At 42.8% G+C, this 208,132-nt stretch overlaps 3 protein-coding genes across 4 annotated transcripts; 2 read left to right on the top strand and 1 right to left on the bottom strand.

Moving 5' to 3' along the window:
• The first annotated feature begins 59,066 nt into the window (after positions 1 to 59,066).
• On the top strand, positions 59,067 to 197,922 carry col7a1 (collagen, type VII, alpha 1). The gene is made up of 115 exons (XM_083772305.1): positions 59,067 to 59,429; positions 74,364 to 74,439; positions 74,571 to 74,748; positions 74,846 to 75,002; positions 75,130 to 75,223; positions 75,525 to 75,683; positions 75,818 to 75,975; positions 77,491 to 77,620; positions 78,516 to 78,635; positions 80,917 to 81,072; positions 84,110 to 84,229; positions 84,534 to 84,683; positions 90,339 to 90,455; positions 90,554 to 90,700; positions 91,284 to 91,409; positions 93,171 to 93,317; positions 93,788 to 93,910; positions 94,050 to 94,205; positions 94,577 to 94,702; positions 95,050 to 95,193; positions 97,087 to 97,218; positions 98,840 to 98,986; positions 99,213 to 99,344; positions 102,589 to 102,738; positions 102,851 to 102,987; positions 103,774 to 103,900; positions 104,022 to 104,165; positions 104,640 to 104,815; positions 105,525 to 105,566; positions 107,531 to 107,557; positions 107,740 to 107,784; positions 107,958 to 108,071; positions 108,171 to 108,242; positions 109,067 to 109,102; positions 109,683 to 109,736; positions 110,912 to 110,986; positions 115,552 to 115,665; positions 119,118 to 119,144; positions 119,265 to 119,318; positions 119,545 to 119,616; positions 120,435 to 120,494; positions 120,615 to 120,650; positions 120,891 to 120,935; positions 121,056 to 121,091; positions 121,206 to 121,250; positions 122,764 to 122,799; positions 122,934 to 122,969; positions 123,106 to 123,138; positions 123,272 to 123,343; positions 128,791 to 128,850; positions 129,116 to 129,151; positions 129,313 to 129,393; positions 133,356 to 133,391; positions 133,957 to 134,001; positions 134,201 to 134,272; positions 134,401 to 134,445; positions 134,848 to 134,883; positions 135,139 to 135,180; positions 135,419 to 135,499; positions 135,944 to 135,979; positions 137,304 to 137,339; positions 138,980 to 139,060; positions 139,476 to 139,511; positions 147,088 to 147,159; positions 147,252 to 147,296; positions 149,050 to 149,085; positions 149,838 to 149,873; positions 150,417 to 150,521; positions 154,848 to 154,913; positions 155,976 to 156,011; positions 156,104 to 156,139; positions 156,248 to 156,295; positions 157,006 to 157,041; positions 159,013 to 159,132; positions 160,010 to 160,219; positions 161,025 to 161,060; positions 161,186 to 161,230; positions 161,349 to 161,453; positions 161,558 to 161,629; positions 161,802 to 161,846; positions 163,571 to 163,606; positions 165,266 to 165,301; positions 165,916 to 165,960; positions 166,088 to 166,120; positions 168,093 to 168,155; positions 168,453 to 168,488; positions 172,231 to 172,311; positions 173,164 to 173,232; positions 175,670 to 175,705; positions 175,852 to 175,911; positions 176,640 to 176,684; positions 176,797 to 176,832; positions 176,929 to 176,964; positions 178,224 to 178,283; positions 180,074 to 180,199; positions 180,293 to 180,364; positions 181,240 to 181,275; positions 181,369 to 181,428; positions 181,582 to 181,626; positions 183,334 to 183,369; positions 183,498 to 183,533; positions 184,438 to 184,494; positions 184,607 to 184,678; positions 184,804 to 184,875; positions 185,145 to 185,180; positions 185,321 to 185,401; positions 190,066 to 190,119; positions 191,168 to 191,221; positions 191,996 to 192,058; positions 192,651 to 192,713; positions 192,854 to 192,970; positions 194,320 to 194,397; positions 196,293 to 196,346; positions 196,926 to 196,974; positions 197,770 to 197,922. The coding sequence occupies exons 2-115, from the start codon at positions 74,373 to 74,375 to the stop codon at positions 197,784 to 197,786; spliced, it is 8,673 nt and encodes a 2,890-aa protein (XP_083628431.1). The 5' UTR covers positions 59,067 to 59,429; positions 74,364 to 74,372; the 3' UTR covers positions 197,787 to 197,922.
• On the bottom strand, positions 85,278 to 87,059 carry LOC310863691 (ATP-binding cassette sub-family F member 2-like; the record flags this gene model as incomplete). Its single annotated transcript, XM_083772188.1, has 1 exon — positions 85,278 to 87,059. The coding sequence occupies one exon, from the start codon at positions 87,057 to 87,059 to the stop codon at positions 85,278 to 85,280; it is 1,782 nt and encodes a 593-aa protein (XP_083628314.1).
• A 1,251-nt stretch (positions 197,923 to 199,173) lies between the features above and the next one.
• On the top strand, positions 199,174 to 203,790 carry LOC310863361 (uncharacterized protein). 2 transcript variants are annotated; one of them, XM_083771641.1, is made up of 4 exons: positions 199,174 to 199,817; positions 201,148 to 201,303; positions 202,029 to 202,217; positions 203,246 to 203,790. In XM_083771641.1, the coding sequence occupies exons 1-4, from the start codon at positions 199,652 to 199,654 to the stop codon at positions 203,260 to 203,262; spliced, it is 528 nt and encodes a 175-aa protein (XP_083627767.1). In that variant the 5' UTR covers positions 199,174 to 199,651; the 3' UTR covers positions 203,263 to 203,790. The 2 variants fall into 2 exon arrangements, with proteins under 2 accessions (XP_083627767.1, XP_083627768.1); XM_083771642.1 differs by having other exon boundaries at positions 199,189 to 199,817; positions 202,035 to 202,217; positions 203,246 to 203,789.
• Positions 203,791 to 208,132: the final 4,342 nt, after the last annotated feature.

Genomic DNA, 208,132 nt, shown 5'->3' with positions numbered 1-208,132 from the left:
AAAAATACTTTTTTTTAAATGAACCAAAAAAAAAAAATGGACCAACACCAAAATAATTTCAAAGGAAAGGTAAAACGTTGAATGCATTATGGGCTGAATTGTCTACATTATGCTATTCACCGCAAAGTGCCAAGTACTAACATGAACTAAAATGACACAAATCTTAACATAATTGAGTAGTGATTCAATTAAGGTATGAAGACCCTTGCACTATAATCTAATCATTAGAGTCTAATCAAGCATGGGATTAGAGCTATTCCCTATGATATAGTTATCACTGAGTACATAAAGTCATTAGAATAGTACAGCACAGTGGGTGGGTGTAGTTAAGTGTCTAAAGGTTGTATTTCAAAGTGTGAAGGACATGGCAAAGACCGGTCCTTATGACCAGTGGTGGAAAGTATACTGTCATTGAATGTACTCAAGTATATTGTATGTAAGTACAATTTTGAGGTACTTTTACTTTACTGGAGTTTTCCCCAATTTTCAATACTTTTACTCTTACCCCAGTACATCTCAGAGGCATATATTGTACTTCTTACTCCACATTAGTTATATTGTAGATTTTGATTATTCAACTTCATGCAGCCCTATTTAAACTTTTACATTTCCAAAAAAGCTTTCATACTATATGATAACTTGTGAAATGGGTAGTTTTGAGTAGTTTTGGAACATTTAAGTATATTGTGATGCAAATACTTTTGTACTTTTACTCAAGTAACTTTTGATTGTAAAAGGGTGTTTCTACATTGCAGTATTGAGTACTTTCTCCACGACCGCTTATGACAAATGTGTTGAAGTATCAACGCGACAGTTGCAGCAGTATAGAAACATGTACTGAATCTTGTGAGTAAATAATTGAAAACTGTAGACAGACGACAACCAAATCTCTAAATTAAGAGGGGTGATGATGAATTAAAGAAGGGTTTTCACCACCTCTCACTCGTAGCTGTAGGGCCCTACTGTGAGCATAAACTAATTTACTTCATGCCCACTAATCTGTCAACCCCATCACCCACATTGTAATTATCTCTTTGGCAAACAAAAGGAAATTGGCCATGTGTTAAAGCTTGGCATGCCCTTCTAAACTGTGTCGAAAGAAACAAGGAAACAAGCTACAATTAGGCCAGCTATACAGCCGACTGGCAAAATACACAGGTTAAAAATAACAGATAGACAATAGACACTTATAGACACAAATAGAGAGCAACCTACTGTATGTAAGTTAATAATAATAATAATAATAATAATAAACTTTATAGCACTTTTCATACATAAATGCAGCTCAAAGTGCTTCACAGGGCAGGACATAAAAATAAAATACAATAAAACACAAGTAGTTAAAATGATAGAACAATAGCAGAGAACAAAACCGAATATAAGAACATAAAAGAAATAAAAACACATAAAAAAATAAAAATAAAAAATAAAACTCAACTAAAAGCAAGGGTGAAGAGGTGAGTCTTGAGTTGAGTCTAAGCTCGAATGGAAGTTTATTCCAGGCTGTTGGGCCATAGAAGCAAAAAGCTGCCTCACCATACTTTTTTGTGAACATTCTTTTAGGCACTTCAAGTAGGCCAGCATTGGAGGACCTGAGGGGACATATCTAGGTAGGCAGTCACGGAGGTACGGAGGTGCGAGACCATTGAGAGCTTTATAGACAAGTAACAGAATTTTAAAGTAAATCCTAAAAACAACAGGAAGCCAGTGCAGTGATGCCAAAACTGGAGTAATATGTTCTCTCATCTTAGTTCTAGTTAAGACTCTAGCTGCTGCATTTTGGACAAGTTGTAATCTGTCAGTCGTTTTCTTAGGGAGTCCTGAAAAGAGTGCATTGCAGTAGTCAAGCCGAGAAAGAACAAAGGCGTGGATTAGCGTTTTTGCATCGTCCAAGGACAAATAGGCTCTGATTCGTGCAATATTTCTAAGATGAAAAAAGGCAATCTTGGTAACATGATTAATGTGTGAATTAAAATTCAATTCAGAATCAATAATAACCCCCAGGTTCTTTACTGTACTGTTACTTTCTACAGTCAGGTGTTTTGCAGTGGTTTTCAACCTTTTCAGGCCGCAAGCCTTAAAATAATTTGAACTGGGGAGTGGGGACCCACCCTGACAAGCACTTAGTTAGTGGGGTTGCCCTAACAGGGCAACCAGACTATTGTTATTGTAAATGAGCGATACTTTGCCGCACTACTCCTCCCACAGTTTTTGCCGCACACACTCGAGCCATACAATTGACCGGCTTCATCGGGAATCGTGTGTTTGTGTTTTGCTAAGAGATCCGTTGACCGTTGTATAGTTTAATTGATATGAATTAATTAGTTCTCCATAGACTTATAATGGGGAAATCAAAGACTAAATGTAAGTATTTTTTTTCCCATTGGAGACCGTAAGCGCCATATTTACAAGACTTGGGAGGGAGGTTCATAATAATTATGAAAATTAATTGAAAAGGAATTACATCAGTCGGCCTCATGGTGGCGCTATAACAGCCCACTTTACGTTTTTCCCTATAACTCTTGAACAGTAAGTCGTAAAATCAAATTTTCTTTTTCCATGGATTCCTTGGGTCATGATGCATTTCCACATTGCCACGCCCATTTTCGTCAGGGAAAAAAATCCTGCAAATTTGAATTTTGTCCAAAACACACTTTTTGCTTTTCCTCCTACATATTTTGTCCAAATCTCACAAAAATCTGTACACGTGATCTCTGGACCTTTCCGATGAAAACTCGAATGGCGGAATTTTGATAGTGCATATCGTTCGGCCGTAATCGTCGTCCGAAGTTAGTAGGAGGGGCCTATATCACAAAGAATGCCATAAATCACGAACGGAATGTCCAATCCATCCCAAATTCGAATCACATGTCCGGGGTGGTTCAATCAACCAAGTTCTAAAAGCATCCATAGGGGGCGCCGCAAATGCGAGAAATGTAACCGTTTGTCGCAAAAACATGAATTTTGGGGGTTAAATCCCCTCCGAATTACTTACACATGATCTAAGGTGTGACTTGAAATTGTAAATGGCTGGCAATATCAGTGGGAGGGGCATATGTAAGCCACTGCTGCAACCACACTCTGCAATTTTTTTAAATTGCGAATTTTCTAGTTTGACTCAGTTCCACTGATACATTTTGTGAAATAGTAGATCTACAAGCTCACAACAAAGTCACAATGTGAGACATTGTGTGAAATAGTAGATCTACAAGCTCACAACAAAGTCACAATGTGAGGCATTGTGAGCTTGTAGATTGGCTATTTTCAAATGTTTTGCCTCTTTCTTATATTATTTGACAATTTGTCCAATGTTTCACCAGTTTTTATAGTACAGTTTGAAATTACTTTTGATGCCTTTTTTGAGGTCTCAAAAACGTCTTAAAAGTCCTTAAATTGTCACTTCACTTCACTGTCATCTGGGACCCTTCAAAATCATGTGGCCACAGGTTGAGAACCACTGAGTTAATGAACTGTGCTGAGAAGTGGAAGGTAGGCAGAAGTAGAGGAAGTGTGTGACCGTTATCTTTCCAGGAGCGTTTGGCTGTTCTACCTCCCCTGCCCTCTCCTGGAATTGGGGAATTCATGTGATTAAGGAACTCGTATAATGCATCTTTTAGAGCTTCCATAGGAAGTGTTTGAACACAAGATCTTGTGATTTTCATTCCTCTTCCCTAACAAGAGGGGTAAACACAGTGATTCCATACACAACAAATGTGCTTTTGTGTCTCTTGTTCGGGGGCGTACATTGATTGGAAGCTGCTGACTGATTACGTAGAGCCCTGATTGATTGTAGCTGGCTACACACATTACGGAAGACTGTCACCTGGAAGTGGGGTTAAACTACATCACATGGTCATGGTCGTCACAAGACAGAATTGCAGCCGAGTTGCAGTTCCGAGTTCTTCAAGGGAATGGATTTAGCATTTAGTAAGGACAAAATGAACATGCTTACATGTTTGTAAGTCTGCCTCCATCAGCTGAAGTCGGACAAATAAATCAATAAATAATGCATGTATTTGATGCCCCTCACCCACCCCCGTCCTGAAGGCAATCAAAAGGTACTGTACTCTTTACTGTTCCATAAAGGGAGTAAAATCTACATTAGTTCAGTAAAACCTTCATTCTGAACTGAAGTCCTTAACCACATGAACCCTAGCGTATTCTGGGAGTGAACATTCTGCAAAAATACACACAAGCTCACAACGTGTCACATTGCCACGTGTTGTGAGCTTGTAGAGATGGGAGGAGGGAACCTAGTATGAGAGTCCATAAGAGAGACAGAATATAGGGATTGAGTGGTTATAAACAATGAGTTGACCTTAGATTAGACAGTTTTGATTGCGACAAGTAGACTATGACTGTGTGTCTGTGGACTGTTGAAATAGTAGTTGTGCTATGTGTTGGACCACTGCCCAGCGGAGGGTTTCCACCATCAGTCACAGTCCCAGACACACTGAGCAGATTAAAAACCACAGATAGAGTATATCAGCCTTCCACGTGAGCTTTACTCCCTACCCCTCGCATGCGCACGCGCACACACACACACACACACACACACACACACACACACACACACACACACACACACACACACACACACACACACACACACACACACACACACACACACACACACACACACGTACACGTACATGTACATTTTGCTGTGCACTTGCAGCCAGACAATTTACATCGTGCCGGGACAGGATGTGTGGTGACCGGTGGGAGCGTGTTGATGTGAAGAAGGCTAATGATGTCTAACAAAAGCTGAACTTATACAGTAACTCATGTATATGTTTATGCGACGGCTGGCTGGGTGAATAAAATCAAGCACATTGATCTTGGTCAGACCATCTGTGTCCGACCTAACTCAACGCTCACAGCCCTCCAATTGTGTTGAGAGATTGTAGATCAGCTATGTTTGCGTTGCACCCCCGTCATTCAAAGTAAGCATTTAGTACTGGACTCTTAATTTAACATGTATTGACTGGAATTCAGTTAAGGCAGTACCGCGTTAGAAACAGAACAGATACAGAAAGCAGGTAGGAAGTAAGTACAGACGGATTAGGAATAGCTCTTCTTCTGTATATCTATATATTACGGTATTACATATTAGATGTTAGTTACATTGACATTATAAATATGGCTAACAGCTTGTTGCCAGGTGGGTGTTTGGACCATACAGCTGCTTGATTCTCATAGTCATATGGTTTACCATGAACCCGGAGCCTCGAGGTTCATGGGAAACATGACAGAGGGGGTGACATGGGCGAAATATCCCAGGAGGCCTTGCTTTGGTTCTCATGGCCAAACATGGCCTCTTAGGTCAGACCTCACTTCCTCTGCTTATCTAAACAGGCTGCTTCACGAGAATATTCTAAATCTCACAAGTATAAACCAATTCACCACAGGGGGATAATAATACGAGCAGCCATGTTTATGTAGGAGACTATAAATGTAAATATAAATCTTGTTTGTTATTTTTATTGTTTGGTGCTGTATCAGCATTTTGGGTGGTGTGTGGGGCATTATGGCCACTCTAGGTTATATATCTCCCATCAGAATACTCCATTAAAGTCTCTGCAGTACTAGCACACAGCGTTAATTAAACTCTGAGACTACACAAATGGACCCTTTTGGGCTCAGGACTTTGCTGTGTATGTTACAGTATGTTTCCTATAAAGCTAGTCAGAAGAATTATGCAGAAAAACACAATTCGTGTCTAAAGAGACATGAAAAACAGGCCATTCCTTGCACCTGTTGACCAGTGAAACAGGGGGAACTAGAAAAAGTGCCCTTCTGGGCACAGGTCTCCACCAGGAGGATAGGAATATTTTGGAGTAATATAAACATGTTTTTTGTTTGTTTGTTCCAATCTTTGCCAATCAGGATGGAATATGGGAAATGGTGCAGATCCGTGTTGATGGCACGCATGCACAATCCACCTGTTGGTGGCGCTATAACAGGGCAATGTGAAATGGGTGGGCTATATTCCTCAGCCTAGTAGGAAAGTGCGTGAAAGATTTCACGTGAAATTGCACGCTGCGTTCATGATTTGAGGTTTTTTGTTCAAAACAGGCCAATCCTGCAAAATTTGAAAGCCAATGTTAAGCCAATTAGGATGGAATATGAAATATCAGACACATCCGTCTTGAGCACATGACTATGGAGATACTGTGTAACGATTTGCGGGATTTTTGGACAAAATCTGTAGGTGTACTGTGCAAAAACTTGTTTTGCACAAAGCGGCCTCCTGGTGGCGCTATAACAGGCCGTTCTGGAGATTTTGGGGCAGAGGTTCATCGTTGGCATCCAGGGAGTGTGTGTGCAAAATGTGGCATCGACCGGGTTAACGGTGGCCGAGATTAGCTTGTCACGGACGGACGGACGGACACACGGACACACGGACACACGGACGGACGGACGGACGGAGTGCAAAACATACTCTCTCCCCATGCCTTCGGCCTGGTGGAGACAAATATGAAGCTCTTCTCTTCCCCAACTGAATGTATGAAGCAGTTGTGGACCAATCAGTACTACATGCACTAAAAATGGGTTACGCCACCAGACATTTGAACAGCAAATTTGTCTTATCAAATGTATTGGTCATGATGTTTATTCTGTTTAATATAAGAAGGCCTACATGATATGCATGAATACATTCTTATTGGGTTAAAGTACGGTATAACCAATTTAACATTCTTTATTTCAGGTAATTATCTTTTTTAATAGCCTACTTGTTTAATAATGTAATGTGTTGCTAGGCAGGCTCTGTAGCGTAACATTGCAAGTCTTCTCCCCGGTCGATTTCAGCTTTAACCGCTTTTCTCGGGTACGCAAGGACTAACGCAGGCCAGGAATGTGAGAGCTATTCAAAACAATGCTATTCTTAGTGGGAGTACATGTGCTGTGTGTGCGTGCCGTGTGAATGAGTGTAAATTGTGTAGACAGGACGTGCCTGAGCCTGTGTGGTTGGCCCACTTCTACAGATTCTGGCTCAGTGACATGTACATATACTGTAGTCTTGGGCCTCGGCAGCTTGGTCCTGCAGCAGCAGAAAGTCACATTCAGAAAACAAAGCACGCCTGCAGCCTGCAGCCTATACCACCACCGTGACGTCTGTGCACTGGAAAAAAAAGCACAGTAAAGGAGAACGGAAAAAACATTAGCTTCTCTGGAGACAATTAATGGTGTTTTCTACTTCCCCTGTGGCCTCTTGTCTCTGCGATGACAATTTCTCCCTTTATTTGTCAAAAAAGACGCAGCCAAGCATGAGGACCATTGTGGAAAAGCCCTTTCGTGTATATAGGAGCAAAGGAGACGTGTTTCCCAGTATTACTGTTGCATGTTTCTGTTTAGATATGTCAGGCCACTGATAGGCCAGTTAAATAAAAAACTAAACTAAACCGTGGTGGCCGCATATAACTTTCACTGCAATGCAAACATATTGCTAAGTTTGGAAATTGAAGTAAACAGACCATGCACTGCAAAATCCTGAGTCATGATTTAACTCGAATGTGTAAAAATGCGACCTGCGAGTTAAATCAACACAACACTCAGCATTTGCAGTGTGTAGAAACTGTTGTAGACACACACACACACACAAAGCCACCACATGCTTTCATGCCTGCACTGCTGGCCGACTCCAGTGTAAAAGTGTCACTGGGTGTTCATTTTCTACCAAAGCCATGCACAACCACAAAGCTCTTGGTGTGTGCACATAATCATCAACTCCAGTAGCAAACATAAATATTCACACACTCCCTCTCGCTGCACAGGCGTGAAAGTTGAAACTGCTTTTGCTTATAGTGGTTACAGTGGTTCTCAAACTTTTTCCTTTCACAGATCTACAGATCACAGAGTACATTTGGAACCCCTTCGAGGAACCCTGAGGGGTCCCTGGACCCCACTCCCAGAACTAACAAACACTATAATAAAGATGCAATCCAGAACCTTTATTTTAGTAAATAAGATGCTATTTTGCTATCATGTCAGTATGATTGATTTGTTTGGCATTGCAATTGAACACTATGGACACTATCTATTTCTCAATAATGACCTGGTCCCCATTGATATTATCCCTTGCAAAACCTCTGAGTCTCTGCTAAAGCCTTGCGTGAACCTAGTCAGATTAGACTTGTCTCCTCCAGTCACCACATCATGAGAAACATTCCTCATCAGAGGTTAGAGGTTCACTCAAACCCTTTCCTGACCCACAACATCAGTGCACAAGCCATGCATGTGTCTCATGACCACATGCGCTCGAGTCGGATGTAAGCACGCAAGCGCGCGCACACACACACATGGTGGGTGGCTACCCCAAGCGAGCATAATGGACCCTTTCAATTGTTACCGACCAGATCGTCATCTGACTTGCAAGATTGCCTCTGGCAAGTAGATGACTACAAGCTGCCCTAGCTTACCTACAGCCTCATCTACACTCTATCATACTGTACATCTCATATACAGTAGACGGAGCTCATGCGAGCGACATATACGGCATATTATGCACAGTATATGCACTATTTTGTCTAAATATCAGCGGCACAGGAAATGTCATGGACTAGGAAAGTGTGTGTCTGTCTGGCTCGTGGTCAGAAGAACCCAACGTCTGGAGAGATAAGAGGATAAGCATATAGACACGAAGCCAACACTATGGAGAGGAAGGGAGTGATGGAGTAGGGGGGGAGAGACAGACAGACGAGAGAGAGAGAGACGAGAGAGAGAGAGAAGAAAAGCAGAGAAGAGAGAGGGCTGTTGTAATGGTGGATTGGAGAGTAGCTGGGTGGGCGAGCAGCAGCCAGAATGTATGTCTGAGAGCTGCCCGCCGCTCTCTCACACACAATGGGTCATTCTGGTGGGCAGGAAACCGAGGTCAGAGACATGACCTTGATAAGTTGTCTTCCTGTGGTGCTCCACAGCACGGCCGTGCCACTGACTGTCCCTCCGCAGCGCCACAGAGAAGACCCTCGCCAAGTGCTCACAATGGAGTCCTTCTCCGGCCCGAGACAAGTCAGAGACGGACAGAGAGCAGACATTATGTGCATGGTCTCAAAGTTCTCCCAGTCTCCCGGTTCGTCTCCTAGTTCCGTGTGCTTTTGTTCCCCCGTCTATGTCATTTGAACTTCCTGCTGACATCGCCACTGTCCTGTTTCCCTATTCAACTCACTGTAACAGTAAACTAACTCTATTTGCATTTTGTACTCTACGTCTTCAGACACTGGGCCAAGATGATGCAACGATGTGTGCAGTTTGTTTCACAGACTTTTCTTTGCTTCGCCGTTGAACTAAAAGGCCTTGCATGATAGGCTGCTATTAGGGATGCACTAGTCATTCACCGAACATCTTTATTGGCTGATACTCGCCTTGTTGACTGCAATCAGTCAGTGTATATGCAAATAAGATGACATTCAGTTCACAGCTTGTCCACTAATCTATTAAACGTTGCTGCCACAAGAAATCCATTTCTAAATACTAGTAGTCGTTCAAACTATTATTTAGTACCATAATTGCAAAACACGCTTTTAGTCTGCGAAAATACTTTGTTTTGAAATGAAAACCCACAGCCGTGCATGGGCACGCTAATTAAAACCCACAGCTGTCACAGCAGCTCTGTTTTCAACTGGTGCCATGCCATTATCTGACAGCACATTGTTCCAAAGAACCATTGGTCTGACTTGCATTATAACTAAACCTAATCCTAACTCTAACCTCACACTAACCTAACATATCCAACTATTGGGACGTCAGAATAATGGGCCACCACCCGTAGCTTATTTCCATACCATTTTATGAATTGCAATGTGGTGGCTATACCTCACGGGTACTTTCCCAAACGTAAACACAACCAGACCATGCATGGTGGACATGATGGAGTCAGAATGTCATAGCTGGACGCTGGAGTACATGTCCATTCAGAAAAGTTAACCATGGTTTTCCCCATTTGGATCGTGAGAAATTATTTCCTAATGGTTGTCTGATTTAACAATTTTGCTGAATCAACAATTGATTTAGATTTGTAAGAGTGGATTATTGCGATCGAAGGTCACAGTTACGGTAACTATGGAATCGTGCATATGATATGTGCCGAGCACCATATATGGTGCCCAGGTCTCGTGACATCATGTGACATCATCAGACATCATCAGGGATGAAGATGTGGAGAACCTGATGTCCTAGTAAATGCGACCTGCTGTCGCGGTTATATGGAGATCCCTGATGTCATCGATATTGATCAGCAACTGATCACCTCAAACCCTTAAATCTCCATATATGGATAGAAGTTACCTGTTCTGACATTCCATATATTGATCCTTCCCCATCCATCCTTCCTCTTCGATGTCTAGAGTTCTCAACAGGCCCACCTGTCCATTCAAACTCTAAACCGTAAATTAAGGCCCGGCCCTACCTGGGCCCTCATCAAACCCTGTAGTGTACACTCAAGAGAATGTCCCCGCTACCACCCTTAGATCTCCATATACTGTATGGAGCTCACCTGTTCTGACATTCCATATGTTGACCTGACCTCATCAAACCCTGTACACTCTGTGTCACTGTTGTGCAGCCTAACACACACACACACACACACACACACACACACACACACACATATTAACTGTGATGATTTCGGGTGTGACAGTACAGTACAGTACAGTACAGTACAGTACAGTACAGTACAGTACAGTACAGTACAGTACAGTACAGTACAGTACAGTACAGTACAGTACAGTGACCCCCTGGAACCCCCCCCCCCCCCCCCCCCCACACCCCCAAATGACAGGTAACCCTGTCATTTCTCGCCCGTTTCAGACGTGGGGTGGCTCGCTGGAACCGGGCCGGCACCCTGGACGCGTGCGTTCCTGTCGGTCTGGAAGTTCCGGGGACGCCCACACAGAGTTGCACCACTTACTTCACACAGGTGTGATTTTATTTGGTTATTTGAGTATTATATAAGTGGTATAATTATGTAATATCTCATATAATTGCTCCTCACTAATGCTCATTATAGGATGGCACATTTCTGTGCTCTTTATCTCAGAGGTAGGCGACAGTTCAGAAATGAGTCACTGTGTGTACACCTCGCTGATAGATTTTTATTTGTATCCCTGACACAAATATCGGCATCGGTATTGATATCAACCCAAAATGTTCAAATCCGTGCATCCTTAGCTCTCATACTGTCTCTGACTATATGGGTTATGAGTGCTGAACATGTCTATTGACCTCTTGCCCTGACACATGCCAGAACAGAATGGGTGATGGTGAGAATGCAGAGAGAATGGTGATGGAGGGGAGATCTCTTTCTCACAAAAACACACAAAAATGATCTTGTTGAGTTATTGTCGATTAATTATCTAAGAACAATTATCTAGCTTTCGGTCTGTACAAAGCAGTATCAGTTTCGTAACCTGCGGTTCAACTCTCAGCTTCTGATTTTGAGCGACGTTGACAGTTAGCTGGAAGGTGATGTGTCAACAGTCCACGAGAAACAGAGACTGGTTTGGTGACACACGTATTGAAAATATTTTAATATCTTATGCAGATATTAGTCATGATCTAGTCCAACTAGTCTAACTTATTGTTGCCAATTAAACATACGTTAGAAAACATCTTGGTCATTTACCATTTCTAATGAAGCCAATAAAACTGTTTGTGCAAAAACGGCAGTAGTAATCAGGATTATGGGGAGATATTGTTGTCCAGACAGGATCCAATGAAGAGCTCAGATAAGGATCATCTGACAATATTATTTTCAAAAATTACCAGCAATCTCTCGCACACACACACACACACACACACACACACACACACACACACACACACACACACACACACACACACACACACACACACACACACACACACACACACACACACACACACACACACACACACAGTAGTAGGAATACTGTTTGTTTTTGGATGAGGAGGTATCCAGCATTACACTGAAACCTGAAATACTGTAGTTTACTGTAGTCTACTTAATAGCTATGGTATACAAGTAAAAGTTTTCTTTGTACTGTAATGATCTTACATTCAATAAATAGTACAGGAGGTTTACAGGGCATTTCTAATTTATTACATTACAACAATGAAAAGCCAAATAGATGGTAATTAGAGAAGGGAAGGCAGTGGCGTGCACAGATAGACACTAGGTGGGGCTAGAGCACCTGCCCTTTGCAATCTAGACAGCAACGTGCCCTTTAGATTTATTTTGTACAGTATGTGGACCATGGTGACATTGATCAATTCTTGATACCGGCCGGTTCCACGCGCTGCACAAGGTGCCCTTTTTTCACTTGAGCACCTGCCCCTCTAAATGTCTGTGCACGCCACTGAGGGAAGGCCTGCCACCCATCTCATTAACTTGATTTATCACACAATATCATGAGAACAAAGAACCAACCTATTTTTTCTTCAGAAACCTGCAGCAGTTAGGATAGTAACTGGAATGCTGTATCAGCAGTAATGGCTACATGGCTACATCTAGCCACCCTTTTCACCAACTCTTGCTTCTTCCGCTGTCAGTTTGTTGAACTCAGGAGTACTAAAGTCAGCCATATGCTCCATCAAATGATGTCCACTGTTTTATCACCAATGCACCATATTTTATTTTATTTATGCAGAAGAAAATGTCTGTGGTTAACACAAGACAAATAGTTTGTCACCTTTTGTTCTATTCAATTAACACCCTTTAATTAATCTCAACAGTGAATTTTGAAGCTGTGTTTAAAAAGTTATGTCAATTTGTGGAGATTACGAAGATTATCTTGTTGAACAAAACTTCAAGCCATTGTTTGTTTTCTAACTGAAAAATTCCATTAGAAATCTGACATATAGGGATGGACCCATAGTGGAAGTACTTCCGTGTTGGCCTACAAAACAACGTCATCACTTGAGTCGTCTATTTGGTTAGCCTGTAGCTCTCTTTGGGATAACAGGCCATTTTTAAGCCCTCTTTATTTTCTCTCTCCAATCTGTTTGGAGAGAGAAACCCCTTACAAGTCTTCATGTGACTATATGAAGGGCAGAATAACAGAAGATTAGATTAGTGCGTTAGTGAGTCAGGAAACAGGATGGGCCACTACTTCATGCAGCACGCATGAAGTATACAGCGTCCATGTGGGAAAACCATCAGCCCAGCAGAGACTGGCTGAACCAGCTCAGATCTTTTGAATAATGCAGTGTAATGACAAACACGATTCAGCGTGGGAAGATGTTATACTACTGCTGTCGTACCAATCACGTCACCTCAAAAGACCTTTGTTTGAGGATTTTCTAAATTATATATCATATTACATATCGTTGCCATCGGGCAGAAACCTCTTATCTCCATATTGTAACTTTTTGTGTGTTTTCTTTGTTCTGACCTGAGATCAGATTCATACGAGGTTTCCGCCGGACACACACTGGTCTGATGAACCCATTCTGACCTGAGATCAGATTCTAAAAATGTCAGTCGCTCTTCGATTTAAAAAAAAATAGCAGACCTACAAGCTCGTATCGCGCCACTCGGTGGCGCGATATGAGCTTGTAGATCTGCTATTTTTAAATAGCTAAAGCATAACATGATGCTGACACCAAAATGGGTGCCCGGTCAGAATGGGTTAATACCCTACTACTTGATCACAATACAGCGTCACACAAAAGCATCAAAAGTAGCAGAACTGCAAGCTCAAAACGCAGCACGAAGAGACGCGTTTGAGCTTGTAGATCTGCTATGTTTCAATTTGAATCCTGAAAAGTAGCAGTTTTGGACATGCAAGGTTTCTGCTCGACAGAGACGATATACAAAGCTTCTTCAGTACTGTCTGTTATCATGATTTGTTTTTTAGCTTCAAGCTATTTTCAGATTTTGTCCATATGGTACCATATAGTTAATTTATGAACAGATAAATACATTGTCTTGCAATTCTTAGTAGAAAAATTCACACCCGTGTGAACTCTCTCTCTCCCCCCCTCCCTCCCCTCTCTCTCTCTCTCTCTCTCATTAGCAGGCAACAGTGCAGCACTATCTCTCTCTCTCTGTTTCTGGCACAACAGCGCCCCTACTGGTACTCATAGTCATACTGGTGCTCATTAACACACACATAAACGTCACATAGGTGAACACGGACATTGCTGTTCCTTGGAGTGGTTGCACCACTCAAAAAACACTGTTTGTGCACTATTTGTCATATATATCTCTTCAATGTAGTGCAAATACACGTACACACGCACGCGCACATGCATGCGCTCGCGCACACACACACACACACACACACACACACACACACACACACACACACACACACACACAAAAGCTTGTGACATCTAGAGAGAGTCGTATAGTGTTTTATGACCGCAGCAGACGTGTGGAACGGTGACACTGCATTGTCCGTGTGGCTGCAGGGCAGGACTGTACAACAGCCTTCACATCTGGTTACACAGACTGACCACTGTCTGGCTAATTACTCCGGCCACAGGACTGTCACCTCTGTGGCCCCTCGCCTTGTGACACTTTCACCTCCCATCCCCCCCTACAAAACGCTGAGAGTCTTTACTTGTCAACTAAAGTAATGGAAGAAAACATGCAAATGTGTTTTACTGAAGTAAAAGGATCGATACTGCAGTGTACGATATACTCTCTGTTACAAGTAGAAGTAGTAGTCCCTTATTAAAAATGTACGAGTAAAAGTACAAAAGTATCGGCACTAAAGTACCAACAGTAAAAGTACTAATTGTGCAGAATGTCCAATTTCACAAGTTCAAAATGTATATGAAAAAGTACAAAGTAACTAAAGTTTTCATGTAATTGTAGCAGAGTATAATCCTCTGAGATGTAGTGTTTTCTGAGAAAAGTATTGAAAGTTGGAAAACAATCCAGTAAAGTACAAACACATCAAAATGGTACTTAATAAGTACAGTACTTGAGTTAATGTACTTACTTTACACACTGCTTTTTATTCAACTAAACTGAAAATCTGGCTCTGGCCTGAAACAGTACAGCAAACATCCCAAGCCTCTTCTTCGGTAACACACTGTAAAAAAAATCACTGCCAGGCACACAACAGCCCTTGATAGACATTTACTGTAGTGAGTGACACTAAACCTCCCCTTAGGGTCCTATCAGTACATACATCAGCACAAGGCCTCGTTCAGACCTACATCGCCTTATCACACAGCTATCAATCACATATGTAAACGTGTGTTCTAATCAGAAGTCGATTGCGGTTTCCCTTATGTTATCTGTGCAGTCTGTGCTTTTATATGTTCCTACAAACACATGCATCACCCTAACGAGACCAAAATAAACCCCAGATAGTGCTGTTGTTTACACAGTGAAGTCAGACCTCTCTCTCTCTCTTGGCAGGTTTTCAGACGTTCACAAGTGTGCCGCTATGTGCAAAGCTGAGTAATGCATGTTGCTTCATGGTAGCTACAGATCAAATATACAGGCTCAATCACAATTAACATCCCCATTCCTAGCCCAAAAACACACCGGCGTTTGATGTTCATAATTGCAAGCAAAGTTGAACCAACCCAGGATCTGGTTCTCGTGGGACCATTTTGCTTTTCAACCTTTTGCAAATGACACTTGAAATAACACGTCAAGTTTTCTTCAGCGGAATGTGGTGTTATTGCAGCAATTTAGCTTAGCCTTCACTGTGCTTTGTCAAAGTCAGTGCATGCATGGGTGCTTTAGGTTCTGTTTAATAAATGCACCTCAAAATGCATATTGAGCCATGCAGAGTGAACTTTATTATGTGCTTGGTGTTGCTAAAAACACATTTAAGCCGTACCTGCTGCCAAGATGCTTGACTTATGGCATATGGTCCCCAGTAGGCTGTCTGTGCAAGCTTAGTCTGCAACATAAATTGTAAAGCGTAATGTTGTTAATTGTTGTACATCCTATTATCTGCTCACACTACACTTCCAATTGGGAAACAAAACAGAGAAGAAATGCTGTTGTGTATTTCTGTATGTTTCTTCTTCCCACGTGAACGATAGAGAGAGAGAGAGGCCGGCTCTGCCAAACTAACTTCCCAGTACAGCTGTAAAGCTGCCTTTCATGTCGCAGACTCTGGGACTGTCTTTTGCGTGCTTGCAGCTGTACCTCACGCGTAGCATTACGCAGGGTGAAACCGCAGTCTTTAGTGTCAGTGAATATGCATCATCTGCGGTGGGACCTGCCCTGCGCTGCTGTCTCCAATTAGCCTCCCTAAGTTCATTATCACACCGGCATGCGGAACACGCCTTTGGCGGAATATGAGGGTGAACACTGAGCCCCTTTGTGTGTGCCCACCATACCTCCTCGGCTGCTCCAGACACATACTCCCTAATGGAGTTGATGTGATCACATGGGGCTCTGGTTCTGCTGATGCTTGCTACCTCTGCTGGAGATTCTACAAAGCGTCCACTTTTAGAGTGGCCATAGCCGAGTGGGTATAGACCAGGGGGGCAGTCAGCCAGATATTTCGTGAAGCCTCATTTGAAATCGGTAGTTCATATAATGGCCTGTTGTGGCGCTGGACTGGACCCAAAAAGCCCCATAGCTCCATAGAGGCCCATGTATTTTGGCCCAACTTCACCTAGACTGTATTACCTTAATAAACATGGTCATGAATACTTTCTTCTTCCAGTCACTAGTTTAAAGTCTCATTTCTAATGTCATAATATTCTTTTTGGAAAATTATGGTCCCATTAATTAAAAAAATGACCATAAAGAAAAAAAAACATCGCGTATGTTCTGAGGGGCGTGGCTACCGTTACAGTCTATGATCGGGATTCCCCTCCCACTCGAGTCAAAATAAAAACCAACGGAGAAGAAGGGGGGAAGTCCCGCCTCGTTGTCTGGGCAGCCAATGGCCAGCTGGTCCAAAACGGAGCCAGCCAATGGCCAGCTGGTACCAAACGGATCTAGAAAGATGGCGACTTACATCAGGAATTACCATATTATTACAGGCTTCATTTTACGTTCATGTTAGACCCGGCGAACGCTTTGTCCATATTTTTTACAGTCTATGGTATAGACTGCCCGTCTGGAAATCGGACGTTGGCTGGTTCAACACTCAGCTCGGCCCTGGGGTATGTGCAGATGTTTCCCTGAGCAAGACACTTCCTGTAAACCCTAACTGCTCCCGGCGCCGTATCAATGGCATGCATTGCTCCAAATAGTTAGGGTGGGTAAATGCAGAGGACAAATTCCAGATATGTGCAAATGCACTTGTTAAAAAACCCAACAACAACTAAAGGGGATGCAATAAAATAGAGCACCGAAGTCTGATGTCATTTTCACATCCTACCTGGGTTGTGTTTTTTCCAGGTTCTGAATTCCCACTATCGTATACGATACAGAGCCACCTCCCCGACAATATCAGTGAGACAGTTTATTTTTGGACCACAATTCTTACGTGACGATTTTAAGATTACCCAATGTCTCCATAGAGAAATTACTTCCGCCACCCAGGGGATGAACGAGTGACATCAGGTCTTTGGCTTTTGGTTATTACTATCATTATTATGCTGGCACGTCATCATCAGAGCAGACCCAATATTCCACGAGGCCTCGAACAGTCCACCATTAGGACCTCATCAGCCCACATGGCTCCCTATAGCTCCCTCTCAACTTCTCCTGCCCTGTGTTGTCTCTCCACCCTCTGCCCTTTGGGGACAGTCTCTGGTCCACCACAGATGTGGAACTGCCCCACAGAATGGTATTTCACCACCGAAATAACTCCCCAAAAATGAGCTGTGGATACTGCATTCTGACAGTTAAATGATGTGTTGAATTCATGTGGTCAAATTACTCAAGAGATGCTATCTTTACCCCGCTTGGATTGTGTGTGTGTGTGTGTGTGTGTGTGTGTGTGTGTGTGTGTGTGTGTGTGTTTGTGTGTGTGTGTGTGTGTGTGTGTGTGTGTGTGTGTGCGTGTGCGTGCATGCATGCATGCGTGCGTGCGTGCGTGCGTGCGTGCATGCGAATGGGGGTTTCCCTTCACAGCTCTGGTTGAACAGCAATGCTTAAACTGGTAGAAGAACACGTAGGAAGAAATCCCAGCCAAACACTTATGCCACTTCAACCTGCAAGGTCAGTGTGTAATGCAGAATGCTGCTCAAATTAAAGGTTTATTACTGGTGCTTGGCAGATATAGGGGCATTGCTACTGTACTCCAAATCAGGATATAAGTGCAGTATATATAGTCGACAATATTCATCCAGGGAGGGGAGTAGGGGGTAGTTAACCACTTGAAGCCCAGGCCAGTATATGTCTATTATTCTGGCGGGAACATTTGTCAAAAATAACTGATCCACAAGCTCAAAATTCATCGCAACATGACAGTTTTGAGCTTGTAGATCGGCTGGAGATTTGGTGTAGCCTCTCCGAGTATACAGTACAGTTGTAACTCAAGTGCGTTTTGCTGCAGGGTTTAAGTGGTTAATGCACCAAATCATTTGAGGAAATGCACCTCATAAAGAAAGAACAGAAACAAGCACAGCATTTCCCTTGGAGGACTTTATGTCGGCTATTATTTTGAGTATTCCCATCGTCTTGTCACAGGTTCTACCTGTTCCAACAGCCGACCGACTGCACTGAAGAGGCTGTTAGTTGAAACATCTGGTTTGAGGTGATGCTCTTTGGTGCTTTAACGGCCTCGGCAAGGGGCCACATCAATGGCAGCGACGATAAATCTGAACAATGAGAGGGCCAGTAAAAGGAGTCAGCAGGGGTGCCACGGCGCAGGCCACAGGAAGTGTGCCTCCTCTTGACCCCTGACCCCTGAGGTGAGGTGTGCCCTTCAGCATGTTCTCCACAGTGTGGGACCCCTTTAACACCCACCTCTGGCTATATACACTACATGGACAGTTTGGACACTGCCATCAAAGTGTCCAGTCCCACGGGACGTGTCTGCTCAGTTGGACAATGGACTGTACTCAATTGTGAGGTTGGCAGATTTTTACTCACAACCAATTAACATTTTCTTTTTCTTTTTGCCTTTATTAATTATCATAGTACAGTGAAGAGAGACCGGAAACACGAGGGTCAGGGATGATCTTGTCATGACAGATATCTTTCGACTGCAGACATTTGAGGCAATCTCCAGCAGTGAAGTGAACCCAGGCAGGATTCAGTGGCCTCTGCTTCATATGCTCGCCATCCTCCATGCCATCAGAGAAAGAGATTCCAACTCCCACAGACATACTCTGTAAGTGAGCTGCAGAAGTCAACACTCTCTTAACTAACTCACATAAGGCTGTAACCAAGAACAAAAGAACCAAACGCAAGCAATGACCTGGGCAGCTACGTACATGTACAATAAAATACGCACATAGAAAATAAGAACAAAAGAAGAATAAAAGCACTCTCATCAGGCGGTCACTAAAACACACTGGAGAGAATTAGTTTCTTACAAAAGTCAGATGACTGGGCCGGCCGAAGGCTCTTTCAAATTCAGGAGAAAAAAAAAGCAAACCTCTTCCAATTAGTTCTGAACAGATGCCACAGTTGTCGAGAGAAGATCAATAGGGTCGGTGGTGACAGCCTGGCATTTTACAACACAGGGACAGGGACTGTTTAGCCACCAGGACTTTCAGAATGCATGCCGATATCAAAGAGAATGAGAACACAGGGTCTTCTTAATCACTTTCACAAAATCAAAGAATCTGCATGTGTAGAACTGAAAGGGCCTGCAGCAGCCCCTTTGACCTCTGGACTGAGAGTAGCCCTCTGAACCGGCTGGTCAGTCTAATGCTGTGAAGAAGGGAGAGAGATGCTGAGGAGGATAAAGCACACTGATGATCCAGGTCTAGGTCTATATAAGGAGAGGACCGCGCAGCCATCGCAGTCTGCTAGGGTTGAAAGTATAAACAGCATAGTACCTTCTGCTACTTCTCTCCATGTGCAGACGTTTACAATGGCTTGTCCAAACAATAGCATGCAAGGAGGCTTTCCTTTCCACGTCCAATACCATATTTGGATAAATGTGACAGCTGTGGCTTATCATACTGTTTATGATGGAATGTGTCAAGCCGCGGGAGTGGGAATCATAAAATCAAACTGACAAAAAGGAAAGAGCATAAAGATATTCATCTTTATGCTCTTTAAATTTAAAACCACAATTTAAATTTAGAACCATCGTATGGTTTCTCCACAGTGTGTTGGGAGTGAATCTGTATTTTATGGGCAAACTCGGCCATAACATAAAACAAAGTGATCGCTATAGACTTCCTTGTACAGTCTGGGTCACCATATGTCTGGACTCTGGAGAGGTTGATATCACAAGTGCTTTTGCCAAGGAATCCTATCCTGACTGCTGACTGTGTAAAAAATGTCTATCTCAGCTGGGGAAGCACCAAATGGCTTCCAATTCCCATCAGTTCCTCCATGTGGCCTGCACACCTGATGGTGTCTTCTCTTCAACACAGCGAAGTAATCACCCCTACACCACAGGCTGTCTGAGAGACGCCCGCAGCCCTCTCCAATCAGGATAATTGGCACCAGACCTCAAACTATAAAAGCGGGGACCAGCCAGCTCCCTCTATTCTGATTCTTCTACACATACATACATCATGTCGTAGAGCGAATAGGGGAAGGGGATCAACGTCACATGATTCCTTGTTTGACCAGCCGGCGAAAACCCGGATGTGTCCCGTTATTCTTTTTTCACAAGAATAGTGCTGGAGTTTGGGAGTGTTTGTTGAATATCACTCAACGGCCCATGCGTACCACCTGTTTTGAATGTGCACATAATGCAGGAGGCAGCAGGAGGTTGCTTTACTGATAACGAGCGCTTCCAAACTCTGATACTTAGAAAATAATCATCTGCAAGGAAGTTCTTGACAGGAAGTAGCTCATAACATGTCTACAGTGGATTTTTATTAAACAAAAACTTTACAGATTGAAAGAGGATAATTCAAGCTTTCCCTACAGCTGCAATGTTGGTGATTTTGACGTTGTTTAATATAATTAGAGAGGACTTTTCTGTTTGGATGAATAGGTCTGTCTATGGTTAGTGTCACCTAGGTATCACCTTGCTGGCATTAAAGATGGCTGCGGTCTGAATATGGAGAATAGTCCCACTTCTTGTTTATAAAAAAAATTAAATGCTAATTTCCAAAGGTGACCTGTGGTGTAATTAAGGTACATTATCGGGTTGTTTCTCGAGCTCTGTGTGTGGCCCTATAGCTCTTCATGTTTACAGAGAGTGGCAGGGGTCTGGAGCCTGATGTTAAATGACAGCTATGGCCAAACACTGGAGGGGCCTTGGCTCTGCTGGGCTACAAACATGGTTAGAAGGCTACTGTTGGAAGTGGAACTTCAGTGCTGCTGAGCATTAAAATAACTAATTCATCAAAACAACGAACGTTGATACTGAGATGTAACAATCAAATTGAATGCATGAAGCTTTTTTTCAAGGCTCCTTAACAGTGACATTGCACAATTCTTCTGCTTTGATATACTGCTGATAGGAAAGAAACCAACCAACCCTTTGAACAACCATACTGTAAATGTAGTCGGTGAAATCTTCTGTGTTCATGAACCCAAAGAAAGCAACAATGTTTTTCACGCTCTTTCTTTACACATTTCTTACACTGAGGACCGTACTGTCACTGTGTTCTAGTTTTTTCAGCCAGTAAATAGTTAATTATAACTCAATAGGGCCCAGGCCCCTCACCTGACACACAGGTGTGAAGAATGGTTCAGTGCGGCCTCTCCCTGGACACTAGCCCACATAACCATGCATTGACGCAAGCTGGGACAAGATTCTGTGAGATGGGAAGACAAGATAGAAAGTGCAGAGTAAAGAACGTAATATTAATTTAACTCTGACTTGTATTAATGTAACCAAATGACCTGTAACGATAATGATGTGAGCATCCACACGGACAAATTATAATGTGACACTGCCACATAAATGTGTGCAGAAATGTATTTCCAGTCCTGGTATGAGTATTGAAAGAAAATTAAACATAACATACTGGGTGATAACAAGGGAATATATTGGTTAAAATATATATTGTTGAATATTTAACCCTGAAATGTTAGTGTACGGAAAATAAGTTTGATCATAGGGGGAGCTGTGGGGAAAAAGCATGTTAGCAATAGTTCCAGGAAGTGAGGTATCAGGAACATCTATAAAAGTGCAGGAAGCAAAGCTTCAAAAGAGACTCTTTTAAGGCCAATACTAAACCATATCACAAATTGATAAACCACGGGGCCAGAAAACTTTGAGATCTGAAGAAGAAAAGTTTGGTCAATGAACATTTCTAAGGGTCAATTCAGAGCTTTTGGACCAAGAGGACAAAGAGGTTGGGTGAGGAATATACATTTTCCCCCTTTTTTCTCTTTTTTTGGTCTGCAAAACAGTTTAGTTACAGTATAAAGAACTACTGATGCAGGTACAGGAGCATTTCTTTTTTTTGTTCTTTAATGTAACACATACAATGTTATGGTTCTGCTGACTGCTGAATGTGACGTAGAGCATCAGGCCCTGTACTTTGATTGAACTGACAGTGTTTCTATTGTTCATCAACTCGCTTTGAAAGTGATGCCAACGATATCTTTGCTCACTGTCGTTGTTATTTTAGTTGTGGTGTAAGTTTTCTCTCTCACGCTTCAACGACATATTCATACTTACGCTTATAGTTATCATTATTTGTGTGGCCAGCCCATAAGGGTTCATTTTGTTACATTTGTATGCTCTTACAAATGGATAAATTGACACTGAGGATTTTACTGTGTGAGTGATGAGAAAAGGAGAAGAGAGTATAAATCTGAATCAACTGAATCAACTTGTGGACCTCTGTTTTTCTTGCTATGTTTGCTTAAAAGTGCTTGAAATGTTATGCTTACATTTGCATTGCTATTCAAAACAATTCATTCATTGCATCAATGTGCATCACATGACGCGAGATAAGGACAATCAAACATCGTTGTGTTTTCATTGCAGCGCTAATAGTCTCAAAACCTGTATTTGCGTAAACAATAACCACTGAAATAATATCAGAGCTTGCACTGACGGCTACAGAGCTCTTTGCATACACTTCACTGGGTCTCAGCTTCTTTGTTTATTTTGCTCCTAAGATTCAGTTCTGGAAAAAGTACTCAAATGTTTTTACTTAAGTAAAAGTATCAATACTGCAACAGATAAATAGTCTAAAAGGCCAGAATTCAAAATGTACTTGAGTAAATGTACAAAAGTATTGGTATCAAAATGTACTTAAAGTAGCAAAAGTAGAAAATACTCTATTATGTAGATTGTAGAATGTCCCATTTCACAAGTTTTCAAATTTAAAATGTATCGCAAGTTTAAATAGCTCAAAATTGTATTTAAGTACAGTACTTAAGTAGGCCTAAATGTATTTAGTTACTTTACACCACTGCTAAGATTAGTCGTCGTCGTCCCCCCCCCTCCGCCCTCATCTCCCACTGACCACAGAGAGCAGTTGTTCCAGATGGAGGTCAGTTCCCAAGGCCCGGAGCTGTGGTGAGAGGGAGCCAAACTGGCCAGCATGCTTCTTCACCCCTCTGCGTGTGTTTAATCACCGGGCCACGCCAAGGAAAACCTCCTCTTGCAACCCTCAACAAAGCATGCTGGTCTACCATAGTGGAGATCCTCATGTTCAAATATAGTCATGGAGGAATATTGGCGAGAGATGACGTGGGACCAAAAGGCACAGTGCACAACATACTTTTCCCAGCAGCCAGTTGCAGCACACACCCCTCTGCAGCGCGGCAGCCAAGGAACAACGTGCCGTTTTGGTGGCGTGGCACATACTGCAGTGAATAACATCATGCTCTCTGTCCAGGGCAGACATCTTGTATAGGCCTATCTCCGTATTTCAACTTTTTATGATTTTGGTAAATTAAAGCCTAATTGACTACGTCATACAAGTATCAGTGTGTCACGCAAAAGTAGAAACAATAACCTAGATAATAATAAATCTAGATCAGCCTCACGATGTTAATGCTTGTAGAATTAACATTTCTGCTATTTTTGGAAGATTTTGACAGTTAAAGTGAGAGTGGTTAAACTTATTTTTAACTTTCATTTAACCAATGAAAGCATTAACAAGAGATTGTGACTAAATAATAACTTTCCTGAAATTTCCTGAAAATTAACGGTTTCTACCTGTCACAGCGTAATTGGAGTGAGACCTCTCTCCCAGTGACCTCCGTTTTCAGACCTCCTTATATTTGGAGGCATGTGCACACCCTCGTCCTTTCCCACACTCACCAAGCAGATGCACTGCTTTCTCCTGTGGTCTCTTTCATGCCACACATGTACAGCATGACGTGACGTGTGTGTGTGTGTGTGTGTGTGTGTGTGTGTGTGTGTGTGTGTGTGTGTGTGTGTGTGTGACGTGTGTGTTCCCCCTCCCCCCATACACACACACCCCCAAGAGACTAGATGATTTATTTGTAGTCATTATTATGCTGTTATTGAACTACACATGGGGGTTGGGAGGGTTTTTGCCCTCTTGAAAATCTCAAGTGTTCATGACCACCCATCTGACACAGTGACACCAGCCATTCGGCTGCTGTGTTAAACGGTCAGATTGTTGGGCCGTGTGCATGTATATATGTATTACCAATTATCATTTTAAGGATCAATCAATCGATTTGTGTTCTGGCTTGGATCAATGGAACATGTGGCCGGGTCTGAACACAGAAGAGTTTGGCGTGTCTGTACAAAGTAGCATTATCCCTATCCGATCACATGATCAAAAAAGATTAAATGATCGGAATCGGATGGGGGGCAAAATAAAACCTTATCGGGACATCCATAGTATCAATATTATATCCATATAATCATATTAGACAGGATATTATACTATTATGATATGATATAAGTCTTCTATAAAAATATAAATATCAGAATGGAAAAAAATCGGTATATCGGCAGATACTCAAATTAAATCAAATGATTGGAATCTGCTCGGGAGCAAAAAAACTAACTAACCCTATAGTCCAAAGTTTATTTGGTACGGAGAGAGATTTTTAAAAATTGTTTATTGGAAGTACGTAGCGGCCTTTAGAGTAACTTAACAGCTACCATATTGATTACTATAACATGTGACTATGTTTGTGTTGGTGCTTTTAGCACACTGGTGGAAAAATAAATGAATGATCCAGGGTATCAAAAGCACCACTTCCATCCCTGTTGGGGATGTACTCTGCTTCAGTGGCTCGAGACCGACAGGGCGAGCCGCAGTGTTGCCGGGCAGATTCGTTGAGCAGAATACCGAGTGGACGGGGTCTGGCGTTCAGAACCAGTGTTGGGGTTTTACCCCCCCCCCCCCCCCGCCCCCTAATATTATTTTATATTAATGTTATATTATCATTCAAATCTTAATGTTTGGGGGCCCACTTGCAATATCCTCATGGCCCAGCAGTGGGCCCTGGCCCACAGGTTAGGAATCACCTAACCTGTCATCATAATGTGGATTATTTTTCAGCTTTTGTGTGAGTCCTTAATGGTTGTGGCAGATTACAGTACACCCACATCTGCCTCTGTTTCCCAAGACTGATCTCACCTGTCTGGTTTCTGGGACACCCATGGCTCATTAAGAACACCTGGACGGTAAGGTGAGGCCTATAGCCCACCAACAGGGCAGGACAAAGACAACCAACTGAACAGTAAAGGAAGGACACTAACTGAGCTGTGGATTAAGCATAGTGAAATACAACACTAAGGGGGACAAGCTGAGAATCACCTGAGTCTGGCACAACACAAACACAATGAACACTAATTAACGTGTGGGGGAGGAAAAAACAATTCCAGCATTCCTTGTGATTTATAGGTTTCACTTAAGACAAATTAGTTCTTGTCCTTCATTCAAGACTACTTGGAAGTCGCAAATGTCCAGAAAACCTATTTGAGCAGTGAGCACTTAGCATCTCAGATTTCCAACTTTCCTTATATCATCATTATTAAAATTGGCTAATAGGAGGGCAGCTAAGCCCCAACGATGGCATGTGTTTTCTAACCTCAACTTGTCGTCATGGCATCAGCCACAAACAAATCAGTCATATGGGCACAAAAGGGGGCCCATATTGGCATATAGTGATGACATCAGATATGGACATAAAAGGGACGAGAACTGACGTATAGAGATGTCCGGATGTTCAGAGCCACAAATCTGACCACTATGCCCATATGTGGTCATGCACATATGCTTGCCCCATGGGCCACGGTTGTATATTGCTTTAACTTTGAGAAACTGCAAGGCGCTTGACCTTTACACATTACTCATCAGATGTTTTACGACCCCTTCCCCTGCATCTCACAAGAGTTGTGACATACCCATGTGCAGTCAGATGCCCATGACCAGGGATCTGCCCCCCTGAGACATGACATGAAGTAAACAACAGCCTCCAGGGAAGTAACAGTGTGGCCCCTCTTGGACCCCACATCATTGTGGGGGGTCCCGGGCTGGCCCCGGGCCGGCACACTTCCCCTGACCCGGGGTTATCACCATGGTAATCCTGGCTACAGCCCCCGTGAGAAATGATGTTGGCTACTGGGTAATACCTGGTCAGTCTTCAACACTCAACACAAGCACTTCTGGTTGGATCTAATCTGTGATCTGTGTGAAGGGCTGAAGGCAACATGATCTCAGCAAATGTAAAATGGATACTATTGTAGTAGTAAACTATACTAGTTGGTATATGTACTGGTATTAAACGATATAAACAATGTTTAACATTTGTTATTGATTGTACAAGACAATATTCTAACAATAGAAATCACCCTGTCATTCACCTTATGAGAGGGAACTTACCGACGCGACGTCACATATGAATCAACAGACACCACAAGCTATGCATTCAAACAATGTAAAACATGAAATGTTCTCATTTATTCATTTCATAATTACAACCCAAAATTAAATCGCAAGGTTGCATTCTTGTTTTTGAGGGGCTTTGAATGCCATTGGCAATGCATGGCCAGCTATGAGTGTTTGTGTAAACAGAAACATGTGCATAAAAACATTGAAGACAAAAGTGAGGACGGAAATTGTGATTGGCCAGATTGAGATGATGTATTATGATGTATGAAGATAGGAGATTTTTGCGATTTCTATTTGTATATCAAAATAAAAATGGATTATATTTTGTGATTACATGTTGAGTGGAAATTAAAATAAATAACGAATGAGAACAATTTATGATTTACATTGTTAACTACCGGTATGCAACTATGTTACTTTTGGCGAGACTTATTACTTATATGTACTTCCATCATATCCATCATACAGTACATTTCCTGACCAGAAAGGGCCTGTGAAAGACACAATGACCAGTCAGTCAGTCAGTCAGTCAGTCAGTCAGTCAGTCAGTCAGTCAGTCAGTCAGTCAGTCAGTCAGTCAGTCAGTCAGTCAGTCAGTCAGTCAGTCAGTCAGTCAGTCAGTCAGTCAGTCAGTCAGTCAGTCTACTCACTGACACAAAGCCTGCTAGACCTTGATAAAAGTCTATTCTCGAAGCTGGGAAGCGTCTCAGGACCCCAGCTTCTCTCTAAAATGCACTTTGTGCCATTTTAATACAGCAATGTACCGGACAGAGTCATTTCTTCTACTACGGCATTTCCGGGTTCTGGTTGGATTCATTTTATTGAATGACTAAAATAGTGATTAAATAAGATCGACACCAGCAATAAGCAGGCTCACAGGATCAACTCACAACGCGTTTTGCATAGTTTCAACTGCCCGTGTGAACGCACCAGCAGGAACGCACTGAAAGCCTGGTGACGCGAGGTTAGGAATGCACAGAGGCAAGCAATGTTTTTTAATACAGTACGTGCCAGACGAGTAGGTGATCTCCTCATGTAAACAAAGCCATACATTAGCATTTCTATGGCCGAGGGTCGTTAGACTGGTGGGGATGGGCAACAACGGACCGCATGGCAGCCCACTGAGCCCTGCAGTATCTATTGCTGTCTGGGGAGTGGGGAGGGTTGGAGTTACTTGTTTTCAACGAAAATAAAAGCCTGGGTACCGAGGCTACTTCTGTTCAAATCAAACGGCACACCTGGCCATTTCAAACGGCACACTAAAGTGCCGCGGCACACAGGTTGGGAAACTGTACTGTACTGTACTGTACTGTACTGTACTGTACTGTACTGTACTGTACTGTACTGTACTGTACTGTACTGTACTGTACTGTACTGTACTGTACTGTAATATGTGTGTGTGTGTGTGTGTATATTAGGCTGCACAACAGTGACACTTGGTGATGAAAACCAACCAACGCTATTTTCGTGCTCGGACACAGCCAGAGACACACAAAGCTCTGTATAGGAGTGGTTGCACCATTCAAAAAGTGAGGACGCCAAAAGTGATTGGCCGGAATGTGATGATGTACTGTATGTAGCAGATTCAAATGCCATCAATGCATTGAAAGGGACAAAATCGGCGGGCCACGCTCATATTTTCTGGTCTTGTCCTAAAATTCAGAAATACTGGCAGGACATCCATTCCACCTTGGAGACCATTCTGTGTTTTGAGATACCTCTGTCTGTTTCTTTTCTACTGTTGGGAAATATCCCTGAAGAGTTTCTAACACATGATAAATATTTAATCAAGATCCTCTTAGCAGCAAGTAAAAAAGCAATCACACGACGCTGGTGCCAGCAGGACCCACCAACGAAAGATCAATGGATGGACATTATTGAGGAACTGTATTCTATGGAAAAACTAACATTCATACTTAGACTACTATAGGATAAATTCTATAAAAAGTGGGAAAAGTGGAATCTCTTCTCTCAGCCTAGCGATATTGCAATAGGATTTCATTGAATGTTTTTTGTAATATGAGAAATGCAGCCTTTTTTTCGTTTACTTTTTGTCTTTTTCTTTCCGTATAGTCTTGTCAGTTGTGTTTTTCATGTCTGTTTCTTCCTTCAATAAAAAAAAAGTAAAAAAAAAAAAAAAGGGACAAAATCAAGTTCAATCAGCGCGTTGAATGCTGCAGTAGACAACCATCTCCAGTGCGAAACGTTATGGAGAAAATAGGGCCACCAGGGTGACGTGGTTAACAAACACAAACGGGGTACAAACTGAACAGAGAAAAAACAAACCATAAAATGTCACCCCACCGTGAGCATATGGATATGGCAGAGGGGAAAGAGCAACCTTTGACATGTGTTCGGTTCCCAGTTATTATGTTTATATGGCTGTGAATGTGACCACAGACTACACGCCTGTGTAGTTTGTGCATGCATGGTTGACACTGAGCAACCCCTAACTGAGCAGGTTGGTGCCTCGCATGGTTTCCTCTGCCGTCTGTGTGTCAACATGTGTGTGTGTGTGTGTGTGTGTGTGATGTGTACATGGATGAATGTAATCGCACAATGTAAAGCACTTTGGATAAAGTTGCTATATGAATGCACCATTGACCATGTCAAATGCTAAGTGTTGCATTCATATAGCGCCCTGTGGGCACTCTACAATGTACAATGCACGTGCAAAGATATGTGTGTGTCTCCTCACGTGCATTCAGCGCAACATTCAAAAGAAAAGCTATGTTTGGGTTGAGTCCAGGGTCAGTGAGGCTTCTCCTGACAGTTTTATATACCCAATAGATGACTGGCTGTTTGTACTCCGAGGCTCAGATATTAACTTCCTCGGTCTGAGGGTTTAAAAGCGTGCCGTGCCGGCGTGTCCTGTTCTGTATTTATGTTGGGGGCCGTCGCTGCCCCATCTGCCCAGGGGCTCTGCATGGGACCCCCCCCCCACTGTACTGCTGAAGGATCGGATCGACTCCCCCGCCCAGTCAGGATCCCGTGTGTTGACATTTGAAAAGCCAAATAGCGCTCCGCAGTGAAACATGAGCAGCCAGTCAGGCGAAAGAAGGAAACACTGCAGATTGGTGGGGGGGAGGGAGAGAGAGAGAGAGAGAGAGAGAGAGAGAGAGAAATAATGAAGGAAATGCCCCACCACCCCATTAGAAGAGGGGAGATGAGTTTCAAAGCTGCCCCCACCCACCTGCACCCTCCAGCACTTCCCTCCCTCCACCCCCTCCCTATCACAGAGAAGCTGAGTGGTTTCAGCTGGGTCTGGGATCACAGTCAACTGTCAGGGAAAATCTGTTTCCAATACGAGCGCTTCCTGTGAAGGCAGGAAACGTCTCTCTGTACAAAGCGGGCCTGTGAGGCAGAGAGGAAGAGCAGCCTTGTCTCTGCCGCACGCCTCTCTCTGCCCAGGAGGAGCCTTGGCTCTGCCGCACGCCTCTCTCTGCCCAGGAGGAGCCTTGGCTCTGCCGCACGCCTCTCTCTGCCCAGGAGGAGCCTTGGCTCTGCCGCACGCCTCTCTCTGCCCAGGAGGAGCCTTGGCTCTGCCGCACGCCTCTCTCTGCCCAGGAGGAGCCTGCCGTGCTTCACCACACACTGCACAGTCCAAGAGAACAGGAAGCCTTAAAACTTCTCATACCGACCACCCATCGGATGACAGATTTACTTACAGTTTATAGTAAGAAGAATGTGCATCGAGGGTGATAAAACTGGGACTGAGTAAGATGCTATCCCAGCCAGTACCCATGCTCTCTCTAGTATCAGCATCATAATCAGCATCATATTGTAGCGAGCCCTCTTTATTCTGCCATCCCCTGTGAATTTCCCCATTGAAATATTAGACTATTAGTTTAACATTAGAAATAAGATCTAAAAATATAATCTTAACTACTTTCAACCTGGCGTCCCATATAGTTTGGGAATGTCATTATAGGTGAAAACTTTGCTATTCATTGCACAACTAAGTATATAGGGCTTCAGTGATTAATTGTGCAGTTTAATCAGCAAGCCCCATTAGACAAATTAGTGTCACGCCTAGTCACAGACATGCGCAGAGCAAGTTCTGTCAGGGAACTCAGTGCAGTTGTTGGCAGACGTCTATTGGGCCGCCTAGGCTACATCCACATCAACTCATCCAATCACACAAGCTGCTGCTCATGCTAAAGGCCTATTCATAGTCTGGATTTTCGGTGGTGAGGTGACCAAATAACGTTGAGTGGTGGTGAGTAAAAACAGAGAGAAGGGCTGGAGCGCAGCTTGTGACGTCATGTTGTAGTTCGGTGGTCACCTAACCACCGAAAATCCAGACTATGTATGAGCCTTTATGCTGCCGCTCTCACCACTGCTCACCCTCCACCACCCCAGCTACCACCTGTTGGTTTGGATCTGCTGTTTATGTACGGGGGGGGGGGTCCCTATATGGTTGGGAGTACCTAAAAGCAGATCCAATTAATTGACACACAATAATTATTATATTGCTCATTTTATATACAATACAAATATATTCTATCCATTCATGAGTTGTCCTGACTGCAGTGCTGCAGTAGTGTATGTGGGGGAGTAAGCTCTATTGGAGCCTGATGGTAGAGAGATCATCACCACCACAGATATCCCCTGTGAATAGGGTCAGCTGGTATATGGTGTTTTGCTGATGCACGTCTTGATGTGGGTTGGAGTTATGTTCTTTTCCTAAAATTACCCACACTCACATTCTGTGTTTGAAAGCAGAGGACGATGTTTCAAATATCCTGTCAGGAAACTACACCTACGTGTCCACTATAAATCGAATCCCTTACTCCCCGATCCCAGTATATGTACCACAGTATCTTGAGTGCTATTTCTGATGTAAAAAGCAGTGGTGTAACACAATAAGCCCAGAGGACTCTCTGGTCATCTTGCACATCACAAAGCCAAACAGCTTAGAGACCAGGATTACTGCCTGTTTTTTGTGAGGGTACCTACCCTAGGGGACACGGGGAGAACATGCAAACTCCACACAGAAAGGCCCTTTCGCCAACCCCGCCACGGGTATGGGCACTGATGACGCGGAGGAGAGGACACGCCGCCAGAGCCCACAGCGTCCTGAGCGGGAATCAAACCCAGGACCTTCTAGCTGTGAGGCGACAGCATTACTGACTGTGCCACCGTGCCCCGTAATAAGTAATTAAGTTATGTTTCAGTGTCGGGTTGATTAACGGTAATGCCTCTATGCATACATGTATGTAATCTGAAACCTACATTTATTACATCACCATCGAAAGCCAGTTATATCCCGTCATTGATGCATATTTTCATTACGTCACACTCAAAATAAGTATACCACGGCATACGTATAAAACAACCCAAGTGACCACAATATACTACTTTTCAACTTACAACTTATATAGCCTACATACATACGTTAACTGTTATCTAACCAATTTAGTTATAACTTTAGTATTTAATTCCAATGTTTTACAGAGAGGCGTACAGAAAACCTATGATAGAGTCATGGAGAGGTTTTACTGGCAGATCTCGATGGCAAGTAATTACGTCACCATTGACAGCCATGCAGTTGACAGTCGACAGTACTTTGCGCACTAGTAGGCCATTTATGGCCTACTTGTGTGCAACGCGCAAGTAGGCACTCGACAAAGTGCAGTTCTAGTTTATTCAGCATTTGAGCCACGGACCACCAATTGATGAGATTTAGCCTCTCAGACACAAAACTAAAGATTCTTTTGTTACCATTTTGTCCACAATTCCATCCATGCTGTATTATTATTTTTTACATTCTCTAATAGTGTAGACGTCTTGTAAATTAAGTAATGCAGATGTTTAACAATGATTTAACTCTTGAGAGTGTATTTACGGGTCCATTTGGTTTCATTTTACACTCTCAAGAGTTGGTTACCAACTCTCAATAATTTTGCTGGGGACCACCTGGAACCCCCTCAAGGACCACTGGTGGTCACCCTGACCACTGGTTGAAAACCACTGCTTTAGCCCATGGAGAAGGCCTTTTCACCATCTGCCATGCATGGGTGTAGCTACACTGGACTTCAGATAGTTTTATAATTAAATAGAATCATTCCACCATGAGCTGCAGAATTCCTACTCTATGAAGACTGACCTTCACTACACAATTACACCATTTACACACACAGAGAAGGCAACGCAAACACAAAGCATGCTTTATGTTCACAGTGCTTAATTGCATAGTAAGCATAGTTTGTGTAAACTTATATCCACATCGTATACATGTATACTTACTAATTTCTGCATTAAAATTCAACACACAGAAGTAGTCATTTGGGGCATGTTGGTAGATGACCAGATAATGTGTGTGACCCATGGTTCAAATCCAGCTGCAGACCTGTGCTGCATGCAGTGGTGGAAAGTACATTTATTACATTTAAGTAGCCTACTGTACTTACTGTAAAATGTTGAGGTATCTTTACAGTAGTATTTACAGTATTTCCACAATCAATGAAGTATATATGACTTCAAGTGGTTAAATGAAACCACGTAAAACATATCTTAATTTTGTATTTTAATGTAAAGTATGTTATTAGTTTGTCTTACATGATGCACCTATAAGCGCAACTTTATTGCGCGACGGTGTCACTTGACGAAGATAACGCATCCTGTGCAATGAAGTATAAGGATTTACATGAAACAGACAAACAATCGGTGGCTGAATGCAGAGTTCTTCTACATGACAGATGGATTCAAGGGGCCTCATCCTGTTCATATGTAAGACAATGCACCAAGGGAAGGAAGCCTTCTGATGGTCTTCAACAACATTGGTTGATGGACAGTGGGACACCCGTCATCACCGCCTCTGTCCTTCATTAGTAACAAGCCTGCGCCATTAGTGGTCCTTTTGTCTCACCTTGAGGTTTATGGCTTACAGCACTTTGCCGAGTAGTTAACCCTGAGGTCAAGTCCCCGTGGACCAACAAAAGCCCCGGCTCCATCCGGACCCTCGTCCATTTAACCCCAGTGTGTGCCGTGTCACCACTGTCCACACAGAAAGAGATTGTGTTGTTTGTCACTCCTCTCTGTCTGCCATCGGAGTTGACCAACACAGTAAAACACACCTCCTCCTGCACTTAAGACAGCTCTGAACATGAGAGCTCACATGGCTAACGAGCTGAGGGGCCGTGCTCAGCATTATGTGAGTTGACCAGCTGACACTCTCAGCCTGGGCACAAGAGCAGACACAGACAGTGAACGTGATACACACATTCAACCACTTTCAACCTAGGCATGACATTTTTGGCAAACATTTTCAAAATTAACACATGCATGCAATTTATGCAAAGTTTTGCATGCATGTTCCTACTAAGCCGATGACTAAATCAAATTTTCACATTGGCCTGTTATAGCGCCGCCAGCAGGTGGATTTTTGCAAAACATGTTTGGAACAAAATTCCCTCAAATCATAATCATCACAATAGCATACCTGACCTGGCGGGGGACCTGTGCTCTGAGGAGCTTTTTCAAGTTTTATAATAAATTCACCTGTAACCAGACGGCTGACTACCAGGTAAGCAGTGATTCTCAAACCTTATTGTCAAGGAACCCATTTGACTCCCATCTGAAAAGGTTATGTGCCATGGATCCCCCAGAAGTGAAGATTTATGCTTAATTTCTTGTCATTTTCGATATTTTTCTAATATTTACAGAAATAGCATAATGTACATCTGCTACTTTTGGATAGGCAAGATATTTGGAGAAAGTGGTTAAAATGATTGTGATGAACTACTTTTTCATTAGAACCGATGATTTAAAGCAGTGGTTCTCAACCAGTGGTCCGGGGACCACCAGTGGTCCTCGAGGAGGTTCCAGGTCGGTGGTCCCCGGCTAAATGATGGAGAGTAGGACCAACTGGACCCTTATAGACCCTTATAGAACTCTTGAGAGTGTAAAATGTTCATCAAATGGTGGTCCGTGGCTCAAATGCAGAAGAAATAATGGGAATAGCATTAGAATAAAATATCCACTTCCTCAGTCGTTTTCTTTGTTTGGTTAGCCTAAACAAAATGTGGGAACATTGGCAGAAATGTGCAGACCTAAAAGCTCATGGTGACATGATTCAATTTGTTTGTGTGCCTCAACGCCCTTTTGTTCATTCATTCTGAACAGGCACAGTCTTTAAATAGTCAGAGTATAATACAAGTATAAAATATGTCATTGTTCAAAATATTCTACATCTTTAAAGTAACTATAGTAACGAAAGCTGTCAAATAATTGAAAGTACACAGAGGTAACTCTTGAGATGTAGTAGCATGCATTTATAAATGGAAACACTCAAGTAAAGTAAAAGTGTACTTAGTGTACTTAGTTACTTTCCACCGCTGGTTTTACAGTAAGACTTGGGTGAGTACCGTAGTTAGTGGCTGGCCATGGTGTCTGGGTGTAAACTGAGAGCCCTATTAGCGTGTTCTGGTCCTGTGCACTATGGACTGCTGCTTTTCTCCTGCTTCATTAAACACTTGGACAGCAGTCAGAGCCATTAAGTAAACATACTATTCTGCTACACACAGAGAGAGAGAGAGAGAGAGAGAGAGAGAGAGAGAGAGAGTGAGAAGGGGTGGACAAAGTCAAAATATAGACACTCAAAATCAATTCCTCCACTATTACTCAACCACAAGTGAAAAAGTTGCTATGATTTATAGTCAGTTCATAAAATAATAAAACATTTTACATCAACAACTTAAGCCCATCACACACCGCCTGCGACCGCCGCGCGTCAAAACAGCCGCCTCCATTATTTTCAATGAACCTATCACACACCGGCGGCGTCCGACGCGCGCTGACGCCTCGCCTGGCGCGCCGATAGAACCAGTTCTATTTTCCAGGCGGCGCCGCGTGGCAACACGTCTCGCCGTGTCGGACGGCGCCGGTGTGTGTTGGGCTTCACACAGCAGCTTATAAACTGCTGCAGTAATATTCCAGCTTTATGGAGGCCCTTCTTTTATCGTGAACTTTTCTGAGAGACTCTATATGGCTGGCGTTACACTCATAATAAAATGCTTAGCTCAAAGTACTTGTGTCAGGTCTGTACTGTACAAAAGAATATACCAGTATTTTCTTTTTAATATCAATGACTCGTTACTGTCCACCACTGAGGGAGAGAGAGAGAGAGAGAGAGAGAGAGAAAGAGAGAGAGAGAGAGAGCACTCGTTCTATGTGGAGTGCAGTGTGGAATATCTTTACATAAAGTAGCAGTGTGCGTCCAGGCATGCTGTCAGCCAATAGGATCAAATTTACTTTGGACAAATATCAAAAGGCTACCTAATTCTTATATAACTCACGGCTCATGGAAAGATGTAATAATAATAAAAATCCCCTTCACGCTCCAAACGAGAACAAAATGGGGCGGAAAGTGGGCTCCCCTGAAACATGTGTCTCTCAGTCTTTGCATGCATGCATGGGTCTGTGCATGTGCATACGCATGTGTGTGTCTTTGCATGTGTGTCATTGTGTGTGTGTGCATTCTGTGCAAGCACGCATGCACGCACGCACGCACGCACGCACGCACGCACGCACACATGCGTGTGTTGGACATTCATGTTCATTCACATGCGTACACATCTCACACTCCATCTGGTTCCTGCCCTCTGAGCACATGTCAGGTGAGTGCACACAGGATGCATGATGGGTAACTGAATACAGGCACAGACGAGGGCTAACCCGACATGTATCTGATCCTCTACACCGGGTCAAGAGACCAGGCCGGCAGGGGTCACACACACGCACACACGCACGCACACACACACACACACACACACACACACACACACACACACACACACACACACACACACACACACACACACACACACACACACACACACAAACAAACACACTGGCTTCCTTCAGGAGGACCACCAAACACAACCTTGCAAGCTCTGTTGTTGGGTTACACGCCTGATTTATACTCAGTGGTACATGCGCGTGCATCGTTCTACAAGCTTACACACCGCTGCGGTAATACTCCGGCTTTACGAAGCCCCTTGGCATATTCATGACCTTTTCTGATAAGACAGGCTGCTACCTGGCGTTACACCTCCTAATCAAATTCTGAGCTCAAAGTACTTGAGGTATAGTAAGAGTGTCTGTGTCGGGGGGTGGGTTGTGATTGATACGTAATGAGAGCCAGGTGAGTATTAGTCAGGAACCGCACAAGCCTTGGTGCAAGGTCACTAGAGAGGTCACGGAGAGGGGTCAAGCCGGCCTCAGGGGGACGACGGGGCACGGCGGGCTGCAACACCAGGGGTCGGGTTTCAATTAAATCACAGCTCAAAGTGTCACCGCGATATATGAACAGCGCGCCGGCGAGCCGCGAGATGAAACTCCCAATCCATCTCTCAGATTAAAGCTCAAAGGAATCAAAGAAGGCTCATATCTCTATCAAACACAGACATGACCTCCACTCTCTCTCTCTCTCTCTCTCCTTCTCTTTCTCTCTCTCTCTCATGTTCAATCTATCACAGTCCGTCACGCCAAGGACACATGTTCCCTCTTTCTTTTTTCACTCCGTCTCTTTCATCACACCCAGAGCACGGCCTGGATGGCCCCCAAACCTTCTCCCCAACGTCTCCTAAATTACATCTTTTCGCTTCTCTTTGGATGCCTCTTTGAAATCCCCCCCACGCGCGCGCACACACACACACACACACACACACACACATATCCCACATCCTCCTTAAATATAGGGACTTGTGTCAACTGATCGGTCTGCGTTATTATCTTTTTGTTTATTTTTACACAATGTACATTTTCTGTACAATATCTGTGGTCAGGGTTCTCAAACCACCCCCCCCCCCCCCCCACCCCTTTTGTTTACTGAATGGCTGGAAAATGGAAATTGAGAGTTTACATAGTACCCATAGTGCATGCATAAACTTTCCTTAAATGATTATACCTGGTTTCAGTATTCATTTATTTTCTCTATTATTAATTAAGGTTATGCAGTCAGTTTGTATTGGGGAGGGGGAGGGGGTGCGGGGCGAGGGTCGCGAGACATGGCCAAAGCATTTCCGGGGGTCCCCAGCCAAAAACGTTGAGAACCCCTGAGCAGATCTACACGTTTTAGATCAGTTCGTAGCACCAGCGTGCGCAACAAAGTACAAATCAGGATTGTTGCCACTGTGTGGATTCTGCTGTGACAGTGTAAATGGTCTGAGATTAAGACAACAAAGGAATGGAAGGGTGAGAGAAAGAGACAAACAGAGACAGCGAGAGAAACAAGAGAAGACATAAACAGACACACAGAGGCCGTATTGAGAAGGTGCTGAAATGTGGAGGAGAGCTTTCCTGATGGATGAGCTCCATTCTGCACGCACACATGTGGCCCAGATGGTGGGCAGGGTCATGGGGAAGACTCTGCTGGAAGACGCTGGTGATGCTGACACAAGGACCGTGGTGGGAAAAGTATTCACTCATGTTACCCAGACAAGACTGAGCTTCTCTTCTTCCCAGCTAAGTCCTGCCCTATGCGGGAGCTAACTATCTCCGTAACTATCAGCCCTGGTAACGTCTGTCCCAACAGCCAGGAACCTCGGTGTTGTCCTGGACAGTCAGCTCTCGTTCAAAGCTCACATCACAGCTGTCACTCGATCCTGTAGGTTCACACTCTATAACATACGACGAATTAGACCGTTCCTCACCCAGGAATCAGCCCAGCTCCTAATCCAGACAACAGTCTTGTCAAAACTCGACTATTGTAACTCCCCCCTGCTCCGCTCCCTCCACTGGCTCCCGGTCGCTGCCCGCACAGAATACAAAACTCTGATGCTGGCATTCAAAGCAACCAAAGGTATGGCTCCCCCATATCTTGCAAGTATGATTGAACCCTACAAACCCTCCCGCGCACTCAGATCAGCCAACGCAGGGAAGCTGGAAGTACCCTCACTAAAAATGCCGGGACAACGCTCCACACGTCCCAAACTCTTCTCCCTTCTGGCTCCAAAACTGTGGAATGCACTTCCCATTGCAGTCAGAACTGCAGCAACACTCCCAATCTTCCGCCGTAGTCTGAAAACCCACCTTTTCAGACTCCATCATGGATCATATATAGTCTCATAATATAGATATTCCACTGTTACTTTCTTAGCTTACGCATGTTTTATGATAAATGCTTTTTTGTGATGTATTCACATGCTTTTTGTTCTTGCTTAATGTAAGTCGCTCTGGATTAAGAGCGTCTGCTAAATGCCTAAATTGTAAATTGTAAATTGTTATCAATACTGCATGTAGAAGTAGGCCCGGCTGCTAAGGATTGGAAATACTAAATAGCTAAACATTGTACTTAAGTAGGCTACAGTACTCAAGTAAATATACTTAGTTACTTTCCACTACTAGAAGGCGATGATGTTGGCATGCTGATATATGACCAAAGTCTGAGGGTGCTGGTTAAATTATTTATCAAGTCCAGTTCTGATTACATTCAGTTGTCCACCATGTATAATATAATAAGTATGCATTCATACAATATATATAGACAAATAGCATCTGTATCTACTGCATATTCACAATTCACTTTTAGTTTTTCAATACGTCTGTGGTTTGATGGAGAGTTTGTGCACTGAGCTCAACTCAACACAACTATAATCAAGAAGAGGGTGGATTCGAGCTAACAAACGTTAAATCCACATGGGGTTGTTTTCACTGTGGGAGCTCTCATAATCATAGACAATAGATGTGAGTGCATAAGGTGCTCAAGTACTAGGAGGCTAGCACTGTAAAAGAAAGCTAGCCTATTCACAAAGGCTTGCTTGAGAGTCATTTGAACAGCTTGAACCCTCGCGTTGATGCATTGTGAGCTTGAAGATCCTCTGTATTCGTATAAAGATTTGGTGTAGAGGGGAAACATGTAGGAGGAGGAGGGAGACCCGCACACTGCCACTTGCTGGTTCAAGAGCTTTTTATTTAATGTCAAAGTGCAACGTTTCGGTTTTTCGACCTTCCTCACGCATGATTCGTCGCATACGCACCTCTTAAGTAAGTCGAGTGTGCGGAAGTCTTCTCTTCAATGGTGTAGAGGGGGAAAAGGGCGGACAAAGTGTAGAGCCAACTCAGATCAAATGTACTAAGGGAGTGTTTAAGTGGTTAAAGGATAAAAAGCGTTTTGGGTTAGAGAGACATTTTAACCGTGGTAGAGAGATCGATACATCCTTGTTGAATACAGATCTGTTGTAAAAGCCCTTGTTAATGACTGTAATAAATCAGCAGTAAACAGGTAGCATCTGATGACTTAATGATGACTTTATGTTGAGGCGGAGTAGGAGGGGAGAGAGGCATCACCACAGCGTTTCTCATCGTTAATCACCAGTTGACTATTTATAGTCAACTGGTGATTAAGTGTCATGTATAAATGTATCTCAGGATCTTGATAGTGATGCAGTTCAGAAACATACTTTGGTTTTGATGTTGTGGCTAAATTTGGTAAGACATTTCAGCTGAATTGAAGGGTTACACCTGAATTAAATAGTATATCTGAATGCAGCACTGAAGCTTCATCACATCAGCATCTTTATGTGATTCAGTGGTTCTGAAACTGGGGTAAGGAGACCCCAGTTTGAGAACCATCTTTGTGCTCGTTCAGCACAAAACAGATGCAGAGCGAGAGGAAGAGGAAGAGCCTATTTCACCCATAACAGATGCAGATGCAGAGCAAGAGGAAGAGCCTATTCCACCCACACAATAACCCGGACCATTGTGAGTGAACCTGAACGCGCTGATCGATTGCTGCGATGACAAAATATCACAACCATTAAATACTTTCCAGAAAAAGTGGGGTGAGGACCGCACTGACCCTTCCCTGCCTTCCCATAGTCGGCTTTGGCTCCAGGGCTCTTAATGGGTCTGGGTCTGGGTGGGGTTAGGGGTGCCTGTGTGGAAGTCACTACATACAGCGGAGAAGTTAGACAGGCTGTCAGCTGAGTGTGCAGCAGGGCTCTGGCAGTCAGTCAGTTCGTCCTCTGGGGTCTGGAGGAGAGGAGTGGAGAATGGGGGAGTGGGTGAGATGTGCAACGGTTTCCTGTGTGTATTTCCTGTGTGTTTAATGTGGAGCTCAGGGCCAGGGCCTGTTTCCTGTGTGTGATGGGTGCCAGGCACAGGATTCAGACACGCAGACAACACAAAAAAAACCCAAGGCCCACCAATCTCAGTAACGGGTCCAATGGCCTAGCAGCTGGTGCTCTTATGTATATGGATGGACAGCCTCAAACGCTTTCACACACATGGTCACAGGGGTTCAAAGTTTACAGGACGAACAGAAGAAGTCTCAGAGTCCTCTCTCTTTTTCACTCTGATTCTTTATCTTTATCTTAATGTTTAAGCAACACTCCTTTACTGGGCAGCATTCCATTGAATCTGCCTGGGGTCATATACCAGGTGTGTAGCCTTGATATGAATACCACGACGAACCAGTACAATGACTATGTGAATACATAGCCTAAAATGTTACACTGAGTGACTGAGTATGATGTGGCTCATTTATGACGTTTTTGAGTGTGAGGGAGTTTGACACTAGCGTGCATGTCTCATTCAGGACGTCTCAGGGAACTGCACGTTTCTGTGTGTTTTGGGGCATGTGCTGACGTGGGTCAACCCAGGAGCTCTGGTGACAAAAATCCCCACTTGAGCAAACAGACGATGTTTACTCAGTGTCAGGGAGCAGTGCACTCTGACACACAAGACACAAAAGACCACGACGGACAGAGGAGAGAAGTAGGATAAAGAGCGAGAGAATAGAGAGCAGAGGAAGACCGTGAGGGGAGAGAAACAGAGGCAGGCAGGTGGTGGTTCACCAAGACAAGCACAGACAAACACACTGAAACTGTGACGCACTGAACGGCTGCACTGAATTCTCTCAAGAGTGCACACGGCGCATGCACATTAAACAGCCACAGGTATCATTGTTGTGACGATATAATTTGTGGTCAATTTATCCACTCCAAAAGCAACAACAGGTGAGCCCCCGGTGGCTTAAGAGTATAAGTGCATAGCTCATAAATAAGTATTTCTTCCCGCAGCTCGCCCCGGGTCTGAATTCCGACCCGAGGCTCGTTGCTGCATGTCATCGTCTCTCTCATGCCATTCCCATCTCTCTTCCACTGTCACAAGGTAATGTATATACAGTACCTTGCTTCAGGGCGAATGAGCAAAGCTAAGCGCACACGTGAGTGAAGGCATACGATACGTGCATGTGTACCACACACACACACACACACACACACACACACACAAAGAGAGAGAGAGAGAGAGAGTGAGAGAGAGAGAGATATAGAGTCTGGCATTAGGGGTGTATGTGGAGGTCAGCCAAGAGCCAGGGTTAAATCAGTCTATCAGACACAGACAGACTGGCCAGACTCAGGCCAGAAGGGAGGCTCCCACAAAAGAGAGGGGGTGCCAGTCTTCTGTCATCACCTGTCGGAGTAATAGTATATGCTGCACACGGCAGAAATAAACTCCTCCGTATGATAAAACAGAGAAGGAGCACCTTCGGGTTAGTGGCCAGAAGGTACAACCATGCCGGTTTTAGTCAAGTTATACTTGGTCCTCAGCTCTATATATGCCCCATCCAAACTACAGGAGCAGTGGGCAGCGAGCCACTGAGCAGCTGCCAGGACCAGCTGCAGCTCTGCATTGCTCAAGGGCAGGACTATGTCCCTGACATGCATGTCTCTTTATGGGATGAAGCCCAATCGAACACGACACGGGGAGTGTGCAACCAGTTTCTGGTTCTCTCTCTTAAACAGAGTTAACCACTGAGTCAGTCTTGGATGTCTTACATAATGTAATGCTACTGTAACGGCTGACCACAAGTAATATTATAATGGAATACAAAGTGTAGGCACTGCAGGGCCTTCAACACACAAGCCCATGGACAGTGAGATAAAGACAGATCGTTGACTTCATCCACAAGGATCTCATTTGTTTTGCCAAGGGATTAAACCAATTAGAACAGTAACAAAAAATGAATGTGTGCTGTGGACCTCTATCACTCAGCTACCTGGACAGCTAGCACACATAAGCACAGCCAAGGTACAGAGTACAGACCTCACCATAACCCCTATTATAGGAACCAAAATTACTGTAATATGTACCTGCTGCCACCACCACCAATAGGGGTGAATTCAAGACTAAAGATGCTATTCACATAGAATTTAATAGAGAGCCAAAGCTTTTACAGGCAAAACTAAATGCATGATATTTTCTTGGACCAGGGACATTGCTTACAATAACTTACACATTACTACCTCAAATGGATCCAATAACGGAGCTAGTTTCCCATTCCCAATGACATGTAGGAAAAGTGTTATTGAAGCAGTCTTTCCTTCTGTGTTGGACTATGGAGATCTCATTAAAGAACCTACAGCTTAAAGTAAACATCTGTTCTCCCATAACATTGGTCAATTTAAGTCTTTGATTGCAGACCTATACCCACAAATGTCTGCAACTGCTTTTAAAATTGTGTTGTATCACACGTTAGCGGAAAGCTTCTGTTTTGTGAAAATGAAATTGTACTTTGACAACACTGATGTAACACTGCAAATGAGTGCAACTTCAACATCTTTTTGAGAATAAATGTAGCACTGCCCCTTTAAGGGTAGTGCATAGAATGGGTGACCAGGTAAATTGAGGCCTCATGTTTGGCCAGAAGGCTGATTTGAGTGTTAATGTAAATTGTTGGGTACCCTGGAGGCATGAGGCGTACACAGCCTAGTACTTGGTAAGAAACTGAAACAAACTGATTGCTTTGATAATTCATTTTGATTATATGGGGATATATTGTAATTGGTGGCATTTTATATTCAATTTACGGAGTTCGGCAGGTGTGATGTCTTATGAGGGGGAGCTGGACGCTGCCGGAGTCTGTAAAGGGTAAAGGAATGGGTTTTAAGAGGGTTTTTGACGTGGGGACAATGTTAGCCTCAGTATTAGGTCCTTTCCTGGGTTAACCATTCAGTGGGAGTATATAATTGACTCGGAATGTTTTGGTATTTTGTTGTATTTTAGTCATTTTGCTATATTTTGTATAATGTAATGGATTTGTATTGAGGGGTAACCAGATGTAATATGTGACCTATAGTAGGAGAACAACTAACCAACAACCTTTTCATTTTTCTGTTGAATAAACTTGACACTTTTGTTACATCAAATTGGGGAACCGTACCTTGTAAAGTTGCATTGTCCAGCATATACAGTAGCCTATATGGTTAATGCTATGGTTAAAGTGTTTGTAGGATCCCTCACTCCTACCTGTGAGGGTGGCGTAGTCCTTTCATAATAATAACCCTGCCACAGTAGGCTACATAAAGGTTTGACTGAATGAATGAAGATCTGAGTGGCACGTGCGTGAGTGCGTGAGTGTGTGCGTGCGTGAGTGAGTGCGTGAGTGCGTGCGTGCGTGCGTGTACAGGTTACATAGGGAAGTATGCATTATACTGCTTATTACAGACCATTGAATTCTATTCAAAGGCCTCTTGAGGTCACAAAGGTCCTCTAAACCATTGACCGGAATCACAAAGCCTTATTACATTTCTAAGAAGGTATCTTTATATCCCCATTCAGAGCAGAATTCATTTATGAAAGGAAGGAAAGAAACACGTCTTGATGGGTGTGTATGTATTAGTCTTCAAAATGAAAAATGGATAACATCTATTGATCTGCTCTCACACAACACAGTGCAGTTGTAACAAAAGAACAGCGGAGGCTTAGCTGAGTGAGCTCTACAAGCCTGTGAATGCTATTATGAATGAGCACCACAACTCACTTGAACCCTAGCAAACATTCAGCAAAAATAGCAGATCTACAAGCTCGTAGCTTGTTGATCTGACTTTTTTTGGCAGACATTTAGTACTAGCAGACCTTTAGAGCCCAATATAGGGTTTAAGTGGGTTAACAGACTGAAGTTCTCAATAACATTAGGAGCCGTAGCGAACGGGAATTCCCTAATCCATGCCTTGCCTGGTCTATTGCCGCACTTCCTGCGCGGTGACAAGAGGACAGGCCTGAACATGGAGTTGACAACTCAGTGACAACAACCACAGAAGGGCGGAATACAGATGACACTGGAAAGCTTCATCGCTGGTATACCTTCAGTGGAAAACTACAGTAAGACACAAAGGATGGTTGGTTACGTTTCATATTTAGTGCATTAGTTAAATGCAGTGCAGATCATTTTGAGACAGAGCTCATGTGACCAAACTTTGTCAGCTGACATTGGAACAACAAACACACTGACATGTGAGGCTCAGACTGAACAGAGGATAGTTTCAGAGGGTTTAAAATAAAAGGTCAAAGGGCTATTATTGCTTGACCACTGTCTTACACGAGAACAAAAGCTTGTCATTCCACTGAAAGCACTTAAATCCTATGCTGGGGTTAGAGAGTTGAACTTTGACATTTACAGCTCTGGTCAGCTAGGTACACTCACTACACTGCAAAATTCAGAGTAACAATTTAATCCAGAGTGTGAAAATATACCTATTAAGTGTCAATTTGATTCTATTGTACACTCTTATACTGTACATTACCTCATTTTCTTTCTTTATAGTGATTAGTGAATACTAACGGACCAATGGTCTAGTGTTAATTGGTCAAAATGTGTCCATAGATTCAACACAGGGTGAGACAGATTAAATTGTTCAAGCATTTGCTGCCATCTAGTGGTACTATGTAGTGAATGTGAATATGAATCTATTCTGAGAGATGCAAAAGACTGTACTGTACCTCTAATGTCACAGCTAGCTATAATGTCCATGAACATACTGGAATCAGGTGTTAAATATGTCCTCCTGGCTAACACTACATTAAGGGTATATATATATATAGTAATTTATGCATCTATTATTGTAGTTCATGCATTTACAACCCCAGGAATGAACATGAGTTCAACTTCACAGTTCATTCAAATCAAATTCACAGTACGTTCATACAGGTATCTTAATGCATGAATACATTAATTCAAGCTTTAACTAAGGTAGATCACCATGATTGATCATGACTTCCTCTTAGCAGTTAACTAAATGGACTACTGAACAAAAGTCAACACACCACAGCACAAATGTATTAAGAGCTGTTGCCGTCACTGACTAAGCCGTAAGTAATTGTGGGCCTTTAAAAGGTGGTGGTGTGGATTGTTCTTTACAAATAATTACCATAATTACCGCATTAAAACCCACCGGGTTTGTGACCGGTTTTGTTTACATTTCTGGCAGCTCTAAACGTTTTGTTGTTGGGTTTAGCCTAAATCGTTATAGGAACCTTCCACTGGGTCAGTGTCATCATGTGACTAGTGTAAAAGGTCACATGATGACCAAGTCAGTTTACTTCCTAATTCCTTGCAACCCCCGGAAGAAAATGTCCTTCTCAGACTTTGTGAGCAATGTCTCTTTGCACGCTTTGCTACACAGTGTTGTGTGCGCAGGTTTCCCATATGCTTCACTCCCTGTGAGGAGTGAGCGTGCCAGAGGTTACCGCCGGAACCTTGTAATGCTCTCATTTCCTGCTAGATGTGTTTTTAAGCCTGTTAAAATAACATGAGAAATATCCCCTATAGGCTACAGTACCAAGTTGGCCATACCACCCATAATCCATTTTAAAACAAATGTGAGACACCAGAGGGGTTTAATAACAAAATAATAGGCAATATTAGGCTTATGGTCGAATATGACATCAAGGCATTAAATAGCAACTTAAGAAATAAGTTGCTAACCCCGTTCCGTCCTATCCCGTACCCCCGTCCAGCCGTCCCACTTGTCCCACTCAAGCGATACTTCTGTCATTCAAGTGAACAGATTGGATCTGATCACTGATTGTGAGCTTGTAGATCTCCTATTTTCGGCACAAAGCTTTAATAAATCCGGCACTATTAGTCGACTAAATCAACTGTAGGTGGCTGTAAGAGGTCCGCTCATAATTCCGAACGTTAGGTTAGTGTGAGGTTAGGGATAGGGTTAGTTAATGATGTTGAGGCTTGTTTGAGGCGGTTTTGGATCTCTTCGTCCATTGTGGGTGAGATTAGGTCAATGCACTGCAGAGGATCATTTTTAGACCGATTTCATGTGACTAAAATGTGTCAGCTGCCATTGTAACAACAAACATACTGACTGACATGTGATGCTCAGACTGAACAGAGAACAGTTTCAGAAGGTATGAAATGAAAGGTCAAAGAGCTATTGCTTGACCAGTCACCATTGACATTTGACATTTACAGCTGTGGTCAGCTAGGTACACTGCAAAGAGTGACTTATTGAATCCAGAGAGTGTGAAAATGTATACCATTAAGTGTCCATTTGATTCTATTGTATACTACACTCTCTGAGTTAAGTTAACACTCATCGTATACTCTATTGTGAACAGTCTATATTACAAACTGTTAATTTTCTAACACAACAGCGCCACTTTTGCCGCTATTAGTACCCTAAACAGGGACATAGGGATGGATGGACATAGGGACATTGTTGTTCCTTGGAGTGGCTGCACCACTCAAAGATGTATCCACGGATTCTACACAGGAATGAATGAGACAGATTCAATTGTTCAAGCAGTGTGTCTGCTGCCATCTAGTGGTATGTAATGAATCTAATCGGAATGCAAGGCACTGCAAAGTCTGTTTCTTCAACCACGTCATGGCTGAGTGACGTTATGTATGTTCAAAATACAATTCGAGGATCGTTTATGGACAGGCTGGAAGGGTGGTACAGATTTCTTGTCTTTCTTTCTTGACTCTTGTGGAGATGATGAGAAAATAGAAAATCTATGTTTTTTTAGTAGTACCTCAATTTGAACATAAATGCAGTACTTATATAAATATACTTAATTACTATCCACCACTGCATCTAAATAGAATCACATTCACAATACAGAAGTGTAAATAGGTTTTCAATGTAATGGGTCCCGGGACCCAGGGGTGGTCTTTTAGATGGGTCCCAGACTCCCAGTTACATTTTTCGAGTCCTACTTCAACAACGTTAGAGTATACGGAGTACAGTACTGAGTACATCCCAGGACCCCTGGATGGTGACATGATTGCGTCCTTTCTCAATTTAGTGAGTCTAAGGATGCAGGATGCAGGCTATTTGCTTCATTGTCAGTACAGTCGTTTCTTAAGAGAGAATATTGAAGAATCATCACTGTAATCCACCAATATCCAAAAGATGAAAGCAGATTATTAATTTGCCAACTTTCCAGGCTTCCTGTGACAAATTTCAGGCTGGTAGTTTTGGTCGCAAACCCACTTTGATACACTAGAGGACCTCAGAGAGACGCTTTGTTGACTCTTAACTCGCCACTTACCTTAAATTAAATCAATCATATGATGGACATTTTGTTACAACAGCCCAAACATCTGTCTGTGACGCAGTAATTGGAGAATTTACTCAATGCTTGACTAAAGATTAAAGAAAGGATTATACTGTCACTCAGTGTTGCCCCCAGGCTACAGTACAAACATTTCATCATTCTGTCTCTCTGGCACTTTTTAACTCACCTGCAAATACAATGAAAGTATAAGTCTGTATTGTAATTGTAGCTATGAGTTTGAGGAAATGGTCATAGTCTACACTCCGAGTATATGTACTGATTTCTAGACAGATAAATAGCTGCATATTTAATTTAGCCAGTAACATGAATAATTATGAATCCCAAATGTCACTGTGTTTTTGCTCTATTCCTAAAATGATAATGCAATGTGTGAACAACAAGTATAAAGCTGTTGATGATGAGGTCACAAGATGTTGTGGTGAAGATGATGATGATGATGGTGGTGGTAAAAAATGAGTTTAGATCAGCTAAATGGCCTGATATCAGCAAATGTATTGATGCCTGTTTATTTCACTTGGATACCGTATATCAGTTAAAGTCTACAGTATACTGAAACAACCTTGAATGAAAAGTAGCAGCATACAATCACACACACACACACACACACACACACACACACACACACACACACACACACACACACACACACACACACACACACACACACACACACACACACACACACACACAAGGTTACAAAACACACAGACTTATAGACACATTAGCAAGCTCTAAAAATGTCTCTGTGTCAATCAAACCACACTGACTGCCAATCAGCATCAGCTCCCAGCCTCCTACTTTAAAGTTCCCAGACCCTGTTATTATAGAGTTAGCAAAAAGACTAGAAAGGTAATAGGGTATAATTTAAAAAGTCCTTGTAAAAACAAGGGCCACACCCAATATTTGTATGTGCAATATTCCTCATAAATGGGACCAGAAAAAATAAAGTGAGATCAAATGATTATCATAGGTGCATACTACTGCATATCTGCAATGTATCTGATGTAATGCAATGACACTGTTTTTGTTTTTTCACACAAGTCTGTAATTGTTACTTTTTGTAAGTAATGCGAGAATGGTGTTTCTACAGTGAAGATCAAGACATAGTTACACTGATACAAAGACAGGGCGGCTTTATAGGACATTTTATAGTCCGCGCAAACTAAGGCCACACTTGTTTTTGGAAAGCTTTGAATCCATACCATTTATAAATAAAAGTGTCAGAACATCAGTCCAAGAACAACGCAGCCCATATTATTGAGGAAAAGAGAACCGGAGTCAAGCTGGTGAGTCATCAAAGAGAGTTTACCGTTGTCTACAGCAGATCGTTCTGGCATGTTTAACCCAGTGTTATTAGAAACGCTCTACTTCAAATGTCAGCCGCAGCATGCCGTCTGTCTCCCGTGAAGTTTCCACTGTTATCACATGTCAGAGTGGGGACAACGCTGGGCAAAGAGTACTAAGAAATACAAAATGTGGCAACAAATGTGTAGGCAACATCCCAAAGGAGCTGTATGAGATTTGTAGCTATTGTTTGCAGAAGCCCCAGCGCATCATCAGAGATGAGCCTCTCTCCCTCCAGGACCCAGAAGGGCTTCGTAGCCAAAGCTGAGCTCATCGCCCCAGCTACAATCTGTTCGCGCTGCCGCTGTCAGAAAAAGCCATAAGGGCTGGTATTAATCCAGCCTGACAGCGTGTCGTGGGTTCGACTCCGGATCCCGACGATCTTCGTGTCACCCCCCATTGCTCTCCCCATTTCTTGGCAGCTTAATTTCAATCTATCAATAAAGGCAGAAAAAGCCCCCCCCTAGCCAAGAACTGATGCAATGTAGAATCCAGTCATGTACAGGGCAATGACTTTCTGGAACTCTCTAACAGTATGCATCACAGAAATTAAGCTTAAAGGGCATGTTAAGAAAAGACTAAAGCATTTTCTTACAAATATAGAGAATATTTTTTTGTCAGGTGAAAACCTTGTCAGGTGAAAACCTGACATCTGTGAAATGTAGACGACAGTTCGCCACCTAGTCGACTCCAGGGTTGCCAAGTCCACTTATTTCCAGCAAAACTTGGATTGTTTTTTCCCACAGTTGCTTGCCTGGTTTTCGGAGGTTGGTTAGCTTATTTCTGGCAACACTGGCAACAACCTCGTGATTGGCTGCTTCTAGCCATTGGGACGGCAAAGCGGCCTCTGGGCAATGGGAACCATACTATAGAGTAATAAAAGGATAGAGACCGAACCGGAGCGTTAGCAGATCAGCAGCGTCAGTCAGAGCATGGTCATGAAGTGCTTTGAGAGGCTAGTAACGGCACTACTACTCTCTCCCCAGGACCTTGGACCCACTGCAGATTGCCTACCGTCAAACAGAACCACTAACGACACCATCTCCTAGGTTCTGCATACCATCCTCTCACACCTTGACAACAAAGAGGGGAGGGGGTATGTTAGACTGCTACAGTAACTGACTTTGACACCACAATAACACAACTTCATAGTTCATACTTGATAGCTGTTAGTACAGTACAATTTGTTACAGTATTGATATTGTGGTCCTGAAATCTGTTTCTTTCTTTATTCTTATCAACAGGTGTAAACAATGTTTCAAGTAGTTTATGCACTCCTAATCTTAGTTTTCAGAAGCTCTCGAGTCTCTGTCTTAATAACTTGCTCCTGTAATGGAGGTGTGAGGTGCAGCATTGCCGCGCCATTTGTCACCCAGACAGGTGGTATTTGGAGAGAAAGCTGGAGGCGGTTGTCAGGAGGAGCCCTCCTGCTCGTCCTCTCCCTGTTCGTACTGCTGCAAGCAAGAGAGAACAAGGAGGGAGTCCAGGAATTCCAGCCTTCTGACATGCTAAACTCTCACCGTGTTCCTCGTGTCCCTGCGGCATGAACATGGCCTCTACAGGGTCAAGACCAAAGTGGACACAAGGATAAATCTAAGCTACTCTTCTCTCAGCTGTGGCTCCGTCTCAGGCATGGGGGGGATTTGATTTCTGTCACCAGTGTGCACTCAGATGTGTAAACATTGTTGCAGAAAGCACATGAGAACTATAGGTACAATGGTGTGTTTATAAAGGTGAAAGGGAAAGTGGTTCTGTTCAGGACGAAGCACTATACCTGTGGTGATGATCTCTGCCATCTGCGGCACCTTGTTCTCACTCCCACCTCCCCGATATCCAGTTGGATCAGCCAGGTGTGTGGAATGGATCAACCAATGTTGCAGAGGATAGACAGGCTGCAACTAATGACAACAGGCTGGAAGAGGAAGGGAGGAAAGAAGGAACTTGATGAAAGACATGTCTGGGTGTTGTTCAGCTTTCTTTTCTAAATCTGGTGAAGCTCTGAATGAGATATAGACATACATACGTATCAGCTACTCAAAGGTCAAAGTAGCATCTTTGTGTACAATAATGCATAATCAACAAGGTAATATTTATTTTGTGTAAAACTTTGAGCAAGCTAGTTTGCATCTCTTCCTAACCAGAACTAACATCTTGCTGGGCTTAGACCGATATTTGATATTATAGCAGTCAAAAGAGAGACATCAAAGAGGAAGGACGGGTACCCATTCCCCATGTGGGGAAGGAACAACTCTAATTAAGTGTTTGGGTCAGATGTAGAGTTGCTGTCCGGCTCCATATATGCAGATCTAGGTGAAGATCCAGTCTTCTCCATGTATGGCTATCCAAGGTTTGATGAGGTCAGTGTCATGATCTTCATATATGAAGACGGCCATATATGAAGTGTGTCACGAGGCGTGATGGACTGACAGCCATATATGGTGGCGTGGCGTGTCACAAGGCATGAGGGACTGACGGCCATATAGACATCAGGAACACAATGTGACACATACAGTACATGTGTGCAGAAATGTATTTCCTGTCCTGGTATGAGTATTGAAAGAAAATGAAACATAACAAGGGAATATTAGTTAAAATATGGTTGAATATTTAACCCTGAAAAGTTAGTGTACGGAAAGTACACTAACATACTGGTAGTTAAACCATGGTCATTCATTTTCTGTTGACAAGGTTTGGGAGCTAAAGGCATGTTAGCAATAGGTCCAGGAACAGGAAGTGAGGTATCAGGAACATCTATAAAAGTACAGGAAGTGAGGTGGCCAGGAGTTCCATTTTAGTTATCAAAAAGAGTCTTAGGTGGTGTTTTTTTGGTTTGTCAAAGACACTCTTTTAAATACTAAACCATAATCAGAAACTGGTAAACCACAGAGTAGTTGGGCTGGAAAACCTTGACATCTGAAGAAGAAAAGTTTGGTCAAGGAACATTTCTGAGGGTTTAGCTGATCTTTTGGACAAAGGGGAACGTTCTGTGGCCTCCTGACTTGAAGGTTGGGTGAGGAATATGCTTTTTTTCCCCTTTTTGAGCAATGCGTTGCCTTTTTATGTGATGACTATGGATTACTTGATTTTACAATTTTTGGTTTGATTATTTTGGTTTTCTTTGGGATAATTAATTTGATATTTGTCTTGACTCATTGGAGACATTGAAAGGATCTTTACGTTGCAGGAACATTTTCATTTCATTCATTGAAACCTATTGAACTGAATTATTATTTTGGTTGATCAAGTTAAAGTAAGATAAAGAATATTGCAATTTAACTTCAAAGGCAACAGTTTTGTGTTTTGCCTTTTGGTGTGCAATGCAGTTTGTATAGTAGTATAATTATGACTATATTATATTACTGATGCAGGCAGGTACAGGACCAGGCATTTACACTAAGGGTTGCCCACCTGCAGGTAAATAAAACTTCCGTCAGGTGAAGTCAGCTTTCAGGTTGCCAGGCCGGGCAAGTGCTCATTTGGGGCAGGACACATTAACACAACACAAGATATCTGTCTAAACACCTGAGTGTGCATGGCCAGAGTCTTCTGGTCTGTGGAATGCAAAATAACAGCACCATTTACCTATAATGTGCTGTTTTCACTGTTGCTACCTTCGATGTCACGTGCACGCATCCGCCTGGGTGACAGCAGACTGCTGGGCGGATGGGGAAGGATCAACATATGGAATGTCAGAACAGGTCCGCATACAATGTTATTATTCAGATTGTAATACAGTAACAACACAAACAACAGCAATACATGTCATCAAGTCATGTCATGAAAGAGCAGAGACACATTTTACATTGACAATTCAATTTCCCCCTTTCACCATAAAATACCTCCTTGGAGCGGTGGATCTCCATTAAATTTTGTTCCTGGAGTGTGGGCAAATGATAACAACATGGCTCCAGATTTAGTTCTGTGCTTCGCTAAGGTAAATTTATGATGGGACATAAGAACATCTGCATGCATCATTTTTCTCAAATTATTCATGGCTTTTATCCCCTGTCATAGGGGAGGCAGAATTAGGAATCAAGATGCCTGACTACTCTGCGTTTTCTGAGCAAAATGCCAATACTGTAGCAGGGTACTACCTAGCATTGCGTAGGTACATGTTGAAACAGTTTGGCCTCGCTGTGACATAATTTTGTCTGCCAAGTAGGCCTGATGTCATATTCATGTTCAAATACAGTATGGAGTTCACAGAGGAGATTGTGTGCACATCTTGTACCTGTATTTAGGCCAGGTGCTGGACATCAAAGCAAGAATCAACAAGAAGGTAAAACATCCGCTCACTGGTTTAAAGCTCCCAAGACTTTGCCAGAGTTTCACATGGTTTCATTTTTGGCTCTCGGTTAGTATTAAATTAAATTTAAGTTTTAAATGTTAATATTAAACTGTAAAACGTTGCCCATGCCATTTCCCATATCATAAGACACTGCTATACAAAGTTTCAGACCCCTTAACCCTCATCATCTTTTCTATAGACTACATAAAATCAACCTTACGTGACATCATAGCCATATTCAGAATTGTTGAATTGTATTAGGTTCTCTGCCATTTTTGCTTATCTGGATATATGCTGCAGCTGAGCCAGTCTGCATTTCTGTCACTGGGTGACTCCACAGGATGAAGCTGCATTCTCCACAGCACCCCTGTGGTCCTTGAAATGTTTGAGAACAACCAGTATTGTAATTGTATAGCAGACGTGAAATCCTTCAAATCCACATGCCAGCTCTGACAACTGGCCAGATCGGATGTGATGGCCAGTTCCTCAATGTTGGATCCGATTCCTCCAGTTCTGAATCCCAACCCTAACTATAGTAGTATGGAAAGATGGACAGATCATCACCAAAACCTCTGGTCGTCAAGCTAATCTTCTAACCTTTAGCCTACTGTCAACGTGATGGACTGTGTATGTTAGCACACTCTAACTGGCGTCGAGAGACATGTTACTTTGTCACAGTGAAGAGATACAGTATATATGGAAGGGGCGGTGTTGTGGAATTGCAAACTGAGGGGTTAAACCAAGACTCATCTTGCCTCCATTGTCACTAATGACCCACAGGTTTCAGCAGCAGTGTCAGTAGACGGAGGCGGTGATGGAATGTGATTTTATTAGTGCAGCATGGTTATGTTTTTAGTTTAGTTTGTTGACTGCTTCAAAAGAGCATGTGTTCCACTCACTGCACACATCTGTCCAACACAGTTTCCGTCTCAATGTGTCTGTCTTTCCCCCCCGCCCTCTCTCTCGCTCTCTCTCGTCCTATTTTTAAACTCAAATGGTTCAGGTTCAGGTTTATTTGTCATTTGTATAGATACAGAGTATACATACAATGAAATGTATTTAGCTCAGAGCACTCTCAGTCTTACATACGCAGGACATAACAAACATCTATAGTGCAAGAAAAGACAAAAAACAAGAAAAGAAAAGTGCAAGTGAAGTGCAATACAGTTCAAGGTCAGCTGTTCAGCAGCCTGACTGCCTGGGGGTAAAAAATGTTACTGAGACGGGTGGTACGAGATTTGATGCTCTGGTAGCGTTTTTTGGAGGGGAGTAGTTTGAACAGGGTATTTGCGGGGTGGCTGGTGTCTTCCATGATGTTATGGGCTTTTTTCATACAGCGAGTGGTGTAGATGTTATGGAGACTGGGTAATTCTGTAGTGCCGATGATTTTAGCTGCTGTTTTAATGGTCCTCTGCAACCTCTTGCAATCCTGAGCGGTCGTGTTACCGTACCACACTGTGATACAGCCAGTTAAGACACTTTCAATTATACAGCGATAAAAGTTCACTAGTCCTTTTGTACTTAAGCCAAATTTTTTAAGGCGCCTCAGAAAGTACAGTCGCTGCTGCGCCTTCTTGAGGATGTACTCGTTGTTGAGTGACCATGTGAATGTGTCTGTGATATGTATGCCCAGGAATTTAAAGTTATCAACTATGTCGACAGATGACCCTTTGATGGAAATGGGGGTGTGGATGCCTTTGGACTTCCTAAAGTCTACAATGATTTCTTTGGTCTTATTGGTGTTAAGTGAGAGGTTGTTGTTATCGCACCATAGAGTTAGATCCATGTGCATGTGCACTCTGTACGCACACACATGCATAAACACACAGACACGCATGCATACGCACACGCGCACGCACGCACGCATGCACGCACACCCACACACTTTTTGGGGGTCCCCAAATGACAGTGTAGTGACAATTGAAAAAGAGTAAAATGAATAAAAGACCATTACATCAGACTATAGGTCTAAAAACTGGTGAAACATCGGCCAAATAGTCAAATAATACTGTATAAGAAAGACCTCACAGTCACAACGCCTCGCACATGCGGTGTTGTGAGCTTGTACTGTATAGATCTGCTATTTTCACTTTATCTGTCGAACTGAGGTAAACAAAATTGAATGCCTCAACTACATTCCAAGTGCTTCTCAGGGTGGTGATGGTGGTGGGGGGGAGTCCCCACTCCACAGCTCAAATATGATTATTGGGAGGGGGGGGGGCTTCACGGCTTGAAAAGTTTTAGAACCACTGCTTTAGGAGACCATGCATGTCCTGACAGTGATGGCATATTTTATCCCAAAACTAAGCTTGCACGCATGTCTGTCAATGCAAAACTTATGACACTTACTTAAATCCATGTCAACTCCACCCCTAACATACTTATCAATGGTAAGATGTCAGCCCCCACTGGAATTTAAGAGCTTCCCTAACTCTGAAGATGACATTATAGAAGAAGAAGAAGAAGAAGAAGAAGAAGAAGAAGAAGAAGAAGAAGAAGAGAAAACTATAAATAAAACTAAAACTAAAAAAATAAATATATATAATAATAATTATTATTATTATAATAATAATACACGTAATAAAAATAAAAATAAATAATAAATAAAATCAACTGCAGCAAAAACAGAGATGATGATGTGTCTGGGATTGTAGCACTGACTGAATGAAAGACTTTGTGGTGGACTCAAATGTTAATTTAAACCCAATTGTTTACACCAATAAGAACAACAGTTCAGCCTATACAATTATCAGGGTATGCAATCTACTTGTGTTTTCCCTGTCTCGAAACAGCCCTCCTGTGCAAAATAGTGTGACCCTCTTCTATTGCACAGATATTTCACTTTCAAACATGTTTGGGTTCATTTTTACATCCATTTTATCAGACATGCCCCCTTCCTATACAAATCCATTGCAACTTAATCAAACTGCACCTGTCCTTGGTTCTGGTGACTGATATGATATTGTTCTTCTAATGGGTGAGGGCCGTGTTTCATTTATTTTTTTATACAAAACTAATCGAATCCCAAAATATTAAAACAATATTGACAAAACGAATTGAAAAGACACTCACGTATTAGGACTATCAGTAACACTATCCAGAACAAATGTTTTAAATGAGCCTAACATTTGAGTTTGAAGTTACAATCGAATCAATAGCCCTGGTCCAGTGCGTCAGTGTCAGTGAGAGACTCGCTGATGCACTGGAGGACCCAGATGAGATTAGACCAAGGCTAAAATTACAATGCAGGGACGTGTCTGATACAATGGAAACATCGTTAAACCAGAGGATATGTTCTTGTTCCTGTCTGTTTCTGTGATTTTTGTCCTGTAATGTCTATTATTCTGTAATGTATTGTGTCCATGACGTTTTGCGTCATGGACGCAAAACAAATATCAGTGTTGTATCGTATCGTATGTCGGTATCGTATCATATGAATAGGCCTATCAAATATCTAAATCGAATACTGAATGAAAACAGCACGAGCACCAAAGCCCGCCCCGCTTAATCCTGATTGGAGGAAGGCCCCCTCTATCCTGATTGGATGAAGGCTTTCTCACCCACCACCAAAACCGAAACTAGGGTTTTTTGACCCCTGCAAGGACCCAGTGAGGCTCTCCAACGTTGAAGCACTGGGCCCTAGTGGTAAGAGGAGGTACTGCATGCGGACCCGTGGAGGTATGAAGAGGAAACCCCGTGCAGCTGGGCTTTAACGTGGAGCGCGTTTTCACTTCCGCATTTTGGGCACCAAGTTTTGGCGCCGGTTCAGTCTCTATCCTTCTTTATACTCTATGTGCGGTTCACTGGGGATAGGGAGGAACTAATTATAATTATGGTCAGCACCATAGACATTATATAAAGGCTCAAGGCGGAGTCTCTGACGTAGTTCACCCGGTGGCCATCTTGCTGAGGGGCTAGTACAGTACAGTATGTTCTATGGCAGCTCATAACTCGCTCAAATCTTGACTGATTTACAAACGGGTTGGTTTATTACAAACATGATCAACGTGGCTATGATTCAGGATCTGCTTAATGTTATTTTTTATATGAACGTCATATAAAATCATATAAGTATGTGGACATCTCTGACGTTTATAACAAACCAAACCGTTTGAAAATTGGTTGAAAATGTAGCAAGTTTATGGTTATTTAAAAAGTACCTGCCCCATAGACACAATGTTATGCTGCCCCTCGGTGAGATGGCCACGCTCTCCATTGGCCAGCAGCACAGGTGAGCTATCTAGCCGTTCTTATGGTCAGACTCAGAACACTATTCTCCATATGCAGAATACGGCCATCTTACCATATAAGGTGATACCTAGGTGCAACTTCCAATGGCAGCCCATTCATCCAAACAGAAAAGTCCTATCTGATTGTATTAAACAACGTCAAACTCACCAACATTGCAGATGTATGGAAAGCTTGAATTATTCTCATTCTATCCTCAAAGTGTATTCTTTCATAAGATTCCACTGTATACATGTTATGAGCTACTTTGTATCCTTGCAGGTGATTATTTTTCTAAGTGCTGGAGTTTGGAAGTGCTCGTTAGATATCACTCAACTGCTGTGTGTACCGTGTGTACCACCTGTTTTGAATTAGCACATAATGCAAGAGGCAGCAGGACATTGCTTTAGCCTACTGAAAACGAGTGCTTCCAAACTGATGGAAACATGGCTGCGGTCTGCAAATGGTCAATAGTAGGGAGGATTATCGAAAATAAATAAATTAATGAATTAATTAAGTGAAATCACTGAATGTACCTTAACTGTCTGGGTTGCTCACAAAAACCTGAGTAGACTTTCAAATGAATGTCTGACAGTGAAACTGAAAGGAAAGTGAACATGGACTATAAGCAAAATCCTTTAGCTCTTATATTGGTGTGTAATAGACTTTAATCCAAAGGCCAGCATAACAATTCAGTTATTCTAGTTAGTAATAAACTATATTTGTGAGGGAAATTCTCAGCAGGACTACTAATGCAACAAAGATGCTCCGAGTTTATAGAGAGAACAATACAAACGAGCAGGAAAATGCCTAATTTGACATTTATTTCAGATTACCAGTGACGCCACACAAACCATATGATCCAACTTGACTATGATTGAAGAGGGCTGTGGATCATAAATAAGTTAAAATGAATGAATGAAATTAAATCGTGTGTAACTTGGCCTACCTGAAAAGGTAACTGGAGATTCATGAGATGTTTTCGCGCCACAGGGCTGTGCTTGCAGGGGCAGGGAAGAAGATGGGAGGACCGAGGGAGAGAAGAGAACTCCGATGGAAAAAAGAGAAGAAAATAAAAAGGAAGAGCTTAGGAGTTAGGACTCCCCTTCAGGCATCCGAACATGTCTGGACTGTTCTGCAGCTTGTGTGCACTGCAGCCAACGCCAGCAGGGTTAACCTAACCAACTTGTGAATCGGAAAATAGCTTCTATAGGCTATTACAGTATCATCAGACACACTGCATGGTCTCCGGCTGCAGGTAATCAAGGATGTGCTACTAAACGGACCACCAGCACCACTTGTGACTATACGGAGAAGGACGTCGGGACTGAGAGTGAGAGGGCATTTCTTTCACCCCGACAGAGGACACCCTTCATCACATTTTTTGGATATGCTACAGGTGGAAAGGTCGAAACAAACACAAGCTGTGGTCCAGTGGAGATAGTGCACCAGTAGTCTACAGGAACTGCAGGTAGGCTGCTATACCCACTGAGGTGGAGGGTGAGGGCAACTGGCAAGCCTTTGGGCTCCCACGAGCACTTAATTCTTGTAAGTGTCACTTACTCCTGATCGCATTCTGTGTGGATTTATTGGTCTAGTTAAAGAGAGTTGCTGGAATGCTAGCATTGATTGAATTATACACGACGTCGTTAAGTGTTTCAAACTAGGTTGGCTGCGGTGAACCGTAGGCTATTCTCTCTCTCTACTGAATGGTAGGTATGTGAGTTTGTAGAGAGGGGGGTATTAGTTGTCTGTGTTTTAAATGGGCATGCTGGCACAAACCAAAACATTAAAGTCCGAATCACTGCTACACTAACTGACAGCAATGGGTTTTCATTCATTGTCAACTGTAATACAATAATCATCTACTATTGGACAGTCAGCTGTGAAAACATTACTGTTTAATCTGAATGTATTAACCATGAATAGACTAGACTTAAAATCACCAACTGAATGAACTGAAGCAAAACAATATTAATGTATTTTTAAGAAACACCCCAGGTATTTCAATATATTGTGACAGCTTTGCAGTCTCCCATGTCAAGCATGCTTTGCTGACCTCAGCTGACTTCACACCTATACTGCATACATTACTCTTGCTACAGTCCAGCATTAAGGTGACATTCTGCCATGATAGAAATGCACTGTCACAGAAGAGTTTGTATTGCTAACGCTAAGTAGTATCGTGTGTGAAGAATCAAGATTCATTTCACTCCCTTTCCTCCCCTTGTCCGTTTATGTCTTCATGGTTTCAATCATTTGTTCCACTTCTGAAGGAACTCTTCTCTTTACTGTGGCTCCCACCCCCCCACCTCATACTAACTGTTGTGGTTAGTGGTAGAAAGAAAACTTTGTAACTATTCTAGTCCTCTCCTGTTTTCAATAACCCCAACAGAGTTCAACTCTGTTCTCCCTTCCTCTCAGCATCTTCACCTCTGGGTGCAGCCCTACTGTAGCTTGTGGGTAGTTATGAGAAGGTATGTCAGCTGTCAAGTGTCCCTGAGAGACACTTAACCCCCAACTGCCCCCCTCACCCCGAGCACATCAGCTTGGTGAAGCTGAAACTGAATATCTCCATGGAATTAATAAAAACCATCACCACCTCACTTCTCATGCTATTACAATCATGTGTTGTTATATCTGCCAGGCTGGAATTGCAGGGACGGGAGAGTTTGTGTGTGTGTGTGTGTGTGTGTGTGTGTGTGTGTGTGTGTGTGTGTGCGCGCGCGTGCGCGCGTGCACAACTACTACAGTGGTCAGTGTCATATTTATTGTGCATGCTGTTGACAACAAGCCACGAAATCTGTCAGCAACAATTATGCTAGTTTTGTGAATTACTAATAGCACTAGCAGCACTACCATCCCGCCAGGCTATGGGATATGTGTCTGTGAGGCTATGGAGTGGAACTAGTCAATTGGGCGCATGCTGTTTGTGTGACTTACACAGTCAAATTAGTCATTGGTGTGTTTTGGCAAAGAAAACAGGCACTTACTCAATGCAATATTGATAATCTGGCCCAGATCATTAATTCAATGCGAGTCCCTGAGAAAGGTCATCTACCATGTTGAACATTATGTTGAATTTGAATGGATTTTAATTGAATCTGGTGTACCAGGTGCCATGCTGCTGGTCAAAAATCATGTAATCTTGTAGCCTAATAGGCTAATACAGTATGTCCTCCCATTCCAAAACACATCTATGAATCTCTGTCCGATCAACCGACTTCAAACAGGCCATGTGTGTCGCCAACGACCAGAGGAAGTGCTGTGTCTACCATCGAGTCATTTGGAATATGAAAAACATTAATACATTGTTACATGCAACAACACAATTTCTGCCAGTGCTGCTCCAAATGTGCCACTCTGTAACTCTTTACACTCCATTACTCAAACAATCATATCACAAAGTTCATAGTTTTATTATAGCTTTACGCTCCACTATTACAATTACAGTATGCCTATAACCGTAGTACAGATTCTAATATTCTAACATACCAAGGCATTTTCTACACCCAATGTTTACTGTATGCCGGTCCTTTAACAACAACATGCATACTTTTTGGGCTGATGTAATCATTGGCGCATCATCCCTGCCAATTTTATCATCTTCTGCCGTTTTCCCACTTGCATGTAAATCCAGTACAGATATTTTTCCTCACCACACACATTTCTGTGTTGTCACTGCTATTGTATCCTACTGACTCACATGCCAGTGAGGAGCCCCCACCGGGAGGACTACTCTTCCTGCCCAACACTCCCTGATGTAGGAGTACGTGCAATGACCAATGTCACCCTCCCCGCCTGGCTTCCCTCCCCCGAACACGAGCCAATTGTTTGCATAGACACCTGAAGAAGCCTGATGCACCATGGTGGATTCGAACACGCAACCTCTGTGGTGGTGGGCAGGGACTTTACCACTGCAGTGACTGCAGCTACCAAAGCTCATTATTTCATTTAGGTGTCCTGTGGGAATAAGTGCCGATTCTGAACGGCCGTACAGTATAGTTAATTTCATACAGCCAATTTCACAGCTCCGTACCATGCCAGATCACCTCTGTTCTTCCACAGTTGCAGTGGGAATGAAAAGTATCTGTTTACTGGTAGCATCATGCATGACATTTGCCTGGCTCCAGCCCTGAATCGCTAGCCACGGCCATTAAGAAAGATATGTTCTGGCGATTCAGGTCTGGTGACTCTGCCTACGGCGGCGTTAGTGTCGTTCGAAAATCCGATCACAGTAGCTGATTGGCCATCAGCCCTGTCACTCGACAGCGTCAGACAACAAACATGGCTGCCCATACTGCGGTGACTCACGACCGTATCAATCTGGCTATTAAATCGGCGTATGATAAATAGTTTCTTTACAGAAACGACAGGTTTTATAAACATCATCATCCGACATATTTTACTACTTTTGTTTACATGCTAGTAGCGCTCGTTGGCTGTGGTTTGTTTGGTTAGCAAACGGGTTAGCCATAGCCTCATGATTGACAACAACGTCATCTGCTTTCCTACTATTCTGATTGGTTGGTATGAACCAATCACAGAAGACTGCCGCTTTGACAACGCCCATCCCATATAAACTGCTGACGTGGGGAGGGCTTTCATTCTGAATAATGTTCAGCCTGAGTGTCAGTCTAGCATGACATTACTTCTGTGAATAAACTGCTGTTCTGTTGTTGTATGAACAAATTGCTTCATAAAAGCAATGTTGGTCTAAGATATTTGCCGGAAAAACGCTCTTGTATAAACACTGGTGTAAAGAGTGTGTGTGTGTGTGTGTGTGTGTGTGTGTGTGTGTGTGTGCGTGCGCACGCGTGTGCGTGTGCGTGCGCGGCAGTAAAGTGTGCATAGTAGGTTGAAGATACACTGAGAGTGAGCGTGTGTGACAATGAGGCTATCGAAACATAAACTGTTAGTGAACAAAAATGCTTCATAAGCAATGTTACTAACTAAGAGATTAGCTGAAAATGATATATTTTCTTGTGTGCATAAGGAGTGGATGTGGGAGAATTACGACCACAGCAGAGAGTTAGATTAGCCGGTCTACAAGCCTGCAGATGCCTATTGCCTAGTCTCGCGTGCTCTTGATGAACTTTGCTCTCGCGGCGGCCACATTCATCCAACTGAGGGAAATGTGGGAGTGGCTCTCCATTGCCTGTACATTATTTTATCCAGCAATGTAATGTTGTTCCAGTGGAAAAGGCATTTTACACAGGTCTACGGTCTAGGTGGACCACCCGGCCTGGTGGAGATACTGCTCAAAGGGCCCCGCTCAACGGTCCCCTTTCTCATTCCAGCCATGCTTTGCCATTATCCTGTGGGGGGGACCCTGGACTGCCTCCAGGCTCCAACTGTTTAATCCATGTAATGGTCTGCTGCTGGTTACTGTGTGTTTGATGTGAGATCGGCTCTGTTTTTTGTTGGGAGACAGCTTTGAAGTGATCCTCATCGTAGCTGTTATGTAATTTAATTTAATTTTCATGTTTAAATACTTATACAGTTATTGTTGGCGTGCCGTGTTTGATAGTGGTGCGCCTCAAATGACAGCTTTTGTATTAAAAGGGTTTTAGGCCATGAGCTTTAGAGTCAGGTGACTCTAACTAAAGGCCTTTTATTTCTTCTCTTTTCATGTCTTTGAATGAACAGAGGGTGATTCAACTGGTTTCCTATGAGTCAGGGAAATTCAGAAGAAGGAAAAAAAGGAGAAATGATTTAAATGGTTTATTGTTGTTATTATTTATTATTACTATTATAATTTTGTAAGATCTTGTGCAATGTCTTTAATTTAACAAGACATCCCTTCTCTTCTGATACTCTGATGTTTCATTTGGCACATGTCCCAATCTGTAGGGGCTTTTCAAAATACTAATGCTAAAAATGTAGTCCCTTTGTTTGGTTTGGATGAGGACATTAAGTGATGCTGTGGTCCATCCGTCCATGCTGAGGTGAGAGGCGAGTTTACTCACCCTGTGGGCCAGAGGTCAGACGCTACTTGGTGATATTGTGTTATTGTTTCTGACACCACCAGAGTACTGTTTTATTTTGTCCCTCTTATAATGTACCTTAAGCACAGAGTGCTAGTACTGCTGAATCTAAGACCTGTGTAGGTAATTCACTGTGACACCACCCCACTCTCTTTCATCCCCTCCAATCCCCTGTCCCCCTGTTCCTGTCTGTCCCTGGGCTGATGGCATGCTGCTGGGGGAGTCTGGCCCTTATACAATCTTCCACTCTGTGACAGCGCGGTTAACACTGGCCCACCGCCCCCCTGGGAGAATGGCATCTCCACCAAGCCCACGGTTCTGGTATTCTGCCTGGGCTGTGCTCTCAGTAAAGTACAGTTCAGCTTGAGTGCAAGTCCCCCACAAAGGGTCTGTGCAGGGCTGCTCCGGTGCTCCCTACATGGGTTTCTCTCACTTTCACTTTCCTCGAGGCGCCAATTATGGCAATTTGAGGAAATAGCTGTTCTTAAGTACAATGTTCTTTAACATCTTGCTGACCCAGGTGGGCCGTTGTGGGTGTGGCCATACCTATAAGATAATTCCGTCATGCTTTTAAAGTTCCAGGTGTGAAGAGGCCACTCTTGGAATGTGCCAAGTAAGATCTATGGGGGAGGTCCAAAATTAGCACTTTCCTTCAATAACATGGAAATGTATTTTAAGAGGTACATTACTTCTACATTAGAGTCTTCAAAGTCTGTTCTTTATATTGCACTGTATATGTATATTTTAGAAGATTGACATTCGACCTTCAGCCTTACCAACATACGCAAATTAATGTCGTCATCCTGCTCTCCGCAATTCCTGTCTCTCTCCACTGTTCTGCCAGTAAAGGCTAAATAATGGCCAACACATGTGACAATTACTTTTTGGGGACATTTTGCCTTTATTTAGAGCACAACGGAGAGAGACAGGAAATGCGTAGAGTAGGGAGATGACATACTGTACAGCAGCATCAGAGAATTGCGACCATGTGGTAGTGGTATGCACTAGACTGGATCCAGACCATAGACCCCGCCCACTCTCTGAGTGAACTGCGAAGCTTCAGTCTGATAATCAGGCTAGGTATTAGGTAACTATGCACCCTAACCATTGGGTTGCCACAGCATTGAATATTTAATTTAGAACAGACTCTCTGGACAGGGGCTGAGGACAATTCCTCAGCCCCTGTCCAGAGAATCTGTGGTGCTTTCAGTTTTTCTTTTTTTCTTTGTTGTTGCTTTTTTTTTCTCCATAATTCAATTTCACCTGCTAATTAATTGGCAGGTGTGGAGCCCCCACCTGGATGAGATTGTAGAGCGGACTCAGCGGAGCCCCCGTCCTACTCCTCCTGCCCAACACTCCCTAACGACAGGTGTTGCCCCAGCCTGTAGGATTACGTGCACCCTCTCCACCCGGCTTCCCTCCCCCCAAACGGGGGCCAATTGAGTTCGTATAGACGCTTAACAAAGTCGGATGCATGGATTTGAACCCACAACCTCCGTGGTGGTTAGCACTGCAGGCACTTTACCACTGCGGCACCCAAGCGTCCCTTCAATTGGTGCTTTCATGTGTTTGTATGCGAGAGAGAGGGAGACCTTGTGTTCATGCATCTGTTGGGAAGTATAAGGAAGGGAGGAGAAAGCCAATTTTATATCCATTCCAAATAGACGCTTTCAGCATTTACTGTAGTGCTACTACTTTTAGCTTTCAGCTGGCTGGGTTTTTAATGGCAATTAAGACATTAATGCCTTTCAATTACATCTTTAAATTAGACTTTTCGTAACATCCTTAGACAAATCTAAATATGCTGTGGTAGGTTGAGGTCTCAACACCTGGCCTGAATAACCAGAAAGGAAGCTTGGCATCAAAGATGCCGCATGCACCGGAAGCAGAACAAAACAACTTGAAAGTGAAGTGGGTTCACTTGCCTGGTACTCAATTGTACATAATTTCATTTTATAGGTGTGGATGTTTTTAAATGTGGACATTCACTCTGCCTCCAGCTGTGGAGAGGGGAAAAGGTCACTACAGTACATTTGGCATGCATTAAGTTTGGTGACGTGCGATGCATGTTTGGGACAATAATGGCTTTGTGGCTTCTGAATTATACCTCAGGGACAAACATTTCAATTCTAATTAGGAGTTTCTGTCATTTGGAAATGTCTGAAGTGGATGCCAGTTGTTTTCCTCTGACGAATTTAAATTAGACCAGACCAACTTCCTCATGTCTCAGCTTTTACTAATGCACTATTGCATGTATTACACTACACAGGGATATGAGTCAAGAAATATTATAGACTCTATGATCAGGTGCACGGCCAAAACAGTTTGGGAACCGCTGTTAGAGGAACTTGAGGTCTCTACTGTCCTGTCGGTAGCCAGTAGAGGAGGTGGTCTCACTAACCAACCTCTTATGCATCACAGCTGTTTATGTGCGTGTGTGCCACACAAGAGTATTACAACAGAACGAAGTCTGCACAGTGCTGCCTTTTTTTGTTGTTGCAAACATTATCAAGACGATCAGTCTTTGAGCGTCAAGCTCAACTCTCTCTCATGCCAGGGAGATCTGACTGAGGCAGCATTATGGCGGTCAATCTGCTTTGGGCCACGGTTGTTATTCCAGTGGTGCCATGCAGGGCAAAACATCCAGGACCTCCAGATGATGTTGATTTCCGATACAGACATACATCGTGCCAGTAAATAATTTCTGTCTGCTGTCATCATGCCACATCATGCGTACGCATGTATAGTACGTAATGTATAGTAGATGTTTGATATGGTAAAGTTAAATAGTTCCTTGTGTTAGGGTTGCCATTGCTATACCTTTTCCATGTATAGGATTGCAGCAGATCAAGGGTTGCTGCTTTTGGTTAAGCATCTGTAAGCTATTTGATGTAGATCCTCTGCTCGTCTGCTGCACATCAATTTTTTCAGTTCAGCTGATGAAGTAGACAATGTTTTCATTTGCATTTACTGCACTGTAGGCTACTGTAGCGTGTAGATTCAGCCTGTGGAGATTCAGCATTTCCTCTGTCTTATGTTGTAAGAAAAGATGTTCATAGTGGTGTGTGCTGATTTCACCATCTTTTTTGTCTCTGCTGTCAGTGATTATATCAAATCAAACTTTATTTGTATAGCTGGAACACATTTCCAACGACCAGGGTCGAATCAAAGGGCTTCACAGAGCATATAACATGCAGAAATGAGAAATAAAATGAAGACAGAGGAAAACAAAAAGAAGAAAAACATGAAAATAAAACAACATATCAGTATATGCAGCACATCAAAGGTTGTATGCCATGAGGGCCAGGGTAAACTAATTACACATACACATGCACACATGCAATTACACATGCACGCAAGAAAAATGTGGCTTTAGTAAGGACTTGAAAACCCCCAATGACCAAGCAGAGTGAATATGGAGCGGCAGGGCGTTCCAGAGACTGGGTCCGATGGCGAAAGCTCGTCACCTTTGGTCCTGTACTGCGTATCAGGCACAACCAGGATTGACTGGTCGGCCGATCTCAGGGCTCTGGTTGGGATATATGCATTATGCATAGAGTCAAGCTACAGCCAGACTCGAGCCAAGGTCCAAACCTGTGACGGTGACACCAACGAATTTGAGATGGCACTAGGTATCTTGGACGGATTGCATCAGAAATGTGGATCTCTATGGGGACCTACCATGGGTCAAGGACAAAGTCAGAGAGAGAAGGATGAGGCTGGCAGGGCACTGCTTCAGGCACCCAGAACGTGAGGCAAGTAAATTGACCCTATGGGAGCCAACCCAGGGCAAAGCCAGGAGGGGAAAGAAGCGTACCACCTATGTGAAGATGTGCTGTGGCACGACAGCTTGGCTGTTGGATAGGAAATTGGCAGCGATCCAGGAATCCCGAGTTGGTGTTGGCTAGACCTCACTCTCGCAGCAACTAACTAACTAACTATATGCATTAATGAGATCATACAAATATGGAAGGGTCGGCCCATTTTGGGCTTTAAAAACAAACAATAAAATCTTGAAATCAATTCTAAAACTGGAGGGAGCCGAGGACTGGGGTGATTATGGTCCTACTTTTTCGTGCCAGGCGAGCGGCAGCGTTTTGCACAAGCTGTTGACGACAGGTTATACATGGCTATAGCATCACCACCTGCTGCCAGGTGAGTCTCATCCTCTCATAGGTTTCCTTCTCATCATCAGAGCAGTCATAGCATGTGAACTTGAAGAAGCTGTCTCCCTTCAGGGCTGCTTTCCATGCAGATGACACAGTAGAAGGTCATGTTGTCGTCGGCCCAAGCATTGCCCCCCAGGTCGCTGTCTCAGAGAATCCCTGCTCTGGTCGTGGGATAGGTCCACTGAGGCCTGGTCCCCTGACTCGATCATCAGCAGCGTCTTTATATTTGTACGTCTCTAAATGTTCTGATGAATTGAAAATGGTGGACCCTATTGTAAACAAGTGTGATTAATGCTTTATGGTGTCGTCCACAGTTAACAGTATTGAGTTGTGCTTGAAATGTACCTATTTTAGTTTCTACATACTGTTAATAAATACTTAAATCACCTTCCACCTCGCCCTCCTCCAGGCCCTCCGATGCAGACGTGCACGTGGCCTCGTCCTCGCCGGTGCCCTTGCTCTGCGGCTCGCCACTTGGACATATTTGTCAAGGAAATTGTGCTACAGTTTGTGCCAATGTTTTTTTTATTTTTTATAGAGGGACAGACAGTAGGCTGACAGGAAATGGGGGAGAGAGAGATGGGGGAGTGACATGCAGTAAAGGCCGGTGGGATCGGCAGTCGAACCGGCGGCACACTGCCAGACTCGGGCTACCGGCCAAGGTGCCTGGACCGCTGAGCCATGGCCCAGGCCACTCCCAGTACACATTTAGAGGTTGTAGACATGCTGCTCTGTTGTTGTCTGGCTGATAGTCTCTATAGCAGAGGCCTGCTTTTACTGTTTCAGCAGGATGCTAGTGAGGAGGGACTCGCAATGGTGGTCGGATCGGGCTGAAACCAAATTTGGAGTCATAGCTACGTCATATAGATGGATGACTGACGTCTCAGCTAGGCTGTCTGAGATGGACATTGGCTCCTGGTTTTTGATGCCTCACTTTTTCTGGTGTATGTCCACATACGTTGTCCTACACAAATCCATTGACAATGAATGGAGAATCTTACGTCATAGTGTCTGAGCAAATTTACATAGGGCTATATCTTGCGCCACTCCTTATCCCTTATCCCTAAACTTATGTGCTATTTTTTACTATTTTGAAAAACCTTTTAAAATAGTTCAAATAGCCGATGTACAAGCTCACAACGTGTCGATAAGAAATAAGGGTAGATAGAGCCCCTTGGCTTTGTGTCTATTTTACGTCATGATGAGGTACGATGATAAGAGCACCCCTCACTTCACACAGGTGTGATTTTTGATCAAATGCACAGCTTTGTTTGTATGTGTCTGTATGAGCACGGAATTTGCTCAGCTGATTGGCTGATCACGGAATGTGATGCATGAAGAGCGCAATATGGAGTCATATTATGTCATAGCTACGTCATACTGTAGATGACTGATGTCACAGGCTGTCTGAGATGGACATTGGCCACCGATTGGTTTTCTTCTGATTATTTGCCTTTGTTATTGCGTTTATTACGAAGAAGGCCTTTATATTTGTCCAAATGTTATTTCTTCATTCCTTGTACAACATTTTCTGTTGTCCTATTATTATTTTATTATTATTATTTGCAATCTCAATTAAATTGACTGTTTGCAGTTCCTTCCTCAACAAGAGAGCTGTGCTGCTGAAACGTAAGCAGAAGCTATATGTACTACTGTGTATCTACCGCAGTGGTGTAAAGTAACGAAGTACATTTACTTAAGTACAATTTTGATGTATTTTACAATACTTACATCTACTCGACTACATCTCAGAACCAAATACTGTACTTTTACTCCACTACATTTATTTGAAAACTTTAGTTACTACTAGTTACTTTGTAGATTTCTTATTACAAAACATACAGTAACCACTTCAGCCATATATGTATTTGCCCATTTGCCGCAATCGAGACGCATTGTGAGCTTGTAGATCTGCTATTTGTTCATTTATTTATATTTGAAAATTTGAAATGAGACATTCTGCATAATGACTACCTTTACTTTTGGTACTTTAAGTACACTTTGATGGCAATACTTTTGTACTTTTACTCAAGTACATGTTGAATTCCGGACTTTTACAGAGTATTTCTATATTGCAGTATTGATACTTTTCCTTGTGTAAAACATTTGAGTACCTTTTCTACCACTGATCTACAGTGTAGACAAGAGACAGAAAACATACAGAGCCTGCATATAACACAACACTTCCCCAGGAGGAAAAACACATGGAAGTTGATAGTATGTGGTACAGTAGTTATTGTAGTTAACCATAACGCTTTACATACATCTTGATGTGTGGCTGGGATGTGTGTGTGTGTGTGTGTGTGTGTGTGTGCGCACGCGCGCATGCGTGCATGTGTGCGTGCATGTGAGTGTGCTGGTATTCAGATGGTACATGTCTATATGCATGTGTTGCACTCTTCCTCCTTGTGTTTAATTAGTGTAATTGGTTGCATCTTTAATGTTGCAATCAGCTTCAGATGTTGCCGTGCTCATACGAACACTGATAGAAGCGGCTGCCACGTTTGAAAACATTCAAGTGCGGTACGGTCAAATCCGTCAGAAGTATTACTGACACATATTTGTCATGGAAATTGTGCTACAGTTTGTGCCAGATTATAGGGAATTTAATTAGCAGAAATGTTAAGGAATTATTATATACTTTTCCTTACCCGTTGTATGGACAATTTCCCCCCATAAATATATTTAATTGCTCTTCATTTTAACTTGTATAATATATTTGTATACACACAGATGTAACAAATATACGTGGAGACATTTGAAAGGTGAAGATGCCTGTGAAGCCCCCCATTGAATGGCATTTGTATGTCTGTTAAATGTGAGAGTGTAAATGGGTCAATTGTATACGCTGTCTCTGAGTTACATGAGACCCCCATTACTATTGTAAAAGCAGTAGCGAAACACACACACACACACACACACACACACACACACACACACACACGCGCGTGGCGAAAGTACACACACACACACACACACACACACACACACACACACACACACGTGCGTTGCGAAGGTAGCGAGACACGCACACACACACACACACACACGCGTGGCGAAAGTACACACACACACGTGCGTTGCGAAAGTATAGCTGCGTGCATGTAGCTCATGTGTACGGCATGGCGAAGAAGGTGGTGAGGAGGGAGCGGACAGTGTGGTGTCGAACAGATGTTGCGCGGAAAACTGTCCCAGTATTAATCAGTGACCGTCCCAAAATGCAATTCACTTGTGACACTGGTGACACGTGATTTCTGGGGAGAGGAGTTTTGCCACCCTGTGGCTGTGGGGGGGACTGCACCCGGTGCGTTTTTAATTCACTAATAAATTCATTATTAATCATTAATGTGTCAAATCGAAAAAAGGGCTTCGTTACGCCCTCCATATTATTATGGTAAATTATGTGTGAAAAGTGGGAGTGATTTGGTGCAGGCAGTGTGGAGCTATGACAGTGTTTCTGACAGACACACACACAGACACACAGACATTGTTAGAATTATAGTATGATATGTGATAAACCGTCTGCAGCCTGGGATGCAGTTGGTCTCACTCACCCAAGGGAAGTTTTAATATGAGAGATGAGGAGACTATTATACATAGCTAACGCTAGCTGGTAGGCTGGCTTGGGATGACCTCGGGTACATCAGCATCGTGCCTAATAATCAGAGTCAGATTATCCATACTCCTATTATCCTGTTGCATGTGTCTTTCAGCTCCACTGAGGAGGAGATCTCTCTGTCAAATTCTCTCTGGCTCTCTCCCACTCTGTCTTGGCTCTGACACAGGCCCACACAGCTGGACTGCGCAGCGTGTGTTTGGTGTTACTGTTAGCACTGGCGTAATTTACCTAGGGTTGCTGGGTTATGTAAACCCATACGCAGGATTTAATTACAAGGGGGCCACCGGAAGAGGAGGGCTGAAGGAGAGTGAACAGGGCCGACATTCGGTTCAGATCCGGTCCGGTTTTGAGGGAACATACAGTAGGGCTGAGGGAATATGCAGTGCTGCTCCTGTTTACAGAACGTATCGTTCATCATTGCACAATCTATGCACCACGTCTCTGTCTGTCTGTACGTACATGTGTACAGCTGTAATGCACGTAACTTGAGAACCGTTCACCCCACCGAGTTCAAATTCGAAGAACGAGTTCCACACCCCCACAGGGAGTGCAGTGCCCGATGTCGAGTCGGTCGGCCCATCAGTTGTCCTGAACACACCACAAAAGGCCTCTGCCCGGGCTCTGGACAGGGCCCCTGCCCAGGCTCCATATATGGAGCTGGCCTGTTCTGACATCACAACACTCCATGCCTGCAGCCTGACACAGAACTCCGTATAGCACATCAGTGTTGTTTCCTGGAGTCACTGGGTGTTTCGGGACACCCTCCTCCAGGCATGCCGACCGAGGCTGATCAGAACCTGCCTGTATCAAAGTGGCATGCTACTGCTCCCACGGTCTCTTGGGGGCTTAGGGTGGCAGCCTGCCAGGTTATCTGTCGGCGAGTCGGCGACACTAGGAGGCTCTGGGCAGTGTGCCGGGCCTGGCTCCTCCTTTGTCTGACCAGAAGTGACTTCTGTGCGTTGTGTTGTCGCTTGTCGCAGGGCATCAAACAGCTCTGCTCATTCTTCCATGATGGATTGTTAAACCATCCAGGTTTTACCACAGTCTGTAGCTTTTAGGTTCTTCCGCACAGCATAAGTGGTTTCTAGTGCCAACCCTCTCCATCACGTGTTTCCATCTCTCCGGCCACCCTCTATCTTTCCAGATGTCGACACATTCTTCGAGGTCGACACCCTGGTTCCTGGTTGTCACTAGTACTCCCACTCCCAGAGTATTTCAGTTAACAATTCATCTACTGATGTAACAGTATTGTCGTTATGGTGACATCGCAATAAAAAAAGTCTCAATTTATTGTCATATTGTGGGCTGTGACTGCATCTTCCATATTCAGACTCAAATGTTATTGTTTGAATATCGTATCGTGGACTTGTTATCATGATATTATGGTATGGTAACTTTTTTATATAATCTTCACTAGTAACAAATTTACAATCTATAGTTTTATTGTCAGGTTATCTTTGTTCTTTGACCCTATATAACTGGGGTCCCTAGACTAAATATCTGCCCCCAGAATAGGGGCTAGGGTTCACGTAAATATTACATAACAGGCAGAAACAAGACATATGAAACGGAATACAAGGTCATGGATTATGGAAGTCATTAAATCAAAGTCAGAGTGGTGTAAGTGAGTGCATGTGTGGATCGGATGATATGGTGCAGTGGTGTAACTGTAAAGTCCCAAAAATGCAAACCAGACCAGGCGAGAGAGAGAGAGAGACTGATTAGTCATGCGATTATATAGCCCAGGGAATCACCGGGCCCCCTGTTCCCAATTTAGTCCATGCCTGACTGCTCCACCCAGCAGATATACCTGCCAAAACTGACTAGGGGAATCCTAGTAATGGAGGCTATGGGGTTTCAGGACCACATGTCTAGGACTCTACAGTAGTTTTCCAGGACAACGGCACTTAGCGAATGGCCATGTCATGTCCCAAAAATTAAAAAAAAATCACAGTTGTGTATAGAGGGTATGCACGTGACATCATCACCATACCTGGAAGTTATGTGTGAACACCTACTGAGTGGCAAAAAACTACTTTCTGGCCATGACAGCCCATAACATCCAAACAGAAAAGTCCTATCTGATTGCTTTAAACAACGTTTACTCAACTCATTTTGCCACTCACTTTGACAATCGATTTGCCCCTCACTTTATGCATGCTCAAACCCTCGATATAGGCTCTCTGCTTTGTAGTCCTGCGTTTCAGAAGGGGGCATACCCGTTTCGTGTTCTGGTACAACATTAACTTTAACCATTTGATCAGTGTCTGCCGTGTCAATGAATTGGGACTACAGGCACAGAGACGATACCTGTAGGCTACAGGTAGGTACAGTATGCAACTCGGCCATCCATGAGTCAACAGCCTGCCATCACATCACTCTGTGTGGACAGTCGCTCGACTAACCCAATGATGAATATGTATTTTATAAATGAATGAATTAACTTTTATTCATTATTAACTTTATTTGAATATACTAGAGGTATATGCTGTGAATAATAGTTTTCTCTCTATTCCTGTATATACTGTGTATAATACTAGTTTCTTGTTGAAAATGCAAATGAAAACAGTTTAAATTGAAAAGGGGTCTGAAGATGATCTGAAGATGATGAGACTTCTGTTTCTGCCCAGGTTGTGAAGATGTGGAGCTGGGCTTTCCGTGTGGCTGTAGTCCTGCTGGCTTCAGTGAGACACACAGCAGCTCAGGGTAAAGACACCTGCTTCATTAACCAATACTTGTTCTCCACCATCACAATAGCCCTGAATTCTCACCCTACTGTTTGCTTGTGCATTTGTGTGTTGGGTGCGTGCCTGTGTGCGTGTATGTTTGTATTTCAGGCAGGTGTAATGTGCAAGCTGCAGACATTGTATTTCTGGTTGATGGCTCTTCCAGTATCGGCAGAGCAAACTTCGTCCAAGTGAAGGGATTCATGGCTGGCATCATCAAACCTTTTGCGGGCTCTGTCAGTGAATCAGGGATACGCTTTGGGGCTGTGCAGTACAGTGATACGTCCAGGTGACTCAAGAGAGTTCACATTTGTTTATCTGTGAAGCGGCAACCTTTTTCCAGATGATGAGCTTTGCTAAAAAAATGCATGTTTTGCTCCTGCCAGGGTTGAGTTCACCTTCACCACCTACTTGAATGGTACAGAGCTCATTAGCGCTGTGGAGAACCTTAACTACAAAGGTGGAAATACACGCACCGGTGCTGGACTCAAGTATGTTGGTGACAACTTCTTCAACCCTGCGTCGAGTCGTGACGTCCCAAAAGTCAGTGAGAAAAAGGGCATGGGTTTTAAGGGTGCATGGTCATCGTTGTCGTACGAATGTCGGTAGAGTATATTTAATGTTTATTCTTCTTTCTCTGAACACTGTCACTCCTGTCACACTGTCACAGATCGCTATACTGATAACAGACGGAAGGTCACAGGATTCTGTACAGGAGCCGGCACAGAAGCTACGTAGTCAGGGAGTGCAAGTTCTTGCTGTTGGTACGTGTCCCATGTTGCAGACATCAGTGTGATTGAAGGAAAAGTTGCCTATATTTGTCTGTATGTATGTATTTCTGTCTCCATCCATCCATCTTCAACCGTTTATCTAAAGTACCGGTATTTATTTAAAAAAATAAAGCGCTATTTACAACAAGATGTGTCTTGTCGCCATTGTTATTGTGATTCGTGAGGCTTTGTTCATAAACTGCGCACAAGTAACTCACAGTAAATACGTGTATTAGAATCCATATCTTGTTTATGTCGTGTCTATGCCTCCGTTAACATGTGTCTGTTTTTACAGGTATCAAGAGTGCCGATCCGAGGGAGTTGGCTCAGATAGCCAATGAGCCCAGCAGCGATTTCACCTCTTTTGTTGGGGATTTTAAGCTGCTAAACACACTACTTCCTCTTGTGGGCCCCAGGGTGTGCTCCAGTTCAGGAGGAGTCTATGCCAGCGATGGTATCACCACAATATAAACTCAATTAAATTTTACACAATAACATTTTGAGTTTGTATTGTAAACTAGTAGATTTCTGTTGTCTCTGTCTTGCCACATCTCCCATCACCCCTTCCCCTGTCTCCTTTACTGATAGAGGCATTTTCTGGTCCATCCAACCTCCATTTCATAAGCCAGACCTCTGAATCTCTGAGGTTCCGCTGGAGTCCTGCTGGAGGGCCTGTGAGTGGCTATGTGGTTCAGTACACGCCCCTCTCTGGACTGGGCCAGCCTATCACAGCAGAATTACAACAGGTGAGGGAAGAGAAACAAATCACACCCCAGTGTGAAGTGAGCAGTGCATTTGATGTTTAATTTAAACTATATATAACTAGAAAGGTGCAATTCTGGGAAAAGTGTGGTTGCTCCATATATGGGCATAAAGTTTATCTGCCATAAATAAATAAAGTCGGGAAAATGCAAGTTTATCTACCATAAATAAAATAAATGAATGAATAAATGAATAAAAACACAAACACACCAAGTCACATGTTGGAGCTCAAATATCAGAAAAATAATTTTGCCAGATATCTTTGCTTATACTGTCTCATACACAACTCATGTGAGTTTGAGGCATTACACTGAGTAACAACAGTATCAAAACACAAATTATTTACACATTTAAAATAAAAAATAAAGCATAAGGAAGCTAAGTGTTATGCAATATACAATGAGGCTGGAATAGCAACATGATGATTCTATTATAGTGGACATTGCGGTGGTTCTTGACTGGTGAGGTCCAGAATACCGGTGACCTAGATTCTTAACTATTATATATGATATTCTCAGGCCTGGAGAACACAGTAACAGCGCTGTAGGCTGAGTGTGAACTTGCTTAGTGGGAGGATCTTCACATGATGTTGCTACTCTAGACATTAAACTTTGGCAGAGATGAGTGAAATTCCCATCTGTGTGTGTGCTGGCTGGCTGTGGCTGGCAAGTCATTAACACTGCAAAAACATGCTGCACTCAACAGAGCTGCCTATCTTAAATGGCGAGGTGACCACCTCTTCACCAGAACGGTGGTTTTGATGGCGCTGCTCATAGTCCATCACCGTGCTCATAGCTCCTACACACGGCCAACACTTCCTCAAATTTGTCCATTGTTTCCCCTCTGCTTTCTCTCTACTGCCTATCTGCCTCTATTCTATTTGTTTCTGGTCCCTTTCTGTTTCTATTATTTAATTCCTTTGTTCTCCCACTGGCCGCTGCCCTGTTTTGGGAGTTTGTTTGTTTTTACTTCGGGAGCTCAGCTCGCCACGGAGCAAATAAAAGCAGTGCTATCCTGTGTCCTGGCCATGACGAGTGTGTGTGTGTGTGTGTGTGTGTGTGTGTGACTGTGTGTGTGTGTGTGTGTGGGGGGGGGGGGGACAGATGCTGTGCGGGCTATACTGCGAGCCCGCGATCCCCGCATTCCCGAGTCCACGTTCCTGTGTCCACACACAGCGCTGCCCGGCTATGCTCTGTGATGGTTTTAGTTTTGCGAGCTGAGCTGTCATTGCAACTATTATAAAGTATACTATAGCCAGCACAACATAACAGCTTCTAGACCAATCGATCACATTGCCCAGAGCGAGTCTCGGTGACGGTGACCACCATTTCGGTGGTGTGTAAAAACAGAGAGAAGGGCTGGGGAGAGCGGTGGTTTTCTCTTCACCACAGCTCAGTGACGTCATGTTGTAGATTCCGGTGATAGTGGTGGTCACCTCATCATTGAAAACTGGACTATGAATAGGCCATAAGTCTCTAATCCTCTGTATTCTCTCTCAGGAGACGGTAGCTACTGGTCAGAGAACCCTCACGGCGCGGGACCTGAGGTCTGGTACAGACTACTTGGTGACTGTCATCGCTCAGTACCCCAACAGTGTTGGGGAGTCTGTCTCTGCAAAGCAACGCACTAGTGAGTGTGTGGAAGCTACGAAATATTTTCATTACTAGGGGACGATTCACTTACCTCCCGATTCGATACGATCTCGATACTTTGGGTGCTGAATCAATTTATATTGCAAATCTTATTGCGATTCTGCAATTCAACTATTGTCCGCCACAGCTTACTTTGCTTTTTTTAATAATAGAACATTTATAAACAATTCTATAATAATAATAATAATAATAATAATAATAATGGATTTTATTTATAATGCACTTTACATTCTAGTGAACCTCAAAGTGCTACAATGAAATGAAAACAAAACAAAAATCAATAAAAGGAAAACATAACATATAGGCTAAGGCAGAGGGCAGTTAAAAACAAATTTATGGAAAAGCTTTACTAAAAAGGTGAGTTTTAAGTCCTCTCTTAAAAGTGTCTGTAGACTGTGGTGCTCTGAGCTGTTCCGGAAGAGCATTCCATAGGTCAGGGGCCACTGAACAAAAGGCCCGGTCGCCCATGGTTCGCAATTTGGTTTTGACGGGTTTGAGGAGGTTGGTGTTCGAAGAGCGGAGGTTGCGTGATGATGACTGAAGGGATATGAGTTCTTTGAGGTAGGGGGGGGCGGTACCATGGATGCACTGATGTGTCAGCAATAATACTCTTCAATGCAGCCAGATCAGGACAGTCTTTCTGACATGAAAAAAGTATATTTGAGTGAATCGATAGTTTACCCCCACCCAAATTATTTACCCTGCAAAAATACTGAAAGACAACAACCCTTACCTATCACCCCCTGAAACACCTGTAGGGTATACCCGATTCCCTCCCCCGTTTCACCTCTCTCTCTGTCTCTCTGTCTCTCTCTCTCTCTCTCTCTCTCTCTCTCTTCGCCATCATCTGCCGTCACTAATCATTTTGTCAGGGTCCTTGCCAGGGGTGTCCAGTCTGCGTCTGGTGCAATCAGACTTCTTCTCTCTTTCGGTGGCCTGGGAGCGACCATCATCTCCCTTCCAGGGCTACAGACTCACCTATGGACCACGAGGTCAGGCACACATGTCCGTCTCTCCCTGTTCCTTGTCTGTCAGGCACACATATCCGTGTCTGTCTGTCTGTCTGTCTGTCTGTCTGTCTGTCTGTCTGTCTGTCTGTCTGTCTGTCTGTCTGTCGTTTGACTCTCTTCAACTCAAGCTCAAACTCAGTTTGCTATGAGAGTCTCTCTGCATTTATGCGCTAGCTCTCACTCCTCCATGTGACTAAAACATCTGACACACAACCATGTCTGGGGCAGCGTGGAGGGATAGAGGGAGAAAAAAAGGAGGGCTAATTAGTGCAAAAGGGTAATAACCTGGTTGATGCAAGTTGGAAACATTTCTCAAATCTATTGAGTAGGGGAAGCTTCTGTTTCAGCTTACGCGCCCCTCAGGCTGTGAATGGGAAGATTTACTGCCCAAAGTATTACCTCAGAAATCAAATACCAATCGCCCAGCCCTCATCAGCTGCTGCCTGGTAGACGGAGGATTTGGCAGAACCTCAGTGAATCCTCAGTGTTAGTTGGACTCAGAGAGCATATAAATGTAACCAAATGGACCTCCACCTGTGTTATACCAGTTATAAATGGATCAATTAATGCTGAGGCTTTTACTGTATGTAGTGAATCATGGTGTAAAAGAGTAAAGACGGCTTGGGGTGGTTGATACCACCATGATTCATCCAGGAAAAATGTCCCCTGAGGACATTGATATATAGACAGCTTATCCCACTGCATGGCAGTCATGGCAGCAATGGCAGGGAGGTCCTGTGTGTCATTTCAGGACAAGACATGGCATGAGTGCCAGTCTCATAGTGAGGTCCTCCTCTAGTGCATGTGTGTGTTTATCTTAATTGGGTATTGTATTCTGCAAGGAGTGGTGTATTTATAATTGCTAGCAAGTGCGCATCTTTCACACATCATAAATCAAACAAACTCATGGGCAGATACATACGCACACATGCAAGCACACACATGCATACACATGCAAGCACACACATGCATACACGTGAGATCCTATACCTTTTTCATGAAGCTCAAGCTCAATTAAGCTTTAAGGCCCCACTCACACCTATCGTCCAGTAAATAAAGTAAAAGATTCCTCTCAGGTTGGACAAAATTGGATTCTCTCAACTGATTCTGACAGGACATTAGGTCTACTAGCCAGGATAAAAAATCTACCCTTCCTGAATGGGAGTCTATCAAAGCTATCAAGCCACTTGTCATTATGGTTCATTGTTCCTGCCATGTCCTTGTATACTCAATCTTTTTATTTATAATGGTGTTGAGTCTGAGCAGTTTTTCTTTTCTTTTCTTTATTTTCTTTTGCTGTTTGTTATTATGTTCTTGTTGTGTAATGTCTTGTTGTTGTCTTTAAATGTCTAAAGAAACAATAAATATACTTTGTAAAAAAAAAAAAAACTACCCTAATCGGCTCACTGCTAATACCCTAAATGTGCCTTAATCCAATATTGCCCTATTGATAACCTATTATAAGGCATTATTTTGAAATTTTCATTATGCTTTAAGTAGCATGTGACGTGTCAAACTAGGGGGTTTTCATGATTTTGACTTTTATCTGAATACTGATGCCGAACACATGTGTCCACTCACATCTAGTGCATTAAAATAATGAGACAAATTATATTATTGTAAGGCTAAAATGATTATATTTATAGTTTTTCTGGTGTAGGCTATTCATGTCCTGATGAGGGTAAAATGCCTGTGGTTTCTGAGGCTGCTATGATGAGGGTGATTAGATGTCCTGACAAGGTTGTGGTTGTTGTTGGTCTATTTGGTTCCATTTGTACGCTCTTGATTTCACTGTTGTAGCACATGAAATACAGCAGTGCATTGCATATCGCTGACATCAATTCTATAGCCTACTGTTTATTATGTATTATTAACATTTTTCCGTCAGCCAAATTAAAAACGAATTTCTTGCAAAAATTGTGTTTGGATTTTGAATACAACTTTCAGCTCTTTATGTATGTCTTTATGACAACTAAATTGTGTCATAAAAATACACTAGCAATAGCTGCACTCGGTATGGACAAATTAAGCTATAGCTTCAAATCCATAACATAAATGTCATGACATTTATGTTATGGATTTGAAGACTGCCCCCCGATGGGGTGGGCTTTCCCGTCCCCCAAGAATGTGGTAGAGCAAAGTGGCAGTGCACAGTATATACTTTGTGAATATTGTACAGGTGGCGGTTGACTTGTCTGTTTCTGATACTTATTTGTACGCTGCTCTTGTTCCTGTGGTGTGATTTGCATGGTGGGAAGAATAGGTCAACCTGCGGCCCAGCTATTGGAGCAGACTCTTTCTGCAGATTCCACGTCTATCACCTTGGAGAGGCTTCAGCCAGACACAGAGTATGTCGTCAGCCTTTATCCCCTGTCCCCCCGAAACTCTCCGTCTCCCTCCACCCTCAACGCACGCACACGTGAGTACACCGTCCTTCCTCCTCTTTAGTGCTGTGTTCGTATACTTGCTACCTTAATCCATTCTGACCTGAGATCAGATTCATACGAGGTTTCCACTGGACACACACTGGTCTGATTAACCCATTCTGACCTGAGATCAGATTCTAGAAATGTCAGTCGCTCTTCGATTTTTCAAAAATAGCAGACCTACAAGCTCGTATCGCGCCACTCGGTGGCGCGATATGAGCTTGTAGATCTGCTATTTTTCAATAGCTAAAGCATAACATGATGCTGACACCAAAATGGGTGCCCGGTCAGAATGGGTTAACCCTCACAGGTGACCAGAGAATGTGATGACGCTTAATACATGGCCTTAGACAGTTTTGAATCATGATGAGTCATGTGGCCTACTGTAATCGAAGTGTGTGTGTGTGTGTGTGTGTGTGTGTGTGTGTGTGTGTGTGTGTGTGTGTGTGTGTGTGTGTGTGTGTGTGTGTGTGTGTGTGTGTGTGTGTGTGTGTGTGTGTGTGTGTGTGTGTGTGTGTGCGCGCGTGCGTGCATTGAGGGTGAGGGACGCGTGATTATGAATCCCACCAACATTAGCGTCACGATGACCTGCCTTACCATGTGTCTGTTTGGCTCCTGGGCAGGCATTGTTTTACTGAGGTTAGGGTTAGGAAGGATTTGTTTTAGGCTAGTCTCTCAAGAATCTTTCCTTTTCTTGCTGATGGGTTCCCAGATTGGGTTTAGACATAGTTTAGGGGTTAGGTTACTGGTTTAAGGACTAGGTTAGGTTTAGGCATGCAGTTGCAAAATGAGAATAATTTGTCAATCACAGCGACTACTGGCCAATCACGGCGGGCTTTGCCTAGAACTGTGGTGGGATCCATAATAACACGTGAGGGATGTGGTGATAGGGGCCGCATTCCTTCTCGTTGATTCCAACTGCTGCCAATCTTAGGCACTGCCGAGAGTCTCCACACCATAGATATTTAAAAAAAAATCACCCCCGTGTGAAGTGATTGGCCAGTATGAGATGATTCATGATGATGTACGATGAAGAGTATCATCGCACATCATCATGCATCATCTCATACTGGCCAATCAGAATGCCTGTTGCCACAAATTTACATCATATTTGGTGGACATTTGACCTAATTTCTCCTTTCATTGTCGATGGCAAATATGAGACGTGTGGGGACAAGATGACGTAAATCTTCCCTTCATTGTCAATGGCACTTGGGACTTGATCACCCCGGCTGGGTCACCCGAGTGAGGGGCATGATGTTCGCGAGACCCGAAACCCTGATGACCTTGGGATACATCACTGAGGATACGTCCCAGGTGCATCCAGGCGATGTATTTTCGTTCGGTGGACATTTAACCTAATTTCTCCTTTCATTGTCAATGGCAAATATGAGACATGTGGGGACAAGATGACGTAAATGTTTCATTCATTGTCAATGGCGTTTAATGTTTGTGTTGCGGACATTTTGTGGGGACAAAAGCTGTATATAGGAGGGGCTAGCGCCCCTCAAAAATAGATGCCTCATTGGCCGCTGCAGTTCATTATAGAGTGTATCCATTGAAGACAATAAGTCAAGCGGAAGTGCTGAAGGCACGCTGAGTCGCTGCCCTGCAAGTAACGTCACTCATGCCACTCCTCCATGTCTCTCGCTGCCATGCACTCAAGTGACTACAGGCCAATCACAGTGCGTCTTTTCCGGGACTTATCAATTAAATCCAAGGGATATATATATATTTTCTTTTATGTTTTTTTTGTGGCTTTCGCCTTCATTTTATATTTGTATAGAGGGACAGACAGTAGGCTGACAGGAAATGGGGAGGGTGACATGCAGAAAAGGCCGTCGGGATCGGGAGTCGAACCCGCGGCACACTGCCCGACTGGATTACCAGCCAAGGTGCCTGAACCGCTGAGCCACGGCCCAGGCCAATCCAAGGGATCTTTATTGGCATGAGAAAACAAACATTTACATTGCCTCTGATTGGGCTACCGAACGTCCCCTTCCGCTACGCACGCAGAAGCTTCGCAAGCTTCCGCTTTGCTTCCACTATGCTTCGCAAGGAATCTCGGGAAAGTTTTGCCTTCAACAGAGACACACGCCCCAGAGCCGAAAGGGGCATTACCTTTATTTGTCAATGCTGCATACACCTGGGCCCGTTGTGGAATCAAGGGAACAGAGTGTTTAAGGGCAGGGGGTGTGTGTAGACCTGGAGCAGGATCACTTATTCACTTTACAGACTGAGAGAACTTAGTTTCCCAGAGAGGGACAGAGATTTTAGTTGCTTTTTTCCTGAAGTGATTTTAATTTCATAAATGTCCTCCTAGCCACTTTCCAGTTGGGAATTCAACATACTATACATACCTTTACCCACAGGCTGTCAGGCTGCTGAATGAACAACCTGCCCCCCCGCCCCCCCATCGCCGAGCCCCCTCTATAGTATTAAAAGGGTACTGAAAATGGACTTGGTCTTGCACTGAACTTTGCACTATTACATTGCACCAGCACTATTGCACTTGGGTTACTGTACAGTAGGGATATTTATTTGATGCCAGTGGTGAAGGTGAAGGTGAAGCTCTAAACTGAATTTCGTTGTTTCATGCAAGCAATGACAAATAAAGATCTATCTATACTATGTATATATCTATTATACTGTGCATACAAACATGCGTGCATACTGCATACTGTGCATACATACTATGTATGCACAGTATGCAGTATGCATGCATTTTTGTATGCACAGTATGTATGTTTGTATGCACAGTATATATGTAACTATGTTTGTATGCATGTTTGTATGCACAGTATATATGTAACTATGTTTGTATGCACAGTCTGTCTGTGTGTCAGTATCATGACAATATGGTAACCCATTGGCAAAAGAAAATCTGTCTCGAGAGATTAGCATCACGATGACATGGGTGGTCATGCATGCACGTGTTGTTTTTGAAAGCTGTGTGTGTGTGTGTGTGTGTGTGTGTGTGTGTGTGTGTGTGTGTGCGTGCGTGTGTGTGTGTGCGTGTGCATGCGTCAGTGCGTCTGGAGGCAGTGCAGCAGCTGACAGTGGAGACAGAGTCGGAGGGTAGTGTGCGTGTGAGATGGAGGGGCGTCCGTTCAGCCAGATCTTACCGTCTGGTCTACGGACCCTTTACAGGTCAGATCTTTTTAAACTAAACTTGAAACTGCATAATGAGTACTTTGTCTTTTCATACTTTAGGTAGATTTTGAATTCCAGACTTTTCACTTGTTAACAGAGTACTTCTATATTGCAGTATTGGTACATTTACTTAAGTAAAAAAAAATTGTACTTTATCCACCACAGATAAACATGCGTAACTGCTACAGTCATGTCAATGAATCGAAAAATAAAATAGAAAGTATTCTATAAAAACATTTACATATTTTATAAAATCTCATCAACATATTCGTCTGTCTGTCTTGTCTCTCTGTGCTGAAAGGTCGAGACGTGGACACCGTGGAGGTCAACGGTGACAGTGAGTCTCACACGCTGTCCAACATCCAGGTGGACACCGAGTACATCGTCACCATCATTCCTCTCTACGAGGCCAACGTGGAGGGCCCCGTGGCAACGGCCCGCTTCAAGATCGGTAGGTCGACGAAATGTTTGAGGCGCCTCAAAAAAATGCCCTATGCCCAGCTTTGTGTGTTTGTGTGAATCGTAACGATGATTTGATTGGCTGGCCACCCCATAGCGATGATTTGATTGGCTGAGCATACATAGTACATATTGAGGATAAAAAGTGAGGGCAGACGTTGAAGACGCCAATTGTGATTGGCCCGGAATGTGATGATGTATGACGATAAGAGCGCCCCTCACTTCACACGCGTGTGATTATTATTGAGTCTCCTCCCACCGAGTGGTTAAGAAACGGTTGGACGACCAAAAACACCAGTGGGGGTTCCTGTGTTACGTTACAGTAAAATCGGTGACCTATGAATACGGTTTAGACGGAAGCAACAGCTGTACAGCTGTACCTATTTGAAATAGTCTCTCGCACAGGCTGCGGGCTCTGGAGCTTAAACTCTACTAAATTCCATTGTTAATCCAGGCCTGGTTATGTGCTTCCTTGCTGCTTGTGGATCTTATACGGTAGATGCTATGAGGTTGCTTGCTGCTTGTGGATCTTATACGGTAGATGTTATGAGGTTGCTTGCTGCTTGTGGATCTTATACGGTAGATGTTATGAGGTTGCTTGCTGCTTGTGGATCTTGCGTTTCAGGTGCTCCTTGTACGCCAGGATGTCCTTGTTCCACTTGGAGATGGTCTGGTTCTCGCACACCCAGATCTCCTTCGCCACCTGCTGGATGAGCCTGAAGTCGTGGCTGACCAGCACCACGCCGCCCTCGAACTGGTTGATGGCGTTGGCCAGCGCGTCGATGGTCTCGATGTCCAGGTGGTTGGTGGGCTCGTCCAGGAACAGCATGTGCGGGTGCTGCCAGGCCAGCCAGGCGAAGCACACCCGGCACTTCTGTCCGTCCGACAGGCTCCCGATGGGGCTGACCTGCTGCTTCCCAGTCAGGCCGTAGCGGCCCACAATCTTCCTCATCTCCGCCATCTCCTTGACCTCCGGGTACCACTTCATCATGTATTCCAGCGGGGACAGCTCCAGCTCCAGCTGCTCCGTCAGGTGCTGGTGGTAGCAGCCGATCTTCACGTGGGAGTGCGTGCGGATCATGCCGTCGGTGGGCAGCAGGTCTCCCATCAGCAGTTTGAGCAGCGTGGACTTGCCCGCACCGTTGGGTCCGACCAGAGCCACGCGGGTGTCCAGGTCGATGCCGAACTCCAGGTCCTTGTAGATGTGCGGGGCGTCGTCGGCGTACCTGAAGCTCACGTTCTGGACCATGATGACGGGGGGCGGGATCTTCCCGCAGGGGGGGAAGTAGAAGGACAGCGTCTTGTCGGCGGAGACACGCTCCGTCAGGCCCGACGACACCATCTTCTGCAGCGTCTTCTCCTTGCTCTGGGCCTGCCGCGCCAGCTTGGCGGAGCCGTGGCCGAACTTGGCGATGTACGACTTCATGTGCGCAATCTCGTTCTGCTCCCGGGTGAAGCTCTTCATCTGGTTCTCCTCCAGCTCCTCGCGCGTCTTCACGTACTGGTCGTAGTTGCCTGTGTAGTCCTTCAGCTTCTGCTGGTGCAGGTGGATGATGTTGGTACACACGCCGTTCAGGAAGTCCTGCGAGTGCGACACCAGCACCAGGATGCGCGTGAAGCCACGCAGCTCCTCCTCCAGCCACACGCAGGCGTCCAGGTCCAGGTGGTTGGTGGGCTCGTCGAGGAGCAGCATGAAGGGCCTGATGAAGAGCGCACGTGCCAGAGCCACGCGCATCCTCCAGCCGCCGCTGAAGTCCGCCATTCTCTTCCGCTGCTCGGCGGCGCCGAAGCCCAGGCCATGCAGGATGCGCGAGGCGCGCGCCTCGGCCCGGCCGGCATCCAGCTCCTCCAACCGCTCGTACAGCTCCGCCAGCCGGTCGCACTCCGAGTCGTCGGTGGCGAGCCTCTCCGTCTCCCTCTCCAGCGCCACCCGCTGCTCGTCCACCTCCATCACGCACTCCAGCGGCGTCTTGTCGCTGGGCGGCATCTCCCGTGTCAGGTGGTAGATGTCGATGTGCTCCGGCACAGGGAGCTCGCGGCGGCTCACGGCCGACAGCAGCATGGACTTGCCGGTGCCATTGAGGCCGATGAGGCCATAGCGGCGGCCGGCGTTCAGCTCCAGACGCGTGTCCGTCAGCAGCTCCTGGCCGTGGAAGGTGAGCGACAGGCTGGCGATGTGCACGTCCTTGCTGTCGGTGTGCGAGGCCAGCACGCCCGTCACCGAGAGTGCCTCCTCGGGCGCCGCCGCAGCCAGGTGGCACTGGTCCAGCTCCTTGGCCAGGCTGTCCACTCCGTTCCTCTTCACGGCGCCGTTCTCTGCGGTGCGCTGGCGGGCCTTGACCTCCTTCCTAGTTGGCTTCTTTGGCATCGCTAACCACGTCTAAGCACACACACCACTAGAGGGAGCACTTCTCGGAGCACGCAGACAGACACTCCACTCGGCTGCTATTTAAAGTGTGACGCTCTGGTCGGCCGTTTTTATAAGACGTGATGATGTCACCACACCACCCGTGACCAAATATGGTGTTGTTAACCCTGGCCAAGAGCACGTTGCCACGGTGATTAATTACTGACAACAGAAGTAACAGCCGTGATGTGGCACTAGAGCAGGGGTCTTCAACAGGGGGTCCGGGACCCCTAGGCGGTCCTCAGAGTTACTATAAGGGGGGCTGCCAAATCTTTGTGTGATTGGAACATTTTTGAGGGGCGCAAAAATATATGCACAGCTCTTTGTATGTAGAATGTGATGATCTGATTGGCTGAGTACGGATGTGATGTGTGTGATGTATGATGATAAGAGCACCCCTCACTTCACACAAGTGTGATTTTTCTTTTAGGTTTTATGACCTCAATTACACCCAAACAACCTGAACGTTGAACATTGAGTGGATTTTCGGTTTTGTGGTGGTTTTCTCTGTGTTCGGAAGCCTTTTGAGCTGCAATGAAAAATTGCCAGCAGATGTCACTGTTGTGGAATTTTGCTTGTTAATCATAGCCTCTGATTTGTGGACGGTCGACAGATTTGTGATAGCTAAAATAATAACATTAAGAAATAAGGGGAAAAAAGTTTCCATGTGACCTGTCCATGACTAATGTCTATAAGCACCCTGGATTAAGAAATATCCGCTGAACTCTTAATGGATAAGCCTTCATGATGTAAAACTGTTTTGTTGGATTCCAGCATTTAGCCAATGCCATATGTGGGTGGACAAGTTTACGTCGCTTGTAGATCTGCTATTTTCACTAGTTTGGATCCCGGGCAAACGTCTAATCTCTCTTTTGGGTCTTGGCCTGAAACGTTTGGGAACCACTGCCCTACGGCACCTCATCTCCAACACCGGCACACAACGAGTCCCAACACACCAAATACAGTACATAGAGACTCTCTCTGGAAATGATCAATTCCCCCATTCACTCCGTGCCTCACACGAATCCGCCACAAATCGACACATAAATCTCGTGATAAATATAGAAAGAATGCTTCTGGAAAGGAATTCTTTCCTTATTTCTTTGTATCTGCCATGGCCTGCCAGTGCCAACCATGCGCAGGAAGGGGAAAGGGGAATGGAAATTTGAGATAGACAGGGAGGGCCAAGAAACATCTTTGTTGTTGTGTTCTGTCTCCTCTGAAAAGTCGACACATGTTACTGTTTAGTTCTGTTGTAGGAACATCGCGAGCACACCTACACCCTCATTATACAGATACACACGCACGGCATCTGCCTCCTGTGAGTATAACGCCACTCACTCAGTGGGATCTGTGGTACTTGGGTTTGTGTTTGAGGCTTGAGTCACAAGCCGGGCCACTGCCGCTAGATAGAGAGTATCTGATGTGTGGAGGAAAGCTCTCTAGGTTCGTATCCTGCCAGAGATGTTGGATGTATACAATACACAGACCACACTCTTAAACTTTACTTACTTAGGCTTTTCTCTCTCCTGTTTGTTTCTGCATAAACCAGTGCAGTTGCTTGCACAGCTCTTTGTAATGTCTGATGTTGTTCCTGCGTGTGTTGAGTTGTGTCTGTTCAGTGATTCATGCTTCTGGAATACATTGTCAGGATAAAAGGCTTCAAGCATCACATTTACAGCTGAACGACTTTGTCAAAACAAATACCAGAATACCGCATTTCTACAATGCATGCTGTTTTAATGATATTTATCTTTTCAAATGAATCCTTCTGTAAGATAATTATACAGCTCATTTAAACTCCTATTCGCATTCGCATTTTTTTAAGTCTTTGGAAAATATTTCACATTCTGTCTGTTTGGGAATCTATTTATTTTTGAGTGGTGCAACCACTCCTAGATAGAACCAGCAATGTCCGTCCATCCCTATGTCCGTCCCTATGTATGTTTAGGGTACCAACAGGGGGCGCTGTTGCGCCACTCAGTTCAGACATGTCTGATTTTCTGCTCCTCTTGGCTGCTAGTAGAAGTGTCCTTGAAAAAGGACCTCCCGATGAGCATGTTCGTACTTTGCATGGGTTCCTTCGCCGTAGGTGTGTGAATGGGTGGATGTGAAATACATTGTAAAGGCCTTTGGAAAAAGGCGCAATATAAAGGCATTCCATTGTGTTCACCATCTTTTGAACTTTTTCTTTCGCCAGTGGTGTGATCTCGTTACCACACCATCCACACGCTATCAATGTGTTTTGGACTCATTGGGAATCTCATTCATGTTCTTTCAAGTCAGGACAAATTTGAACTCATAACCTCTGCAGTGAGAGTCTCTCTACTGGATTACTCTGAGTCATATTGTGTCTCTGAGAGAGGTACAAACTAGACAAAGACTATCCTTGGATCAAGAGCAAGAACCTTTGTATTGGAAGACATATGTGCCAGCTAAATCTTTAACCACTCAAGCCTTATTTAAAAATGTGCGCATGACTGTGTTAATGATCTATACAGGTGTACAAGCCTCGCATGGATGACGTGTTATGAGCTTGTTTTCTTAACATGACAATATCACTGAGCTCCCTCTGTACAAGTGATGTCCTCCATGGTGCCTCCGGCTAGGCCGAGAGCTCCAATGAACACAATTGGCTGTGTTCGACCAGTTGTGGGAAGACAAGACATTGGTGGTTAGATTTGGGCCTGCTTTGTTCTTTGTCGTTGCACGCACTAGTGACTCCTAGTTCAACTGGGAACGGAACTGGGAAGGATAATGACCCTTGAGTTCCTTTGGATGAGTTACTATCTCCTGATGAGACTCCTCACTGTCAGGTGGTAGGAAGCATTATACACTATACAGAGTGTCAGAGGAGACATGTGCTTATTTGCCCATTTCAAGGTCTTATGACCACGTCATTCATCTACAATTACAGTGTTCACCGTCTTTTGAACTTTTTCCTTTACTATTGGGAATCTCGCTTATATTCTTTGAAGTGCTTCCACACATACTGTTACTGTATCTTCCGTGCTACACAGAGACTGAAATCTAGCGTGACTAATGTGTGTGTTTCGTGAAGAGGAAGGGTTAGAGTTTGATGCTGTTTGAATCTCTTTATTGCTGTTTGTTTTTACAATGACATCACAAGTGATCTATATGAACATTCTCACACGTATGTATGAATGAGATGCGATGATGTTAAAAGAATATCTGATGTGATTGTGATGTCTGTATCCTACCATGTTGTGCTTTCCCCAGAGCGACAGGAGCAGCAGATCCTTAGGGCCGCCACCTCGGGTCCCTCCACCATCCGCCTCACCTGGAAACTCATCCAGGCCTCCAGAGGATACCGGCTGGAATGGAAGCAGGGAGAAGGTCGGTTGTTACATTCACGTGCGCAACTTTGACACCACCCACCCGCCGTATTCCCGCTGAGAACAGTGAAACATGTTTGATGTCGTCCCTGACTTCAGGAGGCCGTGTGCAGAGCCAGTCCTTCCCCAGAGGCACCACCGCCTATGAGCTGACGGGTCTTCTGCCGAGTACAGAGTACATCATCACCCTCTACACCCTGTATGATGGCCGTGAGGAGGCCACACCTGTGTCCACCACATCCTCAGGTCAGGGACATGGCCAGTGGGGGCTCAGTATAGTTCTTGACTTGTGTACTGTACATATAATAATAATAATAATTTCAAGCACCTTTCATGACATAAAATGCAGCTCAAAGTGCTTTACAGAGCAAAAGAAAATAAAAGAAAAGAAAAAGCATAAAACAACATTAGAATAATAGCAACAACATTAAAATTATAGCAAAAAGGCAATCAGGCAAAACAGTGAGGGTATGAATAACAACACATAGATTTAAAACAAAGTGAGGGGTGCTCTTATCATCATACATCATCCATTCATTGTCAATGGGAATTGAATCAATCTTTGTGTAGGACAAAAATCAACTAAAAGCAAGAGTGAAGGTCTTGATCTGTGATTTAAAGCTGTCTACAGAGGCTGCCTGTGGAATGGGAGTTTATTCCAAGCCGTTGGCGAGTAGAATATGCAATCTTGGAATCCATTTTCTACAGAATATTATTTTTTTAATCTTAGAAATAAGGAAGTAAAGGGTTAGCTAGTGGTTTCCAAGATTGGTACATATCGGTATGCAATTCTGTCATCATGGAATGCTTGTCCCTTTTGGCGTTGCAGTGGAGCAGCCGGTGGGGAGTGTCTCCAACCTGCGAGTGGTAGAGTCTCTGGGCAGCACTGTGAGACTGGGCTGGACCGGAGTGGCTGGGGCCACACAGTACCGCATCCTGCTGCTCAACACAGAGGGTATGCTGAATGTTGTTTTATAACAGTACCGCATCCTGCTGCTCAACACAGAGGGTATGCTGAATGTTGTTTTATAACAGTACCGCATCCTGCTGCTCAACACAGAGGGTATGCTGAATGTTGTTTTATAACAGTACCGCATCCTGCTGCTCAACACAGAGGGTATGCTGAATGTTGTTTTATAACAGTACCGCATCCTGCTGCTCAACACAGAGGGTATGCTGAATGTTGTTTTATAACAGTACCACATCCTGCTGCTCAACACAGAGGGTATGCTGAATGTTGTTTTATAACAGTACCGCATCCTGCTGCTCAACACAGAGGGTACGCTGAATGTTGTGGGTATGCTGAATGTTGTTTTATAACAATACCACATCCTGCTGCTCAACACAGAGGGTATGCTGAATGTTGTTTTATAACAGTACTGCATCCTGCTGCTCAACACAGAGGGTATGCTGAATGTTGTTTTATAACAGTACCACATCCTGCTGCTCAACACAGAGGGTATGCTGAATGTTGTTTTATAACAATACCACATCCTGCTGCTCAACACAGAGGGTATGCTGAATGTTGTTTTATAACAGTACCACATCCTGCTGCTCAACACAGAGGGTATGCTGAATGTTGTTTTATAACAATACCACATCCTGCTGCTCAACACAGAGGGTATGCTGAATGTTGTTTTATAACAGTACCACATCCTGCTGCTCAACACAGAAGGCACGCTGAACACAGTCATTCTGCTAGTCTGATGGGTGGTCCTGGCATTTTCAGAGCATGTTTATTTTAATGCTCAATCAAGCAAAACTTATTGTGGATAATGCTCAATCAAGCAAAAACTAGATAAAGTGCCCCTCGGGGCACAGGCCTCCACCAGGCCAGGTCAGGTTGTGGCCTGGCCACTATAATAGGCCAATGTGAAAAGGGTGCCATTTCTTCTTATGCCTTGGATGGCAATTGGATGAGGTTTTTCAAAAATCCACCTGTTGGTGACGCTATAACAGGGCAAACAGGCCAATGTGAAAAGGGTCGGATATATTCCTCAGCCTAGTAGGAACGTCTGTGAAAGATTTCACGTAAATTGCTGCGTTCATGATTTGAGGCTTTTTGTTCAGAACGGGCCAATCCTGCAAACTTTGAAAGCCAATGTTAGTCAATTAGGATGGAATATGAAATATCGGACAGATCCGTCTTGAACAAATGACTATAGAGTAATATTAAAAAAAGGTGTTTTACAAAAGTCGGCCTCCTGGTGGTGCTATAACAGGCCGTTCTGGGAAATGTGGGGCCTTCGGCCTGGTGGAGACAATTATTGGATCATTGGAACTAACATAGTATTCGTATAAAAAAAATCACACACGTGTGAACTGAGTGGTGCAATTCCCCCCCCCCCCCCCCCCCCTCTCTCTCTCTCTCTCTCTCTCTCTCTCACTCTCTCTCATTAGAGTCACTACCCTTCTCACTGTTTCTGGCGCCCCCTACTGCTATTATTAAGTCACATACTCATGCTCACACAGACAGACACACACACAAACAAACAAACAAGTACAAGGACATTGCAAGCTGGTTGTAGGAGTGGTTTGCACCACTCAAAAATGGTTGGTACAATAGTTTGAAAGAAAGAATAGCTTAACTTAGTGTTTTATTTGGGGACCCACTTGCAATATCCTCACAGCCTACATGTTGGGAATCTGCATTCCCAATGAGTTGGGATGATGAGTGTGAATGTTCATGTCTGATGTGTGTTTGGTCTCACCTCAGCGAGGACAGAGGAAACCCGCAACATTCCCGGAAACCAGACGACCCTTGACCTCAGAGACCTGACGGTGGGAGTGTCTTATGGCGTCAGCGTGACAGCGCTGGTGGGGGCAAATGCTGGGGACCCAGTCACTGTGTACATCAAACCAGGTGAGGTGACCAATCGCAATGAAGGAAGCATTGTTTGCCAGTTTGGCAGATGGCTCAATCTTTCTGCCAGCTTGGTTACTGTCCAGTTCCTTTGGAATTAATAACTTGCCAGACAATATCAAACATGATTACTGATGATTATCATTTGAGATAACAAACCTGCTCAAGTGAATAGGCATATAAAAAAGAAGAAAAACAAACATAACCAATGGATGGAGGGAAGAGGCTCTTGTTACAGATACACACATGGAAGCCAAATGTAGCTAGAAAGAAAGATGGAAACAAACAAACTTAACTGATGACCTAGGATGAAATCCTGCCAATAAAACCTTTCTCCCGTATCTCCCACTGTATGTGCCCTCAACATAACTCTTTGGCCGTCGCTGATAGAAAAGAAACAAAACTATCGTGGGACCACGCCAACATTCTGAACTGTTTGACACATGGTTCTTGTGTGCAATTAATTCCAGAGCAAGTTGCCGGGCGCCTGACTAACCTGAGAGTGACAAACCTAAACAGTCGGAGAATTCGAATTGCCTGGACAGGTGTTGCTGCGGCAACAGGTTACCGTGTTACCTGGAGACAAGGCACCAGTAAGTGGTGTGTCTTGCATCAGTTGCATGCACACTTTCTGTATTTGTTTAGTAGTGCAATTTTCACTTTTGTATCTTATATTTTATGTTGTCTTACATTTCAAAGAGAAGAAAACACAAATGTTGTCCTCTGTGTTAGGCGGGGAGCAGTCCCGCGTGCTGGGGGCAGACGCCTCGTCATTCACCCTTGAGAGTCTGCGGCCGGACGAGGCTGTGGTGATTGATGTTACACCTGTGGTTGGCCAACGTCTCGGGGAAGTGGTCACTATCACCTCCAGAACTAACGCCAATGGAGGTTTGTAGGATTGATTGATTGAGCATGACGGACATGCACACAGCACGAGTTCAGTCATACACTTGGTCTAAAAGGATTGACACAAAAAAGGTCCTAGCTGGACTTGTTTCCATTGAGGTCCTATGTATTCAATTCATCAGCATAACATAAAAATAACACCAAAATCAATATCATCACAAAGGTAAGACACTGAATGTATGAGGAGGAAAAAAATGGGTGGAGGGGTGATCACCTTTCTAAGGCAGAGGTGATAATTTACCGACTTTCAGTTCTGTTTTAAAGGAAGCCAGTGAACCACATTTTTTAAGGGATGGGATCTGGGCATTCCACACTTGTTGTATAAGGAGAATTGACCCATGTTTGCTCTACAGGTGGTCAGTGGTCAGGGGCCATCTCTGGCCTTCGTGTTGTCGACGTGACTAGCGGGAGGCTACGCATCACGTGGGCACCGGTCTCCAGATCAACTGGCTATAAGATTATGTGGCGCCGCGAGGACGGTAGGCAAAGATGAGCATGATCCCAAATGAAACACTTTTCACAAACAAAAGAGGCAGCCTTGTCAATATCAATATGGGAAAAGATTATGACAGGCCAACAAAAACGACGCTATAACAGGCCACAGATGTGGCTAGATTTGGTTATTCATGAAATACAATCAGCACATGCTGCTCCCCTCGTGGGTATTTTTTATTGGTAACGTTTTGAGATGGAAGGCTCTCCCTCAGACCTCTGAGGCTGAGCCTTCTGATTATGATATGCACGTCATCATTGTTTAATCCAGCTCCACTTCTCCAGGTTGGTGTACAGATTGAAAAGGTTACGTTTTGTTTATTTTGGGGTGCAGGGGTGGAGGCGACCGAGAATGTGGGCGCTGAAGTGACTTCCTATAGCATTGATGGCCTGCAGGCTGACTCTGCCTACGGGGTGTCAGTGTCCTCACTGAGTGGCTCTCGAGAAGGAAACCCTGCCGTGGTGAATATCAGGACAGGTACTACTTTTCAACGACTTTTCTAGTTATTATTATTTTAGAGTGTTGTCAGAACAGGCCAGATCCATGTATGGAGATATAGAGGTGATCAGGGCCAGAGCAGAGGCTTTTGTGCTGGTCCTGGACAACTGTAAATGTATGCCCCACCCAGTTATTACGTATGTGTCCCTTTTATGACCATATATGGAGTTTTTTGTAAAGTATGCCAAATGAGGCTTTTGTGCAGGTTCTGGAATCTGGACAACTGGAAATGCAGCGTATCCGTTCCACCCATAGAGTTATATATCTATAGAGAAGACACCCGAGTTCTCCTCCCATCCACTTGCATTAAGTTGCTCAAAAGCGCATGAGGCGGATTCACTCCTCCTTCCTGGTAGGAACAGAGTGCATTCTGGGACGGATTGCAATGGTGAGTGGCCCCAAACACATGAACGCGCTGCCGTTGAACGCGCACGAGCGTCGTCCGTCGTGAACGTGTACAATGTTAGTCAACGGACAGCGCGTTCATGTGTTTGGGGCCAGGCTGCAATACCTTCATTCGGCCACTATGTCCATTTCGCCTCAAGATTTCCTCTGGGTGCCTTCTCTATTCATATATATACTCTAAGGTTCCACCCATCTCATCTGTCTGTGTCCCTTTTATGCCCATATATGGACATTTTCTGTATGTGTCTCTCTGTGTTCATTTATTCCTATATATGGAGTTCTGTGTCAGGCATGCCCACATTTGGAGTAGTGTGATGTCAGAACAGGCCAGCTCCATACCTCCATACTGTATATGGAGGTATGGAGGGCAGGGGCCCTGTCCAGAGCCCTTTTTGGGGCAGTTCTGGACAACCGTGTGTCCGACCGACTCGACACCGGGCACTGCACCCCCTGTGGTGGTGTGGAACGCGTGTGTCGAATTTGATCGGTGGAGTTACGTGGATTACACACGTACAGACAGACAGACAGACAGACAGACAGACAGACAGACAGACAGACAGACAGAGATTTGGTGCATTTATAGATAGATAGATAGATAGATAGATAGATAGATAGATAGATAGATAGATAGATAGATAGATAGATAGATAGATAGATAGATAGATAGATAGATAGATAGATACAAACTAGTCCATATATAAACATCAATTCATTTTTTCATAGAATTATATAGAATGATTTAAAGTTTGAAAAAGTGACTGTACATCTGGCAGAATGTAACTATACAGTAATCACGAGTGGAGGATGCTGTTATATAACTGTATGCTGTACAGGTCTAGGTACAATGCTGGCCTATAAATGAACATTAGATGACAGTCGTATGACAGTGTTTCATAAAAAGTAACGCAAATAGCTGATCACAATGCAGTCGCATCACGTTGCAACGTGTTGTGATCTTTTAGATCATTTACCTGACTGCAATGTTGAAAGTGGATAAATCTGTAACCAGTGGCATCATTTAAGCAAAAGCTAAGGTATGGCAAGTTCACGACGCATGCACGCTCCGAAATATTTGGTCATTTTTGGAAATTTTTGGTTATTTGCCTCTTTTTTGGGCCTATTTTCCTCAATCTTTGCGGCTATGTGTGGTTATTTGTTCTACCAGCTCCCTGAGTGCCAAGGTATGCCAGCTGCCATAGCTTGCCATACCCAAATGGCGTCACTGCTTGTAACTAAATAAATAACTACATTGGATCCATTGGAACACAGGTTATTTTTTCCATTTCCTTACGTACAGGGTGGAAACGTACAGGTTTCCACCTGACAGCGAAGAAATAAAAATATATTCATGTACAGTTACAGTACACTGAGTACAGGCTACCGGTTTTGGTAATAATCAATAAACCCGATATAGCTATGTGCATAACGCTTGGGACAATTAGCCTGACCTGTTCTGTTTCTCCGTAGAGCCCAGTCAAGTTGCAGTTGGAACTGTGACGTCCTTACAAATTCAGGAGGCCCACGGAGAGGTCGTCAGGGTCACCTGGGTCGGCGTGCAGGGAGCAACGGCCTATCGTGTGGCTTGGAAGCGAACGGATGGTACGCCTCTGGCCTGACGGAGAAAGATTTCATCAGAATAACCTCTTTGCTTTCTATATTGCAATGCCTCATATACTGTATTTACAGTGTTACATGGTACTGTACACTCACTGACTTTAAGCAGTCACACAGGGCATTTTTACTTGTTATATCTCATGCATTGAGACAAAAGTACTACCGTAGCAGACAACCCGCAGCACTCCAGGTTCAAACAAAATGAAAGGTGCAAGGCTCGAAAATATAAGTCCTTTAATGTCCTTTTACATGACTTTATTTACCTCTGAGACTGAAAACGTACGCGTTTCGGCCTGTCTGGCCTTCCTCAGCGTTTGTCAATATCTTATGCATTAACATTATTGTCTCCACCAGGCCGAAGGCATGTGGGGAGAGTATGTTTTGCACTCCGTCCGTCCGTTTGTGTGTCCGTCCGTCCGTGTGTCCGTTAGTAGCTAATCTCGGCCACCGTTAACCCGGTCGATGGCAAATTTTGCACACACACTCCCTGGATGCCAACGATGAATCTCTGCCCCAAACTTTCCAGAACGGCCTGTTATAGCGCCACCAGGAGGCCGCTTTGTGCAAAACAAGTTTTTGCACAGTACACCTACAGATTTTGTCCAAACATCACGCAAATTGGTACACACACTCCCTGGATGCCAACGATGAACCTCTGCCCCAAACTTTCCAGAACGGCCTGTTATAGCGCCACCAGGAGGCCGCTTTGTGCAAAACAAGTTTTTGCACAGTACACCTACAGATTTTGTCCAAACATCACGCAAATTGGTACACAGTCTCTCTAGAGCCATTCAACGAAACCGGTCTTTCAGATTTCTCAGACTCCATCCTGATTGGTTAAGATTGGCTTCCAAAGTTCACAGGAGTGCTCAGTTTCAAACAAAATGCTGCAAATCATGAACACATTGCGTGATTTCCGTGAAATTGTGCACCCACATTCCCACTAGGCCGAGGACGAAATGCCACATGAACAATTTCAACTCAGCCTCAAGGTGGCGCTATAACTGGCCGAAAAGTGTTTTTACCTCTAACTGCACGGATCTGTGGATAACTTTGTATGCCAACTCTCTCTCTACATTCCTATCCTGGTGGAGACCTGTGCCCAGAAGGGCACTTTTTCTAGTTATTACTAGATCAGTACAGGGACACTGCACTCGAGCACAGTGTAAATTGAGAACGATGTACAGTAACTTACAGTAGTATGCATGCCTCACCCGGTTATGCAATAATCATTGTCCCTGTTGTCAGATTGCTCGCTGTAGCCATTAGACGTCAGAGTACCCAGTACTCAGGAGTGATGCACGCCGGCATACATGTACACAGCCCGTTGCAAACAAAACTGCTTAGATCTGGGGTGAAAAATGCTGTGTGCAAGTTCAGATTTAGTGGTTAAACCACTGCGGAGAAACATTTATAATGGATGCAGACAGACGGAGGTTTCCTCATTGTACAGTAGGATATACAGTATATAAAAGAGATTCTACCCACAAGGTATTTTCTGATGTGAAGAAAAATAATAATGATGAAAAGATGGGGAAAAAAGTGTTTTATGGTAGTCGGCTTATAGGGTCATCACTGTTCCTACTGTGTGCTGCTGCTGCGGCAGGTGGAGAAGAGAGGAGTCAGCTGGTGGGAGGAGATGTGACGCTAGTGGACCTGAACCAGTTGGACCCAGGGGCCCAGTACGAGGTGAAGGTCATGGCTCTAGTCCAGAACAGGGAGGGATCCCCTGTGTCTGTCAGAGTCACCACAGGTAATGTAAACCAACCTTCCTACTTCCTACTTTCAAATCCATTTCCACACTGTGTAGTGTGCGGTTATTGAAGTGTGCGTATAAAACACGTGCATTATGTCGAAAAACGTACAAGAAGCCAAGTTGAGTGAATAGCTTAGGCAATGTGTGTGTGTGTGTGTGTGTGTGTGTGTGTGTGTGTGTGTGTGTGTTTTCCCCATTTCCCTGACTCTGTTTGTTCATGCAGCTGGTCCCCTGACTCCCACACAGACTGTCACCAATTTGCGGGTGGCAGAGGTTACACAGAATTCTGCACTGCTCGGATGGTTACCGCTGGCTGGTGCCAGAGGATACGTCCTACGTTGGAGAGAGGAGCGAGGTGAGACACTTCATTGCAAATAACGAAATAATACACACACTCACGCAGAAACAAACACACATCACATGTCACGCCCACCTAAAACACCATGTTTGCCTACCTTGCCATGTACACACCCCAGGTCAGATTGGCCTTATTTGCATAGTGGTGTGATACTGTACATATGATCCAGGGAAAGTCATGGCCAGGTCAAAAGTGTTGAGCTGAAGATTATCTGTAGAGGGCACAGAAAATCCTTGTCCACTCATTTCAATGAAACTTACGGGAAGGATCTCCCTCCTTCTGGTATTATCATTATATTACGTAACGGACCCTCTTGCGCATTCTATAAAAGACATTCTAAAATTGCTTGGCCAAGATTGATACCCTTTAGAAGTTTTACGATTACAATTAGAATTTCGGCATTTAGCACAGATGCTCATCCAGAGTCCAGACTCTAGAGTGACTTACGAGTGCAAGATCAGAGGCCATGAACCTTTTCAACAAATAACAGGGTAAAAAAAACTAGAATGAAAACAACAACAATTTAGTGCATCAAATAAACTATAGGAGTAGGACACCAGGTCAAAACTAAAACAACCTGCTATCTAAATAAGTAGGCCTATATGTTTATCTAAATAACACATCATTATGTGTAGAAAGTAGCAACATACTGTATCTGCATAGTGTAAGTATGGCAGGTATCAAAACAGGCTACAAGAAGGGATACAAGGAAAGTGTGCTAGGAGGTGAGGTAGAGTCTGAAGGGGTGAGTTTTCAGAGTGAGTCTGCAGTCCTTGGACACATGCTTGGGAGCCAGGAGAGAGATGCTTGGACTGGAGTATTGGCCAGGGTGTTTGTATGGGATGAACACATTTCCTGTGTTAGCTGATGAGTGATAAGGGGCGTGGGGGTGGATCATGTCCTGAAGGTAAGGGGGAAATAATCCCACTGTAGATGAAGCAGACTGTTTTAATTAGTATCATCATCACATGTGTTTTCAATCTCCTTCATGCAGACAGTTTAAACGGAGAACATTACTCGCTCTGCTCTTTTTTTGCCACTGTTTGTATCCCATTGAAAATATAAAGCAGAAGGAATAGCAGAGAGTGGTCTGAGGAGATTAGAATCCATTACATACAGTAACAAGACTACAGTATCTCTCTGTTGCCAGTATTATATAGATGTCCGTAGTTATGGGACTCTAGCCAGTAGCAAACATCTCTGGACATGGTCACAAGAGAAATGTTTGACCAAGATTGAACAGGAAGATTATTGTCAAGAAAGATCAAAGTCAAACTTAAAAAAACGTTTCAAGTCACTGTCTGTATGAAAACGGGCTCCATGGTAGCAGAAGGACTCACGCTGGCACAGCATGTATGAAGTGATCATAAACAGCTGATCCTTGCGTAATTTAGGTCTTGGCGTTGATAAATGTGACAGCTGAAATCAATCTGGCACAGCCTATAAAATCAAGCCTCGCCCTCGTTTTTGCAACATGAACAACTAGAATATGACCCCCCCACCACCACCACCTATATTGTCTATTAACACAGTGATGCATTGAAAAAAGCTACAGGTAGGCTACAATTTTATTGCAGCACCACCATCAACAAACAAACAAATACAATTATGTTGAGCATTATATGTCTTATTTTGAATATATTACCTTTTCTATTAACTATTCAATTAATTTGAAAATGTATAATAATGAAGAGCGTATAGATTTAACATTTGTAAAACATGTAAAAGATATTGGTAGGGTAGGGTAGGGTACTACTGGCCAATCTGGACTAAAGGGGTACAAAATCCAATCTGGGGTGGCATTGCCCCCCCAATGCCCCATTGCCTCCCTGTAGAGCCGCCACTGATTCCAGCATAGGCTACGCGTCTCCAAAACTCCTGCATGTATGTGCTCATGCAAAACACTGTTATGTGCATATGACATACCTTTACATTACTTTATTTTTTACACATGAATAATATTTATTAGTTTTATATTTTAGGAGTGAATACATAATTATGCGTAGGCCCATTTTTGGCCGTACACCGCCTTGATAAATGAGGGCATTAGTCACTGGGTGAAATAAAGAATAATGGATGTTATACTTCTGTTAGATTCAACTTTAAGCTATACAATGCAACTTTCATGTCCTAACTGGGATTTAAACCCAGGCCCTCTGTGTAAGTGTTGAACATTTTACCACTGAACTAATACCTTCAGTTCAGGCAGTAAACCACAGGATATAAATGTCTCAATAGAAGAGAAGGCTATAGGGAGATCAATTTACAACCACAACAATTGTATAGTACTGTATACAGTAGGTTACATGTATAACAAAATACATACATAAATGGATGCACCTGGGACGTATCCTCAGTGATGTATCTCAAGGTCATTGGGGTTTCGGGTCTCGCAACATCATACCCCTCACTCAGGTGACCCAGCCGGGAGTGATCAAGTCCCGACTTACGTCCCAGTAGCTACCCTCGATAAGTCCCATTAGGGAAAAACCAGGGCCACACAATCCGTTCCTCCTGAACTACTCTGCCGGGACTGGGAGGTACCATTCTGGCACATGGAAGGACTAGGCTCTGTGGGTTAACACCTGTCCGGGCCCCTCCTACGTCTCACCAGGTCCACTCCTGCTCTCACCAGGTCAGGCCCTGTGCGTTGCACCAGACTCCCAGCACCAGGCACTTTATTCAGGAATGGTGGATTCTCAAGCCGCAACGGTTCCGCAGGCTCCACCTTGCCCTTGGTGGTGCCGCAGGCTCCGCTTGAGGCTTGAATGGCCCTCCTAAAGGCCTCACCGTGGGTTTGTTGGGCTTCTTCCTCACGGAAGACACAGGCTGGGGCGCCAAACCCATACTGCTCCCGGGTGCCGTCTAACTTCCGGCTGCCACCCGTCTCTCCGGTGGTCACCAGACTATTCCTGGTTGTCACTTAGTCTATTCCTATGAGTCACTATAAATAGAATAACTATAACAAAATACATACATAAATGGATGCACCTGGGACGTAGGTTACATTAACATACTTTACCATACAGATTGGACAAAGTCACATTTTATTAACTAAAAGACTTGTTAGTTGCTCTGGATAAGAATGTTTATTGAACTCAATAAACAATGTAAACTTATGGTAATAATCAGAATGTGAGTGACTCAGAGTGAGTGCAGAGAGAACCGTGTAGGGCCTCCTTACTGTAGTATATATCTGTGTATGTTTCTTTGTCTTACTGTAAGTGTTTGTATTATTAAGACACAGGGCAAGGCCAGTCCGTCACGCTCCCTGCTTCAGCCAGCTCCTACCGGGTGACCGGGCTTCGTCTGGGTCTTCGTTACCGCTTCACAATACAGCCTACGTTTGACAGTGGACTGGGAGCTGAGGCCTCCGTGGAGGAACGCACTGGTAATGCACTGTCACATTTCGGTACTTTATCTGCATGGGTTCTTTCCTTATAACAGCCCCCTCCGCCCCCCGGAGATAATATTAACCACCATACGCATTTATCTCTGTACAGTGTGTGTGGGTGGTCGGCTGGATGTTGTGTTCCTGGTTCCGGCCTCTCAGGACCGGGCAAGCTTGAGGGAACCTCTGCTGGCCCTTCTGACCAGTGCGGCTGGGTCGCTCTCCACCATTGGACCAAGCGACTCACAGGTGCAGTTTGCGAGCAAGCATGAACACTGTTGAGAAACTACAGACTATTTTATACAGTAAATAAGTAAATAAAACGTTTTGGCAAGTGGAGTTTGCTTTAAGGTTGCTCGAAGGGCAAGTGCATTCCATCTTTGTTAAATATTGGCTATTTAAGAAGAACAATTTAAAGCTACTACTAGGGTTGTCCCGATAGGATCGGGTGATCGGAAATTGGCTCCAATCTCATGATCACACTCAGAGGCGTGAAAGACACCTATGATAAACAAAGGAAATGCAACCCCTGCTATACATGATAGAAACGTGATCGGGACATCCCTAGCTGCTACAGTATAAACAATAGTATGTCAAAATGTAATGATTTTCTCTTTTTTTTTTATGAATTTCAGACATGGGTAAAACGCTCCAAAAGAATGTAGTGTCTGTGACACATCATGCATTCAAAGATTGTATTGAATGCAGATTGTGGCCCCTAGATGTGTCACAGAGACTACATCTTTTTGGGGAGTGTTTTACACATTGCTGCCTGTCTGAATACAAAAAAAAGAGGTCATTAACATTCTGTTTTTTCAGAGAAGATTAACATTAATTTGTTCTCCAAGCGCAAACTTTAGATAATGGACGATTTACTTTTCTGGCAAGTGGACATGACCTTTGGGCAAGTAGAACATGACCTGTACTTGACTGACGGGGCAAGTGCCTTTGAGACTTTTAGTCAACCCCTGTATTCTTGTTCTATTCTGGCTAGATTGTGGTAGTGATGTCCTTTGTGTCTCCTGTTGTCTTCAGGTGGGAGTCGTAGTCTACAGTTCCAGACCCAAAGTTTGGTTCCTGCTCAATCGCCACAGCAACTCTCAAACACTGCTTGAAGAGATCCTATCCACACCCTTTGACGATAGTCCAGGGAATAACATAGGTCAGTGTCATCCGTCTATATTTATGTTAAACATAATGACCATGTTTATTTTTTGTTATTTTGTGGTGAAGTGATTAGGTCGGCTCTCTTTAGATATGTAATACTGTGGCTCCCCCTGCAGGGGAAGCACTGACATTCACTCGACAGTTCCTGCTGACCACCACATCTGGACGGAGACCCAGGGTTCCTGGTGCCGTGGTCATCATCTCTGACAGCAGCTCCTCAGACAACGTCACTCTCCCAGCAAGTGCTGTCAAAGCCGCAGGTATAGGTTGCTACTGCGTAAGCCGACACATTATGACTGTCACAGATGACTCTTGCTATTTAGATTGATTGTGTTTTGTATTTTGTATATATAAAATAAGCACTATAGAAAGATTATTTTTTTTCTGGATGGATCCTCAGGTCAAATGCTAGTCGCAGATAATTAGGATTAGCAGAGCAGATTTCTGGTTGAGGTTGCTCATTGTAGGTTGCTCTATCAAGTACGTTGTTATCACAGAAGTATCTAATTGTCTCTGGTATTTATAATTTAACTCCCCCCCCCCCTCATTTAGCCACCTCCATTTGCCCCTAACAAACCCACGTGCAAATTCAAATACACTTTAGTCTACCTTTGAGTTTGCTAGTCTATACTGAGTTCCTCGAGTGTAGTGTTTTGTTCATACAATATCTCATGAAAACATTCCTGCCTTTTCTTCTCACGAAACAACATCTCCTCTTTTCTCCATGTGCCCAGCAGGTGCAGTGACAGTCCTGGCAGTGGGTCTGGGTCGGGCGGACCGTGAGGAACTGCGCCAGTCGGTGACAGATGGCAGCACCCAGAACCTCTTGTATACTGCTGATGCAGCACAGCTGGGCACCCTGCATTCTGACCTGGCAGACCTGCTCTGTGGCATTGCTAGGATTCCAGAGGTAGGGTCAAAACAGGACATGTTGATGAAGGAAGTAAAGTAAAAGTTCATGTCATGTCTGAAACATGGATTTTCTTTTGTATCATCCATATCATTTGAAAGTACTGGGAAATTAGGAGATTTAACTAGGAGAAACAAAATTTCGTTTTTTTCTGCTTTAATCTTGATCTTGAAATAGTTTTTAAAATCCTCATGTGCTTTTTTCCACTGTTTTTCATTGTTATTACTGTTCAACATAAATCTTTAGCACGCCATTTGGGAACCCCTAACTGCTCCCAATGTGCAGAACCTTGCATGGTTGCCTCTGCCATCGGTGTATGAATGGGTGAACGTGATGCACATTGTAAAGCACTTTGGATAATAAAGGCACTCTAGGAATGCAGACTATTTAACATTTATATGGTTCCCTTTGGAGAGCTTATAACTGAGATCACAATTTCTCTAAACAAATGAAAATAAGGTACAAAGAAGCTGTACTTGTAAAAGAGGGTTTGGGGACAGTCAAATAGCTAATCAATAAGAACAAAGATTGACATTGAACACATTATTAAACATTAATATTGAGCACACATGAAAAATGTCATGGAGGACTCATGCAGGAGTCTGAATATATCTGAATAAAAAACATTTGGGGAAATCAAAAATGAAGGGGTTTCTCAAAATGTTGATGTTCATTGCATCTGATTTCTTTCTTTGTGATATGTTTTCAGATAACCCCTGGGACAGAACGGTGTACTGTGCAGTGTCCTCGGGTATGTACACAGTGGTGGAACAAGTGTTTGTCATGGGGCAACCCGTGCCCTAGAGACAGAGATAAACTGTGCATAGCATTCATCAGCAAATCAGAGAGGCAGATGTCAAAAGCAATGATTCATTTCCATTTTGTAATCCTGGGCTCTACACTCCCTCTGCCAACCTGGGGAGAGCAACGGACTGACCTCATGCTTCCTTCAGTGCATGAGGAGTCCAATCCGCTTCTTTTCACCTGACAGGGGGGGGGAGTTTCTTTTTTTAAATAATCTGGGGATCCCACAAAATGATGAGAACAGGTTGAGAACCCCTGAAGTAGGTTACACAGCAGATTGATATATTTCATAGTGTTGTGAAATATATCAATCCAGTATACAGTAGGTGGCAGTATACACCTAGACACATTGTGGTGTGACCCCAATAAAAGTTTCTTAACTTCCTGATTTATTCCTCATTTCTGTTATTTGGTGCTTTGTTTTGACAATGTGTTATTTCATTTAGCATTATTATTTTTGCCCCGGGCCTGCACTGTGAATAATTCTGCACGTGTGGAAGTAATTAAAATACAAAAGCCAGCATTTGTGGACCTTTTCACAGTACTTTTTTACTTAACCCATTCTGGGCGGGAACCCATATTGGTATCTTACCCCCTCAGGCCGGGAACCCATATTTGGGTTCTGTACAGTATGTACAGTATTCAAAAATGTAAATTTGATGCTGCTATATAAATATTTAGCCTAAGGCCGATTCTAAAAACGCCTCTAAATCCTGACCTAAGGTTTCTGAAAAACTTCAAATATTTATATAGCAGCATCAAAAATTTAACATTTTTGAATACTGTACATACTGTACAGAACCCAAATATGGGTTCCCGGCCTGAGGGGGTAAGATACCAATAGGGGTTCCCGCCCAGAATGGGTTAAGTAAAAGTGTGAATAACGCATTGTAGAAATACAAGTAAATGTCCTCTATAGATAGATTGCGTATTTTCAAATAGCCAAAGTGACGTGAGTAATGTATGTAGAAGTACAGTAACTGCCTCTTGAGATATAGCGAGTAGAAGTAAAGTATTGAAATTAGAAAATACTTTAGTAAAGTAAAAGTACTACAAAATTGTAGTTAAGTGCAGTACTTGAGTAAATATACTTAGTTACTTTACACCACTGTATGTACATCACAGTACATGTACAGTATGTACATCACACTGATTGTCATCATTAAAGGACCTATAACATAAAATTCAACTTTTTCAATTTCTTTTGTGTTTTTGGGGCTCCCATGTGTGTTTTCTATCCCCACAAATAACCAATTTTGAACAATCAGGCCTTCATGTCATATGGGTGTTTTAATGGAAATTGCTCTCAGGAACAGCTCGACTGATTTTGGCCTCATTGTGATGTCACCAATGTCACCCTACTTTGTATAATTCCTCCTCTTCTTCAGTCTTCAGTTCCAAATTTGCATTTCCACTTTGTTTACAATGTCCACCATTGTTGATTTCCCAAGCTGGCATGTAATGGAAACAAGCCTGGTTTTATCTAGCATCAGTATTATAATAACTCAAATATTAAATAATCTACATATCAGCACCCCCACCAACTCAGGACATTGTGGTACTGCATTTAAAACTGCTTTCAAAGTCCAGAAAGAAATGACAAGGGCTGGTTATATCAGAGTGGTGATTGAGGCTCAAACCATTAGGAATAACTTTGAGGGACATAGACAATATGATATTAAATATTAAAAGCAGTTTTAAAATGCATGTTATTTGCGCTTTAAAGAAAATCATATATCCGACTGGAGGCATCCAGACCCAACACACTGAACCTGTGTCGGGTCTGGAGGCCTCCAGTCGGATATATGATTATTTTCTTACTGCATCTAATACCCTTGAAGCTCGTTCAATCTAGTCACTTTTTCTCCATCTCTCCTCTAAATATTGTATGATCTCTCTTATTTCCCTCAGGGTTCGAAGGGGGATTATGGAGAGAAGGTACAGTGTGCAAAATGTGTCTCATTATTCTTCTACTTGCCTGTAGTAATCTGATGGGTCTGGGAGATTAATCTGATGGGTTTCTGCTGTTATATGTTTATCTGTATTGCACGCTGTAGCACCAAAACAGAACAACAGAACAAAAATGTGTTATCTCCAATTCTGTATTTTCAATCGTCTAGGGTGAGAGAGGCAGAGATGCTGCAGATGGACGCAAAGGAGAGCCTGTGAGTCTTTTGATACCACACTGGAAGCAGTACAGTGACTGATTTTGCCTTAATTTTACTTATAGATTAGTACATTGACGTAGACACAGTATAGTTCCAATTGTGTGTGTGTGTGTGTGTGTGTGTGTGTGTGTGTGTGTGTGTGTGTGTGTGTGTGTGTGTGTGCGCTGCAGGGCCGTGATGGTTTTCCTGGGAGGGAGGGCCCAGCGGGCCCAGAAGGGCGACCAGGCACCCCAGGCCGAAGTGAGGGCCCTTCAGTTGGCGTCCGAGGAGAGAAGGGGGAGAGGGTGAATGAGTGTCACTAATGCCACAGCAATGTCATATAATTAGCTTGTACAATACATGCTGAACTATTGGCTAATGTGGCGTTGGTTGTGTGTCTATAGGGTTTCCCTGGTATTGATGGGAGTCCTGGGTTACCGGGCAGACCAGGATCCACTGGCTCTGCAGGAGTCCCTGTGAGTAGGACTAGTAGTGATTCCCAACCTGTGGACCGGGCCCACTGGTGGGCCGTGAGGATGTTGCAACTGCATGTGGGCAAAACATAATTGGCAAAACAATACGATACCTATCAAGCAATCAATCAAACTTTATTGACAGCCGTAGCCAAAATAAGTCATACAAACAATTTAAAAACATACAAAATAATTCATAAATACAGGAGGAAGGTTATTGCGAACGCAGTGATTGCGAACGCAGTGATTGCGAACGCAATGTGCACTAACTATGAGACCCTGCAGATCATGTCTGTCTGTGTGTGTGTCTGTCTGTCTGTCCCGCTGTGACACCACCCGCCCACCACCAGAGGGCGCAGCTGTAGCACACACACACACACACACACACACAAACACACACACACACACACACACACACAGTAGAAAACTTAAAAAAATTACTAACTAAAAAGAAAAAAAAAAGTACGTAATTTATTCTAATTGTTGTTATTGCAATTTACGAGCTGCGTTCGCTTCCCGCGTTTGCGCGTCTTACTTGTATATATCTCCCTCCTTCTCCTACAATACATCTACTGCATTGGCTATTCAAAAAGAGCAGATATGCAATCTCAGTTTGTACATCTCGTATTTGAATGTTTTTTAAATTCCTTGAAAGCGTTAGAACTACTCATTTAGAAGACATTTGTAGAATCAGGCTCTGGTCCTAATGGGTTAAGGTGGGGGCCTGGTCCAGAGGTTGGCAACTGCTATGATGTAGTATTCTCATATTTCTTTCATACATGTCTTGTGCACGTCTTGTGAGCATAAATATGATTTGTCACCTCCAGGGTACACAAGGCCTACCGGGCATCAGAGGAGACACTGTGAGTCATCTTCAGCATATTATGCACAGAAACACTCCCATATCATGCTAATATTAATGTGTTACTTCATCTGTGATTTCATGCAGAACTAGCCGCAAGCAACTCTTCTATTCTATTTTTAATATCTGGCATCTAGAGTTGCGATACTAACCCTTGGCAGTCCATACATGTACAGTACATCCAAACAGAAAGGTCCTATCTGATTGTATTAAACGGTGTTAAACTCACCAACATTGCAGCTGTATGGAAAGCTTGGATTAACAATCATTGAATCGACAAAGTTTTTGTTTCATAAACATCCACTGTACATACATGTTATGAGATACTTTCAGCAGGTGTAGGTGATTTATTTTTTGTGTGTGTGTGTGTTCGATTTTGGACGTGTTCGTTGGAAAACGAGCACTTCCAACACTAATTAATTAATGCTTTCCGTAAAGCTGCAATGTTGGACTTTTCTGTTTCGATGTATGGGCTGTCAAGGGTTGGTCTTAAAGATAGGATGTAAGAGTTGCTTGTGGCTAACCAGGACCATTGTTGCTGGGTGAGCATTTGTGTTGTGTGATGCCTTCTATTGTTCTAGGGTGAAGCAGGGGTGCCGGGAGCAGGAGGGTCAAGGGGGGACAAAGGTGAAAGGGTGAGTTGAATACTTATAGCTGACAAATCTGTGGTTGCATACCTGTTGTATGATTGGATCAGGCTGAAAGTATTGGGGATGGCGTGCCTTTGGTTGCCTTGTAGACAACCTGTACAACATCAGTGTTTTGTAGCCTACTCAGTGCGGGCTAGCAAGAGGGAGCCAATTGAGGGAGTGGAAAAGGGGGGAGACAAGAAAATGTTGTCTGGTTGAAGACCTGCCCTGGATAGTTCAATTTGGAATCAAGGACATACAGTAAAGATGAATGACCCAGGGGTGTTATCAAAAGCAGAGGCATGGGTTTTGTTAGTCTGGTCGGGGTTGTCTTTGCCTGCAAGACCTGCCCTGGATAGTTGTAGTTGAATGAAACCCTAATATATGTACGTAATGTTTCTAATTGTACCACACAGCCCGCAGCAACCCTGTGCATAATCAAAGTTGCATGTTGAAACCTGTTTGTTTGCAATAATGGTTCGTTAGAACATTGAGAGTGGTGGTCTCATTTGCGTTTTAATTGAACCAGTGTTTCTCTAGGCAAGCTGGCTTTTCTAATTCATAAAATACTTATTTATAGAGGGTATGCGTGTGACATCATCATCATACCCGGAAGTTATGCGGGAACGCCTACTGAGTGGCAAAAACTACTTTCTGGCCTTCACAGCCCCTACATCCAAACAGATCATGTCCTATCTGATTGTATTAAACAACGTTAAACGACCTTAAACTCACTTTGCCACTCGATTTGCCATTCACTTTATGCATGCGCATACCCTCTATAGAAAGCGAAAGAGATCAACCTGCCCTGATGAAGACCAGTTGGTCGAAACATGTTGGCTTTTTATACTTTTTTGTAAATGAATAAAGTACCCAAATTTGATGCCCTCTTTTTCCCCAAATCTGTGGTTGCATACTGTACATGCATACAAAGAGAGAATGTTCCACTGAGTGCTGCGTTATGAACTTGTCTGCGTCACACACTTATTATTTCAAGTATGTTTGGCATGAGAAACTGAACGATATTTGTATTTTATTAAATGTGGACTCAAATAAAGTAATTGAAGTGTGTGTGTGTGTGTGTGTGTGTGTGTGTGTGTGTGTGTGTGTGTGTGTGTGTGTGTGTGTGTGTGTGTGTGTGTGTGTGTGTGTGTGTGTGTGTGTGTGTGTGTGTTTTCCAGGGTGACCCAGGCCCTGGAGTATCAGGAGGCGGTCTTCCAGGGAGGAAGGGAGAGCCAGGGATCCCAGGAATATCGGTAAGTGAGTGACATGTGCACACTAGGGCTGTTTTAAGTTGCCACTTAATGGCCGGGAAAATGCTTAGCAATAATGCCACAGGCTTTTGGAAAGATATTAAAACTATGAATGGGTCTAAAGCAGTACTGCCTTGCAACATGGAAAGTGTGTCTAGTGCAGATAATATGAACTTTGGAGGCAGCACTATGCTACTTTGTTTAACTGTGTCAGTAACGAACCCTACTGTATAAGCAATCTAGAAGAGGAAGGGGTACTATTCAGTCCTCATGAGAATCTGAGATACACCAAGCTATAAGGCAACTAGCTGATGGTGTACTGCCAGACTCCTTGCTTACAGTGGTTCTAGCGTACTGTCTAAAGTGCTAGAAAGGTTACTACTAGACAGGGCCGGCTAAGTAATTTTATATACACCACAGACAATCAATTTGGCTTTAAAGCTAAACACGGTACAGACTTGTGTGTATATATGCAGTAGACTCATACAGAAGTCACGGCTCTACTATGCTGTTTTATCAATGCGTCCTGTGCTTTTGATAGAATTAATCACCACAAGCTCTTTGTCAAACTCGAAGCAGAGGGGTGTGCCTGGATGCATCATATGTATCCCGGCATACTGGTATGTCAAACAGAGTACTGGTATTCAAGTGAAATGGGGGAACAGCCTATCCTCCCCCTTTAGTGTAGGCAAGGGGGTACGTCAGGGGGGCTGCTGTCCCCCGCCCTCTTCTATTTGTTTATGGATGACCTACTGTATCTAGGCTGCTGGGAGGGTGTACGACTGGCTGCATGATAGGTAATACTTTGACTAACCATTTTATGTATGCTGATGATTTGGCCATTGTATTAGTAGTGCAGGGTTCCAACAGCTACTTAACATAATGCTCAGCATATGGGGTGAAGTTTGATGTCATATACAATGCAAAAATGAGTGTGATTTTGATCTGCATGACCAAAGAGGACCAGAAACAAAAATTTCCAGTGTTCCACTTGTCAGGTCATATCCTCACTGTGTGCAGCAGTTGTAAATATTTGGGGCACATCATTCATGATAAGATGATGCTGACATGTACAGACAGCGCAGAATGTTCTATGCACAAGCTAACATGTTTAATAGTCAGGAAATTCCACTATTGCTCTGAAATGTCAAAGTGAATTTATTTAGAGCCTACTGCACCCCGCTGTATACAGCCCCTTATGGGTGAATTATAAAAAAGAAAGCAATGATGCTCTCAGGATTCTCCTGAAGAAGCCAAGGGGTGGCAGTGCTAGTCAGCTATTCTGTGACTCTGGTCTAACCACCTTCCAGGCTCTTTTGAGAAACCTCATGTTTAGTTTTAAAGGCAGACTTGATGGGTCTTATAATGAAGTCATTAATGTGTTGACCAATCCGAGGTATAGCACAGTAAGATACTGATCTTGTGGAAGCACTGGTATGCGTGCCTCCTATAGGCTTTTTATTAGGGCTTTTTTAGATTTGTACTCTTGTATCTTTTAGGTTTTTGGTAGTTTGAAAATGTATGAAAATATTTCAACATGGAAACAAATATGACGATTATGCAAAGAATCTTTGAATACATACATTTTAAATAAAGCAAACATTTTAACTCAAATCTTTGCTTCTGGAGGTCCCTGACCTGACATAAAATATTTTGAGATGGGGGTCTGTAGCCAAATACATATCATTTTGGGGATCCTTGACATGAATAAGTTTAAGAACCACGGCAATAGATCATACCACCAACATAGGCTACTGTTCCTATTGAACCATTAGCCAGTTGAGGTGTCTTTGTGTCTGGAGCTCCATGCCTTCCGTGCTCCAATAATGAGTGATTTGAAGTTGGTAGCATGCAGTGCATGCAGTGCTGCGCCAACATCAATGTAAATCAATGGTTTCTGTGTCAGGATAAAGACAGACCTTTCTGGAACGTTATCAATGCAATTACTGATACAACACGTCCATGGGGTCTGTGTCTGAGGACTCTGTGTGACTCCACAGGCGTGCCGAGACGCCGGCCCCGCTTCACATGATCAAAGCAGTCTTGTACCATAGGACTCCATTGACTCAGACTAGATTGGAACCTCTCTTTCATGGCTCTTGTTTCAGCCTCTGCCTGTGTGGGCAATGGAGTAGCTCAACAGAGATGTAATCTAATTTGCAGAGCAGTGGACAGAGTTATGTCAGGAAAGTACGTCCTAACGGAGATTTATTTTCTATTTTGTCTATTTGTCTAGCGCACCCTTTCTAGTTTATTAAGGTTTTTCCATTGATTGATTGATTGATTCCATGTCATTCTTTATTTCAGAGGTCCATGTCACATATCAAATGACAATCACAACGGATTGATTGAATGATTTATTGACAAAAATGCATATAACCATTTGTACATATCTGTTAAAAGATAAAAAACACTTGAGAATTATTATTATTTTCATGAGTGCAAATGTGTGTAAACTGAGAGCCATGTTTCTTACATACAGAACAATAAAAACAAAAATAAATACATTAATACAATTTCAACATACTAGACAAGTAATAACAAAGAACAACATGGGTACAGTAAATAGAACCTGTTACAACTAAACTAGTTGATGTTTAAGTCCAGCTGCTATTCAGCCAGCTCCTTTGTTTAATGTTGTTTTTGAGACTTGATGTTTAGTTGGTATGCTAATTACTTTGCAGCGCTTAATTGATTTCTTTGCACTCTATTTTCATGATCACTGTCATTTGTGATAGCAATAGGCATTTGCCTAATTGCTATTTAAAATTTTAACTAGCTTCCAGCTTTTTTGCGGGGGAAAATCTGTCACGTCATAAATCCTACTCTTGATTAGTAATCTGGCATCTGTTTAAATAACATGCTATCTCTAAATTACGTTCTTAACATTGTGGTAAAACAAACTACAGTATGTCTGCATGGTAGCCATATCTTCGGTCAACCGTTCCACATCAATCCAGGTGTCAAGAAGGGGTACAAGTGCTAGGGGATGAGTTGGACTCTGAAGAGATGAGTCTTCAGGTGGAAATTGGGAGTGAGTCTGCAGTTCTAACTGCAATAGGGATTTTGTTTGGGAGCCAGGAGAGAGAAGAGTCTGGTAAGTGTTGAGCGTTGTCCCGGTTGTTTTTAGGGAAGGCTCAGACAGCTTTCCTGTGTAAGCTGATCTGAGTGAGCGGGAGGGATTGTATGATTGGATCAGGCTGAAAGTATTGGGGATGGCGTGCCTTTGGTTGCCTTGTAGACAACCTGTACAACATCAGTGTTTTGTAGCCTACTCAGTGCGGGCTAGCAAGAGGGAGCCAATAGAGGGAGTGGAAAAGGGGGGAGACAAGAAAATGTTGTCTGGTTGAAGACCTGCCCTGGATAGTTCAATTTGGAATCAAGGACATACAGTGAAAATGAATGACCCAGGGGTGTTATCAAAAGCAGAGGCATGGGTTTTGTTAGTCTGGTCGGGGTTGTCTTGCCTGCAAGACCTGCCCTGGATAGTTGTAGTTGAATGAAACCCTAATATATGTTGACAATGTAATGTTTCTAATTGTACCACACAGCCCGCAGCAACCCTGTGCATAATCAAAGTTGCATGTTGAAACCTGTTTGTTTGCAATAATGGTTCGTTAGAACATTGAGAGTGGTGGTCTCATACATTCTTTGCGTTTTAATTGAACCAGTGTTTCGCTAGGCAAGCTGGCTTTTCTAATTCATAAAATACTTATTTATAGAGGGTATGCGTGTGACATCATCATCATACCCGGAAGTTATGCGGGAACGCCTACTGAGTGGCAAAAACTACTTTCTGGCCTTCACAGCCCCTACATCCAAACAGATCATGTCCTATCTGATTGTATTAAACAACGTTAAATGACCTTAAACTCACTTTGCCACTCAATTTGCCACTCGATTTGCCATTCACTTTATGCATGCGCATACCCTCTATAGACAGCGAAAGAGATCAACCTGCCCTGATGAAGACCAGTTGGTCGAAACATGTTGGCTTTTTACACTTTTTTGTAAATGAATAAAGTACCCAAATTTTATGCCCTCTTTTTCCCCATATTTTATAGATGTTGTGTTCAGTCACATGTTCTCAATATCATTATTTAGCATTGCGTGGAAACGAGAGTATGTGATAATCTCTCAATTATCATATTTTTATGGGGTTTTTTTAAGTCTTAAATGTGTGACGATCTTTCAATCTATCTATAATTAGTAAATTACAATAATATTTTCTCCACCTCGCATGTGCTGCACATTATTGTTTATTTAAGTTTTAAATGTGGGCAAACTGAAGTCAAAATTTGGCTTGATGTTTGAAACATTGGCATTCTTTCAAGTTTATTTTGCAGCAGGCAACTTTTTGTACAAACGGGGAATGACGGAATGACCAATATGGACATCAAACTAGCGAACATCTCGTGGTGGCCACTGGCGAGCATCCACCCAGTCAGCCTTACTTGATGAATAAATACCATTGTTTCACAGTGGCCTCAGAGCGGTTTCCATCATATGAAAGATACACGATATGAAGTAAATGAGCCTAATGACCCGTTTCTGTGTTCTGTGCCCAGGGTATGCTGGGACGTCCAGGGAGTGATGGGGCCAAAGGCTTTCCTGGAGCAGCAGGAACACCAGGACTGGATGGCCGTCCAGGAATACCCGGAACCGCAGGCAACTCCACCAAGGTTTGCTTCTCCTGTCTTGAGCACTTAAGCCCCATATAGATTGTGACCAGAGTGCCCCTGGCCTAGGGGTCCAGGCCTGGAATTTCATCATTTTAGGGGCAAAGTCACTTGGCCTTTGGTCATGTCAATTATTTGAGGGCTCAAAGGCCAAATGCCAGGGCAGCAAGAGCATCAAATAAATGTAGTCTACAGAAATTAAGGATTAGAGAGTATTTTATTTTTAATACATAGTTTAACAATTAGTGACAATTAGGGTATTCATAAATTCCAAATATTCTTTTATAAAAACTCCTGAATCAAAAAGGTGTATACAAGAATGAAGAGGAATTCAGAATATCAGTGAAAGACACTTGTGTCTACAAACCATTTTGACAGAAAAGAGGCAGAGGAGAAAACTGTTAAATCAGCCGGTGCACTGGGGCAGTGCAGAGTCTGCAGACGGGGAACCGAGGTCACGGTGGCTTCAGGGCACATCAGTTTTAGAGGGCATGAGGCCAAACCCATGGCATGGCAGCCATGGCCTTCATGAAATTCCTGCCCTGCATATTACTGTATGACATGCCCAGATGTTAGGGTTAAAGTGGCTGCTAGGAATGCACACTGAATTTAAATAATGTAAAATGCATGTTCACATTCTACATGACTGCTATCTAAAACATCTTCAGGCTGATGTGTCACCACCATACAAATAACACCCAAACCACAAAAAATAGTCATGTATTGTCCTCTTTCAATCCCATTAGGAGCACTTTGTATCAATGCGTATCCGGCATTTGACTGACACTATACGTTTCTTATGTTTTTAGATGCGTTCCCTCTTTATTCTAACCAGAAGTCTGCTATGATTTGTTCAGAATTATACTTATAGCTGGTGTGATAATAGATGGAGAATTTAAGGTTATGAAATGTATATATACTCCTTTTTATTTTATTTTATTTTTATTTTTAATTTCATTACATTTTTTAACATAAAATAGATAGATTTAAAGTTTTTTCCATTTCTCACAGCAGCCCACACATCTTATGAACAGCTTCCATTAATTTTATTGGCCAGATGGTGGTAGTATTGAGTCACTGCATTTTTCAGAGGCAATTAAAGCCCTGCTAGGTTTTCTTCATTGAAATGTGGTACTTTGGGTGATGTAAAAATGCTGTGAGGTAAAAAAAGAAAAAAAGAAAAAACAATTAAGAAGGTCTGTAGTCTCTTTGGGATAGCTGTAAGGTCTAATTTGAACTTTTAAAGGGAATATTCAGGCTTTCAGTCTGTAATAAGCTTGGGGACTACCGATGGAAAGTAACTTTTGCTAAATCCAGCATATTTACACTTGCTCATGTGTATGCATTACACTCGTCTAGTATTCATCAATGTGCACTGTCCTGACCAATTAAATAAATAAGGTAAAGTAGAGTGTTTCTGATCCAGCAGCTGTTTCAACTTTCAACACTTTGTTTGAGATATTAAACACAGTTTTCAACTTTGCTAGCGTTGTGTTCATCCATGAGCCTAAAACAGTTTCTCTGAAAACTCTCATGCAGAAGAATGAATTATTATTATTATTATTATTATTATTATTATTATTATTATTATTATTAAGGACTTTGGGGCGGGCCCGTCTAGAGTTTGAATGGACAGGTATCAGTCAAAATGGAGACATCTAAAAGGAAGGACGGGTGAGGAGGATCAACATATGGAATGTCAGAACAGGTTAGCTCCATATATGTATAGATCTAAGGGTTTGATGAGGTCAGATCAACATGGTGTCCGTGAGGTGTGATGTAGAGTTGCTGGCCGGCTCCATATATGCAGATATGCGGTGATGATCCAGTCTTCTCCTTGTATGGCTATCCAGGGTTTGATGAGGTCAGTGTCGTGATCTTCATATATGGAGTGTGTCACGAGGTGTGACTGATGGACGGACTGACTGACATGAAGGGTGACTGACATGAAATGCAGGTTTTCATAGTAAACTGCGACCTACAGTCGCAATTATCATTTTTACTAGAGCCGGGTCCAAAGTTAACATATGGCACAATGGGTTAGATGTCACTTGATTGAAAGTAGTACAGTAATGGGCTGTTACTAGCTATATAGGGCAATCTTCTGGACTGTATGTTGATGATGTTGCCTGGAATACAGTCAGTGTACTTTTCATGAGTCCTAGAGCTCAGATGACTACTAGTGTTACTTCATATCCCACATCCTGCTGATTTCAATCTCCAGGTCTTTGTATTTGGACAGCTTCTCTTTTCTTTTTTTTATTACTCGATTGGCCCAGATTTCCGATCACGTGATCGGATCAGGACAACCGTAGCGTAATTATTATCTTAGTAGTAGTAGTAGAGATTTTCATTCCAATTATCCTACATCAACATTGCTAATGGAAAGCAAAAGTGAGCAGCAATTACTGCTTGCGGTGACTTGACATTTAAAATGTCAGTGCTTTTGTATAGCTTTAAAGGACTCTTAGCCATTCATTTTCCAGCTCTTCTGCAGATAAAGTTGAGAAGCACTCTATCATTTCCATCACTCTCCTTGATCGTTCTGTTCAGTCCGTTTCCCTGACAACCGCTATCTCCACTTGTTAGCTGATGATAGTGAGAAGGCCTTCATGTCCTGACATTTTGAGCAATTTGAGGCACACAAACTTTATGTCTGCCTATGTGTTGAATGTCACGTGTGTCATGACGTCGGGTGGAAAGCATGTATGTCCAAAAAAACTTGACTTTTCAGGAAATGGGGGGGAAAAAATAACCTGTGTTCATATTAAGATCTTACTGTTTCAGATCCAAAATGGGCTAGCCCCCTCGTATTTAGAGCCTTATACAACCCAGTCAGAGCCCTAAGGTAGTTGTTCCAAAACTTGTTAGGCCGTGACCCAAAAGAGAACTCTTTTCCCAGGACCCAATCTTGTGAAAATAGCAGATCTACAAGCTCACATGGAATCACTCATTATGGAATGTCTTAGATTTTTCTTTGATTTCTTCATGAAATTACTGAAAAAATATTGAATTTTGTTTTCAATTAATGAAAATGTTTGCTTTTTTGGGATTTTATTTTTTAAATGTTTTGATATAATACTAATTAAAAACCAAATGTAGGAAACCAAAAATAAAGGGACCCACAAAAATGTACAAATGGGTCCCGAGTATACGGGTCCTCTCGTGTACAGTTTACCTGCCATAGTTTTTGGGGTGAAGTTAACCTTTTGTTCAGAGCCTATAAATGACTGGTACGTGGTGTAGTGGGACAATGTTTGAATGACGAAGATATGTCTGGAGGACTCAACAGTATGTTGGCTAAGCATTTTTCAGTCTCAAGTGAATAGACAGGTGTTGTTCCCTTCAGCATTACATTCACAATAACATTACTCATGTCATTTCCTCTTGTTTAAATATATTTATTTTTACTAAACTGTCCATCTCTGTCTTTTTCTCTCCCTTCTTCTCTGCAGGGCGACAAGGGCAGCCTAGGCGAGAGGGTGAGTCAGGGCCTCGGGAGCCTGTCCTGCTCTCACGAGTCACGACACATACTTTATGTCCCGAGGAGCAGAGTGAGCATAATGATTCTCACCCAGCCTCTTATCTCTCCGTGCTGACAGGGACCTCCAGGAGTCGGCAGCGGGGTGGCTGTGAAGGGCGAGAAGGGAGACTCTGTAAGCTTTTGACAATCACTGACATGCTGACATGTATGTATTGCTGATGGACGGTGTGTGTGTGTGTGTGTGTGTGTGTGTGTGTGTGTGTGTGTGTGTGTGTGTGTGTGTGTGTGTGTGTGTGTGTGTGCGTGCGTGCGTGCATGCGTGTGTGCGTGTGCGTCTGCGTACATTTTGTGATGGCATGCTTTGCATTGAGTCAAGTCAAGTGCTTCCCTATTATCAGAGTGCTGCAGGAGCAGCAGGAGCTCAAGGTCCCAGGGGGCTCCCAGGACTGCAGGGCATCAAAGGAGACAAGGTAGGTAGATGCAGGTTTCTTTTTATGTGTGGCATTCTTGGGTATGAATCTGTGTGTCAACCTTTATTGTAAGGGACAGATGGGTGGACGGTACGGATGCAGGGGGAATGGTGAGGCGGCTAGGAGTGAGGGAGGAAGAGGTGCTGGTCCAGGATGGGCGATATGACATTTCTGGCCGATATCCATATCAGATATAATTAATTGCAGATAACCGATCGATACGATATGATCTCATTCTGTATTAAATAATAATAGTAATTTTGTCCATTCTGAAAAGAGCATATGAACACAGAATTCTTTATTCCAAAACTAGGGATATGCACCGCTATTGAAATGTTGGCCCATATCCCAACATAAACAGCTTGAAATTGAATGTAGTATTTTTATTTAAAAATGTTCCAACTTGTTGGCCCTTTTGAAAGCCTCCTCAGGAAAAGCCTTCATCATCACAAAAGTACGGAGCCCCGGAGTGGCCATTGAGAGAGAAAGAAATGCTAAATTGAGCACGCAAGTTACTAGCTCGAGATCTCTAGCGACTAACTTAAGCTACTACAAGTTACTACAAAAGTATTTTTCAGGCTTTTCTTTTTAATTAATCAACATTGGCTAAAACCGATTTATAATTTTTATGTTGGTTCGACACCAATATTGCATTTTAAGGCCAACATCTTCCGATATCGATAAGATGACCGATTGCCCATCCGTAAAAAGGTGTGTGTGTGTGTGTGTGTGTGTGTGTGTGTGTGTGTGTGTGTGTGTGTGTGTGTGTGTGTGTGTGTGTGTGTGTGTGTGTGTGTGTGTTTATGGCTGTTCTTCAGGGGGGGAGCGGCGAAGGGTTAGCCGGACCCCCAGGGAGTGCTGGAGGACCTGGGGACAGGGTAATTATACACTCTTTTCCTTTTTGTATTCTACAGAATTATTTTCAGTTTAATATCTTGATTATGCATGGTGCACATACTTACACACTTTAAAAGTCCCAATATGCTTGTGTCTTGTAGGGCGTTCGAGGGCCTCCTGGATTAATTGGAAGCAAGGTAAAAGACTGAACCCAAACTGGGAAAAGTATCCGTGTCATTTTAGAATTTTGCGTTTGCACGCAGCACGGCACACAGTGCCACGCTGCGAGCTTGTACATCTGCTATTATTATTTATTACATTTTTGTGAAGTCTTGAAAGTGCGAGTACTGCCGATTTAGAAGACATTTTGTGGAAACGGCCTCAGGTCGATGACATCTTTGACAGTCGATGACCTGTCACTCTCTGCGTCCTGCTAGGGTGATCGAGGGCAGCCAGGCGAGGCTGGATCACAGGGAGACAGGGTGAGTTATATTGACCGGGTTTACCACAGCCAGACCTGCAACCGTGTGTATGTGCAACGTTATTTGTCCATCTGCGTACCTGTTTCTAACAGGCCAAAACACTTGGCTGCATCTTTGTAGGGGGAGCGGGGACCTGCGGGGGAAACCGGGGGGAGAGTGAGTACAAAATGTCCCTGACTTTATGATTGTCTCGAGTTTGATCGCCCTCCCAACATACTTTTCAAACGTTGAAATTGTTCTGATATATTACATCGTGGCCATGTCTCTCAGGGGGACTCGGGGAAGCCAGGCCTCGCCGGGACATCTGGGCTGAGGGTGAGTGACAAAATGACAGACTGGCCTGTCTGTAGATGCTTGCAGGAATCATATGGATCCAGGGGTGGAAAACGTTTACTTAAGTAAAAGTATCAATACTGAAATTTAGAAATTGCTGTATTGATCTGAAAGTAAACGTAAAAATCTGAAATTCAAAATGTACTTGAGTAAAAGAACCAAAGTATTGGTATCACAATGTACTTGAAGTACCAAAGTAGAAAGTACTCATTATGCATCACATGTTTTCAAATGTACAGTATAAAAATCCTTTTGAAAATACGCTTTAATTTGTCTATTTTCAAATGTATATACTGTAGGGCTGAAGGGGTCATGTATGTTTTGTATTAATAATCAAGATCTACAAAGTAACTAGTTACTAATGTTTTCAAATAAATGTAGTGGAGGAAAAGTACAATATTTAGATCTGACATGTAGTGGAGTAGAAGTAAAAGTATTGGAAATTGGAAATACTCAAGTAAAGTACAAATACCTCAAAATTGTACTTAAAGGGATAGTTCAGATTTTTTTAACTTAAGTTGTATGAAATACTTGCCATTAATATAGTGGTTGCAACTGTATTAATTGATTGCCAGAGTCCTGTGGTGGGAGTTCTGCTCTGGTTTTAGTGAATATTAAGTAGTTCCGGTCATTTTGTGGGGGGCACTGGGGCCACGCAGTAAAAGTAAATTTATCCACAAAACGAACGTAATTTGTATTGGTGACCTTTAAAAAAAATATTAGCATGACTTTCGTTGAACTTTGACCCCTCTATCACATGGAACTATTTTTTGGGCGTAGTGATATGGACACAAAAAACATAGTTCTGTGTGATAGAGTGGTAAAAAAAGAACGAAAGTTGCACTAATATTTTAGAAATAGGTCAACAATACAAATGACGTTAGTTTTGTCGATTCATTTATTTTTACTGCGTGGCCCCCAGCACCCCCCACAAAATGACCGGAACTACTTGATATTTCACCAAAACCAGAGCAGAACTCCCACCACGGGACTCGGGCAATCAATTAATACAGTTGCAACCACTATATTAATGGCAAGTATTTCATACAACTTAAGTTGAAAAAATCTGAACTAACCCTTTAAGTACAGTGCTTAAGTTTTTAATTTTTTTATATATTTTTTATTATTATTCAGTATTTTTATTGAAGTTTGTACATAAGACAGGACAGACAACAGATACATGACAGATACAGGATAAACCAACAACACCAGTACTGAAGTCTGAAATACAAAAAAAAAACACAACTATCAACTATAACTGAAAAAAACAATATATATATACAAAACAAGTGGGTAAATAAAAATTAAAAGGGGGGGGGGGTGGCCAATGACTACGTAGAAAATACTACCGCAAAGTAGGTTAAGTAGTGCTTAAGTACATGTAGTTTACCACCACTGGGTTTAGGTTTTATTTATTTATTTTTGTATTGTTTAAACATTTGTCGCGTGGTCTATTATAGATGCATAGCTTATTCCCATTTTCATTTGTCGCCAGGGTTTGTCGGGGCCCAGTGGACCACCAGGGGAAAAGGTGAGACAGATTCAATCAGACTGTAATCATTGGACAAGCAGCAGGTCTATAACAACATGCCTCAGTCTCATAACTTAGCGTGCCATGCTGAATGCCTAAACGCAGATGAATGCACACGTTCTGTCTGTTTCCAGGGAAACGACGGAGCAAAAGGAGAGCCTGGCAGAAGTGTGAGTTCTCACACTTTATCATCTTTGGAGATCTATAATGATATCAACCTGTCGTCCCATTGCATTTATCATGACTCTATACCCTCCACGGTAATCTCGCTTCTGTGATGAATATGATGATGATATATTATTTCAGGGGCCGGGTCTTGGTGGGAAGAAAGGGGAACAGGTAGGCCACCCGTTTTTCTCTTCAAACAAATGTACCATAGTATGTTAATTTAACAGTGGTATTTGTAGAGTGCGCTTCACCTCCACACCCTGCTTTGGTGTATACTAGTCTTTCTCCTTCTATCATTCCACAGGGAGAGCCGGGCCTGCCGGGAGCTGATGGACTTCCAGGAGAAAAGGGTGGACCAGCCCAGAAAGGAGAGAGAGTGAGTCGTTACCCGCAGAGATACAGTATGATGCTCTACAGAATGTGATCTCTGTGTTAAATACAATTACATTTATTTATATACAGTAGCACATTTCATAAACACAAGGTTTCCAAAGTGCCACACAAAAGAAAATACATAAAAACAGTCAGGACAAGTAATAACAAAAAATAATCCTAACTAGATACAATGGAGTTTTCTTTTCTTTTCAACATACAACACAGACAAAGTCCTCAGTGCTAATGTGTATTTTCCTAGTTGTTTCCTAGTTATTCCCTAATGGTGATATATTATTATATTATATATTGTGTTACTTCTTTAAGTGTTTTCCGTTTCAGTTAGCGTCTAGTCATGTACTGGAATCACTGCTCTATACAGTGGTAAAATAATTTTATATTTTAAATATGATATATTTAGGATGCCCCAGACTTAGAACATGCATGAGACAAGAACATCTTGCGAGCAGGATCTGCACGCTCTTTAGCATTGACTTTTGTTTCAACCCGAAAACGTGACATTTCGGGATGTATGCTCTTCATCAGACCTCCACAAACACCAGCTGTGGTGTCAAACAGTGCTCAGCAAAGTTATTGCACTGATGATAGTAATGGACTGAAATGTTCACTGCTTTTTATTAAAGGCAGGATTTTTGCATTGATCTCAGCTAGGACCGTTTTTTTAGGCTTCCTATAGCCTAGGGCCATTGGCATGTAGCTGATCCATAGTAGCATATGATTCACATAATTTGAATCCTCATCAAACCATTCAGTGACCTCTCATGCCCTGTGGATAGGAGCATTGTCATGCTGGAGTATCACCTTTTCTCATATCTGTAGTGCAGTGCCTGATGTCGATATAGTCACTGTTTCTATTGAAACGCTATCCTGTTGAGTAGTGTTTGTGACTGAAGCTCCTGCCATCTGTGCCCCAATAACAAACCCTTTATTGTAACTTACAGTACATATTTGTCTCTTGCCATCTTGATCCAAAATTGAGGTCAACTGGGCCTGCTCAGCATTAGTATATCTGCCAGGCAGAGACAAAGCCCTGGGGAACCAAAATGGTAAGTTAAGTGTCAAACTGTTCCAAACACTAGTTGGGTCTCCAGGGCTATATCTCTGCTTGGCAGAGATATCGTTTGTTTCTAGGTCGTTACTTACTACAGCGTAGTATGTTGAATTCCAAGGTTGAGGAATATTGTGCAAAAACAGAGTTTCTATTTAATGAACGTATTATCTCAAAATAATAAATAAACACGACTAATGTTTCAATCACTGGCAATCCATTCCTCCAGTTGTCAGAGAATAATGCATGCTACTTTATGGTGGCAATTTGTGCCAGTCATTTACCTCTGCTTTGTGCATTCCTTCTTTTTGATGATGTAGCCCATGAGATTGTACTGTTTTTAACAGAATTGTCACTGAAAATGACAGCAGAAAATAGGCTCAGACTGAGCAATTTAAAATCCCTTAATACAGGTTTCATGAAGGACATTCATCACTTATCTGCATACACGCAGGAATTTGTGAAAAGTGTATGTTCTGATGTCAGTCTCATGCTGAGGAGGTGTTTGTTCAGTCTCCTCTTGAAGGAATGCACACTACTTGATGTGATGTCTCTAACAACAGCATGGGGAACATGGCTGTTCCATGTGTTGCAGCAGACCGAGCACAGTGAATAAATCTCCTCAAGACATTTGCAGTCTTATCACTGGGGAGTGACATGGTGTAGCTTGCTGGTAACTCACCTCCAAACACCTGCGACATGAGCTGAGGGTTGCAGTGCTTTCAGGTCTGCTGGACAGTTGAGAGTGTGCACGATGCATGTTGAAAGGAGCAGCAACTGTTTAGTGATTTAATTGATGGATTGAATAATAATAATAATAAACACAAGGATATCACCAAAAAAAGTCCTTGCGGTCTTGTTTCCATTCAGGTCCTGGGTATTCAATTCATAATCATTACAAAAAATAATAAAAAAAAGAAGAAGGGGGTTGTAAAGAGGTGTCATTTGACTAATATAAGGGAGGAGCGATCATTTCCTCTCCTCGGCCTGCTGAAAGGTGGATTTTCAGGCCTGTTTTAAAGGACGCCAGTAATTTTCATTTTTGATGCCATAATGCTTTTACGGCATGGTCCTTATCCACACCAATGAACTTCATAAACTTTTTTTGGACGGGCCAAATGCGGCCCGCGGAGCGCCCCCTAGTGGCCCTTGGGATAATTTACCCCCCCCCCCTCCTTTCTCTGAGAAAGTTACAGGTATGATGTGTGCGATATATAAAGTGCTACATTATCATAATGACAGTAATCCTAAATTATATTCTATCATATTCAAGGGCTTTTGGATAGATATTAAACAGACTCCTGCAGTGTGTGTGTGTGTGTGTGTGTGTGTGTGTGTGTGTGTGTGTGTGTGTGTGTGTGTGTGTGCGTGTGTGTGCGTGTGTGTGTGTGTTTTCACTTTCAGCTAGTGCTCATTGACGCTCGTTCTGTCAAATAGGTCTATTCTATAGACCTATTTGCTTCGCACGCACGCTGAGCGGCCCTCCACACACAATCATTCTACAGTTGTGGCCCCTGACCTAATCTAGTTGAATACCCCTGTCATAGAACATCCATCTGCTCACTGAGCTTGATTTTAGTGCTCCCAGAGAAGAGATCTGGACAAGATGCTTTCTTCTTTCTGGGCTCAAAGGTGACCTTCCAGTCCCTTACAAAGGATAATTATAGTAGCGCCCAGGGGTGTTCTACAGTATGCACCACAGAGCAAAATGCTAGGCACAGAACCACAACACACACAGATTACTCTTGAGTGAAAACTGAGAAGATTATGGTGTCGGAGCGTTTGAGTCACAGCAATGACAGTCAGATTCATCGCAATGCAGTCCAGCAAGGGCAGAATCCATTTGTACCGGCCTGTGCGATAGGTCGGCCGGTCCGTGGATAGGTCGGCCGGTCGTTTGATATGTCGGCCGGTCTGTGTATAGGTTGGCCGGTCCGTGGATAGGCCGGCCGGTCCGTGGGTGGGTCGGCCAGCCGGAAAAACAAAACAAAAAACAAAACATTTTTCTTTCTTTTTTTCTTTTGGTACCGGCCATGGGCCGGCCGGTGCGATAGGTCGGCCGGTCCGTGGATAGGTCGGCCGGTCCGTGGGTGGGTCAGCCGGCCGAAAAAAACCTTTGTCTTTTTTTTACCGAAATGGTAACTCTGTCATTTCTCTACCGTTTTGGACGGGGGTGGGCTCATTTGAATTGTGTCGCCCCCCTGGGGGCGTCTTTGGGGGTCTCAAGATTCGGGGACCCTCAAGGACCTCCAGGGACCCCCAAATGGTAACTCTGTCATTCCTCTACCGTTTTGGACGGGGGTGGGCTCATTTGAATCGTGTCGCCCCCCTGGGGGCGTCTTTGGGGGTCTCAAGGTTCGGGGACCCCCAGGGACCCCCAAATGGTAACTCCGTCATTCCTCTGCGTTTTGGACAGGGGTGGGTTCATTTGAATCGTGTCGCCCCCCTGGGGGCGTCTTTGGGGGTCCCAAGATTCGGGGACCCTCAAGGACCTCCAGGGACCCCCAAATGGTAACTCTGTCATTCCTCTACCGTTTTGGACGTGGGTGGGCTCATTTGAATCGTGTCGCCCCCCTGGGGGCGTCTTTGGGGTCTCAAGGTTCGGGGACCCCCAGGGACCCCCAGGAACCCCCAAATGGTAACTATCAATTCTCAACCGTTTTGGACAGGGGTTGGTTGGAATCGTGTTGCCTCTCTGGGCGCATTATCGGGGTTTAGGAGGTTCGGGGACCCCCACATGGTAACTCTTGACATTTTCATGATAGATCTTTATTGATGGGAGGGAGACAGAACCATTTATATTGATCTGCATATTCTTCTTACTATAGCTCTCTCACACACACTTTTCAGATATCACTTGATATGGACATTTAACCAAGCTATTTCCCGATTCACACAATTCAAATGAGCCCACCCCCGTCCAAAACGGTAGAGTTACCATTTCGGTACCAAAAAAAAACGGACCGGCCGGCCCACCCACGGACCGGCCGGCCCACCCACGGACCGGCCGACATATCAAACGACCGGCCGACCCTCCCACGGACCGGCCGACCCATCGCACCGGCCGACGGGCCGGCCGGTACAAATGGATTCTGCCCTCCCTCATGCAGTGGTTGCACATTCTCTGGTAGACTACTCAGGACAAGAGTATCCGTTTAGGACTTAATAAAGATTTAGATTTGGAATCCTGAGATTACCCAAGTGCCTTAGCGAGTGTGCAAATGAGTGGCAATTAAGTGATCATTTATCTTTAGTATGGTCTTTTATGAGGTTGAGATTAACATTGCATAATTTGAAGAGGAGGGGTTAAGGAACCCATTGGTGAAAAGTGTATTGAGATATCTTTAATCATGTATTTCCCATGATGCTTTGAGACATTAGCAGTACTTCATAGCATAGCAAGGAACTTAAATAAGAAGCAGGGGAAGTGCTGACACTCGCACCCATTTCAACTGTAGTCATTCAGGAACATAAAAAAACATCACAGGTTGTTTTCTGATCGTTATCATTGTCAGACTGGCAATCATGGACAGTCTCACAATACTTTGTGCACTTTAGATACCTCTTCTATAAAATGTCAATGATACATTGTTGTGAGGGCTGTGATCCCAGCCCCACAGTGAGATAAGACTCCTCTAACCCACACTCACATTTGCATTCTACTCTAACCTCTAGTATTGACATTTGCAATGATTATATGATATTATAATGCATAAAACACAATCAGTATTTGAAAATGGCTTGGTGACAATATGCACTGTTGTACTAATGTTCTGTTCTTTTTATTTAGTTCCTGAAATAGCAACATATGGGGCAGGGGGTGGAGTCAGCTGTGATGCAGAGGACCATACCAACGCACTTGATTGAGAAGGGGGGAATTGGGAATTGTTTAGGGATTCCAGTTGTCTCTAATTGCTGTCCACCCCTTTGTGTATTTATTGGTTTGGTCCACCACTATATAAGTCTCCCTCATGTGTTATTTTGGACAGGTCTATTCATTTCCTGTTTGGTTCCACATTATTTTCATTAAAGTTATTTTCATCTAAGTTATGTTATGTTGACCTCAAGGGCCCTACTACTTCAGTTGCTGAAACCTTTGTTAATTATTTGTTACTTTTGACATTATAACAAACTTTGAGTTTGCAAACCTGTGTCATCCTTAAGCTGTGACTGCTCGGTCCCTCACAATTGTACACATCGAAAAGCAACAGAACAGAAAACAATATTTTCCTGGAAGAAAGAATCAACCAAATTGTATTATTCATTTCTGTCTGTCTGTCTGTCTGTCTGTCTGTCTGTCTGTCTGTCTGTCTGTCTGTCTGTCTGTCTGTCTGTCTGTCTGTCTGTCTGTCTGTCTGTCTGTCACATTTACTCACTGCAAGGGTTCACCAGGGTCAGGAACTCCAGGCCAGGTTGGGGCTAAAGGAGAACCAGGAGAACGGGTAATACCAGAGTAATATCAAAACACTGCTTTTAAATAGAATATATGTACTGTATCATCTTCTCAGATCATGTATGCTCTGTTGTACAAGACAAATATGTCTTAGTATCGAGTATCAATTACGCTTTCATGTTTTAGAGCCAATATATTTTACTATATTCCTAACAATAGTCTCCATTATTCATGAACTGTTCCTTTGTGCTGCCTGCCAGTGTAAGTCATGTCCTAAAACCATCTGACAAACAAACATGTGCACCTTCCTCCAGGGGCTTGCTGGCATAAATGGAAGGCCGGCTGGCAAGGTGAGAGACATGCCTAAAGCTGTTTTTAATTGTTTTCTTTTTTCCTTTTAGTTTTAATAGTCCTTTGGTTGCTGCTCATGTATCATAAACATTAACGATGTTGAAGCATGCAACTTGTTCCAGGCGTTGTCAGTGCTTGTTGCATTATTCCTTTGTTTCAGGGGGATCCAGGTGAACCAGGAGAGAGAGCGGAGAACGGGCGACCAGGAATCCCAGGAAAGATTGGTCTCCCTGGGAAACAGGTCTGAGATACTCACAGTATCCTCCTTGCTGATATAAAGTAACTACTAACATTCGCACAATATTCAACAGCAATTCAGTATGGCAAGATCTTTAGCAGAAGTATTCCTCTCTCTGTGCTGCAACTAAAGTGGCTATTTTGGTCACCTTTCTAAATCCCTAAAACACTTCCGCTACCCGTTACATTATGTTTGGGTTAGGGCGTTACAATAATGAAACCAATCACTGTGCCACATGCCATTGCCTTTAAGAGATCCCTTGCCCGTTATGCCCAGTGCTATATTGCTTCATAGCCTTACGGTCTATGCGTTGCTGCTCATGCGGTGCTGCCTTGAAGTCTCACTGATGCTGCTCCCCCACCCCTCCTGCCGTTTTTTATTTTTATTTTCTCCACAGAGCCAAGAGCACTCATCTTTTCATTGAGTCACAACTCGCTCAGATCTCGCTCATTTTGAACATTTCAAAGTGCTTTATGATCGAAATTCGAGCTTTCATTTGGTGATTTATATCGTGCGTGTAGGCCGTCTCTACAAAACGGTATCAAGCGAAAATTAAATGTCGGGAAATCGGATTAAACCCCATTTGCTGCGCTGTGATGAAACTGAACGAGCACAATGGCTGGCACAAGTTAAATAACTTATTTGACTAGACAGTGACAGGCACTCACTTCTGCTGATTATAGGAAAATTACAAAGAGATGCTTAGGAGAATAAGGAGAGATGAAGCAGCGCAGCCTGACTCCGTGGACATCTCCACATCTCCATTGCAGCGGCGCGCAGTGCCGCTCTATACCAAACTAATTTGGCATACGGCTTATGGGTGCTTTTAAATTCCACTATGCGCCTTCCCAAATGTGTGTGACCAAAATAGCAATTATGGGGAAAGCGTGCCAACACACCCATGACCACACCTCGAGGCACAAATACCGGTGTTGGCATAATAGATAGCGGGTGACGCTGGACCAAAATACTGTTAAGGGACAGAGCAAGCTCCTATACTCGTAATTTTCGGGCAGCGGCTGACTTGCTGGCTGCGTCACGGGTAACGGCGGCGACGGAAATCCCTGTGGGTTCGACAACATCATCCTACATACAGTTCTGTAACCTTGCCCTGCAAAGCAATAAGCAGCCTGACATGTGGTTTCTCTCCAACGTCATTCTGGTTCCTAAGGCTGTGGACCTTTCAAAGCCAGACGACAACCGAATGATCCTGAATCGGATATGGCATGCCATCGACCCTCAGTTGAGGGAGAACCAAAATGTTTTTGAGAGGGGAGAACTACCGTGGTCCAAATCTTGGCCCTAGGGGGAATCATCGAGGAGGTCAAAAGGAACAATCTGGCTGCCGTGTTGTGCTTTAGCGACTTCAAAAAGGCATTTGACTCAATCCACAGAGGCACGATGATGTAGATCCTTGAGGCCTACAATGTCCCTCACAACTTACTCCGGTCAATAGAGCCCATGTATGGCCAGGAGCTCCTGAACAGAGTGGAGTCCAGTGTGCCATGGCTGGCCTCTGACTGAACTCCATCACCTATAACATCCCATCAGAGCTTCCACCTCTGACAACAACAGGAGGCACTGCTCTGAAGGAAGTGACAAGTCAAGTACCTGGGCTCATCAACTCAACAGAACAAGATCCTAAAGATGGAGTGCCGTGATTTTTTTCCACCCTAAAACATGATCATCAGTTCTTATTGGGGTTTTTTTTCAAAAAAGTGTACAGTATTTGTTAAAGTGTTGTTTTTATGTGGGCATGCTCACCAGTTCATTAAGTATGCCTGGTTTGCCTGGTGGGTGGTGATGGGTGGTGATCCACCTGAACTGAAGCCGCACCCACAGCTGTAGTTGTATGATAAAGGGGGAGGGGTTAGGGGAGGGGCTGAGAGTGTGGTGTCACTATATTACTGTTTACTTCATTGGCCCATTTGACTGTCAAGGGTTCAGCCTCCAGGAAGAAACCCTAAATACAAAGTTAATACACCATTGCACATAAAAACGACTCCAGGGTGTCTAATGAAGTACTGTCACCTCATAGACACATGAACAACTGGAGAAATGAGTGAGGAAAGCACTTGCAAGTGAGGAAAGCACTTGCATGAAGGGCCCTGAACGGCATGGCCAGCGTATGTAACTCCAACCTCCCCGCCAAACCAAACTCAGCTTCTCTATGGAATGGTAGAGTCTTCTATACAGCAGTGAATGCTGGACTCTGAAGCCAACCCTGCAGAAGTCTCTAGATGGCTGCTACACCAGAATAGCCTACTGCATGCCGTACTTAACATCAGCAAGAGTACGCATGTAACATGTGTACTCCTGCTGATGTTAAGTACTGTAACATTGTTACCAACCAGAACCTGTATGATGGAATGCCAAGGATGAGCCAGAAAATGGCAGCCAGGAGAATGAGACTAGCAGGACACTGCCAACAACACCAAGAGCTGCCAGCCAGCAAAGTAGTGCTGTGGGAGCCAACACACAGGCACTGGTCACAAGGACGTCCCACATTAACATATGTGGATGTACTCAAAAAAGATACAGGAGCGCAAAGCACCAACAAGCTGGGCAGATGTATGGAATGACTGGAAGCAACGATTGAGGGCTCATCTGAGGACGACCGAGAGAGAGAGAGAGAGAGAGAGAGAGAGAGAGAATAGACCTACATCCTTCTCAATCATCACTTAACCCATTCTGAGTCTGACCGGGCACCCATTTTGGTGTCAGCATCATGTTATGCTTTAGCTATTTAAAAATAGCAGATCTACAAGCTCATATCGCGCCACCGAGTGGCGCGATACGAGCTTGTAGGTCTGCTATTTTTGAAAAATCGAAGAGCGACTGACATTTTTAGAATCTGATCTCAGGTCAGAATGGGTTCATCAGACCAGTGTGTGTCCAGTGGAAACCTCGTTATTAATCTGATCTCAGGTCAGAATGGGTTAATGACCCACTAGAAGGGTGTAATGATGCTGAGACCCTCACGTTTTGTCTTATTCAACTTTGTTCAGGATGTTTCTGGGCATCAACCTTGAGGCAGCATACTGCACTATGCACTATTCCTTTGATATTTTGACGTTGAGCCCGGGAGGACTATAGGGCCATCTTTGAATGTTGTATGTTTACAAACTGCATCCTACTTGTTACCTAATAATGTTTTGATTTAGTTTTAGTCCATTTTTCTCCATTTTGTTTTAGTAAACTGAAGTAAAAAATTTAACATTTTAGTCATCTAAAATATTTGAGTTTATTTTAGTTGAGTAGTAGCAAAAAAAACATTTTGTCAGCTAAAGGCTTTGCCTCCCCCTGGCCAGCCGGGGCGCCTGATGGAGGGGAAAGGAACTGGTTGGAATAACGTGTTCCTTCCACGCGCTACGTCCAACCAGGGAAACTCCCCCCTGTCAGGTGTAAAGGAGCAACTTGGACACTCAGGCATGAAGGAAGCATGAGTTCAAGTCTGTTGCTCTCCCCATGTCCCTCATATATGGGGACTAGGTTGGTGGAGGGTGTGTAGAGCCCAGGATCACATTAGATGATTGACAAAGGGGTGAAAAATGGGTTACAAAATCGTGGGATAAAAAATATATTTAAAGAAAAGGCTTTGATGGCATCGTATTGTTTTAGTTTTTATTCTGTTTTCGTCAGTGAAAAGGTTAGTCGACACACATTTTTCGTCTTAGTAGGCAAAATTAACATAGTTTCCTAATAATCAAAATATGACCCATTTATTTTACTGTGTGCATGTGTCGCTATTTGTATAATTATCTAGCCAGTCTGTAATGCCTTCTTCTTGTTTCTTCAAATCTGCTTTTCAATCCCACAACGCCACTTTAGAGGTATTAAACTAATGCAATTTCTTTGTTCATTACTGCTAGCATGTGCTAGATTTACTCTTTGAAACTTTAATGCTACCAAGAGCCCAACCAAGCTCCCAAATGAAGTGAATAATTTATGTTTTATTTTTACAGGGGGAGAGAGGAGAGAAGGGTGATGACGGCGATCCTGTAAGTATCAAACTCATCCTTTATTTTTTATCCATCCCTCTATCTTAAACTTGTATATCTTCCATCAGTTTCCATATGGTCCATTCCAACCAGCAGCCATCAATGGCAAGACTTTGCCTAGTCAATTTTAGATGTTTTTGTTTTTAATCTTAATTGGACCATAAGACCCAATTACTGAATGTCAGTCTTCAGGTTTTCCACAGAATATGTATGACACTGATTTACTATGACCCTATACAGTACATGGCACATTAGGAGTCCACTAGGACAGTGATTCACAAACCTTTTATTTTCAAGGAACCCCATAACTTGTTGTATTACAGACCTGTAATACCATTTGTATGTCCATGGGACAGAAATGTCCGCCACAAGCCAGCATGGCGATGACCCCTGATTCCAACTTGTTGCTGGTTTTGGTTGTCGGAGAAAAACAAAGACATTGGTTGAATTCATGGCCTAGTCATGCCTCAGCCACTGCATGTTTGCCTGGAAATGCAGTTGTTGCATCATCATACACATACACTAACTCGTGATTTCTCCTGTTCTCACTTTGTTACACCACCAGGGGGAGTCTGGTCTACCAGGGAAGACTGGAGAAAGAGGACTCAGGGTAACTTAAAAAGTGTTTAATTTAAGTTGAATAATGTTAATTTTCTATGCCGTCTTCATCTTTTTTGTCCTTTAATGTACTATTATTATTTACCGGTAGTTTCTTTTCCATTCTATGCATAAGCACGGCTGTAAAGAAATATCTAGTTTTTTTGCAATACAAAATCAATTAAGGGGACATTTGTATTGGCTTCATCCAGGGACTAGCTGGTCAGTCTGGACGAGCGGGCGAGAAAGGAGACCTAGGAGACCCGGGCGAACATGGCCGCAATGTGAGACACACACGTATTAATCACTGTATTGCGGACAGCTGTTCAATATGGCCTCGGTGGCATTGTGAGCACAAACAGTGTGATCTGCCCACATCAGCATCCTTATTGATCTATATGTCCATTCACAGGGCAGCCCAGGACTTGCCGGCACAAGGGGAGAGAAAGGGGACCAGGTTTGCTGTTTTCTGTCTATTCACCAGTGGTGGAAAAAGTACTCACAAAAGTATCAATACTGCAATTCAGAAATACTCTGTTACAAGTAAAAGTCCGTAATAAAAAAAAATACTTCGAGTAAATCCAAATCTCCAAAGTAACTAGTAACTAAAGTTTTCAAATAAGTAGCAGAGTAAAAGTACAATATTTGGATCCGAGATGTAGTGGAGTAGAAGTAAAAGTACAAAGTACAAATACCTCAGAATTGTACTTAAGTACAGTACTTAAGTAAATGTACTTAGTTACTTTCCACCACTGTGTAAAGTGTGTATTCACTTAAGTGATTCTATCTAGTGTCATTCTCCTTCTCTCCGTACACATTGTATTTGATATTACTGAATACATATTTTTTTTCCCCAAAGGGAGCTCAAGGTCTCCCAGGACCTCCAGGGAAGGTGGTAAGTCTGCAATGCACGTGTTTCGCATTTAAAATGATGTGTGTTCTAATGAAGGTTGTATCAATTAGTCTTGTTCTAATTGCATTACGGTTATCAGCAGCATATGGCAAGTGTGGCCATCAAATGAAGTTGCAAGCACAGTTTGACAGCACAGGGAAATTGGTGTACATTTTAATATAATCTTCCACCTACAGTAGCTATACTTGTACTCTCTCCAAGTCTGTCTTTCTCAGTTACTGTTAATGTCCTCTTCAGGCTGACATCAAGGGACTGCCGGTTCAAGTCAGAGGGGAGAAGGTATGTTCAGTACAGTACTGTTCCTATTGATTTTAATACTAGCAGCAGTAGAGAGAGAGACCATTCCTGTCTGAGTATGTATTTAAATTGCCTTTGATTTACAGTAGGATGGGTTCATCATTTTGCAGATTCCTTCTGTAGGCGCAGAAACATATAATATAATCAAGGTACATGAGAGAAACTGACAAAACCTTTGTCTGTGTCCCTTACCGCTGACGTCACATCATGTTTCCACCAGGGCGATGATGGTGACCCAGGAGAGCATGGGGGCAAAGGGCAGAAGGGCGAGGCAGCGACTACTGGATCCCCAGGGCTACAAGTGAGATGTGGCCTTTACTGTATTTTCAAGTCATGCGAGTATGCGTTGATCTCACCGTATACTGTATGAGTAAGCCTGTATATCACTGTATACTACTCGTTCTCAATGTTGTGTCACCAGGGGGTCCAAATGGACCCTTATACGACTGTAAACTGGACCCCATGTGGGTCCATTTGGTTCCATTTGTGCACTTTCAGTCACACTGAGAAATGTATAGTGTAGATTGGGATTCCCAAACCTAATTAAAAAACGATTCCATTTGTACCCTCCCCGAGTAACACACCCTTAAGGGTCCATTTGGATCCCTGGTATCGTCAACCATGTATCGTATGCGTATCGTATCGCTGTTAAATGTATCTACTGTATGTATCTCACTGTATAATACCATGTTGTTAGATAAGATGATGTCATGATGTTTTTTGTTTGTTCCCCATGCGTGTTAAGGGCAGTCAAGGCCAACGTGGACTTGCAGGGGAAAGAGTGAGTATTTGACCTCAAAATGTGTGTCGTACATTCATTTGTCGTCATAATGTGCGTGTAGGGCCCCCGGTTCCAGCTACATGAGGTGGTTGGGGGAACATGCCATCCTGTCCAAATGGCACTCAGGGGCTAGACACACCAGGTAGCAATTAATCTAGACAGCCTTAACTCACATCTCCTCACAGGAAGGAGAACCAGAGGTAGTCAGGCGACAGCCTGTAAGGCAAAGCCAATATTTGACCTTGGTCAACTCATATGAGCTTGGTCAACTGCCTTTATTAATCCTGATTGGGTGTCATCCAAAATCCATTCGGTATGTGCTGAGTTGGGCCGTTTGGGCGTGGTTTCCACACCAATTAAATTCGGCACACTAAATGGCACTGTGTTGACTTGCAGACAAGTTGAAATAAGTTTTCATCCTTTTAGAGCATATCTGCGTGCGGCGTGGCAGAGGTCATGTTAGGCTGGTAATTATACCAGACATCCTGCTGGTAACAAAAGAATAATGGAGAAAAAAACACAGCCTAAAGTGCTCTCTCTCGCTCTCTCTCTCTCTCTGTGTGTGTCTCTCTCTCTCTCACACACACACACACACACACACATATGTCACCTTTTAACTCAAAGCTTGAGTTTGGCATGTTCTGTGTGGAACTTTTAAGAAAACAAGGTCATAGAGAGAAGACTTCCGCACACCCGGCAGGCAATTTGGAGCAGGTGCGATGATGACAAAGAGTATACAATGTGGAAGAAGGGACATCCGCACACTGCCACTTGCTAGTTCAGAGCAATTTTATTAATTGAGCAACGTTTCGGTCTTGCGACCTTCCTCAGGCTTAATTCAAGAATGGGCTGACATTGTCACTAAATACATTTCAGGAAGTGTAAACAACCAATCTGAACTAGCAATTGGCAGTGTGCGGATGTCCCTTCTTCCACAAAGAAAACAAGGTCAAATTCAAGCCATGCAATGTCAGTTTGTCCTACTTCAAATAAAAAACAATGCACATGCATTTGAAGATGAAGCATCCAACAGAGATGCCTAAAGACATTCTGGCTGCTAATTTAAATCTGTCTGTCTGTCTTTGTTTCTTTCTTCTGTATCCAACGATCGATCGATCCGATATAATACTAACCTTGGTGGTTTGGTGGTTTATACAAACGTTTTAATAGTGGACTGCTCCCTTGCGTGAAGATGAAGTGACTGAAAGGTTTTGTTTCTCCAGAAGCCCTTGATCAGGCAGTCAGTAATGATAACTAAACGGTGGTTATTGTGACATCTGTGACTCACTTAACACTGACCCGGCCTCTCTTGTAATCTGTCCAGGGTTTGGCGGGGGAAAGAGGAGCTCACGGCGAAAAGGTTGGTTTGGATCAGTGTGACTGATTTCTCTTCATCTCTCACACTGGCAATTGTAGTCACAGAGAAAAGAAAAGCTTCTTAAGTGTCTCTGGCTCTTGAACATTTTGATAAGCAAGGTCCCAATGTCCTTCATTCCACCGGATCCTGATTCCAATGTTAGCAGGTTCCCACGGGATGATGTGCAGTGGGGCTGGTAGTTAACCCCTGAAACCCCATATGGTTGAACATAGTCTCTCAGGGCCTGTGGTGTAATGGTGATTTATTTTTCCCGGTGCTACGGTATTTTAATTACGTCACATGTGTGTACAGTACACTGCATGTGCGCATTCGCACAGAACAGCTGATAATATCAGCTGTTCTGTTGACTCTCATACACTGCAGTATATTATACTGTAGTGTATGAGAGTATATATATTCTTATATATATATTCTTAATTAACTTAATGTAATGATTAATATTAATTGTACTTAGGTTTACAGGTGTATAAATAGTAATAGGAAACATTTTGTAAATCTTCTCAAAGAATGCCTTGAATTATAGGAGCTGAAAGAAAGAATGTCAACACACTGCAGATGTAATGGTGGGAAAACAAAACCGATGTTTTAAATGTAATTCTAGTCTCAATTACATGCATTGTTGGTTTGCTTTGAACGAATCTCTTCTTCTCCGATGAAGGCATTGTTGTTCCGTACAAACAGAATACGACAGAAGCCGTACTGAAGCCATAATAATTTTTAAGCCATAATCTTTTTTATACCATGTTTAAGGGTGAGGACGCTCACTGCCTGTAAACCTGTTATGCGAAGTAGCCATTTGATTTGGGTACTTCACGCGTTCTGAATGGACAAGTGGTGAAAACTAGCACTCGTGCTAACACACTGTAAACGATGCATCTACAAGTTGTACAATTGTGCAATGAGCAATGTGATTGTTATGTCCATATCAAATAAATAAACATAAATGTAGGGCGTGCACATTACTGACCATGTTGTACCCTGTGCTAGCCAACGACCAAAACACCACTGCCCAAGTAGTCAGGGTTCTATGCTACAGTGTTTTCTGTTATTGTGGGGAATGCTTTTGCTGAAAATAGCTGATCCACGAGCTTACAACGCGTCGCAGCCTTCCCCACAATACGGATGTTGGTGTTTTAAGTGGTTAATCCATTAAGACCTGACAGTTTTGAAAACTCATGTTTCTCTATCAGTGGTGCTCAAACATTTTCATGTCAAGGACTGCCAAAATTGTATGTACAGTATTTGGCCGCCGACCCCATCTCAAAATATGTTAGTCCAGGCACCCCCAGAAGCAAAGATATGAGTTAAAAACGTTCGCTGTGATAGAATATAATATTCAAAGATTTGCACACATTTTCACAATATTTTAGTTTTTTAGTTTTGAGTTTGTTTTGCAGATCTACAAGCTCGTAGTGTGGTAGCGTAGCACCGAGTGCCATGCTACAAGCTTGTATATCTGCTATTTTTCAACAGCTAAAGTTTAAAATAATGGTTAAAGTGGGAAAAGCTAAGGTGACACAGTCGGATGCTTAAGTGGTGAAAACTGAAACATGTACGTGTACGTTGTAGGGCTATAACTCCGTCATATTCTCTTTCTGACCCCAACACCTCTATGTGATTAGGGAGACCGGGGAGCATCTGGTTTAGATGGACGAGCTGGTCTAGACGGCAAACCAGGAGTGCCAGGCGTGGCAGGCCAGAGGGTCAGTGAACTAACCCTCTCCAAGCACACCGTATACAGAAGCATACATCAAGTACATCAGTGGTTTTCAACCCCATGGCCCATTATTTATTCTGCATTTGAGCCACGGACCACCATTTGATGAGATTTAGCCTCTCAGACCCCAAATTATGTAGACTTCTTGTAAATTAAGTAATGCAGATGTTTAACAATAATTTAACTTTTCTAACTCATAACATGAAACCAAATGGACATGTACGGGTCCATTTGGTTTCATTTTATGCTCCCAAGAGTTAAAGATCTATTAAGGGTCCATTTGGTTACCAACTCAAAATCATGTACCTGGAACTCCCCACTGGTTGAAAACCACTGCAGTAGATTAATCTCCGTAAGGTAAACGTGGGTGTCACTAATGCAAACCTTTTCCTTTCCTACAGGGAGACCCGGGGAAGCAAGGTGATCCAGGAAGAGACGTGAGTTGTCAATATTGTTGTTAACAAAGAAAAGTATGCTGGTGATTAAATAATGTGTCTGACCATTTTTATTTTCATGTACCTTCCCCACATTTTGCATATTTACTTTAAATTATATTCCATAATAACAACACAAAAAAACATATTCAAAACAATATTGAGGTTGAGGTAGATTGATTGATTGATTTGATTACATACTTTATTAACAGCACAGAAAGTACAATTCTATACAAAAGTATGCTAAAAGGATTAAACCCAAGCAAGCACTATGGCTTGTTTCCATTGGGGTCCTGGGTATTCAATTAATCGAAACATGTAGTGACAAACAATAATATACAATATCAGAGAAGGAGGCACTGGTGCAGCTCAGACAATTTAGGCCCTTACTTTATTAACAGGTAAACAGTAAAAAGCGACAACGTTTCGATGTTTCAGTTACATCTTCGTCAGGTCATTCATCTAAGGGCCTAAATTGTCTGAGTTGCTCCATTGCCTCCTTCTTCTTCATGTCCTGCTTCTGAGATGCACCAGACTGGCCTGCCATAGGCTAGAGGTGCGGTTGGAACTCCCTTCTGCAATAATATACAATAATATGCAAAAACATCATAATAAACAACAGTTCAGGAGGGGTGTGTGTGAAGGGGGGGTGGGGGGGTTCTGGGATAGGCTTGGACATTTTACAGGGGCTAGTTCCGAATTACAGCCACCTGTAAAGTGCTCTTTTTCATTTTCTTTATTTCGTTTTTGCAAACAAGTTAATACCAGACAACATTATGTTATGTCATTATGACATATATGCAGGTATACTGTAGGCCCTATGTTTAGCTCAGACTCTGACAGTGTTGAATTTGACAGAAATATTTGATTTAGTTTTAGCCAAAGTCTTTTGAATGCAATTTAATTTAGTTTTAGTCCTATTTTTGTCATCTGAAAAGTTTTAGTTTTAGTCGACTAAATCTACAGTTGATTTTGTCGACGACAATGGATTTTGGCAGGCTTTGATGGCATCGTAATGCCTGATTTTACACTTGGTTGCATCTGAAAGCCGATAGCCGATCTACAAGCTCAGCGTTGAGTTTAGATCAACTATCTTCAGAGCGCAACACCCGAGCGCAACCACACCTGACTGATTGATTGAAATTTGCATTCTCAGTTAGTAGGATGGGATACAGTTCAAACGAAGGTACAGGTCAAAACACGGGGATGAAACCAGAAAAAGCACTAAGACTTGTTTATGTACATCAGGGGCCTCCATTTTCAATTCATCAGAACATGTCTTTTAGTTGTACTGTATCTCTTCTCCATTAGTCCCTCCCTTATTTTATCTGTGAAAAAAGGTAGTCGACGCATCATTTTCTTTGTCATAGTTTTAGTAGACGAAATCAACACTGGGTTCTCACAGTGCTCTGGTATAATAATAACTGTATTAACCACAGAAACTGATTAGGCTAGTATCCAGGGCAGCGTTTAAAAGTTTGATGAATTGTGAGGCTTTTTTGGGGTGCATGAAATTATGTTTAATATAATACCCCTGGGCAGTGGGCGCTGTGATGTGTGGACTGACTGAAGCATAGCACAGTAGAGTAGGGTATCCAATGTGAACACGAATCTTAGATGAGTGAAGCAATCGTTGACACTGCAGGAAGGAGCGCCCGTCGAACAATGTGTAGCATTTGAGAAATCCTAATTATTTTCTGTCAATTCCAGCACACATCTCTGATTTTCCTTTTTTCTGAGTTTCTTACGTGCTCTTTTTTATTAAGGAATTATAATAGTAGCTGATAGAGTTAAAAAAATTCACTAGTTATGTACTGCATGCACGGTGCCAAACCACTTTTCACATTTCAAGCTTTCAAATAAGGCTCACTTAATGCTAACTGTCGTGCTCAGATAAGAATTTAGAGCCGACAGGCAGTTGGAGCATGTATACGAATATCCTTCATTATTATAGATAGAGGTTGTGCCAATATTTTCATGTTCTATCACTTCAGCTGCTAAACATTAATATTATGAATTAACCAAGAAACTTAATAGAATAGAATATGTTTAGCCATCCAAACATATTATAGGGCAATACTTTTAGGTTTAGAATCTAATAATTCAATCCAAGGGTTGCAGTAATAAATATCTCCCAACACGGCTGTGTTCACCAAATCTTCACCAACAGCCACAATAATGGCAGCCGTCTCTTAGACCAGTGGTTTTTAACTAGTGGTCCTTGCAGGGTTTCCCCGTTGGTCCCCAGCTAATTGATGGAGAGTTGGTAACCAAATGGATTCTTATTGGATCTCTTAGATCTTAACTCATAAATCTTAAAAAATGAAACCAAATGGACCGTAACAGGTCCATTTGGTTTCATTTGTTATTAGACTATAGTCTACTTACAAGAAGTCTACATAAAAATAATTCTTATTTTGATCGTTTCCCCGTTATCTCTCCTATGGTACCACATCAATACAGCGTACAAGTCTTATCCAACTACAACTAAATATTCTTTAGTTTTGGGTCTGCGAGTCAAAATCTCATCAAATCGTGGTCTGTGGCTTACATTCTGAATAAATAATGGAGCTTGAGAAAGGTTGAAAACCACTGTCTTAGACTTTACTGTACATGTACAGCAGAGGGCAATGTGGACTTGTTGACACTCCTGTTTTATCCAATCCCATTGAACCCTGTTGTTTACATGCATTCAATACTGGCCATGGGCTCCTGTTCTTGAAATTAGAGCTGTTTCGTAAAAACCTGTTTTGTAAAAACAAGGGCTTATGTCCTCTGCCTGAGCATGACCTCTTAAAGCAAGCAGCTGTCTCTGCAGGCGTGGATAATTCAGTACACAGTATTACTCTGAAGGTGTAAAAATTGACCTATTAACTTATTAAACCTATTATTGACTTATTGACCTATTGACTTATTCAAGTATGTACTAAAGTATGTACAGTACAATTTTTTGTAACTTTTTACTTATAATGGAGTATTTCCAATTTGCAATAGTTATGATAGTTATGAGAGTTATGACTTCTACTCCACTACATCTCAGAGGCAAATGTACTTTGAAAACTTTAGTTACATTGCAGATATAAATTATTATATAAAACATACATTAACCACGTTACCCCTATTTTGAACATAGACCATTTGAAAATAGTTTATCTACAAGCTTTTAGATCTGCAATTGTAAAACACTTTGTTACTTTAAATATATTTTGATGCGAGAGATTTTGATGTAAGAGTATTTAAAAAAAAATTATATTGTGGTATTGCTATTTTTGTAAATTATCTGAGTACTTCTTCCACCACTGGTTACAGTATGGTACTGTACAGTAGTCAATATTTGATTGATGTATGATGACACCATTTTGCTGCACCTGGAATACATTTTACTTTGTGTCTCCTCGCCCCATAGTGCTTTGTGAATGAGCCCAAGTCTTTTTCTTGTCATAATAGTTTTTGAGCGGTGCCTATTGCACAGCAATGTGTATATGTATGTCTGTCTCTGTGTCTGTATGTCTGAGCACGGACAGCTGCAACACCTAAAGTGGCCAGTAGAGTACAGCACAGAGTAAAGTGGCACAAAGTACACTACAATACGAGCCCTGGGCCGTTCCTGGGACTCTGGATGTTCCAGGGACCCCGGGGACATAACTCTGTCATTGCTCGACCGTTTCGGATGTGGGGCGGCTCGCCAGAACCCGGGCCGCCCCCCCTGGGCGCGTTACTGGGGATCTGGATGTTCCGGGGACGCCCCAGGGACCCCCACACGGTAACTGTCATTTATCGACCGTTTCGGATGCGGGGCGGCTCGCCGGAACCGGACCTTGATATATACAAATATGTTTTCAGGAGCGATTTCAAAGATGACGTTGACTTAGCTAGCCTTAAATCCTCAGGCAGGGCATTCCAGAAACTGGGCGACAATCACCCATGGTAACGAGGCGAGTTTTGGGAACTTCCAAGAGATCAGCCTCAGATCCTGAGGATCTAAGGCTGCGCACCAGCTTATGTGCTTCCAGCATATCAGTGATATAATAGCTGGGAGCCAGGCCTTGCAATGCTTTAAAAGTCATCAGTAAAATCTTAAAATCAACTCTTAAGGCTTCACTCACACTGTCACAACAGAATGTTGTATAGCTGATGCATGAGACTTGTTGACTGTTGCAAGCTCGCAATTCATTTCCAATGGGAGTCACGTGGTTTGAAGAGACAAACGTGTTGTATGGGGGTGAGGGGGGCAGTCGAAACACAGCCGAAAGCCGTACAACAGCATCAAACAAAAATGTTGTGTCAAACCATGTGACTTCCATTGGAAATGCATTGGGGCGGCCATGACACTTACAACTTGTTTACATCTACCATGCAACATTGTTGTATGCTAGATGTATAGGTGTGAGTGAGGCCTAAAACTCACCGGCAGCCAGTGAAGGGAAGCTAGGATCGGTGTAATATGATCATGTCTCCTAGACTTTGTTAGTAATCTAGGCTGCAGAAGTGTGCACCAGTTGAAGATGGGAGATGACCTTTTGCTGAGCCCAGAGTATAAAGAGTTGGAGACTATGGTGCGCACTGCGCAGATAGTTATATAAACCTAGCTAATGTATTAACTATTAACTAAATATTCTTCCAATATACGGTCAGGCTGGTCAGCTAAACATCTTTTAAAAATAGCAAAAGAAACAAGGACATCTAATTAAAACTTTTCTTGACATTCGTTCCATATATGGAGCATACACACTGAATTAGGATTGGTTTTAGGCACCTTCAGCATAACCTTTTCCTGTTAGAAAACAACTAAAAGTAGCCTCCTGTCTGTGTGTCTCCAGAGAGAGAGAGAGAGAGATCCATTTATTTCAGTATTACTATTCCACATAATGTCCACATGAAGGTTTTTGGACAACTTCTCTACAGTATATACACCATTTTACCTGAAATGTACTTATAATTTATTTATTTTAAAGTTAATACATACTGTTTCTGACTACAGTATGTCTTTCCAAAATGTCACGATTGGACCCTGCCACGTTTGTTTTGGAGCGGTACTTCCATGGTTTTGTTTCAAACTGAATTATGGGAATCGCAGTTCTAACAGACCATAGTCATATAATGCAATGACAATGAAGCTACCAGGCTATCTACTTCTCCAAAGTAAGTGATACCAGGCCACAGCCTCAATACTAGAGGGAGTGACAACGATCTGGCATTCGTGGAATGAGCAACACACTAAACGTGTGTGTAGCGCTCCCCAAAAATGTACTAATTTTTTTTTTCTTTTTTTTTTTTTATAAATAAACTTTTATTCAAAGAATATGAGCATGACATTATATGCAAGTTTCACAGAAAGAAAAGAAAATACAACTCTTTGTTTTTATATTTTCTCCCACAACTCCCTCCCCATCCACCCAGCATCTTTTCCCACGAGGCCAGACATACAAACAACATATACAGATAGCCGGTATTCTATTTCAACCCTTGCTTTGAGTTGCTTAGTGGATTGGTAGATTGACACTCTCACCGTAATAAGGAAAAAACAACACATATTGGCCATCTTTGCACTATTAATTGTACACTCGGTGTTATCAAACTCAGTGGCGTGTGGAAGCCGTAACAACTTGGCAAGTTGGCACCTTCTCCTCATGCTGGTCACCAACCTAGACACATTTTGCAGTGGGATGGCATCCCATTCCTCAACCAGGTTTTGTTGCAAGTAGGACTGTCAACATTACCGAGTTAACTGAGTTAATTATTTTGTGAAATTAATTATATAGTTAACAGACAAATGTTAACGCAATTAATGCATGCTTAGATGACTTGCCCCATATCCATCTGATTAAACATGAATAGTTTGACAGCCCTAATACTAACACCATCCTACCACACTGGATTTGTTATAAAGAATAAAACATACATACATACATACATACATGGCATATTTTGGACATACTGTACAGTAGTTTGAATGGTGATTAATCATGATTAAATAATTATTAAGCTGTGAATAATCTTTTTTTTTAATCGTTTGACTGCCCTAATTGCAAGTCATCCAACATGGTTCTGTTGGTCACTAGCACATACAGCACGCCCAAGCTGATCCCTGTTCAATTGGGTTGAAGTCCATCCTCTCCACTCCCAAATTCGGTAGGTGCTCTGTGTTGATCCTGGCTCTGTGGGGGCGAGCATTGTCATCCTGGAGGATGGCGTTAGGTCCCAGATTCTGAAGATTCTGCATTGAGATTGCATTCAATGATGACAAGTTGCGTCTTGCCTGTGAGAGAGATACTGCCCCATACCATACCAAGTGTTGTGGCTGCGTATGGATCTCCCAGACGCTACTGAGTTCCCCCACTGAGTGTAAAATCTATAAAGTTTAAAAATGGCCAATATGTATTGTTTTATTCCCTTATTACTGTGTGAGAGTGCAATCATCAAATCCATTAAGCAACTCAAAGCAAAGATCAATACCAACCACTTGTCATTTTGGCTTTTTTCTTTTGGAGGCGCTACTCACACGTTTAACTGTGTTGCTCATTCCACGAACGCCCGATCCTTACAAGCTATACCTCGTTGTAAAGGTGACTAATCAACGACTAAAATCGATCTATAAATGCACCACGACTCTGTCTGTCTGTACGTTTGTCTTTGCATTAAAGCCGTACATGTGTACGGCTTTAATGCACGTACCTCAAGAACCGTTCTTCCCACCAACTTCAATTTGACACACGTGTTCCACACCCCCACAGGGAGTGCAGTACCCGGTGTCGAGTCGGCCGGACCCACGGTTGTCCAGAACCGCCACAAAAGGCCTCTGCCTGGGCTCTGGACAGGGTCCCTGTCCAGGCTCCATATATGGAACTGTCCTCTTCTGAAATCACAACACTCCATATTTGGGCATGCCTGACACAGAACTACATAGGAATAAAGGGACACAGAGAGACAGATACAGAAATCTCCATATATGGGGATAAAAAGGACACAGACACATGGGTGGAACGGGTACTCTGACACGGGTACATGAATCTCCCAACTTCCATTGTTACCGACTCTGACAATAGACAATATCACTAATTGATATTAGTGTTTCCGAACTTTTTGTGCTTGAGTTATAGAAGACCACAATGGAAACAAGTCTCCAGGACGTTTTTCTGTTATCCTTTTTTAGCATTAAAGGTATATTCAGTGATTTCACTCAAAAAACCTTAGGTTTCGTTTTTGGCTGTGGGACCCAGCCTTTCGTCCAATCAGGATAGAGTCAAAAACGAAACCTAAGGTTTTTTGACCCCCAGGGGTTAACTGGGGACAGGGAGGAACTCCTTATATGGCCAGCACACTCTATAGTAGGGAGGATTATCACAACAAAACAAAAAAATAAGTGATATTTGAATTAAGTGAAATCACTGAATATACCTTTAATGACTTACTCTACCTCATGCCGTTTTCATTACTGACAAAGTATTTAATCTAGAGGGGTCACCAAAAAGACTATAAAATACACAGACTTTTAAGTGGTCAAGTAGGATTTAAGTTATCTTAGTTTATTTTCATGCAATCACTCCATGCTCCATAATGCACTGTTGTGTTTAACCAGGGTTTGCCAGGACTTCGAGGTGCACAGGGGCCTCCAGGCCCCATTGGTCCCACAGGCAGCGCAGGAACACTTGTGAGTACACGCCATTTCTTTCTATCTGTGTCTTATTTATTTAAAATGTATTGCTTTGTTTTTATCTTATCAGTACTGCTGTTGTATTTCAGGGCAAAGCAGGAGTCGATGGCAAAGCTGGGCTTCCTGGCAAGATGGTGATTGATGCAATACAAATACTCATCCCTCAATGACAATCCTCTGTGTGAATGGATGGATGGATCAGTGTTGGGTTTTGACAACAAATTTATAGATTGATTTAGTTTTAGTCATATTCTTTTCGAATAAAATATATTTAGTTTTGGTCATTTTTAATGTCATCTGAAATGTTTTAGTTTTAGTCTAGTTTTTGTTTACTAAATACCATTAAGATTTTAGTCGACTACAGGCTGTAAATCTACAGTTGATTTAGTCGACAGTCTGTATTTGGGGCGTGCCGTGATTGAAATGCATGATTTATACTCGGCTATATATAAATAGCCGATCTGTCGTGTTGCGACACATTGTGAGCTTGTAGATTGGCTATTTTCGGAGAGTGACACTTGCACTTTTTATTTGTTGATGAAATGGACAATATATTTAGTCTTACAGTAGTTTTCATAAAAAAAGAAATGATTACATAGTAATAATGTGTCAGGTGAAAGGCGCTGTCTCTGTCCCTCTTTTTCTCTTTGTTTCCCCCCCCATATTATTATTATTATTATTTTAGTAACGTGTATGTTTGTGTTGCAACCTCGCGGCTGCCTTAGTGGGATTTTGAAGGACGCGCACGCGATCCGTCCTTGCAAGACCCGTAACCCGTATGTTGCTGATAGACAATAATAATCGTTCCGATTGTATCTGTAACCGGGCGTCACCAGGCTGTGCGCTGGCTGTCTGCCACACCCCCCCACCACGATCACGATGGCATTGGCTGCGCTGCACTGTTTCTCCTGCGTTGGGTTTGAAGTTATATCGCGTGACTTTTGAATATTGCAAACGTGTGAAATAACTAGTATGTGGGGTGAGCTCTTCCCCGTGATTGTGATCATGCTGCCAGTTGTCCCATTGGCCAGAGGAGGCAGACAAGGCAGCCAATCAGGATAGAGGAAAAAAATAAAAAATAGAGTCCGCAACACTGGTAGAAAACTCAGCTCCAATGGTTTGAGCCAATCAGGATAGGCCTTCAGTATGACTAGGTGTCGATCTTGTCATCTACATTGGAGCTTCCATTAGTCAGGTTTCACTTGACGAAAAAAAAGTAATTAAGTAAGCCTTGCCGAGCCATGAGGCCCATGGGGCAGGAGCTGTAGCTGTAGCATGAGGCAGCTTGATGTACAGTACATCCCCTGGACATGACGCTAGTATGTCACAGGGATCCCCTATCTGAGTGCCAAGCAGGGATACTGGCACTGGGTCCCATTTTTATAGTCTTTGGTATGACCCGGCTGGGGATCGAACACCAACCTCCCAGTCTCAGGGCGGACACTCTAACCACAAGGCCACTGAGCTTTAGTCATCATAACTTAGTTTTTATATAGTTGTTATTTCGTTTTCGTCAGTGAAAAAAGGTAGTCAATGAACATTTTGTCATAGTTTTAGTCGACCAAAGTGAATGGATGGATGTATGTCTTTTCCCTACCACTCTCTGACTCTGGCCCCTCCCTCTGGCCCCTCCTCTGTTTTTCTCTGTCATTTCAGTGAAACGGTGGTAGTAAATGTCTTATGGCTGATGTGTACTGATCTACAGTCCCTCAGTTAGGCAGTTCATTCTCCTCAGTGTGCCTGTTTGTTTAATATCTTCCTTCAGTGACTTGCTAATAAAATACAGTAAATGATTAATAACCCATTGCAGCAGCAATGCATTATTAAAGTTTTGCTGCTGTATGACAGTGTTGTTTGTTTGCTTTTATTGTTGTTTTTTGGTTGCAGGGTGAGGACGGTGTGCCAGGGGAAGATGGTAGAAAGGTATGTGTCGTCTGTTATTCAGATTAATAAAAATAATCAAATCAACTGACACTTAAAGTGAGGTTTAACTTTAGAACCCTTCTGGGATCATTTTCATATTTTCTCAGACCTTTGTGTGCACCCCAGATAGTTTTTAAGTTACTTGATTCAAAAATTTGATACAGTAGATACAGTATTTGATATTAATTTGATCAGATACAGCCCCTCTTATATAAGCCTATTGAACTTCAGACTCCAACCATCAACCATGTTAGACTGAAAATAAAACATTTTTCATTTAAAAAACAAATGCTTTTTTTATTTTATTTTTATAACAGACATTTAAAACCACAGTCAAACAAACACGGTCAAACAATTACTTTAACTCAAACATTGAATTAATGTAATATCACTGATATAAGTTTGTACAATTACAATTTAGACATTTAGCAGGCGCTCTTAATCCAGAGCGATTTACAGTAAGCAACAACACATGGTAACACATCAAATACAGTACATGAGCTAAGAACCTAACATCTGTCTAACAGTAGAATATCTGTACAATGAAACTAAGTAGGCTATACACTATAGAATGCTATGTCTACATAATCTACTATCTAAATGACATACTGTAATGTAGCCTTTGTATACGCCAAGGTCATACATCTCCTGGTTGTCATTGTCTGCGTACAGCTCGTATTACCATTGTTGGAATTGTAATGTAAAGTGCATTATAAATACATTTATTTATTATTGTTGTCTTTAATCTGCAGGGCGACAAAGGAGATGGAGGCGCACCTGGAAGAGATGTCAGTTCCATTATGCTGTTATTCTTTCATCTGCTGTCCATTCATTTATCTGTCTTCACCCTCTTCCTGTTCTAAAGCCTGATTTATACTCCGTCGTACGACACCGTATAAATGAAGCATTACCCTCTCGTCCTTCTCCCTTCTTGTATTGATTTTGCTTTATTTCACTTTATTGCATTACACATGAGCCTTCCACCACACTTTCCTCCTCATGAATATCTCCCTCATGTGTGTTTATAAACTGTAGTTCGCTCCATCATTGATATTACCATCGCACTCTCACTCACTGTTGAATCAATAAGCCCCCCCGCGCAGCAGCTATATCGAAATGCATGCTCTAATGATCAGGATTAGCCTTTAAGGGTGAGCCACTTCTGAGGGGGATGCAGAGGGGCTTCAAATGTCAGAGTGCCGTTTTCATGTGCAAATCTAAATTAATTATCTCTAGGACATCAGTGGAGGGCAGGCGGCCATGCCAGCCACCTGCTTTGATTTAGCAGTTGCGAGCATCAGTTTGTGTGTGTGTGTGTGTGTCTTGTGTAGGGACGTGATGGTCAGAAAGGCGATCAGGGCCTCGTTGGGCCTGTGGGGCCAGCTGGTCAGCCTGGGACTCAGGGAGTGCCTGGCAGCATTGGTCCTCCTGGACAGGTAACGTACCAGTGATATTCAACTGGCAGCATTGGTCCTCCTGGACAGGTAACGTACCAGTGATAATCCACTGGCAGCCAGCAGAGCTTTCTTGTGGCCACTGGAACACATTCCATATTCCAATGTAAAAAAAAATGTAACAAATTATTATTGGATGGTTGGTTGACTGTACATAATGACCATTTGAACATCAAAATAACCGTTAACTGAAGCTCCTTTTTTTGCAAAAGAAATATATGTTAAAGCTGCTATAAATAATATTATTTAAACATTTTAATTTAATTTAATTGTTTTTTATTTATTTATTGGTATTCAGACAGCCAGCAATGAGTAAAACCCTCCCAAACAAAATGTAGTCTCTGTGACACATCTAGGGGCCACAATCTGCATTCAAAGATGTTCCTAGATAGAAGCTTTGTTGTTGGTGGTCGAAATGACCAATCAGGAAGTAGACAGGCAAATCGACCAATGACAAAGCTTCTAGGAAAATCTTTGAATGCAGATTGCGGCCCCTAGATAATAATAATAATAATAAACTTTATTTGTATAGCACCTTGCATACATAAATGCAGCTCAAAGTGCTTCACAGGGCAGGACACAAAAATAAAAATAATAAAACACAAGTAGTTAAAATGATAGAACAATGGCAAAGAACAACATTTAATATAAGAACATATGTGTCACAGAGACTACATTTATTTTGGGAGCGTTTTACCCTTTGCTAGGCTGTCCGAATACAAAAAAATAATGAAAATATAAAGGTCATTAAAGCTTTGACATATTATTGCACTTTCCGGTCTTGGGGTCATCATGACAATGTCCATGATGTCACAGACACTGGGCACACTTCCTTCCTGGACCACAATTCCCATAATCCTTTGGTGTACTTCTCCTCCTTGTGTATAGAGGGAGGGCCATAGATATAAAAGAAATAGATACCTCAGTGGCCACTGCAGTTCGTTGGAGCGATGTGTGTTGAAGGAGGGGCAGAAGAATTTACACTGGGAGAGGAAGTACGCCGGAAGTGTGGAAGGCACACTCCAGAGCCGGAAAGGGCGTCTATGTTTATATGTCTATGGGGAGGGCTGTCTTACTTAATGTAGTCCAGGAAGGAAGTGAGACCAGTGTCTGTGATATCATGCTAGGCCCAATCCCAATCCACTCCCTTGCTGACTCAATGAGCCCTCACTGACTTAGCTGCGGGTTCATGTGAAGTCTGCAAGGGCTTGAGGGATGTCCCATTTGAAATCGGTAAGTCAGTGAGGGCTCAGCCCCGCCCCTTTATGTGCCCTTTGCCAAAGTCAGTGTCGATGCTGACTTTGGGCTGACTTTAGCAAAGAAATTACCCACAGTTCATAGCGTTACCAGTGGAATGAGGGGGATCCTCTGAACGTCAATCATTTAATTATGCAAATTAGTTATGTATCGCGATTAGAATGTCAACAAACACAATAGTGCTTTCTCACTGTTCTCAAAAGGAGACGGAATGGAAGGATATAGGCTATATATTTAATAACAATAATAATAATAAGGGAAACATGATGAGAAATGACAAAATTAGCAAAGTAAAATATGGAAATGAAATGTATAATGAATAGTATTATATATTAATATTACAACTCATATAACACAGGAAAGTGTATTTATTAAACTAATAATAAAACGATCAGCTTAAATACTAAAATAAACATAATATACATGTATAAATACTAAATAGGCAAAGCATGTAGGTAGGCACAGTCTTTATAAAGTGATGCAAAGTGTCATGAATGGCGGACTCATCTTCAAAGTGCTGTCCCATTTCTTTCACAACAATGTGGAGCCCTTACAGCCTCTCACCCTCAAGCACTTACAGCTGACGTCATTAAAGTCAATGAGGGTCCAGGGCTCAGGGCTTGAGGGAGGCAATTGGGATTGGGCCCTAGAATGAATAAAGAGGATGGTGCACGGAGGCGCGGCCTAGGCTCCTTGGGAGGTTTGCACATGTGCAGTGTAAACAGGAACTGCGATGATGGAGTGTTCCAGCAGAGGTGCTAGCATAGAGTATTAAGGTGCATGAGAGTTGCTGACCCGGAACTGAAATAATAAAAATGATATCACAAAAAGAGAATAGTACAAAGTAGATTTTGTTTTTATTTTAAAAAGTATATCAATTTCATAACTGTGGAAAAATGTTGTGTATAACAGACTGAAAGATAAAGGACAAGTACATTCACTAAATGTTAATGTTTTTGTATATTTTCTTTTGTGGATTATCCATGTTCTTTAGTATGTGTCAAACTTTTATTTTTGTGAAATGACAAAGGAATTAATGGATACTGTTCATTCAAGTGCTGTGGATGATACAAAACATTTGAAAAGGGAAGGGTGGCTGCTGTTTAATTCTCAACTGTTCTGGATCTCATTATTTACATCACAAGTTATGAGCTTTAATCTAGCACCTCTGCTGGAACACATCATCGCAGTTCCTGTTTACACTGCACATGTGCAAACCTCCCAAGGAGCATAGGCCACGCCTCCATGCACCATCCTCTTTATTCATTCTAGATATCATGGACACTGCTAAAATCTAAAATATCTAAAGCCCCATATTACACACATAAAGACCCCAGGAAAGTGTTCTAAATCTTCTAAACGTCATTAACGCATGCTCCCACACTCTACCATTGTGTTAATGTGTTGAATGATCACATTACAAGTACTGTACAAAAAAAACCCTCTTGGTTTTGACATGCGCACTGCTTTGAGAGGAAATAAACTCAGCATAAAAAGTTTGGTAACTTAATTTTGGTTGGTTATTGCTCCCCTTTAATAATACCAATTGGTATTTTATATCACTTTTTATCGTTGATTAGTCACCTTTACAGTGACTAATCAGTGTTATAGGGAACTCAGTAGCGTGTGGAAAATCCATACACAGCCACAACAGCTTGGCACGGTTTGGCACCCCCTCCTCCTTGTCACTGACCTTATTCACAAAACAGCTATAAATGTTGTCTACTTCTCACTACTTAAAGAATAATGTGGCTTTCAACATGTCCGCTACATTTCAGTAGCACATCAACATAAAAGAGCACAACAGGTGCGTTTTGAGAGCATTTCATCCATTTGCCATCCAATTTTTTTTTTTTTTTTTAAGATATTTTTTTGTGTCTTACGCCTTTATTGATTTTGTAAGGGATAGAAAGTAGGCTGACAGGAAACGGGAGAGAGATGGGGGGATGACATGCGGTAAAGGCCGTGTCGGGTCCGGGAGTCGAACCCGGGGCACACCGCGACTGGATCACCAGTCCGGTGCCCAGACCGTTACGCTACGGCCTGGGCTTGCCATCCAATTTTGAATGGCTGTTTATTGTCCATTACACTGAAGAAAGAATTCTCCTGCATCCATTAGCTTTTGAGTGGATTCGAAAATTCTCCATCTGCTACCAGTACATCTTCATGTACTTTTTATACAGTATGTTTCATTCGACATCAATAGCCTCCTGGGCTGACTAGCTTTTATGGCTCATTCTCAATTGATACGTCATAAGAGCTTGTGCTCTTATCAGCCGCCGGGTTCATTCAAAAACGTTCCCTTCATACAAATACACTTTCACCTTCTTCTCAGCCTGCCTCCACTACTCTTCTCATGAAGATGCCTCCATGCCAGGGACCCCTTGCACTGAAATATCTAGGTTCTATTTCTATTCTATTTCAATATCAAATCAAAGCCTGTGCATTATAAAGAACTGGCACAGAAATGAGAACATCAAACATCAAAAGGCATAAATGCATTATGAAGCAGGCCCTGATAAGTTACCATAATGGACATAATATGACCATTGTGTCCCATAGCACACAACAACCACGAACATGAGTCATTTTACAAGTGGCCCACTAATCTAGTGAAATACCCCTGGTATATCTTAAAGTGAAATTGACACTCAGAATTCTGCAGTAAATATAAATGTTTTAATCATGTACGTATTCTGTAGATAAGGAGGCTTCTGCACACCTTGGGAGTAAGTGACAGGTGTGATGAAGAAAACTATTCCAATCATATAGGAAAGAATATTCCTCGCTTGCATTTAACCCATTCTGAACGGGCACCCATTTTGGTGTTGGCATCATGTTGTGCTTTAGCTATTGAAAAATAGCAGATCTACAAGCTCATATCGCGCCACCGAGTGGCGCGATACGAGCTTGTAGGTCTGCTATTTTTGAAAAATCGAAGAACGACTGACATTTTTTAGAATCTGATCTCAGGTCAGAATGGGTTAATCAGACCAGTGTGTGTCCGGCTGAAATGTTGTCTCAGCACTGCTGTCTGTCTGTGTCTGGCAGGTAGTGTACGTTAAAGGAGTAGAGGCGTCACCCATCCCTGGCCCTCAGGGGCCTCCAGGAACCCCAGTGAGTATGCATGACATTCCAGTATTCTAATGCTGATTTTAATCATGTTTACTTTGCATTAATACTACTATATAATATCCACAGACCTGATTTTCCTCATTGGTGTAGCACTGAGAACACACAGATAATTGAACCTCCTAGTGCAAATCTGCACGCCATTTGTCTTAGGAAAGGCCAGCTGACTGGAACTCTGACAATGTACAAAGGAAAAAGTAAAGGAAGACTTGGATACACATTGTCATTCATTGGGAATAATATGGTATTTGATATGTATAGCAGAGCACCCACTGCCTAAACTAAAAAGGCTTCCAGAGGAAGCACACCTGCTTTTGATTTCTTACCAAAGGTACGGAGGAAGTCTGTACGTGTTCAATAATTCTTACCCCTGTGGATTTCACACTTCAGGGGTTCATATTATCTGTAGCAACACGCAGGAAGGAAAGAAAAGTAAAAGTGTGTGTGTGTGTGTGTGTGTGTGTGTGTGTGTGTGTGTGTGTGTGTGTGTGTGTGTGTGTGTGTGTGTGTGTGTGTGTGTGTGTGTGTGTGTGTGTGTGTGTGTGTGTGTGTGTGTGTGTGTGTGTGTGTGTGTGTGTGCATGCATGCATGCACATGCGTGTATCTTTATCTGTGTATATACTTTATTCAGCACCCTACCACCGTCTTAAGGTGGTGACTGTGGCTCAGGAGGTAGAGCAGGTCGTCCAATGATCCATGGGTCGGCGGTTTGAATCCCAGCTCTTCCTGTCTACATGTCTTAGTGTCTTTGGGCAAGACACTGAACCCCAAATTGCTCCCGATGTGCTGGTTGGTACCTTGCATGGTTTCCGCCGCAATCGGTGTATGTGTGTGAAAGTAAATATAAATGCACCATTTTGCAAACTGCTGCGTTTTCGGACCCGAATATCGGAGCAAATTTCAGGTCCGCTGGTTTTCCGAAAAACGGCGTAGCGCATCAATCTGCGAGGACCGCAGCGAAAGGGTTATATAAAAACGCACAAATTTGCAAACACATTTATAGTATATCTTTTGGTTCTTAATCATTGTCCCCGCTCTGTCCTTCAGGGTGTGCCTGGGATCCCAGGAGCCGTGGGAGTCAGAGTAAGTCAATGTTGTCTTTATTGATCTGGGTGTTCCCTGCATCAGTAAGCAGCCAGTCATTCCTGTAACCGTATGGATTCTCTCCGTTGCAGGGGGAGAGGGGCGCGCATGGGCTCAAAGGTGACACGGTAAGTTCATGTAACAATACGGCCTCCATAATAGCCACAGTGTGATATGAATGAGGTTCTGTGTGTTTGGAGCTGACATTATTGATGAGAATGCTGCGTTGTTGACAGGGCGACCCTGGGGAAGATGGAGCGCCGGGCAAACCGGGAACCGCAGTGGTAAGACCAGTCAGATCGTCACCTGGAGGCAGGCTACTTGCAGTCGTGTAAAGCAGTGGTTCCCAAACTTTTTCATGTCAAGGACCACCAAATTGACACTAATTAGGACACGGACCCCCATTTGAAAATATATGCCAAATAACTGAGAGTGTACAAATAGAACCAAATGGACCGTAACAGGTCCATTTGGTTCCAAACTATCATTTAGCTGGGACCCCCTGGAACTCCCTCAAGGACCCCTGGGGGTACTCGGACCCCACTTTGGGAACTACTGGTGTAAAGTAACTAAGTACATTTACTCAAGTACTGTACTTAAGTACAAATTTGAGGTATTTGTACTTCACTTGAGTATTTCCGATTTCCAATACTTTTACAGGCAAATATTGTACTTTTACTCCACTACATTTATTTGACAGCTTCAGTTTATACTAGTTACATTGTAGATTTTGATTATTATTACTAAACATACATTAAATAACCACTTCACTGCATCGCGATGAGACGCATTGTAAGCTTGTAGACTTTTATGCATTTGAAAACTTGTGAAAGGAACGTTCGGCATAATGAGTACCTTCTACTTTAGGTACATTTTGATATACCAACACTTTTATTGAAGTACATTTAGAAATCCGGACTTTTACTACTGTGAATGTTGAAGTGCTCTTGGCTTCCACTGACACTGTTGCATCTCTTGTCCTCATTCATGTCAGGATGTACAGAAGGCCCTGGGCGTCCTTGGGATTCAGGTATGTGGGACACACAGTCATACATGTTGTTCTTAGAAACGGAACAATGTCTACATGTGTGCTTTAACCCATACTGACCTGAGATCAGATTCATACGAGGTTTCCGCCGGACACACACTGGTCTGATTAACACCATTCTGACCTGAGATCAGATTCTAAAAATGTCAGTCGCTCTTCGATTTTTCAAAAATAGCAGACCTACAAGCTCGTATCGCGCCACTCGGTGGCGCGATATGAGCTTGTAGATCTGCTATTTTTCAATAGCTAAAGCATAACATGATGCTAACACCAAAATGGGTGCCCGTTCAGAATGGGTTCATACGGAAAAGATGTTCATGAAAGAGCAACTGCTTAGATTGAATAATCTGTAATTAATATCTACTAGGATGGTGCCATTCATGCACCAGGCTACTTGAGCCCTATGCATGTCGGGAATCATTTACAATATATTGCCTATTTGCGGCACAAACGTTGCGCAAAGCTCGGTCAATCTGTTAAAACTGCTTTTTTGAGGGGCGTTGGCCCCTCCAATGGCATTCTGAAATTACGTCGAGTGGATACCAGGTCTATGGACTTTTAATGTTTGTTTAGAGCCTAATTAAAGTGAGGGGCGCTCTTAACATCTATGTCATCATACATCATCTCGTTCTGGCCAATCACAATTTGCGTCCTCACTTTTGTCTTCAATGTTTGTGTTTACACACTTTAATGTTTGTGTAGGGTAGTTATAATGTAATTTTTTGCCAGCCAAGTCTATGGACTTTAATGTTTGTTTAACCCATTCTGAACGGGAACCCATTTTGGTGTTAGCACTATGTTGTGCTTTAGCTATTGAAAAATAGCAGATCTACAAACTCATAGCGCGCCACCGAGTGGCGCGCTAAGAGCTTGTAGGTCTGCTATTTTTGAAAAATCGAAGAACGACTGACATAGAAACATAGCTTTTTCAGAAAACTGTCATTTTCAAACATACATTTTTAGAATCTGATCTCAGGTCAGAATGGGTTAAAGGCAGTACAGTAAATGACAACGTAAGACGTCATCTGGCTGATATAAATACTGCCCTCGCTGGCGCCCCTCACTTCACACGAGTCTTCTACTTTTGTCCAATGTTCCACACAGAATATGGATGCTGTCGTTCAAGTGGTTAAAATTATCCGTGAATTGGCTATCCAGCATCTTAATTAAGCGCAATCAGGGAATTAATTCAGTTTGATTTGAAAGCTATGCTAATTAAACAATGAGTTTCAGTTGAATCTTTGTGCCCCGCAAGTAGAAATGTGGAGGTTGGGGTGGTGGAGGCAAAGCTTTGCCAGCAGCATATGTACTGTAGCAGTAATGGAGTAGCAGTGATCGAGTGAAGGAGAGAGGCATTTAAATTGGACTGTCTTGTTGTGAGAATGGGTTGATTGGTGTTTGGTGATTGGTGTGCACTGCAGGAAAGCAGCATGGCTGATTAGAAACACTTATTCAATCAGCAGACTAAGGTGCCGTGTCCACCGAGGCTAGCCTAAAAACGTCCAAGTTGAAAATATTTCTGCTCAAGCTTCAGCAGTTTCAAACAGAGAAGAACGCCACAGGTGAGCGCACCGGCGCAGAATAAATGCTCAGCGCCGCGCCACGCTGCTGGTGTTTCTAAAACAAACACTGCACCCGGGGGGGAAACACATCCTGGGGGTACATTTTCAATTACAGTTGCCTCCCAAACATACTACTGTCAGTAGGCACCAAATAATTCAAATTCAAATAGTTACGGTATATTTCACACCAACATTTTGTTAGAGGCCCTTGGAGACATCACATAAAAAATGTCTAATTACCCACAACTATATTGTCAAATATTTGAATTTTAATAGAGTGGTTGCACACACTTTATTGCAGATGTTGAAGTAAACCTTTTTCATTGATCAGCCCTTTTCCCGTGAATATTCTGAAGTGTTTGCTGTCCTTTCTGATGTCCATGTACTGTAGGTTTCTGACCTGAAGGTGATGGTGGACAAGAAGGACGTACCGGTGGTGGTGCAGAAGCCAGAGAAAGGCCAACGCGGAGACAAGGGTGAGCTGGGACAACGAGGACCACCTGGGGCCGATGTAAGTACTACCAGAGTCACTTGGGAGGCTTTACTGCAAAATTGTAGACATTGGATAAGGAGAATATACAAAGATCTCCATTACTACAGATGGTGACATTTGATTGATATACCCATGTATAACGTGTTGTGTATTGTAGCAGTGGTTCTCAACCTTTTCAGGCCATAACCGCCCAAAATAATCATATTTGAACCCCCCTACAAGAACTTGTCAACAGATAGGGCATATAATCTACAAATTTATTTTTATTTAACCTTTATTTAACCAGTAAAAACCACATTGAGACTGAAGTCTCTTTTACAAGTGTGAACTGGCCAAGACAAGAGGCAAAATAAGTGACACAGCTCTGCCAGTAACAAAAAATACACAACAAAAAAACAGGACAGACATACAATGCTCATAAATACAGTACCCACTACCGAAGAAGCTCAAAGGGAGAACAGGAACGCGACCAATAAGGACTAATAAATGAAAACTAAGCAACGGAAATTGCTAGTAGACTAAAAAGCAAGCAGACATTTGCTTGCTACAAGCTACTGTACAACGCCTCGCAACTCAACGCGTTGTGAGCTTGTAGATTGGCTAGTATTTTCACAATTGTTGCCTCTTTCCTATACATTATTTGACAATTTGGCAATGTTTGACAAGTTTTTATAGCATAGTTTGTTGATTACTTTTGATGCAGTAATGGTATTAATTTCTTGTTCTTTTTTTAGGTATTAAAAATGTGTTTAATTTTTCACTTCACTGTCATCTGGGACCCCCTTCCCCCAAAAAAAAGCATGTGCACAGGTTGAGAACCACTGACGTAATGCATGAATTGCATAAACAGTATGTTAACCTTAATGTTCCTGCTTCATTCTCTGTTGTGCCCCAGGGTGGTCGCGGGCCAGCGGGGGAAATGGGTGGTAAAGGAGAGGAGGGGCCCCGGGGGATTATGGGGCAAACCGGACCTACAGGAAGGGCTATCGGAGAGCGAGGACCAGAGGGACTTACTGGGCAGGCTGGAGAGCCGGGCAAGCCTGGGAAACCAGGCGTTCCAGGGAGAGCTGGGGAACTCGGAGAGGTCGGAAGACCGGGAGATAAGGTGAGGAAGAGAGATAGAATATTAGAATAATAAAGATGATGCTAATGTGAAAGGACCGGGGATTTAAAGACGGGGAAGGGGAGAGAGATAAGGATGCACTGAAAGTCACATTCTTCATCATGGCTCCCAAGGTCCTTCAGGCCTTCTACAGTACTGTACCACCAATAGCATCCTGACTGGCTGCATCACTGCCTGAACAGTACTGACCTCAACCGCAAGGTAATACAAATGGTCGTGCGGTGCAGGCCTCAGAGCGCATCAGAGCGCATTCATTGGACTTTTACAATGAATGCTGTGTCGGTGAAGCTCATAGAATCATCAAAGAGATTGTAGCCACCCAAACCATGGACTGTTTCAGATGATGTTTCAGATGACTACTAAAGAATTTCTCTCAGTGGACAATGAGATACAAGAACAAGCTGGTCAAAGTAAAGAATAATCTTGGGAAATGCTAATATCTAGCCACCGCCCCAAGCCTGTGCAATGATGAACAACCCCAGGGACACTGGTCTCTGCCCTTTACAGATTCTGCATAAATGTTGATAACATAGGAGTATGGCACTTTCAAAACTGTTATTTTTCTCACTATTACTAATGCTAAAACAATGATATTACAGTATGTATACACTTTCTACAAATCACAACATCCCCTAGATCGATTCTGTTTGGAGACCTGTGTTATGTCCTTCCCCATCTCTGCCAATAGTTCCTTGTCTCCCTCCCTACGATCCTTTTATAAAGCATACTGTAATTAAATGGGGAGTCATTGCTCATGCTTACATCACATGTCTCTGTATCTTCTTAGGGGGATAGAGCAGAGAAGGGGGACAAAGGAGAATCTGTGAGTACTGACAATGGCATCATTTACTATGCAACTCAACTCCACATCATACTCTCGTTATGTGACCAAATATGTATATGATATACATTACATTAATACAATAATTGAAAATGGCCGTTTCTCAGGGGAAAGTAGGATTATCAGGACCAGTTGGACCTCCTGGTCCAAAGGTAAGTTCCTCAACCTATACTTCTAAATGTCCTGAAACCTCTCACAGTCAGTCCTTCCACATGTCCCATTAAATATAGTACAGACTTGGGCTTTAAAGTTGCTTGTGTGTGCATTCAGGGAGAAACCCCAGCACTGGTGGCTGGTGCCCCAGGTACTAGAGGTTTGCCAGGATCCAAGGGAGACCCTTGTGCTCCAGGAGAACCAGGAGCCAAGGGAGAACGGGTGAGATTCAACTCTCCAAACAGAGCAGAAATATTGTGGCTTTAACACTCATTTTAACATTTCTCACTGCATTTGCAAACTGGACTTCTGAATGTGCGTTGCAGGGCGTTGTGGGTCCTCGCGCTGATAAGGGAGATAGGGGAGTGGCTGGAGAAAAAGGACGCGACGGCTCAGAGGTGAACTGAACTGTAGATTGTGTCATCGTTCATACTGTAATCAATGTGAAAAGCTTTCATGAAATATATCGGTTTGACTTTGGGTTTGACATTGGTAGTAGTACTGTTACTCCACTAGATTCTCAAGAAAAACTGCTATGCAATTTTGAAGCATCTTGTTTTGTCATTTCAGGGTTCACACGGAGAACCAGGTAAACCTGGTCAGGATGGGAAGCCGGTAAGTGGAGGGTTGGAGACAGGCCTCATTCACATTTTCAAGATTTTAATGTTGTAATGGTATGGTTGAAATGTCTATGCATTCTGCAGCAATGCAATACATTAAGACCTATACAAATCATTACTTCTACTTAAATAGGTACAGATTTTGCAGAAATCTCAATGTTCCTCATTGTAGAACTGCATTCTTGAATTCTGTAAATGTTTATAACCTATTATGTGTGCATATAAATTATACAACAGGTCGTTTGTTTGAAACAGCCTTCTAGCCGTGGTTCAAACGAGCACCACTCCACACCTAATCAAAACAAAGAATTCAGCTGCTCTGTTTTCCCAGAGCGCAGCAAACTCGGTGGCTAGGCTACCTAGATTCTTGGGACATATGTGGTCGTAGTGACTACATCTGTCATTCAAAAAATATGTTTTTTTCAGCGATTTTCTTAGTTTTAAGGGTAACTGTTGTATAATTGCAATATTACACTTGAGGGGGTGGTTTAACGTCATTAATTAACTTCTGCGTTACTTTCGGAACGAGCCCTCAGCATCGCAGGCGTGCATTGTTAAACAACCCCCTCTGGTGTACTATTGCTTAATTGATTGATTCTACATTTCTATTGACATAATTGTTTACCATTTAGCTAGCTATGCATGCATGCGTTCAAGTATAGCCTACTGTACTATATAACTATTGACTTTTTGAAAGTATCTGATCAGCAGGATTCCTCTCAAAGGACATACTGTACTGACGATTCCCCGCTTAGCGGCTTCAAAAACAAAACCTTGAAGAAAGCGTGAAGGAATTGATTGTACAGGAATGAGAGTACACATAATCCTTTAACCATTTGAACCATATATTCCCCAGGGCTCTATACTTTATCCTCTCTATTTGTTTCCCTTTATATCTGTATATATGTATATATGTCTTTGCTGTTTTCTGAAACTTTTTCAGGTCAATGACCCCAAAATTGTATTTTTGTATTAGCCGCAGACCCCCATCTCAAAATATTTTGTTTCAGGGACCTCCCAGAAGCAACGATTTTAGAAAAAAAAATCCCTTTAAAAAAAATATATATACACATTATTATTATTATTTATTTATTTATTTTTCAACGATTTGCAGAAATCTACAAGCTTATAGTGCGGCGCTATGAGCTTGTACATCTGCTATTTTTGAATAGCCAAGCAAGTATAAAATAGTGGTTAAAGTGATTCAAATGATATGAAAATAGCTCAAATCTAAAATGACACGGATGTCCTAATGGATTAAGGGGGTAGGAGGAGAGGACAGGATGAGCATCTCTTCATGCTTCTGTGTTTCCCTCCCTGCATGTTGGAGCAGGGTCCATCAGGGCCAGCTGGTCCTCCAGGCCACCCAGTGAGTAACTTGATGTAACCCAGAATAAAGGCAGCCTCTTCCCCCTCGGCCTGAGCCTGTGGAGGACACCATCGCTACTAAAGCACTAAACCCACACAGAGCTAGCTCTCTTTTCCCCAAACCTTGGGCTGAGGCTACAGTAGACCCCTTAGACAGTAACCTTTTTTGCAACCTTGCCGCTAACCCCTTTCACTGTCTCCTCTCCTCTCACCCTTTCTCCCACATCTGTTTTTTCTCTTATCCCTCTCCTTTTGTATGTGTGTTCTTACTTCCCCCCCACCACCTTCCATCCTCCTTTATTTGTGTGTCTGTATCCCCCCCACCACACACTCTCTTTCATCTCCCTCTAGGGCCTGCCTGGGTTTCCTGGAGTACTAGGCAGACCGGTAGGTTCTCTCTGCTGATGGCTGGCATTGCTTGAGACCAGGGGTGGGTGGGGGGGGTTTGGGTAGGCTCGGAGGAGTTTGCAAGGAGCAATGAGTCAGCTGGGCTCCAACAATGTTCCTCTCCTCATTTTTAATATTGAGGAAATGTAGAGCAGTGCAGCATCAACACACACACACACACACACACGCGCGCGCGCGCACACACACACACACACACACACACACACACACACACACACACACACACACACCCTGCGGGCCCGATCTGCATTTATTTCTCAAATTAACATCCCGAGGAGAGCCGTGGTGTGGTATAAGAGACAAGCCCTTGATAGATTCCTCATGAAATATTAATCCGGACCACCTGTTCCCAAAGCAGCCGTGTCAGAGGCAGGACGAGTTGAATTTTTTATACGTAAAACAGCACAGATTTGTTGGATAGATGAAACGAAGTGAGCTGACGTTCTGAGCCGTAACACTATAGCCAGGAGCCACGTAATGCTCTTCAGTGGTGGGAATACTAAAGGGGTCGGGGTCCAGAATGTAATGTCTTAAATCTTGCTTCTCATGCATGGCTGTACCTGCTGTCAATAGTGTGGATGTACAGTTTACCTCCCTCATGCATGGCTGTACCTGCTGTCAGTAGTGTGTATGTACAGTACAGTTTAGCTCCCTCGCTCAGTGCTTATCATGTTGGTCCCTTGTGTTTATGTTGTGTATTTGTGTTACTCTGTGTAGTACACTGTAATAATATCCTCAGTGTTCATTTAACCCATTTTGACCTGAGATCAGATTCTAAAAAATCTTCTACATCCTGAGAGTTTTCTGAAAAAGCTATGTTTCTATGTCAGTAGTTCTTCGATTTTTCAAAAATAGCTAATGCATAACATAATTCTAACACCAAAAGGGGTTCCCGCCCCAAAATGGGTTAACTCTTTGAGTGTAGAAATATAATCAAATGGACTATTTCAGAATCAGAATCAACTTTATTTTCACATCACAGGATTACAGATGTAAAGAAGTGGGTGAAATTAGTTTTCGTGTGAGCTCCGTCAATCGTAGTTTTCTGGAAGTGGGGAAGGAGGACAGAGGGGAAGATCAAGGAGATAAACGCAGGAAAGAAACGGGTCAAAAGAAAAATCTATATACTGTACAATGTACATAAAATAGCAGGTACTGTTGTGCATGAGGTTAGACATAAAAGTATCAGGTATGTACATGAGGTCAGATATATTATAAGGTGAGGTAAAAAAACTAAATAGCAGCGGGTGCAGTACATAAGGTAAAGCACTGGAACGTAACAGATTATGGTACAGGCCTTCGTGCAAAATAACATTTTACTATTCTGTTCCATTTGTATGCTCTAAATGCATAGATGAACACTGAGGATTTGACTGTGTATGTGTGTATGTACTGTATGTGTATTTCTGATTTATGTCAAAAAGAAATTGAGCCATGATAATTTACAGAAACATTTACATGTTATAAATAAATATGTAGTAAATTGCAATATACGTACTGTATGTCTGTTTGCGTTTGTAGGCCATATGTGTGCCAGTGCATAGTCTGTCTCAGTGCATAGGTAGTGTTAGTATGTGAACATGTGAGAAGAGAATGTATGAATATGAATATAGCTTAATGACTGTGTTGCGTTTACAGGGAAACCCTGGGGATCCTGGAATGAGAGGACCAACTGTAAGTACAGTAGCACGCATGTCACAAATTGTCGCTGTCGGGTAAAAACCCTGTATGTACAAAATCAATCAAAAAATGCGAAGATAGCAGATCTACAAGCTCACAACGTGTTGCAATGTGAGCTTGTAGATCGGCATTTTTTTTAACGTAGGTAATTAATTAGGGCATTAATTTACGAACATAATATAAATATATATACATGTAAATGTATGGAGATACAAGGTTTCTGCCCGATAGAAACAAAATGCGCTCACAGTGTTGGAAGGAGTTACATAATTTACCTACAAAATTAAAGTAGCCTATAATTGGTTACAAGTACAATTAAAATGTGCTTACAGTTACTAATCAAGATTTTACAAAAGGGTCAAGCTAAAATATATTTCCAAAATATCCTTGAACACCACCTGTCCGCAGGGTCTCTCGCATCGCATCGTATTTAACAAGTAATCAATTTTATAGTACAATCAGTAATTAAAACCATTTCAAAAGTCCCAATCCTGCTCACACATATGTGTACACACAATACACAAATTATAATCAATTACATACAGTCATGGATAACAGAAATAAATCCCTGTGAATATATATATTGATGATATTTGTTGAATCTTCAGGGCCCCATTGGCACCAATGGTCCTCCCGGTCCAGCTGGCGTGAAGGTGCGTATACACTATACATTACTCAGATACCCACAATACCTTTATGTTGCATGTACTGGCAGAAGGATACCATTTGTTTGTATGCTGTTGTGTAGAGTCCTGAAATAGCTGAATGTGTCTTTTACAGGGTAACCAAGGTTCGCCAGGGGTTGGTGTACAGGTAAGACTTTCTTGAGACGTTTTAGTTGATACAAGGATACTTGCAATTGTGCAAAATCCTGAGTGATAATTTTACTCTGATGTAGGGACCATTTTCACACCCAATTTAAACAATTCTGTCTGAACAGTCTGAACATGTTTTCTATCATCAATACTGTAAATGTACAGTAGTGCAGATTTCCTTTTCTCCCTTTCTCTCCTCACTATTCTCCGTGTCTCTGAGCTGAAATATGCACAGTAGGCAGTGGCTACGTTTCAACTGTTAGTCATATTCCTATAAATAGGAATAATGATAAATAAAAGCTAAATCAAGTGGGTTAAAAATCTTTCATCTTCCATTTCTGACCACAAAATCGTATTTTTCGGTGCCTCCCAGCATGGCAAATTGATTGGAGCAGGCACTCGCTGCCGATGCGATCTCTGTTCCAGATCATGATTTTTTATTTAAGCCCTCAATGCTGAGTCTCAATGTCATCTACATCTACTGTACCATTTGAGTGATGTGTTGAATACGTGATGGATTTTGGTCGCAAGCAGTGTGTGAGACCGATACAGTAGGTCAATCAGCTATCTAGTGTGCTCTCTATGGTCAAATGCTGTGGGAAATCGCTTTCTGATATTACTCTTTCCACAGTAATTTGGTACTTCCACACCACAGGTGCTGGGTGTGAACAGCTGTGTTGCTTGTAACTAGCAATAACATATAACAGTTGTTGTGTACACAAAAACCCATACAACAGTGCTGTCTAATATTTATTTTCTATAATTCAGTTTTTGTTATTGACCAATGTATTGCTGCTCAGTTATTTAAATATGGTTCCTTTCTTACTATATACTACATGTAAGTATAGCAGTGGTCCATGGGTGCCGCAGAACACTTTGATAATATTTGGAACTTATCACTTCAGTTTAACCAATTAACCCCTCTATGCTTAATAAGACAGACCACCAAAACTCCTTGCCAAGAATAGCAGATGGACACGTTGTGAGCTTGTAGATCTGCTATTTTTGTCAGGTGAAACCTGAAACTCATGAAAGTTAGACGACAAGATCGCCACCTAGTCGTGATTGGCTGCTTCTAGTCAATGGGACGGAAAAGCGGCCTCTGGGCAATGGGAGACAAATATCCCTGGCAGCCACACAGGCTGCAGACAGACAGTGCAGAGCAATGCAGCAGAGAAGCATGGTCACAGTCACACTCACGGGTTGACGGGGACTCGGGGAGACACGTTTGCAATGTTTGAACGGCACTCGATATAACTTGAAACCAAACGTGGCTGAAACAGCGCAGCGCAGCCAATGCAAAGCCACAACAAAACAGTCATTGAACCACACACACAACGTCGGAAACTAACGCAAACAACGGCCGCAATGCGTGAGGTTGTGACACACAAACCAACCACTATGTGATCATGTCTTGTTTCTGAATATTCCCCACAGAATAGGGATGCTGAGGTTCAAGTGTTTAAATGTCGTAATGGAATCTAATAATCTCTCAAGTTTTACTTGTGACCTATACTTTAACTGTATCTATACTGTATCTTACTGGGAATATTTATTATTTACATATTCGTACCATTGAGAGAAAGAGAAACTGCAAAAGCAAAAAGCTTGCAACACTCCAAATTAGAGTGGTCTTATAGGTGCAAGGCTCAAAGGTACAATGTGTAAATGAAGGAATAGCCAGCACACAAGAAATGTGTCACACAACTCTGAGGAAGGCACATCAGGCCGAAACGCATCCGTTAACAATGTAAATTCAGGGGTGCCTTGGATGAAAAGGTTATTTTCAGATGTGACCTGAGCCAAAAAGGTTTGAGATCTTGAAGTAGAGGCCTTAATAAGCCCTTTTGGGGATTACTGTCTCTACCGAGTATTCTCACTGTGATGTTTTTATGTCTTTTGTATTGTACTTATATTGTACACACAATCAAATGAAATACAGTAGGACATAATATCCCATCTATCCTCAGGGTGTTCCTGGTGCTCAGGGGGGCACAGGGCTGCCAGGACCCCCGGGACCTCCTGGAGCTGTGGTAAGTGTAAATCACAATGCTTCTCCCATCGGATAAACAGCGTCATCTATAACTTCATCATGATATTCTTTGAAATTGTCCCGGTAAATTGATATTGTATTCCCCATTTGGGACTGGTCCTTTTTTAAATACTGGTCTTTTTTTCTTGACATCTCCCCCATCAGCCTCCAAATATGTTTTGGGGACCCCCCCTCAGAGACTCGAGGAAAATGCATGCAGATTTTTTGCACTATACCAACTTCTTATAAATAATCAGTTCCTTACCAGTATCTCTTGTTTTTTTTGGTTTTTTTGTAGGCTCCACGTGGCCCAACAGGACTAACAGGGCAGGTGGTAAGTATAGTACAAAGCTGATCTGAGAGCTGCTCTCTCGCTTTTATGTTTTTAACCACACAATGATTTTACTGCCACTAATACGGTTGTGCTAATTGAATCTGCTGCTCTATTAAACAGGCGTATCAGTGGAGGTTTATAATATGACCCTCACTAACTAGGCGTGTAACGATTTATTGTAAATCAATTCATACTGATGACAATTTAAATCGATTTAATTTAATTTAAAAAAGTATTGCGATGCAAACAGCAGAGGGTGCGTAAAAAGAAAGAAATAAAATGATCTTTGTGAGAATTGATAAAAAATGGGTTTTCAGTCATGTGCTACTGTATTAATAAGAGAAAACATAGTATTGTATTTAAAGAAGAAAATACTGTATTTATGTAAGAGAAATTTGTCTGGAAAATAATTTTGTGTTTAAAAATCGTGAAAATCGAATTGTGAACCTAGTATCGTGATTAGAAGTGTATCGTGAGTGGAGTGAATTGTTAAAGGCCTATCACTAACTACTCTAACTACAGTGCTAATGTCCCATGTTTTAGTTGTACTGTAGTTTTTTTTTTTTTGTCTATACTAGTCAGTGCCTTGGAAAAGCATACCTACATTTCATGCAATGTATCAAATTAACTGCGGGCGGTGTACTTCATGCACTACAAATTCCATATGTGATGAAGACTGCATATTGCAACCCCAGCCTTATTCCCCACTTCTGCCATTTGATTACTTATTTAGCCTCTTTTCACAGTCAGTTTGCACTCATTCTCCACACATTCTCCACAGTCGTTTACCACTGCACTTCACACAGACAGACAGATGGTTAAAATGGGTAGGCCGGCCTACTATGGTAGAGATTGTGGACTCCTATAAGTTCCTTGGTGTCCACCTGAACAAAGACCTGGACTGGAGAGACAATACAGAGGCTGTATACAAAAAGGGACAGAGCAGACTGTACCTCCTGAGGAGGCTCAAGTCCTTTGGTGTGTGTGTAGCAAGCTACCAGTGATGTTTTACTGTTGTGGCCAGCGTTCTGCTTTATGCAGTGGTATCTGGGGGGCAGTCAGACAGATATTTTGTGAAGCCACTAAGGAAATCGGGACTTCCTGAAAGTTCATATAATGGCCTGTTGTGGCGCTGTCATTGGGCCCAAAAAACCCCATAGCTCCATAGAGCTCCATGTATTTGGGCCCAACTTCACCTAGACTGTATTACCTTAATAAACATGGTCATGAATACTTTCTGCTTCCAGTCACTAGTTTAAAGTCTCATTTCCCATTTCATAATATTCTTTTTGGAAAATTATGGTCCCATTTATTAAAAAATTACCATAAAGTCGTGTATGTTCTGAGGGGCGTGGCTACCGTTACAGTCTATGATCGGGAGCCACCCCCGTTCGAGTCAAAATAAAAACCAACGAAAGAAGAAGGGGGGGAAGTCCCGCCTCGTTGTCTGGGCCAGCCAATGGCCAGCTGGGCCCAAGCGGATCTAGAAAGATGGCGATTTACAATTCAAGGACTGACTGGCTTCATCTTACGTCCATATCAGACCCGAAGAACGCTTTGTCCATATTTTTTTTACAGTCTATGAGTGGTATGGTGGGGGGGGGGGCATCAAGGCCGGTGAGCTCAACAAGCTCAATAAGATCATAAAGAAGGCCAGCTCTGTTGTTGGCCTCCGAATGGAAAGCCTGCAGTCAGTCAGGAGGATCGGGGACAAACTGAACTCCATGCTGGCAGATCCCTCCCACCCCTTCTGTGTGTGCTGCAGGATAGGGTGAGCACTTTCAGCCGTAGCCTCCCCCTCCCCCCGAGGATGCACACGGAACCATACAGACTCTCTTTCATGCCAACTGCTATACAATGCGCATAATATGGTCCTTGGTGGTCCTGGTCTTGTGTGGTTATGTCCATTTGTGTCTGTTTTGTGTATAGTTTTAGCTTTTTATGTGTCACATTATGCTGTTGTAACGCTTCAATTTCCCCTCTGGGATTAATATCTCATCTCATCTCATATGGATATAACGGGAATTCATGGGCGTAGCTTGAACTTGACCCCGGGGGGGGGAGGGGGGATGTCTGGGGGGAATCCCGCGCGCACGCATTAGCGTGCACGTGCGATTATTTTGCCGTTTTTATTAGGGCCGGGACTAATTGCGATTAATTTAGATTAATTAACTACAGAAAAATGAATCGCGATTAACTACAGATAAATTAATCGCACCTTTTTTTTCCACCGCGGAACGTTTCTCACGCGCTTTTCTATAGTACTGAAAACTGGAAATAATAAAAAGTCACCCCATTTTGTGTTGCCTAGAACTGGAGGTCTGACAAAAAACAGTAACAATATGTACAGCTTTGTGATGTCACTGAGATGTACTTGTTACTGTTACTAATTTTTTTTCAGACCTCCAGTTCTAGGCAACACAGAATGGGGTAACTTTTTATTATTATTTCCACAACAGGTATATTAATGACAGTAAAATGTTGAAAATGAGTGGTACTATTCGTTGATTCACTGGGATACCAAAAAACATAAAAAAAAAAGGTTTCTCGCTGTTCTCGGGTTGAATATTGATATGCGATTAAAATGCGATTAATCTAGATTAATTAATCGCAAAGCCTCTGATTAATTAGATTAATTTTTTTTATCGAGTCCCAGCTCTAGTTTTTATACAATATAACCCCTAAAATTAGTTATTTAGGACAGCAGCACACACACACACGCACTACAGCCGTACAGCGAGTCATGTCATGATAAGAGAGATGATTACAAACTACAGTCAGAAGCACACCACAAGTTACAACAACAACCGGCATTGACAGGACACTGCAATCCTGCAAGTTTGTTTATTTACCCGATTGCTGTCAGTGTTGCCTTATAGTTCACTTTCTGAGTTAGAAACTATGCATATAAGTAGGCTAGTTCATTGCAGAGTGGTGGGCTGGCGGGGGCATCTTTGTAATATGTCTCGAATGTACACACAAGGATTATAATCAAAATAGTAAAGTTTACTGAAAAGCTTCGGCAACAACACAGCAGCATGTACTGTATATAGACACAACAACTCACGTTAGTCACCCAGAGACGACCTGCTTTACGGCAGATTCATAATTCATAACAGATTCATAATAATTCATGGTCGCAATTATTATTATTTTGTTTTGCCAATGGGAGCTGTGCCCCCCCTGCCACCCCATTAAATCCACCAATGCGGGTATTGCAGACTAGGGTGGGGTATGTATTCACGATTTTCATCGTTCATCTCACATCCAACTATATGGGGCATGGCTGATGTTTGTTATGTCGTTTAATTATGACACTTGATAACTCAACTTACTTATGATAACTTAACTTATAATTCAGTAGTAAGAGACTTAGTTTAACAGTGTATTGAAACGTAATTAGATTAATGTGAAACGGGACGAGGGACTCAAATAGGGCGAGACTCAATGAGAAAGTTCCAATGTTTGGAACTACAGCTTTGCTGCGAGATCAAAGCATGTCTCTCTCTCTTTCTCTCTATGGGTCTACTCTATTGTGAACGGAACAAATGTGCGCAACCCCCAAATTATTCCTGTTTCCCATAGATATAGACTGTGATTGGCCACTAGTCACTTTGCCTGCCTTCCCGAATATGCCGGCCGCGATACAGGTCGCTCCAATTAACTGCAGCGGCCAATTGCATATGACTCCACAGGGCTAAATAGTTCTAGAGATCACATAGTTTTGTGTGTCAATCCTCAGGGTGAAGGTGGTAAACCTGGGGTCCCTGGAAGAGACGGTGCACCTGGGAAAGATGGGATACCTGGATTACCAGGAAAACAGGTGAGTGTATACAAATTAATCATATGTGTGTGTTTGTATGTAGTACAGTATGTGCTCAATCAGTTTGACCACTTGAGCTGTATTTTATACTCCGGCTATTCAAAAATAGAAGATTCAAAAATCTTGTAAGCGAGCAATCTTCGTTCCTACTCTCACCTATGGTCATGAAGTGTGGGTCATGACCGAAAGAATAAGGTCGCGAATACAAGCGGCTGAAATGAGTTTTCTTCAACGCGTGGCTGGCATCTCCCTTAGAGATAGGGTGAGAAGTTCAGTCACATGAGAGAGACTAGGAGTAGAACCGCTGCTCCTTCGCCTGGAAAGGAGCCAGCTTAGGTGGTTCGGGCATCTGGCTAGGATGCCTCTCGGGAGTCTCCCTAGGAAGGTCCTCGACGCACGTCCCACTGGGAGGAGACCCCGGGGCAGACCAAGGCGCAGTTGGAGGAAACACATCGACTCACTGGCCTTGGAACGTCTCGGGATCCCCCAGGAGGAAGTCACTAATGTTGCTCTGGAGAGGGAAGTCTGTAGTACTCTGGTGGAGCAGTTGCCCCTGTGAGCCGACTACGGATAAGCGGTTGAAGATGGATGGATGGATGGATGAAAAAAGCTTGTAGATCTGCTATTATTGAAACAATCTTGAATAATTTCATCATTGGAATTGGTATCAACAAAAATATCTTTTCTGATGAGGGTCCACGGCAAAGTAAGGCTATAGATCGGCTATTTTCACAATTCTACTGACATTAATCTTTTATAATAAAATAAGGACGGTTTTGGACATACAGGTTTCTGCTCGACAGCGATGATATCACAAAGCCTGTCAAAGTCATGCTTGTTCATGCTCCTCAGGGTATTGCTGGACCTCCTGGCCTGGCTGGCTTCAAAGGCGAACAGGGAGATAGCGGCCCTCCTGGAAAAGTAAGAGTGTGTGTGTGTGTGTGTGTGTGTGGGGGGGGGGGGGGGGGGGGGGGGTGTGTGTGGGGGGGGGTGTGTGTGTGTGTGTGTGTGTGTGTGTGTGTGTGTGTGTGTGTGTGTGTGTGTGTGCAGTGGTGGATAAAGTACTAATAGTATCAATACTGCAATATAGAAATACAAGTAAAAGTCCGGTAATCAAAATTGACTTGAGTAAAAGTACAAAAGTAATGGCATCAAATTGTACTTAAAATACCAAAAGTAGAAAGTACTCATTACGCTTTTCAAATGTATATTGAAAATAGCAGATCTACATGGTCACAATGCATCGCATCGTGACTCATTTTGACCTTGTAGATCAGCTATTTTCAAATGACCAAAATATTAGTTATAATAATAAAGCTTTATTTATATAGCACCTTTCAAGAACAAGGTCACAAAGTGCTGAACAACAAGAGCATAGAATATATCATACATCCAAAGGCAATAGTACACAAACAAAAACACAAAATAATGATAATCAGTGAAAAACATGTGAAACTAGAAAAAGTGCCCTTCCGGGCACAGGTCTCCACCAGGTTATCCACAGATCCGTGCAGTTAGAGGTAAAAACACTTTTCGGCCAGTTATAGCGCCACCTTGAGGCTGAGTTGAAATTGTTCATGTGGCATTTCGTCCTCGGCCTAGTGGGAATGTGGGTGCACAATTTCACGGAAATCACGCGATGTGTTCATGATTTGCAGCATTTTGTTTGAAACTGAGCACTCCTGTGAACTTTGGAAGCCAATCTTAACCAATCAGGATGGAGTCTGATAAATCTGAAAGACCCGTTTCGTTGAATGGCTCTAGAGAGACTGTGTACCAATTTGCGTGATGTTTGGACAAAATCTGTAGGTGTACTGTGCAAAAACTTGTTTTGCACAAAGCGGCCTCCTGGTGGCGCTATAACAGGCCGTTCTGGAAAGTTTGGGGCAGAGGTTCATGGTTGGCATCCAGGGAGTGTGTGTGCAAAATATGGCATCGACCGGGTTAACGGTGGCCGAGATTAGCTGTTCACGGACACACGGACGGACACACACACGGACGGACGGACGGACGGACGGACACGCGGACGGACGGAGTGCAAAACATACTCTCCCCACATGCCTTCGGCCTGGTGGAGACAACAATGTGAAAAATACAAAAATCACAGCGATCAAAGGATTAAAAGCAGCTTTGTAGAAATGGGTCTTCAGGAGTGATTTAAAACGAGGAACCGAAAATGTATGTAAGTGGTATGTTTTGTAATACTAATAAAAATCTACAAAGTAACTAGTAACAAACGTTTTCAAATAATTGTATTGGAATGAAAGTACAATATTTGTAGTGGTGTAGAAGCAAAAGTACAGACAATTGGAAATACTCCAGTAAAGTCAAAATTGTACTTAAATACAGTACTTAAGTAAATGTGCCGTGTACTGCGTGTGTAGTCATTAATATACTCTAAAAGGGTTATATATACTTACTTGGTTGCATGCTGGTGTCATGCACCAAAAATAGGCAATTTACGCTTGTATTAATCATTCATCTGTTGAGCAAAATATTGAAGTGAACTGACACGCTATAAGCAATATACAATACAATGTACTCTATTGCTGTATTTCAATTTTTCAATGTGACACGTTGCAAGCCTGGAGATCTGTTATTTTCTTTATGTTTGAGCACTTACTTTGGTACATAAATATATTTTGATGCCAATACTTTTGTACTTTTTTTCTAGTACAATTTTTAACACAGGCCTTTAGCTCGTATTAATAAGTATAATAAGTATTTATTATATGGTGGTATTGGTACTTTTACCAAACTCTGATGAGTACTTCCTTCACCGCTGGCTATACGTAGTTGTTGCCCCTAGAGTAATAAGCATCCAAGCATGGGTGGATGTTTGGCTGTTCATGAGGGCTGTTGCTTCTAGCTTACACTGACCACTGAAGCCTGCGAGTTAGCATGCAACACTGCTGCATGTCTAAAAGTGGTTGTGTGCCTTTTTATGCCTGATTTATGCCATGTCACAAGATGGAGTTGCATGGCGAACATGATCTACAAGCCTTAGCGTCTTGTAGATACACTATATTTTGCAACTGTGGCGTGCGACCAAGTATGAAAACGGACTTCTGACCTAAAGAAAAAAGGGAGACGGAGAGAGAACAAGAATGTATTATTCTCCAATGTTTTTTCTCAGGTATGAGATATGTACTGTACATGTGCATTTGCTGGAAATGCTAACAGAATACATGATGGTTTATAAGTCTACCACGCTAATCGTAGTGCAGAATGCAGACATATTTAGAATAGGCTTTTGGGACACACGTTTCTCTCTTTGAGCATACATTATAAGGAAGACATGTCCTGTACTTTAATGGAACTGGCTGTTTATATTTCTGCCTTTTCGCTTCACATGCAGAGTGTGGCCGGACCCGCAGGACCAAAAGGAGATAAGGTGAGTCACTACTCACTGCCCTAACATAATTCTGTTACTTTCACCATACAGGTTGAATACAGATTAAAAAGAAACATGAAATTGTAAAGCATACTAAAGCTACATTTTTCATATTGTTTGACTTAATTATCTCAACTGTGTTGCAGGGTCTTCCTGGTCCAACTCTGCCAGGCATAACAGGGGAGAGAGGTTTAGCTGGTGTCAAAGTAAGCCTGCATACTATTAGCATCAAACTAGTAGCACTATTCCAGTGGTTCTCAAACTTTTCTTTAATTTCAAGGACCCCATTAACTCTTAGAGTGTACAAATGCAACATAATGGACCGTTCCGGGCAGATTTGGTTGCATTTGTGCACTCAGAGTTACAGACCTGGATGTAAGGGTCCATTAGGAACCCCCTTAAGGAACCCTGAGTGTCTCTGCACTCTAACCTTCCCTTTTCCACCGGGGTTGAACCGGTTCCGTTCTTTTTTTTTCCTTTTTTTGCCATATTCCTAAAAGTTGGTTCAGAACTAGAACCAAAAAATGCTTCTTCTTGCCCTGAAGTGGGAACCAAAGTGGTCGTGTCACTATAGAGGGTATGCGTGTGACATCATCATCATACCAGGAAGATATGTGAGAACGCCTATACTGAGTGGCAAAAGAATAGTCCTAAATAAGTCCTATATGATTGCATTAAATTACATTGAATGACTTTAAACTCACTTTGCCACTCGATTTGACACTCACTTTATGCATGCGCATACCCTCCAGTCAGGCTGGAAGATGCAGATGTGATATATTGAATTGAATTGAATTGAATTGATATAAACTATCAGGAAAAATAAAGAATGGAACCAGTTTAATAGAGAACCACTGCACTATGCAATCATGAACCAATGTGTTGATGTGTACAGGTGTGCCAGTAACATTGAATGGTAATTGTTGTTGCTCAGGGTGAGAGTGGAGACAGAGGCCCAGGTGGCATCAAAGGAGAAAGAGTGAGTATCATTGTAACTGCAGCCATAAATAATCAGTCATCCCATACACAGGTTGACATAACACAACATTCACACGGATAACAACAATATATTTTTTCCTTCTTTCTCTCAGGGTATTCCTGGTGAAGATGGAGGGGCTGGTGAAGATGTGAGTCACCGTTAGACTTTACCAGCATTTTATTTTTTTATTTTTACAGCCCTAAGCTCCCCAAATAATACATACTCTCCTTTGTCTTTGAAATAGGGTGCAAAAGGCCCCCCTGGACCCAAAGGAGATAAGGTGAGAAAGATGATATTCTATTAGGTGGTTTTACATCTCCCATAATGCAACAGCAGCTCTGTATCTGTAGACTGGGATTGATTTACTTGGCAGATTGCAGATCCAGTCTTGGTCTAGAACGATTACACTGGTGCGTGCATCCATGTGTGTGCAAATATTGCCGGATACACTTGGCAGGCTCTAGAACAGATCAGGCATGCTGATGTGGAATAGAAGCCAGACTTGAGGTTACCGTAGCACAGTGATTTTCAACCTTTTTCAAGGTATCAAGGTCAATGTTTTCGGTATTTGAGCCACGGACCACCATTTGATGAGATTTAGCCTCTCAAACCTGAAACTTTGTGGATATTCTGTCCACGTATTGATGTGGTATCATCAGGAGAGACAACATTCAAACATTGATCAAAATAAAAACATCTTCTACATTCTCTAATTATGTAGACTTCTTGTAAATTAAGTAATACAGATTCTTATTTTTGTATTATTTACTATAGTCCCACTAGACCCCAGGAAATTACATCTGGCCAGTGTGGCCACAAAAGTTCACAGGATGTACTGAATGTGAAGGGGGTACTATAGGGGGCTGCCATACTGTGTTGTCAACATGTCAGTTTGTCACCCCCTTCACATTCAGTAGATCCTTTAATCTTTTGTGGCCAGATGTAATTTCCTGTAATTTCTATGTAATAATAGAAAATAAATTGCTTTTGTGTAAAAAGAATAATACATATTTAGCCCCATGTTCGAATGCCCCCGCCCCCCTGTAAAAAAATGCTAAAATCGCTAAAACGAAAGAAAGCAGCAAATGAAAAAAATGAACTTTTACTTTCTCTAATAACAAGTTGTCCTAATGTAATAAGGGTCAATTTGGTTACCAACTCTCCATCATTTAGCTGGGGACTATCTGTAACCAGATTCCAAAGGGAAGAACGCACATCTCAAAATTCTGAAGGTGCTGAACAAAAGATATGTACAGTGAAAAGGGAAGGCCCCTATGCTGATCTCAAGATCAGCATACTGATACTTTATTTGAAGACAACGTTTCGACCCTTCGTCGGCAAGACTGCCTTCCCTTTTCACCGACCCCCTCCAACCCCCTCAAGGACCACTGGTTTGGAACCACTGCCATAGCTGAATCCGGTTTGGCCGTTATTATTAAGAATATATTGGAAGGTGTGTTTATCGGCAAAAAAGGGTGACACAGTCTAAAGAGAAGATTTATTTAATGGCTTATCATCCCGTGTTATTTGGTGTTGCAGGGATTGCAGGGCATTGGACTGGCAGGGCCTCCTGGTCAGCTTGGACCTCAAGGATTAAAGGTGAGCAAGTGCCATATGTTAATCAACATACAGTAGGATTGTCTGTGCACATAACACACACACACACACTACATTGACCTTGACGGAGTGAGTACAACACATGCAGTACAAAAAGGCATTCAGGCGGTGCTGAAAATGAAAATCTACCTACAGTGGTGGAAAGTAACTACGTGCATTTACTTAGGTATCTGTGCTTTTACTTGAGTATTTCCAATTTTCCAATACTTGCTTCTACTTCTCAGATCCAAATGTTGTACATTTACTCCACTACATTTATTTGACAGCTTTAGTTACTAGTTACTTTGTAGATTTTAAATATTATCACAAAACATACATTAACCACTTCAGCCCATATACATTTCAGCCATTTGAAAATAGACGATCTACAAGCTCACAATGCGCGTTGTGAGTTGTGACCATATATGGACAAAGCGTTCCCCGGGTCTAACATGAACGTAAAATGAAGCCTGTAATAATATGCTAATTCCTGATGTAAGTCGCCATCTTTCTAGATCCGTTTGGTACCAGCTGGCCATTGGCTGGCTCCGTTTTGTACCAGCTGGTCATTGGCTGCCCAGACAACGAGGCGGGACTTCCCCCCTTCTTCTCCGTTGGTTTTTATTTTGACTCGAGTGGGAGGAGAAGACTCTTGAGTGGGAGGGGAATCCCGATCATAGACTGTAACGGTAGCCATGCCCCTCAGAACATACGCGACTTTATGGTCATTTTTTTAATTAATGGGACCATAATTTTCCAAAAAGAATATTATGACATTAGAAATGAGACTTTAAACTAGTGACTGGAAGAAGAAAGTATTCATGACCATGTTTATTAAGGTAATACAGTCTAGGTGAAGTTGGGCCAAAATACATGGGCCTCTATGGAGCTATGGGGCTTTTTGGGTCCAGTCCAGCACCACAACAGGCCATTATATGAACTACCGATTTCAAATGAGGCTTCACGAAATATCTGGCTGACTGCCCCACTGGTTGTGACGCATTGTGAGCTTGTAGATCTGCTATTTTCAAAAGATGTTTATACATTTGAAAACGTCATGTGGCAAAATGACTACTTTTACTTTTGGTAAATAAAGGGAAGCTCCGCACACTCAGATCTGAGCACAATCAAAGTATTTATTTTGCAAGATTTCAGTCTACTGACCAGCTTCTTCAAAATAAATACTTTGATTGTGCACAGATCTGAGTGTGCGGCGCTTCCCTTCATTTTTTTCATCATCCCTTTGTGACTCCAGCACCTCACTTAAAGGGATAGTTCAGGTTTTTTTTACTTAAGCTGTATGAAATACTTGCCATTAATATAGTGGTTGCAACTGTATTAATTCATTGCCCGAGTCCCGTGGTGGGAGTTCTGCTCTGGTTTTGGTGAAATATTAAGTAGTTCCGGTCATTTTGCGGGGGGGCACAGGGGCCACGCATTAAAAGTAAATTAATTCACAAAACTAACGTCATTTGTATTGTTGAGTATTTCATACAGCTTAAGTTAAAAAAAATCTGAACTATCCCTTTAAGTTTTTTCAGCAGATGAGCGCCGCAGTGGTTTTTTAATTTTTTACACTTTTGGTACTTTAAAGTACATTTGGATGTCAATACTTTTGTACTTTTACTCAAGTACATTTTGAATTACAGACTTTTACTTGTAACAGAGTTACATATTGTTCTATATTGCAGTATTGAATACTTTTACTTATGTAAAAACAATGTAGTACTTTTTCCACCACTGGACAGTATAATATTATGGGCAACACTGTAATGCCTACGGCTGCGTTTCAGGGGGACCCAGGTCTTCCGGGGATAGCGGGCTCCCCGGGGCCTCGCGGCTTAGCAGGCACTGTTGGCCTGGCCGGCCTGAGGGGAGAGGTGGGACAGCCTGGACCCCAGGGACCGCCGGGGGAGAGGGTGAGTAGAACCCCACAGTGATGCATAATACAGTACCATACTGCGTGTGTGTCTACTCTGTATGTTTTTAAATATTTCTGGGCTCATTTTCAGGGTCTTCAAGGCTTCCCAGGTCGCGTGGGCAATGCTGGAGCTCCTGGGCCCCCCGGACCTCCCGGGCAAGCAGTGAGTAGATCTCCCATTTTGTCATGACGGCTTTGTCAAGAGCTTTGTTTAACCAATTTCTGTTGAAGCTTTGTTGAGCAGATCCTGGCGTGCTTTCAGCTGCTGCTACATTTTTGTCAGCTGTCTATAGACACAGCCATGCCATAATTATATTCTTGGCCACGTCTTTCGTGAAAAGAGATTGCTGATTTTCTGACTGTTTGGATAATTGAATGGAGGAGAGAAGAGGAAGTATGTGACAATGAGTGAGAGAGACAGAGAGATAATGGTGTTATTAGGCTACTAGCGCGTCAAGGATAAAAAAAAAAAAAGCACATGTCTAGGAACCGATTTATATGGGCACCCGCACTACCTGGTACACAGCATGTTGTTATCGGTTCCTAATTTTACAGTACATAGAACTGAGTATCGGTACCCATTCCTAGTTGTGGACCGGTGTAGAATATATTCTAACTAGGGATGTCCCGATCACATTGTTTTGCTCCTGATCCAATTCCGATCATTTGAAAATGACGTGATCGGCCCCGATTTCCGATCATGTGATCGGATCGGGACAACTCTAATTCTAACAACCACCCATGTCCTCTCCAACTACTGACGCAGTCGCATGCGAACACACACACACACACACACACACACACACACACACACACACACATGTGTGCGCGTGCATCTGACTTTAAATTGCGCGTACATATTTTCTCCAGCAACGACACACAATACAAATGCTTTCTACTGTTCATGAATTGTACCGTCCTTTTCTTTTTCTTTTCTTTTCTCTCCCGTAATGGATTGTCTTGCCACATTCATGAATTAAGAATAAGATATGATCTCAAATCAACATTGAGATATGATCAGTGTCTTGTCTCGTTTAGGGCTCTCCTGGTGTTGATGGTGGTAAAGGAGAGAAGGTGAGTTGGTAAAACCCATAGCTGGGAAGCAAATACAATGTCTTCATATAAGTGTGCTTGCGTTGTCTCAGTGTTTGTCCTCTCTGGCCCCAGGGGGAGGTTGGCGTCGGAGTGCAGGGAGTCAGAGGAGAAAGAGGAGCCCTAGGGCCAAGGGTAATCTCTCTCCATTACCCAGCAGTTGTGTCCATGGATGAGTGTTTGTGCAGTGCAAATAAAATTATATTGCTGCGTGTGCGTGTGCACGTGTGTGCGTGTGCGTGTGTGTGTGTGTGTGTGTGCGCGTGCGTGCGTTTTGTTTACTTTTAGGGCGAGGAAGGTCGCCCCGGTGCGGATGGAGATCGAGGAGGAATGGTAAACAAACAGTAATAACTCGTGAATTAAATTCTGAATTCTCAGTCGCCACAACATCATTTCATTCAGTTATTCGGATTCTATAGATGCTAGCATGTCTTCTATGGAACTGGAAGCATGTCACGACGAAATAAATAGCAGATCTACATCTGCATACATGAATGGTCTCCGAAATGTCATCAAAGGAAAATGTTAAAGCCTCAATCTGTGATTTCGTCAACTGGTTGGCTGTACGTAGAACAGCAGCAACATGGGTTTAGAATGATAATATACCCAAACATCATCGGGAGACATGGCCAAAGCCTTTTCGGGGGCCCCAGCCAAAAACGTTGAGAACCCCTGTCATAGACAACCACATGGGATACTTTCAAAAGTCTCATACACAGCCACTTCCTCTCATCTGAGAGTGTGGACTTTCACTAGAAGGCCTTAACGTGTGCACTGTACAGAGGAACATAGTTCCAATCCCTGCTGAATGGGTGCCCTGACCATTTGCCCTCACGGAACTATTACATATTCTGTAGGAGTCGCAAATGCCAGCCTCCGCCTGTGAAACACTGGCAGCCAGCTGTGTTCGTTGGAAGTTTGAACCAAGGCGGAGGCACTGTGACTGGAGGAATTGAACCTGGTTCACTTTGATTGTGAATTCAACCAAGAAGTTAGACTTCAGGGAAGCGGAAGCCTATACTGATGAAACTTTCATGAAAATCTCTTTTCAAATCGGCTACAGTATACACTTGCAGATAACATTATGCATTTGATGTGGTTGAGGTTTTGGTCAAAACAACCTTTCTTCAAAGCCTATATTATAGAGTACCGTAGTGCTTTCCCTAATACATGTTTACAGAATACAGATGAAATACGGCACAACAGGTCATTCTCAGATAAGCCTGTAAAGAGTGAGATTTAAGCAGTGACTTCAAAAAAGTTGTAGTTTCTTTTCCCCTTCCTCCATTAAAATGTCACACTACACTAGTGTTTGGAATTTATAAATCCATACTCATACTTTCATCACTGTGAACATTGAACAAGGCACAATTGTGAAACAACACCCAACACACAGAGCAATCCAAAGAATTACCATAATATAAATGCGGTTTCTATTCTATCTTTGAGAGCTACGTGTCCACAACACTGAGCAATGCATTTACTTTCTCATCAGAGTATGTTTACATATTGATTACTGGACCTGTACCTCCACCCTCAGCTATTCCAAAACCAAACAAAACAAATCTCAGTAGAATGGTAGTACATATCATGCCCCAGCAAATCCTTGCTAGTAATACAAGTGAAACAACACAACATTTAGTTTGACAGACTATTGCTGATGTGAGCTTGCATGGAGGCGTCACTGACATACACACATAAAGCCTGATTTCTACTTTGTTGTATAACAGTGTTGTGTGCCGGAAATATCAGATCTACAAGCTCACAACATTAGGATGTTGCAGATCTGTTGTACGATGAAGCATAGATTAGGCATAATGATGTGGTCCAAGTCAAGACAAGGGGGTTGGGTCCATATAATGAGAGTGTGTGTGTGTGTGTGTGTGTGTGTGTGTGTGTGTGTGTGTGTGTGTGTGTGTGTGTGTGTGTGTGTGTGTGTGTGTGTGTGTGTGTGTGTGTGTGTGTGTGTGTGTGTGTGTGTGTGTGTGTGTGTGTGTGTGTGTGTGTGTGTGTGTGTGTGTGTGTGTGTGTGCTCCTTAGGGCCCTCCAGGAAGCCGTGGCGACAGAGGAGAGAAGGTGAATAGGAGCATTTCATCATGTGCCATCATGCTGGCTCTCTCCCCTGAGTGCACCACTCATGTAAAATAGTGAATTAAATTGACACGGATGAATGGAATGTCTTGCTCTCTTTTTTTTCCTTTCAGGGAGAATTGGGGCCAGGAGGTGACAAAGGAGAAAAGGTGTGTGTGCATTTCAAAGTCTAATGAGCATTACCATGTGTGTGTGAGTGCGTGCCCTTGCGTACGTGTTTGCTTTGTGTGTAGTGTGTACGTGCATTCATTCGCGGAGAATGACAAGCGTGGAAAAATGACAAATGAATTGCAATTTTTAAGTAACTACATCACGGGGGCCCACATGTGGACCCCTGAAAAATGTAGCTACTGTATTCTGATGGCAGGCCCCTGAACAGTGTTTGACATCATTAGGTTATATCACATTAGTAATGCTGCTCACATGCAATTGCACAAATGCAATTTTCCTCAGAAGAAAATAGTTTGCATCTCTTCCAACTTGCTAATTCCGTAGTGAATACGTAAATCAAGAAAATATGATGAATGCGCACTTGCTTCTTAAATGTAATGGGAGTTGACACTCTGATTGGTTTAATGAAGGTAACGCCCCCCAACACACCCATGACTAATTCAAAGTCTAAATACAACCTCTGCACTGTGCGCCAATCTTAATGCCCAGATAGCGCACCATCTAATTGGCAAAACTGCTGCGGACACACTCACTGACACATGGTGCGTGTGAATAGGGCCCTCAGAGTTACATTACAGTCAGGATTTTTTTTTTTTTTTTTTTTAGATTTTTTTTTGCGGCTTACGCCTTTATTGATTTTTCAAGGGATAGAAAGTAGGCTGACAGGAAACGGGAGAGAGATGGGGGGATGACATGCGGTAAAGGCCGTGTCGGGTCCGGGAGTCGAACCCGCGGCACACCGCGACTGGATCACCAGTCCGGTGCCCAGACCGTTACGCTACGGCCTGGGCCTACAGTCAGGATTTGACGGTGTACTGGTGATGTGGGCCTCAGTGGGGGCCAGTTAAGAGGATGTATGCTGACGTGTATAGTCTTCTACAGGGGGACACGGTGCTGGTGGGAGGACCACCTGGAGAGAGGGGCCACAAAGGAGAGAATGTTAGTGAACACGCAATCCACACTGTCCACCCTAAAAACACCCTGAAACTACATGTCTTGCAGTAGTCATCCTATGCTCTGAAGAATGCTTTTGTATATGCTTCCGTTGCAGGGCGACCGAGGACCCAAAGGAACACAGGGGGATAAAGGGGCGAAGGGCAACGATGGCCCTGCTGGGGAGCAGGTCCGTTTTGTTTTCCTATCTCCGAGCCGATTATGAGAGAAAAGGGTGAGTCGGTAGTAGATATGTCAGGGCTGTTATGAAAAGGTTGTGTGTGTGTGCGTGTGCGTGTGTGTGCGTAATATCAGGGTCTGAGGGGAGAGCCTGGGGAGAGAGGCTCCACTGGATTCCAGGGACCTCGTGGTCCAGGTGGACAGAAGGCAAGTGCCACAATGCATCAACATCACTATATACAGTACCATAATATACAATCAGGTCAACATCACTATATCAGTACCATAATATACAATCAGGTCAATTGGTGATATTATTCACACAGTTGATGTTTTGCTCTTGCTTCATACTTGGGTATGAAGTGATGACAAAATGGCCACCCTGTGAATATTGTCAATTAACCCTAGCAGCAGACTCGTGTAGACAATAATTACATTGGCCTAGTTAACAGAGGTTTGTGTTGTTTTGCCTGCAGGGAGAGGCAGGCCAACATGGAGTACCTGGTGAATCGGTGAGTTGTTTTCTGCACAAGATTCCTCCTCTCAGCCAAATCCATAATGATAGACAGGTTACTTATGTTCTCTGTCAGATGTAATCTCTTCCAATGAAAGGACCCCTGCAGGATGACTGTCTCCTTGCCTCTTCTCTCAGGGCTTACCCGGGAAAGATGGCCTGCCAGGACTTAGAGGCGAGACGGGAGAGATTGGCGTGAATGGATTTCGAGGAGCCAAGGTATTTTAGCCACATGATTTCCCTATTTGGGGAAAATATTTTCTACATAAATAAGTCAACATTTAAAAAAATTGTAGATTTTCTTTTCGTTTTTGAAGAATAGCCAGTGTACGTGCGTAAGTGCGTTTACAGTACATCAGCTATTTTTGCACTTAAAGATGGAGTGCCGTGATTTTTTTCCACACTTAAACATGATCATCAGGTGTATTTAGGTGTATATGAGGTATAATTTTTTCAAAAAAGTGTACAGTATTTGTTAAAATGATGCTTTTATGTGGACACACCCACCAGTTCATTAGGTATGCGTGAGTTTAACCATAGCACCACCCACCTAATCCAGTCCCTCCGCCTCCTCCTTTAAGACCACCCACTTGTCCTAGTCCCTCCCCCTCCTTATAAAAGGACAGCCCATGGCTCTGCCCTTTTGTTTACTTAATGGCAAATTGGTGTCTGTAAAAACTCATGTTTTTGTGAATGTTAGAAGTGAACACTTCCCAAATTTCTGAGATATCGTATAGGCACCAATGTGCACTTATACTGCCACCATCCATGTATAGGCATAATAATACCACGCATCCATACCATATCAGATCTGTTTTTTCTGATTTTTTATAATCATTTATTTTTTTCCTCCAATTATATTGACCCTATTGTCGCAATCAGCTCAGCTCATCATCCAATTCGATCATAGTTTAACAGCAGAAACAATTAGTTTGATAGATAATTTAGCCTACAATATATTGTAGGCTATTGATTTCCTCCAGCTAAGCACCCTGGCATTAAAACTGTCCTTTATCTGACTGCATTGAGTTTCAGCAAAAGTCGCCAGATTTAAAGAAACAAGCGGCCAGGTCCACAAAAATAGGTCACAGAAATTGCTGTGAATATTTATGAAAACGTTTCAAAAACACCAATCCTTTTAACAACATATTAATCTGAGGGTCCTTCACATGAACCATTGGTCAAGTCAACCACATCTCCCCTGAAAGTTACTTATATGAAAACAAGCCCAAGTCGCTTGTAATAGCCAGACATGGCAACATGACTTCCAGCGCGACACAACATACTTCTAATTCTTGACTTTACAGCCTCGTATAAGTATTAGGACCTACATACATATTGACTACAACAGCCAACAAGAATGCACACTGTGACACTACACTCTGTATCAAAGCCCGACCACTGTGATTATAAAAGAAACAACCTACTCCTTGAGAAGAGCATGAGCAACTATACAGCAGAGCAGGTAGGCTATAAGACTGGTTTGTTGTGGTTTTCCTTGATTAATCCTGAGGACCCGACGTGAACATTTACTTGATTCCAATCTAACGAAAAACAGTCTGCTCTGCTGTGAACTGGTAATGTGTGAAATGACTGTTAGACACAGAGCAGCAAAAGCAAACTGGTTGTGTTCAGTTCACACGTGTGTATGTGGCAGGCAGCTCCGCCCACAGAGGTTGTCGTATTTAAAAAATATGTATAGAGGGGGAGGTGCGTGTGTGCGTGCAATATTTTTACGTCACACTATCCGTGTTTACTTCATTGGCCCGTTTGACCGTCAAGGGTTCAGCCTCCAGGAAGAAACCCTAAATACAAAGTTATTACACCATTGGACATAAAAATGACTCCAGGGTGTCTAATGAAGTACTGTCACCCCATAGACACATGAAAAGCTGGAAAAATACAAAAATTGTGGCACTCCATCTTTAAAGGAGTAGTAGGTTTTTGTCGCATCTGTTAACACTTATGGCTTTATATTAAAAGATGACATATACCGAGGCTGCCGGGATTGTTTAATTACCATTGGAGCATACGCCGAAGTATTTGCGCCCTGAAAATAGTCCCATAGATTGTTGTCGAACCGAAAAATAATCCACCGTGGTGATGTGGAAGAACAACAAGCTGTAGGGGCTCAGTAGGGACCCAGTCAAAAGCACCGTTCACTTGCGTTGAACTCATTTTCCCAGAATCCCTTGCAGCCCAGTGCACGGGTCGATTTCCAGTTACGTCATCATAACGCGACGGCCTCGTCACCAGGTCCGCGACAAATCCGCTATTTCTTTTTAATTATTAAAAATCACACCCATGTGAAGTAAGTGGTGCAACTCCGCGTGGGCGTCCCTGGGGGGTCCCCGGAACTTCCAGACCCACAGGAACGCGCCCAGGGGGGGCGGACCGGTTCCGGTGAGCCGCCCGCGTCCGAAACGATTGAGAAATGACAGATTTACCGTGTGGGTCTACTGTACTGTACTGTCACTGTACTGTACTGTCACACCCAAAAGTGTGTGCGTGTGCGTGTGCGTGTGCGTGTGCGCGTGCGCGTGCGAAGCCAGAGACACACAAAGCTCCGTAATGAAGTGGTTCCATCAGTTAAAAAAACGGCGAATTAAACGCATGACGCAGGGGAAGACAATGGATTAAATAGTGTGGAACGTGGGTTATGCAGTCAGTAGGAGACTCTTTGAGTCCTATCAAATTATTGGTTTAGGAATGAGACAAAGACAAACAATATTCCATGAATTCCATGGCTTCATGGAGTGTGTAATTGATAGAAAATAAGTCATATTTTGGTTGAACTACTCCTTTAAGTGGTTAATTGTGTGCACAAATGCATGCAATGGTTCCATTAGTGCAAATGTGTGCATGTCTGTGCGAGTGAGTGCAGCTGTGCTTTTTCTATAGTATATTTTCAGTTGAGTTCATTTAATGTTGGGTCCCTAATTAGTACCATGTGCACACAGCAGCATACTGCAGGTTATGGGCTGAGCCCACGTGCATGCTTTGAAGTAGAAACTGGAAGGTGCAGCCAGTGAGACTCTGTGGTGGAAAAGTTTTTTTTTTTTTTACTTATTTAAAGTAAAACCATCAATACTGCAATATAGAAATAAGTAAAAGTCTGGAATTCAACATGTACAGGCATCAAAATGTACTTAAAGTACCAAAAATACTTAGTAGTTTCAAATAATTAATAACAGATCTACAAGCTCACAATGCATCGCATCGCTCACAATGGATCGCATCATTGTGAGCTTGTAGATCAGCTATTTTCAAATGGCCAAAATGTATATTGGGCTGAAATCGTTAACATTATGTTTAGTAATAATAATCAAAATATTCAAAGTACTGTAACTAGTAACTAAAGTTTTCAAATAAATGTAGTGGAGTAAATTAGTACAATATTTGGATCTGAGATGTAGTGGAGTAGGAAATTGGAAATTGTCTAGTAAAGTACAAATACCTCAAAATTGTACTTAAATACAGTACCAGTGTGTACCACCACTGCTAAAAATGCTGGAACACCCTGTCATTCCCATCATTAGTTTGTTTACATGGTACCCAAGTTTCACAAAGAGAGCCAGGCACCCAATAGTGGCTGCCTGGCTGGCATTGCTTTAGTGATTAAATCGATCTCTCCATACTGTATGTTTATCAGATACAGAAAATGGTGGAAGAACTACCTGTAGGGACTTTGAATATGAACGATACAGATATTGTATGCACAATGGATGTTTTTGTACACATCCATGATCTCCTACTGGGTTCCTGATGAACTATACTGTACGTTATGTATGGTGTATATTGAGAATTTGAGATACAGTACCATTCCTTTTATTTATAATGGAAGCCTTCATGTCCTATGTTGTACTTCACGTCTTCTCATTATAAAATAGTTGGTTGTGTTTGGTTTGAGTGCTGAAGAAGACCACCATGGCCCATGTGCATCATCTTCTTAATCAATGGACTGCTATCATTGATCTATTGTAGATGTATTTGTGCTGGCTGTTTCCTTTCACGTTGAAGTTTCGTTTCAATCTAGAAGCACCCTTCAAACTCTGCTTCCTGCTTCCAAGACGCTGATATCATTCATACAACATATTCTTTCTTTTTTAATGTATTTGTTTTAGATATGTTTGGGGCTTTATTTATAGTTTTATAGTAGAGATGGACAGCACAGACAGGATTACCGGGATGAAATAGTCAAATGTCTCTTTAACTGTATGACATTTATGAATCATAATTACCGGGAGGAAATAGTCAAATGTCTCTTTAACTGTATGACATTTATTAATCATAATTACCGGGATGAAATAGTCAAATGTCTCTGTTCGTAGATAATTTGTGTCTGCCAATAGATTTTAATCAAACGTTGCAGTGCCTAATCCAAGCGTTATCAGCCCACTCCGAATCCACAGGGGTGTTCAGAACTCTTCAAATTACCCTTATCTCCTGCAGCCCTCATGCAGTATGCTTGGTCCTTTCTGTCTGCAATGTTAATAAACGTAATAATAATAAACTGCATTGTCCCCGAAGGTATATTTGTCTTCACAGGTCTGTTCAAAACAAACACCCACAGCACACAACACATGACAAAACAACACATGTTGGCATTCAGTTCTTCTGCACTTGCTGATAGTTACTCACAGTTAAGGCCAGGAAACAACTGAGCAAATCGCATCCATTAATGAGTCATACAGTGGTGTATATGTGGGTGTGTGCACAACATTGGTGTTCATTTCTATGCATGTGTGTATTGGGCTAAGTGGTAGATGAGAAGACCATTCCATGCTATGTATAGGTAATTGCTGGTTTGGAGCATGTCATCGCTCTGTGAGTGACGACTTCGTTCATATGACTCTGCCAATGACTAACTCATGGGTTTCCAGGGCGACCGGGGACCCAAGGGGGCTTGCGGAGCGAACGGGGCCAAAGGAGAGAAGGTGAGGAGAAAGGAGAAATAGGAGACACACGTAGGGGATAATGTATTGTTGTGGGTGTGTACCTGGGTTTGTACCTGGCATACACCGTTGGAGTACGATGATGTTAAAAAGGCTCTCAGTCTCATGTTATTTTTTAATATCAGTCTGTCTGCAACACCGCACTGCAAACACCAGTGGTTTATTTGTTGAGCGTTCAATAACAACACCTTCTTCATATCATGAAGAGTGTAAACACTTACACAAGCCAAATATAGTCCAGAGTGGAGGAGTTAAGTTCAAACATGTGCACTCAATCAATAATCAGGTAGTCATGCATCATCAAGTGTCATGGAAACTGATCAATAGAACTGCCTCAAATAGTCCCAACCACAGTAGGCTACAGACATTTAAACAAGGATTATACATAGTACAGAAATGTTCTAACCCAATTATTACAAATGAAATATAAGCATAGGCATTAATAAGCTATAAGCTTCTACCTATACCTTTTAGATCACGTTAAAAATAAATTATTGGCCCAGGCCGTAGCGTAACGGTCTGGGCACCGGACTGGTAATCCAGTCGCAGTGTGCCGCGGGTTCGACTCCCGGACCCGACACGGCCTTTACTGCATGTCATCCCCCCATCTCTCTCCCGTTTCCTGTCAGCCTACTGTCTGTCCCTTCAAAAATCAATAAAAGGCGTAAGCCGCAAAAAAAAAATATCTTTAAAAATAAATTATTTCTGTAATATATAACTGAAAAGATAGAAATAAAACAATTTATTCAATATACTGTACATCACAGAAGTACTACCAGTAAGACGCCGTGAGGGCGAGAAGCGACCTCGCCCGCACTGAAACTACAGGTCTGGGAATACCCATATACGAGGCGTGACGGACTGACGTTACATGTAATTGAGACCCATTGGTTGCATAATATGAGTTTATATTCACTGGGTACAATAAAAAAGAAGTTGTTTGCTTTTTGCCAACCAAAATATACACACACAATAAAGACACAAAATGAAATCAAAGGATATGAACAGTAATACATGTGTTTGTGTTCAGGGTGATGGTGGGCTTCATGGGCGCTCTGGCCTGCCAGGAAGGAAAGGAGAGCAGGTAAGAAAAGACCAGTGTGATTCCCAGTCTGTGGGTTATGGGGGTATTGCATGTGCGCTCCCAAATAAGTGGCAAAACACTGGATTCTAATGATAACATAACGTTAATTAAATTAAATGAGTTTTCATTGAATAGGAACTTAAAACTATACTTTAATTAACCTAGCCGGAACACAACGGATTGAACCTCCGCACCATGGCAGACCATAGGGGTCTGCATAGCCTTTAATATGCTCAGCTGCTCCTCGGCTCCCTGACCATCTGCGAGCGCCACAGTCTGTTTAATGCTTTTAAAAGGGGACTAAAAACCTTTCTTTTTCACGAGGCATTTGCCTAGAAGATGGACTTATTCATGCGTTCCTTTGTGTGTTTCAAAATATATGTCAAATATATATACGTGTGTTACAAATAAAATGTACTGTTATTATTATCAATTGATTCATTATTTAAATAAACATGCACGTGGCCAACCCATCCTAACACGGCAGCCATTCTTAAGTGGTCAGTTGGGTGGGCGTGAATGACACGCAGCAAAGGTTGACGTGATCGGGAATCAAACCCGCGACACACTGTCAGTCAGAATTAGCAGCCTGGCATGCCCGGACGGCTATGTCAGCCGCCACCTTCGAGATTTTCATCAAGTGGGCCCTGATCCAGAAATGGTTGGGAACCCGCCAGGCCACAACGCATGTCTAAATACAGTATAACATTGCAATGTTCATATGGCTTGTTGTGTATTGGAGTGAGAGCCACGTATGCTATATCTGCTATGCAGGGAGAACTTGGGCCTGCGGGGGCCCCTGGAGCCCCAGGGAAAGAAGGACTGATCGGCTCCAAGGTATATGAATACCATGCATGGTCTTCCTATTATGTGATTACATGTACAGGTTTATAATTAATAATTATTACACCATTAGATATAATAAATAACTATATAATTATAATTTCCTTTTTTTATTTTCACTGCACGACACGACACTGCCATACGATTAACCTGTTGTTTCTTCACATAATCTTGACTTGACTTTTTTTAATTGTTGTTGTCGGGCAGAAACTTTGTAGCTGCATGTTTCCAATACCCTACTTCGTCTCACAAGAGTATCGTGCAAAAGTAGCGAAAATAGCTGATAACACACAACGCAACGCCTTGTGAGCATTGTAGATCTATTCTTTCTATTTTTGAAAATTGTTTAAAGTCAAAGTGGTTAAGTGTCTCTTAAGAATGTGATATAATAACTACATTGGATCCATTGGAACGCAGGTTATTCTTTACATTTCCTGACACGTAATAGTTTTAGACATACAAGGTTTACAGCTAACAGCGACGATATGTATTCCATGACCATGTGACATCATGGCGATGGCTCCATGGAAGAACACAAATTGTTTTCCTGTTTCAAATCAAAGCCTTCTATGTCTTCTATGTCTAGGGAGATCGTGGTTTTGACGGCGTTTTGGGGGGAAAAGGAACTCAGGGAGAAAAGGGGGAAAGGGTGAGTTTTTAACCTCAAATGAACAGTGACTGTACTGTACTGATTGAATCCATTCTAAGCTGACTGCGGTGCACACATTGTGTGTATTCTTATTGCTTTACAACTGTACTGTACGTTATGTCCTGTCTTGTTTTATCCAGGGCCCCCCTGGTGTACCTGGCCCCCCTGGACCCAGAGGAGTGGATGGGGCTTCTGGTCTGACTGGCCCTCAGGGACCAGGTGGTGGTAAAGGCCCAGAGGGACTGCAGGGCCAAAAGGTAGCCCATAATACATACAGTACTATGGACAGATTTGAGCTTTCTCCTATAATCCATAGTGGTCTAGTGTTGATTTTGAAAGCAGATTTTGATATAATAATTTTGAATATAATGTAATTTAGTTTTAGTCATATTTTAGTCATCTGAAATGTTTTAGTTTTAGTCTAGTTTTAGTTGACTAAATATCATAAGATTGTAGTCGACTAAATCTACAGTTGATTTTGTTGACAAAAATGTATTTTGGTGGGCCATGGTGTCGTAAGGCCTGATTTTACACTTGGTTGCATGCTGATGTGAGCTTGTAGATCAGCTTTTTTCAGAGCACCACACTGGAGCGCAACCAAACATAAAATTACTTTTAGTTCTACTGGATCACTTCTCCACTAGTCCCTCCCTGACAAAATTGTGAATATATTTAGTCTATCATTTAGTCATCATAGCTTAGTTTTTATTTAGTTTTTGTCAACATTTCTCGTCATAGTTTTAGTCCACGAAGTCTACACTGTAGTTTTCACATGTCCACCGAATGTTCTTTTTTAGTATTTGTCCTCAAAGCTAATCGACTTTCTCTCAAAGCTAATTGATGCTTTCAGTGCACTATGAAGTACAGATTGCCACGGCATCAGCTAATGGGGATCCTTTTCAAATGAACAAATAAGCTGGGAGCTACATGAGGGGCCGTGTCTGTGCAGATAAAGCGTTTTATGAGCGGGGAGCACTTTGAATATCATGTCTAGCAGCAGAGTTAATTGAGGTCGGGTGCTGGGAAAAGGAGCGCTGCAGCGTCTTTACCATAGAAATGCATGACAGACAGGCTGGCAGCTCCAAAAATGCATTATTGTAGTCAATTTGTAAACAATTATTTAATTAAAAAGTGAAGATTGATTTTTTTCTCCAAGTGGGGTCCCATGGGTCCTGTTTGGCCATAACTGTTGAACCTTAGGTCGTGCAATCAATATTTTTTCCCTGGATTCCTTGTATCGCGACGCACTCCCACTGTAGGCAATGCCCATTTCTACCTGGAAAGATTTCCTTTGCCTTTTTTCCAACATCTCTCAGATTTTGTAAATCGGTACACAGAGTCTTATGATCGAGGATCAGTCAGTAAGATTTTTCATATTCCATTCTGATTAACTATGATTGACTTCCAAAATGTTGCGGGCCGTGGTTAACAAACCAGCGGAGATCTGTGCTCAGAGGAGCATAGTATTTGAGTGGTAACTCTAATAGCTTCTACTGATCTCCAATGTATTTGTAGGGCAGTTAGCCATGCTATTTAAATGTTATGGTAGCACTGAATTGTGGATCAAAACAATGTATAATATAACAATGTGATTGTTGTGTGTCAGGGAGAGAGAGGACCACTTGGACCTGCCATGGTGGGCCCTCGGGGAATCCCTGGGATACCAGGAGAGAGAGGAGTGCACGTGAGTGTCACGCTTTGTTTTGTTTTTGAGCGGTGCACACTGCTCCAATGACTGGCTTTGTATGTCCCTACGTGTCTATGTCCCCATGTATGTTTGTTTGGGGTATGAACTGCAATACCTCTGGGTGACCTAAGATGGCACTGTTGAGCAGCCTATAGGCACATTCACACTGAGCCTATAACTATTACAATAAAAGTATAAATAAATAAATTAAATACATTTAAATAAATTAAACTAACAATGAAAATCACACCTGTGTGAAGTGAGGGGCACTCTGTTTATCATGACGTGAAACAGCTTCATTGTTAATGGGAATTACATTTTTGTGTAGGACGAAAATAGCCGATTTGCTCGTCTACATATGACGTAAATTCTCCATTCATTGTTAACGGCATTTAGTGTTTATGTTAGGACAAAAACACAGATTTTCTCAGACACACATGAGACATCAGACATGAGGATTAGCCTTGAGGACTTGAGGATAAAAGGACTTGAGGATAAAAAGTGAGGATAGAAAAGTGAAGATGTCAATTCTTAATGGCCAGAATGAGATGATGTATGATGATAAGAGCACCCCTCACTTCACACAGGTGTGATTTTTTTACATTAAAGGTAGGGTAAGTGATAGTTTTGTTTTGTTTGTTTTTTTATTAAGGCTAAAGCTCTGTATTCTGATAGTAATCAAATCATTGCTATGAAGTGATCGTTCAATAACAGGGGTATCCCCATCTTTCCAGCTCTTTCCAGTGGATTGCCAATTTCAGACGATCAGAGTACCCATCTTTTCAACTTCCTTTTTCTAGTGTTCCAGGCCAGTTTCAACTCTCTGCTCATTTCTTGGTGTCATCATTTCTAGTTGCACCTGTTTATCCTGTAGTATGAATTATGAATTATCTCTCCTGATTGGATAACTGTTAAAATTGTTAAAATAATAAATAGTCACACCTGTGTGAAGTGAGGGGCGCTCTTATCATCATACTCATACATCATCATACATCATCTCATTCTGGCCAATCACAATTTTCGTCCTCACTGATCCGTTTTCACTTTTCTGCCATCACTTTTAGCTTCAATACATACTTTGCTCAGCCAATCAAATCATTGCTATGGGGTGATCAGCCAATCACAAGCCAATGTTTGTGTTCACACAAACCCGGAAAACTGGGCATAAGAGGGCTAATGCCGCTCAAAAATCTGTTTAGTGTTTACTAAACAGCTGGAGAGATGGAGTGGCCCCTGTTGCTGAACAAACACTATATAGAGTTAACACTTATTTTAGGAAGAAAATTCCTTTCTCCCCACACTTTCTGTCACTGATTTATTTCCCTCGTGTCATTTTATTTTCTATTGTGTTATCTTTTGACTTTTGACAATGCATGAGTTCCAGTCATTTGTTTTTGATCGGCGATGCTATAATGAGGCCAGAAAATTGCTGTGAATCCACCCGCCACTCACCTGATAATGTACATTGTGCTGACTGCACTTGACACACGCTGACCAAATGCATGAACAATGTGTTCTTCAGGGAGGCAGAAATTACGTTATTATTGTCATCTGAGGCGTGACAACTTTATATATGCTAATATGACTGTGGCTCAAGCGTGCAGTGTATTTTTCCAGCTCAGAACGCTGATCGTATATGATTAGTCATTTTAGAAAGATTTCAAATTATTTTCAAGAGAGCCAAATTCTGGTCCTGAGGGGGAAAGCATGATCAACTGCAATTTTTCTAATCAGCATAATTCACTGTTGCATAACTGTTCCGCTGATTAAACCACAAATTTGTATTCTGTTGCTGAACCGTACCTTGCTGCTCTCAGTCTGGACTGCTCTGCGTTTCTTTCTTTCTTCTGTAAGCGCTCTATATGACTATATGTGGTGTGTCTGTGTTCCAGGGAGAGCTGGGTCCAGATGGAGCCAAGGGAGACCGAGGAGAGCCAGGCATGACGGTCAGTGCATCGCTGCTCCCTCCCGGCCCCTGGCCAACAGACACACACCTGCACGCAGTACAACCCTCAGTGTTGACTTAACAGCTCCATTTGGGTCCATATTGTACACTTTCAGGGTATCACTGAGGATTTTACTTCACACGCATGCGCACGCGCACACACACACACACACACACACACACACACACACACACACACACACGTTATTTGAAGCCCATAATCCATTACAAACATACGGATAATGCATTATTATTAACACTGTATTATTGTAGTTAACAGCACTCCAAAATACACAATTTTATACCAATTATCACAACACATTCTTGCAGAAGAAAGTCTCTGTGAGTGTCTACCAATTATGAAAAATGTATATATGACTTTATATTATAATGACTTGACATCAATATTTATTAGTGCTCATAAGTGTAATTATACAGTATTATTATAAGCGGATTACAATGCATTATAAGTATGTTTAAATAATGCATTATAGACTCCATAGAATGTGTTATCCAATTGGTAAAGGAAGCACGTCTATATCTGATCTTACTTGCCCTCATTCTCTCATGCTGCATTCAGGAGGATGAGATCCGAGAATACGTTCGCACTGAGATGAGTCAGCACTGTGGTGAGTCTAACGCAGTGCTCCTCAAACTCTTCTAGATCAGGGCCCACTGGAAGACCTCCGAGAGGTGGTGGTGATCTGACCGGCTGCTGTGGTCAGATGAGTGGGCTGCATGTATTTTCAGAGTTTAATGACGAACCAATCGATTGTGTTCCAGCTTGGCTCAATCGAACATTAAGTCCCTATTTATCGGTATCACTCACATTTTACATTTTACATTTTAAATATATTTTTATATATATTATCATTTGAATCTTAGTGTTTTGCCAATTATTTGGGGTCCCACTTGCACTTGCAATATCCGCACAGGCCACAGCCCTGGTTTTCGGCAAAGATATTTGGTGTAATTGGTGCCTTATTCAAGCTTAGGCCTAAACTTGAATAAGTAAAGTTTCAGTAGTTCTTAAACTCCCAGAAGGTTCCAGAGGGGTCTCCAACAAAATGAGGAACAGTTTAAACATAAGTGCTATCTTGAAAAATCATTAAAAATCCTTTCTTATGAGTGTCCCTGACAGACACAAAATCTTTCCTTATGAGTGTCCCTGACAGACACAAAATCTTTCCTTATGAGTGTCCCTGACAGACACAAAATATTTTCAAATTGGGGTCCAGGGCCAAATACATGCTGTACCAGTATGGCGGTCCTTGACATGAAAACATTTGAGATCTGCCAGTCTAAGTTTCACAACTTCTGTTGAAATACTGTAATACACAGTGGAGCAGTTTGTTTAACCTGACCTTTCTTTTTCTTTTGCCAATCCTTTCTGCACCCTTCCTGTCCATCTGCCCGTGCCCCAGCATGTGGAGGTGAGTAAACTGCTGCACTGCAGCAGGTGGGACAAGGTGACACAAGGGCAAGACTTATGTTATGAGTCACAGAGGGGAACCTCCATACCTTTTAGCTGTCATTTACTGTAATCTTTACCCAGAAACCTCCTCTTGTGGCTCCACATTTCCCTCATGCTCAGTTGCATCTTCCACTGCAAATATCCTGAGTGTGTCTGAGAGTGTGCAAATAGAACCTATAGGAGTCTATTTGTACGCTCTTAGAGTTGAATTGGCTTTGTTGCAATTGATCTGTGTCTTCAGGCGTTATACAGATTACACTGCAAGATAAAAAAAAACATGTTTGCGTTGGTCCTTCTTTGTCACCTGTATCATTTAGCAATCTATAATTACATTGTACATACACATTGTTTTTATGATCTTAAATGTAGCCTTTAATTTCCACGATTGATTGATTTTTATTTGTTTTGTTTTGTTTGAATGCATATATACTGTGTATATACGATATATTTGTACATAATTATAATCTGTCAAAAGGATTTAAAAAAAAGCTTGATAGCTTCCATTAGCTTGATAATTGATAGTGTGTGTAAACTGAGTAGACTGTGGGGGGACAGTGCCATGTTTTGGGCACTGTCTATCAGTGTTGTCTCCTGCTTCTCATGCAGACCACATTTTAATGTTTCTCTATATTGTAAAGAAAATTATAGTATTTCAGTTAAGACCAGTTTAAAGTGGCCACACGTCTGGCTGTAGATGCCCTGTATCTATGTAATTTTGTGTACAAGCCATCAAGAGTATAAGTTTGCAGGATCAAGTCAAACCATGGAAGTCTCTTGGAAAGTCAGTTAATTTGCTATTCGTCATCATCATCATCAAAGTACTCTCATAATCTCACGGTTAACTGTTGGAATGCTGGAAGTATCGGTGGTGGCTCATCATTGCTGTGTCTAAATGTCTTACTAGCACCAGGTCCTTCCCCTTTGCCCTGTATGTTGGCTGTCTTTATCTCTGTCTCGCACATCCTCCGGACCCTCTTGCTCCCCCGTATGTATCCCTTCTGTGTTGCTGTGGTGCCCCTTCCCACTTCCTGTGTTGCCCTCTCCTTTCCTGCTTCCCTCATCCCAGACCCAGTTTCTCTCAGGTTCAGCCAGACTCTCAGCCCGCAACTAGAGTCCCACTGACCCCCTGCCCGGCAACCGAGGTCCACTGACCCTGAGGGGGATGCGGTGAGTGTTCTCCAAACTCTATTCTAAGTCAACTCGTTCGCTCTTTGTGTCCGTCAGTCGTTTTCTAACAACCCATTTTTAACAGGGTGTTGCTTTGTCTGGAGACCTCTGAACAAGTGGGTGGTTTTCTCATTAAGAAAACAGAGGACTCCATTTTGTGTGTTTGTCCATTCAGCTCCTTATGAGAAGGAATTATCCAGGCATTGTTTATGGGTGGGGGATGTGTCTCGGTTCCTGAGACATGGTTGATTTATGTCATTCTGACCTTTACCTTGATGGTGACGATAAACCTTTAACCCAAAAGTTAAGTTGCGTGAAAATGCACCCATTTGTTACAAGGTTTGACCTTGATCATGGCCATGATCACCTAAAAAATGTAATGATCTTTTCAGGGCATCATTCCCACCACGTTTTTCGAGTTAATTGGTTTGCACACAAACAGGACCGATTACAATACCCTGCCACAAGTGCTTTTGGAGAGGGTGATGACAGGGAGTAGGTGTGGTGAATGAAGCTGGTAGGAGATTTTCAGCCTTGCTACTCAGAGCTTGAAGCTTGTTCGACTAAATTGACAATTTTCTATATATTGATATAGTCACACTGCAGCAATTTTGCTCTTACTTCAGGGGGTGGAAACCCCCCCACTCACCACCACCACCACCCTAATGCCCCGTGAATATGGTGAACTGGGAATTTGTATTCCTGTTTCAGGACGCGAGCTGCGCGTGGTGGTGAACACCAACGACCCAGACTATGAGCACGTCTACTCCATCGAGGCCTACGACGAACCCAAGGAGCAGCTGCTTCACTTCATTTCTAACCAGAGTGCCGGTACTGTATAAAGCAGGGGTTCTCACACTTTCTTTGGCTCTGGTACCCCTTGCAGGGGAGAAATTAGTAGTAGTACCTCATCCTCGCAACACCGATAAGCAATAAGCATATACTAAACAACCACGTGTACATTTAGATGCCATTGGATCTATTTGTACTAGTCATGAACAGAATCCTACTACAATATGTGCAAATAGTCATTTTATTCAAATCGATTGTGTGTGAAACCTGACGGCACACTTTTCACAAATCTGAATGATTTGGTGGACCCCCTGGATATCCGCAGACCCCACTTTGAGATCCGTTGGTAATATACAGCATTAGATCCTTCATGCACCGTACACCGCTGGTTCTCAACATGTGGTCCAGGGAACCCCAGGGGTCCTTGGGGGGGAGTTCCGGAGAGTCCCCAGCTAAATGATTAATACCTGTAGTTAGGGACCAAATGTACCCTGATGGGGTTGTACAAATGGAGAGAAATGGAGCCTTACCAGTCCATATACTTCCATTTGTACAGTCTCAGAATTAAATTAATGTTGATGGGGGTCTAATGTGTATCGAGCCGTGAAATGAAAAAGGCTGAGCTGCGGGGGAAAAAGGACGAGACGAAATGCGGTGGCTTGTTTTGAAAGTCTAACAAGCCAACATTTATAATTCTACTACTATAATTCCCCATAGGTTTGAGAAGTAGTGTGAATCCCATTGAGTGAAAGAATGGGTCTGGTGTCTCTACTTGAGCCCTGGCTCAAGTATGTATGTCATTTTATAATAAATGACCAAAATATAAAATCATACAGTAAACATACAGTATTTATAATGATAAATGCATCAAATCTTTTTTTTATTTTTTATTATATGAACATATTTTTGGGCTTATTTTGCCTTGTTTGTGGACATTTAGTTTATTTCTCTCGCAAGAGTTGGCTTGTTTTTCACTTGTTTTTGGAGGTGGGTTGACTTATTTCTCTCACGAGAGTGAGCCTCAATCACTACCCACACCCTGTCTCTCGCTGTCTGCTGCACGAGCCCACAGCGACCAGTCTCTGACCTTTGATGTTGTTGTGTGTTTTCCATGTACGATTGTATCACGAGCCCACAATGGCTGATCTACAAGCTCACATGTCGTGCGGATGCAACACCATTGTACAGTTGACAGTTCACGATTTAGCTATTATGTTGCCACTTGCCAGTCCTGTCTGGACAAATTGTGTAATGTGTCATTCAATGTACAGTAGTCATCTGATAGATGTGCTTGCTGCTTGCGTGTTTTTTTGTTTGTTTATTTGTTTGTTTGTGTGTGTGTCTGTGTTGTATTGTATTGTATTGACAGGTGAGGCTGTAAAAATCGAAACTCAGAAAACAGCCAAAGTTGAACCAAAGAAATCACCCAAAGTCATTGTTCAGAAAGCATTCACACTTAACCCTGTGAAAGCGGTTGGACCGCGACTTGGGTCGGTCAGGTCCAAGAGGGAGGTGACAGAGGAAGGTAAACAACTCACATGGTCCTCTTGTGGGCCTCTGGAGGTGTCAGTTCTGCCTCTTCTGGACCTCTGGAGTTGTCAGTTCTGCCTCTTCTGGGCCTCTGGAGGTGTCAGTTCTGCCTGCTTGCCTGTTGACTGCATGTCCGTCTCTGCATGCCTCGCGGGCTTGCTGGCTTCGCTGCTAACGACCCGTGTCTTGACTTGGAGGTATGATGTGCATCCAGGTTACACAGCAAGATGAGAACAACACAAGACATTTTGTTTTGCTTGGTCTTTCTTTGTCCCCATCAGTCTAATGTGTCTATATTTATGGTAATTTACATTATTATTGTTGTACATGATTATAATAAGTGTTCAACCGGTCTCCTATTGCCACTTACATGCTCTGAAGCACAATGTGTTGCTTGCCGAAAATAACTCACTTTCAAGCTGTAAGCGTGCATAGCATAATACGTTGTTAGCTTGAAGAACATCTGTTATTTTCAGCCAGCGACATCCATCTACGGAGTTAAGTATGAATCTTGCATGCATTAATGCTTCCCAGGCTCACCTCCTCCACTTTGACTTGCCCATCTTCTCATCCTCCTCCGTGTGTGAGTGTGCATGCTTGCGCGCGCGTGTGTGTGTGTGTGTGTGTGTGTGTGTGTGCGTGCGTGTGTGCACCTGTGCGCGTGCCATTGGTGTGCAACACTGACTGTGTGTTTTTTTTTTTTTTTTGCAGCAGCAGCAGCAGCAGCACCAGCAGACCCGTGCCTACTGCCCATGGATGAGGGGAGCTGCAGTCGCTACACCATGCGCTGGTACTTCAACAAGCAGGTGCTGGCCTGCAGGCCATTCATCTACAGTGGCTGTGAGGGCAACGCCAACCGCTTCCTCCAGCTGGAGCAGTGTGAGGAGCGCTGCCTTGGGGAGTTCACAGGTACACACACACACACACACACACACACCATGTGCACACACATACCCACATGAACCTTAGCAGTGCCGCCACTAGGCACATGCACAGCATGCACTGTGCGTATATAGGGCACCACGCAGAGGGGGTACCAAAATGCACCAAGCCGGTCCTCGTAATAATAATTATCTCTGTGGCTCCACGATCACAGGGGGGTGGGGGACACCACAAATTATATTATACAGTACGTAGGGCACCCACATGGTCAACAGTGGCTCTGAAGTTTAGCCTCTGGAGTGCTTAGACAGAGAGAACAGCATCAAAAATATAGTAGAAGTAAAAAGTAATTGAAAATTGGAAATACTCCAGTAAAGTCAAAATACCTGTTTCGACAGTGTTTCGACAGTAAAGTCAACATACATAAAAAACTATACTTAAAGGTATATTCAGTGATTTCACTTAATTCAAATATCACTTATTTTTTTGTTTTGTTGTGATAATCCTCCCTACTATAGAGTGTGCTGGCCATATAAGGAGTTCCTCCCTGTCCCCAGTTAACCCCTGGGGGTCAAAAAACCTTAGGTTTCGTTTTTGACTCTCTATCCTGATTGGACGAAAGGCTGGGTCCCATAGCCAAAAACGAAACCTAAGGTTTTTTGAGTGAAATCACTGAATAAGGGGCCTTTCTGTGTGGAGTTTGCATGGTCTCCCTGTGTCCCCTAGGGTAGGTACCCTCACAAAAAACATGCAGTAATCCTGGTCTCTAAAACTACCTCCCCCTGGCCAACCGGGGCGCCTGATGGAGGGGAAAGGAACTGGTCGGAATAACGTGTTCCTTCCACGTGCTACGTCCGGCTGGGGAAACTCAGTCCGCTGCCCCCCCCCCAGGTTGGCAGAGGAAGTATAGTGCCCAGGATTACATTAGACACCAGGTGAAAAAATGGGTTGCAAAATCGTGGGATAAAAAACTTTTACTAAAGTGCAGTGCTTGAGTAAAAACACATACATACGCACAAACACTTACGTATGCACAAACGTTGTGTGTTTTACAGGCGAAACAGGCCGGTGATCCAGCCCGAGCCCTGGTCATCTCTTCTCAGCGTCATAAATCATGCTGTATAAAGACTGACAAGGGCTTGAAAATGTTGCGTTGATAGATCAATATCTTGGCCAAAATGTTGCTTTTGTCTATTTATTATTTCCATTTAAATCCTGAACTTTACCCCAGTCTTATTCATTTTTATGTCTGTTTCGACAGTAATGTAGCTTTTGAAACTGACTGTTGACGCACACAGACAATGATGAGACTGTTCATTATGTGTACAGATCTATACTGTTTGTATAACTGTTGTTTTTATTATGAATGAAGACTAAAGCACTATTATGTACTGTACATAGGATTTCTTTTTTTATTGGGGAAAGTATTGTTTGTTTGTTTGTTTATTTGTATTGGGAAAGCTAGCTGCATGTCTTTTTGCAGGAGAAATTTTAAAGTATTTTTATACTGTATATTGAAGGTGGAAATGGTTTTTATTAACATGGCGGGTGTTATGACTTCCAAATACTGTATGCTCTCTCTATTGTATTGGTAATAAAAAACAAAATGAATAAAGTAAACAGATATTTTGTGTGTGTGTGTGTGTGTGTGTGTGTGTGTGTGTGTGTGTGTGTGTGTGTGTGTGTGTGTGTGTGTGTGTGTGTGTGTGTGTGTGTGTGTGTGTGTGTGTGTGTGTGTGTGTGTGTGTGTGTGTGTGTGTGTGTGTGTGTGTGTGTGTGTGTGTGTGTGTGTGTGTGTGTGTGCGTGCGTGCGTGCGTGTGCGTGTGTGCGTGTGTGCGCGCGTGCGCGCGCCTTTGTGGATGACTTGAATGTTCTAATTCCGTCTGAATGTTTTATTAATGCCATTTTCCACTTGTTTGACATGACCCCTCCGTGCTCTCTGCCCTCTGCTCGTTGCACTGTGGCCTGCTGGGCCACACTGCACTGCAGGAGACACTTGTGCCCCGTCAACGTAACCACTTAAAGCCCCAGCATCTGGATTCTGGGGAAAGCCAATGTTTAACGCAACCACCGTTTGACCAACCGAGTCCAAAATGCACCCTTGGGTATGTAACTCAGTAACAGTATACAAATGGACCTGTAGGGGTTTAATTTGTACACTCGGAAATAAATTCTGTGCTGAGGGTTTTACCGCGTAACTTGGTGTTTAGTTATAATCACATGTTGCGTGTGTTCTTTTTGGAATAGCCAATTGCACATTCTGTATATTGTTTGGTTTAGTTTCCTTTCCTGTAACATGGTGTGGACTGGAGCTTGGTGGCTTGACTTCTCTACACTGTATAGCACACCCTTTAATTGGCTCAAGCTCTGGTGTGTGTGTGTGTGTGTGTGTGTGTGTGTGTGTGTGTGTGTGTGCTACTGTGCAAGCGCACTTGCCCGTGGTTTATATACTGTATACAATGTGTTCCTACATCCTACTGTACATACAGCCTCCGTCATTGAACAGCAATAACCAGTCAGCTTAGATATCAGATCCTGCACAGCACGATCTTCTATACTCTTAGAATGGATGAGACAGGATTGTATTGTATTGTGTTCTGTGTGTGTGTGTGTGTGTGTGTGTGTGTGTGTGTGTGTGTGTGTGTGTGTGTGTGTGTGTGTGTGTGTGTGTTTGCATGCGTGCGCACATGTGTGTGTGTGGGTGCGTGCATGCGTATATGTTATGTCTGTTTCTGATCTGGTATAACCCAGTAATTGAAATTACAGGGTTGTCCTTCACAGATATGCACATGTGAGTTAGCGATGGAGCACTTGAGCTGTAATTTAATTTAAATTGAGCACCTGCCCAACAGTGGTGCACTTTGATGTTTGGGGGGGGGGGGGGGGGGTGCTTGGATAAACGGTTACTGAGTCTGTTATGAAATGATCAAAAAACTTTTTCATCATTTATAGTGTTTTATTTATTTATTTTTTACAATAAAACATATTTCCTAGCGAAATAATCACAAGTTGGACAAACGCTGACTTGAGGTTAGATTACATTAGATGACCTTTCAAGGACACCTCAAAATGGCACTGAGGCGTCCGAGATGCATTGCCATCTTCATCTTCTAATGGTACTGGGCTTACAGTCCATCCATTGCCCATTCAGAGTGGCTCCATCTGTCTGTGTGAGTAAGTACTACAGCTCATATACTCAGGAGAATGCAGACACATGTTCGGGAGTTGTTCTTTTTTCCTTCAATAGTGACCTTGACTGTTTAAAGCCCCCAGAGCCATTGGCTGGCAGAGTACTAGAACGCTGCCAAGAGAACATGCCAATAAACCCTGTTTTATAATCTGTAGACTGTTCGACAGTGTCCCGCACCGCATGATAGCACATACAGGACTACAGGCTCACTGGATGCACTGGGAGCTTGTAGATCTGCTGTTTTTGGCATGGGACACCATCATAGGGTGAAGTATAAATCAGGCTTAAGTCACACACTTTTTATTTCTCTTTCTGGCTCTGATACACCCACCATCTCTCTCTCTATCTCTCCCGCCTTCTCTCTGTCTCTCTCTCTCTGTGCCGCCCACTCCCCTCTGCAAGTGCTGAGGCTGTTGCCATGGCAATGAAACATGTTAGAAAATATGCTCGATACCACTTTTCGCTTTTTGTCCATTTTGGCGTATGATGTGATCACTGCAACTTTGCTGCCATGTTTCCGGTTGCTTGCACAGTACATGTAAACCCCTGCTGGAGCAGAGGCCAGCATGCAGAACTTAGAGAGGTGTAAGTTTACCTGGTGTCAGTGTGCCCCCATCTATTTCACAGCGTATATGTATATGCACGTGCGTGTGTGTGTGTGTGCGCGTGTGTCGGGGGGCAGGTGGATTTAAACTTTAACCATACCCCCTTTTTGAAACCAGCTCCTCGCCACTCACCCTACACACTTCCACTCGGTTTGAGCACAGATATATAAATAATAGAGACAGCACCGGATGGGAGGGGAATTCCGGTGCCCTCTTTATTGTTTATATATCTATGCTCAAACCGAGTGGAAGTGTGTAGGGCGAGTGGCGAGGAGCAAGTTTCAAAAAGGTCCGAACGTCCCCATATTCTGGGGAGAAATTCACCAACAATAGCACATTTACAAGCTTGTGAGATTATAGATTGCCTATCTTTGGCTAAGAGATTTGGTGTAGAGGGAAAGTAAAATGGTTAAAGGATGAATTTATATGCATGTTTATCTAAGGCGCTTTACAATTACATTCACTTCACCCATTCACACACACTCAGTCTCATACAACGACAGCAGAGAAAAACATGCAAGGCACCACCTGCTCATCGAGAGCAATTAGGCGTTCAGTGTCTTGCTCAAGGCCACTTCGACACTAATTCTGTACTCGGGGGTAGCCTGGGATCGAACTGGAGACCGCTCCCCTGAGCCACTCCCACCGAACAAGTGCACATCAAGTATATAGAGGCCACTTATGTCTCATGAGTGGTTAAAAGTTCAGTCCTTCATGTCATTCCATTCAGCAGTCAGAGTAATGCCATTCACATCACTGATCAATCTGACCACATCAACTGACCGTCATTTCACAGAAAGCAATTACAACTACAAGTGGTCATTATTACACACCATCTTCTCTCTCATTACCACTGGCCAAGTTCTGTTTTTTTCTTTTCCTGCATGAAAGATTTGTTTTTAATGTCTTGAAAAGTTTAAGCGTGGTGAGAGAGAGAGACATTTAATGAGAGCAGAATTTATTCTGAAGCATTGGCGCTACCTTGGCTTTACGGTTCACTGGTCCTGCATAAGGTTTCTTTCCTAGGATAACATCAGCCTTTCTCGCATTTTGATGTTCATCTCACTGTCTTTTCATCTTCTCTCTCACTCTCTCTAGTATCTTTATCATACACTAAAAAAAAGTGTTGTTGTTTATGTTGTTTAATTTGTATCCTGCTGCAGATGGGTTAACCATTAGCATATTCTCTTCATTATAGTGCCGATGATTATGGGCGACCTGAGTGCCAGAATGCCTCAGCGTTATTAAAAGGCTCTCTGGGGATATCTCGGGCGCATGAGCCCAAATTAGCATACGCCATTTCTCATCTCTGCCTGCTGTCATTCAGGGACGCATGCTCCATTTCAGTTTATGCCCGAACTATTGATAGCTTCAGTTTTATTGGGTTGTTTTAGTTACTCAGCTCTCCACTGTGCCCTGTGCATGTATCTCTCTCTCTCTCTCTCTCTCTCTCTCTCTCCGTTTAGAGGCAGTGGCTCAGGAGAGCAAACAGACGTCTGTGGAACCGGAATGTTCCTGGTTCAATACCTCGCTCTTGAGCTCAAGGACACCTCAATCCTTGAGCAAGACACTGAGCTCTCGTCCTAACACTGCTCCCAGTGAGCAGGTCTGTGAATGATCACCTCTGTCGTCTGCGAGTGAATGAAATTCACATTATAAAGCACTTTGGTTAATGGTGCAATAGAAATGCAGACCATTTCTCTCTTTTGTTCCCTCTATCAAAAAAATGAGGAACATGATATGTAGTGTAAAAGTGTCCTGCTAAGCAGGAAGCACAGAATGGTGGTAAATGATCAGTTGTATGTAGAGGAGAGTTAAAGATGGAGACGGAAGGATGTCGCTGTGACCACAATGTCAAGAACCTACCCTGTGCCCTGGCATGGGATGGCACTATGAAACAGTATTACTGTACAACCCAATGGTCTTAAGTAACACATTGATCCTCTTGTCATTGTGCATGTGCTTGTGTCCCCTGTTGGAGTGGACCTGAGCAGGGCACTGAAATATTCCCAAATTCCCCTGAAGCTCTAAATGCTTCAATTAGGTGAGTTGTTTATTTGCCAGAGCTCTGTTATAGATAGGTTGTCAAGTATGTAAGCCTATTTATCCTTGGTGTTGTACAACACCCCTCCTCCCTTTGCCATGT

Source organism: Protomyctophum parallelum (assembly GCF_964188405.1).
Source record: "Protomyctophum parallelum genome assembly, chromosome: 8".
NCBI lineage: Eukaryota > Metazoa > Chordata > Actinopteri > Myctophiformes > Myctophidae > Protomyctophum > Protomyctophum parallelum.
The sequence above is the reverse complement of the archived record's forward strand: the minus strand, read 5'-3'. Positions and strand labels throughout refer to the sequence as shown.

Coding starts and splice junctions, on each gene's coding strand:
- col7a1 (XM_083772305.1), top strand. CDS start 74,373: ATGTGGAGCTGGGCTTTCCGTGTGGCTGTAGTCCTGCTGGCTTCAGTG. Junction 90,701..91,283: donor TGTGTCCACCACATCCTCAG/GTCAGGGACATG, acceptor TTGGCGTTGCAG/TGGAGCAGCCGGTGGGGAGT. Junction 181,627..183,333: donor ATGGAGATCGAGGAGGAATG/GTAAACAAACAG, acceptor TGTGCTCCTTAG/GGCCCTCCAGGAAGCCGTGG.
- LOC310863361 (XM_083771641.1), top strand. CDS start 199,652: ATGCCCCGTGAATATGGTGAACTGGGAATTTGTATTCCTGTTTCAGGA. Junction 199,818..201,147: donor CATTTCTAACCAGAGTGCCG/GTACTGTATAAA, acceptor TTGTATTGACAG/GTGAGGCTGTAAAAATCGAA. Junction 201,304..202,028: donor GAGGGAGGTGACAGAGGAAG/GTAAACAACTCA, acceptor CAGCAGCAGCAG/CAGCAGCACCAGCAGACCCG.